We start from the raw sequence: 257,564 nt of genomic DNA on the forward strand, positions 1-257,564 counted from the left end.
AGTAGAGATGGGGTTTCACCATGTTGGCCAGGCTGGTCTTGAACTCCTGACCTCAGGAAATCCACCCACCTCAGCCTCCCAAAGTGCTGGAATTACAGGCATGAGCCACCGTGCCCGGCCCACATCTATCTTTTTAAAGCAACAGAATGCCTGCTAATTTAAGAAACAGAAGTTCTGAAATTGAGAATAATTTGACTTAATTTATACTCTGTGAAATCTATGAAAAATCCAAGAGTAAAAAGTACATCTTCTTTTTTCTAAAAACCAACAAGAAGAAACAACTAAATTCAATGTGTGAAATTGTTTGGATCAGATTCAGGCAAGCCAACCATTGAAAATGTTCGTGAGAATGAAGGAAGGTTGATTAAGGGCTCGCATCACAAGTTGGGTGTCCCAGAAAGCAGACTCTAAAATGGACTTAGTCTGCAGGATGCTTATTAAGCAGTGCCCTGGGGACCGATGTTTGGGGAAGGGAAGGAAATAGGAGTGGGCAGAAGGAGAAGTCGAGTTGTGATGTGAGCCCAGTGACAGCCTTAGTGGACCCCACGAGGAGTCCTGGAGCTAGAACAGCCCTGCACAGTTATCCCATGCTCACCCAAGATGGGCAGGCCTCTCCACCTGGCATGGATCAGTCATTGGGTGTAGGCCACCCTGGGAAAGGCTGCAGTAACACCTGATGGGGCTGATACTAAGGGTCTGCCAACAGCACTCAAAGCTGGTGGGGTCCCAAGTCCTTTTGCTGAAGCTTGGGGTCTGTGCAGCCCATCAAAGCATACATCACAGCTGGGTATTAGGCAGGCATTGGTTGCATGGGCCAGTGATGCGGTTATGTTAGAAAACATCCTTATTTCTTTAAAGATGAGTTGGTAGAGGTGTGAAATGATATGTTTGGGATTTGCCTTTTCTTTTTTTTTTTGTTTGAGTCAGAGTCTCACTCGGTCGCCCAAGCTGGAGTGCAGTAGCATCATCTCAGCTCACTGCAACTTCCGCCTCCTGGTCTCAAGAGATCCTCTCACCTCTGCTTCCCAAGTAGCTGAGACTACAGGTGAGTGCTAATTTTTGTATTTTTTGTAGAGACAGGGTTTTGCCATTTTGCCCAGGCTGGTCTCAAACTCCTGGGCTCATGCAGTCTGCCCACCTCAGCCTCCTGAAGTGCTGGGATTACAGGTGTGAGCCACCACACCTGGCCAGGATTTGCCTTTAAACACTTGAGGTAAGAAAAAAAAAATTGAAAAGGAAATGTAAAAAGGACAGACGAAATGCATGTAGCAAAATCTTGATATTGGAATCTGGGTGATGGGTATGTGGGGATTCAACGTACAATTCTCTACTTTTGAAAATGGTTGAAAATTTTCAAGCCAGTGAATCTGGCATTAATTAAATGTAATTAAATGTTTAATTGATGTCTATGAAAGCTAGAATATTGGTTTTAGCTCAATAGGCAGTTCTCAAGACTGAAAGAATGTTTAAAAGCCACTGGATAAGGTATAAGCCAAGCTTGTTCAACCCACGGCCCGTGGGCCACATGCAGCCCAGGATGGCTTTGAATGCGGCCCAACACAAATTCATAAACTTTCTTAAAACATTATGAAATTTTTTTTTTTTTACGATTTTTTTTTTAAATTCAACAGCTATCATTAGTGTTACTGTATTTTACGTGTGACCCAAGACAATTCTTCTTCCAATGTGGTCCAGGGAAGCCAAAAGATTGAACAGTCCTGGAAGCTAAATTCTCTAACAGCTTTCAAATCCTATGACTCTTTTACTTCTCAAGGTGTGTGGTCTTCCACTGGCTTGAGTCATCTCTTCCCAGGAAAGGGTGGTGCCGTCCAGCCAGCAGATCCCCAGTGGTGTTACTGGATGCAGCAGGACTTGGATGTAGTTGCACCCCCTGGGCTGGCGTTTCCCCCTAGCTGATTTCCTGCGGCTGCTGCAATGAAACAGGAAAAAGAACACACCAGGTGATAAGAGGCTGCAGCGGGCTTCCCCTTTGATCTAATTTGGACCAAGACTTGCAAACTCAAAGGCTTTCAGTGGCCAACAAATAACAACACATGCAGAAGGCAAACCAGGTGTGAGGAGAATCACGGAAACTGAGAACATTTCTCTAAGAAAAATAGCAGCACAAGGATGATGATAAGTGAGAACCAGTACTTGGCACCAATGTCTGGGAGACTAGGGGAGCAGTGAACATGACAAACTAGAGACAGCCTCTGTCTCATCCAAAGGGGGCAGTTGCCACTCAGCTTCAGCCAATTTTTGTCATGCAAAAATGATAGACTGGTGTGGCCAGATCTTACCTTTTTACTCTTTTAAAAAGAAAAGCTGGGCCAGGCACAAGGCTCACACCTATAATCCCAACACTTCAGGAGGCTGAGGCAGGAAAATCACTTGAGCCCAGGAGTTGGAGGCCAACCTGGGCAACATAGCAAGACCTGGTTTCTACAAAAAAATACAAAAATTGGCCAGGCATGGTTGCATACACCTGAAGTCCCAGCTGCTAGGGAAGCTGAGGTGGGAGGATCACTTGAGGCCAGGAATTTGAGGCTGCAGTGAGCTATGATTGCGCCACTGCATTCCAGCCTGGGCAACAAAGCAAGACTCTATCTCCAAAAAAGAAAGAAAGAAAGGCTGTAAATCTGGATTTTTTAAATCTTAAATATTCCAATTTTAAAATGTGGCCCAAAAATTCACATTTAAAAAAATGTTGGTACTGATTCTCTAGCTATAAGAAAAAAAAGAAGGAGAAAAAAATGTAAGCCAAATCTGTATTTTTTTATCTGAAGGCCACAAATTTGCACTGACCTACTACTTGCCCAAAAGACAATTTGTACAAATTAGAAAAATGCACTTATTTCCCAGGATACCTCACTGCCATTTTTCTGGAAAATCAAAATAGCTATACACATCTGTGATGTACAGGACGCTCCCCGGAGTTGTGCAAAGCATAAACTACAAAACTCTTAAGTGGCCCTTACATTTGCAGCTGTCTATTTAGAATCAACCCACGCTGCCCAGAGCAGAGCTGAGGCCCTGACATTTTCCATGTGTAAGAGCCATGGATGAAGAGGGATGGGTGTGCAAAGGAGGGCAGTCAGGGTGAGGCAGGGACAAGATGCCATGTCCTGTGAGGAAACAGATCACACAACCAGTAAAAGAAATGACTTGGGGGAGGGCAGTGCTGTCAGTAGTAAAGAGTTAAAACAAACAAATCCCATTTGATTCTGAAGGCAGAACCATGACCACTAAGTGGAAGCTTCAACAAGGAGAACAATTTGAGTTCAAGGAAGACCTTTCTAATAGTGGTACTGAATGAGGATGTCGTATAAGATAGTGAGACCTCTGTCACTGGTGGTATGTAGGCATAAGCTCATGATGGTATAGATAGGATTCAAACATCAGACAGAAGGCTGGAAATAGGGCCTCAAATTCCTTCCAAGTCCGGGCGCGGTGGCTCATGCCTGTAATCCCAACACTTTGGGAGGCCGATTGGGAGGCCGAGGCGGGTGGATCACCTGAGGTCGGGAGTTCGAGACCAGCCTGGCCAATATGGTGAAACGCTATCTCTACTAAAATACAAAAATTAGCCAGGCATGGCGCTGGGTGCCTGTAATCCCAGCTACTCAGGAAGCTGAGGCGGAAGAATTGCTTGAACCTGGGAGGTGGAGATTGCAGTGAGTGGAGATCGTGCCACTGCTCTCCAGCCTGGGTGACAGAGTGAGACTCCGGCTCAAAAAATAAATAAATAAATAAATAAATATAAAATTCCTTCCAACCAATAATTATAGATCTTCTCCTTTGCCCCAGGGTAGGGACATATGTCCACAGCCCTAAAATCAGAGTCTGTGCTATGTTGGTTGCGGGGGCACTTGCTGGGAGGCCTGGATCGTTCCTCAGCCTCAATCTTGGGAACCAGGCTCTGTCTCTTACTGTGTGACTTGGTCTCTTCCAGCCTTGGTGCTCTCACACACAGAATGGGGACAGTATTGGCCATCAGGAGGCCTGAATGAGACTCCGTGTATGAGGCTCTGAGGTAGGACGCAGACACTGAGTGCTCAGGGAGTGGGTGGTGGGAGTCCCTGCTTCCCCCTTCCACAAACCTGACTTGGCCGACTGCTGTTTCTGCTTCTTCTCCTCCTGCACCTTCATCTTGGCATCGTACTCATCAGCAAGCGCCTTCCACTCCTTGCGATTGTTGGTGATCCCATCCAACATTGGGGTGATCTCCTCGTGGAAACGGGAGAATTCCTAGAAGAGAGAGTATGTGTCTCTGGTGCAAGGGCCAGGCCCCAGGGTCTGGGCTCAAGCGGGTGGCACAGCTGGAAACATCCAACACTGGAATGAGCTGCTTCGGAGTAGCAGGGCTCCCGCCACCGTGCTGATACTGCAGGGCCTCCCGCCACTGCGCTGATACTGCAGGGCCTCCCATCACCACGCTGATACTGCAGAGCCTCCCGTCTACACCAGCCCGTGCCTCACGTGCTTAGAAGCCTCCTGTGGCGCCCCTGTCCTTCAGCATGAAGTGAAAACCCCTTACTATGGCTTTCAAACTCCACGACCCAGTGTCATCCTGCCCTTGACCATCTTGCATTCTCCAAGCAATCCAAGTCTCTTAGTTCCTGGAGTGTGTCCTCCATTCTGTGAGCCTCACACAAGCTGCTCTTTTCCTTTTTTTTTCTTTCCAAGACAGGGCCTCACTGTCATCCAGGCTGGAGTGCAATGGCACAATCATAGCTCACTGCAGCCTGAAACTCCTGGGCTCAACCCATCCTCCCACCTCAGCCTCCCAAGTAGCTGGGACTACAGGCTCATGCCACCACACCCAGGTAATTTTTTTTATTTTTGTAGATACAGGGTCTCCCTATGTTGCCTAGGCTGGTCTCAAGCTCCTGGCCTCAAGTGATCCTTCTGCCTTGGCTTCTCAAAGTGCTGGGATTACAGGCATGAGCCACCATGCTCAACCCAAGCTGTTCACTTTGTTGGAACACTTTAACCTCCCCTTTTCTTCCTTGAGGCCTCCACTTACATGTCACTTCCTCCAAGAAGCCTCTTCTGGCCCCCTAGTGGAGTCCCCCACTGGAAGCTCCCAAAGCCCTCTCTTACCACATCTTGCTTCCTTGTCGTGACTCCCTTTGCTTGTCTCCCCGAGAGGCTGAGAACCTGGAGAGGGCAGGGACATTGGCCGCCTCATTCCCTGGGGTGGCCCTGGCCTAGCACAAGGTCTGGGACACAAGGATACTCAGTAAATATTTTCTGAGTGAAATCGGGATGTTGAGAAGATGATTTTTTTTTTTTTTTGGAAACTGAGTTTTGCTCTGTTGACCAGGCTAGAGTGCAGTGGTGCAATCTCGGCTCACTGCAACCTCCGCCTCCCAGGTTCAAGTGATTCTCCTGCCTCAGCCTCCCAAGTAGCTGGGATTACAGGCATGTGCCACCACACCTGGCTCATTTTTTTTTTTTGGATTTAGTAGAGAAGGGGTTTCACCATTTTGGTCAGGCTGGTCTTGAACTCCTAACCTCAAATGATCCATCTGCCTTGGCCTCCCAAAGTGCTGGGATTACCGGCATGAGCCACCTAGAAGATGATTCTTAAAGGCTCTTACAGCTCTTTGAGCATAGCATATTATAGTTTATGAGCAATTTATCTCCTCTGGTCCTCAAATTCCTGTGAGGTAGGAAAATAAGATTCATCACTTCTACATCTTTAGGTAAGGAAATTGAGATGCAGATTGATGGAGTGGATTTGCCCAATGTAAGAACAGCAAATCCAGGGCCCGCTGCGAAATGCCAGAGCCGACTGTGTTCAGATATGCCTGGGTTCTGATCCAGGCTCTGCCACAAACTATGCGATCTTGGGCGGGTCACTACCAGAGCTTACCTTCAGCCATTAAATCAGGACAGTAATAATACCTACCCCACAGTGTGGTTTTGATAACGTATATAAAGCACTTAGCCCAGTCTCCCTTATTTAATAATATTCCTGATGAGTAAAACTCATTCCCTCAGCTGGGCACCATGGCTCACGCCTGTAATCCCAGCACTTTGGGAGGCCGAGGTGGGTGGATTGTTTGAGGCCAGGAGTTTGAGACCATCCTGGCCAAGAAGGCAAAACCCCGTCTCTACTAAAAATACAAAAATTAGCCAGGTGTGGTAGCACATGCCTGTAGTCCCAGCTGCTTGGGAGACTGAGGCAGGAGAATTTCTTGAACCTGGAAGGTAGAGGTTGCAGTGAGCCGAGATCGCACCACTGCACTCCAACCTGGGTGACAGAGTGAGACTCCGTCTCAAAAAAAAAAAAAAAAAATTAGCTGGATGTGGTAGTGTGCACCTGTGGTCCCAGCTACTCAGAAGGCTGAGGTGGGAGGATCATTTGGGCGTGGGAGGTCAAGGCTGCTGTAAGCTGTGATGGTGCCACTGCACTCCAGCCTGGGTGACAGAATGAGACCCTGTCTCAAAAAAAAAAAAAAAAAGCCAGCAAAATCTCATGTCCTCAATGAAAAAAAAAGAAATATTACTGATGATAGTGGCAAGCATCAGCCGCTCTGCCCTGTGGGTCAGAGCACCCCAGTTAGTCTGAGTTATATCTCAGATGCTCTTGTTGCCTTCTAGAAAATTTGCACTTCTTCCTAGCAAAGGGCTGCAGCTCACACAGCATAAGGAGAACTGGGCTAAATCCTGCCTTATGGCTGAGTCCAGTGACACTGGCCCTGTCATTTTGCATCTCTGACTTTTGTCTTCTCATGTGTAACATGGCCAAAATTAAAATTAAAAGTCAGAGGTGGATGGTGGCACAGATAACAGAAAGTTGGGAGCAATGGGTTTCTCAAGAGGGAGACTAACTTTGAACAAGAGCTGAAAGAGAAAGTCCAGATTATCTTTTCACAATTACTTTTGGCCTATGATGTTTCCACCAGCTAGGGAAGTTAAAAGGACATATGTCTGCTATGTTTCCCCTTCCTCTGTGAATCCATGCTTAGTCATTTGCCCCACAATTATGTATTAAGCAACTAGGATGTGCCCTAGGCTGGAGCCTGGAGCTGCAATCACATAAGACCCATAGAGCTGTCCTGAGAATCAAATGCCATTAGAGATGAGAAGCGCTTTGTAAAGTATCACCCACTGGTCACCTGCGAGGGTTTATTATTCCTGATGTTGTCTGGAAATCCCAGGTTTATCAAAAACATCTTGTTGAGTCTGAGGAAGCCAAGGGCCTACCTTGTAGACGAAGGTGCAAACAAAGTCAATGAAGCCGACTTGAAGCTTAGGGAGTTCATCTGCTTTGTTTCTGTCCATCATGGGCTGTCATGGGGGAGAAAGAGTTAATTGCACTGGACAGTAAGAGAAACCCACCCTATCTATGAAGCATTCTTACTAAAATCAAACTGTAAACTCATCATGTTTCCAGACCTGATGAGCATTTTGCAGGAAATAGGAGAATAGAGAAACATGTTAAAGAACACCATGAGGGTGCAACCAACCAAATCCAGAATGTGGGAAACTGCACAAAAAAAAGACACACTGTCTTCAGCAAATAAATGGCATACCAGAAAAAGGCCAGAGGGTGGGAGGGATGGCAGGGCCTGCTACAGATTAAAAGAGACTTAAGAGACATTAAAACCAGAGGCAGTATGCTCCTTGATTAGATCCTGATTTGAACAAATCAACTGAATTATCTTTCTTAATCAAGAAAAATGAACAGAAATTGGGGATTAGATGATACTGAAGTATATGAATTTTGTGAGTGTGTTAATGGTATTATGGTTGTGTTTATGATTTTGTCCATATCAAGCTCTTGTCTCATAGAGATACGTACTAAAGTATTTATGGAAGAGATTATAGTGTCTGAGATTTACTTTAAAATACTGCAACCAAAAGCAAAAAAATGCACTGGAAGGAATAGATACAACAAGAATGGCAGACTGCTGCTAATTGTTGGCTCTAGCTGATGGGCACTAGAGTTCACTGACTATTCTCAATATATTTGAAAATATTACAAAGAGAGAGTGAGAACAACAAAGCCCATGGGGCCCTTCACGTGTTTCTTCACAACAGGACCTGCTCCTCCCAGCCTTCTACTCTCCCTCGGCTCCTGCCTAAGCCTGCCGTGGTGGCCTCTGCATCCTTAGCACACTCTCACAGGTTTAGCCTATCCAGGTGTCAATGGTTTGTCCCCAAAGTGTCTCTCTCTTTTACCCATCCTTTCCAAACCCTGCTTTACTTCCCAGCTTTGCCTTCAGGGACTTCAGGGAAACTTCGGGCTGCTCTCCCCATCTCCCCAACTCTGCATCTCCATGGGAAGCTGGCTGACTGTCTCAGCCAAGTTAACTTTCAATGTTGATAGGTGCACAACTTGCTCACTCTTTGCTGTTAGATTAGGGTCAGGGGAGGTGGATGGACTTCTAGACCTTTGAAATTGAAAGGGCAATCTAAGTGTTGGAGTCCACTTGCCAACCTCTGGAGTTGAGTGAGCTAAGGACACATTTCCCAAACTTTAGGAGAGCTTACTAGTTAGAGCGCTCATTGCAGGGGCCCACCCTCAGAGCTTCTGGTTGGGTAGACCTAGGGTGAGGCTTGTGAATATACATCCCTAACATGTTCTCAAGTAATGAGGTTGACAGTGGCCTGGAGACCACATTTTTAGAACCACTGCATTAGGAAAAGGTCATCTTTATGGTAAAGTCACACATCTCTCCATCACGGCAAGGTCATATCTAGGTCAGGATGGAGCACACACGCCTAACATCAGGCTGACCTCCCCTCTCTACTCACAATGGGATTCTGTTGCAGCACCGTGCGCTCCAGGTCGCCTTGTTCCCAGAATTCGGCAGCCACCAGCAGAGCTACCTGCAACAGACAGACACCCACACACGTAGAGTCAAAGCCCCAGCCCAATCCCCTACCCCTGCTCCCACCCCACTTGCAATTCCAACTCAACAAAAAGGATAAACCCACCCCTGTCCTGCCACCCTCACTTTTGCTGTCATCACTGGAGAGACATAAAGTGATTCCCATGTCTTGGTAGAGGAGGATGGAACACAGGTGAGCTGGTTCTGGAGCTGGGCTGAGAGAGTCCAAGCCTCATGACCTGCTGCCCCCAGTACTGGGATGCCCCTCCTCTTGGGTCAGCAGGAGTTCATACCTGGCTCTGCACCTCCCAGGGTTTGGTGATGGCTGAGAGATCACAGGCGGTCATCATCATGGCCCTGGGCACACAGGACACCCTCTATCAGTCCAGGGCCATTTAAGACTTCATGTACTGGTTAATTACATCTCTCTCACCTTTCTCCACCCCCACTAGTAGGTGACTTTGTCTCATTGTGAGGAAAGGGCTCACCCCCATTGCATTGGGGTTGGGCTTTGAAATCAGACAGGGTTAGATCCTGCCTCTGTCAGTGATCAGAGGTTGGACATTGGGCAACTACACCAACCTCTCTGAGCCTCCCTTTCCCTGTCTGTAATGATAATCGTACCTTACTCACAAAACAGGTGTAAGATTAAATGAGATTGTGGTTGGAGAAATCTAAGTATAGTGTCTGAACATGGTATGTGCATAAGGAACATGTACTGGGTTTTCTTCTGTATCAAGCACTGTTCCAGGGACTGTACAAACATCAATTTCATTTAAATCTCATCACATCTTCAGAGTCTCTTCACTCTTGTCTACTGTAGAGAAGTGTTTCTCAACTTTTTTTCTCATCATTGTTCCCTGACCCAACTGCCAACAAGCCTTTTTAGATACTTTTTCAGTAATTGCCCCACCATGAGCTTTTAATACCACAGATATGCTGTCCATCTGTTTGGAGAACCACAGGCCATTGTAATAGCTAAGATTTGCTCTCCTACCTCAAGAATCACTTTTTGCTCCATTGGAGGCAATATACTCCATTTTTCTATCAGTCAGTTAGCTTTTCTGATTTAGGAGTTTTGTTTAATACTAATAGATTTCTTTCTCTTCTAGGCCATTTCCTCACCTGGCAGAAACTCTCACACAAAAAATTTAAAAGGTAAAAAAAGAAAAAAGAAAACATATGGTGTAAAGAGAACTGTGAACAGCTGTAGCAAAGAGGCCTTGCATTAAGGCTTAGAAAGGGCCAGGTGCTGTGGCTCATGCCAGTAATCCCAGCCCTTTGGGAGGCTGAGGTGGGCGGATCATTTGCGGTCTGGAGTTCGAGACCAGCCTGGCCAACATGGTGAAACCCCATCTCTACTAAAAATACAAAAATTAGCTGGGCATGATGGCATGCACCTGTGATCCCAGCTACTCAGGAGGCTGAGGCAGGAGAATCGCTTGAACTCAGGAGGCGGAGGTTGCAGGGAGCTGAGATCACACCACTGCACTCTAGCCTGGGTGACAGATCGAGACTCCCTATCAAAAAAAAAAAAAAAAAAAAAAAAAAAAAAGGAGTGGAAGGGTGTGGGTAAAGAAAGTAGGTAGAAAGGTTCAAAGGTAAACTCTTAAGGGAGTGTTCCACTCATAGAAAGGCAAGACAGGTATTATTACATAGGTGGGTACGACAGAAAATAGAAAGGGAGGTGACACGGACAAAGAACTGGAGCAAGAGGAGGGAAAAAGGTGGGTGAATTTGAGAAAACATTTTAGAGCAGGTAATCCTGGTAATCCAGGGCCATGTGGCATGGGCCCTAAATTTCACGCCAGGGAGTGCAGACTGTATCCAGCAAGCAGTGGGGAGCGGTCGAAGGTTAAAGGCCCAGTTGTGACCTCTTCAGAGCTGTGCTGCAGGAAGGCAGCTGGCAGGACTTGTAGGATAGAGAAGGAAGAAAAGAGCAGGATGGAGGGGGATGGGGTGCTGCAGTAATTCAGCAGGAGGGCAGGAGAGCTGGCCTGCAGCAACGGCTGGCTGCGGCGGGGTGAGAGCAATGGGCAGGAGCTGGGGAGAGGGAGGAGTGAGAGAAGGCTGGGGCTCTGAACCTAACTTGCTGCTTGGATAATTTTACAATTAATCAGCTGTATGGGGCATATTTTCTATAAGCCGGTCTGTGAGGCTGTAAGAATTACTCATGGAATATTAACAAGTTTAAATAAAATCTTTAATTATGGGCCTGGCACAGTGGCTCACACCTGTAATCCTGGCACTTTGGGAGGCTGAGGAAGGAGGATCACTTGAGGCCAGGAGTTTGAGATTAACCTGCGCAAAATAGTGAGACCCTGTCCCTATGAAAAATACACAAATTAGCCAGGCGTGGTGGCATATGCCCGTAGTCCCCGCATTTTGGGAGGCTGAGGTGAGAGGATCGCTTGAGCCCAGGAGTTTGAGGCCACAAATTCAAATGGCTCTTTAAGTAAGCTTTCAGAAGTGCATACATTTCTTAGAAACACCTTTATGCTTTGTAATAACCTCAGAATACATGCCCTATGCTTTAATAAGTGCTGTGGACATGTTCACTTACTGTCAGATAGGTTGAGCAAATAAATGCTCAGCTATGCATGTAGGAGTCACTGGCTCCCTGGTGGCGTCAGGAGGGCACTGGATGCTTACTTTCCTTAGCTGGAAGGATCATGTGAAAAACACTCCCAGTGGTGCAGAAACACACCTAAGAATTTTATAGACAGAGATTTGCTGTGTGCATGGGATGAAGGAAGGACACTGAGGTGCCAGAAAAGCCAATTCGAGCCTTGTGCCCTAAAGATGAGGCTTCACATTCACTTCAACACTTCCCCCTTATATGCACTGGGGTCCCAGGTGCTGTGCTGGGCACAGGGGATCCAGAGGGGCCAGCAGGGAGGTCATAGTCACTCAAGGAACACAGGGCAAAAAAAAAAAAAAAAAAAAACTGTCATCACAATATGCTAAGTAGAATGGCAGAAAAAGGTCCAAGGTGAAAAAAAAAAGAAGAAAGAGAGAGAAAGAAAAAAAAAGAAAGAAGAAAGAAAGGAAAAGAAAGAGAAAGAAAGAAAGGAAAAGAAGAGAAGAGAAGAGAAAAGAAAAGAAAAAAAGAAACCCAAAGTGAAGGTGACTAGCTCAGCCCAGGTGCCATCTAAGAGGTGACAATGGAGCAAAGGCCTTGAGGGGTACATAGGAGCCCTCTGTAATGGACAGAATGTTTGTCTCTTCCCAGTCTTGTATGTGGAAGCCCTAATCTCTAACATGATGCTATTAGAAGACAGGGTCTTTGTGGGTTGATGAGGTTTAGATGAGGTCATAAGGGTGCAGCCCCCATCATGGGGTCATGGCCTTCATCACCATGGAAGAACACACAGGGAAAGCGGCCTCTGCCGGCTAGGAAGAGGCTGGGCTCACATGGTCCGTGCTCTCAGAGATCTTGCAGATGTGCTGGGGAATTGCACATTTATCCCACACATGCAGGTTAACATGAAACAAACAACTGCTCTGAAGGAAAGGACTTCCATTCTTGGAGATGACATGAGAAAGAGAAACTGACTGAGGTCTGGGAGTTCAGGGAGGGCTTCCCTGAGAGAGTGCTCCTGGAGCTGATAACTGTAGGATGTGTAACCATTTACTTGCTAAAGAAGGGAGTGGGAGAAACACATTCCAGGCAGAAGGATCATCTAGTGTGCAGGGCCTGGTAGAAGGAAGCCTGGCACAAAGAGCTTAAAGGTTGGGGGAGCTCAGGGAGCAGGTGGGAGACCTGGTAAGAGAAGCTCCACAGAGGAACAGGGGCAGCCCACGCAGAGCCCAGGCGCCGCTGCGAGGGGATAGTCTTCATGCTATGAGCATCAGGAAAAGCCACGGGAGTTAGAACAGAAGGGTGACATGGTCACATTTGTATTTCACAGAAATCACTATGGCTTCAGTGTGGAAGGGACAGGAGCATACACAGGGAACCCAGTTAGGAAGCCACTGCAGGATCTGGACAAGAGATGGAGCTGGCAATAAAGAGAAGTGTCCAGACAGATATGGCACTTAGGAAGTCAACTCAGCAGCATTTGGGGACAGGTTAGACATGCAAAGTGAGGAAGAGAGAGGTGTCAGGATGGAATAAAGGACAACACGGTTATAATGCAGAAAGAAGCAAGAGTACGCCACAAAAATATTGTATGCTCAGAAATGTGAACCTTATGCTCTCAGTAGACGAACTGTCAAGAGGAGGGGATGGAGTTCAATAGGACAGCGGTGCAAAATTCCATGCAGGGCTTTGGAATCAGACAGAGCTGAATTAGACCTTCCATCTTCTCCCCACTTGCTGTGTCCAGGGCAAGCGACTTCATGTCTTTGAGTCCCAGTCTGTTTGTTTGTAAAATGAGATATTCATGTTAGGTTGGATCCCATGAAATTCTGATTTTGTTAGTCCAAATCAGTTAAAATTCAGCAGTTTCCTACGGGTCAATGTAATATATCCTTTTTAAGACTTACTGTGATGATCACATAAGATGCTTTTGTAAATGCACCCAATGTCCTCATCTTCATTATCAGCACCTGCATTCATCTCATTCACGTTCTGGGTCACCCTCGTGTGTAGAGCTCTTAAAAGCAAGCTGAGCTCTTATCTGCCTGGAGCATCCCCAAGGCAAATGTTTCTTCCTGAAACATTTGACTCCTTGGCTGTGAGTTTCAGTGGCACTTCTTCCTGACTCCTGGCCAACTTGCAGGAAAAGCATTCCAGCCTTCCCCTTAGCCAGCCCTTTCAGGACATTTACTCAGACCCTCTCTGGAATTACATCTGTCTGGAGGGTACAGCAGGAGACCCTGCCGGGGAAGGCCTTGGAGGAGCCTAAGAAAGCAGTGGGTGTGCAGGCAAGGGCTGGTGTGGCTGAGTCCAAGTCCTTGATGCTCCACAGATGCCTGCGTGACACCAGCTAAGTCACATTGTCTCTCTGGGCCTCACTTTCCTCATTTGTAAAACACTAGACCAGGAATTGGCAAACTCTTTCTGTAAAGAGCCAGACAGTAAATATTTGAGGTTTTACAGCCTACATAGTCCCTACTGCAAAGACTGAGCTCTGCCACTGCGATGTGAGAGCAGCCGTAGATAAGCACAGCATGGATAAGCAGGGCCAGCTCGTCCATTCAGCAGAGCACCGAGGGCCCACGATATTCTCCAGGGCCCATGAAAATATTTCAATTTCTTTCAAGATCAGCAGGAAAAAAGGACACAACAGGAATGAATATGTAAGAATGAATTCAGTCTGGATTATATTTGTCTTCACACCAACACAATCATAAAATATAATTTGTATTTACTTATTTACTTTTATGGAAGAAGGAGGCACAAAGACAAAAGTGCCTAGGACCCAAGAAAGTCATAATGTGGCCCTCTGTAAAAGAGTACAGCTTTATTTATGGAGACTGAAGTCTGAATTTCTTATGATTTTCATTTGTCATGAGATACTGTTTTTTTTTTTTTTTTTTGAGACAGAGTCTCACTCTGTTTCCCAGGCTGGAGTGCAGTGGCATGATTTAGGCCCACTACATCCTTTGCCTCTGGAGTTCAAACGATTCTCCTGCCTCAGCCTCCTGAGTAGCTGAGATTACAGGTGTGCGTCACCGCGCCCAGCTAATTTTTGTATTTTCAATAGAGACAGGGTTTCATCATGTTGACCAGGTTAGTCTCAAACTCCTGGCCTCAAGTAATCCGCCTGCCTTGGCCTCCCAAAGTGCTGAGATTACAGGTGTGAGCCACCACGCCTGGCCATGAAATATTATTCTGTTGATTTTTTCCCCCAACCATTTAGAAATATAATAGCCATTCTTAGCTCATGAGCCATACACAAACACCGCAGTACTAGAAGATCTGTGAGCCTTTCCAACTCATGGTTTGGTCAGACTGTCAGAAGCAAAATCTGGAATTAAGCGGAAATGTCAAGAGTTTGATGAAGACTAGGAAGTCACACCCTCACTCTAGAGTTTCTATAATATCTTGACCCTAGAGTAAAATTACTGAAGTAGTCCTAGCTACTTAGGAGGCTGAGGCAGGAGGATCATTGAGCCTGGGAGGTTGAGGCTACAGTGAGCTATGATCATGCCACCGCACTTCAGTCTGAGCAACAGAGCAAGACCCTGTCTATAAAAAAAAAAAAAAAAAGAAAAAAAGAAAAAGTCAGAGTCAATTGGTGTGGACCTTCAACCACAGGAAGCCCGTGGACATAAGCATTCCAAGATAATCAAAACACAAGAAGGGAGTGTTGGGTTTTTCCTCACAACAACCAATCCTGACACCAACTGGGTGTCTTACAATTCATTTCAACTCTGATACTAAATTCCTATAGTTAGCATCAGACCCGACAGGTTAAAGGGTTCAGTCCCGCAAGACTGCCTCACTTCAGAGGCCAGCCACAAGTATGGGGTCCCCAAGTTACCTACCCTTCTGTCTGACTTGGCAACAAAGTTGAAATGTGTCCCTGCGTTCGGGTTCAGTAATTTGCTAGATGAGCTCACAAATCTCAGGGTAACACTTTACTTACAATTTCTGGTTTATTATAAAGGATACAGCTCAGAAACAGCCAAATGAACGTGATGCATAGACAAAGTTATGGGAAGGGGAATGCATGCCAGCCTCCCACCACCTCGAAGTATTCACCAAACCAGAAGCTCTCTAAACCCTGCTGTTTAGAGGTTTCTATGGAGCTTTTTTTGTTTTTAATCACAGAAGCATGATTGATTAAATCATTATCCACTGGCAATTAACTCAATCTCCAGCCTCTTCCCTCCCTGGAGGTTGGGGATGGGGCTGAAAGTTCCAAGCTTCAAATGAAGGCTTGGTCTTTCTGGTGACCAGCCCCTAGCCTGAAGCTGTCTATGGTCCTGCCAAGAGTCATCCCATCAGAACAAAAGATGCTCCTATCACTCACTCATATCATTCCAAGGGTTTTAGGATCTCTGCCAGGAACCAGGAACAAAGACCAAACATACATGTCTTCTTATACCACAGGAAGCACCGAACACCACTACCTACTGCACTGTGTTCCACATACTCCAGCTCAGCCCCCATGATGGTCCACAAAGTAGGCACTACCATGATCCCCATTGAGCAGATGAGGACACTGAGGTGAGGGAGTAAGTCACCTGCTCAAGGTCACACCACCAATAAATGAAAGAGCCGAGACTTGAACCCAGGCTGTCTGATACCAAAGCCCCAAGTGTGTAACAGCTACATGCTACCCAGGTGTGAAGAAGTTCCAATTATACACCTAAGCAATGGGCCCTGAGATGGCTTTATAACAAACAGCTGGGCCAATTTTTGCCCCAGGGGATATTTGGCAATGTCTGGAGACATTTTTGATTGTCACAACTGGGGAGGGGTGGGAGTGCTCCTGGTATCTAATCCTGTGCATCCCACAAGGTGCAGAACAGCTCCACAACAGGGTTGCCAGCCCCAAATGTCAACAGGGTAAGATTGAGAAACGCTGCATTACAGGTCTCCCAATATTTTTCGTTAAATCCCTACCTAAAGAATTTTGAAAAGTGCTACCTTCTTGCACATTTTTAAGTTGACATCTTAAACTATTACATCATAAGTTTAATATTTTCAAAGGATCTAATTTATAGCACATTATACATACTGACCTTTTTTTTTTTTTTTTTTTGAGTCGGAGGAGCCTCGCTCTGTCACCCAGGCTGGAATGCAGTGGCACCATCAGGGCTCACTGCAGCCTCAACCTCTCGGGCTCAAGCAATCCTTCCACCTCAGCCTCCTGAGTAGTTGGGACCACAGGTGCGTGCCACCACACCCAGGGAAATTTTTATTTTTTATAGAGACAAGGTCTCGCTATGTTGCCCAGGCTGGCCTCCAACCCCTGAGCTCAAGCCATCCTCTCGCCTCAGCTTTGCAAAGTGCTAGGATTACACATGTGGCCACTGTGCCCGGCCATACTGACTTTTTAAAATAAATTTGTTGCGTCATTCTTTACCCATAATAAAAGCACATGAGCAAGCTTTTCTTTAAGAGTCTAGAGTTTTACATCTTTCCTTGTCTCTGTAAACCTCTATTTCTACTTGACTTCCCCATAGAATTTTATCCTAATATTGTGTGTATATGTGTACATGTATATGCATATGTGTTTCTGTATATATGTGTGTGTGTACACTACATATATGCTTGAAAGTCCTTCATTGATCAAGTTTCATAATTACCTGCAATCAATTATATCCATTTATTGAAATTATATAATTAAAATTTTTTCTTTGACCATAAGCCTCTAAGTGTTGAAAAATTTTCTTTTGGATTAAGTTATTATTACACAATTAAATAACAAAATATACTACCTATTTTTACAAATAATTGTGAAACACTCAAAGCACCCTTTTTTGAATTCATCTACTAACAATATAGGATGGGATTTTTAAAAAAGTATTGGTTTATGAATGAATATTTCTTATTACTAGACTGAAGTAGGATTCAGCATCTATTTTTTGCCCATTTTTCCTCTTTTTTTTTTTTTTTTTTTTTAACCAGAGTCTCTCTGTTACCCAGGCTGGAGGGCAGTGCAGTGGCATGATCATAGCTAGCTGTAGCCTGAAATTCCTGGGCTCAAGTGATCCTCCCACTTCAGCCTCCCAAGTAGCTTGCACCACCATACCTGGATAATTTAAATTTTCCAAGACAGAGTCTTACTCTGTCGTCCAGGCTGGAGTGTGGTGGTTCCATACCAGCTCACTGCAAACTCCGCCTCCTCGGTTCAAGCGATTCTTGTGCCTCAGCCTCCACCGTAGCTGGGATTACAGGTGCAAGCCACCGTGCCCGGCTAATTGTTTTTTGTATTTTAATAGAGATGGGGTTTCACCATGTTCCCCAAGCTGGTCTTGAACCTCTGAGCTCAGGAAATCTGCCCGTCTCAGCCTCCCCACCATGCCCAGTTCCTATTTTTAAATTTAAATAAGCATGTTACAATACATCCAACTTACCTTTTATTTTTAATTCTAAGAAAGGTAAAGGTACATGGAGGGTATGTAGGTAGACTAGACAGACAGACAGATAGATGATGATGATGATGATAGATAGATAGATAGATAGATAGATAAATAGATACATGATAGGTAGATGATAGATATAGATAGATAGATAGATAGATGATAGATAGATAGATAGATAGATAGATGATAGATAGATAATATGATTCTGTTGAGAGACTATTGACCAAATAAAAAAGAAAGAAAAAAAATTGTAAAGACAGATGATAGAAAGAAGACAGTGATATGGATTAAATCAGTTGCTACCATCTTCAGTATGTATTACTGATGTGCCTTTGCCCTAGTGTCATGGTCCCTGGACAGTGTTACATTCTCTGAAAGAAGCAAGATATTTAAATGAAAAATCCTTCACCTGCTGCTCCCCTATACAACCCCACCCACTGGCTAGGAATGGGGGTGGGGTTCAGGGGGAGTGCCTGGCAATTAAAGTTGTAAAAACTCTTGAACAAATAGTCTGGGTCCAGTGGTTCATGCCTGTAATCCCAGCACTTTGGGAGGCCAAGGTGTAAGAATGGCTTGAACCCAGGAGTTTAAGATCAGCCTGGGCAACATAGTAAGACCTTTATTTGTCTCTACAAAAAATTTAAAAAGAGTCTCACTCTGTCACCCAGGTTGGAGTGCAGTGGTGCAATCTTAGCTCACTGCAACCTCTGTCTCCTGGGTCCAAGCAGTTCTCCTGCCTCAGCCTCCCAAATAGCTGGGATTACAGGCACACACCATAATGCCTGGCTAATTTTTGTATTTTTAGTAGAGATGGAGACTCGCCATGTTGGCCAGACTGGTCTCGAACTCCTGACCTCAAGTGATCCACCCGCCTTGGCCTCCCAAAGGGCTGGGATTACAGGCATGGCCACCAGGCCCGGCCCCTTCCTTAGATTTATAATGCCTTAATTATAAGCGGCTGTGACACCACCAGTATGGTGGACTCTCGAACAACACGGGTTTGAACTATGCAGGTCCACTTACACATGAATTTTTTTCAACTGAACGTGGATTGCAGGATGCAAAACCCATGTGTGGAGGGGCCGACTCTTCACATCCAAGGGGTTTTCAGGGCTACTGCAGGACTTGAGTTTGTACCAATTTTGGTATACTAGGGGGTCCTGGAGCCAATCCCCTGAGTATACCCAGGGATAACTGTATTTCAAATAGTCCCTCCGTTTGGCTGGCCAGAGGTTTTTGTCTCTACGACAATGCACTGCAGGAAGATTCAAGAAAGAATGGAGTTTGCCTTTATTTTGTAAGGTGGGGAAGAATGAGAGAATGCTGTGCCTACTGGGCTGCTTCTTTCTCAGGAAGATTAATATTACAAAAGAAAATGCTGATTCCCTTAAGGCTATCTATGCTGATATACATCTTGGAAGGACATGAGTTCCCAGAGGGATATGTGTGCCGTCAGCTGAAGATGCCTATGTAAGGTCACCTTGACTTGACAATGATTGAGATCCTGCTCCTGGCTTTTTTTTTTTTTTTCTTTTAAGATTAAACATAATACCTTTCATTTGATGTCATTTCTTTGCAAATCTGTAAGATATTCCATTGTATGAAAATCGTTTATTTAACCTGGCTCCCCATTGCTAGGTATTTTGATTGTTTTCAATCCTGTTTGTGTTACAGACAATGCTGCAACAAACAACTCTGTACACAACTTGGTGCACTTGTGGGAGAATATCTGGAGGGGAAATCCTGGAAGTGGGATTGCTGGGTCAAAGGGCATGAGCACTTCCAGCTTTGATAGATGTTGCCAAATCGCCCTCTGCAAAGACTGAGCCTGTTTGCGCTCCCACATGGGGAACGAGGTGGCCCTTTCCCTCACTCTGCCCAACATAGTATGTAAGCAAATGTTTTCATCTTTGACAATAGGAGTTAACAATTATACCTCATTGTAGTTTTATAATCACCGTCTTTTCATAGGTTCATATCCCACCGTAACTTTTCTGGGAACTGTCGGTTTGTGCATTTTGCCCATTTTTTTATTGGATTAGTCTTTTCCTGGAATCATATTAACACTTTATTCACTGAGGAAATTAGCTCTTTTTCTCTTAGAAGTGGTGCAAATATTTACCCCCAGCTTATCACTTACTTTCCTATTTAGACTATGTGTTTTTGTGTGTTGTACAGAAATCCTTAATTTTTCATAGTCAGATTTCTCCATCTAATTTTATGACTTATGATTTTCATGTCGTATTTTATTTATTTTTATTTTGTTTTGTTTTATTTATTTATTTATCTATCTATCTATCTTGAGATGGAGTCTCGCTCTGTCGCCCAGGCTGGAGTGCAGTGGTACAATCTCGGCTCACAGCAACCTCCACCTCCCACATTCAAGCCACTCTCCTGCTTCAGCTTCCCAAGTAGCTGGGATTACAGGCGCCCGCTACCTCGCCTAGCTAATTTTTGTATTTTTAGTACAGATGGCGTTTCACAATGTTGGCCAGACTGGTCTCCAACTCCAGACCTCAGGCGATCTGCCTGCCTCAGCCTCCCAAAGTGTTGGGATTACAGGCATGAGCCACTGTGCCCAGCCTCATGTCACATTTTGAAAAGCTCCCTCTGAAATTATTCTTCTTAATTCTTCCATGCTTTTTTCGTGCTCTCTTTTCTTTCCCTGGTTATTTTAAAATTTTTATGACATCTGGAGTTTATTTTGGTATAAGGAATCAGATAGAGATCTAACTTCATGGCCATCCCATTGTCCCAACACCATTGACGAACTTACACCTTTCTCCACTAGTATAAAACCCACTTTGAGCACAGACATAGTCCTTAAGTTCATCCCATTGATCTGAATGACTTCTCCTGCCTAAGACAGAACTGCCTTTAGTTCTGCTGGTCACCATTATTACTCTTCTATGTCAGAATTTTCTGGCTATTCTTTTTTATCTTTTTTCTTTTTCTGGTTATTCTTGCGTACTCATTTCTCATAAGAATTTTTTCAGTCAGCTTCCTAATTCCCCCAGAATAAAGCAGGGTTTTTTTGTTTGTTTGTTTGTTGATTGGTTGGTTGGTTTGTTTTGGAATCACCCTTAAATGAATAATTAATTAGGGAGAATAGACAACTTTCTAAATCAAGTCCCCCTATCCAATAGCAGGGTGTTCCTTTCAACTATTTAGTCCTTCTGCTGAGCCATTTTGAAATGTCCAGCTATAGAAGTCAAAAAAAGAAAAACATTAGGAAAAAACAGAAGTCAGCTGGGCGCGGTGGCTCACGCCTGTAATCCCAGCACTTTGGGAGGCCAAGGCGGGCGGATCACGAGGTCAGGAGTTCGAGACCAGCCTGACCAACATGATGAAACCCCGTCTCTACTAAAAATACAAACAATTTTAGCCAGGCATGGTGTTGCATGCCTGTAATCCCAGCTACTCAGGAGGCTGAGGCAGGAGAAGCCCTTGAACTCGGGAAGTGGAAGTTGCAGTGAGCCAAGATTGCGCCACTGCACTCTAGCCTGGGCAACACAGTGAGACTCCATCTCAAAAAAAGAAAAGCACAAGCAGAAGTCAATAAATAAATAACCAAAATGAGATACCGTCTGGCACCAGTCACAATGGCAATTATTAAAAAGTCAAAAGAAGTCTGGGTACTTCGGAAGGCCGAGACAGGCAGATCACTTGAGGTCGGGAGTTTGAGACCAACCTAGCCAACATGGTGAAACCCCGTCTATACCAAAAAATACAAAAAAATTTAGCTGGGAATGGTGGCGGGTGCCTGTAGTCCCAGCTACTCTGGAGGCTGAAGCACGAGAATTGCTTGAACCCAGGAGGTGGAGGTTGCAGTGAGCCGAGATAGTGCTGCTGTACTCCAGCCTGGGTGACAGAGTGAGACACAGTCTCAGAAAAAATAAAAGAAAAGAAAAAGTCAAAACAGAACAGATGCTGGTAAGGCTGTGGAGAAAAAGGAATGCTTATGCATTGCTGGTGAGAATATAAACTAGTTCAGCCACTGTGGAAAGCAGTTTGGAGTTTCCTCAAAGAACTTAAAGTAGAATTACCATTCGACCCAACATCTCATTACTGGGTATGTATCCAAAAGAAAACAAAGAGTTCTACCAAAAAGACACATGCCCTAACATGTTCATCACAGCACTATTCACAATAGCAAAACATGGAATCAACCTAGGTGCTCATCAACGGTGGATTGGATAAAGAAAATGTGTTGCATGCACACCATGGAATACTACACAGCCATAAAAAAGAACAAAATCATAGCCTTTGCAGCAACATGGATGGGGTTGGAGGCCATTATCTTAAGTGAATTAACACAAGAATGGAAAACCAAATACTGCATATTCTCACTTATAGGTGTGAGATAAACATTACATATACATGGACACAAAGATGGCAACAATAGATACTGGGGACTACACAAGGGGAGACGGAGGAGAGTGTGGGCTAAAAAACCACATACTGAGTGCTATGCTCACTACCTGGGTGAGGATCGTTTGTACCCCAAACCTCAGTGTCACACAATATACCCATGTAACAAAACTGCCCATGCATCCTTTAATGTATAATAAAAGTTGAAATTATAAATAAATAAATGTGGCTGGACGTGGTGGCTCACACTTGTAATCTCAACACTTTGGGAGGCCAAGGGGGGGTGGATGGCTTAAGCTCAGGAGTTCAAAACCAGACTAGGCAACATGGCAAAACCTGTTTCTATCAAAATTACAAAAATTAGCTGGGTGTAGTGGGTGTGCCTGTAGTCCCAACTACTAAGGAGGCTGAGGTGGGGGGATTGCTTGAGCCTGGAAGGTTGAGGCTGCAGTGAGTCCTGATCACCACTGCACTACAGCCTGGGCAATAGAGCAAGACCCTGTCTCAAAAATAAATAAATAAATAAATAAATAAAATGTCCAAGGGGGCAGCTCCTGGTCAGTCTATGAGTAACCGTGGGCTGAGCATGCCCCCTTGTTCAGTGAAAGCAGATTGCACTGCTCCCAGAATCAGGGTACCTTTGTGGGAGGCCTGGTTGGACAACTGCAGGGCTGAAGGAGTGGCAACTTGCTGCCGCCCTCCCCCACCCCCCACTTTCTGGAGCCTGTCCCAGTGGTCTCCTCTTCTCTGTTGCAGACATTTGCAATGCTTGTGGCTTAATCAGGCCTCATTTCCACAGAAGCATCTGGGGATAAACAAATAACCCAATGCTTCCTAGGCAACTAGTCAGCCTTGTCTCCCCTGCAACTTTTCCTGACCATTGCCTTCAATGCCCAGGACCCATCACAGAGGAGCCAGGGGACGATTTGGCTTGGGCCACATATTCATAAAAGGCCTCAAATTTACACTTCTCACCCCATTGTCAGTTGAGGTGAATCATGGAAGCACACTTAGAAAACTGAAAAAAGACATTCACCAGACAATTTAAATTGGAGTCCCATTACCAACCATGCCAGACCATGCACTGTAAATTTCATACCAACCAAAACCAATTTGTGACTAGCACAGCTATATTGTGGGATATTGTCCTATGTAAAGGAATACATTAAAAATTAAGCCTATATGTTTTGAATGACACATTAACTATCACTTAAACTTTAATTCGGGCCGGGCGTGATGGCTCACGCCTATAATCCCAGCACTTTGAGAGACAGAGGTGGGTGTATCACTTGAGGTCAGGAGTTTAAAACCAGCCTGGGCAACATGGCAAAACCCGGTCTCCACTAAAAATACAAAAATTAGCTGGGCGTGGTGGTAAGTGCCTGTAATCCCAGCTACTACGGAGGCTGAGGCAGGAGAATCGCTTGAACCTGGGAGGCAGAAGTTGCAGTGAGCCGAGATCACACCACTACACTCCAGCCCGGGTGACAGAGCGAGACTCTGTCTCAAAACAAAAAACAAAACAAAACAAAAACGCCTTAATTGCTGTAGTGCTTTCTGTTGTATCAAAAACTTGAAAGTTATTTCAGTTTACCACCCAAATCTTAGATATTATGATTGAACTACTTCAAATAACATATTTTTTTATTCAGATAAATAAAACAATAACATACTGTCTTGCATTTTTAGTGCTAAAATAAAGATTAAACATATAGCTTGTGCAATTGGAATTTGGCATAACTTCATTTTTTTCATATGTTGAAGGCCTCCAAAATGAAATAGTCCCAAGGCTTGTTGAGGGCAACAAGAGCTGTCAGTGCGTCTCGCCGCATGATCCTAAGCCTAAGAGGATCAGGTTTTAACCCCATCCCAACTCACATAACGATTTCCTTCCGTGTCTGCTCCAGCATCATGTACTGTGTCCACTCCTGTTCACTCTCATATGTCTTAGACTGATCCACGATCTTTTGGAACATCGTCCTCTTCCTACAAAACATATCAGTCTAGTAAAGGGAGCAAGTCTTAGAATAAGGCAACACCTGAGCTGCTAACATTGGCTGATTCAGATGGAGGCTTATTAAATCAACAAAATTCACAAAACAAGGTTGAAAGAACCAAGGCCCAGGAGTGAAGACCTAGGTTTAACCTAAGTCTCTGCCACTGATTTGTTATCTACTCTTAGCATGTCTCTTGTCCTGAATCTCGGTGTTCCCATCTGTACAACGGGGGTAATAATATCTAACTCACAGGCTTGTAGCAAGAATCAATGTGTCCATAACACACGTGTTGGGCCTGACACATAGTATATGCTAAATTAATTGGAACTATGACGTTTGTTATTATTATTGTTATTATATTGTTGCTGGGTGCAGTGGCTCATGCCTGTAATCCCAATACTTTGGGAGGCTGAGGCAGAAGGATGGCTTGAGACCAGGAGTTTGAGATCAGCCTGGGTAACATAGTGAGAACCCATCTTTACAGCAAATTAAAAAATTATCCAGGAGTGGTGGTGTTCCTGTAGTCCCAGCCACTCAGGAGGCTGAGGTGGGAGGATCCCTTGAGCCCAGGAAGCAGTGAGCTGTGATGGTGCCACTGCACTCTAGCCTGGGCAACAGAGTGAGATCCTGTCTCAAAAAAAAAAAAAGATATATATATATATATACACACATATACATATACATATATACACATACACATATACATATACATGTATATGTATACATATACATATACATATACATGTATATGTATACATATACATATACATATACATATACATGTATATGTATACATATACATATACATATATGTATATATACATATATGTATACATACATATGCATATACATATATGTATATGTATACATACATATGCATATACATATATGTATATGTATACATACATATGCATACATATTCATTGTTGCTTTTACTATTAAATGAGAAGATACACCAACTTGAAATACAGGGCGAGGTCTGTGGCAATGATTGCAATGTCCATCATGTGGATGGCATGCTCATGCTGTCGACGATTGAGGTTTTGAAAGATATTCAGGCTCTAAAGAAAAAAAGAGAGGCGAGATGGGAGAGAATTGATGCTGGCAGTAAAGTCACCCACCTACCAATGGCCACCCCAGATGATGGCAGAGGCAGCCCAGGCCAATGGGAAGAATGCTCCCTGGGCACACTCAGGCTCCTTGTGAAATAGAGCCTCTGATCCAGGCTCCGCGGCCTGTACACCTTTGGCCCTCATCCTACCTCGTCTCTGAGCAGTGTTTTGCCAAACTCCAAGTGGTGTCTTTCCAAGATGGAGGACCCATGGAGCTTGGCCAGTGGGTTCTGGGATCTGAATGAGAAAGAGAGAGAATCAATATGGACTGGACAATAGAAAATTAGGACTAAACATCAAGTCTCCTGACTCAGTCTTCAGCCTTCTCCACAAGCGATTCCAAGTTACTTTTGGGTCATGAACTCATTAGAGAATCTACTGAATAGCATGGACCCCTTCCCCAGAGGAAGCCACAAACACACACAATGCCATAAGGGATTTTAGGGACATTAGCATTGGGCCATGCTTCAAGATCATCTAGCCCTGATTCTTCACATCCAAGTCTTGAAGGAAACAACTGAATTTCCACAAGCCGTGTGTTTATTCATTTCTGTATTCAATAATTATTTGTTGAGCACTTGCTATGTGCCACATACTGTGCTAAGTATTTAGATTCTCAAAATGTAAAATGTAAACCCAATCTCTAGCCCTAGAGCAGCATGAAAGTATTGAGAAGACTCAGAGCAGCATGAATTCAGAGCTTGATAATGACTTACAGGCCATTGGCCCTGAGCAGAGACTCAGTTTTCTCATCTATAAGTAGGGATAACATTAGCCCCTGCTCTGCCCAGCCCACTGAGTGGTTGTGAGGATTCAGTGAGATCATGGTTCAAGGACTATGCTTTATGGGCTGTCTAAAATACAAGCTCTGTGAGGACAGGAGCTGTTTCGCTCATCAGAGCACCTTTTTTGCCTGGCATAGAGCCTACCACACCATATTAGAAGCACTGTAAATAGGAGATGAGTCAATGAACCATTACTGGTTATTAACATCTTGGCTCAAATTAGTGCAGCAGGTAGAACAGGGAAGGAGACAAGTAAAGGAGTTTAATGCATTCATTTTCTATGGCTGCTATAACAAACTGCCACAAACTTAATGGCTTAAAGCAATAAAATTTATTATTTTACAGCTCTGTATGGAGTCTGAAATGGGTCCTTAGGCCTGCTTTCCTTCTGGAGGCTCCAGAGGAGAATCCGTTTCCTTGCTCTTTTGAGCTTCTAGAGGCCACCTGCATTCCTTGCTTGTAGGCCATGCCTCCATCTTCAAAGCCAGCAGGGTAGCATCCTCTCTCCTCTCTGATCTCCTGCTTCCCTCTTATAAGGACCCTTGGGACTACATGGGGCCCACTCGAATGAATAATCCCTGTATCTCAAGATCCTCAACTTAATCACATCTGCACAGTCCCTTTTGAATGTTAGGCAACATATTCCCCAGCTCAGGGATTTGAGATCTGGACATCTTTGGCGGGGTCATTAACTCTGGCTGCTACAGGAGGAGACCCGGATCCCAAGGGCAGATGGCGCTGGGAAGCTGTGGACCACAAGACTTCCCTGTTGGCCAGTGAGTCTGCCTGGGGGCCACACAGAGCTGGATAATGAATCCAGAGGGCTGGGGGTGGGGAGAAAGGCTGACTCACTTCATCTGGTAGAGGTTATTGGTGCCTCTGTGGTCAATGTCATGGCAGAAAGCAGCTGTGACCATGGCCAAGGCCTCTAGGTCCGTGAAGTAGCGCTTCAGCTTTCCCGTCTGGAAGGGCAATCAGAGTGCAAATCATTCCTTTTGTCTAGGGGCTGGAAGCAGGGCTGAAAAGGCGGGTGTAAGGAGGAGGGCCCAGAACTAAAAAACTCATGGGTCTGATCTTGGCTGTATCCTGTCTCCAGAGGCTGACCAGAGGACTGCCCAGGGCTGAGGGGTTTTTTGGATATGGGACTTTCAGTGCTAGAATGGGGAAAGGCCCAGGTAAATGGGAACAACTGGTCACCCTATTTCTGAGTTGACCTTAGCTGGTCTCATCTCCCTCTGAAACTCGGTAGCCCAATCTCCATAATGAGGGTAGAGCATATTGGATCAGATGAGTTTTGAGAAACTTGTAGATATCAGGTTTTAGGATTTGGAGAGTTTCTGAACATGGCCAGGCTGGTAAAGCAAATCTTCCAAACGTGGTCTACTGGTTTAAGCACAGCCCGGAGGAATCCTTCCCTGGGATTGTGCCAGACACTTAACTCCTTGTTGATGCTAGGTGTTGAAACAAAATGTGGGAAAGCGCTCCGGAGAGCTGATGCTGACTTTATGAAAGCAATCACTCTAAGTGGTGTTCTTGTCACCGTTTATGGTAGCCCGGTCAGAATTCCCGCTTCCGGGCCCTAGCACCTACTGTGGCCTGACCATTTCAGCCAAGGGGAAAGGGATGATGTTGAGGAAGGGCAGAGATTTGCATCATGATCTGGATGGGGAAATAATTTTAAATAAAACATACAAGTCTCTGAACCCTCTGAGCCAAAAATATGAACACAAATACACAAAGATAAATCCATCCAAGGATATTGTGGCTCTGTTTGTAATAGTGAAAGATCGAAAAGACTTCCAAGTCCAACAATAGAACACTATGCAGCCACAAAATTGTATCATGGATAAGCCTAAAAAACATTATGCTAAGTGAAATACGCCAGACACGAAAGGACGGATACTGTATGATTTCACTTATATGAGGTGCATAGATTAGTCAAGATGAAAGAAACAAAAAATAAGATAGGGCCAGGCATGGCAGGTCACACATGGCAGCACTTTGGGAGGCCGAGGTAGGAGGACCACTTAAGCCTAAGAATTCAAGATCAGCTTAGGCAACATAGCCAGACCCTGTCTCTACAAAACTAAAAATGTAGGTGGGCATGGTGGCACATACCTGTGGTCTCAGCTACTTGGTGTTAGTCCCAACTGCACCATTTTGTAAGCTCCCCATTGTTTTGCAGACCTTGGTCAAAGTGAGAAGCATCTTTCCTAACCACCTGACCACAAGGCAGACAAAGGCCCAACTAAAGAAACATCCCTATCATATCTTGCTGGGCAAAAGTTCAAGAAACACCACAATGGCATCCCACCGAGACAAGGGCAAAACCGCCTCATCGTGAGAACATCTTATCAATAGCCTGCCAGGCAACAAGCCATACTGCCCAGACCCCTCCCGCCCATATCTGTAAGTACCCCCAGCCTGTAAGCAGCGGTGGGCTCTGGCGTTAGTCTGGTTCCTACTTCTGTAGATTTTATGCTGGGCGTAAAGCCTGCATTTGCTGTTGAGCCACCCTCTTTCTGTGTGTGTGTGTGTGTGTCTTTCTTTAACCCTCGCCTTCCCTTCAAAACCTAACATTTGGGAGGCTGAGGTGGGAGGATCACTTGAGCCCAGGAGGTCAAGGCTGCAGTGAGCCGTGTGTTCTCAGCACTGCACTCCAGCCTATGTGACAGAGCAAGATCATATCTCAAAAGTAAAAAAAGATCTAAGAGGATAGAGATTAAATGTTGCCTCCTCTATAATTTCTTATTACCAAGAGACTAAAAATATTTGGGACTGTTACTAAAAATGTTCTGTGCCACAATGACAGATTGTACTATGGGGAACTACATGCTTCTAGAAATTATTATTCACAGACTATTGATCTACAGATTGCTGGTGTGACAATTCACAATTTTTGCTTGCTTCCTAGTGTTCACTGGAAATTAAGGTCACTAAGGGTTAAGAATTCTAATTAATATAAGGATATATTAACATATATTAATATATATTTCTTTATTATTTAGAATTCTTAACACATAATGTTATTTATAATATATTAATAACTAGTAATTAATATATTATTAATAAAATAATAAGGGAAACAATTCTATAAGCAATTATATAAGAGGGCAAAAACTGCTTTTGGTAAGAAAAAGCTATAAGATATGAGGATGTTTTATTTTGTTAAGGGGGAAAAGAGAAATTTTTGTCCTAATGTAGGATAACTGGTTGCTCCAAAATGAGAAAAGGAAAAAGTATAGGACAAAAGTTGAATGGATAAGAAAGTTGTAGAAGGCTTGTGGAGGATAAATCTTGTGAAAGTAATTGTATGTGTGATTAAGCTGGCTAAGATTGGAAGAAAATGGCTGGGCGCGGTGGCTCACGCCTGTAATCCCAGCCCTTTGGGAGGCCAAGGCGGGCGGATCACGAGGTCAGGAGATCGAGACCATCCTGGCTAACATGGTGAAAACCCGTCTCTACTAAAAATACAAAAAATTAGCCGGGCATGGTGGTGGGCGCCTGTAGTCCCAGCTACTCAGGAGGCTGAGGCAGGAGAATGGCGTGAACCTGGGAGGCGGAACTTGCAGTGAGCTGAGATGTGCCACTGCACTCCAGCCTGGGCGACAGAGTGAGACTCCGTCTCAAAAAAAAAAAAAAAAAAAAGATCAGAAGAAAATTATTTGTAAGGTTTTCTAAAATTTTGAAATTAATGCTATCTTGAACATTGATGTCAAAAGTACACTGATGCAAAACTAGAACTTGGACCTCTCTTTTAAAACAACAAATTTTCTTTGAGTATTTGTCTGCTGTTAATAGGAACTTTATCTTTTAGGTAATTGGACTAGGAAACAAAGATTCTGTGCTTTACCAAATTAATTTCCTGTACTCCAGGTTGTCTTTATTAGGTTTTTGATCACTTAAGAAAACTGAGTTTTCTTTATTAAGAGAGCTAAGGTCTTTCTATAAGTATTTAACTTTCTGTATTTTTATCTATTTATTTATTATTTATCTTATTTTATTTTTGTTTTGAGACAGAGTCTCGCTCTGTCACCCAGGCTAGAGTGCACTGGTGCAATCACAACTCACTGCAGTTTGGACCTCCTGGGCTCAAGCAATCCTCCCACCTCAGCCTCCTGAGTAGCTGGGACTACTGGCACATGCCACCACACTAGGCTAAATTATCTTATTTTGGGCTGGGTGCAGTGGCTCATGCCTGTAATCCCAGCAATCTGGGAGGCTGAGGCAAGTGGATAACTTGAGGTCAGGAGTTCGAGACCACCCTGGGCAACATGGTGCAATATCGTCTCTACTAAAAGTACAAAAAGTTAGCTTGGCCCGGTGGCATGCACCTGTAATCCCAGTTACTGGGGAGGCTGAGACAGGAGAATCGCTTGAACCCAGGAAGCAGAGGTTGCAGTGAGCTGAGATCATGCCACTGCACTCCAGCCTGGGTGACAGAACAAGACTCTGTCTCAAAAAAAAAAAAAAAAAAAAAAAATTCAAGCATTTAGAAACTTCCCAAAGTCATATTCATTTTTTTTTTTTTTTGAGACAGAGTCTTGCTTTGTTGTCCTGGCTGGAGTGCAGTGGCATGATCTCAACTCACTGCAACCTCTGCCTCCCAGATTCAAGTGATTCTCCTGCCTCACCCTCCTGAGTAGCTGGGATTACAAGCACACACCACCACACTAGGCTAATTTTTAAAATATTTTTGGTAGAGATGGGGTTTCACCACGTTGGGCAGGCTAGTCTTGAACTCCTGACCTCAAATGATCCACCCACCTCAGCCTCCCAAAGTGCTGAGATTACAGGCGTGAGCCACCGTGTCTGGCCCCAAAATCATATTCTAAATTAAGTATTTTTCTTGACTGCAAATTTTGGAATTTTTCAGATGAACCCTTAGAACCTTTCAAAAGGATATCTCTTCTTGTAAAAAGAGAGACGTTAAACTAATTAGGCTTATTTTATATATTAAAGTATATGGGAAGCATTGTCAAATACAATTAATGCTAAATCTTCTTCAAGTTATATTCTATGGATGTGTTATTAATATGTGTTTCAGAAACTGTATAAAATTCATAGAAATCTGGTATTCCTGGTATAACACTATCAGTCACAATTTTAGTTATTGTCTTAAAATGTTTGCAACGGAAATAACCAAATTTCCTTGTCAATTGTGTCATTATTGTAATGAACTCTCATGAGATATTTAACCATGACCATGTAAAGTCTTGTCATCCACAGGTGGTTTTTTACTCTGCTACTTTCCTGAGCAACTATAAGCCTAAAGTGTTTCATCTTCATAAGATCATACCACTGGACTGCGGAAGAATTTCCAGAATTCCAGTGAAGAAAATGGTTCATAAAACTGCTAACTCAGTATTAAGCAGAATAAAAAATAGTTGAAAATTAAAACAAATGATTTGGCAGATTTTTATGCTAAGTCAGCCAGTACTGAAATTGGTAAGATACACAATTTAAATGAACTCCAAAGATTGATCCAAGTCAAGTTACCTATGATAACCTATTTAATAAACAGTGCTATGCACCTGAATTGGAGAAATGAAATTGGTATTTAAAAAGATGTAAATCCAATGTTAAGTGTGGACTCATAAGGAGTCCCGATGGCCTCCTCAACCTTCTTGAGTCCTTAAAGCTTCCATTATTAGATTACTGCACTCCATGACTCATCATGGAAGAAATAAAATGACAGAAATGATGACAAAATATTGACAAGGTGACTGCTCTAAAATTGCTAAAATGGGCTGGGTGCAGAGGCTGATGCCTGTAATCCCAGCCCTTTGGGAGGCCAAGGTGGGCAGATCACCTGAGGTCAGGAGTTCGAGACCAGCCTGGCCAACATGATGAAACCCCATCTCTACAAAAAATACAAAAATTAGCCAGGGGTGGTGACACGTGCCTGTAATCCCAGCTACTTGGGAGGCTGAGGCAGAAGAATCACTCGAACCTGGGAGATGGAGGTTGCAGTGAGCTGAGATCACATTGCTGTACTCCAGCCTGGGCTACAGAGTGAGATTCCATTTCAAAATAAATAAATAAATAAATAGAATTGCTGAAATGGTTTCAAGAAATGTTTGGGGCCAGGCGTGGTAACTCACACATAAAATCCCAGATCTTTAGGAGGCCAAGGCAGGAGGATCACTTGAGCCCAAGAGTTCAAGACCAGCCTGGGCAACATAGTGAGACCCTGTCTTTTCAAAACAATTTAAAAATTAGCCCAGCATGGCGGTGAGTGTCTGTTGACCCAGCTACTTAGGAGGCTGAGATGGGAAGATTGCTTGAGCCTGGGAAGTCAAGGCTACAGTGAGCCATAATGACATTACTACACTTTAGCCTAGGCAACAGAGCAAGACCCTATCTCAAAAAAAAAAAAAAAAAAAGTTTTGTTTGTCAAACTCATAATTCTAGCAAGACAATAAAAATCTCAGGCAACACATTTCCAGCACCCACTGGATCATTTGAACACTTACAAATGGATTTCACTTAACTGCCCCTTCAGTGCATCTTTTCTGGTTTTATAGAACCGTTCCCATACAGGAAGGCTGATGCTATAACACTACTTAAAAAGCTATTAGAAAATATTTTTTCACTGAGTTTAATAGCTTGTGCCTATAATTCCAGCAACTTGGGAGACTGCAGCAGGAGGATCACTTGAGGCCAGGAGTTCAAGACCATGGCAACATAGTGAGACTCCCATCTCTCTAAAAAACAAAATAAATAAATCAGCCAGGCATGGTGGTACATGTCTGTAGTTTTAGCTACTTGGGAGGCTGAGATGGGAGGATCACTTGAACCCAGGAGTTTGAGGCTGCATTCAGCTCTGATCACATCACTCTTTCCAGACTGGGCAACACAGTAGGAGCTCATCTCAAAAAAAAAAAAAAAAAAAAAAACTTAAAAAAATATTTTTCCCTTGTAAGGAATTCTTGAGAAAATCTCCAGAGACTTCTCTGGAAGCACTGTCAAATAATAATGCTAAGCTTTGTTTGAGTTATAGTCTATGGATATGTTATTAATATGTGTTTCAGAAATTGTATAAAATTTTCTTTTCTTTTTTTTTTTTTTTTTTTGAGACAATGATTCACTTTGTCACCCAGGCTGGAGTGCAGTTGTGCCATCACAGCTCACTGCAGCCTCAACCTCCTGTGTTCAAAGGATCCTCCTGCCTTACCCACTGAGTAGTTGGGACCACAGGCGTGCGCCACCATACCTGGCTAATTTTTGTACTTTTTGTAGTGATGGAGTTTCACCATGTTGCCCAGGCTGACCTCGAACTCCTCGGCTCAAGCATTCCACCCACCTAAGCCTCCCAAAGTGTTGAGATTACAGGTGTGAGCCACTGCACCCAGCCTGTATAAAATGTATAGATAGAGATAAAGAGATACTCATTTCACTAGACACATTGTAAAACCATTTACAAAGATATTTTAAACACAGTTGCATTAGGCAAAGCTAACTGAACCAATTGGATTGCCTTGGTCAAAGGTATTCTCAATTGATGGCAATCAGATCCACTCCTGCTGGAAAACAGATTGGCCCCATATGAAATAGTTACAGGAAGATGTATGCCCTGATAACAGAACCTTATTTATCTTCCACTTTTATAGACTCTGACATGACTCAGTAGTGCAGGACTTTAGTGCATGATGCCAAAGCATATTTTCATCAGGTTAAAGAAGCCCTTTGTGACCCACCAATTAATGACAACGAGATCTTTCATGATCTAGAACCCGGAGATTAGGTCTTTTGGAAATTACACCAAAGGAAGCCTGCTCTTGAACTCCATTGGACGCCACCATACCAAGTTCTTCTCTACTGCAAAACTTTAGGGCCTTGAGTCTTGGATCTACATCTCTCAATTCAAAAGGTCCTTCCAGGTTCCTGGACGTATACACCTGTTGGACTCCTTCAGGTAAAGCTAACCAGGGAAGGTTTTCCACAGAAACAGATGGCATTCTAGACAGGGATCATAGATCAAGCCTTCTCTGCCATCATGAAAGAAACAGTACTCTGACCTTTCTAATTAATAACCTAATGACTGCCAGGTATAGAAAACCCATCTAAGTGATGCCTACAAAAGGTATATCCTGCTTTCAGGTATTGTGCAGTCAAGACCTGGAGACTACCTGTGTGGGTAAATTGCTTGTAGGATGTCACTGGATTAAATCCAGTAAAGTTTCTTTCCACTAAATGTGGTTATGCAACCTTACAGTATGCTATGAAGGGACCACAAAAAAGTAAGTGTCCCACTGGACCCTGTTCAGGAGCTATGCAGACTTATGAGTGGACAAACTTAACTGAACTCTGTTCAAGCACCGCTAGGTGGCCTCTTTTCCAGTCCCCAAGGGCTTATATTGGGTTTGCTTACTCTGTTCTCTCTCCCTGAGGGTTCAGAACTTGTTATTTGGCCAGGCTCACTCCTGCTCCCAAATAGCTTGCCCCTGAAAGTTCCCATAACAACTCCCACAATCAGAGGCCAAAGCAATCAATAACCAAAATTACTACCGATCTCAAAATAGATGAAGATAAGTTGGTGTCTACTGAGGAAAGTTTCCAGTGGGGCTTCTGGGGGCTCACTCTTGCTGGTAGAGGGGTACCAGTTATGGGGAATTTAAAGCTGATTATACATTAGAGGGAAATCTTGGATTTTATAGTCAATCAGGCCTCCCAGTGTTCAGACAGGTAGAAGCAACTCTGTAAAAAGTGGATGAGAAGATTCATGGAAACACCTAATGGAACATGATGCAGCTTTAGACCTCCTCTTTGTCCTTGTTGGGTCTTGCGTATGAGGCTGAACAAAACTGAATGTTGCACTTATCTTTTCTCTGATTTTAGTACTACAGGAAGCTTAATTTAAAGGTGGCTGATACTGCTGTTTCTCTAGACACTGCCACAATTTAAGGAAATTTCAGAAAATTTCTCTGGGGAAAAGAACACATGATGTGTTTATGGGAGCAGCTAACAGGTGGTTTGCAGGCATCTTGAATGGTGAATGGCAAACTTTTCTATTCCAAAGTTTTCTAATCTTTATTTATTTATTTTAAGTGGATTTCCAGATTACTATGACTTGCATTGCCAGGCTGAGTACAGAAATGGATCTCTCTTTATAACAGGCCATTTAAAAATGAAATATGTTCCTAATTGTCATTATGCCACAAACAAAGACTATAACCAATGACCAATTGAACTGTTGAATTTTTTTTTTTTTTTTTTTTTTTTTGAGACAGAGGCTCACTCTGTCGCCAGGCTGGAGTGCAGTGGCGCGATCTTGGCTCACTGCAACCTCCGCCTCCCGGGTTCAAGCAATTCTCTGCCTCAGCCTCCCAAGTAGCTGGGATTACAGGTGCCCACCACCACGCCCAGCTAATTTTTGTATTTTTAGTAGAGATGGGGTTTCACCATCTTGGCCAGGCTGGTCTTGAACTCCTGACCTCATGATCCACCCGCCTCTGCCTCCCAAAGTGCTGGGATTACAGGCATCAGCCACCGCACCCGGCCCTGTTGAACTACTTTTATACTTGTGACATGGTTACCCCCAAATAACCTGACTGAGGTTGGGGGTAGCCTGCAGCTTTCTTTCACTTTTTATTTTATATGTGTCTATTCTTGGAATCCTTTTACACTAAGCCTGTACTGCTTTCACATAATTCTTAAAAGACAGTAAATAGAGAAAGAAGAACAATGCTGTTGCTACCATGTAGAGTCTGCATGAGATTGTCTAGTGTGATGCAAGCCCACCCTACCAGTCCCACCGGCCCCGCCATACCACCAGCAGGGAGAACATGGTCTGCCCCACGTTGAAGCCGTGCCGCCAGTTGTGGTAGGTGATCTTGCGGTAGCCCTTACTCAGGGAGTACATGAACCGTACCAGGGCCTGTGAACACATGCACATCAGTGAGGCAGGACACACCTAAATGGTCTCATGAGAGGGTTGGAATAACAAAAATATGAAGAAGGCATGGCCCATGGCCCTCTCTTTTGAGGTTTGAGGTACTCTAACCCCATCCTTGGACCGGGAGGTGAGAACTTGTACTAGATGCAATCATGCTGCGAAAGTGCTTTGCAAATACTAAATGCTAAATACTAAGAAGATGTTGTTGTTGTTGTTGTTGTTGTTGTTAGGAAATGAGGTGAGCATGCATCATTCCTCTGACTGATCTTCATCAGTAATTCCCGAACTGTGCCCTGGAGAGCAACTGTCCTTGGAGAAGCTAACAGGGGCCCTACAGGGGAAAAAAAAAAAAAAACAAAAGGACTCTTTTATCCAGTGGTTCTCAAACTTGCGTGTGCATGAGACTCACTTGGAGGACTTGTTAAAACAGTTTCTGATTTATCAGAGCTGGGAGTGTGTGTGTGTGTGAGAGAGAGAGAGAGAAAGAGGAGAGAGAGAAAAAGAAGAATGTGAATTTCTGGTAAGTTCTTAGGTGGTGTGGATGTGGTCTGGGGCAACACTTTGAGAACCACTGCTTTAACTAAAATCAAACAAGTTCAGGCAATTCTGCACACCATATCCCACTGCCTCCCATACATACCTTCTCTGCCGTCCCCCATGACCCGAGACTCACAGCAAACCTTAGTAAGGAATCCTGCAGGGAATGAGCCCTGTTTAAATTGGTTTAGCCCACATTTTCTGCCCTCATTTAACTATAGAACCAATTTTTTGCAGCACATCTATTCCCAGCCTTCAGAGCTTAGTACCTCAGAACCCACTGCAAGAAACCAGCGCACCCAAAACATCACACTTCACAGAACACAGAGGAACAGCATGTCTCTTTTCTTATAAATGACTCATCTGTGCAATGTGACTAATTCTTTAAATCCTAAATACTGAGAGTAAACTCTTTTTAAGGTAGTTTACAGACTGAGTCTTTTTTTTAAAGCAAGCAAGAAAGAAAATTAAAAAGGGAAATCAAATATATTTGTTTTGACCTCACCTCTTGTGGAATGTGAAATTTATCCACCACTTTGAGCTCATAATACATCTGTATTCCACATTTTACCAGCTCCAGTTCTGTTAGGGGCAAGTCACTGAAGTGAAATTTATGAATTTCGTATTTATCTGCATCTGGCAGCTCCGCTTGCTGTATAAGGAATAGAGTCAACTGATTTGGAAACATGAAGTGTTTCTGGGTGCCCACCTCCTGTCCAGCCCTGTCCCCATCCTGGGTCTGCTGGAAGGATCAGAACAGAGTGATGGGGAACATGCTCTGCAAAGAGAAACCCCTGCATGCTCAGGAGCACTTTGCACTTGTTATACATCGGGTCTTGTGCTGCCCCGGTTCAGCTCACCAGGATCTCAGCCAGCTCCTCTTCCTCACATTCCCACGGCTCCTTCCCATACACCTCTCTGGTTTTCTGCCAGGACCCAAAATGGCAGGGGGAAAAAAATAGGTTACAACATGCCTCCACGTTTCCATTCCCATTTATCTCCTTCCTCCAAAGTCCTTGCAACAGAACCACCAGCTCAAAGAGGATTCCATTTAACATCCATTGATGCACAAGGTCCTGGGCTTTAGAGCCATAGAGACCTGCATTCAAATTCAAGCTCTACCACTTACTAGCAGTGTTATTAGTGCTTCTGATCTTCAGTTTCCTCATCTGTAAGTTGAGGATAATAAACATACCTAACTGGTGAATTAAAATTCAATTGTGCAAAGTCATTCTTAAGTAACATATGTAAAATTAAATAATCCATATAAAGCACTTAGCACAGTGCTTGGCGCATAGTGAGCACTAACATAAATTAATGTTGTTGTTGATAGTTTCATTGTTATTATTACTGACTGGGAGTAAGGAGGCCTTGGACACAGTCCTGGTTCTTCCTCTCATTTACTGTGTAACTTGAGGCAAGTTCCTTCTCTCTGTGGGCCTATGTCCCCATGTGCCAGAGGAGGGGAAACTGGACCTAGTTACTTGCTCCTGATTTCTTGATCCAGAGCAGAATTTGTTAACTTGTAACTGGTTCACCAAGGCTGTGCCCCAATAGGTTGCACATACCCATTCTTTGGCTGAAACTGTGGACTGAGTCAAGCAAACCATGAGACAATTTATTCGAACTGGATGTTTTCTCTTCTGAATTTAACAGTTATTGGAATGAAATCCTCAAATTTGTTGTGGTATCTTCCCAGGTTAAGAAATGCCCTCTAAAAACATTAGCCTGTCTTTATTTTTTCTTTTTTTCTGGTCTCACTCTGTCGGCCAGGCTGAAGCGTGGTGTGGCAATCATGGCTCACTGCAGCCTTCGACCTCCATGGGCTCAGGTGATCCTCCCACCTCAGCCTCCCGAGTAGCTGGGACTACAGGCACACACCACCATGCCTGACTAATTTTTGTGGGGTTTTTTTTGGTAGAGACAGGGTCTCGCCATGTTGCCCAGGCTGGTCTCAAACTCCTGGGCTCAAGTGATCTGACCACCTTGGCCTCCCAAAGTGCTGAGATTATAGGTGTAAGCCACTGCACCCAACTTAATAGGGTCTTTTTAGTGAGCTGACCCCACAGGAGGGAGGCTCCGAGAAACTGATAATTGTCCACTGGTCTTCCAGATAAAGCTTCCTCTCAGAGTAGGGGCTATGGCTGGTTGACTCTGTCTCCAGTACCAAGTCATCCCTGAGCACAGTGAAAAATGGAGTTTCTAGAGCTGTCAAGCCAACATCTGACCCCAAGAATGAGGTGTTTCTGCAAGGAACAGCTGTCCCCAGGCCACACAGTGCAGTTATTATGTACCACTCTCAGGCACTCATCTGCTCATGCACTCATTCATTCATTCATTCATTCATTAAATGTTGAGGGCTGCTGCATCCCTGTGCTAGGCAGGAAGGAATACAACAATGCACAAACCCACGCCCAGGCTGTGCCCTCATGGAGTTGCAAGTTTTGCCTTAATCTGGCCACATCTCTGAGACGCAGTCTGTATTAGAGTAGAAACAAGTAAAGAACATTACACACCAAGATTTTCTGAATTTCTTCATTGTCACACTTCACATGATATTTTACTATGTCCTGGAAAATATCCTTCCGATTTTCAAGTTTATTCATTGACTCATAGGTGTCAGGATTTAAAACAGACCAGCCCAGAAATTGAGTCAAAGACTGAAAAAGAAAGAAAGGAGGAATCAGAGACAGAACACCTAAGTTTAATCTTGACTCTAAAACTCATAGCAACAGTTTCTAGGCCTCTGTTTTCTCAGCTATAAAATGGGTTTGATAAGCTGTGTGCTGCCCACCTTGCAGAGTTCTTTTAAGGCTAAGATAAAGGAATGGATGTGACCACACTGTAAGTAAAGCACTAACATACATAAAGCACCATTCTTATGTGTAATAACTTCACAAAAAGAGAATGTGTTTTTGCATATGTGGGGATAGGGGATGTCTAGGAACTCTGTACTTTTTGCTCAATTTTGCTAAGAACCTAAAACTACTCTAAAAAGTAAAGTTTGTTAATATTTTTTAATTTTTATTTTTTTGAGACAGGGTCTTGCTCTGTCACCCAGGATGGAGTGCAATGTCACAATCATGGCTCACTGCAGCTTTGACCCCTTGGGCTCAAGTGATCCTCTTGCTTCAGTCTCCTGAGTAATTAGGACCACAGGTATGCACTACCATGCCTGGCTAATCGTTTTTTAACTTTCTGTAGATATAGGATATTGCCCGGTTGGCCATGCTGGTCTTGAATTCCTGGGCTCAAGTGATTCATCTGCCTCAAACTCTCAAAGTGCTAGGATTACAGGTGTAAGCCACCATGCTCAGCTTGATTACATTTTTAAAAAAGGAAATGTGGATTTCTCTGACAGCACATCGGTGCAGTACAGAAGTGAGAGTGAAGAAAGTGGTTGATGAGGCAGAGTCAGGATTATAGCAACGAGGTTGCTGCCCCATGTGATAGAGCAGTGACATCCAGCCTCCCCCAGCAAGCTGACTCTGAATCCCAACAGCAAAAGGCCTCCTAGCAAGCCATACCTCCATGAGCGTCTCATCCATTTCATCAAAGGGCTTCCCATCTTTACGATTATAAAATGTGGCCACTCCAACAATTTCTTCCTTCTTGTTCACAATCGGCATTGCAAGCACATTTTTAATCATCCATCCAGACTCATCCAGAGGTTCTTTCTACAAGAGAAGGGCTAGATTAGGTTTCCTCTTGTTCCAGGCCACAGAGCCAACGATGATAGATTTCACCGTACATCATGACCCTGACTGGCTGAGAAGAGGTGGCAAGAGGATGGAGTTTGTTGGATTTTGCGTGAGTTTAATTACCGACAACTACCATGAGAAATAACCCATCTGGTTGGAATTCCTTAAGCCAAGTAGCCATTTTGTGTTCACTCCTCAGATGTCAGGGCCAGTGCGTGTCAGGCAGTGTGTTACGGGGATGTAATGGTGTGCAGAACATCCCAGAGAGGTAGTGTTTCTCTTTCAGATATGGGAGGCAGTGGCAGGGTACTGGCTTAAAAGGGCAATGCTATGATTCTTGTGACGTTGAATTAATAATCTAGATATAACCTGCACATTTTGCCTCTTGCCCTGACTTCCTATGTTACTTTTAGCACTTCATTTCCTCTCCTGGGGCCTCAATTTTCTTATCTATAGAATGGAAAGAATATGTGCCTCACTGAACAAATGAAGTTCTTGATCAATTATAAGATGCCTTTGGTGAGGCTAGGCATGGCGGCTCACACCTATAATCCCAGCACTTTGGGAAGTCGAGGCAGGCAGATCACTTGATGTCAGGAGTTTGAGACCAGCCTGGAGAACATGGTAAAACCCTGTCTCTATTAAAAATACAAAAATTAGCCAATTAGCCAGATGTGGTGGCATGCTCCTGTAATCCCAGCTACTCGGGAATCTGAGATGGGAGAATTGCTTGAACCCAGGAGGCAGAGGTTGCAGTGAGCTGAGATCGTGCCACTGCACTCCAGCCTGGGCAACAGACAGAGACTCCATCTCAAATACATATATATATATATATATCCATTGGTTCATCAAACATTTAGAATGTGCAAGAAACTGAGCTAGAAACTGAGGAAGCCAAGGCACAGATCTTGTCCTCAGGTTGCTCATAATCTGTAAGGTAAGTAAGCAATTACACTGCAGTGTGGGAAGTTCTCTAAGAGAGTTACATTATGGAACTATGGGAGCCAGAGGAGAAAAGGAAGTCAAGGAAGGCTTCCTGGAGTAGGTGAGTCTTCCAGTCCTGAAGTTTCAAGATTCTTAACATGGTGAGATGATAATTGTTATTATTTAAATAACACTGGAAAGTAAAACAGCTGTCTCAGCACCTGGTGAGAGAGTGTCTTCAAAAGGATGCAGAATACTGCCTGAAGAGCACAAGGTTGTATTGAACTCAGACCTGGCTGCCCCCAGCACTCTACCTAATCTTCATGGAATCCCTTCCCTCTGAAGGCCATGATAAAAAGACAGATTTTATTGAAAATGAAAGGGAACACCATTAAAGATTTTTAAGCAAAGAAGTCACTGATTCAACCTATGTTTTTTGTTTTTTGTTGAGGCAGAGTTTTGCTCTGTCGCCCAGGCAGGAGTATAGTGGCACTATCTTGGCTCACTGCAACCTCTGCTTCCTGGGTTCAAGCGATTCTCCTGTCTCAGCCTCCCGAGTAGCTGGGATTACAGGTGCCCACTAACACACTCTGCTAATTTTTGTATTTTTAGTAGAGACGGAGTTTCACCATGTTGACCAGGCTGGTCTCGAACCCCTGACCTCAGGTAATCTGCCCGCCTCGGTCTCTCAAAGTGTTGGGATTACAGGTGTGAACCATTGCACCTGGCCCAACCTATGTTTCTTAAAAACATTATTCAGGGGCTGGGCGCAGTGGCTTACGCCTGTAATCCCAGCACTTTGGGAGGCCAAGGCAGGCAGATCACCTGAGGTCGGGAGTTCAAGACCAGCCTGACCAACATGGTGAAACCCTGTCTCTACTAAAAATAAAAAATTAGCTGGGAATGGGGGCGCATGCCTGTAATCCCAGCCACTCAGGAGGCTGAAGCAGCAGAATCGCTTGAACCCAGGAGGCAGAGGTTGTGGTGAGCCGAGATTGTGCCACTGCACTCTAGCCTGGGCAACAAGAATGAAACTCCATCTCAAAAAAACAAAAACAAAAACAAACAAACAAAAAACAACATTATTCAGGCTACTTTATGGAGTATGAGTTGGAGGAGGAAGACCAGAATCTAAAAACAAGATTAAATTTGCTTTACTAATGTAGTTAAACTGCAATCAAGTGGATGACTTGAGTAAAGACTATGTTCTGCTGTGGTTGTGGTCAGGTTCGCAACTCTCAGCAAGTCTTCAGGCTTGTCGCGTTGATGTGGTCAAAATCACAACACATGAAGTGCAATTTTAACTTTGGAACTGTTTTCTGTCTAAGCTTTTTCATAATGTTCTTGAAGGAGAAAAAAATAATTCTGACTTTTCTGAGTCATTTTTATTTCCTTCTGAATTATTTCCTGATTGATAATGATTTGTTTTTCTTTTATTTGTTTAGCCTAGCATGCTAAACCAAATCAGTAGTGACAGGGCCCCCAGAGCTGAGGATATCAAGAAAGATAAGACCCAACCTTGACCAAAGGAAGTCACATTTTACTAAGAAGAATTAGTCTGACACGGACACAAGGATAATAAAAGATGACATAAAGAAAATACGTAAGAGACGCAAGTTCCTTGGTGTGCCTTTCCAGGCCCTGCAGGATTTGGTCTCTGTCCACCTCTCTAGAATCTTCTCCTGCCAGTCTCCCTCAATTTCTCATTCAGATTTGTTGGCTTATTCTAGTTCCTTCCAATAAGCCATCTCTTTCCTGCAATCTTCTCCCCTCTCTCTACTGTCCAAACATAAGTTTTGGGGACATATTTCTTGATTCCTCCCAGATTAAGTCAGAATCTCCAGCTATGCCCCTCCTCTCCCCTCTGCCCTTCTCCTAATCACCACTCGGTGTCTCTTTCCCCATGCAATCATGAGCTTCATGGAGACAAAGACTATGCCTGTCTGGCCCACCACTGTAGCAAGTGTTAACATTTTGCCAATGTCTTCACAGAAGATATCTTCCATGAAACATTTGTTTAAAAAAAAAAAAAAAAGACAAAATCAAATGGAAGGTCAGATGCGGTAGCTCATGCCTGTAATCCCAGCACTTTGGGAGGCCGAGGTGGGTGGATCACCTGCAGTCAGGAGTTCGAGACCAATCTGGTCAACATGGCGAGCCCCCACCTCTACTAAAAATACAAAAAATTAGCCGGGCGTAGTAGCGGGCGCCTACAGTCCCAGTTACTCGGGAGGCTGAGGCAGGAGGATGGCGTGAACCTGGGAGGCGGAGCTTGCAGTGAGCCGAGATCGCACCACTGCACTCCAGCCTGGGTGACAGAGCGAGACTCTGTCTCAAAAAAAAAAAAAAAAAAAAAAAAAACCAAGGAGACAAATTATATTCAGCCAGAGGAATCATAATAAAACTTAATAGAAGTAGTAGCATTTGAGGTTGTCATTGAAGGGCAGAGAGGATTTCAATAGGAGGTGGTAGAACAGGATTTGAACAGAAGATGATAGGGAACAGCATAAGCAAAGGTGCTGAGGCCAGTCAGGCATAGTGGTGGACACCTGTAGTCTAGCTAATTGGCAGGCTGAGGCAGGAGTTTTGCTTGAACCTACGAGGTTGAGGCTGCAATGAGCTATGATTGCACCATTACACTCCAGCCTGGGCAACAGAGTGAGACCCTCTCAAAAAAAAAAAAAAAAAAAAAAAGAAAACAACAACAACAACAAAACACCTGGCAAAGTGGCATTTTGATTATATTTATTGAAATACAACTTTAATGTCTGAATCTGATCATGAAACTTTGGAGCTTTTGTGTATTAAATATTGTATATCTAGTGGGGGGAAAAATAGATCCTGAGGCCAGAAAGCAAAGGATGTGAATGTTAAAACTGAAAAGGACCTTGGAAATTACGCAGTTAACTCTGTCCCCATTTCCATTGGCACAGGACTTTTATCCTGTCATATTTTCACTTTGTTGAGGCTGCTTTCCAGCAGAGTAGGTGGATTCTAATGTATTCTAATGCTCTTTGGGGAGGAAAAAAAAATCATATGACTAAGACTGCAAATAAAAAAATGACTTACCTGAAATGCAAAAAAGTCCTCCGTAGGCGCATTCATGATGTTGCAAATCTGAGAGCAGTGAAGGGGAATAATGAAGGTGTGATTAGGCCTGAGAGGGTGAGCAGTGAAGCACTGTATACCATTTTCAGAAACACCATGTTCTTGTCCAAGGCATTCACATTCTTTTCATCAGGTAGACATAGTCGAGACAGTTTTGAATTATTAACTGAGGCTACTAGACAGAAAAGTCACCTTATAAACATTACTTTTTATGATTTGCTCCACTCTTGAATCATTTCTAAGCTTTGAAAAAGTTAAGGCTACAACTTGTCATTACTAGCAGCTGGAGGGTATCCCATTTTGTTGTTCCCCTTTTCTTGCTTATTTGGGTTGTATCCATGGTCTTTAAGTTAATATAAATACCAGCCCAGCCAATGTGGTGAAACACTGTCTCTACTAAAAATACGAAAGTTAACCAGCAGTGGTGGCGTGCGCCTGTAATCCCAGCTACTCTGGAGGTTGAGGTGGGAGAATCACTTGAACCTGGGAGGCAGAGGTTGCAGTGAGCCAAGATCGTGCCACTGTACTCCAGCCTTAGCAACAGAGTGAGACCCTGTCTCAAAATAAAATAAAATAAAATAAAATAAAATAAAATAATAAAATAAAATAAAATAAAATAAATAATGCTACTCTAAATATATTTGACTCAACTACATTTAGGTTCTGTTTTGTTTGGGCAGGTAGGGGTTTTTCCTTGGCGTATAAACCCCAAAGTAGAATAATAAATGAAAGGTGTTGTAGCTCTGGTTCTATATTGCTAGATTCCTCTCCTGAAAATTGAACCAGTTTACCCTACTGGTAAGGGATCAGATGACACTTATCTGATCTCCCCAGAGCACTGTGGGGCCACTGTGTACGGTTGTGTAATGTGTGAACTGCACACAGGCATCTGGCTGAGGGGCAACTGGGAGCTGAAATCCAGCCTGTGATCTGCTTGCAGCGCCATGACCTTGACCTTTCTTTGGTCATCTGTTGAGAAACGGTGCCTTCTAGTTCTCAAAAATGCACCATCTGGGCTGGTAGCGACCCTGCCTGACAACACAGGAGTGGGCTGTCTGTGGTCTCAGAGAGCAGGTTGTACCTGCTCCTGTCCAAGGACTGCCTGCTCACTGCACCAGCCTTCTGACCTCTCCTTTGACCAGCTCTATCAGTTAATGTCATTGTCTCCTGATCTCAGAGTTCTTGGAGCCCTCTTTCCTCTCCATCTGTGAGCATGCTGGTGTCTCTCTCATGCTTGAAAATGAAATCCTTCCTGCATCCATCATGGTCCCCACAGCAACCACCCAGGCATTCTCCTCTTTTCTTTTGCATTCTTTACCTTCTTGTTACCCATCCACTACTCAGCAAACCACATGCTGGTTCTGCTTCCACCTCACCACCAAATCCATTTTCACTGGGGCCACCAATAACCTCTTCAGTGCCAAACCCAATGAGGGTTTTCAATTCTCTCATCAGTTCACTCTGCTGCATGTCATCATTTCCTTCCCTGTTGAAACTTTCCACTTCCTTGGTTTCCATGACACTGCCCTCTCCTGGATCTCCAAACACCTCTGAACCTTCCTTCTGTTTCTCTATCACACACTCCTCTTTCTCCACCCACTCTGTAGATGCCAACAACCTCCATTATTGCACCCTAAGTCCACTGCCTGTCTCCCTCTCCCTAAGTGGCTTCCTCCACACATAATTTCAAACACCATCTGGTCCTGATATCTTCCAAATCTCTGCTTCCAACACTCCTCTCTCTCCATGGCATCAGAATTGTCTCTTCATCTACCTGCCGGACAGCTGCTCCTAAAAAATGTCACAGTTTTACCTTGTCTGAAACTGACCTCGTCATCTTACATCCAAGCATGATGATAGCACTATCTATCCAGTCTAGAAGCCTGAAATTAGCTTTGACTCCTCTCTTCCCCATTCTCTGCCTACAACCAATCACAAAGCCCTGCCAGCTTCACCCTCTCAATATTGGACCTGACCCATTATCCACTTCTTGTGTTCTTGCCTCTGTCAAAGTTGTTGTGAGTATTAAATTTAGGTAGTGCCTGACTCATGGTAAGCACCCAGTGGCTGTTAGCAAGAATGATAGTATTCTTTACCCCACCTACCTTTGCTGAGATTCTCATCACCTCTTACTTGAATGATGCTCTGGTTACTTTGCCTGCAGTCCTAGTCCTTCAGATCCACTTCCCAGGAAGCTGCTAGAGTTATCTTTCTTTTCTTTCTTTCTTTTTATTTTTTTCTTTTAGAGACAGGGTCTCCCTCTGTTGCCCAGGCTGGAATGCAGTGGTGCAATCATACCTCACTGCAGCCTGGAACTCCTGGACTCAACGGATACTCCTGTCTCAGCCTCTTGAGTAGCTGGGACTGTGGGCGTGCACCACCATGCCTGGCTAATTTTTTAATTTTTTGTAGAGACGGAGTCTTGGTATGTTGCCCAAGCTGGTCTCAAATTCCTGGGCTCAAGTGATCCTCCTGCCTCGGCCTCCCAAAGTGTTGGGATTACAGGCGTGAGTCACCATGCCCTGCCAGAGTTATCTTTCTAAAATGAAAATTGACTATGTGAATCTCCTGCTTGTCTACCTGTCACCTGTAGATTAAAATCCCATCTTTTAAGGATGAGCATGGTGGTTCACGCCTATAATCCCAGCACTTTGGGAGGCTGAGGCAGGTGGATCATTTGAAACCAGGTGTTCGAAACCAGCCTGGCTAACATGGCAAAACCCTTTCTCTACTAAAAATACAAAAATTAGCTGGGCGTGGTGGTGCACGCCTGTAATCACAGCTATTCGGGTGCCCGAGGCATGAGAATCGCTTGAGCCCAGGAGGCGGAGGTTGCAGTGAGCCAAATTCTCACCACTGCATTCCAGCCTGAGCAACAGAGTGAGACACTGTCAAAAAAAAAAAAAGTCCCACCTTTTAGACAAGGCATCCAAGGCCTGTTGCAATTTAGCCCCTTCCTCCCTCTTGAGCCTCATCTTTTGCTGTCTTCCTGTCTAAAATCTAATACTCCAGCCACACTTAACCATACACAGCACACTGCTCCAGGCCTCCATGCCCATGTTGTTTGCCCATGTTCTTCCTTCCACCTGGAACCTCCTTTTATGAACCCACCTGCCTAAGACCTATTTATTTTGTTTTATTTATTATTATTATTTTTTGAGATGGAGTCTCACTCTGTTGCCCAGGCTGGAGTGCAATGGCATGATCTCAGCTCACTGCAACCTCCGCCTCCTGGGTTCAAGTGATTCTCCTGCCTCAGCCTCCCGAGTAGCTGGGATTACAGGCGCCTGCCACCACGCCCAGCAAATTTTTATATTTTTAGTAGAGATGGAGTTCTTCCATGTTGGCCAGGCTGGTCTCCAGCTCCTGACCTCATGTGATCCACCTGCCTCAGCACCCCCCAAAGTTCTGGGATTATAGGCATGAGCCACTGTGCCCGGCCAAGACTATGCACCTTTCTACCTAAGGATTATTTATCTATGTATTTAATATTTCCTCAAATGTCAATTATCTGTTCACTCATTTAGACCAATTGCGAACTGAATTGAGAGAAACAAGAGAATTAGGCTTTTAGAGATCCACACTTGCCATCATCTTTTCCACTCTCTTCTTGATCTGAAATCCTTCCACTCTTTCTTCCACGTGATCCAAAACTCTCCCCCTTCAAAGTTATATTACTTACCAGGCCATTCTGGGCAACATAAGCCGGGAGACCACTTACTAAAGCCCAATGGTCAGGAGGTGGATTCCTGTGAAGGCCAAAGACAAACGGTGACTCTCAGTGCAGGGATTGCTGGACTAAAGACTAAAATCTGGGCCTTTGCCCTCCCCCTGCTCTCAAGTGGCTCTCAGCACCTGCTTACATTCACTACACCTGACCAAACCCAAAATGTTGGCCAACCATCTTAATGTCCAAATCTAGACATGGAGAAAGGATGGCAAATATAACATTTTACTGTCTGCCCACCAAGTTTCACCATCTGAGAAAAGAGACAGCATTCATTCTACAGATTGTTACCTGCTGCTGAGCAGAAACAAATACCATCACTTCCCTCATAAAGTTAGAAGCTACTAATACTATGTAGAGAATGAAAAAATTCATCTATGGAGAATTCCTACCATGTACTAAGCACTAAGCTAAGTGCTTTATATACTTATCCGTTACAATACTATAATTTTTTGTATTATTACTTTTTGCTTGTTTGTTGTGAGAAAAAAACACACACATAAACACGCATTAAAAACTTCACCAATCATTAGAAAATGAACATTTATAAAACCACATGGACATCAAGAACAGCATTGTCAGCTCCTTGGAAGCCATTGACTTTCCCCCGCAATCATAACCTTCTCCCTAACCCCAAAGGTAACCATTATTCTGAAATTATGCTAAATTGCATTCTTCCTTGTTTGTAGAGTTTTACCTCCTAAGCATGTTTTCCTGTACCTGTTAGTTTAATTTTGTCTATTTTTCAACTCATTTAGATGGAACCATACAATGTATATTATTTTGTCTGGCTTCTTCGTCACGTTGCTATAATTCATTCATTTTACTGACTTACAGTGTTCCCTATACTACTGTAGCACAATTTATCCATTCAACTGTTGGTGGACATCGCCCATCCCTTCACTTAGGGGCTAATATAAACAGTGCTGCTGTCAACAGTGGTGCATATGTGCTCTCAGTTCTACATGGTATATTCCTAGGAGAAGTACTAGGTCATAAGATGTTTGTATCTTCAACTTTACTAGATGAAGCCAAACTGTTTTCTAAAATGATTGTAGCAATTAACACTCCTATCAGTGGTCCATTAGAGTTTCCTTTGTTCTCCATCTCTGTCAATACTTAGTATTTTCAGACTTTTAAGTGATAGTCCTCGTGGTGAGGTCTAGTGGTATCTCATCATGGTTTTCTTTCATATTTCTCTACAAAATTAATAAAATGGAGTAACTTCCATAAATGTATTTGTCATTTGCATTGTTTTTTTGTAAAGTTCCTCTGTTCATGTCTGTTACTCATTTTTAAAAATTACTTTTAAATTTACTTTTACTCATTTTTCTATAGTGTTTCCTTCTTATTGATTGATAGGAGTTCTTTATATCTTCTCTCTCTATTTTGTTGTTGTTGTTTGTTTTTGAGACAGGGGCTCACTCTGTCACTCAGGCTGCAATGCAGTAGCATGATCCTAGCTCACTATAAACTTGAACTCCAGGGCTCAAGTAATCCTTCCACCTCAGCTGCTCACCTAGCTGGGACTTCAGGCACATACCACCATGTCCAGCTGATTAAAAAAAATTTTTCATAGATGGAACTGTCTGCAACAATTATAACAGAGAACTCTAACCTCACTAGATTCCATCTTGCTTCTAACTTTATAAGCTAACTGCCCTTACTCATTCCTGGGCATGGACCAAGCCAACTATGGGAAGAATTTTAGTTTATAATTTAACATTGAAGTAAGGATGATAATAGTCCCTTCCCAAAATTGACCCCCTCTGGGGACTAAAACTGCCTTTGTAAGACTAATGAAAGACCACAAGGTTAGGGTTATGGGAGGGGCCTGAATTCTGCTAAGATGTAAGTGTAGTTAAACAATAACCAGCTGTTGTTCCCTAGCTTGCTTTTCTGTAATTCCTTACCGCTCAGGAGTCATGTAGCTGGGGATCACAGGATTTATAACTTCCCCAATCCCTCCTACAGATAACATCACTATTGTACAACCTAAGATTGGTCTTTGAGATATTTTTTAGACTTTTGCATTCTAGCCACTGACTGACTCTACCTGGATCCATAACTCAGTGGTGCAAAGTTTCCTTTGTTCTACATTTCTGTCAATACTTAGTATTTTCAGACTTTTAAATGATAGTCCTTGTGGTGAGGTCTAATGGTATCTCATTGTACTTTTCTTTCATATTTCTCTATAAAATCAATAAAATGGAGTAGCTTCCAAAAATGTATTTGTCATTTGCATTTTTTATAAAGTTCCTCTGTTCATGTCTTTTACTCATTTTTTAAAATTACTTTAAAATTTATTTTTACTCATTTTTCAATACTCATTTTCCTTTTTATTGATTTGTAGGACTTCTTTATATGTTCTTTTTTTTTTTTTTTTTTTTTAGAGACAGGGCTCAACTCTGTCACTCAGGCTGGAATGCAGTAGCCAGATTCAACTGGTCTTGTGACCTCACCTAGGAATTGACTCACTGCAAGAAGACAGTTTTAATCCCCTATGATTTTATCCTCAGCCCAACCAATCAGTATTTCCCATTCCCTAGCCCCCTGCCCACCAAACTACCCTTGAAAAACCCTGGCCTCCAAATTCTCAAGGAGGTAGATTTGAGAAATATCTCTGGTTCGTTTGCTCAGCTGCCTTAAAATAATTAAACTCTTTCTCTGTTGCAACTCTTGCTATTCTCAGTGTGTTGTCTTTTCTGGGCAGCAGGCAAGAAGAACCTGTCAGGCTGTATCATAGAGATGGGGAGTCTTACTGTGTTGCCCAAGCTGGTCTCAAACTCCTGGCCTAAAGTGATCCCCCTACCTAGGTCTCCCAAGGCACTGGAATTACGGGCATGAGCCACTGTGCCTGGCCCTATATGTATTTTTGATATGAGCCTTTGTCTGTTACTTGTGTTATAAATATATTTTTTTGCATCATGACTTGCCCTTTTACTCTTTATAGTAACCAGCCTCCTAGATGACCCTCAGTGATTCTTACTTCCTTGTGTAGTCCCCTCCAACAATGAATCAAAGCTGGTCTCAGTGACCAAAAGAATATGGTGGAGATGAATATGTTATTTTGAAACTAGATTATGAAAGGCATTGTAGCTTTCACCTGCTTGCTCTGGGGAAGTCAGCCACCATGCCATGAAGTAACTCAAGCAGTCTTTTGTAGAGGCCTATGTGAAAAGGAACTGAGGCCTCCTGCCAACAGGCAGCATCAACTTGCCAGCCATGTGAGTCAATTTAGTAAGCAGATACTCCAATTCCAGGAAAGCCTTCAGATGACTGCAGCCCACACTCATATTTGGCCTCAACCTCATGAGCTACCCCAAGCTAAAACTGCCCAGTTGGCCGGGCGCGGTGGCTCAGGCCTGTAATCCCAGCACTTTGGGAGGCCAAGGCAGGCAGATCACCTGAGGTCGGGAGTTCGAGACCAGCCTGACCAACATGGAGAAACCCCATCCGTACTAAAAATACAAAATTGGCTGGGCATGGTGGTGTTTGCCTGTAATGCCAGCTACGCGGGAGGCTGGGGCAGGAGAATCTCTTGAACTCTGGTGGCAGAAGTTGCGGTGAGCTGAGATCGTGCCACTGCACTCCAGCCTGGGCAACTAGAGCGAAACTCCATCTCAAAAAAACAAAACAAAACAAAACAAAACAAAACTGCCTATTCAAGCCACCCTTGAATTCCTGACCCACAGAATAATAAATAATAAAGAGAAGCCGGGTGCAGCGGCTCACACCTGTAATCCCAGCACTTTGGGAGGCCGAGGCAGGCAGATAACCTAAGGTCAGGAGTTTGAGGCCAGCCTGGCCAACATGGAGAAAACCCATCTCTTCTAAAAAAAATACAAAAATTAGCCAGACATGATGGTGTGTTTCTATATTCCCAGCTACTAGAGAGGCTGAGGCAGAAGAATCACTTGAAACCAGGAGGCAGAGGTTGCAGTGAGCCAAGATCGTGTCATTGCACTCCAGCCTGGATGACAAGAGCAAAACTCCATCTCAAAATAATAATAATAATAATAATAGAGAGATAATAAATTATTATTGATGTTTTAAGCCACTAACTTTTGGGACAATGTGTTATGTATAAATAGATAAACTAATACACTCCCAAATAGTATATTTTGATATAAATAGAAGTTTTTGTTCTTAATGTGGTCAAATGTATCAATATTTTTATTTGTTATTGAAGTCTTATTTATAATTTTTTATCCAAAGATCATAAAGCTATTTTATGTTATCTTCTAAAAGTGTTATAGTTTAGCCTTTTATATTTGGACCCCTAATTCACCTAGAATTTATATTTGTGTAATTTACTTTTTTTTTTTGTTTTTGGGACAGTCTTGCACTGTTACCCAGGCTGGAGTGCAGTGGCATGATCTCAGCTCACTGCACGCAACCTCTGCCTCCTGGGTTTAAGCGATTCTCCTGCCTCTCAGCCTCCCGAGTAGCTGGGATTACAGGTGCCTGCCACAATGCCTGGCTAATTTTTCTATTTTTAGTAGAGATGAGGTTTCACCATGTTGGCCAGGCTGGCCTCGAACTCTTGACCTCAGGTGATCCACCTGCCTTGGCCTAGTGTTGGGATTACAGGCATGAGCCACTGTGCCCGGCCATGTAATTTACTTTTGATGGAGAAACCACATTTCTTTTTTTTCCATGTTGGTACCCATTTATACAAGCATAATTTATTTGAAAGATCATTCATTCTTCCATTGCTTTAAAATGGCACCTTTTTCATAAATGAAGTGGCTGTATATGTGTGAGTCTGTTTCTGGCTTTTTGTTCTGTTCCATGGATATATTCCCAGGCTGGTCTCAAACTCCTGAGCTCAGGTGATCCACCTGCCTCAGCCCTCCAAAGTGTGAGGCTGATGTGAGCTATCGCACCTGGCCTAAAATTCTCTTTAGAAGATAAAGAAAATTTCCCTCTATAATGATGAATATGTCATTTTTCTCTTAATGGCAAATTGTATAGGTTGATTTTTCTAACATTAAACCAAGTCTACATTCCTGGAATAAATCCAACTGGGTAATGATGCGCAATCTTTTACATATTGTTAGTCATTATTTGCTAGAATTTCATTTAGAATATTTACATCTATGTCCATTATTTGCTAGAATTATATTTAGGATATTTTCATCTCCGTCCATAAGAGAGAATACTCAGAACTTTCTTTTCTGTTGGTTTTGGCGTACAGCTTATACTAGCCACTTCTTTGCCTGTTATCATACAATAATTGTATGAGTTTTTTTTGTTCCTTAAATATTAATTAGAACTCAGGCAGGGGTGTGTGCCTATAGCCCCAGCTACTGAGGAGTCTGAAGTGGGAGGATCACTGGAAACCAAGAGTCCAAGGCCAGCCTGGGCAACATAGGGAGACTCCATCTCTAAAAAATATAAATAAATAAATATAAACCACTAAGCAGAATTCACCTGTGAAAAAAAATCTGGGTCTGGGGTGTCTTTGTGAGAAGGTTTTTATTTATTTATTTTATTGTAATAAATATTTTATTGTAATAAAACTGTTTTGGTGTTATATTTCTTCTTGATTTTGTCAGTTTTACTATTAATATTTTTCCTCTTATTCTTTTTTTCAAGATAGGGTCTTACTGTGTTGTCCAGGCTGTTCTTGAATTCCTGGCCTTAAGCAATCCTCCCACTTCAGTCTCCCAAGTAGCTGGGATTATAGGCATGTGCCACCACACCTGGCTAGGTTTTTTGTTTTGTTTGAGACAGGGTCTCACTCTGTCACCCAGGCTGGAGTGCAGCGGGGCAAACCTGGCTCACTGCAGCCTCCACCTCCTGGGCTCAAGCAATTCTCCCACCTCAGCCTCACATGTAGGACTGCAGGCATGTGCCATCACACCCAGCTAATTTTTAGCATTTTTTTGTAGAGACAGGGCAACCACTGGCAAGGCTGCTTTGAGCTGGCTATGTCCCTTGACTGAAGGTCAACGCTTCTGTCAAGGTGGTTTGCTCTACAAGACTCTTCTTTATTCCAGATTATGGAAATTTCCCTTTGGGGCCAGCAGTGGTAGTAGCTCCTCCACTAATAGCACATTCTCTTATGGTTCCCTTCATTCCACCCACACCTTTGCAATTTGTCCCTCTCTAAATAAACCCTCACTGAATTATCCTGATTTGAATGTGACACCTATTTTCAGTTGAGACCCTGACTGATATGGATGGATACATAGCTCATTACTTTTTCAGCCTTTTTAAATTTAAATATGTGCATTTAAGGCTGTAGATTTTACATTAAGCACAATTTCACTGCATCACACAGGTTTTTTATTTTTTACAGATGCTTTAATATGTAATATTTTCATATCTTTCAGCTCAGAATATTTTCTAATTTCAATTAATTGATTCTTTTATCCATAGGTTGTTTGGTTTCAGAAGGGTATTTCTTAGTTCCCAAGCATATGAGAATTTCCTAATTAGCTTTTTCTTACTGGCTTAGAGCAGTGTTCTATCTATATTTATTAGGTTAAATTTATTAATTGGATTATTCAAATATTCTATATTCTGTTTGTTCATTTTAGTTTGCTCCTTAAGTCAATTAGCAAACATAGATTCGTCTGTGTTTTTTCAGTCTTTTATGCTCAGCGTCTCTGTATTCTCTTTCAGATTAGTCTCCTGTAAACAGGATATAGGATTTTTCATCATATCTTGGGAATAATCATTGTTGACTAACTTTTGTATGTGCAGAGAAAGATTAAATGCTGCCAATTAATCTATAATGTAATCTATAATGCTTATCACTTGTAATTTTTACTTTATTCAGATCAACATTGCTCTTTTAGCATTTAGACACAGATTTTTTATCATATCTCACACTTTTTTCTGTCATTTTATGCCAGTTAAGACAATTTTTCACTTCAATGCTGAATCATAGCATAATCTCTCTTTAAAAATTATTTTACATGGCAATTGAATTCAATGTGAATAGCAACCAGCAATGGTTGCTCAACAATAACTATACTTACAACAATATGAATGGTGGGAAGTGAAAATTACAGGAGACCATTGTTTTCAACTAAACTCCTGTAGTAGGGGCCCTAACAGATTGAACTAAAAATTAAAATGAAGTCACCTACATCAAAGTTCCAAGTCACCAAACACTAAATTGTTATCTGACCTTCTGAGAAATCAGGAGAAACAAAAGCTAATTTTCCAAACAAGCCAGTTTCTTTCTTTCTTTTTCTTTTTTTTTTTTATTTGAGACAGGGTCTCACTCTGTCCCCTAGGCTGGAGTGCAGTGGTACGATCATGGCTCACTGTAGCCTCCACCTCCCCGGCTCAAGTGATCCTCCTGCCTCAGACTCCTGAGCAGCTGGGACCACAGGTGTACACCACCATGCCCGGCTAATTTTTGTATTTTTTTGTGGAGATGGGGTCTTGCCATATTGCCCAGGCTGGTCTCAAAGTCCTGAGCTCAAGGGATCTGCCTACCTCAGCCTCCCAAAGTGCTGGGATTACAGGTGTGAGCCACTGTGCCCGGCAACAAGCCAGTTTCAATTGTCATGATAATGAAGTTTCCTCTGCTTTAGTCCTTATACACACACAAAGGTAGCCTGAAATAGCTTGATGTTTACTTCTCAGTCATTTTTCTATTGTCCTGTTTCCCTGTCCTGCCTTACAAGAAAAGTAGCTTTAAAATGACCAATCTGCTTTTTGTTCTTTGTTCCCATAAAACCAACCCCTTCTGCTCAACTCATTGTAACACTTACTCTATTTTATGCAACAAATCTTTGTCCAATTCTAGAATCTCAAATAAAGCCGGTTGAGATCTTTAGATGAAATTTATTGTAACTTTGTCTTTTGAATATGGTTATGACCAAGTTCACACCTAGGCAATAACAACTTTATCATGTCTGCCATGGCTAACAACAATCACACAATTCTATTTCAGAAATGTCAAAAAGTAGAAAACAGCATCTTAGAATCAATGAAAGGTAATGTATTTCTTTCTTATCCAGGCTGGCAATCTTTGTCATTTAACTGGAACATCTAGTTGATTTATGCTTTTTTAAATTATTAGCCATTGCATCAGCTTACGCCTATAATCCGAGTACTTTGGGAGGCTAAGGTGGGAGGATTGCTTGAGCTCAGGAGTTCGAAGAAGCCAGCCTGGGCAACATGGTGAGACCCCATCTCTATTACCAAAAAAAAAAAAAAAAAAAAATTATTGGCCAGGCATGGTGGCTCACGCCTGTAATCCCAGCACTTTGGGAGGTAGAGGTGAGAGGATCGCTTGAACGCAGAAATTTGAGACCAGCCTGGCAACATAGTGAGACTGTCTCTATAAAATGCTAACACACTGATTAAATAAATAAATAAATTCAAATAATTGATATATTTGAATTTGAATTTCACCTTGATATGTACATTTTATTTTCCTACCTGCTCTATGTTCTTCTCTCCTTCTTTCTCTCTCTCTTTTTTTTATTGAAAGGGTCTCGCTATGTTGCCCAGGCTAGAGTACAGTGGCTATTCACAGGTGCAATCATAGCTCACTGCAGCCTCAAATTCCTAGGCTCAAACAATCCTCCTGCCTCAGCCTCCTGATTAGCTGGGGCTACAGACAGTGCATCCACATCCAGCATCTATGTTCTTCCTGAACTTTTATTTTGCCTTCCTTTGGTTTGATTAGTCATTTATTTACTATTCAATTTTCCCCTCTGTTAGTGTGGATGGCATATACTGTGACAGCCATTCTGCATGTTTACAGACATTCTGGCTGTCTATCCTGGGCACAAGCTCAGACTGCGTTTCCTAACCACTCAAGTAACGTGTGGCCATGTAACTAGCTTTGGCCAATGAAATGTGAGTATAAGTGCTGTGTGTGTGTCACCTCCAGATGGAGATTTTAAGAGTCAGTGTGTATTTTTCCTCTCTTCTCTGTGGCAAGGTTATTCTATCTTGCAAAGTTCAAAATGGCAGCTGCTTTATCAGCCTTGGCTCCTGCCTGACTACAACCCACCCACCATATCTCCAACCACACCCGCTAGCTGGCAATACACACATAGTGGGATGGTGAAATAAATTCTAGTTGTTTATACCACTCAGGTCTCCAGGTCTTGTTACGAAAGCAGAGCCTGGCCTATCTTGGCTGAAACAAAGATTTGTGTCAGAAACAGGGTGCTGCCATAATAAAAAACCTAAAGCGAGAAACATAGGTTAGGGACTGGGTGGTAGGCAACAAGATGAGTGTTATCAGAGGCTAGTAGGATGTGATGCTGGTCAAGCAGAGACAAACAGAAAATTGCGACCTATGACCATTTAAGAGACAGATAATGAGTTAATAGGATTGTGGCTCTAGAAGCTAGAAAAGGGGCTAGAAAACAGAATTGTTGAAGAATATGCTTTTGATAACGTATCAAAAAAAAAAGAGAGATGAGCTTTAGAAGATAATAAGTGAATCAGGCTGGGTGCCAGGGCTTACGCCAGTAATCCCAGTACTTTGAGAGGCCAAGGTGGGTGAATCACTTGAGGTCAGGAGTTTGAGACCAGCCTGACCAATATGGCGAAACCCCATCTCTACTAAAAATACACAAATTAGCTGGGTGTGGTGGCGTGCGCCTGTAATCCCAGCTACTCGGGAGGCTGAGGCAGGAGAATCGCTTTAACCCAGGAGGTGGAAGTTGTAGTGAGCTGAGATTCGGCCACTGCACTCCAGTTCTGGGAGACAGAGCAGGACTCCATCTTAAAAAAAAAAAAAGAGAATAGAATAAGGTAATCAGTCCTTATGAAAGCAGCAATAAAGGAATAGAGATAACCTAGAAACTGAGGAACTTGAGGCAGCTTCTCATCCTCACCAGTAACAGACAACCCTGAGAACTTGTTTATCTGGGTGACAGGATTATTACAGTTTGGTCTGGTGACCAAACTGAATCAGCATGACCTATCACACCCACTCCTTGAAGATTAAGTTGGCATGCAGTAAATCCCTTCAGTTGGACAATATGGCTGTGGGGGCTAAGACTAAAGGTGTGGCTCTCCCATGAACCTAATTACAGCCTCAAGGCCTCTGCAATTAGGTTGAGAAAAAGGGCTATGTCTTAGGACAGAACCATGGATGTGGCTTTTAGCACATGGAAAAAGTGCTATGTCTCAGGACAGAACCATGGATGTGGCTTTTAGCACATGGAGAGGATTCAAACAGAGAAGAAGGTAACTAGGTTTTTGAGAAAGGTCTACTGACCAAAAAAGTATAAGCCAATATTTAAAAAGTTTGCAACTGTTCAAATCTTCTAATGGTCATTGAGTCCCAGCTACCTAGATGCAAGACTGAGAGCGTTCTTTCCTTTTCTTTTCACTGTCCTCCTCGGTCACACATGAGGGGACATTGAGAATAGGCTTTCTGTGGGGGCTGAGTCAGTTCCTTTGCAGCTTCCTACTTTTGCTTTGCCTCCTTCAAGTACCAGAAGAGTAGCACTGCAGAAAACAGTTGAAAATCCCTGATTTCATCCCAGTCTCATTCTATACATGGGACTCTAAGATCAGACAAACCACTTACTGGCACTGGCTGTGAGATTGGGACTCGGAGCACCTGACTCACAGTCTGGTCCACTGTAGCCCTCATCAAGGCTCTAGTCAAGTCTTCCCCCTTCTTGGGCCTCACTGCTCACCCTCTGAGTCTCTCTACCATCTCACACTGCCTCCTTCCCACTCTCCCTGCCTCTAACCAACTGTGGGGTCTCATTGGATTTGGTCAGTGTTGATCTTGGAACGAGTATCTTTTGGAAGTTGATAATGTACCTGCAGTTTCCCATGTTTTGAGATGTGTTAAAATAAAAACTATAGGAGGCCCTTGTTTTGGATGAAGTTCTGCACTAAGCTCCAACAAACCAAACTAAAAATCAGCATGGAGTCACCCATGATAAAGTTCCACTTCACCAAATCTAAACTGTTTTCTGATCCTCTTAGAGATTAGGAGACAGGTAAAAGACAATTTCCCAAAAAGTCCTGTTGCAATCTTTAATGGGCATGATAATGAAGTTCCTCTGCTTTAATCCTTACACCAAAAAAAAAAAAAAAAAAAAGGTAACAGTTACCTGACATTAATCAGTTATTTTCCTATTGTTCTATCTCCCTCTCCCACCTTATAAGAAAAGTATCTTAAAAATGACTAACATGTTCTTTGATCTTTGCTTGGCTTTCTTCAGCCCTTCTCTGTCTATAAAGTCAACCTTGTCAGAACACGTACGTATTTTATGGAATGAAGTGTTGCCCAATTCCAGAATCACCGATAAAGCCAATTGAGATATTTAATCTAATTTGTTGTCATTTTGTCTTTTGACAGGTGAAACTTACGGGATGACTTTGATGTCTTCTTTGCCATGCAGGATGTAGTCAATGACCTTGTAAAAGTTAATTTCCTGGCAAAAGAGAGAAAAATTATACTTTTTTTTTTTTTGAGACAGAGTTTCACTTTGTCGCCCAGGCTGGAGTGCAATGGTGTGATCTCGGCTCACTGCAACCTCCACCTCCTGCGTTCAAGCTATTCTTCTGCCTCAGCCTCCCGAGTAAATGGGACTACAGGCACGCACCACCATGCCCGGTTAATTTTTGTATTTTTAGCAGAGACAGGGTTCCAACTCCTGACCCCATGATCTGCCCACCTCAGCCTCCCGAAGTGCTGGGATTACAGGCGTGAGCCACTGCGCCCAGCCAAAAAATTATACCTTTAAGAGTCAAACAGAAGTTCAACAGGAGTATGTCCCTGAAACCGACTTTGTCCTTTTACCATCGTATGCCCCGTAGTTTTTGTTGTTGTTTTAATAAATTAATGTTTTTATTGATATATAGTAGTTGTACATATTTTGCCCTATGGTTTTCAGGAAGCGCCAAGCCTGGCCATAAACTCCCTCCAAGGATGTGCCTGGGCTGCCTTCTGGTGCTCCCTGTCCTCTGCTTACTCTCAGGATTCAGCGTGCTTCACCTTGGAGCTAGCTCACAGTGACCAGGAAGAGGGCTGGGATCTGAGGCTGGGAAGAGGGGTAGAAAATTCTCTAAGAGGATCTGGAGGTTGATTGTGTGCAAGTTGATCACACAAGTTGGGACATTTTTGTCATACCCAAATAAAAGAGAGTTGAGAAGCCAGGGGGCAAAAAAGCACTCAGGACACACAGCATTGCTCCCAGAATGTAATTCTCTGCATGCCTGGCTGCTTACACTACCTGCTGTGACTCGAAGCCAGTTTTATCTGATAGTTGCTGAAACAACCCACTGCAACTCTAGGACTAATTTTACCCACTGCCATTACTCATCAGTCAAAACTTGCCAGCTCCCCAGACTGTGACTGGTGTCAATGAACTTTCTCAGAGAGCAACATGTAATATTTCTCTTTTTTCTTTTAGACACAGGGTCTTGCTCTGTCACCCAGGCTGGAGTACAGTGGCACAGTCATGGCTCACTGTAGCCTCGAATTCCTGGGCTCACGTGATCCTCCTGCCTTGGCTTCCCAAAGCACTGGGATGACAGGCATGAGCCACCATGCCCGGCCTCATTTCTCTTTTTTATAAAACCGTCTACCTTCTCTTTGTTCTTTGGACATACTGAAGACTACTTAGTCTGCGTGTATGCCCGGAATTGCAAGTCTTCCTTTGCCCCAAAACATTAAATATAGAAATTCGTCTCTGTGTTTTAATTTTGACTTTGATAAGTGCAAGAAGAAAGAGATAAAGAAGGCTGCCAGATTCTAGGGAGATGGGGAAGTGGTCAGGAGGTTCCCATCCCATTTAAAATCACAGCCAACCAGCCATCCTCCCTGCAGGGTGCATCTCTGCGGTCATGGCCCCATTTCGCCTTCATGCCTACCACTCAGCTGTTCTCTTTGCTGTGTCGTCACTTGAGACCTACCTTCTCAATCATGTTTCATGCCTCCGAGCTAACTCTCTGCCTCTTCCGTCCCTCCCGCCTCCTTGCATTGTTAAAATTCCCATTCTTTTAAAGTAGACCTCTTCAATTACATGACTCTCTAGCATGCAATTGGATGTTGGCATGTGACTCCATTCCCCTAGCTCTCCAGGGGAAATTCTATTACCTTTTTCTTAGGTCCTCTGTATGCCCAAGTGTGATAAGCAACTATTTCACAAATGAGAAAGCTGAGACACGGAGAGAGGAAAGGACTCACTTGTAGCAAGACAATGAACCAAAATCAGAACCTGGGTCCTTAATTCCCAGCTCAGTGCTTTTCCTCTATGTCTCCTAACGTTAACAGCTTAGTGTTTTACTGTCCGCATCACTGTCACCTTGAACAGGGTTGCTCAGAGTGTAATCCCTGGGCTGGTGCCTGTCTGTGAACTCTTTACTATTCCAGGAGAAGATAAAAACAGAAACTGAGAGTCACTTAGGAAGTTTTGTAACAATTTGACTGAGTTAGATGAGGTCTGTTTAATTGAATAAAAGGGGAAGGGGCATATATATATATATATATATATGTGTGTGTGTGTGTGTGTGTGTGTGTGTGACGGAGTCTTGCTCTGTCGCCCAGGCTGGAGTACAAGTGCAGTGGCATGATCCAAGTTTATACTTTGTCTGTCTTTATACAATTTTGTTTTTCTAGGAATATATTTTATCATATTTTTAAAAGTAGCAATCAAAACATACTGGAGGCATGACTCACTCTCTTGAGTATGCCTGCACTCCCCTTTCTTGAGTGTGTTCTTCACATAAAAAAAAAAAATTGGAAATTTTTTTAAAAAGAAAAACCAAACTGTTCCTTTACTACAGGTATTTTGAGAAGTACCTTCCTAGAGATTTCAGTGCAGATACCTGGGCTCCACCCCAAGCCTCCCGACTCAGAACCTCCACAAAGAGGAATTCCTGAACCAGTTAAAGATGTCTGAAGTTCTGTTTGGTTGGCGGGCAATCAGCAATGGTCACCTTCCAACTCATAAGGGAGAGGCTCTGCTGCTCAAAACCTAGCATTGGTGGCAGCTGCACTGACTGAATACTTCTAGGAGGCAAGCTCTGGTTAAACAAAAGGCAGAAGCTGAAACCACTCCAATGGCATAGGCTACCCCCAGGGATAGTGAGCTCCCTAAAATAGGAAGCATCCAAGAGGAGACTAGATGAACCCTGAAATACAATAAATAAAATGGAGCTGAGACTAGACCTAGAGTGAGGATTCCTGTTCTAGTTTCAGTCCTACTATGTGTGTTCTTTGGGCCTCAGTTTCTCTGGCTGTAAAATTAGATCGGTGGTATGTGTTTGCTGCTGCTGTTAAGTAGCAGCTCTCTTTCCCCAAGCAAAGCATGGAAGCTAATTATATGAAACTGTGCTAATGGAATCAGGGCCGGGTATATAGAGTCCCTGCACCTTTGTTCTCTCTTACTCCCTTTCCTGTCCTCTTCCTTTTCTATTAACCCCTGGTCAAGGCAGCTTCTGTAGAACTCTAAGGTTCTAAGGACAATGGGGGAGAAAGAAAATTGTTTTAGAAAATCCATAAAGTCCCTCCAAACTATGATTCTAAGGTTATGATAAGATAGGTAGCAATATCTCTCAAAGATCAAAACAGACATATTATTTGACCCACATGTGGTAATGGATCCTAGAGATATACTCCCAAATGTGGGTAAAAGCATTCTTTGCCCCATCCTGGGGTCTTAGCTAGACTGCTTTAAAACGTCTGGAGATGATGTAGGGTCTCTTATTAGGAAAGTAGTTGTACAGTGGACACCACACGTTTCCACAGTGAGATTGCTGTGCCTGTGCTGAAAGGGAAAGATGACAAAATATTCAGTTAAGTGGAAAAAGCAAGGCACAAAATAGAATCATAGCATTAGTGTAGAGTGGTGGTGGTGGAATATGTATACTTCTCCATGAATATCTGGATATACATAAACGTTCCTGCAAAGAGAGTTTGCTAACAGCAGCTGCTTCACAAGGGCTGACTAGGAGGAAGGAGGCACTTAATTTCGTATGGAGTGAACTTTTCACTGTGCTCATATATTACTTTTCCAACATACAAACCAATTTTCTTTTTTTATATTTTTTATTTTGCTTTATTTTATTAATTTACTTTTTTTGAGACAGGATCTCATTCTGTCACCCAGGCTGGAGTGCAGTGGCACAATCTTGGCTCACTGGAGCCTCAGTTTCCCAGGCTCAAGCAATCCTCCTATCTTAGCCTCCCAAGTAACTGGTAATACAGGCACGTGTCACCATGCTCGGCTACTTTCTTTTTTTCTTTTTTTTTTTTTTAGTTAGAGACAAGGTCTCACTTTGTGGCTTAGGCTGGTCTTGAACTCCTGGCCTTAAGTGATCCTTCTGCCTCAGCCTCCCAAAATTCTTGGATTATAGGCATGAACCACTGCACCTGGCAAAACAAACTTTCTTAAAAATATTTTTAAATAGTCAAGTTGTAACTTATAAGCAGTTCTAGAAAGGAAAGGTGGCTGCTTTCTAGAACACTTATTTCCTAGGAGATAAGTTTCTGTCTGCGAGGGGGAGGAGGCAGAGTTCCAGGACCTTCTTGACATCTTTGTCTTGCCTTAGGGCCACCTGTCCTTGGGCCTGTGCTGCTCACTGTACTCCCGGCAGGCTCAGGGCTTCCTGGGCCTGGCTGCTGTCCTACCCAAGGATTCCCACGAGAGTCTTTAGAAAGGTTAGAAATGGACATTTCTAGGCCAGATGCGGTGGCTCACGCCTGTAATCCTAGCACTTTGGGAGGCAGAGGTGGTCAGAGCACTTGAGGTCAGGAGTCTGAGACCAGCCTGGCCAACATAGTGAAACCTCATCTCTACTAAAAATATAAAAATTAACCAGACATAATGGTAGGGCACCTGTAATCCCAGCTACTCGGGAATCTGAGGCAGGAGAATTGCTTGAGCCCAGGAGGCGGAGGTTGCAGTGAGCTGAGATCATGCCACTGCACTCCAGCCTGGGCAACAGAGTGAGAGTCCATCTCAAAAAAAGAAATGGACATTTTTTTGGAATCCCACAGGAGAATCAATTTTCTTTCCCCAAATTAACAAAAAGATCAGTGTGCTTTCGGTAACTAGGCTTTTTCCACACACTGTAGCTCAGTCAAAGTCTTTAAAGCCATATTCATGTACAAATTCACCAGCCTCTGGAAAGTCAATACTGAGTCATCAAGAGTACCTTTGTTACCTTCTGCCTGAGCAGCTGACACAAGGGGCTTTGAAAGAGCCACAGATACCCATGGAAATATACCACTTTTTAAAAGACTGCTATGTTTTGTTTTGTTTTTTTCCATGAAGTCTTTTTAGCCTGTATAACTTTTAAATACTTAAAACATACACACACTATTTTACTTTTAAAAGTAGATGAAGCAAGATGTAGCTGACATTGTGAGGCTTTCGACCTAAGATTCGGGAACATTAATTGGTTGGAATTCAGACAAAAGCTGTATTTCCAAGTGAATGTGGCAGATAAAGCATGAGAGGGATGTTAGAAGGCAGAGGGAATGTTAAAGGGCCTAATTTAGGCCAGGTGCGGTGGCTCATACTTGTAGTCTCAGCACTTTGGGAACCCAAGGCAGGAGGATCACTTGAGGCCAGGAGTTCAAGACCAGCCTGAGCAATATAGCAAGACCTCATCTCTATATAAAAAACAAAAACAAATAAAATAAAATGCTGTAATTGGATGAGACCAGAGATCAGAAATTTAAATGCCTAGAGAGGCCTGATAAAAACAAAAATGAAAGCAGGACACAGATGTACATAAAAGAGAGTGGTGGGGGCCGGGCGCGGTGGCTCACACCTGTAATCTCAGCACTGTGGGAGGCTGAGGTGGGCGGATCACCTGAGGTCAGGAGTTTGAGACCAGCCTGGCCAACATGGCAAAACCCTGTCTCTACTAAAAATACAAAAATTAGCCAGGTATGGTGGCAGGTGCCTGTAATCCTAGCTACTTGGGAGGCTGAGGCAGGAGAATCACTTGAATCGGGAGGGAGAGGTTGCAGTGAGCCAAGATCACACCATTGCACTCCAGCCTGGGTGACAAGAGCAAAACTCTGTCTCAAAAAGAGAAAGTGGTGAGGACTGTGGCAAACTAGAGAACTCAGGCCACATCCCAAGGAGGTAGCTGCTACTCAGCTCCAATCAAATTTGCCCTGCTGGATTGTGGGCCCAGTATTGATTAATCATTCACTTTTTCAAAATAAACTGAAAATTCAGATATTTACGGGAAAGAATTTGATTTTTAAGGGTTAGCTGCCAATTTCCCAGCACTTTGGGAGGCCAAGGCAGGAGGATCACTTGAGCACTAGGAGGTCAAGACCAGCCTAGGCAACATACCAAGACCCTATCTGAGAGAGAAAGAGAGAGACAGAGAGAGAGAGAGAAGAAAAGAAAGAAAGAAGAAAGAGAGAAAGAAAGAAAGAAAGAAAGAAAGAAAGAAAGAAAGAAAGAAAGAAAAAGAAAAAAATAGAAAACCTACGTAGCCAAGCAAGTGTATCTATCAGCTGGAATTGGCTTTCTGGCTACCAATTTGTACATTATAGACTAGATATGAAGGTTTTCTAAGCTCATATTGTCTATAACTCTAAATTCCTGCAAGGTGAAGCCTTGAGTAGGTTGCTTGACCTTCCTGGGTCTCTTTCCACAGCTGTGAAATGAGTATGTTGGTCCCTGTTTGGTCTACCCCGCAAGGTTACTGTGAAACCCCAATAAGATGTCCTTTGTAGGGACATGGAAGAAATTGGAAACCATCATTCTCAGTAAACTATCGCAAGGACAAAAAACCAAACACCGCATGTTCTCACTCATAGATGGGAATTGAACAATGAGAACACATGGACACAGAAAGGGGAACATCACACTCTGGGGACTGTTATGGGGTGGGGGGAGGGGGGAGGGATAGCATTAGGAGATATACCTAATGCTAAATGACGAGTTAATGGGTGCAGCACACCAGCATGGCACATGCATACATATGTAACTAACCTGCACATTGTGCACATGTACCCTAAAACTTAAAGTATAATAAAAAAAAAAGAAAGAAAATATGGGGAAAAAAAGATATTAAACACTTAGCTTCTTGTTAGTATAATGCTTAGAAAGAAAGAAAGAAAAAGGAAGGAAGGAAGGAAGGAAGACCACTTTGCAAATGTTAGGGATGTTAGGGCATGACAATTATGAGGAATTATTGTTGTTTTTTTGACTTTTTTTCTCCCTGTTGTTTTATTTTACTTTTAGCACCTGTCCACTATTGAACATGAGGGATGATTCTAACTTCAAAGGAGACAACCCAACGCAAAGACAAATACCTATATGCTAAAAAAAATCCTTTAACAGGGTTTACTGTGCCTTGCGTTTGAATATATTAAATCATCCTGAAAAGGTCAGAGAGAACGTACTCTTCCATCCGGAGTCCTGGGACCAGAGTAAGGTGGAACTTCACCCATCAGAACCGGCCACACATCAAAAAATTCCTAGGAATGAAAAAAACAATAATTACATGTTTTGAAAAGAGATCAAGGAAAGGAGATTAAGAAGTCCCACCTACATGAGTCAGCTAACACTGAAATTTAGAAAGTGAGAAGAACTCAGTGAAACCCAAACTTGGAAAGGCAGTAAGACTCACTACAGTTAGAAAATAGTCACATTTACCCTTCAAAATATTGATGAACTGGGCCTGTCTAGTCATTAGCCAAAAACATGGGAGCTGAACTGGGGCACCCTCAGTGTTATTGGACATGAGAGGGAAAGTAGGGTCTTCAGGGCTAAGAAATTTACCTTAAGACCATGCTAATATGTGCTCAAAGATTTAGCTAAAACAATGTCCCAAGCAGTATCATTTATAGTAGTGAAAAATTAGAGACAATCTAAGTGCCCAACAAGAAAGGACTTATTAAATCAATTATGGTACATCTATTAACAATGATGTTACAGATATGTGTGTACTGATTGAAAAGACGATACACTGATAAGTGAAAAATGTGAGAGGCCAAAAAGAATATATCATGTGACCCTAACGTTCAATTATATATAGAAAATGTCATGAATACATTTACAACAAATTATTATTATTATTATTATTATTATTATTTTGGAGAGAGGGTTTCGCTCTATTGCCCAGGCTAGAGTGCAGTGTCTCCATCTCAGCTCACTGCAACCTCCACCTCCCGGGTTCAAGCAATTCTCCTGGCTCAGCCTCCCAAATAGCTGGGATTACAGGTGTGTGCCACCACATCCGGCTAATTTTTACATTTTTAGTAGAGATGGGGTTTCACCATATTGGCCAGGCTGGTCTCGAACTCCAGACCTCAGGTGATCCATCTGCCTCAGCCTCCCAAAGCGCTGGGATTACAGGCATCAGCCACCATGCCTGGCCCACAACAAAGTATTAACAAGTGATTTTCTCTGAGTGATTGGAATCAAACTGTAATTTATTTAGAAATTTTTCATAATAAACTTTATTGCTTTTGTAATCAGGAAAAAAATATTTTTCACAAATAAGAAAAAAATGATGCCAAATATGGACAATAGACCTATATCTGGGATCCAATAAGAAAGGCTGACACCTGTAAGATAAGTGGCTGCTAAAGCAAAATAAACAGCTGCCTTAGCCTGAGGCTATCTCTGTTCTTCCAGTTTTCGTGTAATAATTTGAGCTCCTACGAAACAAACTGCAACCTCAGTAGGCAAACAAACCAAAACCCAATTTAGGAGTATATTATTGTAACAAATGGTCGAGTTTCAACCAATCACAGGCAGCCCAACTGATCAGACCATGTCCAAATCAGGCAAATGCCCTCTTGTAACTAATCATGTTATTTCTGTACTTTACTTCCATGTTCAGCTATGAAAGCTCACTGGCCTTGCCGTGCAGCAGAGCTCTTTGAACCTCTTCTGGTTTTGAGGGTTGCCCAATTCATGAGTTGTTCTTTGCTCAGATAAACTCTGTTGAATTTGTTTTGTCTAAAAGTGGACAAGGTCGAGTGCGGTGGCTCACACCTATAATCCCAGCACTTTGGGAGGCCGAGGCGGGTGGATCACTTGAGCCCAGGAGTTTGACACCAGCCTGAGCAACATGGTAAAACTTCGTCTCTACCAAAAATACAAAAATTAGCCGGGCATGGTGGTGTGTGCCTGTAATCCCAGCTTCTCAGGAGGCTGAGGCAGGAGAATCACTTGAACCCGGGACGGGGAGGTTGCAGTGAGCTGAGATTGCGCCACTGCACTCCAGCCTGGGTGACAGAGTGAGACCCTGTCTCAAATAAATAAATAACATAACAACATAACATAACATAACATAACATAACATAACATAACACTAAACAAAAGTGGCCAAGACACAGGCAGAGGGAAGAGGAAAAAGAGCCAGCAAAGGAGCTGCACAGTCATGCAGCCTCAGGAGAGGCCAACTGAGAACCACACAGGCTCTTCCCCACTACTTTTTCATGGTTTCCTTTGCCCATAGAGCAGCAAAGCTTGTGTGGAGTCAAGTCTGGGCCGGACAGAGGGGCTTCCATCCTCCAGTGCCCTTTCTGTTCATTCATCTGTTACTATACAGGGACAAACCGTGATCTGTTAGCGCTGGATTACTGCGGGTAGGATGCCAAGCCCTCCTCGTTCTTCTCATTTGAGCATGTTTGTCATGGTTTGCTTATTCTAATATCATCCAGAGAAGCAGAAGGGAAGCCGCATGAAATGCAGAGTCCATGTTTTTGCCCTTCTCCCCAGTTGAGCTCTTTTTCTAGACTACCAACAACAGGAAGAAATTTAATTCTAGGTGAACATTTAGAAAACAATTTTAATTCTAGGCAAAAATATAACCAGGCCTTACCTGAGCCCCACAACCTGCTGACTGCTAGTTATACACAGGCGAATAAGGCACAGTTTGTATCCTGGAAGAACTTATTGTCTCATGAAGAAGATAACTAATAGTGAGGTAAATGAGGCAAGAACCAAAACAGTGCTGGAAGGAGAGGATAAATGCTAGAGGAGCCCAGAAGAAGAACAAATATATTGGCCTGACACCTCATGTGGGCCAAACACTGAGTGGATCCAAAGATTGTCCCAAGGAGAAGAGAAGTTGTCAAACAAGGGGTTGTATGGCCAGCGTTGTCTTTAGTTATAAGAATATTTAGAAATATATATATATATATTTAGTTATAAGAATATTTAGAAATAATTTTTAATGTCTAACAATAGGGGAAAGGATAAATTAATTATGGTATATTTATACTACTCAAATGAATGAGATAAATTCATATGGACTACAAAACAAAGAGAGAGGATTCCTACTTCTGTTCATGATGACTAGTTTGTTTCAGACCAATCCTCCAACTGGAATAATTACACCATCTGAACTGTGTGTATGTGTATAAACATTTATTTATTTGAAGGACTTATATAGCCAGCAAGGCAGCAGGGAGTTAGTGGGCCAAAATCCCAGAGAGAAGGGAAACCCAGAGATGTAAACCTGACCCTTGATTCAACCTTTCCTTTTGACCCACTTGTTGATACCAAAGATGCTGTGAGCAGCTAAGAAGCTGAGCCAAGCTTACGGAAGACTCACTGGGCGAGGAGGACAAAATCGGAATTCAGAGCCTGCCAAGGAGGAGAGACCCTTGAAAACACCCTAGGCTGGGATCCTCACGCCCCAAGAAGTAAAAGTGAACCAGAAGCAGACCAGGCCTCACGAAGACTGAAGACCAGCTTCATATCAGTTCAATTCCTAAATGGATTGAGGTTCTCTGCCTTTACCCCAACTGCTTGCCAGAAGTAAAACCATCCCCTTTGGAGGAAGATAACATATTTCCATACATGTCTCTAGTCTTCAAACAAAAATAATAAACATGTAACAGACAATTCACAGAAAAATCTAGAGGGGAAATAGATCATAGAAATAGGTTCATAGAAGATGCCTATAAATATTATAGCTTTCAGACACAGACTCAAAAATAACTGTGATTATGTCCAAGAATCAAGTACAAAACAGAGAACTTTAGCAGAGAACTGGAAACTACAAAAACAGAATGAACTGGAAATTCTAAAATTGAAAAATACCTAAAGTTAAGAACTCAATAGTTTAACAGTCAATTAGACACTGTTGAAGAGAGAGTTAGCCAGGCAGTGGCTCACACCTGTAATACCAGCACTTTGGGAGGCCAAGACAGGCAGATCACTTGAGGTCAGGATTTCGAGACCAGCCTGGCCAATATGACAAAACCCCATCTGTGCTAAAAACACAAAAATTAGCTGAGCATGGTGGCCTGCGCTCATAGTCCCAGCTTCTCAGGAGGCTGAGGCATGAGAATCGCTTGAACCCGGGAGGCGGAGGTTGCAGTGAGCCAAGATCATGCCACTGCATTCCAGCATGGGTGACAGAATGAGACTCTGTCTCAAAAAAAAAAAAAAAAGAGTTAGTAATTAATAGACGATAGATCAGAAGAAATATTCAAACTAAAGCACAAAAAACGAAAAGATGAAAAACACATAAAGAAGTATAAGAGACACAAACCATGGTGAAAAAGTCTAACATATAATAATGATAAACTTAGAGGTCTTTTCATTACCAGATATCATGATATTTTATAAACACACTGAAATTAAGACAGGATAGTACTGCAGAAGAATAGGTAAATATACCAATGGAGGCTAGGCATGGTGGCTCACACCTGTAATCCTAGTACTTTGGGAGGCCAAGGTGGGCAGATTACTTGAGGTCAGGAGTTCGAGACCAACCTGGCCAATATGGTGAAACCCCGTCTGTACTAAAAATACACAAATTAGCCGGGCGTGGTGGCACGTGTCTGTAATCCCATCTACTCGGGAGACTGAAGCAGGAGAATTGCTTGAACCTGGGAGTTGGAGGTTGCAGTTAGCCAAAATCTCACCACTGTGCTCCACGCTGGGCAAAAGAGCGAGATATCTGTCTTGAAAAATAAAATTAGTTAAAAAAAATATATATATATATACCAATGGAACAAAATAGAGAATCCAGAAACAGACCCATACATAAATGGAAACTTGGTTGATAATAAACGTATGATAGGGAAGAATATCTTTTCACTAGAAGAGTAGGGAAAGAATGGTCTTTTCAATAAACAATGCTGGGCCAATTGGATGCTTGTACGGAAAAATAAATATTCACCTTACTTCACACTAAACATACAAAAGTTCCAGGTAGATTGTAGAGCTATATGTGAAAGTTAAAACAATAAAGCTTTTAGAATTTGACATATGTAAATGTCTCTATAACCTTAGAGCCAGGAAAGATTTCCTCATTACAGCACAAGAATCAATAACGATAAAGGAAAAGATTGATAAATTTAACTACATTATCATCCAGAACTTATATTCATCAAAACACACCATTAAGAGAATGAAAGCATGGGCTGGGTGCAGTGGCTCACGCCTATAATCCCAGCACTTTGGGAGATTGAGGTGGGTGGATCATGAGGTCAGGAGTTCAAGGCCAGCCTGGCGGACATGGTGAAACCCTGTCTCTACTAAAAATACAAAAATTAGCTGGGTGTGGTGGTGGGCACCTGTAATACCAGCTATTTGGGAGGCTGAGGCTGGAGAATTGCTTGAACCCGGGAGGTGGAGGTTGCAGTGAGCCATTGCACTCCAGCCTGGGCAAGAAGAGCGAAACTCCGTCTCCAAAAAAAAAAGAGAGAGAGAGACAGAATGAAAACACTGAGTGGGAGAATACAGTCATGCATCACTTAACAATGGGGATATGCTCCGGGAAATGTGTTTGTCTTTGGGCAATTTTGTCATTGTGTGAACATTGCAGAGTGCACTTGCATTACCCCAGATTGTATAGCCTACTATACACCTAAACATAGCTAAACATAAAAGATACAGTAAAAATAAGGTATAAAAGTTTAAAAATCATACACCTATACAGGGCACTTAGCATGAATGGAGCCTGTGGGACTGGAAGTTGCTCTGGGTGAGTCAGTGAGTGAGTGGTGAGCGAATGTGAAGGCCTAGGACATTACTATACACTACTATAGACTTTATAAACACTGGACACTTAGGCTACACTAAATGTATTTTTAAAATTTCTTTCTTCAATAGTAAATTAACCTTAGCTTACTGTAATTTTAAATTAATTAATTAATTATGTTAGAGATGAGATCTTGCTCATCATAGCTCACTGCAGATTCGGACTCCTGGCCTCAAGCAATTCTTCTACCGCAGCCTCTTGAGTAGCTGGGATTGCAGGTATGAGCCACCAAGCCTGGCTTGTAACTTTTTTACTTTATAAATTTTTTAATTTTTCTTTATAAAATTTTTTATTTTTAAAAACTTTTTGACTCTTTTGTAATAACACTTAGCTTAATACACAAACACATTATATAGCTGTACAAAAATATTTTCTTTTTAAAAAAAATTATCTCAAATTCTGTTATTCTTTTTTCTTTTTTTATGTCTTTGGTGCTTGAATCAGAACAAAAATATTTCTTTATATCTTTATTCTACTAGTTTTTTTTCTCTTAAATTTTTTTTCTTTTACTTTCTAAATGTTTTTGTTAAAAACTAAGACACAATCACACACATTAGCCTAGACCTACACAGGGTCAGGATCATCAATATCCCCATCTTCCACCTCCACACTTTGTCCCCCTGGAAGGTCTTCAGGGGCAAAAACACGCATGGAGCTCCCATCTCCTGTGATAACAATGCTTTCTTCCAGAATATCTCCTGAAGGACCTGTCTGAGGCTGTTTTACAGTTAACTTTATTCTGTTTTAATAAGTAGAAGGAGTCAACTCTAAAATAATGGAAAAAAAGGTGTAGTGTTGTAAATACATAAACCAGTAACATAGTTTTCTAGTTTTCTATTATCAAGCATTATGTACTACAGCTCATAATTGTATGTGCTATATATATATATATTTGTTTTGTTTGTTTTTGTTTTTGTTTTTGTTTTTGTTTTTTTTGAGATAGAGTCTCACTCTGTCACCCAAACTGGAGTGCAGTGGCACGATCTCGGCTCACTGCAACCTCCGCCTCCTGGGTTCAGGCAGTTCTCCTGCCTCAGCCTCCTGAGTAGCTGGGATTACAGGCACCCACCACTATGCCCAGCTAATTTTTGTATTTTTAGTAGAGACGGGGTTTCACCATGTTGGTCAGGCTGGTCTCGAACTCCTGACCTCGTGATCTGCCCGCCTCGGCCTCCCAAAGTGTTGGGATTACAGGCGTGAGCCACCACGCCTGGCCTGTATGTGTTATACTTTTATGCAACTGACAGTGTGGTAGGTTTTTCTTATACTAGCATCACCACAAATGTGAGGAATGCGTTGCACTATGACATCACTAGACAATAGAATTTTTCAGCTCCATTATAATTCTATGGGACCATGGTATAGGCAGGCCATCATTGATCAAAATGTTGTTATATGGTGCGTGACTGTATTTGCAATGCATGTATTTGAAAGTGGACTTGTGCCCAGAATTTGCAAAGAACTCCTACAAATCAGTGAGATAAAAAAGACAATGTGATTTTTTTAAATGGAGGAAAAACTTGAACAGTCACTTCACAAAATAATACATCCAAACTGGCCAATAAACATATTTTAAAATATTCGACCTCATCAGTTATTAGGGGAATTCATGTTGATAACAAAAGAGATAAAGCCACATGCTCACCAGAATGGCTAAAGTTACTAAGAATAATAATACCAAGTATCGATGAAGAAACCCTTGATACATTGCTGGCAAGGGTATGAAATGGTACAACCATTTTGAAAATCAGATGGGCAATATCTACTAAAGCTAATACTCTGAAATTCTACTCCTAGGTAAATACCTAACAGAAAGGGCACAACTGTGTACTAGTAATATACTAGAAGTTTCATAATAACAATATTCATAATAGATCAGATCTGAAAACTCGAACGTCCACCAACAGTGGAAATGAATAAATACACTGTAGATTATACATATAATGGAAAATTCCACAGGAATAAAAATGAATGAATTCATGCTAAATGAAGCAATAAGGATGAATCAAAAGAAGCCCAACACCACGCCTGTAATCCCAGCACTTTGGGAGGCTGAAGCAGGCAGATCACGAGGTCAGGAGATTGAGACCATCCTGGCTAAAACAGTGAAACCCCGTCTCTACGAAAAATACAAAAAAATTAGCCAGGCATGGTGGCAGGCGCCTGTAGTCCCAGCTACTCGGGAGACTGAGGCAGGAGAATGGCGTGAACCCGGGAGGCGGAACTTGCAGTGAGCCAAGATTGCGCCACTGCACTCCAGCCTGGGTGACAGAGCGAGACTCCGTCTCAAAAAATAAATAAATAAATAAATAAATAAATAAATAAAAGAAGCCAAACACAAAAGCATGTGTATTGTAGGATTTCATATATATGAACCGCAAAAAGGCAAAACTAATATGGTGTTAAAGGTCAGATGGTGGTAACCTTTCAGGAGGAGGCTGTGGGAGGTACTGAAGAAGGTATGAAGGAGGCTGCTGAGGTGCTGTTTGTTGTGTTCTGTTCCTTAATTTTGGTGGTGGTTTCATGGGAACTTTCACTCACTGAACTGTTATAACAGCAGCTATAATCAATGTTCCTTTTCTGTGTCTATGTTATCTTTCTTTTTTTATTTTTATTTTATTTTTTGTAGAGACAGGTCTCACTATGTTGCCCAAGCTGGACTCGAACTCCTGGCCACAAGCCTTCCTCCCACCTCAACCTCCTAAAGTCCTGGGATTACAGGTGTGAGCCACTGTGCCAGGCCTATGTTTCAATATAAAGGCTCATTAAAAAGAATTCATACGTGCTGACATGGAAAAATGTTTGTAAAACATTAAGTAAAAAATGGCAGACTATCAGAAAATGTCGTCCAGTAATTTTTTAATCAGCTCTTCAGAATATTCTGATGAACTGCCAAGTTTGGGAGCCTCTGGACTATATCCAAGGGCTTTTCCAACCCCAGATTCTGTGATCCATGTATTCACTCGATCCAATATACTTGGAGAGTCTGCACTGGCCTGGGCACCACCCCTCAGCATGACAAGGCATACAAAATGAAACTGGCTGGAATCCTTGGGTTTTCAGGATAGGAGATATTAAACTTAGATAACGCTGAAACTCTGTTTCAAGGCAGAAAATGATTAGCCTCATAAGGCAGAAGCAAATAAACAAAGAGGAATGAGGAAGTTGTTTGGGAAAACATATCTAAAAAACATCGCTGGGAGCGACATTGAACTCTGCCTCCTTAGCTGCTATATCTGCCACAAATCTGGCCCCCGAGCATGTGAGGGACCGGATATCAGCATCTGCCTCCACTTAATTGCCTGGGTGAGCTCTGGAATAGATAAATTGCAGCAAAGCTTTACACACAACTTTCAGGACATTTTTTGAGAATCCCTGAGGTTGGCAACTTTCTCCAGGACTCTCAACCCACGTAGAAACTTCTTTATCACTGACTTTTATCACCTCATCAGTTTCTTTTCATGTACACTTTTTTTTCTTTCCAAATGACTAAGGAAAGTACAGATTGTTTTCGCTCACCTGTGCCCTAGATTGACTTTTCCCCTTTAAAGGCTGATACTCCTCAGTAGAGACCTATGTAAAACTTTCTACAACCATCCCGATTCACCCAGCCTCTTCCCTGTGCAATTGAATGTGTGCCAAGACTCTAGCCGTCAGTCAGTGTCGGTTTAATGTTTTCTTGGAAATGTCTGTTGCTGAAGTTTTCTCACCTTCTGCTTGGTCATGTCTAAGAGACCCACAGAGTATCTGTCACAGTTGAGGAAAGCGCGGACTGTGTACAGGGCTTTGTGGAACTGTCGTTCGATGTCCGTAAGTTCTTCAAAGACTTTGCTCCCAGACCACAGCAGTATCTGAAAAAATACAAAAATATACTCATAGATTTTGAGGTGCAAAGTAGTAGCTCACTTAGCTGGAGAATAACAACAATTCTGTAAAGTTCTCTGGAGTTTATTTCACTTACCCTTCACAATAATCCAGAGAAATAGACAGGTTAACTATCCCCTATTTTTACTTTTAGATTTTTTTAAAGTTTTAAATTTTTTTTTTGCTTTGGTTGACAGTTTATTAAATACACTACATTTGTACCTTATTCTGCAGTTTTTTTTAATTGTTCGCACATGAACTGAGTAAAAACGTACTTTATAGAAAACCAAGTACAAAACTAAAATGAAAGAATGCACATATTGCACACATATTAAACTGCTGAAATGTTAGAAATTAATCTGCACAAGTACCTAATGAAGAAGGTTATGAAATATTAGGTGGTTCGAGTTTCTTAAATCTGGCAACAGACCATGACTTTGAAAGTGTTAATGTTGAAGTGTTGATGCAAAAATGTCTATTAACAAAACTGCTTAACAGTGTTTGAGAAACACAACAAAATAATTGTTTTTCTTTCACAGACATTTTTCTAAATCAGTTCTCTACAGACTCTCTCCCATTCAGAATCAGTTGTGTGGACTGAAGAGGCAAAAAATAAATTCCTTTTAAAAAACAAAACTGGAGCCTATTTACAAAACATGCAAAAGGAGAATTTTAAGCAGGTGTTATCTCCAGAGTTTCTGGAAGAAATAAATTTTCAGCTTGTGGACTATAAAATGGCTTACAATGCAGAGACAGAAACAAAGAAGTCTGCAAATCTTTTATATTTCCAGCTGTTGAGACAATATTTTTGAGAGCTGATGTCACCTCTAGCAGCAAAACCAGAGCCAGCTATTAAGCAGCCAGAAAGCTACAGTAATTGAATACATGACCATTTCTCTTTTAGCACGTTCTTTGTTCTCCTCGTCCGGAAGTTGTAGACTTCCATTTAGTTTGATTATCTGTCGTCTTAGTGAAGCTGCATCTACAACAGTCAGGTCATCTGATGTTCCTTCAATTGTTGTATCTATATTTGAAATGCCGTACAGAGAATCATTTCTGACCAGCTGTCCATTTTGGCGAACAGCATTTTCACTCGTAGACCGCTCTCTTTTTAGTCTGCCAACTGCACGGATTTCTTCATTTTGAGGGGTTGTAGGAGGTCTTTCTAAATCCAGAAAATCTAGTGGTCTTTCACTTAGCGTAAGTACACGAGGTGGTGTTTTTAGTGCCAGGGGTTTAAAGGGAGTTGACTGAATAAGGTCAAGATCTGCTGGTCTCGAAAATGAAACATCTTCATTATTTCCTGCTACAACAATCCTCTCTGGAACTTGCATTATCACGCTAGCATTTGGAACTCCTTCTTGGAATCCTTGTTCCAGGTTGGCGTTTGGCGGTGCTACTTTTAACTTTTCTGGGACCCTCATTCGCTGACTAATGCCTTCCGTATATTCCATTTCGGACGAATTCTACTAATTTCTGCCATCTCAGCAGCAGTGGGAGAAGGAAATGCTGCCCCACTCACCAAATGTGTACCAACTACTGCTTGCTATTTGGCACTATCGGCTTCTGTGCTTCATATTAAATCCTTTAACTTGCTTCAATGTGCATGTGCTGGATTGAGAGACACTTTTGTCCTCCTTGGCCCACAGGAGGGTCCCGGTGAGGACCGCCGCCCTCCGGCTCCCAGGGCGCTCGAGTGGGCGCTCTCAGAGGCGGTTGGCCTAGAGCACGGAGGCGCCCAGGCACAGCACCGGCGGAGTGGCCAGCAGAGGGCCAGGGCAGAAGCGCAAAATCTAAAGTTTTTATTTTTATTTATTTAGTTTTTAGGGACAGAGTCTTACTCTGTCATCCAGGCTGGAGTACAGTAGCACAATCATAGCTCACTGTAGTCTCTAACTCCCGGGCTCAGGCAATTCTCCCATCTCAGCCTGCCCAGTAGCTGGGACTACAGGTGCACGTCATTGCACACAGATAATCTTTGAATTTTTTGTAGAAATGAGTTTTCACTTCTGGCCTCAAACAGTCCTCCTACCTCAGCCTCCCAAAGTGCTGGGATTATAGGCATGAGCCACCTTACCCAGCCCATTATCATCCATTTATTTTAAAATTTTTATTTTAAAAATAGAGATGGGGTCTTACTATGTTTCCCAGTCTGGTCTCGAACTTCTGGCCTCAAGCAATCTTCCTGCCTTGGCCTCCCAAAGTGCTGGAATTACAGGTGTGAGCCACCATGCCCAGTCCAATTAGCTTCCATTTGTAGACAAACAAACTGAGGCTCAGAGAGATGAAGTAACTGGCTGCTTTACATTGGGCCCAGCTCTTTCCCTTTCATTTATCTCATAGGTTTTTAATAAAAATAATAAGAAACTTCAACTGAGCACTATTGCCCTATATGCATTATCTCATTTACTATTGATGGCAACTTTTTGAGGGTGGCACCATAATCATCCCTATTTTTCAAATGAGGAGACTGAAGCATAGAGAGATTAAGTGACTCACTTAGGGTCTTAGAGCTAGGCAGTGGTTGAGCAGGGATTCAGATCAAAGCCATCTGACTTGAAGCTTGTGCGTGTAACCACTGTGGTATACAGCTTTACAGACAGCCACTACCTCATAACACTCGTGATGCTGGCCAGAGACTGGATGATGCTTCCTAGGCACCTTCATTCCCATCTGCCTGCCAGTCTTGACCACATCAATGCTTCAGGGAAAGGACGAGTCAAGTCCATTCCCTTGGCCCAAGCCCCTTACCTGGCCACGTCGAGTTTCACAGTTGTGCAGGTAACTCAGGTGGTACACCTTCATGATTAGATTTGCAAAATTGAGGTACTTGAGAAGAATCTAAAAATCAAACAGCACGAGGGGAGGCAGGTGAGAAGAAGAAATCCATCCTCTGGCTACTTTCACCATCAGCAAATATCTGAATATTTTCAAAGCTTCATCAGAGACAATTTGGGCAGATGGATCCTAGAATGCAGACTCATAAGATGTTGCATGAGCGTAAAACTCACCGAATGTAGAATGTTGATGTTGATGGGAGTATACTCATGAAAAATAGCTACTATTTATTGATAAGTTCCCTATAAGGTTGATACTGAAAAATTATCAACATTTTACAAATAAGAAAACCAAAGTTCAAAGAAGTTAAATAACTTGCACAAGGCAAACAGCTAGATATAGTCAGAACCAGAACAATTATCCCCCTATTCCTGACTCCAAAGCCCAATGTCTTAACTATTATTTTATCCTGCTTCCCTCAGAGAACATCAGGTGAATTCCCTGTCTTACAGATGGGAAAACTGAGGCCAGGTCAAACAGCAAACTTCACAGGCTAGGAGAATGTGCTAGCATGGCTATCCTTAGTCTCTAAAGCATTCTTACCTCTTCGTCTCTCTTGGTGAAGTGGGATCCATCCACTTTATTCACAGCCATGATTATGGCCACCACATCCTTCCCATTCATTATGGGGGAAGCCAAGATGTTCTTGGTCTTGTACTCTGTGAGGATGTCCACAAAGTCACAGAAATGTTCATCCTAAAGGAAGGCAGAGATAAGCACGGACAGGCAAATGAAGAGCAAGAACAATGGAACAGCCCAAAGCCCCTGTTGACAAGGGAATGAAGGTGCTTGCATCTGTTCAACATTCCTGTTGAATATCTTCAACAGGGGCAGGGCAATCAGAGATGATATCTGTCATGGAAGCTTCCAAAATCCCGTAGAAGAAGAAAGTCTGAGATGCAATCCACTGAGGGCTGTGGAGGAGAGGTGTGCAAAGCAGTGTGGGTGCCAGGGACGGGAGTGGGGGACTGACTTTGCCTGGAGAAGGAGGGTTAGAGAAGGCTTTCTTGAGGTGATGACAATTAAGCCCAGAATAAAAACCCAGGGTACAGCTAAGAGGAAGCCGGGGAAAGACTTTAGGAAGTACAACAATGACAGTTGCTAGCAGGCAGCGTGCATGGCATTTTACCTGCATTATCTTACTTTTATCTTCGCAATAAGCTATGAGATAAGTACCATTAGTAGCCCATCTTACAGAAGGGGGATCTGTAACTCAAGAAGGTTAATGTCATGTGTGTAGATTGTGTAGACTGTGTGTGTGTGTGTGTGTGTATGTGTAACTCCAGAACCTGCCTTCATCTCTGCTGCCTCTTAGAGAAGCCTGGATAAGGTTAGACTTGGGTCTAGGTCATTGAACAAAAGAATTTGTTATGTTCAGCTTTTTAAACAATCCAGTTCTAGCACCACACAGCCAGTTCAGTGGATATCCCCATTCTACAAATCTTAGTAGAAGCCCCACTATGTGTCAGGCCTTATGTTAAGCACAGGAGATATGGGTGACCAAGGTTCAGGCCAGCTCACAGAAAAATCTATAATAGTAATATAGGTCACAAGGGATTGGCTTGAAGCTCTGAGTGTATAGAGGAGCACACACCTCCATAACCCTCCCCTAATGCAGCCCAGAGAAGCCAGTATAGGCTGTGGTGGACCATGTGGTCAGGATGAAAAGACAGAGCTTGAATTGTTCTCTTAAATTTACAAGAATCCACCTTTCTGTTTATTGGTAGCACTGTGAGGTTTTTGGACTGTCAGCATTGCTTGGGAGGCAGGCCAGCCCAAACATGCACAGCTCATGCTGTTCTGAGTGGAAATGTTTTTCATAGAGCCAATTCACAGAACTTTTCTAAAACTAAGTCTCGGCCAGGCGTGGTGGTTTACGCCTATAATCCCAGCACTTTGGAAGGCCAAGGTGGAAGTGCTGCTTGCGTTCAGTAGTCCAAGACCAGCCTGGGCAACATAGCAATATCTTGTATCTACTAAAACTAAAAAAAAATTAGTCAGGTGTGGTGACATGCGCCTGTAGTTCCAGCTACTCAGGAAGCTGAGGTAGGAGGATTGCTTGAGCCCAGGAGTTGGAGGCTGCAGTGAGCTATGATTGTACCATTGCACTTTACCCTGGGTGACAGAGCAAGACCCTGTCTCTAAAAAAGGAAGGAAGGAAGGAAGGAAGGAAGGAAGGAAGGAAGGAAGGAAGGAAAGAGGGAATTCAGAGCATAAGGCTCTGCATCTATAGATTTCTTCTAGTTGGAATGGGATTAAATAAATAGTCAAGAGCATTATTATCAGTGAAGCTGTTTAAAACCAGGTGAAGGGTAAAGGAATTAAGAGAAGCTTGTAGTGCTGTACTTGAATTAACATTTGAGGATTAAGCAAAATCTCTAAAAAGGCATTAGTCAAGAAGTGGTATCTGTGTCATTTTCTAAGCTACTGATGAGTTCCTGAGCACATGTCTAGGTGGAGTATGCTCAGATTCATTTCATGAAGTCATTTTAGTTTCCCAGTGTTCACTTCTTTCAGGAAAAGCAAATCCTTGGGCCTCACCTGCATCCAAGGCAGATGCTACCAAATCCACCAGAAAGCTCATTCCCACTGGGTACTCAGTCCTGGAACTCCCCTCATGAGTACTTCAACTGCCAATTGACTGGCATTTACATGAACATTGTCATCCCTGTATATTCAGCATATGAAGTGTTCTAAACAACCATGTCACAAAACCTCAGATTATCAAAGGCAGAAGGAGACTTAGAAGCCATTTAGCTCAAACTATTAAAAGTAATGGCAAGAACCACGATTACTTTTGTACCGACTTATATTTATTTTAAATCCTAGGATCAGAGGCTGAGCTACGGAAAGCCCAAAGTGATTCATCCATTCAGTTAGCATTATCAGAGTGTCTTCCGTATGCTAGGCACTCTTCCAGACCCTGAAACTACAGCAATGAACATTACTGTTGTAATGTAAAGTGAACCTTACATTCAAACGGCAAGACAGACAAAAAAGCAAGTAAACAACTAGGCATTCTTCCTCCAGCTTGAGGCAACTGCTTTGAAGGAAATGGACTGGATGGTGCTGTAGAGAGTGATGAAAGGGATGGCAGGCTGGTGGGTAGGGAGCCTTCTCTGAAGATGTAATGCTGAGCTAAGAGCTGACGGATCAAGGGAGCCAGGTATATGAAGCGCATTCTAAGCACGGAGCATGCAAAGGCCAGCAGATGGGAATGAGGCTGGCCCTCGTGAGGAACAGAAAGAAAATCAGTGTAGCTAAAGCTTAAAGAGGGAGAGGGAAAGCAGAGGGCAAGGAAGTTAAAGAGGCAGGCAGGGGCCAGATCCAGCAGGGCTTTGGAGGTCATGGGAAAGAGTTTAGATTTCATTTTTATGTATTCACTTATTTATTTTTGAGACAGAGTCTTGCTCTGCCATCCAGGCTGGAGTGCAGTGGAGCCATCATGGCTCACTGCAGCCTCGACCTCTTGGGCTCAAGCCATCCTCCCACCTCAGCCTCCAGAGAAGCTGAAATTACAGGGGCGTACCACCATGCCCGACTAATTTTTGTATTTTTTGTAATGCTAGGATTTTGCTGTGTTGCCCAGGGTAGTCCTGAACACCTGGGCTCAAGTGATCTTCCCACCTCGGCCTCCCAAAGTGCTGGGGTTACAGGTGTGAGCCTGCACCTGGCTGAGTTTGGATTTTAAAGTGCAATGCAACACTACTTCTCATTCCCAGATTCCTCATTTCCCCTTTGCAAACATTCACAGTGCCAAGCTCTGTTGCATCTCATGATGAGATCTACTATTTACTGAGTAATAATGACTAGGCTCAGAGCCAGACAACTGACATATATTATCTCATTAACTCTCACATCAGCCCTGCCAAATAGAACTGCCACCTTTCCCACTTTATAGACAACTCCCTTGCTGGTAAGTGGCACAGTTGCTCCACTTATTCATTCATTGACTTATTCATTGATTCACTGATTGACAGATTGATTCATTCATATTCATTGAGCACTCACTATGCCAGGCATTGTATATGCAAAGACCTGTAAGATGAGGTTGTTCTCAGTGGGTTCTCATGGCATAGTGGAATGTCATGCAAAACATGAGCCCACGACTTAAAGCATGTGAAGCAGACCACCCTGGAGGCCCAGATAAGGAGAAACGTCCTATGAGTGGCTTCAAGGGCCACTCAGTACATTGTCAGTAGTTGAAAACACTCTGAACCTCAATTTCCCCTTTGCTGAAGTCAGAGTATTGAATAAGTTCCTCTGTGAAGTTTTTTTTTTCTTTGTTTTCCTGTTCTAGCCTGCTAGGTTCCAGGTCTCATGGGAAATGAAGGAAAGCAGGGGCAGATAACAAATGTGAGAGGGTCTACAAATGACGGTCATCTCAGGTACAGCCTTCAGAAATGGAATTTATTAGCCAGAGGAAGTGCTGGCGTAGGGCTGACATTTAGTCATTCACTCACTCAATAAACTATTGTAAGTATGCACTCTGTCCAAGACACTGGGCTAGGTGCCAGGGGCCAGTGGTGAATAAGATAGACAGGGACAGACAGACAGGCCTCATGGGTTTTCCTGCCAGGAGAAAGAGGAAAGGATTGATAAACAAGTAAATATTGAATGGCAAGTGGGCCTTCCCAATGAAATTTGAATTTCAGATAAACTATAAATAATTTTTTAGTGTAACTGTGTCCAAAATATTGCACAGGATCTTCTTTAACTAAAATATTATTCTTTGTTTATCTAAAATTCAAACTTTACTGGGCATCTTATATTTTTTCTGGCAGTCCTGTGGCAAGTCTTCCTGAGGCAATTCCCAAGATAAGTAGGAATTTGGAGGGGGTGGGGAGGTTCATTACAGCCCAAAAGAATTACCTTTGTGATTTCGCATTTCAACAACGCAGCGATTGCAACCATTTCCCAGGTGTTTGGAGGGTGCTGAGGGCTGAGAGTATCACTTTTTGGTGGTCCAGAAAGAATCTAGACCCCTGTCTACACCACCTTCCTTCTCCTTCTTCACCCAGCCCCAGTCACTGTTTGGTGGCCAAGGTTGCATTCTGCCACTGGAGCCCAAGGTTGCATTCTGCCCAGAGCCGTGAATTGAGTAAGATTTCCTGAAGTAAACACATGCAAATACCAAGTATGCAGGGCTGACTGGCCTGGACAGACTTCACCCACAGGCCCAAGTCACTGGCCAGGGAGACTGACTCAGGCCCCAAAAGTTTCCAGGGAAGGTGAGGTGTGGTTTCCTGGGTAAACTCTGACGGATGAACAGAAAGCAACAGGCCGTCCCTTAGCACAGAGGCTCCACAAACTGTTAAGTCAGGATCTTCTAGAATCAGAAAAACATTCTGAATCCTCAATCCCTTAACACCAGGGTACAGAAAAGCTCTCAGCATTTATGTTCTCTGTTTTCCCACAAACAGAATCTAAACTGAAAGCTCCAGAAGGGCAAGACTGGATTCTTCTCCAAATTCCACCCAAACCTGGTACAGCATCCATCACTTAGAATAGATCCTTAACAACAACAACAACAACAGTAGCAAAATAGTCGTAATAGTAACAAGGAATGGGAGCTGCCAATAGGAGCCATTACGGTGTGCCAAGAACACTGCTAATGAGATAATTCATTCATTTAATTTTTACAACAATGCTGTGGGGTAGCTCTTATTTCCCCATTTTATAAAATAGGAAATAAACCCAGTCAAGCTCAACAATTTGCCAAGGCCACATTCTTTGAAAGTGACAGAGTCCTGGTTCACATCCAGATCTGACCTTAGATCGTAAGATCTTAACTCTCTGCTACATGATCCAATGACCTTGCTCAAATACCCAGTGCGATGCCTTCATTTTATAGAGGAGGAGGGAGCACAGAATAGCAGAGCAATTAAGAGGAATTAAGGCTCTGTAATGACTCCCTGGCTGAACCAACTAGTTAAAAAAAAGATTGTGAGCTCAAGGTCAGAGTGCCTGGGTTCAAATCATTCCCAGTCTGACACCTTTTTTTTTCTTTCCTTTTTTCTTTTTTTAGGCTAGTCGAGTGAAGCAGCAGGAGTGGAGGGGGAACAAAGAAATCTATAACTGGCTGTGATCAATTAGTTATAAACACCTGTGTACTTGGATCAGCCAGGGTCTGCCACTTTCTATCTGCATAATCCTGAGCAAGTTACCAAAACTTTCTGGGTTTCTGTTTCATCATCTGTGAAACAGAGATAATGACAGTTATGACATAGATCGTCATGAGGAGAAATGAGTGAGGCAATCCCTGTTGGCTACAATTACAGTCAGAAGAGTTGAAGGGAAAATAGACTCCAGTCCAGTTGGATGAGTCCTCCAGAAAGTCTCCTGAGTGGAGAACCATTGCCCGGCCCCTGGATGCCCAAGAGGAGATGATGGGAGCCATGTGCCCATGTGGGAGCCCACCGGGTATGCTTTCCACAGAGGCACAAGTCTGGCTTATCTCACTAAGGAGCCCAAGACCAAAAGACACCTGTTTGAATCCCTTTTTTTTGAGACAGTTTTGCTCTTGTTGCCCAGTCTGGAGTGCAATGGTGCAGTCTCGGCTCACTGCAACCTCCACCTCCCAGGTTCAAGTGATTCTCCTGCCTCAGCCTCCCGAGTAGCTGGGATTACAGGCATGCACCACCAGGCCCGGCTAATTTTTGTATTTTTAGTAGAGATGGGGTTTCACCATGTTGGCCAGGCTGGTCTCCAACTCCTGACATCAAGTGATCTGCCTGCCTCGGCCTCCCAAAGCACTGGGATTATAGGTGTGAGCCACTGCACCCGGCCGACCTGTTTGAATTCTTGCATTCATGCATGTGGAGTGTTGGCAAGCCTCTGCCCACACTCTCCTAGGTTTAGTTTCCTTGCCTATTAAATAAGGCAGTTGGATAAGACAGTCTCCGAAGCCCCCTTCCTCTCCTATTTTTAACCTTAAAATGCTTAATCTGAAGTAACGCCAGAGGTAAAATGAGCACAAAATCACACCATGTCCAAAGGCTGGATTTTAGAAATGCCAGAACACAGCTCCTGGTTTGGCTAGTGTAGGAGTGAATGAGACCCTCATGGGCCCTGCTGTAATAGGACAAACATTCTTTTGGGTGAGACAGTGTTAATGAAATTACTGCATAATTGCTTGATTGTGAGTCTTTTACACCAAGTGCTTACCGAGCACATGCTTTGTGCCAGACACTGTGCTGGGTCCCGGAGTAAAAGCCTGGTGGACAAGGCAGACCTGGTCCCTGACCTCCAGGGCTTATTATGAGAAATGGCTTAGGGCTGGGGCTATAACAGGGAGATTAGAAAGGGCCTCCCTGAGGAAATGACTTTTTCTGAAGGATGAGTGGGAGTTGGCCTGGGCAGAGGGCTATGTGGAGAACTGCATTACCGCCTTTAAAAGCCAACATCCAGAGAGGGGGAGTGATTTGTCCAAGGTGATCAAAGAAGTCTTTGTCAGAACTGCCAGTAGAATCTCAGGGAACAGTGGATCCTGGAAGAAAGAGCCAAGTGTTTAACCAAGTGATCAGTGTTTACATTTCCAGTAATGGGACAGACTGCCATTATGCCTCCGCATGTAAAGCACAAAGAAAAACACATCACCTCTGTGGTACTCCTGCCAGAAATGTGTGACCTGCACCTAATCATGAAGAAATATCAGACAAGCCCAAATGAAAGGACATTTCTGCAAAAGATTTGTTTTGTACCCTTCAAAAATGTCAGCGCCATGGAAAACAAAGACAGACTGAGGAACAGTCTCAGATTCAAGGAGACTCAAAAGACAGCGCTACATGGGTGTCTGAGACAACTGACAGAAATTGAATATGAACCGTTTATTAGATCATGGTGTTGCATCTTTTTTCTTTATTTTTTAGCAAATTTTTTCTTTTTTCCTTTTCACCCAGCCGATTGGATGGTAGCTTGCCTTGCCTTGCCTTGCCTTGTCTTTGCCTTTGCCTTTGCCTTTGCCTTTCCTTATCTTGCCTTTCTTTCCCTTTCCTTTCCTTTTCTTGACAGGGTCACACTCTGTCACTCAAGCTGGAGTGCAATGGCACAATCGTGGCTCACTGCAGCCTCAACCTCCTGGGCTCAAGTGATGCTCCCATCTCAGCCTCCAGCCTCAACCTCCTGGGCTCAAGTGATGCTCCCATCTCAGCCTCCAGAGTAGATGGGACCACAGGTGTGCACCACCACACCCAGCTAGTTTTTTAATTTTTTGTAAAGACAGGGACCTCCCTATGTTGCCCAGCCTGGTCCCAAACTTCTGGGCTCAAGTGATCTTCCCACCTCAGCCTCCCAAAGTGCTGGGATTACAGGTGTGAGCCACCACATCCAGCTTTTTTTTCATTTTTTCTTCTTTAAGACAGGTTCTTGCTATATTGCCCAGGCTGGAGTGCAGTGTCTATTCACAGGTGCAATCCCACTACTAACCAGCATGGGAGTTTGACCTGCTCCCTTTCTGACCTGGGCTGGTTCACCCCACCTTAGGCAGCCTGGTGGTCCCTTACTCCTGGGAAGTCACCATATTGATGCTGACCACAGGTGTGCACTGAAGGGGGCCAGCCCCTCCACACCTGTGGGTATTTCTCGTCAGGTGGGATGAGAGACTGAGGAAAGAAATAAGACACAGAGACAAAGTCTAGAGAAAGAGCAGTGGGCCCAGGGGACTGGCACTCAGCATATGGAGGACCCCCGCTGGCACTGGTGTCTGAGTTCCGTCAGTATTTATTGATCACTATCTCTCCTATCTCGGTGAGGGGGATGTGGCAGGACTACAGGGTAATGGTGGGGAGAGAGTCAGCAGGAAAACATGTGAGCAAAGGTCTCTATGTCATAAGTTTAAGGAAAGGTGCTGTGCCTTGATGTGCACGGAGGCCAGATTTATGTTTGACTTTACACAAGCATCTCAGTGCAGTAAAGAGCAGTATTGCCGCCAGCATGTCCCACCTCCAGCCATAAGGCAGTTTTCTCCTATTTCAGTAAATAGAACGTACGATCAGGTTTTACACCGAGACATTCCATTCCCAGGGACAAACAGGAGACAGATGCCTTCCTTTTATCTCAACTGCAAAGAGGCCTTCCTCTTTCACTAATCCTCCTCAGCACAGACCCTTTACAGGTGTTGGGCTGGGGGATGGTCAGGTTTGTCCCTTCCCACGAGGCCATATCTCAGGCTGTCTCAGTGGGGAGAAACCTTGGACCATACCCAGGCTTTCTTGGGCAGAGGTCCCTGCGGCCTTCCGCAGTGCATTGTGTCCCTGGGTACTCGAGACTGGAGAATGGTGATGACTTTTACCAAGCATACTGCCTGCAAACACATTTTTAACAAAGCACATCCTGCACAGCCCTAAATCCATTAAACCTTGAGTCAACACAGCACATGTTTCTGTGAGCACAGGGTTGGGGCTAGGGTTACAGATTAACAGCATCTCAAGGCAGAATAATTTTTCTTAGTACAGAACAAAATGGAGTTTCTTATGTCTTCTTCTTTCTACATAGACGCAGTAACAGTCTGATCTCTCTTTCTTTCCCCCACAGTGCACTACCACGTCCAGCTAATTTTAAAATTTTTTGCAGAGACAGGAGTCTCCCTATGTTGCACAAGCTGGTCTCAAACTCTTGGGCTCAAGTGATTCTCTTGCCTCAGCCCTCCAAGTAGATGGGACTACAGGCACGTGCCACTACTCCCAGCAGATAATGGTGTCGTATCCACATTACATTTCTATGATTCCATCATTGTACTGTGGATAGGTAAGAAATGTCCTTGTTCTGGAAGTACTGTGGAGGTACTGTGGAAGTACTGTGTGGAAGTACTGTGGAAGTACTGTGTATTTCCAGAACTGGGACATTTCTTACCTATCCACAGTACAATGATGGGAGCATCGCCAGTACTTACAGACAAAGGGCATGATGTCTGCAACTTTCTCCCAAATGGGTCAGAGAAAATGGAGAGAGAAAGCAAATGTGGCAAGATGTTAATGAATGATAAATTTGGATGAAAGACATACAGTTCTTTGTATTATTTCAAACTTTTCTGTTAAGTTTGAATTTTTTTTTTCAAAATAAAGAATTCTGAGTAAATATGTAAATAAATAAAGAAGAAGCACCACGTCACCAGCCTTGTCTTGGTGGCCAATGCCCCTCACCCCACTTGTACCCCAGAACTCCATGGAATAATGCCCCATGCCCTCTCTCTCATGGGGAAGAGAGTACCTCTTCTGTGTTGGGGACGTTAGTAATCTTCTTAGAGAGTGCGACATGGCCCACGATGCCCATGTCCAAAGGGAAGACGATCTCCTGGTCGGGCATCACCAGGCAGTCCTCAAGAACAGCATCCTTGTGGACATTGAAAAGCCGGGTGGCCAGCTCTGCGATGCCGTTGCGGGTCCGGTACATGAAGAGGCTCATGCGATCTGCCTGCAGGAGGAAGCACAGCTTCTTCATGACATTGAAGATGCATTTTTCTGTCTGTAAATTCTCCTGAAAGTCCCGCAGGAGATCAAAGATGATTTCACTCTCCTCCACGCTGCTCGGGGAGTGGTAGTTGCTGAAGTCCACGGCAGCCTCCTTGGCCCCAAGGAGGTCAGAGATGAGCTTGGCTCGGTAGTGGAGGTTGTAGTACTGTTTGGCAAAGCCGATATTCGAGTCCAGGAACTTCTCCACCTCCTCTGCTGTCACCTCGCCCATGGCTGGGAATCCCACTGGCTACTACTCTGTAGAAGGACTGGGACGGAGGCCTTCCAATGGCAGTTTTGCAGTCTGCAACAAGTCCAGTCTGGACTTCTCTGGGTCTTGTCTGCAAAACATACTGACATGGCCTGCACAGAAGCGGGAGCAAGCTTGGGAGATTAAGTCATTAATATTTCTCAAGAACAAGGATTATGAGGATCAGTGTGTTCCAGATGCTGTGGGGCCAGATGGGAGAAGGTGAGAGTTTTCTTTCACCTTGGTCTAGTAAGAGCAAAGAAGAGATGTCTGCATAGAGCAGGAGGTGGGCTCAAGCACTGCCAAAGCAGGGGTTGCAAAAAGGCAGCACAGGGATAATCTACTTGCTGTAGGTATGTCTTCTCTGACCTCTGTTAGTTTTCTTAAATATCTGACACAGAAGACTGACATTTACTGTTTAGGAGATTTGTTTGGCTTCTCTGTCCACATTCCCCCATGGCAGGAATGGCTGAAGCTGAGAGATGACTGCCTGCCAGCCTCTGCATCCCCCGGCCCCTTGCCTCATCCTTCCACTCCCCTTCCCAGGGGTTTCTCCCATGTGGGCTTTCAATGTGCAGGGCCCCTCGGCCTGCTGTCCTCATGTACATATGGATCTGGTATGTGTAGTCTCCCATGTCACAATCTTTGCATTAAAGTTTTTATCAGCTTTAGATTTCAATGACTCTAATTTTAGCAACCTAAGGGCCCTTATAAAACAACACACCTTTCAGTTTTTCCTTTATTCCAAAAGTAATACATATTATATTCACTGTTGAACATATACAAAGAAGACAATTAAAATCACCCATAATCCTGTTACTCAGAGGTAATCTTTAGTTAACATTTTATTTTTAACCTCTAGTTAATTCTACCCATTTCACAGAGCCTTAACTTTAAAAATCTATTTCCCTTCAACCCACTCCATCTTTCTCTTGGTGCTTTAATGTGTTTTTTTCTGGTTTCAGCCTGTACTTTCTAGGGTTGTCTGTCAGAAATACACACAAGGGGCTGGGTGCGGTGGCTCACACCTGTAATCCCAGCACTCTGGGAGGCCAAGGTGGGTGGATCACCTGAGGTCAGGGGTTTGAGACCAGCCTGAGCAACAGGGTGAAACTCTGTCTCTACTACAAATACAAAAATTAGCAGGGCATAGTGGCACTGCCTGTAATCCCAGCTACATGGGAGACTGAGGCAGGAGAATCGCTTGAACTCAGGAGGCAAAGGTTGCAGTGAGCCAAAATCGCGCCATTGTACTCCAGCCTGGGTGACAAGAGCTAGACTTTGTCTCAAAAAGAAAAAGAGAAAAAGAAAAGGAAAGAAAGAAATACACACAACGGTCCACATTCTATCAACCCCAGTGAATCCTGAAATACCAGAATCTTCATTAAAATGCCCCTCCTGCCCACTAGGAAGGAGACAAAGCACTTTTCTTTCTGGATGAAACTTACTTTAGCTTCCATGACTATATCCACTAGAGCCTGGCACCTCTATGTTGTAAACCACGTGGAATGCATAATTATAGACAGTTGCTAGCACTTTGAACTTCATAAATGACCTTTACTGGGAAGCAGATTGCCTCCTTTATTGTAGAGTGTAATAAATTCTTGGGGCACTGCACTCATCCAGCACTGTGCACAAGTGCTCACCCCCCCCAAGTCTGGCAGCCTGCGTAGCAGCACGAACCTTCCAGACACTCCCACCATAAAGAACTGGAACTCTCTAACCTAATGCGCTTTCTCAGCTCTCTGCACACCATCTCCTTCTTAACTTCCAGATTTCAGGTCATGCAGGTCATCTCTAGTTATCTTATCCCAAGTAGCCCCCAAATACCCTCTCCCCAGTTTCTGCCTGTCATATCAGCCTATTTATTTTATCTATTACATTTATTACTATCAGTAATTATCATGTTTGTTTTTGTTTCCTTGTCCTATTGTCTGTCCTCCCACTATACTGTGAGCTTCATGAGGGCAGGGACCTGTCAGCGTTGATTCCCTAGGCCTTGCAAGGGTGCCTGATGCATCCTTGGTATTCAGTATTGTGATATTGTGATATATGTATTTGGTCTTCAACACCATTTCTAGATAACACAACTTCTAAAATCCTTAGAATCTCCAGAATGATGTATTTTTGTGTACTAATGATTGAACAGTGCCTGGTAATCCCTAGGTAGCTTCAGGCTGAGGGGCTGGTCACCTGAAAGACTAAGCCACAATTAGAGGATGGGACTTTCAGCCCATCCTCCAAACTCCAAGAAGGTGAAAGGGTCCTGAAGCTTTAGCTGATCATCAGTGGCCAATGGTTTAATCAGTCTTGCCTGTGTAATGAAGCCTCCATAAAAACCTAAAAGGACAGGGCTCAGATGAGCTTCTGGACAGCTGAACACATGGAGACTCCTAGAAGGTGGCAAGCCCAGGGACTGTGCAAGCCCAGAATCCCTTCCCTAACACCTCACCCTATTCCTCTCTTCATCTGTATCCTTTGTGATATCCTTTATAATAAGCCAGTAAAGGTAAGTAAATTTCCTTGAGTTCTGTGAGCCGCTCTAGTAATTAATCGAACCCAAAGAGGGTGTCATGGGAACCCCACCTTGAAACTGGCTGGTCAGAAGTTCTGCAGGCCCAAAGGTGCGGCACAGGGGAAGAGTCTTGTGGGACTGAGCTCTCAACCTATGGGATCTGAGGCTATCTCCAGGTAGAAAATGTCAGGATTTAATTGAATTAGGAGATCCAAGTGAGTTGGGCTATACCTATAGTATTCAAGAGGCTGAGGCAGGAGGATTACTTGAGCCCAGAAGTTGGAGGCCAGCTAGTAGTCTCCTCTCAAATAATAACCAGCCCAATCCTGCTTAGCTACCAAGATCAGGAAACATCAGACACATTCAGGGTGGCAGGGCTATGAACTCTACATCATGAAAACCTTTCAAAGGTATTTCCTTTTTTTTTTTTAAGACAGGGTCTCACTCTGTTGGCCAGGCTAGAATGCAGTGGCGTGATCTCGGTTCACTGCAACCTCTACCTCGGGGACATAAGCAATCCTCCCACCTCAGCCTCCTGAGTAGCTGGGACTGAAGGCATGCACTACCATGCTCAGCTAATTTTTGTATTTTTTATAGAGATAGGGGTCTCATTATGTTGCCCAAGCCGGTCTTGAACTCCTGGACTGAAGTGGTCCACCCGCCTCGGCCTCCCAAAGTGCTGGAATTACAGGCATGAGCCACTATGCCCAGCCTGTCCCATTCATTTTAATGATTGCAAAGCATTTCACTGTATGGAGGTACCAGAACACCATAGTACTACCCTCCACAGCCAGGCTTCTCAACCTTGACACTATCAACATTTTGGATCCAGTAATTCTCTGTTGTGGGAGGCTGTCCTGTACGTTGCAGGATGTTTACTCTAAATTCTACCACTAGATACCAAAAACACCTGCCTCAAGTTGTAACAACCAAAAATATCTCCAGAAATTTCCAAATCACCCCAGTTGAGAACCATTATCCCATAGTTAGATATTTAGGTTGTTTCTAACTTCCTAATATTAAAAACAATGTTGTAATGAACATCCCTATATTTCTTAGTAGAAAATACCTAGAAGTGAAATTCTAGGTCCAAAGAGTGTGCAGCTGTCTAAGGAGTTTGGTAAATAATGCCAAATTTTGTCTCCAAGGCTTTACCAGTGTGAATGACAGTGCCTGTCCCGAACCCCTAACCCACCTCTCAACAACATCATGTTGCCTAGTAAATGAAACACTTTTTCTTAATCCTGGCATTAATAGCTCTCTAGAATTTCTCCCCAACACTTCATACTTTGTTTTCCACAATTTCCCTACACATATTCCAAGCTTCACCCTAATGTTTTCATTCTTTTTTGGTTTTGCCTCTTCATTCTTGCTGTGTCCTGCACCTGTCCCTTACCACCCTGTCCGAATGTCATTACTTCTGTTGATTCTTCTTTGATGTACCAACTAGACTCTTTTTCTACTTACAACTCCCAAACTATTGGTTTCCTTCCATTCTAAGGGGAGTTTCTACATTTCAGGTTGTGTTATTTCTGCACACCTGTACTTTCATCAGGGACAAACTCCTTGAATTATAGGAGTAAAACTTGGCCCATTCTAAAATGTCTCCTAGAGCCGGGCATGATGGCTCATGCCTGTAATTCCAACTACCCAGGAAGCTAAGGCTAGAGGATCACTTGAAGCCAGGAGTTTTAGGCTGCAGTGAGCTATGAGCATGCCACTGCATTCCAGCTTGAGCGAATGAGACCCTGTCTCTAAAAAGAGATTTCCCAAAGAGCTCAGTACAGGTCCTTTTCCATAGCATGCCCACCAGAACCGCCAAGCTCTGGTTAGAAATATAAGCAACAGTTTGCCGAAAAATCTACTTTTATCTCATTTTTCAACATGCCAGAATGAGGAAGGCAAGGCTGTTGAAAAACTTCAGTCTAATTGCTGGGTGGGTACAAATAAGTTGGTATTTGGAGTGAGTCACCTAACACCTAACACTAACCTATGAAATGGACCTGATTTCAGATGTCAGGGAAGAAACTGGTAATCTGAAGCTTCTTTTATTGGCAATAGGGGCTACCAGTAGAGTTTGGGGAGATGTCTTGTGTAATCTAGTTTAGAAAAGAGCATGTACTACTAGAAAGAGGAATACGAGATTTTAGGTCCAGCAATGCCAACGACTCATTCTGTAACTTTGAGAAAGTCCCGTCCTCTCTCAAGGCTTTGATTTCCCTATCAACAAAACAAAGGAGTTGAATAATTTATCTTTAATACTCCCAGTTCCGTGACTCCAGGTGGGCTTTGAGTGAGGGAGGCCATCGTATTTGCTGTGTTGTATAGCCATCACCACTAATTCCAGAAAATTCCCATCAACCCCACAAGAAACGTCATACCTATCAGCAATCAGTCCAACCTTACTTCTCCCACTATCCCCTGATAAGCTCTAATCCAGTTTCTCTCTCTATGGGTTTGCCTATTCTGGACATTCATATAAATGGATTTATATAATATGTAGCTTTTTGTGTGATTTATTTCACTTAGCATAATGTTTTCAAGGTTCATACATGTTGCAGCATGTATCAGTATTTCATTCCTTTTTTTCACCATACTGTGCTGAAATGTATCATTCCTTTTTGAATGAAAAGTATCATTCCTTTTTATGGCTGAATTATGTTGCATTGCATAGATATACCCTGTTTTGTTTAGCCGTTCATCAGTTGATGGACATTTGGGTTGTTTCCACTTTTTGGCTATTATGAACATTCTTGTACAAGTCTTTGTGTGGACATATGTTTTCATTTCTCTTGGGTATATATCCAGAAGCAGAACTGCTGGGTCCACAGGTGATTTTAAGATTGCAAGTTGGGCCAGGCATGGTGGCTCATACCTGTAATCCCAGCACTTTGGGAGGGTGGGGCAGGTGGATCTCTTGAGGTCAGGAGTTGGAGCCCAGCCTGGCCAACATGGCGAAACCCAGTCTCTATTAAAATTGCAAAAATTAGCCAGGCAAGATGGCGTGCGCCTATAATCCCAGCTACTCGGGAGGCTGAGATGGGAGAATTGCTTGAACCCTGGAGGCAGAGGCTGCAGTGAGCCGAGATCGAGTCACTGCACTCCAGCCTGGGCGACAGAGCGAGATGCCATCTCAAAAAAAAAAAAAAAAAAAAAAGACTGCAAATTTGGAGGTAAAGAGGAGGGAATAAAGGAAAGAAATAGGACCAAGTAAGGAATCAAATGTATCAAGGAGAGATGTTTTGCAACATCCCTTTTTGGAAAAAATAGCACTCTGAAATTCAGGACCTACTAGAATGTGAACAGGCTGGTCAGCATATGATCGGCCATCACAAATTCTAGTGTGGGGTGTAAAGGTCTCTATAGGCCATTCATCACTACTGCAAATAGCCATGGTGAAGGAACTGGGGGTATTCAATTGGGAGGAAGCTCTGAAAGGCTGTTGGGGGTGAGGGAGGGTGCCAGTTTGTTCAGGAAGGCTCCAGAGAGCAGGATAAGCCAGCAGATGAGACATACAGGTTGTTATAAGAAGACAGTATCCAGAGTGCTTAAGAGGCAGAGCTTGAGAGTTAGACCTGGGGCCTGTTATTTGCTGTGTAAATTATTTAATTTCTCCTGGACCTCACTTTGCTTGTCTGTAAAATTAGAATTATTTGACATGGTTGTTTGGAGATTAAATGAGATAATATAGTAAATATAATGCAAAGCTTTGCACCTGGTAAGTATTAAGTTAAACCATATAAAACTGCCACTGATTATTTTTATTCTGCACAAATGACAATTTCATACTGTTCAATTTCATCATAGGTATTCAATCATTACTAGTTATTGTCACTACCAAAGACTAACTGGATTACCTCATAGGTAGTGACCTCCCTGTCATTGAAGGTATGAGAGCAGAGAACATGGCAAAGAGGAATCAAATATCGATATTTATATAAGAAGATGAATCTGGGGCTAGCAAGTCAATAAGGAGGCTGTTGCAATATTCCTGGAGTAATGAGGACCTGGCCCAAGATAGGAGGCAAAAGAATGGAGAGAAAAGAGTGGGTTAGAAGCAAGAAGTAGAATGTGGAAGCCACGCTGGCTGACCAGGAGAAGGGGGCATGAGAAAGAATGGTGCAAGCTTGTGTGATTTGTGTGTCCTTGAGCCTCTGTAGGACATACTGGAGGCACTAAGTGTCCCCGTTCTGGACATTTCACTGGAGTTAAATGTCAATTTAGCCTTCATTTCCTAATGGAAGCCTTTCTGCTCCTGGCTTGCCAAACCCTACCTCCTCTGGGAAGCCACAGAAGGGAAGACAGTCTCCCCTGTGAACCAGCCCTTAGAACTGCTGGAACAGCCTTGTCGGTCTCCACTCCCATTCTATACTTACCTTAGCACACTCCCACATCTCAGTTGTGCTTACCCTTGATCTAGAGTCGATGTCAATTCTGCATTGTCTGGCCGCCTGTTGATTTAGTGATTTTATTTGACTACATGGGACCCATTGGATCTGTATCCCTGAAGCTTGGCTAATCTTTGAAGTTCTCTTTGTTTTACCTTAAGGATCTAATCTGGATCCGCAGATGAGCCATGAAAAAGCTCGTCCTTATGTGCATTTTAACCTTATGTCCTTTTTTTAAAGTCAGATTATGAAAGGAATCTATACTCAAAAAGAGTTGGGAACTTTGGGCAATCCTGAAAAGTCAGGTAAAATTAAGTCCCAAAAACATGCTGTTTGGCAATAGTCACAGAAAGGCAACAGCTAGGCTGGGCATGATATGGCATGTCTGTAATCCCAGCTACTTAGGAGGCTGAGATGGGAGGATTTCTGGGGCCCAGGAGCTGAGGTTGAGGCCAGCCTTGGCAACACAGCAAGACCTTGTCTCAAAAAAAAAAAAGAAAGGCAACAGGCAGGAAGGTATGCTTAAGCATTGGAATCAGAGAGAGCTGAGTTTAAATCCTTTTCCCACAATTTAAAATTTTGACATTAGACACATTATTTACTCTCTGTTCTTCATTTTTTCATTTACAAATTGTGGGAAACAATGATACTTATTTTATAGAGCTGTTGTGGGAAGAAGCAGTATATGTATTGAACCTGGTTGATGGCCAGCTCTCGATCAATTATGCTATTAATAATGATAATGTAAGCTAAATATGAGGCAGTGATATTTGGTAAAAAGAAGAAGTAATATAGATATATTTATTTTCCTATTATTTTTAAGCCAAAATTTTTTTTTTTGGGGATGGAGTCTCACTCTGTCGCCAAGTTGGAGTGCCGTGGCATGATCTTGGCTCACTGCAACCTCTGCCTCCAGGGTTCAAGCGATTCTCCTGCCTCAGCCTCCTGAGTAGTGGGGACTACAGGTGCATGCCACCATGCCCAGCTAATTTTTGTATTTTTACTAGAGACAGGGTTTCACCATGTTGGCCAGGATGGTCTCGATCTCCTGACCTCGTGATCTGCCCGCCTCGGCCTCCCAAAGTGCTGGGATTACAGGCGTGAGCCACTGTAGCCGGTGGCCCAAAATTTTTTTTAAATAAGGTAATATATATTTGTGTTGCAGATAATTGAGAAAGTACAAGTAAACAAAACAGGAATATAACAGTTACCACCAAGAGAAACATTTTAATATATATCCTTTTTTTCCAATCATGTAATTTAAAAAATACAACTGTGGTTTTGCAACACATATTTTGTTTGTTTAAAAAATATGTAAATAGGCCAGGTGCAGTGGCTCACCTATGTAATCCCAGCACTTTGGGAGGCCAAGGCAGGCGGATCACGAGATTAGGAGTTTGAGACCAGCCTGGCCAATACGGTGAAACCCGTCTCCACTAAAAATACAAAAATTAGCCAGGCATGGTGGTGGGCACCTGTAATCCCAGCTACTCGGGAGGCTGAGGCAGGAGGATCGCTTGAACCCAGGAGGCTGAGTTGCAGTGAGTCGAGATTGTGCCACTGCACTTCAGCCTGGGCAACAAGAGCAAAACTTTGTCTCAAAACAAAGAAAAGAAAAAAAATAAATAAAATATATGTAAACATCTGTGCTATTAAATATTCTTTTATCAAGTGATTTTTTATGGCCTCACAGACTTCCATAGGGAGGCTGTACTGTAACTTATTTAACATATTTTCAACTGTTGGTTATTTTGACTGTTCATTTTTTAAATGAACGTTTGTGTAGTTAAATCTTTGCCCACTTTCCTGATTTTTTTTTTTATCTTCTTAATCAAAAACTTGACCAGAAAGACAGAACAAGGTGATCCTTTAAGATCTTGTCCTGGCTATCCAGAAATCTGAATTTAAATAAGGAATAAGGAAATAATAGGAAAGTCAATATTTTGATGCAAAGATCACATTTCATTTTGAATGACCATCTCCCACAGCTCTTAGCCCATGTATCTGAAAGAAGAGATCTGAATGGTGGGGCTTGTGATTGCTGTGAAATGTCAAATAACAGATCGCTTTCTGTACCTAAATATTTATAACAAGAGAGATTTGTACTCCTTCACCCTGAGTGTAAGAGTCACATTACTTTTCTTTCTCCAAATCAAATTTTATTTCAATTTTTAATTTTAATTTTATTTTTTCAGTCAGGGTTCAACCAGACCAAATCAAATTTTATATGCTCTAAGCCCCTACCCCACAGTGCTGGCAGGATATTCAATCTCAATAATTATTGTGACCGATGTCCCACTCTAGGGTCATGTGAAGGTCTATTGGCCTTACTCCAGCCTCATAAAAGCCATCTTGCCTTTGGTCTGCTCTGCCACCACAAATACACCCCTCATCTAAGCTGGTATGGCCCGGGAAAGGCCAGCAGTTCTGCTCTTAGCCAGGCATCCGGGGTCCTTGCTATGGCTGGGACCTCCCCCTCTCAGGCTCCGGCCTCCCGGGGCACTAACAGCTACCCTCATAGGAGGCTCTCCCCGCTCTCCAGGGCAGAGAGTGGCCTGGGTTCTTTTCACTCAAGGATCCTGCAAAGCCCAGACCCTGTCTCCATTTTGGGGAAGGCTCTCAAAAACCTTTCTTCTCGATTACCTGGCCCTCCATTCTCTCTCCCTCTGAAGCAATTCTGCCTAATTTCCCTCCAAGGCCAACAGCAGGAATAGATAGTTGCTTTCAAGGCTGGGCGCAGTGGCTCAGGCCTGTAATCCCAGCACTTTGGGAGACCAACGTGGGCGGATCACGAGGTCAGGAGATCGAGACCATCCTGGCTAACACAGTGAAACCCCGTCTCTACTAAAAACACACACAAAAAATTAGCCGGGCGTGGCCTGTAGTTCCAGCTACTCGGGAGCCTGAGGCAGGAGAATGGCGTGAACCCAGGAGGCAGAGCTTGCAGTGAGCCGAGGTTGTGCCACTGCACTCCAGCCTGGGCGACAGAGCCAGACTCCATCTCAAAAAAAAAAAAAAAAAAAAATTAGTTGCTTTCTTGAGCCTGGGCATGGTAGCTTTCTGCCCTGCCACAGTGGCTCTGACAGACAAGTGGTCACGAAGGGCCGAGCCCCCTCTAGGGATTGGGTGAGAGCGGGCAGAGGAAAACTGTTCACATTCAGAGCACTTTTTGTAATACTAAAAGAGTAAAAACAACCTAAATGTCTGTCAATGCTTAGATAATTGATGATACATGCAAACAATGGAATACTATTCAGCTGCTGTGGCCAATATTGCCTGTCCCACATCCCTTTCTTACCATGCAACTTGGACACTTTGCCCATTGAGAATGAGGCCTATTCCCCTCTCCTTAAAATCAGGCAGGCTTTTATGACTTTTAACCAACAGACTGCAATGGAGGTGAAACTTTGTGGCTTTTGTTTTTGTTGTTGTTTGGCAAGGTCTCCTTCTGTTGCCCAACTTGGAATACAATCGCATCTTTATAGCTCACTGCAGCCCCGGATTCTTGGGCTCAAGGGATTCTCCCACTTCAGCCTCCGGAGCAGCTGGGACCACAGGTGCACACCAACACGCCTGGCTAATTTTTTTTTTTATTTGTTGTAGAGACCAGGTCTTGCTATGTTGTCCACACTGGTCTTGAATTCCTGGCCTCAAGCAATCCTCCTGCCTCAGCCTCCCAAAGCGCTAGGATTACAAGCGTGAGCCACTGCACCTTCTCTCTGTGACTTTTAAGGCTAGATCCTTAAAGGTTATACAGCGTCCCTGTTACTGCTGGGACATTGGTTCTTGAAGCCTTCACCTACCATTTAATCACAAACTGCCCCGAAACTGTGTGAGAAAGCCTAAACTAGCCCCTGCAGAGAGACATAAGGAGAAGCCCTGCGACTGTATGAAGGAGGAAAGAGCTGTCCAGATGGCAGTCAGCTGCTCTAGCCCCGATTCTGTCCCAACTCTAGCCACTATCTAGAGTCACATTGCATCTCTCTGAGAGATCTCAAGTCAGAACCACCCTGCAAGCCTTTGCCAAATTCCTGACCCACAGAAACTGAGAAAAAAATAAAAAGATTATTGTTGCTTTAAGCTTCTACCTTTTGGAGTGATTTATTCAGCAATAGACAGAAAGCAGCTCTGTATGCACTGATATAAAATAATCTTCAACACATAATTTTTAAAAAGGAACAGAATGGTATGTATTCTATGCCCCTCTTGTTTAAAAAATATAGAGAGAGAGTCTTATATATGCATACAATAGTGGTTTGCCAACCCTAGGTGTGCTTAGAATCTCTAGTGGGGCTGGGAGCAGTGGCTCACACCTGTAATCCCAATAATTTGGGAGGACAAGGTGAGAGGATTGCTTGAGTCAGGAGTACAAGGCCAACCTGGGCAACATAGCAAGACTCCACCTCTACAAAAAATACAAAAATTAGCCAGGTGTGGTGGCACATGCTTGTAGTCCCAGTTACTTGGGAAGCTGAGGTGAAAAGATCACCCGAGCCTGGGGCAGTTGAGGCTGCAGTGACCCATGATTGCACCACCGTACTCCAGCGTGGGCAACAGAGTGAGACCCTGTTTCAAAAAAAAAAAAAAAAAAGGAAAAAGAAAAAAAGAATATCCTGAAGAGCTTTTTTTATTTTTTATTTTTAAAATTTATTTTTATTTTAGATTCAGCATGTACATGTGCTTATTTGTTACATGGGCATATACATACTGGAGGGAATTGGGTTTCTAGTGTACCCAATACCCAAATACTCAAATAGTGAACATTGTACCCAACAGGTAATTTTTCTTTTTCTTTTTTTTTGAGACAGAGTTTCGCTCTTTAGCCCAGGCTGGAGTAAAGTGGCACAATCTGGGCTCACTGTAACCTCCGCCCCTCGGGTTCAAGTGATTTTCCTGCCTCAGCCTCCCAAGTAGCTGGGATTACAGGTGGCCGCCACCACGCCTGGCTAATTTTTGTATTTTTAGTAGAGACGAGGTTTTACCATGTTGGCCAGGCTGGTCTCAAAACTCTTGACATCAGGTGATCCACCCGCCTTGGCCTCCCAAAGTGCTGGGATTACAGGCGTGAGCCACCACGCCCAGCCCCGACAGGTAATTTTTCAACCCTCATGCTCCTCTTTTGGAGTCTCCAGTATCTGTAATTTCCATCTTTATGACCTTGCCCATTGTTTAGTTCCCACTTATGAGTGAGAACATGTGTCTTTGGTTTTCTGTTTCTGAGTTGTTTTGCTTAGGATAACGGCCTTCGGCTCCACCCATATTGCTGCAAAGGACGTGATTTTGTTCTTTTTTATGGCTGCATGGCAGGCTTTTAAAAACTATCAATGTCTGAGTCAACACCAATAAAAGTATATCTGGTAGTAGGACCTAAACATTACCTTTTTTTAAAAGTTCCCCAAGAGACTCTTTTTTTTTTTTTTTTTTTTTGAGATGGGGTTTCGCTCTTGTTGCCCAGGCTGAAGTGCAATGTTGCAGTCTCGGCTCACTGCAACCTCCACCTCCTAGGTTCAAGTGATTCTCTTGCCTCAGCTTCCCGAGTAGCTGAGATTACAGGCACCCACCGCCACGCCCGGCTAATTTTTTGTATTTTTAGTAAAGACACAGTTTCACCATGTTGGCCAGGCTGGTCACGAACTCCTGACCTTGTGCAGAACTGAGAACTGCTGGTATAGAATAAACCTGGAAAGCAATACAGGAAAATGGGTGCTGTGTTTGCCTCTAGAAAGGTACACCAGGGTAAGAATAGGCTATGAGGAAGATTTACTTTTTACTGTAAACCCTTGATCTTTTTAATTTGTTTACTTTGTGCTACCTATTTCCAAGAACAATCAAGCTAACATTTTACAAAATGTTTTGTAAAAAAGTAAAATGGCCCAGGCATGGTGTCTCATGCCTGTAATCCCAATACTTTGGGAGGCCAAGGCATGAGGATCACTTGAGGCCAGGAGTTTGAGGCCAGGAGTTTGAGACCAGACTGGGCAACATAGGGAGACCCCCATTTCTACAAAAAAATAAAAAATTAGCTGGGTGTGGTGGCGTTCGGCTGTGGTTCTAGATACTCAGGAGGCTAAGGTGGGAGGATCACTTGAGCCCAGGAGTTCGAGGTTACAAGGATCTATAATTGCACCATTGCACTCCAGCCTGGGTGACAGAGCAAGACCCTGTCTCTTAAAAAAAAAAAAAAAAAAGACACTTACAGCAGTGAAAATGAAGCCTGAATAGCACACTAGGAATAGTTCATTCAATAGTGGGAATCCAGTGGGAGTTCAAGGTCCAGTGGGGCCTCAGAGGAAGTGACTAGTCCCATCTGGGAAGAGTGGGTGGTCAGGAATGCTGAGGAGGTAAATCCTGAAGTGGCCCCAACCTGAAATGACTTATTTGCTGGCCCACCATGCCCCCAGTGCATACATGGTTAGTTAACGCTTTGGAAAAGCTGTTTGGGAAGGGTAATGGCTATAAAATGTGGCCCTCCTGCCAGTCACCTCTGTGAACCCTGAGACCAACAGGAGGGAAAAAATGCCCAGGCTAGGAGGGGTAAAGAGATCCAAGAGCTGCTGATGTGATGTCATCGAGGAAAAGCTAATTATTGGCCAGCTTTCCAGTAGCAGGGATTTGGTTATTGTTCCCCCCACCCACCCCTCCACCCCCTGCCTTTGATTCCTGTTGTGGAGCACTGGAACATCAGTGAACGGAAAGTAGCACGGCAGACCAAAGTCTGGCTCCATGGAGCTCCTTGGGATGTGTGTGTGGAGAGCGGAGAGGGACCACAAGAGTAAACAGCAGCCAGGGATGCTGAACTAGGAGGCAGAGAGGCACCAATGGCCAACCTAAAGCTTCTTTACTGCACCTTCTCCTGGCCCCGGGCCATAGCTGCATGTTCTTCGGTGCTGGCATGTCACAGCTCCCAGGTCAAAATCCACCTCCATCCCATCTCAAAATCTACTGCTTGTTAGCTGAATAAACTTGGTAAGTAATAATATTCTGAGTCCCAATTTCTTCATCTGTAATGCAGATGAATATGTATGAAATAAAATCAAAGAATGATAGGCAGTATTAAATTTGACTGGTCTGGTTTTTTTTTTATTTTTGTTTTTGTTTTTATTTTTGAGATGGGGTTTCACTCTGTCACCCAGGCCGGAGTGCAGTGGCACGATCCCGGCTCACTGCAACCTCTGCCTACTGGGCTCAAGCTGTCCTCCCACCCCAGCCTCCTGAGTAGCTGGGACTACAGGTACATGCTACCACGCCTCTATTTTTGGTAGAGTTGGGGTTTCACCATGTTGCCAGGCTGGACTCTAACTCCTGAGCTCAAGTGGCTTACAGGCATGAACAACCATGCCCGGCCAAATTTGGCCAATCTTTATTGGTGTCTGTTATATGCAAGGTCCTGGCTTCCCCAAACAGACAAGAAAACAAACAAGTAAATAAATAAATGTTAGCTGCAAGGATTGGAGTGGATTCTTGCATTTGCATAGCACAGTGAGTGTAGTGGTTAAGAGTGGGCTTTGCAGTCAGATGTGACTGTGTTAAAATCATGCTACTGTCACTTATTAACTGTGGGACGTTGGGCAGGTCACCTAACATCTCTGAGTCTCATTTCCTCACACAAAAAAAGAAGAATCATAATATGGCACCTCCTCTAAAGCTGTTGTGAGGATTAACTCATATAATGAATGTGAAGAGTTCTGCACAGACACATTATAAACATCCAGAAACTGTTATCCTGCTTGTTGTGCAATCTTTAGGGCTTAAACAAAGTACTTTACGCTGATTGCCTTACCTGACCCTCTCCAGGACTTTGGGTGCTAGGGTATTAACTACCCTTTGAAAGGTGAAAACATCGACGCCCATTGAGGTGAAATGATTTGTCTTCAGCCACAAGGGGCAGCATCAGGAGTAGAACCCAGATCTTCATGTTCTGATTCCCAACACAGCTTGTGACTTTTTGGAAACTCTGAATCTCATGGGTGACAGAAACTTGGGGATCATCTCTAGATAAGAAAGGGAGTTCCTTGAATGACTGTGAAGACGTTCACCGGAAAGGGAAGGAAAGGAAGTTAATCGTGCTTCCTTCACAGGGCCTCCTTCACCCCCATCCAGTGGGCCCATGCAAGCTACAAACAAGGTGAGGAATGAACAAATTAATACATACTCAATAGTGGCCAGTTCGGGGCAGATAATTAAATCAAGATGACCTGAAAGGATGTGACTGGCTGGCTAGTTTACACAGGGTGGTCAGGGACGGCCTCGCCGTGGAGAGGGCTGGTGTTTTGGCTGAGACCTGAGAGACCAGAAGAAATCTGATAGCCAGAACCAATGTTTAGGTCCCTAAAGGGAACAAGCGTGGCGAGCAAAGGGGGCCGATATGGGTGGAGATCAGCGAGGGAGGGGGGCAGAGATGAGTGCCCGAAGCACACAGTACCTTGAGGACATAGGGAGGGTTTGATTTTACCTACAAATGCCATTAAACCCACTAAGGATTTTAACAAAAACTACAATTACATTTCAATTTACATTTTATTTTTTATAGAGACAAGGTTCCGCTATACTGCCCAGGTTGATATCGAACCCCTGGGTTCAAGCGATCCTCTCTACTCGATCCCCCAAAGTGCTGGGATTACAAGCGTGAGCCTCTGCGCCCGGCCTTTTAATTTACATTTTAGCCTTCTGGTTACTGGAATCTTTGATGGTGAATGAATTATAGTGAGGCAAGAGCCTCTAACATTTTAGGAGACCCTTTCCCGTTCGGGGCCTCAATTTCCCGTTCGGGGCCTCAATTTCCCGTTCTACAAAGGCGGGTGGGAGGGAACGGGGTCCCAAGAAGTACTGGATAAAGACGTGGCCGATCGCAAACGCTGAGCACTTCAAAATTCCGGGCAGAGCGCTTCCGCACCTCTCCTGCTATTTCACTCTGGCCACAGGATAGCCGCCGAAGCTGGTCATCCGCTCTCTCCGCGGAGGAGTCAACGCCACAGAAGCAGCGGCGGAACCTCTCTAAGAATCCATCCAGCTTGTGCTCTCCTGTCCAGGGAAGCCAATCGCGAGGAGGAGAGTAGTCAGAGGGCGGCACCCTCTCCGGTCTGGGCCGAGTTATTGGCTGGTGATAGCGTCGCTCGCCCGGCAGAATCACGTGACGGCCTCGGCCGCGGGCGTTCGCCCTGGCTCTGCCTCCGGCATCTCTTGGCCGGTGCGTCCTCGCCGCGCCCGTAGGTCCCGCCGGCCGGGCCCCGCCTCCTCCGGAGTCCGAGCGATGGGCGGGGAAAGGGACGAGCAGGTATAGTTCTGTCGGCGCCGCGGTGTCCACCTCAGTCCGGCCACGGTGGAAGACGCGTGCCGCGGCGCCTGGTTGCCTGGAGCGGCCCGGACCCGAGAGGTGAGAAGAGGGAAGCGGACCAGGGAAGAGGGAGGGAGCGGTGCCGGCCGCCACGCGGTCAGCGGGCCCCTCCCAGAGTCATTCTGCCTGGGTCCCAGCGCGGTAGAATCCCAGATCAGGGGTCGCCGCCGTGGAGCGGGGCGTGCGTCGGGTTATTTCCCGGGTGGTCCGGGGCCGGGCGAGTGGCGCTGCACCCTGGTGATCCGGGCCTGCCCCTCTGGCTGGCGGCTGCCCACCCGCCCTCCATCCCGCATATCTCGCCGTATCTCGCCGTGTGCCACGCACTCCGCTGCTTTTCCAGTCCTCGTTGATCCGTCTCGAACCTAGATATCTGGAATAGGGATCGAGGAGATAGGAGCCACCACCACCTCGGACAGATGGGGAAACTGAGGCCGGCACAGGCGAGACGGCTTGGTTATCTTGGTTATTAAAAATCACACACCCGATTAAGTACAAAATCAGGACCTGTTCTTTCGGACTCACACACTAAGTTGGAATTATTTCACTGGATGGATGGAAACACTGAGAAGACAGAGAGGGCCCAGAGCCTTGCCTAAAAATACACAGCAAGTCTTTTGCAGAGCTAGGACTTGTACCCAGCTCTCCAAACTCATAGACTATCAGGCTGGGCTCCTTCCTTGCACAGACTGGGGACCACAGTGAGTTAGAAACGTTCAGAACTTAAGTTGCCTTCCAGCGCCCATTCTAGTTAACCTGTTTTTTCTCCTTGTCCCCAACAGTTCTTTATGTGAAATCTACAACTAATGTGATATGCAATACTAGATTAAGCAGAACTTTTTGTTTTTGAAAATTGAATCAATAAGAAACGGAGGGCCAAAGCTGTTGGAAAGGAATGGACCCTTTAAAAACAAACAGGAATCTCAAGGCAGGATATAGCAAGGGACAGAGACTAATAGCTGTCGTTTATTGAGTAAATGCTATGTGCCAGGCACTGTGGTGGGTAGTTGTGTTAGCCTTACAAACCAGCAAGTTAGGTAATGTTACCCCATTTTACAGGTCAGAAATTGATGCTGAGTAAAGTGAAGTTTTACAAAACCATTGCCATATGACTGCTGAGCAGTATAGCTGGGATCTGAACAGAGATCTGTTTGACTTCCAGAACACATCCAGTGATTCTGCAAGTGTGGTCCTAAGCTCACTAGTTCAGCATCATCTAGGGTGTGGAGTCCTGGATCTCATCCTTGGATTTGAAGGGGTGGTCCTAAGAAGCTAACAGCTCTCTGTATTTGACAATTGTACTGTAATGTGCTGCCTCCTAGGGGAAGATCTAGAGATGAACATATTCTGGGCTAGGGGTAATTTTTGAGGGGAAAAAAACATTAATCACACTTTTTATTTATTTCTGATTTGACTTTTTTTTTTTTTTTTTGAGACCAGGTCTCACTCTGTCATCCAGGCTAGGAGTGCAGGGGCGCGATCTAGGCTCACTGCAGCACTGACCTCGTGGGTTCAAGCAATCCTTCCACCTCAGCCTCCTGAGTAGCTGGAACCACAGGTGCACGCTACCATACCTGGCTAGTTTTTGTAGTTTTTGTAGAGATGGTGTTTCACCATGTTGCCCAGTCAGGTTTCAAACTCCTGAGCTCAAGCAATCCTCCTGCCTTGGCCTTCCAAAGTGCTGGGATTACAGGCATGAGCCACTGTGCCCTGCCCACACTTTTATTTTTTATTTTTCCCCCATGATTGACAGAAGGATAATCACACTTTTAGTGAATGTAAACCCCCAGGCAGATGCTTGCCAAGCTTAATTTCTTGACATAAGCTTGGTTTTGGCATGTGGGGGCAGAAGAGTGGGGTTGGAGAGTTAAGTGAGAATGGGGAAAGTAACTCCTTTTTCCTTATCATATAGCTGTTAAATTCTAATTCACTCAACAGATACTTGCTAAGCATTTATTAGGTGCAAGACATGTTCAAGACACTGAGAATACAGCTTTGAACAAAACAGAGCAAGTCAGTGCCCTCATGTGAAAGACAATTAACAATGTGTAGTATGGAATGGTGAGAAAAGCTATGGAGAAAAATAAAGCAAAGGGCATAGGAGTGCAAGGCAGGGCTGGGCCCAGGAGGAAGACATGGAAATGGCAGCAATGGCAGTGGTGCTATGTTTATATATATATATATTTTTTTATTTATATATTATATATTTATATTTATATATAATATAGTATATATTTATATTTATATATAATATAGTATATATTTATATTTATATATAATATAGTATATATTTATATTTATATAATATAGTATATATTTATATTTATATAATATAGTATATATTTATATTTATATAATATAGTATATATTTATATTATATATAATATATAGTATATATTTATATTATATATAATATATAGTATATATTTATATTATATATAATATATAGTATATATTTATATTATATATAATATATAGTATATATTTATATTATATATTATATATAGTATATATTTATATTATATATAATATATTATATATAATATATAACATAAAAATATATAAAATATATATTATATATTTATATATAATATATATTTTATATATTTTTATATTTTTTTATTTATATATTTATATATTTATATTTATATATTATATAAATATATATTTATATTTATATATTATATAAATATATATTTATATAATATATATTTATATATTTATATTTATATATATTTATGCATATATAAATATATATATATTTATTTATTTTTTGAGATGGAGTTTCACTGTTGTTGCCCAGGCTGGAGTGCGGTGACGCCATCTTGGCTCACTGCAACCTCCGCCTCCTGGGTTCAAGTGATTCTCCTTTGTCAGCCTCCCAAGTAGCTGGGATTACAGGCACATGCCACCACGCCTGGCTAACTTTTTTTTTTTTTGAGACGGAGTCTCGCTTTGTCTCCAGGCTGGAGTGCAGTGGCACGATCTTGGCTCACTGCAGACTCTGCCTCCCAGGTTCAGGTGATTCTCCTGCCTCAGACTTCCGAGTAGCTGGGCACAGGCATGTGCCACCACGTCCGGCTAATCTTTTTATTTTTAGTAGAGACGGGGTTTCACCATGTTAGCCAGGATGGTCTCAATCTCATGACCTCGTGATCCGCCTGCCTCCGCCTCCCAAAGTACTGGGATTACAAGCGTGAGCCACCGCGCCTGGCCTAATTTTTTGTATTTTTTAGTAGAGAGGGGGTTTCACCATGTTGACCAGGCTGGTCTCGAACTCCTGGCCTCAGGTGATCCACCTGCCTTGGCCCCTCAAAGTGCTAGGATTACAGGCATGAGCCCCTGCACCCGGCCTGCTATTTTGCATATTTGTTTAACTTTTTTTTTTTTTTTTTTTTTGTAGAGACAAGATCTTGCTACGTTGCCCAGGCTGGTCTCGAACTCCTGGCCTCAAAGTGATCTTCCTGCCTTGACCTCCCAAAGCGCTGGTATTACAGACATGAACCACTGTGCCTGGCCTCTATTTTATATATTGTATCTAGGAAGGGACTGATTTATATAAGGTGTCATTTGAGGTTGGGCAACATGAGCAAAGGCCCCAAGGGCAAAGGCTGCTTAATATTTTCATGGACTGGTGATTGGAACACTAGTGTATAGGAGGAAGCAAGACAGTGGCAGTTTCAGGCTCATGCATAGAAGCATATACCAACGTTTTTAGACCATATCTGGTAGGAGGTAGGGAGCCAGTGCAGATTTTTGGGGAGCATATCCAAATGGTTGACCTCATCTTGCTAATGAATGCTTCTTTTGAAGAAGAGACATAGTGCTTTAAAAATGTAGGTTCAGGCTGGGCCCTTCCTTGGCTCATGCCTATAATCCCAGCAATTTGGGAGGCCGTGGCAGGCAGATCACTTGAGCTCAGGAGTTCAAGACCAGCCTGGACAACATGGCGAAAACCTGTCTCTACAAAAAATACAAAAAAATAGCTGGGCATGGTGGTGTGCACTTGTGATCCCAGCTACTCAGGAGGCTGAGGTGGGAGGATCACTTGAGCCCAGGAGGTGGAGGTTGTAGTGAGCCGAGATCATGCCACTGCACTCCAGCCTGGGTGACAGAGTGAGACCCCATCTCAAAAATAAAAATAAAAAATAGCCAGGCGCGGTGGCTCACGCCTGTAATCCCAGTACTTTGGGAGGCCGAGGCGGGTGGATCATGAGGTCAGGAGATCGAGACCATCCTGGCTAACACAGTGAAACTCTGTCTCTACTGAAAATACAAAAAATTAGCCGGGTGTGGTGGCGGGCACCTGTAGTCCCAGCTACTTGGGAGGCTGAGGCAGGAGAATGGTGTGAACCCAGGAGGAGGAGCTTGCAGTGAGCCAAGATTGCGCCACTGCACTCCAGCCTGGGCGACAGAGTGAGACTCTGTCTCAAAAATAAGAAATAAAAAAATAAAAAATAAATGTAGGTTCAGTATTAGAGGAAACTGAGTGACCATTATACAGGAACTGTGTACTATTTTTGCAACTTTTCTGCAAGTCCACAGTTATTTCAAAATAAAAAAAATTTTTTTAAATGTAGGTTCAATAAAGTGTTTAAGGCTGAACTATGCCTGCAACTTTCAAATAGTTAAAAAACAATAACAACAAAACCCATATAAGTATGGAGAGAGAGTGTGTTAACATCTTACGAATTGTAAAATTGCTAAATAGATGAATTGTTAGTATGGAAGTGTTCCATGTATCATTCTTTCAACTTTTCTGAAGATTTAAAAACAGCTTCAAAATAAGCAATCAAGCGACAGTATACGTTTGAATCAGGCAGGCTTGTTCAAGTAATGATTCCCCTACTTAAAAGCTGTGTGTGGCTGGGCATGGTGGCTCACGCCTGTAATCCCAGCACTTTGGGAGGCCAAGGTGGGCGGATCACAAGGTCTGGAGATGAGACCATCCTGGCCAACATGGTGAAACCCTGTCTCTACTAAAAATACAAAAATTAGCCGGGCATGGTGGCAGGCGCCTGTAGTCCCAGCTACTCAGGTGGCTGAGGCAGGAGAATCGCTTGAACCTGGGAGATGGAGGTTGCAGTGAGCCGAGATCATACCACTGCACTTTAGCCTGGGCAACAGAGCGAGACTCTGTCTGAAAAAAAAAAAAAAAAAAAAAAAAAGCTGTGTGAAGTATTGGAAAATTATTTCTAAACTACATATTCTAGTCTAGTTTATTTTTATTAAAAATATATTTTTAATTTTTTTTTTCTTACACTGTAGCTCTTACCAGTCTAGTCTGAGATTTTTCCATATAAGAGAGGAGACTTACTTTGGTTGTTGACTTGTTCACATTAATGCTGGGTTAATGTTAAGACTTCAGGTTTTCCACAAACTTGAGATCTTTAGGTTGTTTTTAGGTCGACTCTAGTTTTCCTGTAATTATCTGATGTATATACACTTACAGAGACTGGCATAGGCAATCTATTAGAGGAAGAAGGTTAGGAGTCAGGATACTTGGGTTCTGGATCCGTCTCTGCCTTTAAGTAGCAAATAATTTCACTAATCTGAACCTTTATTTATTTTATTTTATTTTTTGAGACAGAGTCTTGTCTGTCGCCTAGGCTAGAGTGCAGTGGCGCAATCTCAACTCACTGCAACCTCCGTCTCCTGGGTTCAAGTGATTCTCGTGCCTCAGCCTCCCAAGTAGCAGGGATTATAGGCATGTGCTACCACGCCTGGCTAATTTTTGGATTTTTAGTAGAGATGGAGTTTCACCATGTGGGCCAGGCTGGTCTTGGACTCCTGAGCTCAAGTGATCCGCATGGAGCTCAAGTGATCCGCATGCCTCGGCCTTCCTAAGTGCTGAGATTATAGTTGTAAACCACTGGTACCCAGCTGAACTCTTATTTCTTACCAAAAAATCATGGCGGTTGGATTTCTTGATCTCTGTCTAGCTCTAAAGTCTTGTAATTCAGGAAAACTACCACTTAATGATTTGATCATTTAGTTTGAACTGTCTCATGGTTGGGACAGAGGGTTATGACTGCCTGGAGTCCAAGGCTCCTGACAACAGGTTAATTTTTCTACTGACCCTCACTGCCTGTGGTTTTAGATTGTGTTATGTGTTAAAAGCAGTTACTTAAACACAGATACACAAACACGCATATCACACCATATTTACAACAGGTTGTGAAGCTCAGTTTTAAATGGCCTAGGTTTCTTAGGAAAATCCCAGTACAGGTTGAGTATCCCTTATCTGAAATGCTTGGGACTGGCAGTGTTTCCAATTTCTGTTTTTTTTTTTTTTTTTTAATATTTGCTTTATACTTACTAGTTGAGCATCTCTAATCTGGAAATCCGAATTGCTCCAGTGAGCATTTCTTTTGAGCATCATGTTGGTGCTCAAAAGTTTCAGATTTTGGTGCATTTTGGATTTTGGATTTTTAGATTAGGGATACTCAACCTGTATCTGATTAATATGTCATCAGATCTATTTTAAAACTAAATATAACTGTTTTTAGAAAAATATTACAAAAAGAAATAAAACATTGCTTAGGTACTTCCTCCCAAAGTTAGTTGTGTGTGTCTGGGGACTTAAGAAATACATTTTCCAAGGCTGCGTATCCAGAGTATTGGAACATTCAGTGACGATGTCTTAGGAATTGAAATATAAACTGCAATTGAAAACAAAATGACCTAGCTGGGCACAGCAGCATGTGTCCATAATACCAGCTAATCTGGTAGCTGAAGTAGGGGATTGCTTGAGGCCAGGAGTTCAAGGCTGCAGTGAACTATGATTGCGCCTATAAATGGCCACTGCACTCCAGTCTGAGCAACAGAGTGAGACTGTGTCTCTTAAAGAAAAGAAAAAGAAAATTATGTAACAGGTTGTATTCAAACTACTCTTTTCCCCTTCAGATAAGAATTAGACTTTATAGGCCGGGCGCGGTGGCTCACGCCTGTAATCCCAGCACTTTGGGAGGCCCAGGCGGGCGGATCACAAGGTCAGGAGATTGAGACCACGGTGAAACCCCGTCTCTACTAAAAATACAAAAAATTAGCCGGGCGTGGTGGCTGGCGCCTGTAGTCCCAGCTACTCGGGAGGCTGAGGCAGGAGAATGGCGTGAACCCGGGAGGCGGAGCTTGCAGTGAGCCAAGATCACACCACTGCACTCCAGCCTGGGCGACACAGCAAGGCTCCGTCTCAAAAAAAAAAAAAAAAGAGACTTTATAGCTTTATTGTAGTATAATTGACATACAATAAACTGTACATATTTAAAAGGTACTCTCTCTCTATATATATAAAACTGTCACCACAATCAAGATAGTGAACATATCCATCAATCCCCAAAATCTCCTCATGCCCCTTTGTAATCTCTCCCTCCTACCCCTCCTTACTTCCTATCCCAAAATAGCCACTGATTTACTTTCTGTCACTATAAATTAGTGTAAACTTTTTTTCTTTCTTTCTTTTGGTGGAGGTGTCAGGAAATTAACTTGAGGACTGATTAGTTTGCATTTTGTAAAGTTTTTGTCCCTGAAATCTCCATCTAATATTAATGTAGTGTACAATGCAGTGGCATGAAATATGTGCACAATGGTGTGTAACCATTACTACTATTTATTTCCAAAACTTGAAATTGAAACTCTGTAACCAGTAACTCACCACTTCCCCCAGTGCCCAGTAAACTCTATTTTCTGTCTCTATGTATATGCCTATTCTCTCTCTCTCTCTGTGTGTGTATATATATTTTTGTTGTTGTTGTTGTTGTTGCTGTTGTTGTTGTTATTCTGTCACCTGGGCTAGAGTGCAGTGGCATGATCATAGCTCACTTCAACCTTGACCTCCTTGGCTCAAGCAATCCTCCCTCCTCAGCCTCCCAAAGTGCTGGGATTATAAGCATGAGCCACCCTGCCTGGCCCATTTTGCCTTTTCTAGATATTTTGTATAGGTGGAATCATATAATACTTGTCCTTTTGTGTCCTTTTTTTTTTTAGATCCAGGTCTTTTTTTTTTTTATTTTTTATTTGTTTGCATCGTGTCTGTCTTTTGCTTAACATAATGGTGTTAAGGTTCCTCCATGTTGTAGATGAAGAGTATCAGAACTTAATTCCTTTTTAATAGTCAAATAATATTCCATTTTATGGTTATACCATGCTTTATCTGTTCATCTGTTGATGGACACTTGGATTGTTTTCACCTTTTGGCTATTGTAAATAGTGCTGTTATGAACATTAGTATACAAATATCTGTTTGAGTTACAGTTTTTAGTCCTTTGAGTATAAGCGGAATTACTAGGTCATATAGCAGTGCTGTGTTTAACTTTTTGAGCACCCACCAAACTGTTTTTCACAGTGTTGGCACCATTTTACATTTCTACCAGCAATGTATCAAATGTGTCAACTGTCTTTTTTTTTTTAGATGGAGTCTCGCTCTGTCACTCAGGCTGGAGTGGAGTGACGCAATCTTGGCTCACTCCAAGCTCCGCCTCCTGGGTTCATGGCGTTCTCCTGCCTCAGCTGCCTGAGTAGCTGGGACTACAGGCGCCTGCCACCATGCCCGGCTAATTTTTTTTTTTTTTTTTGTATTTTTAGTAGAGATGGGGTTTCACCATGTTAGCCAGGATGGTCTTGATCTTGTGACCTCGTGATCCGCCTGCCTCGACCTCCCAAAGTGCTGGGATTACAGGCATGAGCCACCGCGCCTGGCCTCAACTGTCTTTTTTTTTTGAGACGGACTCTCGCTCTGTTGCCCCAGCTGGAGTGCAGTGGCGCGATCTTGGCTCACTGCAACCTCCACCTCCTGGGTTCAAGTGATTCTTTGTGCCTCAGCTTGCTGAGTAGCTGGGATTACAGGTGTGCAGGTGTGCACCACCACACCCAGCTAATTTTTGTATTTTTGGTAGAGACAGGGTTTTTGCCATGTTGCCCAGGCTGGTCTCGAACTCCTGACCTCAAGCGATTCACCCGCCTTGGCCTCCCAAAGTGCTGGGATTACAGGTGTGAGCCACTGTGCCCGGCCTCAGATGTCTTTTAAAGAAACAAAAATTTTTGTCCAACAAAAGTCAAAGCTAATTCTTCTTGGAGAAGTTTTTGTTAAAATAACTTTTTAAAATAAAAACCATTCTGTCCATCAAAAACTTTATTAAATACTTCCTGTATGTGCCTAATTCTATGCTAGGTATTATGATAGTACACAAAAAGTGTAGAACATCTTGAATAATTTTAATCTAGTTAGGAAGATAAAGCACATATTCAACAAACGTTTATTGAACATATAAATGGAATTCAGTGGAGAATGAGATACCGTAGACCTTTCCCTCCGCCCCATTTATTTTTCCAATTTTGGCTTCTCTCCTGTACTTAAGAACCACATTTCTAATTGCCTGCTGGACACACCGTCTGGACATATTATAAAAATCTCAAATCTAAAAAACCCAAAGTCAGATTTTTTGCTACTTCCTATCTTTCCATTTTCTTCTCCATCTTCCTGTATATCATCCTTCCTTTTGTGTGGTCCTTCTCAGATTTCATCTTAGATTTGTCTGTGTATGTCCTTTAATTACCATCTCTTACCTAGTTGTACCACTGAAATGGCAAACCTCCTGCCCTTTCCTGCCTTGGAGGTTAGGCCTTTGGTAACTGTAGCTTAGATGATGAACTCGTGACTTCTTGGAATTACATAAAAGCTAATCTTTCACTCCAGCCTTATCTCCTACAGCTTCGCCCTTGGAATCTAGCATGACCTTTTCCTGGGTCTTGGACTATACTGTGATCTTTCGGTTGCTTGAGTTATCTTTTCCCTTTTTATTAACGTTGCAGCTTCCTGCTTCACGTTGGCCTGCAGCGTATTCTCTACTCTCAGAATACTCTAAACCTTTCTGTTATGGTACCTAGAATGCTGTTTAAAACTGTCTTAATCCACTGATTGTGGGTAGAAATTGGATTCTTATTCATTTTAGCAAGAATTTACTGAACCTCTACTGTATGTGCTAAGCATTGTTCTTGATAGTGGAAATATAATAAGTACAAGAAAGACTGTAAATAATAGTTTTGCTTATAAGTAATATAATTTCAGAAGTCTGAAGTGCTATGAAGAAAATAAAGCCAGGTAAGGATATAGGGAATGCTGGGAAGGAGGTGTTATTTTATTTGGTTGGGATGGTCAAGGAAGGTTTCTGTGAGGAGGTGACATATAAACTGAGGCCAGGCATGGTGGCTCACACCTGTAATCCCAGCACTTTGGGAGGCAGAAGTGGAAGAATTGATTGAGCCCAGGAGTTCGAGACCAGCCTGGGAAACATAGCAAGACCCTGTCTCTACAAAGAAATAAAAACAAATTAGCCAGGTATCATGGTGTGTACCTGTAGTTCTAGCTACTTGGGAGGCTGAGGTGGGAGGATTGCTTGGGCCTAGGAGTTCAAGGCTGTAGTGAGCTATGACCATGCCACTGCACTCTAGCCTGAGTGACAGAGTGAGATCCTGTTACTAAAAAAGAAAAATAAAAGCTGAGACCCAAAGGATGAGAACATACCTGTATAGATCTGGGAGATTATTATTCTAGGCAAAGACAACTTGAGCAAGTACAGTGACCCTAAGAATGGAATCAACTTGGCATGTTCCAGCAACTGCAAGAAAGCCAGTAGGAAATAAGGGCAAAAAGGGAGGCAGTGTTCAGATCTTGTAGGCTATTAGAGTATTCCAGGTGAGAGAGGATGGTAGGACAATAGTGAGAAGTGATTGGATTACAAATAGTTTGGGCAGTGGGGAGAGGATAAGTATATTATTCAAGGCACAACAGACAGGACTTACTGATGGATTATATATGGGAGTATGGCATAGGGGAAAGAAAGATTGACACCCAGGTTTGGGGTCTAGCTTCTGATGCATTGTGTCTAGCACAGTGGTTAGCTTATAGTAGGAGCTTAAAATATGTGCATAATTTAATGAAGACCAGTACCCAGCCTCTAGGAGCCCACATAGAAAAGTTAGCCAATCCAGCTGGAGAAGGCTTGTTGACACTTGAGGACATTCATGGAGTAACCATGGGTTGCAGGCCCATTTAACACAGATGGATCTGAATTTTCCTCTGATGAGTAGTTGTCTTATCTTTTCCTCCAAAGGATCCTTTTCCTCTCACAGTATTAACTTCTCAGTCTAGGGCAAGGGCCTGGAAAGTAGCCTGTGCCATCCTGGTTGTGGGCATCAGTGAATGAAATGGAGAGGAATACAGAAGGCTTTGCTCGTCGTTGGCATCCCTGGGCCTTTATAGTGCTGTGATCTTCCCTGGACTTGTCTGACAACAGTGAGTTAGAGGATCCAATGGTACTATATACATGGAGAATCTGTCTTGGTTGTACCTGTTTACAGTTTAGTTTTCTTTTTCTTTTTCTGAGGGTCTCATTCTGTCACCCAGGCTGGAGTGCAGTGGCGTGATCTCAGCTCACTTCAGCCTCCACCTCCCAGGTTCAAGCGATTCTCCTGCCTCAGCCTCCTGAGTAGCTGGGATTACAGGTGTGCGCCGCCATGCCTGGCTGACTTTTCTATTTTTAGTAGAGACGGGTTTTTATCATCTTGCCCAGGCTGATCTCGAACTCCTGGCCTTAAGCAAGCCACCCGCCTCAGCCTCCCAAAGTGCTGGGATTACAGGTGTGAGCCACTGTGCCTGGCCTAGTTTTGTTTTTCTAAAACCACCTTCAACTATTTTTTATCTGTAAAAGACAAAAGGTAAAATATTAGTTGCTTTAGTGGAAAAAGAATGAAATAATATAACATCAGACCAGAAGATATATAATTATTTGCCAAATGAGTGATATAGTAAGTGACTTTCTCAAAATCCTTCAGGGCCTATGCATTGCCTGCAGATTCAAGTCTAACTTTCTTAACCTGGCATAAAGGGCCCTCCAGAATCCCCCTCAGGTACCTTTGTAGGCTCCTCCCACTAATCCCCCATAACCATTCTTTGTTTTAAACATAACATTCTCATTTCTGATTCTTTTCCTTCAACATTAGAACTAATTGTTGTTTGTGTTTTCTTCTCCCTTACCCATATTCCAAGTCTTCTTTCATCCTTTCAAACCTGACTTGGACTTCAGAGCCCAGGTTAGATATGTTCCTCCCTTGAAAACTTTCTAAACAAACTATTCTTAAACTCTTTCATATTTCTCCCCTGCTTAGATGCCATAATCATAGTAGTCAGCAGCTTCTAGTTTTATTTAGCAGTGAGTTTGTAGCATACATACAGAGGTAAACCAAAGCATGATTATGGAACTTTGTGGGTTCAGACTGGTGGCTGAATTAGTTCTACTTGTAGGACTGTTTCTGAGTGAATACGTAAGTTTCTAAGAGCTAGAGATGGGAAAGGACCATGGCCATGAATGTAGAGAAAGGGAGAGTTGGGAACAAGATTGTTGATATTATTACTGGATCACTTGTGTAGCAGCTAGGTGAAACTGGAATGTGTACAGTAGCTGAATTTTAAGGTGTTCAGAAATATCTGAAATTAGAGAAGCTAATTATAGATAGGTGGTAGGAATAGTACCATATTAAAAAAGGATCTATTCTTGGGATCCCAAAATATGCATTTTATTACCTTGCTCTGTCATTTATAAGCTGAATAAATTACTAAATTGGGCCAGTCCTTTCACTTTTAACCTATGTATGTCTTTATATTTCAAGTGGGTTTCAAGTAGACAGCATATACTTGGGTCTTATTTTTTAATCCTATCTGACAGTCTCCATTTTTAATTAGCATGTTTAGACCATTCATATTTAATATGATATGTTTGGATTAAACTCTACCATCTTACTGGCTGTCTTCCATTTGTTCCATCTGTTTTTTATGTTTTATCTTCCTTTTCTACTTTCTCTTGAGTTGAGAGTTTTTTATGATTCTATTTTATCTCTACTATTATTATTTATACCTTTTTAAAAATGTAGTGGTTACTCTTAGGTTTAAATGTACATGTTTAATCAGAGCCTATGTTCAAATAAGATACCATTTCACATCTAGTGTAAGACCTTACAGTTTGCTGGGCATGGTGGCTCATGCCTGTAGTCCCAGCACTTTGGGAGACCAAAGTAGGAGGATCACTTGAGCCCAGGAGTTTGAGACCAGCCTGGGCAATATAGTGAGACCTCATCTCTATTTAAAAAAATAATAATAATCAGAAAATTTTAAAAAGACTTTAAAATTTCCAATTCCCCCTCCCATTCTGTGTGGTTGTTGTCACACATTTATTTTGCATATGCTATAAAGTACATTCCCATTTTTGGTTTAAACAGTTATCTTTTAGAGCAATTAAAGATTTTTTAATTGAAAAAATGAATTTACTTTATCTTCATTTGTTCCATTTCCTGGACTTTCTTTGTTATGTAGAACTGAATTTCTGATTGGTGTATTCTTTTTGGCTAAAGAACCTTCCTGAAACTGTCTCTCTCTCTCTGTGTGTCTCTCTCTGTGTTTCTCTCTCTTTCCCCATCTCTTCTTCTCCTTCCCACTCCCTCTCTGTCTCTCTCCCTGTCTCCCTTCCTCTCTCTCTCCCCTTCCCCCCACATATATATGGTGCTGGTCTGCTGGCCTTAAATCCTGTCAGTGTTTATCTGAGAAAGTTTTTCTTTCTTTTTCATATTTTATTTTATTTTAGACAGAGTCTCCCTGTCACCCAGGCTAAAAGTGCAGTGATGTGATCACGGCTCATTGCAGCCTGAACCTCTTAGGCTCAAGCAGTCTTCCTACCTCAGCCTCCCAAGTAGCTGGGACCATAGGCACACACCACCATGCCTTGCCTCTTATCTTTTAAAATATTTTTTCTAGTTAAAGAATTCTATGTTAAAAGTTATATTTCTGGCGTCAGATGTGGTGGCTCACACCTGTAATCCTAGCACTTTGGGAGGCCAGGGTGGGAGGATCACTTGAGGCCAAGAGTTTGGGAACCAGCCTAGGGAGCTTAGTAGCAAGACCTTGTCTCTACAAAAAAATTAAAAAATTAGCCAGGTGTGGTGGTGCACACCTGTAATCCTCGCTACTCAGGAGGCTGAGGTGGGAGAATCACTTGAGCCCAGGAGTTCGAGGCCATGGTGAGCCATAATTGCATGTCACTGCACTTCAGCCTGGGCAAAAGGGCAAGACCCTATTTCTATAAAAGATATATATTTCTTTGATATAAAGATACCACTCTATCATGTTCTGGCCTCCATGATTTCCAATAAGAAGTCTGCTATAATTCTTATTTTTGTTTCTGTATAAGTGATATATGCTTTTTCTTTGTCTTCAGGATTTTCTCTTTATCTTTTGTTTTCAGCAGCTTGAATGTCATGTGTAGGTGAGGGTTTTTGTTTTCTTTTTGTTTTTATATTTACTCTTCTTGGAATTCTCTGAGATTCTTGGAGATAGATTATATATTATATATATATATGTATTTTTTTTTTTTGAGACAGAGTTTTGCTTTGTCACCATGCTGGAGTACAGTGGCGCGATCTTGGCTCACTGCAGCCTCCGCCTCCCAGGTTCAAGCAATGCTCCTGCCTCAGCCTCCCGAGTAGCTGGGACTACAGGAGCACACCACCATGCCCAGCTAATTTTTGTATTTTTTTTAGAAGAGACGGGGTTTCACCATGTTGGCCAGGATGGTCTTGATCTCTTGACCTTGTGATCTGCCTGCCTTGGCCTCCGGAAGTGTTGGAATTACAGGTGTGAGCCACTGCGCCCGGCCTTTTTTTTTTTTTTTTTTTTTTTTTTGGGAAGGAATTGTCCTCTTGCTGTCCAGACAGGAGTGCAATGGCGTGATCTCGGCTCACTGCAACCTCCAGTTCCTGGGTTCCAGCGATTCTCCTGCCTCGGCCTCCCGAGTAGCTGGGATTACAGGCGTGTGCCACCACGCCCGACTAATTTTGTATTGTTAGTAGAGACCGAGTTTCACCATGTTGGTCATGCTGGTCTCGAACTCCTGGCCTCAGGTTACTTGGATCTATATTTTGATGTCTGTTATTAATTTTGGAAATTTCTTGGCCATTATATCTTGAAATATTTCTTCTGCCCATTCTCTCTCTTCTTTTGGTATTCTAATTATACATATGTTTGATACTTTGATGTGTCCCACAGCTCTTGGATGTTATGTTACATTGTTGATATTGGGGGTTTTTTGTTTTGTTTCATTACTTAAACTGTTTCTGCGTTTTAGTTTAGCTAATTTCTGTTTATCTGTCTTTGAGTTCATTGAGTCTTTCTTTGGCTTTCAGGTCTACTAATGATCCTATCGAAGGCATTCATCATCTCTGTTACTGTGTTTTTCACTTTTAGCATTCCTTATTTGATTTTTTCTTACAGTTTCCATTTCTTTGTTTTACTTTCTATATGAATTTTTATCTATATTCTTCCCAGATAGCAGCCATACTGGGCAAGATTTGGATTCCCTTAGTTTTTTCTTATGTCTCTTTTGCATATCTTAGGTTTGGAAAAACCTTTTCACCCAGAAATCACCAAGAGCTCTCCAAAATAGGACGTTGGTGCACTCAAGCTAGCTCTAGAAAGCAGAAAATGACAGGAGCGTCACAGACTGGTTGCATTGTAGAGCAAAGAGCTGCTGGGTGTATCCATCAACCTGATTGATTTTCTCAGGGTCAGTGGTCACCTACGTCTATTCTTTCTTTCCTTATCTACTTCAGAAGACCATCAAAATATTTACTCATGTTAAACCTAAACAAAATGAATATGGGTTACTTTTACATATCTTGTGTTCTTGAATAAGTCATAGGTCCTGGATTTTGGCAGTTTGGTAACATTAGGTTTATAGAACCTCACAAGGGCCCATTTTTCTGTCAGTTCCAAAACAAGAAACTTCCTGAGTCCTTCATCTAAAATATATTGTCTTGGCTGGGTGTGGTGGCTCGTGCCTGTTATCCCAGCACTTTGGGAGGCTGAGGCGGATGGATCACCTGAGGTTAGGAGTTCGAGACCAGCCTGACCAATATGGTGAAACCCTGTCTCTACTAAAAATGCAAAAATTAGCTGGGCGTGGTGGCATGCACCTGTAATCCCAGCTACTCAGGAGGCTGAGAGAAGAGAATTGCTTGAACCCAGGAGGTGGAGGTTGTAGTGAGCTGAGATTGCACCGCTGCACTCCAGCCTGGGCGACAGAGTGAAACTCTCTCTCAAAAAAAAAAAAAAAATTGTCTCTATCTGGCCACAGTCACAAATGTTTGTTCATTTGTTCATTCATTCATTCAAATGTTTTGTAAGCCTGCTGTCTCAGCATTACTACATTCAGATTACACTGATGAACAAGATGTCTTTCCTCCAGGAGCTAGAGAGATTCCTACTTCACTAATACAAGAGTGTGGTTAGTACTCTAATGGAGGTGCAACATGCTGTGGGACACAGAGGGTGTAGTATTTCATTTGGGCTAGGGGAGATTGGTTAGTGCTTTCTGGAAAAGGTAGCATTGTAACTGGGTTTTAAAAAATTATTAGGATCTTGACAGGTAAAGAGGTGGATGGCCATTCTAAGCTAAGTAAACAGCTTATGTAAAGGCACGAATTCATGAAGTATTTGGTAAAGAATTTATGCTCTATTCCTTTGAGAGCCTGGTTCATTTTCTTCTCTTACTCCGGTTATTAGACTTATTATTTGTGTTGTCCTTTCTCTTTTTCTGGCTATTTTTATCTCCTTTCTTTTCCTGTAGTTCCTAGTGGTAGGTCTTATGGCATTAGTTTTATAGTCTAGGACACAGAGATGAAGGATCACCTGTATTGCCTCCAAGTGGAAGTGCAGGGCAATGTTATTTCTCTATTTAACTTGTGTTTCAGAGTGTGTCGTTAGAATAGTAAAGTGAATCTTGTATGAATGTAGGCCCTGCCCACAGGGCAGATGACTCCATACTAGAACATAGTGGAATAGACAAAAACCTTCTACAGCATGTATGAGACAGTTGGTCCATTGACCCTCTTCATGCCCTTTACATTCAGCACCCTCATATTGACTTCTCTCTCCTCTTTCCTACCAAGCAAGGGAGTACTGTTCAAAGACACAAATGCATTCTGCCCTAGTTTCTTTTTATTGCTAAAAACATTTATCTTTACCCTGCAACCTACTTTTTCTTCTATTTATTTTCAACATTTAGCAGGTTGCTTAAAAAGGGACCAAAAAATAAAAAAGGACCATCTTCCTTGTTTCAGGGACTGGTAGGCAGGGGTTAAGTTTAAGTTAGGGGTTAAGACCAGATCCTATTTTGCAGTCTGCCTGGGAGGTGAAAAACCTGGGAAGAAGACCACTGGTAGCATATGTATGGAAAGGAGACAGGCTGCCCTTACATCTTTTCTGGAGGAAAAACTGCCGGGGGAGCCAGGCATATATGGAGAAGAATCCTTAATGGTTTATACTCTTGGGAAGTCCTGTACCCAGCCAGTTATTTGCTTTGACTTGGCTGTTTAAGGTCTGGTTCTGGTCTTTTTTTTTTTCCCCTAACCAAGACAAATGAGGCTCAATTAAGGAAAAGGAACATAAGATACCTATTCCAAAACTGAATTCCTTTCCAAAACTCTCATGAAATGACAAGTAGAATTGTTAGTATATGTGAGCACTGAGAATTACTTTATTGATGAACACTGGTATTTTCTCTGGTGTAGGAAGCTGAACCATCTATCTCCAGACATGTCTTCGGAAAGTAAAGAGCAACATGACCTTTCACCCAGAGACTCAGCTGAAGGAAATGACAGTTATCCATCTGGGATCCATCTGGAACTTCAAAGGGAATCAAGTACTGACTTCAAGCAATTTGAGACCAATGATCAATGCAGACCTTATCATAGGATCCTTATTGAGCGTCAAGAGAGATCAGATGCAAACTTCAAGGAGTTTGTTATTAAAAAGCTGCAGAAGAATTGCCAGTGCAGTCCAGCCAAAGCCAAAAATATGATTTTAGGTTTCCTTCCTGTTTTGCAGTGGCTCCCAAAATACGACCTAAAGAAAAACATTTTAGGGGATGTGATGTCAGGCTTGATTGTGGGCATATTATTGGTGCCCCAGTCCATTGCTTATTCCCTGCTGGCTGGCCAAGAACCTGTCTATGGTCTGTACACATCTTTTTTTGCCAGCATCATTTATTTTCTCTTGGGTACCTCCCGTCACATCTCTGTGGGCATTTTTGGAGTACTGTGCCTTATGATTGGTGAGACAGTTGACCGAGAACTACAGAAAGCTGGCTATGACAATGCCCATAGTGCTCCTTCCTTAGGAATGGTTTCAAATGGGAGCACATTATTAAATCATACATCAGACAGGATATGTGACAAAAGTTGCTATGCAATTATGGTTGGCAGCACTGTAACCTTTATAGCTGGAGTTTATCAGGTAAGGAGCAATGAAACAATTGGTTTTTTCTAGAAAAGTAATCTAGTACATGAAATCTCATATCTGTAAGGGATCTGAGGAATCACAATAATTAAAGGTATCATTTATTGAGAGTTCAGGATATATGAAGGGTAGAGGCAAAATTCAAACCCTAACCTAACTCCGCAGGTAATATAAGGCTGGTTCATTGGACCTCCACCACCCAGTACAACTCCTTAATTTTACATGTCAGAAAATCTTGGCTTTGCTTGAGATTATTTGTGGCTGGTTATTGGCAGAGTCGGCATTAGCAGTTAGGCAAGTGGGTAACAGAATGGGGGTGAGAGTGCAGGAGTTTCTCACTTTTTTTTTTTTCTGGAGACAGGGTCTCACTCTGTCACGCTGGAATGCAGTGGCACTATCTTAGTTCACTGCAATGTCCGCCTCCCTGGCTCAAGCAGTCCTCCTACCTCAACCTCCTGAGTAGCTAGGACTACAGGCACATGCTACCATGCCTGGCTAATTTTTATTATTTTTTTATTTTTATTTATTTAATTTTTTTGTAGAGACAGGGTTTTGCCACGTTGCCCAGGCTGGTTTCAAACTCCTGAGCTCAAGCAATCCTCCCGTCTTGGCCTCCCAAAGTGCTGGGATTATGGGCATGAGCCACCACACCCAGCCTCAAATTCTAAATGTCTCTTACCTTCCATTAAAATTGCTGATCTATTGAGCAACTCTTACTAAAGGTAGTGGTTGTCTTGGATTGTAGGGGAGGGAGGGAAAAAGTTGGGGACCACAGTTTCATATTATCAGCCAGGAGAAAGGATAAGAAATCAAATTCTTGAGTCTCCCATAGAATCCACTAATCTGTCATTATCATCATGCCCCTGGCTTTTGGCATCCAGGAGTCAGTGCCAGGATTAAACCTCTAATGCAGGCATTTCAAACCAACAAGGGAAGGGGAAGAGTAGCTCATTTTAGTTGGTGCTCGGATGAGTGGGGAGGGAGAGTGAAGATGGTGTGAAGATGAGCTGTCTACTCATATATAATGGTAAATAATAAGTCTACTTACTTATTTATTATTTATTCATTTATTTATAAAGAGACAGGGTCAGTGACCAAACTCCTGGGCTCAAGTGATCCTCCCAACATTGCCTCCCCAAATGCTGGGATTACAGGCATGAGCCATCACGCCCAACCAACTTTTGCCTTTTTGTTAGTATGTCTCACCAAGAAGGAAGAAGGCATAACAATTCTGAAAACTTATTAGACAGAGGAAAATATAAAGAAGTAAAAATGCAGAATTTTTATTAATATGGGAGACAGTGTGGCATAATTACATATTATACTGCATGAGAATGGTTTCTTAGTATGAGGTTAAAGATAAATCTACAATAATTTTTAAAGTGTGATTCTACTTGATGTAAGTCTAATTTTTTGTTTTACCAATTAAAACTTCACTTGTACACTTGCTCTTAGCCAAGAGGCTGAGAAGCAGTAAGACTTCACTTTTACAGTAGTGATTTGTAATTTAAGGAAAATACATGGTTTCTTAACTAGAAGAATTTTTTCCAATTTGAAGTTTTCTTGTGGATCCTTGAGAATGTTTTTCTTTTAAAAGAGGTCTGTTCTTTGTGATGAGAAGAATGAAAAAAAAAAAAAACGTCTGAACCTTATTCAAGTTTAAGAAACATTGTATGAAAAGAAAGAAATCCAAAGTTCCTGTCTCACCTGGGTTAATAAGTAACAGTGTGACCTTGGGCAAGTTGCTTAGCCCTTTAAATATAATTTTCCTCTTTGTAAAATGAGAAGATTGATATATGATTGTGTTTATTCTAGCTCTGACATTCTGTAATGCTCTGATAATATGTCTCCATGTAAGAAATGTCAGGATTATATAAAATTTAGAAGTTCTTTTCCATTTATATTTAACACTTCTATATCTTTCCTTCCAGGTAGCGATGGGCTTCTTTCAAGTGGGTTTTGTTTCTGTCTACCTCTCAGATGCCTTGCTGAGTGGATTTGTCACTGGTGCCTCCTTCACTATTCTTACATCTCAGGCCAAGTATCTCCTTGGGCTCAACCTTCCTCGGAGTAATGGTGTGGGCTCATTCATCACTACCTGGATACATGTCTTCAGAAACATCCATAAGACCAATCTCTGTGATCTTATCACCAGCCTTTTGTGCCTTTTGGTTCTTTTGCCAACCAAAGAACTCAATGAACACTTCAAGTCCAAGCTTAAGGCACCAATTCCTGTTGAACTTGTTGTTGTTGTAGCAGCCACATTAGCCTCTCATTTTGGAAAACTACATGAAAATTATAATTCTAGTATTGCTGGACATATTCCCACTGGGTTTATGCCACCCAAAGTACCAGAATGGAACCTAATTCCTAGTGTGGCTGTAGATGCAATAGCTATTTCCATCATTGGTTTTGCTATCACTGTATCACTTTCTGAGATGTTTGCCAAGAAACATGGTTACACAGTCAAAGCAAACCAGGAAATGTATGCCATTGGCTTTTGCAATATCATCCCTTCCTTCTTCCACTGTTTTACTACTAGTGCAGCTCTTGCAAAGACATTGGTTAAAGAATCAACAGGCTGCCATACTCAGCTTTCTGGTGTGGTAACAGCCCTGGTTCTTTTGTTGGTCCTCCTAGTAATAGCTCCTTTATTCTATTCCCTTCAAAAAAGTGTCCTTGGTGTGATCACAATTGTAAATCTACGGGGAGCCCTTCGTAAATTTAGGGATCTTCCCAAAATGTGGAGTATTAGTAGAATGGATACAGTTATCTGGTTTGTTACTATGCTGTCCTCTGCACTGCTAAGTACTGAAATAGGCCTACTTGTTGGGGTTTGTTTTTCTATGTTTTGTGTCATCCTCCGCACTCAGAAGCCAAAGAGTTCATTGCTTGGCTTGGTGAAAGAGTCTGAGGTCTTTGAATCTGTGTCTGCTTACAAGAACCTTCAGACTAAGCCAGGCATCAAGATTTTCCGCTTTGTAGCCCCTCTCTACTACATAAACAAAGAATGCTTTAAATCTGCTTTATACAAACAAACTGTCAACCCAATCTTAATAAAGGTGGCTTGGAAGAAGGCAGCAAAGAGAAAGATCAAAGAAAAAGCAGTGACTCCTGGTGGAATCCAGGATGAAATGTCAGTGCAACTTTCCCATGATCACTTGGAGCTGCATACTATAGTGATTGACTGCAGTGCAATTCAATTTTTAGATACAGCAGGGATCCACACACTGAAAGAAGTTCGCAGAGATTATGAAGCCATTGGAATCCAGGTTCTGCTGGCTCAGTGCAATCCCTCTGTGAGGGATTCCCTAACCAACGGAGAATATTGCAAAAAGGAAGAAGAAAACCTTCTCTTCTATAGTGTGTATGAAGCGATGGCTTTTGCAGAAGTATCTAAAAATCAGAAAGGAATATGTGTTCCCAATGGTCTGAGTCTTAGTAGTGATTAATTGAGAAAGTAGATAGAAAAATGTCTAGCCAATAGGTTAAAATTTCAAGTGTCCAACATTTCCCAGTTCCACAGTGGAAAATTTTGCACATTTGAAATTTTAACCAAGTGGCTAGATATTATTCCTCCTTTGAAGCTAATGGCATTTGTATATACACACTGCAGCAGAGCTTGTAGCTGGACAGAGTCAAAAAGAAGAAAATACGGTTTCAGGCTTTCTTGCAGATATGAAGCATTCTTGGAATGCAATAAGTATGTATTGAAGTGTACTGTAAAGTAGCTCCAAAACTTAAATTACTCTCCTGTTTTAGGGGTTATACATTTGGACTGTTCATTCTCCAAGAGATGAAGCGGTGAAGTTGGGATTTGCATTGGAAGTGCTGTAGACTTCTTTATGTGGCTCAGCGGAGAGAGGGAAAGAATGTTGTACCTGCTCTAGTACCATAGGTCAAGAGGCTTCTGGATCACAAAGTCATAACTAGACAGGTTTGTTCTTGTAGTTTTCTATCCCCAGTCTTTGCTCCCCAGATGGCAGTAGTTTTTAGTAGGAAAGTGCCATTCCTCTCCTTAAGGCACAGTCTCATCAGAAGTCTAACACCTGGGCAGGTTTATAACATCCTGAGAGCCAGCCTGACATTAGACAGAATACCCTTTGTAATACATTGGAAATTTTTACTCATGCCTTTTTGTTTAGGATAAATAGGTAAGCACAAAGAGCTCTTCAAAATCAGAAAAAACAATAGGAGTCCTTCCTTGTCTTTTCTGTGATCTCTGTCCTTGTTTCTGAGACTTTCTCTACCTTTAAGCTCTATTTTAGCTTTCAGTTATTCTAGTTTGTTTCACACGGAATCTGTCCTAAACTGGTGTTTTTGTCAGTGACAGTCTTGCCAGTCAGCAATTTCTAACAGCATTTTAAATGAGTTTGATGTACAGTAAATATTGATGACAATGACAGCTTTTAACTCTTCAAGTCACCTAAAGCTATTATACAGAAGGATTTAGAAGGATCACATTCATAAAACCCAAGTGCTATGGGTGTATTCATGATAGCTGGCCCACAGATCATGAATTAAGGAGGAATTTGCTTTCAAAAAGCAAGAATGTCCAGCACTGAAAGTTTATAGTTTTATATTTGGACCTTGAAAGGTAAGAAAAAACCAGGTTCTCCAAAGTTAGGAATAGGGAACTAATTTATGAAACAGCCATCTTTAAAAAAAAAAAGCAAACTTCAAAAGTACAAAATCATTTTTCAGTCTGTTCCCAGTTTCTAAACAATTTTAAATATTTATGAGAAGCAAACCCTATGTGTAGGGCATCTGTTGGAGTGGGATGCTTTTAGACGTATATTAAGTATGTACATGTTTAATATGTATATTTAAAATGCATATATATTTTATTATATCTATATTATCCTATATAGATATATGTAACTTAGCTTTATTGTTAGCTCCGTAAGCTGCCAGTGTTCCTTTTCTGTTGGTAGAGCTCTCCCATTTGGTGACATGGAAAATACCTTTCCATTATCACAACAAAGCAGTTGCTCAGTAGAAAGTCTGGATTTCTGTCTTATAGGTGATTCACATTATAATTAAGTGTAGGCCTCCTGAATTTTGACATCCTTTTAGAACTTGGGTCTGGAATTCCAGAAATGTTCATTGCTGCTTGTATTTGTGCTTGTTTGTTTTTAGCCAGTATTTGCCCTTTCTATCCAGCCTTATGAATAATAGCAGTAAAATCACAGTATCTTGGTCAGTCTTTATTTTTTTCCTTTTTTCTTTTTTAAGAGACAGTCATCCAGGCCAGAGTGCAGTGTGATCATAGCTTACTGAAGCTTCCAACTCCTGGGCTCAACTGATCCTTCCATTTTGGCCTCCTGAGTAGCTAGACCATAGGTATGCATCACCACACCCTGCTAATTTTTAAAATTTTTTCTAGAGAGGGGGTCTCACTGTGTTGCCCAGGCTGGTCTCAAACTCCAGGCTCAAGCAATCCTTCAGCCTCAGCCTCCAGAGTGTTGGGATTACAGGCGTGAGCCACTGCACTTGGCCAAGTTATTTGTTTTTAATCTCTCTTGCCCTTCTCCCAAGGCAGGCTTAAGTTGAGACTATTATAAGTGTCTAATACGCTGTAACAGAGTAACGAGTACATGCTTAAGATGTTATAATTAGCCAACACCAACACAGCAAAAAATATAATTCCAGCCAAAGACTTTGGAAAATCCCTCAGAAGGAGGGATAACAGGATTTGACCTTTACCAGCGATTTCCGTCCATATGTGGATGTAAACAGTTCTGGAACGTTATGCATGCAGTTAGCAAATCCTTGAATTATGTTCTGGTTTGTACTTGTCCCATCCATCCAAACAAACAAGAGATTCTGCTTTTGGTAGCCATCTGTAGAAACATTTAAGATGTCACTAGAATTTACATTTCATCCTCTCTACTTGGGTTGAGGTTGCCTATACTTGCATTTTGTTAAAATGTTTTGGTTGCTGATATTCAGAGGAATCAAACCTGGAACCAAAGCCTAATTTGCCAATAAAAAAACTTTTTGGCCAGGCGCGGTGGCCCATGCCTGTAATCCCAGCACGTTGGGAGGCCAAGGTGGGTGGATCACCTGAAGTCAGGAGTTCGAGACCATCCTGGCTAACACTGTGAAACCCCGTCTCTACTAAAAATACAAAAAATTAGCTGGGCGCGGTGGCACACGCCTGTAGTCCCAGCTACTCAGGAGGCTAAGGCAGGAGAATTACCTGAACCCGGGAGGCGGAGGTTGCAGTAAGCCGAGATTGTGCCACTGGACTCCAGCCTGGGTGACAGAGTGAGACTCCGTCTCAAACAAACAAACAAAAAACTGTTTTCATTTGCTCTCTTGACCAAAGGATAGGACTTTTAGTTCATTAAGCATTATTTTAAACACTATATTGATACAAAAATACCTTGCTTACTCTAAACTTTAGAGTCTAAATGAAGCATTTTCTCAGTACAAAATTCTGAATATCATAAAATGGTTATTTAATTGAAACATAGTGTGGTATACTCTTGATGGTTAGAACTCTTACAGCCTTATTTATTTTTAAATTTGTTACAGCCAAAGGGTTGGAGTGTGCCAGTGCACAGGTAGACTAAGGAAAACATTATAGAGGAGGGAAGAGAACAGACCATTGAAAAGACTATTATCTGACCAGTGGAGGCAGAAAAGAGAGGAACCCAGTTGAATAGGATCCAATCCCTGGTTAGCCCCCAAACAATAATAGGGAGACAAGGATTAGGAGCCATTCTCTGAGAGCAAGGTCTCTTTCTAGAGCAAATTTCTCTTTCTAGAAGGGGAGGGTCACAGGGTCACAGATTCACCAAAGCTGAAAGGGCTGAGGAGCTCATGGTAGCCTGGGTTGACCTACTCTGGAGCATGGTGTCTTCCTTCTAAACTGAGTGACTAGTACTATCTGTGCCTCCGATGGTAATAAAACTGACATGTCTAATTTTTTTTTTAAGTAGGACCAAAGGAAAACAAGATTTAGATAGTCTGACTTTGCTTTTGAACAACAGACATTGCAAGTCAAAATTGTTGTCAAATTTACATATGGTAAATGATGAACTTTAAAAATGTGTCCAGGTGTTAGATGAGTTCATTAGACTCTTTTAATACTAATGACTAGTACGTTTTAATAAGAACAGCCATTCTCTGCTGCAATATTCCCATAGTAAGTGGTCATTTAAGAACATGTTAGGGTTAGCCCTGATCTGAATATAAAAGTGAGAAAAGGGCTACAGTGCATTTCTTGGTAACTTAAATTGAGTCTTGAAGTTACAACGATCCATTCGAGTTCTGTGATCCTTATTGTTCTTAATTGTGTTTCTCTATGTATTGTTACAGATGAGCCATACGTTTCTTTGTATCAATGTAGACATTACTTCAGATACCTCTGAGGACCTACCCAGCAGTCTAGGACCCTGGGCCAAGTGCTGGGACTATGGTACTAAATCCAGTAGATGGGGTGTGTAGTAACTCTCCCAGGGAACACACTAGGTTACTTAGGGAAGTGCTTTGTGGAGCATGTTGAAGCTTTGAGATCTGAGCAGGAGGCAGTGATGTCCCTGGTCTATTCAGGGAAAGATTTCAGTGTGAAATGGTAAACATCCAATTGACAGGATTTAGATTTTGCTTAGTTTTTCTGCTTTTTAATGTTTCTATCCCCCATCTCAGTGTTTTCTTTATCCATTCTAGTGATGCCTTATTTGAAACTGGGCTTAAACTGCAAAAAGAATGAAGTTGGATTTAGGAAGCTGTTAGATCATTGAGTGGTGTTGAGAGTGAAGTTTCACTAGCAGTGAAGTTTCCTTGAGCCTAAAATAAAAAAAAAAAAATTAAAAAGAATCAGTTTTTTTAATTAAAAATATAGAAAGCTGTTAGGCTCCTAATTTGTGGGGTTTTTTTTGTAAAAACAGTTTAGATAATCCTGAATGGAATCATTAACTTGGTTGCTAATTACAAGAATGAAAATTATAATGGAAAAGGACAAAAAAAGGTTTGTTATTATAGTCCATGTATTAAAATACTATTGAAATACGTTAAAGGTAAATTTTTAAGGTTTAAAAAAATTTAGTAACTTACAGGGATGGAGAATTTAGATGTCAGAGGTGGGGAGATTTATTTTTATAAGGTAATTTTTATCCTGATAAGGACTTTAAAAAAAAGTTTTGCAACTGAAATTTTAAAGTAAACATGTTAAGTACAGTTAAAAAGTAAAATAAGAATTATAGTAAATAGTGGATTCTCTGGTGTGTATTTTTTATCTTAGTGTTGTAAAATTGGAAAAGAATGGACTGAAGTCTAAAAACTGGAATAATGAAGGACACTAAATGCCTTTATTGTAGATACTATGTTTGTAAGTCTATAGATAAGCAACTTAAGCCAAAAAGGTCTTTCAACTGAAGCTTTAATCAACTTATTTTGGAGACATTCTCTTCCCTTATCTCATGCGCCATCCCTAAAATAATAAGATACATGGGATCAAACAGCCCTTTCCTTTTCAACACAAATCAGTTGGAAAAATTATGGTTTGAGTCCTGTTGCTGCCATGGCTTCTGTTTCTCAGAAATGAGTGTGTATGAACATACCAATCTATGTAATAGGCTACCTTTTTTTGTCTTCTTTGGAACTTTGTACACAAACCAAGACAATATCAGGGTGACAGGTGAATGAACTTAAATTCTCAGTCTTGTCTATTCACCAAAAAGTATACTGCCTGTTTTTTCTTTAGTTATTCAAGGTTAATGACTTTTAGGAACATGTTTTATACTGTATTTTTTAATTAAAGCAAGTGCCTTGATGTAATTCCATGTAAATCATTGCTTAACCCTCTTATGGGATGAGGATGAGTTATTAATGTATTGCAGCCTACTGGAAAGGAGGGGGAGTTGGTTAATAGCAGATACTTTTCTTCTAGAAGCTTATGTTTTATGCTGTTTATTATGTAAGATCCTGTATGTGTGTTGAGATTTAGAGGTTTCATTTATTTTGTCTGCTAATAAATTGTTACTCTAATAATACATTACTCTGTATTTAAATTATGTAAGTGCAAGGAGTGTTCTGACTAAAACACATTTAGGCCCCAGCGAGTTTTAAAATACCATCTGTTGGCCAGGCTCAGTGGCCCACACCTATAATCCCAGCATTTTGGGAGGCCGAGGCGGGTAGATCGCCTGAAGTCAGGAGTTCAAGACCAGCCTGGCCAACGTGGTGAAACCCCGTCTCTACTAAAAATGCAAAAACTAGCTGGGTTTGGTGGTGCACACCTGTAGTCCCAGCTACTCAGGAGGCTGGGGCATGAGAATTGCTTGAACCTGGGAGGCAGAGGTTGCAGTGAGCCAAGATCACACCACTGCACTCCAGGCTGGGTGACAGAGTGAGACTCTGTCTCAAAAAAGTACATAAATAAAATAAAATATCATCTGTTAGGCTGGGTGTGGTGGCTCATGCCTGTAATCCCAGCACTTTGGGAGGCTGAGGCAGGTGGATCATGAGGTCAGGAGTTCAAGACCAGCCTGGCCAAGATGGTGAAACCCTGTCTCTACTAAAAATACAAAAATTAGCCGGGCGTGGTGGCAGGTGCCTGTAATCCCAGCTACTCGGGAGGCTTGTGGCAGAGAATTGCTTGAACCCAGGAGGCAGGGGTTGCAGTGAGCCAAGATCAGGCCATTGCACTCCAGCCTGGACGACAGAGCGAGACTCCATCTAAAGAAAAAAAAAAATCATCTGTTACATTTGGAGAGTAATTCAGTCATTAATGTTTCCCAGTCATAACAAAAGGATCTGTCCTCAGAGAAGGACATAAAGAAATCCAATTCTTTTTCCTTTATGGTCTTGAATGAGTCACTTAACCCTTTGGTGAAGAGGGGAGGAGGACTAGATTGCTTGAGGACCCTTTTTGTTTTCTGTTTGTTTGTTTTGAGACAGGGTCTTGCCCTGTCGCTCAGGCTAGAAGTGCAGTGGCGCAATCATGGCTCACTGCAGTCTTGACCTGGGCTTAAGCAATCCTCCTGCTTCAGCCTCCTGAGCAGCTGGGGCTATAGGTGTGTGCCACCACACTCTGGCTAATCTTTTCTATTTTTTGTAGAGACGGGGTTTTACCATGTTGCCCAGGTTGATCTTGAACTCCTGGGCTCAAGCGTTCCTCCCGCCTTGGCCTTCCAAAATGCTGAGATTATAGGCGTGCGTGACTCCTATTCCATACAGTGCTGAGATCAGAAAGTCCAGTTTTGGATCATGTTTTACTACTATCTTAACTCTGAATTTGGGCAAGTGACCTTTGAGCCACATCTTTTTCCATCAGTAAATAGAGGCTAACACCTTCTGATGACTAAGTGAGAGAACTAGGAGTAGATTCCTGACTGGAACACACCATTTTGTAAGGAGTAGAGCACTACTCTCACCCTATACATGCCATGAAGCCTCTCCCAGAATGTCCTCCTCTTTATACCTCGCTCAGTTCATGAGGGTACAGGGTTAAGGACAGTTTTTAGTCCTCCTTTTGCAGTAACCCTGAGCATTCTCCCAGCCTCATTCCCACCTCACAGAGTGAAGGAGTTGAATAGTCTAAGGGTCCTTCCAGTCTTACCGTAGTGTGAGCAGCACCTAGGATCCAGAGCCCTGTGAGGTACACTCAGTCATTCTCGAGCATCTCTGTCAGCCATCTTGGAGGGCCTCACTTCCCCATCTGTTCTTTCAGGGCTTGTGTCCTTGGCTTCTTCTCTCTTCACTTAGTACCACTGCTTAAGTATTTTGTTTTCAGATCCAGTTGAGGCTGATGAAAGTATGACTCAGGGAAATAGCCACATGTGCAGGTATACACGTACAGTTCTAAAAAGGTTGGCTCATGGACTCTCATATGTTGAACACCTTGCATTATAAGCCCACTCTATATAACTTCATCCACATGTATGGCCTCAATCACCTTGCTATCTGTGGCAGCCAAAAAAATATTTCTAGCCTAACCATTCTAGAATGCCAAACAGTCTATCTGTCTGTATATAAATATCCAGGGCTGGTTGTTAACAGACAACTGCCTAGATGCCCAGAGACATCTCACATGTAACATGACCCTCAAACTTGTCTTCCTTTCCCCTGGTAACATACTTTGATCATGGCACAACCCAGCCACTTAAGCAGAAACCTGAAATTTCATGAAATCTTCCTTTACAACTCTCACACTAAATCCATCTTACCTTGTAAATACCTCTGAAATCCAACATGTTTTTCCTACCCCTCAGTGTTAATTATTTCTCTTCAGTACTATACCACAGCCTAACTAGTTTATCTGCTTTTCTACAATCCAACCTCCATACTAGTTATCAATTATTTCACTAAAAAAAAAAGTTGACCATTGCTACTTGTCAGGGCAAGTAGAAGGGGTCTCTAGTGTCTTTAGGATAAGTTCAAAATAAATGGTCTAACCCACAAGACTTAAAAAAACTCTGCCCTTACATCTCCAGCCTTTCGTTCTACCACACATCCTTTGCTTGGCATAGCACCCACCAACCTTAGGTGCTCCCAAATGGGCCATTAAAAAAAAAATACCCCAGGCCTTTAAATATGCTGTTCTGCCAGGAGTTGCCTCCCAGCCCCATCTCCCTAACTCCCTACTTTTCCTTCCAGATACTTATCAAATGTCCCTTTTCCTTAGCAACATTTCCTACTGAATTCCTCTTCTCTCATTCAGGGGCTCCTTTAGGGTCCACCTCTATACTCCTGTATATCTTTGCATATCCTCTAAAATGACATTTACCACTCATAAAGAGTAAAGTATATTATTTGCATATTCTCTAAAATGACATTTACCACTCATTCCCCCACGTCCCATCTATCTCTTCTACTAAGCTTCTTGAGAGTAGGGTCATGTGCTCCATCCTTAGAGCTCCTATGACCTGCAGTGGGTTTATAAGGTTAAATAAGTTATTACTGCAAACATGGATATGTTTGTTGGGTAATTATTTCCCTAATACTGCCTCATTTCCAGAGCTTGAGTGTTTATCCACGATCAGTTACGTAGCCTATGGTTTTTTGGTTTTGGGTTTTTGCCTTTTTTGAGACAGGGTCTTGCTCTTTCACCCAGGCTGGAGTGCAGTGGCGCAATCATGGCTCACTGCAGCCTCAAACTCCTAGGCTCAAGTAATTCTTCCGCCTCAGCCTTCTGAGTAGCTGGGATTACAGGCATGAGCCACCACATCTGACTAATTTCATTTTTGTAGGAACGGGGTCTTGCTATATTGCCCAGGCTGCTCTCAAACTCCTGGGCTCAAGCATTCCTCCTGCCTCAGCCACCCAAAGTGCTGGGATTACAGACATGAGCCACCGTGCTCAGCCTGGCCTACGGTTATTAATAGGTTGGGAAAAGTCTCTAGAGAAGAGATAGTATGTAATGGAGGGGATTAGGTGGTCCCAGGCAGTTACTTCTAGGTAAATTGTTTGAACAAGTCCAACATCCTATGTCTCTTCCTTCTTTCCTTGTTGCTTTCCTTCTCAATCTGTACCACATCAGAGAAATTACAAGTGGCAGCTCCAAAGGTTTCTTCAGTTGACGCTGTCTCCCTATGTAGTCCACCTGTGCCCTCTGGTGGCCACAGTATGCTACCACATTCCACTTTAAAGGTAAGTCTGGCTTCAGGTAGCATGAACAGCAGTTTAATAGGTCCACAACCTTGGAATTAAATTATCTGAGTCTACTGTGGTTTTGTATTATGATTTACTAAAAATATTAAATAATAAGTAAACAGTGCTTGAAATATAATAGACAATAAATCTTAGCTTACTTGCTTTTGAATCAGGGCCCTTATGAGTAATGGCACAGAAAACTCCTTGAATTATCATCTGTTGATTAGGCTGGTGGCTCTCAAACACTGAACCCCAAGACCTGTCAGTGGAAAAAACGGCTGATAAGGCAGGTTCCTGACTCTAGATGATACTCATTATGTTCCAAATAGGGATGGAATGACAATAGAGTGCATTTATAAAACACTTAGTCTCCAGGTACACTTTTATCCTCATGACAACACAATTGAGGTAGGTGCCTAGGCATAGTATGTTGGCCCTACAGAGAGGATAAGTCAACTGGAGCAGAAGTGGGGTTGCCACTCAAGTGAGGCTGGAGTGACCAAAGAGGCACGGAGAAGCCACAGAAAGCCTGACAAGGGATAATATCAACCTTTTTAGCTTAACAAAGTACCAAAAACCCCTGATAGCCAATAGAATCGAAATGTTAGCCAGTGTAAACTGAACTAAAAAATTTTCTTTTTCGGATGATTTCCATCTTCCAGGATCTAAATCATGATATATTAAGTAAATCAAGAATGTTAAATTTGTTTTTATTATTATTATTATTATTTTAAATGGTGTTTCACTCTGTCACCCAGGCTGGAGTGCAGTGGCAACCTCCACCTCTCGGGTTCAAGCGGTTCTCCTGCCTCACTCTCCCAAGTAGCTGGTATTACAGGTGCCCACCATCATGCCCAGCTAATTTTTGTATTTTTAGTAGAGACAGGGTTTCACCATGTTGGCCAGGCTGGTCTCTAACTCCTGACCTCAGGTGAACCGCCCACCTCGGCTTCCCAAAGTGCTGGGATGTGTGAGCCACCACGCCTGGCCAGGGATGTTAAATTTGTTTTTTTAAAAAAAGCAAGTTTAAGCACATATTTACTGAACATCTACTATATGCAAAGCACTTAGACAAGCCTTTTCATACTAAAGTCCTGTGTGTATAAATGGAAGCCAACAGAAATCCTGCAATGACTTTTTGGTGGAGGGACATAGGTTCAACTATAAACAGTATATATTCTATATACTTATCAAATTACATTCTATATAATTCATTATCAAAGAACAGAGATTATAACCTGGATTGGAATTATACTTGAGGCAACTATATTCATGGAAAAATTTTGCAAACCCTTTTAAATGGAATAAAACCCTACCTTATTTCCAAGCCATTTCTAGTAGAATCAATGCTTAATACAGCTTTAAAAATAAGGTGGCTTCAACACATTTTATGTGTCTATCAATTTATACACAAATGTTGATTGAAGTGCCTATGATGTGTCCAGCACAGTCCTAGGCACCATTAAGATTATAAAGGTTGACTGATCCCTGCTGTCATGGAACTTACAGTCTAAAGAGCCAGAGCACATCTAGAAAACATGTAAGTATTTGAGTGGTACAGACAAGAAGTTTGGAGGAGATGAGGGGAAAACAGGTGGAGTAGTTGCTGGAGTCTCCAAGAAAGCCTGGAAGAAAGAGGATTCCAGTTAGTTCTTGAATGTGTAGGGCCTAGCTTAGTAGAGAACAGGATGAGGCATTTGGGCAAGGCACACAGGCAGAAGTCGGTATGCAGTAAAAGAAACAATGGCCTCTTCAGGGAGTGTTATGTACACAGAATTGTCTCGAGCTAACAAGTCGGAAATGCAGGTTGTAGTCAACTATAGAGGACACTAAAACTCAGCTGAATAGTTTTTTTGTAGGCATTTGAAAGCCACTACAGACACCTGGGCAGGGGAAATGGTGTGATGCCAATAGATCAAACAATATGTGCAGAATGGACTGCGGGAGAAAGGTGAGGGAAGGAATTAGATACTATGGCAGTAATCCTGACAGAAGAGGATGATGACAGCAATCAAGGAGCTGACAAAGAAACACAACCACAGGACTTAGCCAGAAGAGTTTTCCTCTCCCACATGTTAAGAATTTAAAATATGTACAGTACTTTTAATTCAAATGATCATATTAGTTTATTAAAAGAAAAAATATCCAAAATAAGCTATAAAATAATCTATTTAAACATCTGCTATTTTTCAGTGATTGTTTTGTTAATGTGGAAGCAACATTTTCTATGATTAATCTACTGTATCTGTTTTGACTAAGCTACTACAGAAAGAAAAATCACTGAATTGCTATGGGTTTCTGAAATATCCAAAAAATTAACCTGAAGCAGGGGGAAAAAATGACATCACATCATTAGCAGCTATTGTGTGAAACTTCTAAAAATGAAACTGATATTTATCTGACTTATTAGGAATAAATACTCTCTAATGAACTCTCTAATGATCCTCTCACCCTTTCTGGAAAGTGAGAGGCATGCTGGGCTGTACGTTCTCTCCCAAGATTCTGATTATCAGGATGCTCTATTATTATAACCTCCCTCCCTGGTTGTATCTATGTCTTATTAAATTTTTTTTTTAGAGATGGGGGGTCTCGCTGTGTTGGCCGGTCTGGTGTCAAACTCCTTGCCTCAAGTGATCTTCCCAATGTGCTGGGATTACAGGCATGAGCCACCATGCCCAGCCTATGTCTTAAATGCACTGTATTTCCTTGTACTCCAGCTCCCTATTAATGAAATGCCTATTAAAACATTTTGTAAGGCCAGCATGGCAGTGTGCATCAGTAGTCCCATCTATTTGGGAGGATGGCTTGAGGCCAGGAGTTAGAGAGAGTAGTGTGTTATAATCATGCCTGTGAATAACCACTGCATTCCAGCCTGGGCAATATAACAAGACCCCATCTTTAAAAACAAACAAACAAACGAACAAACAGAAGTCTTGTAGTGCTTCCAGCAAATCAGTAGAAAGGAAAAAGAGCTCTAGAGTAAGAACAGTTGATTCTTTTTTTAACAATTAGTGATGGGGGAGTATTCAGATGGCCAGCTAAAGAGAGAAGTTCTAGAACTCAGCTAGACCAGTATATTGCTTTATTTAAATTGACTCAATATCCTATCTAAAGCTAGACCAGTGGTTTTCAAAGCATGGAGCCTGGACTGCATCAGCTGAGAATGTGTTAAAAATGCAAATTTTTGGGTCCCACCTGAGGTCTACTGTATCAAACTCTGGGGGTGGGCCTAGCAGCCTTGGGTTTTAACAAGCCTTCCAAGTGATTCTGATGTGAGCTAAATTTGGAAGCCCCTGAGATAGACTTACTGGAAAGAAGCTGGACCCAGGCCCACAGTGTACTTGATGTTCCTGTGGTTGGTTCAGTTTCCAAATTTGTCTACACATTGGAATCACCTGGAGAGCTTCGACACTACCAATACCTGTGACCCATCACCAAAGATTGTGATTTAATAGGCCTGGGATATGGCCTGAGCTTTGGAATTTTTAAAGGATTCTCAAGTGATCCTAATTTGCAGACAAGTTTGGAAACCCTTGGATGAATCAAAATACATCTTGAATCAAGGACCAGAGACAGCCAAAAAGAAAAGAAAAGAAAACACACATATTAGTCAAATTCCATTCAAGGAAGTTTCCTGGCTATTTCAGAGTACTGGAATGTTGTCATAATAATATTGCTTTACTTAAATTGGCTCAACAACCTATCTAAAGAAATCTTTATTCTTGTAAACTACATTTTCTGAAATAAATTCCTGCATTATTTTGTTTGGAGGAAATCTGTAATTTTGGAATCAATAAGGGTTTGTGTCACTCTTCATTAAATATTCATCTATGCCATTTAATTGTCCAAAAATGGCATCAGGAACGTCTACACAAGTGGAAAAGAACTGTCTAGGTTTCTGTAAACTTGATATGGCTTCTGTGATGGTGACTTTTGGTTGCTCTGGTAAAGATACCTCCCCTTCATCTTCACTTCCTGCTTCACTGGTATTTTCGCCAGCCACCATGTCCTGGATGATGTCTGTGTCCTGAGAGATAATGAGATCATCATCTGCAGTAACAAAGTCCTAGAAATTTACTTCATTTGGGACACAGGTGGCAATAGCCACCTGTGTGCCACAACTTTTCAATGGCAATGTCTGGTTCACTGGCTGCTGATTCTGTGTCACATTCTGCAAATTCCATAGGGATGATGCCTGCCTTCTGCCAACATTTCACCACTGTGGATGGCTTGACTGACAACCACGCTGCAGCAATCATGTCGATGTCCTGCTTGATGTCCACCTCTTCTTGATCCTCACTGCTGTTGAGCTTGAGGAGGAGGATCTGTTTTAGAAGGTGGCTCCGGTACAGTACTTTCATGGTGTGAATTATGCCAAGATTCAGTGGCTGCAGGACAGCAGTACAGTTGGAGGGCAGATACCCAACCTGAATCCTTTCCAAGTGTGGAAGCATGTTATGAGCAGAGCAGTTGTCTGTGAGCAAGAGGATCTGGCGTTCCACCCTCTTCATCCTGGCATCCACTTGCATCAGCCACTCATTAAACAGATCCCTTGTCATCCAAGCCCACTGGTTGGCTTGGTAATCACAAGGGAGGGAATGAATGTTCTTGAGGTAGTGTGGGCTGGCTGACCTACCAACAATCAATGGTCTCATTTTTTCAGTCCCTGAGGCATTGCAACAAAAGAGTGCTGTCAACCGCTGCTTTGCTTTCTTGCCCCCTCTACAACGGTCTCCTTTAGCAGCAAGTGTGTGCTGGGGAAGCAACTGGAAAAACACTCCTGTCTAATCAGCATTAAAGATATCATCTGGGCTGTAGTCAGCAATCAGTTTTATAATTTCCCCTGCATGCCACTCGTTAAACTTATCTATTCCTAGACCATTCATTAACCTGTCACTATCTTCTCTACAGACTGCTTTCAAAGCAATTCCGTGGCAATCTCTAAATCTGTTCAGCCAGCCCACACTTGCTTGAAAATTGTCATAGCCAAGCATGTTGGCCAAGTTTAGTGCTTTTTTCCGAATGACAGAACCAGTCACAAGAATGTTTTTGGCATGGATTTCTTGAAACCAAGCAAAAACAGCCTTATCAATGTCATCATAATGAGCGCTCCTCATCCTTTTCCGCTGGGGTCCCACGGATGCCTTCCGCACCTTTTCTTCAAATTTGGTGCAATCCTTTAAGAATGTAGGTAAAGTAGAGGGAGTGATACCAAATTCTTTTGCCACATCACCTTTCCTCTTGCCTGAGTCTACGGCTTCCACAACTTTCATTTTCTCCTCCAGAGAGAACTGCCAACGCTTCTTGTTCCCCTTGTTTGCCATTTCCAGGGAATGAGGGCTGGCCACAACTAACAGGACTGTCTGGTTCCTCCTCGCGGCTTGCTTTGCCACAAGTGTGGAAAACTGAGAAGACAAAATGGAGTACCTATCAGGAAACAATGGATTTCCCCTAAAAGATGGTTCAGGTTTTTACAAATCGTATTAGGAAACGACAATTTATGGTCAAAGTAAATAGAAGATAGGATTCATGCTACTGACTTTTTGTAGAGGCTACTTGTAAAGACTCATAGAATGTTTGAAACAGAAGTGATCTTATCTAGTTTACTTAAACTTTCTGAACCTCCATAAAAATGGGAATAACAATGTTTGCTCTGCCTACCATGAGAACAGATTGAAATAACAGGCAGTGAAAGAGCTTTGCAAATAGGATTGCACTGTATACATTCCGAGTTATTATCCAGCTTCTTTGATGGACACAGAAACTGGGGCCCTGGGAAGGGGCCTACCTGGGTTCATGCAGCTTAGATTTCTTAACTCAGATTACTATTTCTGCTAGGCCATGGTCCTGCTTGAAATTCCACCAAAATGAGATCTTCAAAGCTCTACCACCATCTGGCCTGGAAAGATTTTTACCGTGGGAAGATGTTTCTGGTAGCCATACATTCATTTTATATTTACAGGTGCCAAGCTTTAAGGGTAGAGTAATGAACAAAAGAGTCAAGGTCCCTGTTCTTATGAAATATAAAATGTGGGAAAGATAAAAAGTAAACAGATAATTACAGAGGGTGATATGTGCTATAAAGGAAATAAACAAAGACTATGACAAGGAATAAAAGAGGAAGATCTACTTATTATACAAAGGGTGGTCAGGGGTGTCCTCACTAAGATGGCACTGAAGCTGAGATCTCCAAGAATATGGGGAAAGGGCTGTCCAGCAAAAGACATAGCATCAGCAAAACCTCAGAAGCAAAAATAGGCCGGGCGCTGTGGCCCACGACTGTAATCCCAGCACTTTGGGAGGCCAAGGTGGCCAGACCAGCCTGGCCCACATGGCAAAACCCGACTCTACTAAAAATACAAAAATTAGCCGGGCGTGGTGGCAGGTGCCTGTAATCCCAGCTATTTGGGAGGCTAAGGCAGAAGAATCACTTGAACCCAGGAGGCAGAGGTTGCAGTGAGCTGAGATTGTGCATTGCACTCTAGCCTGGGCAACAAGAGCAAGACTCCGTCTCAAGAAAAAAAACAAAACAAAAACAAAAAACAAAAAAAACACACACACCGAAAACAGCTTGAGGTATTCAGGGAACTGAAATATTTGCATGAATCCAAGTATATGACAAAGGTGGGTGGCCAGACAATTCAAAGATGCCATGGTAGGCTGGATGGGGTGGCTCACGCCTATAATCCTAGCACTTTGAGAGGCCGAGGCGGGCGGATTACGAGGTCAGGATATCGAGACCATCCTGGCCAACATGGTGAAACCCTGTTTCTACTAAAAATACAAAAAAATTAGCCAGGTGTGGTGGTAGGTGCCTGTAGTCCCAGCTACTCGGGAGGCTGAGGCAGGAGAATGGTGTGAACTCAGGAAGTGGAGCTTGCAGTGAGCTGAGATCGTGCCACTGCACTCCAGCCTGGGTGACAGAGCAAGACTCCGAATCAAAAAAAAAAAACAAACAAACAAAAATTAACTGGGTGTGGTGGCGCTACTCAGGAGGCAGAGGCATGAGAATCGCTTGAACCCAGGAGGCGGAGGTTGCAGTGGGCCAAGATCACACCACTGCACTCCAGCCTGGTGACAGAGCGAGCCTCCGTCTCAAACAAACAAAAAAAGGTGCCATGGTAAAGAGTTGGTATTTTGAATGCAACAGAAATCCACGGACATTTTCAGGCATTTTAAAAGGATCACTTTGGCTGTTTTGTGGAAAATGGATCAAAGAGGCAGAGACCAATTAGGTGACAGATTATGGCAGAAGTGATGGGCAGGTTGTAGTACAGTCCCTCTCTGGGCCTATTTTCTTTTATTCCTTTTTTTTTTTAATATATATTTTTGAAAAGTCCCATGGTTGCAAACCACAAGACCAGATGATGCCTAAGGTCCTTCCAGATTTAAGTCTTGGACCCTAGATAGGTGCTCCAAACTCAAATGCCTTTAGGGGCCAGGATGGTCGCGTAAGTGATTGAAACAGGGATTGAAGTATTTGGAGAATGTTGTGGTGTATCCTGTCTAGAAGTATTCAGAATTTAAAACAAACAGTCCCCCTGCCCCACGCTGGTCCAACAAAACATGATCCAGCAGTAGCAGTTTTGGGTAATTGCCTTCGTAGGCATTTTATCATGAGAATCTTCAAAGGACAAGAGAACCTGCTGTGACTTTACGCTATGACTGTCCCTTCTCAAGGGTAGATTTTTACTATCACCTCCATACATGTATCCATCCATTCATGACATGTACTATGTATTAAGCAGTATGCTTGATGCCAGCCATACACAGATGAATGGAGCATAGTGCCCACCTTTGAGGAGCCTACCAGGGAAGACAAACACTAGAGCATGTGAAAACTAAATCAGAGGTTACAGAGTACTACTGGAACATAAAAGTGCAGATAAGCAACTGGAGTGGAGCATGGATGGGCAGTGCACTTCAAAGAGGGAACAATATGGTGGGCCTTAAAGAATAAACAAATAGCTCATGAGATGAAAGGAAATATTTAATATGAAAGGCAATGAAATACTATAGAAAATAGAACGTCCTGGTCAGGAACAAAAAATTCTTTGGAGAAGAAAGCAAGGACCAAATCACAGGAAGTCCTAGTTAGGATTCTAGCTTGCTTTGGGGGCATTAAGAGGCTTTTGACGGTTTTTTGGTTTTGTTTTTCTGGAATGTTTTTTGGTTGCAGGGTAGAGAACCTAATGGGTAAAGTTGATTTTCCTAAGAGATGGCCTTAAATCTGAAGATAAAAGCAGGCTAGACCAGTAGGCCACATACAGTTTGGATGTCAATTTGAGTGCAATAGGAAGCTACTGAAGGATTTTAAGGAAGGAGAGATGACTGCTGTGTAAAGAATAGAAGGGTATCAGAGAAAAAAGCAAGAGTCCACATGAGATAATGGTGGCTTGGATTAGAGTAGTAATAGAGAGATGGTGAGTAGTAGTCAGTCTGGGGCTATGTTTTTGCAAGCCCTGTGCTGGACCGGATGTGAGGTGAAGGAGGAGTCAAGGATAACGCCCAGGTTTCTGGTTTGAGCACTGAGCAATCCAGCGGATGATAGTGCCATTTACTGAGGTGGGAGGATCTACTGTGTAAACCTCATTTGTTAAGCACTTTACATGCTTAATATTGCTTACTTGTGGTAGGGCTGGGATTCAAACCCAGGGAGGCTCACAACAAAGCTAGCACTCCAAACACTACAGAGTGCTATATAGCTGGTTCTGGGAACTACTAATATTGAGAGGAGACATAGAAAGAGAATGAAGCAAGAACCAAATCAGACAAAGTCTTGGTCAAGCTAAGATGTCTGAATTTTATTTTAAGTGAATGAGACACTGGAGGGTTTTAAGCAGGGAGTGATTTGATCAGACTTACAGTGCAAAATGATCAATCTGACTGCTTCGTGGAGAATAGATTGTAGAGGGGATGTGGGGAGAACTACATCAGTCCAGGCAGGAGATAATGGTGGCTAGAAGGTTGGTGATGGCGGTAGATGCAGAGAAGTAGGCAGATTGGAATACAGTGAGAGTTGTGCGGGAACTTGTACAAATGTGGACAACTTGTGACACTGGAGAGAAAGGACAATCCAATCCAATCCAATCCCTATTTGATTTACGGAGGCTCTCCATACGGTCATTCAGCTCAGCTTGAGTCACTCCAGGAACTCACTACCATCACTATTCGTGGGCCAGTGGGAGAGACGGATTGAGGGCAGATCACCGGGGTGATGAAGGCGCTACTTGATGCGGCACTACGTATGAACCCGATCCTGAATGAGGGAAAGACTGAGACAGGCTGAGATCAGGCCTTCCTTGAACGTCATGCTTAGGAGAGGGGTATTGTAGGCTTCCCAGCGCCCGACGTGGCTCCGAAAGGTGAGGCGGGGCCTAGATCCCTCACGCTCAGCACAGCCCCGCCCCTGTTACCTGAACGCCCCACAGCAGTGCCCGGGGACTGAGCAGCCGGGGCGTCCCACCGCCGGCAGCCACAGCTCCCTCCTCCGCCCGGGACCTCTGGCCGGAAGCAGCCCGTTCGCCTTACTAGACCCCCTCCAAGCCTTTGAGCAGTTCGTGTGGGTCCGCCCCCAAGCTAGGTCTGGGCTGTTGCGCTTGCGCCAGGGGTCGCATGCAGTCACGCGCCGCCGACCGCTTCCGGTGCGCCGCGAGGGCCGCCGGGACGGGTCTCCCTGGCGATCCGTGGTGTGCCGCTGCTGCCGCTGCAGCCGCCAATCCGGTGCCTCGGTGACGACCGTGTCCCTGCTGTCTTCCTCGAGCTCCCCGGGGCTTGACCCCCGGGGCCCTCGGCAGGCATCGGTGAGGAGCCTGCGGAGCGAACCTGTGCTCCTCCTATACTTGCCCTTCACGACCCCATATCGCGACTCCGAGGAGGGGAAGCGAGAGGGGCTGTCGCGACTCCGCGCCGTGTGTCGCCGGGCGGGGCCGCGGGGCCGGGGCTCCTCCAGCCCCCGGGATGCGCGCGCGAGCCCTCGCCTCCACTTCCTTGTTGCTGCTGTCGCGACTGGAGCCGCCTCTCGCCGACAGCGGGGAGCGCGAGTGCGCCAGCCATCTCCCTCGTCGAGCTGCCGGGCCAAGCGCCTCCGGGAATGTGAGCGGCGCGGCTTGCACGCTCCTCCGGGTAAGTCCCGCCTTCGAGGGCCGCGCCGAGCCGCTGGGCGACCTCGAGTTGGATGCTGCGGCTCTCTGAGCCTCTACTGGCTCTTCCACAAAGTAGGGCCACTGAGCCTTAGTGTCCTCCTTCCGCAATCCGTATGGGACATTCGGATGTCCCAGACGTCTTAGCTTGACCAAGACTTTGTCTGGTTTGGCTCTTGCTTCATTCATGACCCAGAATGAGGGAAAGGAGCTAGCCCAGAGTCAAACTGTGGCCCATGGCTGAGCCCTCAAAGGCCATCTCGTGAGATTCCGAGGAGGATCTGATGGGGCAGAGAAAGTGTCTCGCATATTTCAGGTATTGACCTTAACTCTGTTTTACAGATGAAATAACGAAGACTTAGGGTAAGTAGATTGCTTAAGGTCAGAGGGCCCCGTGCTGGTGCGACTGGTGTAGCCTGTACTAGAACCCGGATTTTCTGTCCTCTAGAGCCCTTCGTTTTTAACCTTATATTGTCCTGCCTTTTTTTTGCATTGCTATACTGCGGCCTCGCGTCTGATAACAAACTTAAACTCAGGCTTAGAACAGGATAATAAAACAAACAAAACCCTAGGGTGTTGTCTTCCTGCCCTCAGCCCAAGGTGGCTGTAATGACTGTTTCCTAACCCGTTTTGCTCAGGGTGCTTAGTACCCTATATGCCATTCATTGCAGATGCTCTCCTGCAGTTACTGCCCTTCTCCACAAGGCTTTCAGCCGCCCAGAAGTCAATTCAGGGCAAAAAAGCGCAGTCCCCACGTAGCCTTGATTTGAACTACGGCTTCCCTTATCCTTTACTGGCCTATTGCTTACCCAGCCAAGTTGTAGACTGTGTTCTCTTCTTGGGTTGCAATATGGCAGTTAGAATGTAGGTTTTTGTTTTGTTTTTCTTTGTTAGTTTAGTTTTTGTTTTTAATAGGAAGACGAATCATTTAGAGATGACAGAGAACTAGGAAGAACCTTAGGAATAATGTGTGCTTTATCTGGGGTATATCCTGAAAATTATAGGTGAAATACAGTGTGTCTGCAATTTCTAGGAGAGGTTTTTTGTTGTTGTAGTTGTTTTTTTAAGCTTTCGCAACATTGTCAAAAGAATTCTTGCCTCCAAAAGACCAGGAGCCACTGGGTTCGTCCTCTTCTCACAGTAGAAACAGTTGAAATTTAGGATGTGGAATAGACTTCTCTGAGATCATAAGGTTAGAGTTTAGGTCTCTTGACTCCACATGCAGTGCTCATTATACCTTATTTGTGGAGTGAGGTCTAAATGAGAGGTGTGTGGGCTTTGTACTGCACGTATCAGTTCCATATTTACCACCACAACTGCCTCTTCCCAGAATTCTAAATTTCCTCCTGACAGATTTTCAGGGACAACTATGTTATTTCCCTCTTGTAAAATTCAAGTGGTTTCTGTGAGCCTTTCTCCCTCCAAGGATTGAGACTTGTGGTAAAACTCCAATTTAGAACTTGGCTACAAAAAAAACTAACTCTTCTTGAACTGGTTATTAAGTTTTTTATGCCTCTTTTCCTAGACATAAAAGCTGTTAGTAGATTCTCTGTTTTTTAGCCCAGCACCAGAGAGCTGATGTTGGTTGGTCAGATGACTGTTTAGATCTGTGCTGTCTCTAGCTCCTAGCATATGTTGCTATTTCAATTAATTACAATTGGCCAGGTGTGGTGGCGGCTCATGCCTGTAATCCCAGCACTTTGGGAGGCCAAGGCAGGAGGATTGCTTGAGCCTAGGAGTTTGAGACCAGCTTGGATAATATAATGAGATCTCATCTCTACAAACAATTTAAAAATTTGCCAGACATGGTGGTGTACATGTGTAGTCCCAGCTACTTGGGAGGCCAAGGTGGGAAGATCACTTGAGCCTAGGAGGTGGAGACTGCAGTGAGACAGGATCGCATCACTGCACTCCAGCCCAGGGGACAGAGTGAGACCTTGTCTTAAAAATAAATACATTTAAAATTAAAACTAATTCAATTCTTCAGTCACACTAGCCATATTTCAAGTGCTCGATAGCCATATGTGGCTGGTGGCTACTATATTTGACAGCACAGGTGTAGAACATTTCCATCATCAGAGTTTATTGAACAGTGCTGGTTTGGAGGGTTGCCAGTAGAGATGGATAGCAGTGTAGCATAATGAAAGAAGGCCCAGGGAGTTGGATTTTTGAGTTAAAAATCTCTCTCTCAAGTCCCTGCTTGGGCTTGGTGGCCTTGGGAAGGTTAAGCATCTCAGACACAGATAATAGTCTTTAACAGAGGCTAGATGTGGTGGCTCACACTTGTAATTACAGCGCTTTGGGAGGCTGAGGTAAGAGGATCGCTTGAGCCCAGGAGTTGAAGACCAGCCTGGACAACATAGCGAGATCTCATCTCTATTATTATTTTTTAAATTATATAAAATAAAATAAAAAAACTTAATGAACTCTTTCATTTTTTTTTCCTGCCAATTACCTGACTTTAGGAATGAACCCAGCTGGGCACAGTGTAATCCCACTCATGCCAGTAATACCAACAGTTTGAGAGGCCAAGGTGGGCAGATCGCCTTGAGTCCAGGATTTTGAGACCAGCCTGGCCAACATGGCAAAACCCCATCTCTCCAAAAAATTAGCCAGGCGTGGTGACATTACCTGTAGTCCCAGCTACTCAGGAGGCTGAGGTGGAAGGATTGCTTGAGCCCAGGAGGTTGAGGCTGTAGTGAGCCCAGAGTGTGCCACTGTACTCTAGTGACAGAGTGGGACCCTGTCTCAAAAAACAAAAACAAAAAACCCAAAAACAAACCCTTTTCATTTGCATAGCACTTGACTATTTTCTTTTTTTTTTTTTTTAATTAAAAAAGATTTTTATTTTTTTAATAGAGATGGGGTCTCACTATGTTGACCAGGCTGGCTGGCCTCAAACTCCTGGCCTCAAGCAACCCTCGCATCTCAGCCTCCCAAAGTGCTGAGATTATAGACGTGAGCCACTGTGCCCATCCAATTATTTTTAAATAGAGTTGTGTCTCTTGTATCCTTTGAGTCTTATCACTATAAATCTGTGGGAAGGTAGGTGAGATATGTCTTTTTTTATACATGAGAGAGAGAAAGCGGAACAAAAAGCAGCTAAAAGACCTGCCCAAAATTGCACAAGCTGGCAGAGTATAAAGAAATCTTTTACATACAGGCCCTTACTACATGTTTGAGTGAATCAATGAAGGCATTTGCTTAAGTTGATGAAACATAGGAGGAATGGGCCAGAACTTCTGATTCCTGGCCAAGCGTTTTTTTTTTTAACCTGTTTCCATATAGAATTGTTATAATTTGGGGCTAATAAATCTTTGCGTTGAAGGGGTGGGTGGGTACTGTATCCCATGAATGTAAGTGAATATAAGTGAAAAGTATTTCTAAGGCAGTGGTCACAAATTTGCCCGGTCTGAGGAATCATCTGAGGCATTTGTTAAGCATGTGGATTTCCATACCCTCGGGAGATTCTGCTCCAGGAGGGCTGAAGTGGAGCTCTGGAATCTGTATGTTAAACAACCAAGCCAGGTGCTTCGTAGGATTTATTGGTTTTGGGAAATGTCTAAGCCTTAAGGCACTGGCAGAGGTAAGGGGTTATTTGATCAGGAAGCTGCTGCCCCTCTTAGGGTAGATTCTGGAAACTTTATTTTGACTTTCCTTTCCTTTAGCTATGGACACATCATATGATGGTACTGAGGTAACTGTCGTGATGGAGGAAATTGAGGAAGCCTATTGTTACACCTCTCCTGGGCCACCCAAGAAGAAGAAAAAGTATAAAATACATGGAGAAAAGGCCAAGAAACCCAGGTTAGCCAACACATTTTGGTTGCTGCTAGCATTTATAAACAGAAGTTGCTTGGAGAGCTGCATTGAGGAAAACTTTTAAGACTCTTTGAAAAAGAGAGTTATTATTGAAGTCCTGCGTCGAGGGATGGGGAGTGGGAAGTGGAGGAATTTCTGCCAGCATTGCCATTACTGGCCAGACTTTGCTTTTGTTTTCAAGTTGTCACAGGAAATTGTACCATACCGATGGTAGAAGCTAGGTACAAAAGAGCTACATTATTTATTATTATGCCATTGTTGTTATTTAAACATTTAAAACAAAGCATTAATAAAATTACAAAATTAGAAATAAGGCTGGGCGCGATGGCTCATGCCTGTAATCCCAGCACTTTGGAAGGCCGAGACGGGTGGATCACCTGAGGTCAGGAGTTCGAGACCAGTCTGACCAACATGGAGAAACCCCGTGTCTACTAAAAATACAAAATTAGCCAGGCGTGGTGGCGCACACCTGTAATCCCAGCTACTTGGGAGGCTGAGGCAGGAGAATCACTTGAATCTGGGAGGCGGAGGTTGCAGTGAGCCAAGATTATGCCATTGCACTACAGCTTGGGCAACAAGAACGAAACTCCATCTCAAAAAAAAAAAAAAGAAAAGAAAAAAACCACACAGAAAGAAATAATACCAATTATATCTGTACAGAATATCCAAATTGTAGCTCTAATTTCACTCTTGACTGTGAATACCTCAAACTTGCTGAAACTACCAGCATTGGTCATTTTGATTGGTCTGCTTGCTTCCCTCTCTCATCCTTGGGGAGGTGCCATTGACCAGGTTGGTGACCAAAGGCTGCGTAGAGGAGTATGGAGTGTGAGTGATAACCAGCCCCTTGAGGAAGCTTTCCCTGAGAGTGGAATGACAGGACAGGACACCAGGACACCTGTATCTATCTTTGCTTCTGTTGGGTTTAAAATCATTCCTGCACAAAAAGTGATCTTTAGGAAAGCCATTCAAATGAGCCTTTGCTTCCAGGTTTCTGAAGGGAAAACAGCCACTTGCTATCTTTACCATTCATTTTCCCCTCCTCCCTTGGAGCCCCTTATCCTCCTGGATAGTTACTCCTGACTGTAATATAGTGGCTCTAATGTAGTAACTTTAATATGGTAGCTTATATAAGCATTTCTCCTATACCATGAGTTTTTGTATTACAAATTGAATGTAATATAAGTTGTGTTGTACTGACAGCTATCAGTTATAATCAGGAATAAGATTATAACTTATTATAACACCATCTGAGGATGTTATTTAAATGTTTCTTTGCTTGACTTTCAGTCCCTATTTAGATAAATGCTTAGAAATGAAAAGCTAGGTTTTATCAACCTCTTGACTACCCATATCTTAGCATAGTAGTACTTACTGGTTGAATGAAGTCCCGGGTCGAGGGATGGGGAGTGGGAAGTGGAGGGATTTCTCCCAGCATTGCCATTACTGGGAAAGCCTGAAGAAGTCATTGCTTCCTCAGGTCTGCCTACCTTCTGTACTATTACGACATCTACCTGAAAGTGCAGCAGGAGCTCCCCCACCTCCCTCAGTCTGAGATCAATAAGAAGATTAGTGAGAGTTGGAGGCTTCTCAGCGTGGCCGAGAGGAGTTACTACTTGGAGAAAGCCAAACTAGAGAAGGAAGGTTTGGATCCTGTAAGTAATTTTTTTTCCACTGGTTCAGTGATGAAGGCCTTGGGGAAACCAAGCCCCTTGTTCTGTTTCATTTTCTTTTTTTGGGAAAACTTTAATCATTTTATCCTTCTTGACTCTGAGCTTGCTTGTTTCCATTTTGATGATGCCCTGCACACTCTTGTCCTCTTCAGTTGCAGCAATACGTGGAGCTGACATTTTTTTGTGTTTTCTACAGTGAACCTTAGGTTCCTTTTCTAAATTTTAGTGTAACTTGGAGCCCCTTGTAGTTACTATAAATAGTAGCTTTAATGTAGTAAACTTTAATATAGTAGTTTATATAGGCATTTCTCCTACGCCATGAGTTTTCATATTACAGATTGAATGTAATGTATTGTACTAACTGCTATCAGTTATAATCAGGAATAAGATTTGCATGTTTAGAGGTAGATAGAGCTGCTTGTGTAATACAGTACCACATTATTTTGTTAGCACTGGTGGTTGAAACTATGCTAAAAGCAAAAATGCAAGTAAAGCCAAAGATGATGGAGAAGACCAAGGCTTCGGGTGCTTGGGTTAAAGGACTAGCAAGGAAGCATTTAGAATTATGTCTGTCAGCATTTTCTTATTTCTAGTTCACAATAACAAAATACACTGACAGCTATTTAAACTGCTGGGTTTTTGTTTTTTTGAGAGTATCCCTGTCATGGCATAAACTGCTGTTTTTTTAAACTGAAATTCCTGCAGGAAGAATAACCTTGCTTTTGCAAACTGGAACCTTTTATCCTTAACTCCTTATTTCAATAGAAACAATTGTCTGTAACTTCTATTTTGGTAAGGTAGAGCAACAGCAACAACTACGTTATAGCAGAACAGGTTGTATTTTCCCTTATTGGAGCTCATCTGCTACTGCCGTTTAAATTATTTTGTCCTTATTGGCCTGGCATTCTTCTTTCTGGGAGAGCTTTGTCTTACCTACAGGCTTGGAGATGCTACTCTGCTCCCTCCTCTAGGTGATTTGTTTATTAACAGTGAATCTGGGAAATAATCCCTGTAGTGGAGTAGAGATGGAGTCTAAGAAAAGCTTATCTACTCCCTTTGGTTTCCTTATTATAATAAAATCAGCAGTCTAGGCTGGGTGTGGTAGCTCATGCCCGTAATCCCAGCACTTTAGGAGGCTGAGGTGGGAGGATCACTTGAGCCCAGGAGTTTAAGACTAACCTGGGCAAGATGGCGAAACTCTCTCTCTACAAAAAATAGGAAAAGATTAGCCAGGCGTGGTGGCATACACCTGTAGTCCCAGCCACTCAGGAAGCTGATGTGGGAGGATCACTTGAGCCGGGGAAGTGGAGGTTGCACTGAGCCGTGATTGTGCCACTGCACTCTAGCCTGGGCAACAGAGTGAGACTCTGTTTCTCACACACACACACACACACACACACACACACACACACAAATCAGCAATCTTTTTGTGCATGATAAAATCCTACGTAATCCTGGAGTGATTTGATTTTTAAAACTACACACTAATGTAGATCATTATCAAGACTTTAAAAAAATTTAAATCATCTGCAATGATTCTTCCTTATTTACATGCTTATTTCTGTCTACCACTATCTCTACCACTGCCACCAAGAACATGAATAGGTTAGTTCTGATAATAGCTGAGTGACCATTGGAATTTTTGAGTCTTGGTTTCCTCATCTGTAAAATGGCAGTAGTCTCTTCTCATAATGTTTAAAATAGGTAATGTAAATCACCTAGCTGAATTCTTGATAATACTGACATAATAAATATTACCCTTTAGTAGATTAAACATTCAGTGACTATATAATAAAGAAAAGTGGCATTTATTGAGTACCTGGAATGTACCAAGACTGAGTGAAGCTTTATGTGCTGTGTTTGACCTCTCCCAGACTGCCTAGTGTGATGGGAAGACCCTCAATGCCCACATACCTTGGGAGCCTGTCAGAGCCCTGTGGCAGGCTGTCCTCCTTAGCAGCTCTTCAGGTCTCTTGCCAAGTGCAGGTTCCAGTGTTATGCCTTCTAGTCTACAAAATGAGTATCATTCGGGCCTTCCAGGTTTCTTTGTGCTTGGATTTATTAAGTCCAGGCCATCCTGTGTGTATTTGCCACCATTTAGTCTTGTTCTCCTAACATGGCTGCTTCAAAGGGTGGCTTGAGAATGCCATTTCCCCATTACCTCTCCAATAAAGGCTCCATAAAAGATTCAGTCCATCTGCTTTTATGTTTCATCTGAGTGCTGCTTTTAACTTTTCATTTCTGAGTGCTTCCTTTATGCCTTAAGTAGTCTCATCGACTTCTTGCTTTTGATTTATTGAAGAATCCTTTTGTAGTTGACTTAGTGTTCATTTTAAAAGATACTTCTGAAATTTTTTTTTGTTCTGTTTAATTTTAGGTCTCATTTAACTGTTCACTTTGAACTTTTCTGTTTTCCTTATTGGGTGCCTTTAAGTTTAAATTGAAAAAATAAAACATAAATGACTTTTTCTTGGTGCCAATTAGCCATTCAGGGCTGTGCTTTTTAGTACCTGGCCTTCTTGATACTGAGAAGACCTGGCCTGGAGTCCCAGCTTTACTGTTTACTAATTTTGTGTTCAGGGAAAGTTTACCTCCCTGACTTTCATCCTAAATTTTCTCATTTGTTAAATGGGAATAATAATCTTATCTAACATAATAGTGTTGTTTTTAAAATAAAATCAGATAATGTGTTTGAAAACATTTTCTAAACCTGAAGTTACTGGGTCATTGTTAATATTCACATTTTTTTCCTTAGTATATTCAAGACCTTGTCACATAACTCCTTCTGTATATACTTTCTCTCACGAAGGCTTCTCATGAAGCCCCTTAGCTTTGTGATCTGTTCATCCTCTTCTTTGTAAGTCTGGGGAAAACCAGTGAGGTCAGAATGCTTACTTGCTGCCTTGAGTTTCATCTTAGCCTGTTAACTTGTATTTTATGCTTTTTGGGTTTTTATTGAGCATTATACATTGTAATGTTTGAATCTTATGCTGCTTTGGAATCCTAAAGTATCAGAGCTCAAAAGGAACTCATAAATTGCCAGATTCAGCTCCCTTGTTTTACAGATGGGGCAGCTGAGACCTCAGGAGGGGAAAGGATTTGCTCAAGGCTGTGCCAGACCTCAGGTTCCAGCTCACAGTTTCATATGGCAAGACCAGTGTTCTTTCCAGAGTTCAGTCCATGCTGTTTCCTGTGTGACTGAGTGAATAAGCTACATTGGCTAAAGTGTGATTCAAATGAAGATGACACTGCTGTTGACAGGGGCTGACCTTATCTGCATTAGGTCAAGAGAGTAGAGTTTTTCCAGTCCCTTTTGCAGGAAAAAAAAAAAAAAAAAAAAGAGAACTTACACATATATATATCTCTCTCTCTCCATGTGGTCTTAGTCCATTTATCTCTGCTTGTCTCCCCCTTCCTGGCTTCCTCATCCTCAGAACTCTAAGCTCTCTGCACTGACTGCTGTGGTTCCGGACATCCCAGGTTTCCGCAAGATCCTCCCACGCTCAGATTATATCATCATCCCCAAGAGCAGCCTGCAGGAGGACCGGAGCTGCCCTCAGCTAGAGCTATGTGTGGCTCAGAACCAGATGTCCCCGAAAGGACCTCCTCTTGTGTCCAACACTGCCCCGGAGACAGTGCCCAGCCATGCAGGCATGGCAGAGCAGTGCCTGGCTGTGGAGGCCCTGGCTGAGGAGGTGGGAGCCCTTACCCAGTCAGGTGCTGTACAGGAGATTGCCACCTCAGAGATCCTCAGCCAGGATGTGCTCCTAGAGGACGCTTCCCTAGAAGTAGGGGAGAGCCACCAACCTTACCAGACAAGCCTGGTAATTGAAGAGACCTTGGTGAATGGCTCACCAGACCTCCCCACTGGAAGCCTGGCTGTGCCCCACCCCCAGGTTGGGGAGAGTGTATCAGTGGTAACAGTCATGAGGGTAAGTGGCTTTGGTACTGATGTCTTTGGCTTTGTCTGGAGTTACTTAAAGGGCAGCTAGCACCATACATTGTGATTCCAGAGCAGTGGTAATCAAGAGTGCTGGAGTGGCACTTACTGATACTGCAATTCTCTTGAATGTGTCTTGCCCCTGGGCTCACTCCAGAGTTCTTTGGAATTTCTCAGGCACTCTTACCAACTCTTTGCCCAGCTTAGCCAGAATTTTCTTCACATGAGATGGTTCATAAGCTACATTAGCAAGAAAGCTGCAAATTGTATTTGAATTATCCATGAGTCAAAGCTAGGATCTGTCAGGCAATTTAGTATCAGTCAGGATTTTATGTTTTCTGAAGACTGCTTCCTTTTCTTGAAATGAGATTTCACTCTGTTGCCCAAGCTGGTCTTGCATTCCTGGGCTTAAGCAGTCCTCCTGCCTCAGCCTCCCAAGTAGCCAGGATTATAGGCTTGTCCACCACACTGGCTCCCTGAAGACTTTTTCAGCAAACAATGGCACCTTGAGCTGTGTACAAGAATTTTCACACAAGACCTGTACCCAGGTCTTCCTGGATTCAGATGGGGTAGGAAGAAAAAAGTTATCTTCAAGGCCAGGTTGATGGGACTTATATCTGAGAAAGAGGAAGCAAGTTTCTACAGTGGCCTAAGTGTCATTCTCAGATGAGGGGAAAGCAGCACTTTTAGTGATCCCAACAACCTCATCCCCTAGAAGTGGAAGTGGAGAGAAACTGCTACCATGCCATAGTATAATATATAATCTGCCCTCTATAACCTTGGAGTGGATAGCATTCTCAGAGATGGGAGTCTTTCTGTGCAGGCTAAGAGGACCAGCTTGCTGTAGCCCTTATGGCCTGGGCAGAAGAGAACAAGTACCCCTGCAATCTGTCCCAGGGCTAAATCCATATTTGTTGCCTCAGTGCTGTTTATGATAATGAAGCGAAGGGTGCAACTAGCCGGTTCTTGTTGTTGGTGGTGGTTTTTTGTTTTTTTTTGAGACGGAGTTTTGCTCTTGTCACCCAGGCTGGAGTGCAGTGGCGCAATCTCGGCTCACTGCAACCTCCACCTCCCGGGTTCAAGCGATTCTCCTGCCTCAGCCTCCAAGTAGCTGGGATTACAAGCATGCGCCACCACGCCTGGGTAATTTTTGTATTTTTTTTTTTTAGTAGAGATGGGGTTTCACCACGTTGGCCAGGCTGTTCTTGAACTCCTGACCTCAGGTGATCCGCCCACCTCGGCCTCCCAAAGTGCTGGGATTACAGGCGTGAGCCACCGCGCGCGGCCACCACTAGCCTGTTTAAAGCAGGTAAATAGGGTGCTGAGAACACTTGAAAGGGTTAGAATTGGATTCTCTCACTAACTGCTTATGTGATCTTAGAAGTCCTAAATCTCTTAGAACCTCAGTTTTCTCATCTATAAAATAAACATAGCACATTTCCTGTGGAAATAGTTTTCTCTTTGTTCTTAATTAAACTTTTTGAGATAATCATAAATTCATTCCTTTTGATAAGCACATTGGGATGAGTACAATGTCTATTATCAAACTTAATCCAGGCTTCCAGTGTTGAGTGGCCTGGGTGTTCTTTACTCTGTTTCCATGAAACTGTCCTTCTCTTCATTGCCCATAGGATTCCAGTGAGAGTAGCTCCTCTGCACCAGCCACACAGTTCATCATGTTGCCTCTGCCTGCCTACTCGGTTGTGGAGAACCCCACCTCCATCAAACTGGTCAGTACTGTATGTGGGGGATTGATGGCAATTAGGATGTCATAAGCATTTTTTTTCCAAGTAGATTTGTCTTTTTTTCTTTCTGAGCTACCAGTTGTAGGACCAAGAAGATTTCTAAAAGTCTTAGAACCTCAGGATGCAAGGCCTGGCAAAGATTTCAGGGATTATGTGGTCCATATGTTCTTAATGGGGGTGAGGGAGTTGTAGATAGATCTCCATGGGATCCATGAACTCACCTCAAGTTTTATACAAACTTTCTTCCTGGAATAGATTCCATGGCTTTTATAAAATTTTCGTAAGCATACATGATTTAGGAAAATGAGCAGCCACTGATCTAATTCAATACTGTGATCGTACAGATTAGGAAAAGGGCCCAGAGGAGAGAAAGGACTTGTTCAAGGTTACAAGACAAGTCAGACTGGATTCCTTTCTTGATTCCCAGTTATTTTTTTCAGCATCAGGGTTGAGATTTATCCCTATTTATCTTTTTCTCACGCTATTATAAATGGCATTTTTAGAAAATTTTCAATATCTGATCGCCTACAACTAGTATATCGTAATACAATTAATTGCTTTGTATATTGGGCTTGTATTCTGCAACTTTGCTTAACTCACTTATTAGTTCTGGTAACTTTTGTAGATGCTGTTGGGTTTTCTACAAAGTTAATCATGCTGTCTACAAGTAATGACAGTTTTATATCTCCTTTCTGATTTGAACTCCTTCTTTTTCTTGCCTTATGATATTGTCTAGGGCTTCTGGTACAATGCTGAATAGAAGTGGTAAGAGCAGACATCTTTGTCTCGTCCTCATGTAAGGAGGAAAGGATTCGGTCCTTCCTCATTAAGTATATTAACTATAGGTTTTTCCTACATGCCCTTATCATGTTTAGGTAGTTCCCTCTATTCCTAATTTTCTGAGAGCTTTTATCAGGAATGCATGTTGGATTTTGTCAAATGCTTTTTCTGTGTCTATTGAGAGTATTATAAGAATTTTCCAGAAGTTGGTTAAGGTGGTGGACTTCACTGTTACTCAAATTGTAAACCACCCTTGTATTCCTGGGACAAACCTCATTTGACAGTGATGTATTATCCCTCTCATAGATTGTTGGATTTCATTTGCTAAATAGTTTGCTCAGAATTTGGCTCAGAATTTCCTTATACAGTCTCTGTCCACTTTTCATATCAGGGTAATGCTTGCCTCTCAAAATGACTTGGGAAGTATTTTCTCCACCTCAGTTCTTTTCCTTAAATGGTAGTATTACCAGTGAAGTCATCTGGGCCTGGAGTTTTCTTTGTGAGAAGGTTTTTAACTGCAAGCCCAGTTTTAAAAATATATATAGGACTATTCAGACTGTCTCTTTGAGTGAGCATTTGGTATTTTGGCTTTCAAGGAATTTGTCCATTTCATTTAGGCTGTTAAATTTATTGACCTAAAGTTGTTCATAACATTCCCTTATTACCCTGTAATAAACAATGTACTTATCTACAAAGATAATTTGAACTGTTGTTTCCCGATTGCTGACAGATGAAAAAGTTTAGACCTTAAAATAATATCTGATTGTTGGCCACTTCTGGTTAAGGCCACTCTCTCCAGCTTTCCAGTGACAAGTAATGCTTTACATTACAGCCAACTAATATTCTAAGATTCTTAGAAATGGACAAACCACTTGTTGCTTATTTTGGTTGTTTCTGGACAGTTACTACCTGTGTGGAAAAATTCAGGGTGCTAAACAGCAGTGTCACTTTATGGCCTGGTACTACACTGGAGCATGTCACAAGTTCACAAGGGCGGTGGCTGCTCCCTCTACTAACGGATACTACCAGAGACCTTCACACAGTGCAGAACTCGGTTACTAACACCTAAATATTAACCCCCATGGGATTTGCAGTCCCTGTGTTCATGTCTAGTACTTTGGTAAGCTCCACACCAGGCACATATTGTTTTATGCAATCTTTAAAGACATCTGCAATAGACAATATGCAGTTTGTTTATAAACTGTGAGGTTTATAAACAAAGAGAATTCTTTACATTTGCTATTATGTCATAACAGGCACAATCTGAAATACAATTTTGTACTAACAGTGTATAAAAATACTTTTAAACAATACTTTTGATAGGTACAGTAGTGCTTTAAAGAAAACCACTGTGTAGTTATTCCTTTTGAGGACCTACTAAAACAGTTCAACTTACTGCCCCCAGCTACATCTAAAGCACGAACGTGGAAAGCAAGTTCTGTTACCCAGGTACACACCACACACACCCACATGCTGAAACAGTCTCCATTTATGATGCATGCTGATGAGGCATCAGTCTCAAACAGGGTATGAGATGACAGTGTTTGGTGCCTGTTTCCATTTCCAGGTTTGGTATGAATGAACAAGAGGCAAAGGCAAGGTGGAATCTGTGTATGGGCCCTCTCTAGGAGTTTAATCTGGCATATCAATATTTAACTTGGGAGGTGGGGGAACGTATTTCCCAGGGCTCTGGATTAAAACTACCTGGTCTTCTTCCCAAACACTGGAGCAATTTTCGGAGCTTCTGGAACCGATGTTTCTTTAGCACCTTCGCTATCTTCCTGATGGAGATCGTATGAAATGTTCCCATATTCTCTTAAAAATGGGAAAATCTCAAGCAGAAACTGACAGAAGTCTCTGTGAATACCAAACCACCAATGATTGCCCCTTTTTGGCCTAAATGTTGTGGCCATTAAAGTTAGTAACAAAAGCCAAAGGGGGACAGATATGGAGATATAGGAGAATGTATTGCGGCCATCCAATCTGTGAACCAGCAGGACCTCAAAGGTGAGCAGGGCACGATGACAGTCGTTATCCAGCTGATGGCCATGGTCATGTGTGTTCTTCACTGCCCCGATAGTACTCATTTGTTCTTTTTCTAGTTTCTTCAGGTAGAAGCTGATATCATTGATTCAAAACCTTTTTTTTCTTTTCTTTTTTTGGAAGATAAGGTTTCACTCTGTTGCCCACGCTAGAGTGCAGTGGCACAATCATGGCTCACTGCATCCCTGACTTCCCGGGATCGACCTACCTGCCCCAGTCTCTCAGGTAGCTGGGACCACAGGTGCATACCACCACACCCAGCTAATTGTTTTAAATTATTTGCAGAGATGGGGGTCTGTCTGTGTTGCCCAGGCTGGTCTTAGAACTCCTGGGCTCAAGCAGTCCTCCTGCCTTGGTCTCTAAAAGTATTGGAATTACAGGCATGAGCCACCGTGCCCAGCTCTTTCTTTCTTTTCTAATGTAGGTGCTTACTGCTATGAATTTCCCTCTAAGCACTGCTTTAGTGGCGTTCCACAAATTCTGATATGGTGTGTTTTCGTTTTCATTCAATTCAAATACTTTCTAATTTACTTTTTTGACCTATGAGATATTTAGAAACGTATTATTTACTCTCCAAATATTTGGGGATTTTCCAGATATCTTTCTGTTATTGATTTATAATTTAATTCCACTGTGGCCTGACCTTTTTGATTTATATAAACTGAATCCCTTTAAATTTATTGAGGCTTGTCTTAACGGCCCAGAATGTGGTCTGTCTTGATAAATGTTATGTACACTTGAAGAGAATGCGTAGTCTGCTATTGGGTGGAATGTTCTATACATATCTAATTAGGTCAAGTTGATTGATAACATTCAACCCTTTTATATCCTTACTGATTTTGTCTACTTGTTCTATCAATTATAAGAGAAGGCATCTGGCCGGGCACGGTGATATGTGCCTGTAACCCTAGCACTTTGAGAGACTGAGGCAGAAGGATTGCTTGAGCCCAGGAGTTCAAGACCAGCCTGGACAAAGCAGGGAGTCCCCGTCTCTACAAAAAAGCAAAAAATAGTTGGGTGTGGTGGTACACACCTATAGTCCCAGCTACTCAGGGCTGAGGTGGGAGGATTGCTTGGGCCCAGTAGTTGGAGGATACAGTGAGCTGTGATCATGCCACTGCACTGTAGCCTGAGCAACAGAGTGAGACTCTGTCTCAAAAAAAAAAAAAAAAAAAAAAAAAGTGACATTTAACTATCCTTGTAGATTTGTCTGTTTCTTACAGTTCTCTTAATTTTTGTGTCACAAATTTTGACTCCCTTGTGAAGTATGTAAACATGTAGGATTGTTGTGCCCTCTTGATAAATTTACCCCTTTGTTATTACGAAATGACCTTTATCTCTAGTAATCTTTGCTCTGAAATCTACTTTGTCTAATGTCTAGCTTTTAAAAATTATTGTTATATCAAGAAATATATTTTTCCATCCTTTTAACTAATTTATATCTACGTAAAGTGTTTTTGTTTTGTTCTGCTTTGTGTAGATAGCATATAGTTTCAATATAAAAGCAAGACCCTCTGACAGTCTCTGTCTTTAAAAGAGGTGGTTTAAGCCATTTATATTTAATATGATTATTGATATGGTTACATTTAGATCTATTATCTTACTATTTGTCTCATCTATTTTGTTCTGCCTTCTTCTGATGTAATTATTTTTTATGGATCTGTTTTCTTTCTTTTATTGGCTTATTAGCTATTGACTTTGTTTTGGTTATTTTAGTAGTTTCTTTAGGGCTAAAGTACATATTTTTAACTTATAAGTTTATTTTATTTTCAAAAATCTCTGCTGCGGATAAACAATATGTTGTAGATAATAAAGCTGCAATATTTTAAAATAGGAACAGCCTGCAGCTTTGACTCATGGAGAAACTGGTTATTTCTCCTGAGTCTTTATTCTCCTGGAAATTACTGTTCTTTCATACTCTAATATCAGCCAAGCACTTCTAGAAAAGTGTTTTATGATTAATACTTAGGACTGAAACATCATCCTTGAACATTAGCAGTTTTTTTCCTGAAGTCATTTCTCTAGCCTACTTAACAATGTTAAGAATTTCCAAGTTCATGGTAATTTACTTATGAAACTAACCTATCTTAAATTTTTACTCTGCTTTCTTGAGGTGTTCAGAATGAGAATTATACATTGGCTACAACCTGAGAAAGGATCAGAGATGTTTTATATTCCAGTATTAATAGTCCCTCACAAGCATGTAGAATCTAAGTGAATGTTTTCTCATTGCTTATCTCACTTTCTCAGCAAGACACGCCTATAAAATAGGAAGAACAGGTGATTTTACAGAGGAAGAAACTCAGGGCCCAAGAGTTAAGGTCCCTTACCACCAGGTCACTCAGTGTATTAGTGGCAGAATTGGAACCCAAAGCCTGATCTTCCTCTTTTTGGTGCCATACCACTTCACGCTCATCCTTGACTTAATACCACTGTCATAATTGGAAGCCATAATTGAAGCCTTTTCCTTAGACTTCCTTGCAGAGGTAGCTAATGGTAGTTTGGTGTTTCCCCAAGGGAGCTTTTTGCGTTTTGGCTGGGCTAGGGAAGCTGGGATTAATAGCTGAGTAAACATTCATATGTGACAGAACAAATATGACAGAGAAATGGGTTTTTTTCCAGCCTTACTCTAGAAGCAGAGCATGACTAATGAATGCGTCGTTTTTATTTGTAGCTGAAATATTATAACTCATTGTAATAAATTTTGCTCAAAGGGAGGTCGGTGGAGATGATAAGAGCCAGTGGCTATATATATTAATATGCAAATAACTACATTCTGTTGAGTATCAAAGAATAGGGCCTGGCTTATACTCCTGAACTGCCCTTATTTTTTCAGTGACCATGGATCTATTTTTATTCTGAATCCCAAGTCCTTGGTTGTCTAAAGAATGAAGACGAAGCAAATTCTTTGAAGTATTTAGAGCCAGAGGGTGCAGCTAGATGCATAGAAGGAATGTTGGGCCAAGAATAGAGAAATCTGGGTTCTAGGTCTAGCTCTGCCCTTGATTGATGATTTGAGGCAAAGCATTTAAACCTCAGTAGTAATAATACGCACTTAATATGATTGCTGAGAGTATTAAATGAAATATTGATAAACTGTTTAGCACTGTGTGGTGCCTAGCTCAATGCATAGCAACTATCACTTTCTTCATTCTTCTGGTACCTCTCTGTAATGTTGGGCAGTTGTCTTTCCCCATTTGAACTTAGTTTCTCCATTTCTAAAAAGTGAATTTGTTGTATTGTAGGACCTTTCCAACACTGACCTTTTATGATATGATTATGAATTGGTTATCCTTCCACAAGCTTGTGACCTCCTGGTGTTGCTGTGATTATAGTGGTCATCAGTCTGAGAGAGGTTGGATTGTTCTATTGATTCTGATGTGCTCTTTATTTACAGACCACTACATATACCCGCCGGGGCCATGGGACATGCACCAGCCCAGGGTGCTCCTTTACATATGTCACCAGGCACAAGCCACCTAAGTGCCCTACCTGTGGTAACTTCCTAGGAGGGAAGTGGATCCCAAAGGTAAGGTCCATAGGCTGTTGCTGCTTTGGAAGCCTCATAGAGTAGGCTTTCTGTTTGCCATTAGGAACAAGTGATTTTTAAAAAGTTAACATTTGTTTTTACTGTCTGACTATACAAGTAAATCATTTCCATTGTATATAGTTTGTTTAAAAAATACAAAAGAAAAATAGAATAAATTGTTATCCAAACTCATATACCATCCAAAGAAAAGCCATTATTAACATTTTGGTGTACTTCTTTCCAGTCTTTTTTTCTGTGAATAAGTTCTGTATCTGTTTTTTTCTTCTTCTTTCCCTTTTTTTTTTTTTTTTTTTTTTTCCAGTAGAGATGGGGTCTTCCTTTGTTGCTCTGGCCTCAAACAGTCTCCTGTCTCGGCCTCCCGAAGTGCTGGGATTACAGCACTGTGAGCACTGTTTTCCCTTTTATTTTTCTTTCTGTTTTTTTGTGGATATCTCCAATACTATAATATTTTGCTTTTTTAAATTTAACATATCATGCCTTTAAATATTTTTCAAAAATAGTACCTGTTTCATAATTTCCATGAACTACTACACCATGTTTATTTACTTGTTTCTGTCATCCCCCATCTGTATATATAAATGTCTGTATCTATATGTCTTTAACATTTTTATTTAACACTCATCGCCAGTTAACAGTGTTTCTGTTTATGTCACATTGTGAGTTCCTTAATGACCTTGGTATCTCCCACAGCCTTTGCCCATAGAAGACACTCAATAAATAAATGAGCATCACAGCTGTGCCCTTCTGAAGTTCCATTTAACACATTGTCACCTGTGTATGCTTGGTGCGAACTAGATAAAACATACATACTTGCCACATTTTTTATATGAAACTATACATTTTAAGGGCTAAAATGGATGGAATAGGCAGTAAATTCTCACCTAGTTCAGAGAGGAGAGACATTTATAAGGACTGAGACAGACAGGGAAGGTTTTATAGAAGAGAGAGAGTTGAAGATTCAACAGAATTTGGGTGGGTAGGAAAGGAAAGGACATTATTTTAGTGAAAATGGCTTAGGTTAGGATTGTGATTATCACATGTTTAACTCAGCATGGTCCAAACTTGTATGTGTAGAAAAACCTTTTATAGCAGCATACCTTAAATTTCTCTGGGGTAATTTTCACATCTCTTTGAGAAATACTGGGATGGTGACTTTTGCCCTCTGGATGAGTGTTTTGGCTACTGGCTAAGTTCAGGGTAGCACTAATTCCAGGAGACAGGATAATTAACACAATTCTGGAGTTAGCTACCTCAGTTCAGACCCCTGCTTCCCAAGGTTTTTAACTATGTAATCTTGGTCAAGACATTCTATATCTGTTCCTGGATTTAAGTTTTGTCTCATCTGTCAATGGAAGTTAGTACCTAGTTCATTAGGGATGTTAGCAGGGTCAAATAAGATTATCCATATAGACTAAATGGCAGTTTCTGGTACATATTAAATCCTCAGTGAATGTCCTGTTATCATCATGATAGACATCAATGTAATTATTAGCCCTACTATTGCTCTTCATGTTGTCAGGAAGGGCCTAGTGCTAATGTCTCACAGGAGGTTTTGTCTAAGGCTCACGTGCCATCTTCTCTGATGTGCCTCTGTGAAGCCATCAGTGTATTCACAATGTATTCCCCAAAAAGGCAGTTCTCTAACTGCAGTGGGGAGATTGAACTGGATAGTAGTCAGAATCTTCCTTGGCCTTTCTTGACCAATGCAAAGCAGGTCTCTCAAATGACCATATTTCCTGTGCTTATGCATGAAAGACTGTCAGTGATCATTGTGGGCTTGTCCCTCCTTCAGGCTATTTTTACTTTGGCTTTTTCATTTCTTGTATGTGTGGCTTTCTTTTTCATTTCTTGTATGTGTGGTTTTTTTCCACTTTGAAGTAACTTTTTTTTTTTTTTTTTTTTTTTTTTTTTTGAGACAGAATCTCTTGCTATGTTGCCTAGGCCCATTTCAAATTCTTGGTCTCAAGTGATCCTCCTGCCTCAGCTTCCTGAGTAGCTGGTACTATAGGCATATGACATCATACCATCATACCATCATACCTGGCTTTAACTGAAATAACTTTTTTTTTTTTTTTTTGAAGATAGAGTCTTGCTCTATTGTCCAGGCTGGATGGCACGATCTCAGCTCACTGCAACCTCCACCTCCCTGGTTCAAGTGATCCTTATGCCTCAGCTTCCCGAGTAGCTGGGATTACTGGCATGTGCCACCACAGCCAGCTAGGTTTTTTGGTATTTTTAGTAGAAATGGGATTTCACCATGTTGGCCAGGCTGGTGTCAAACTCCTGGCCTCAAGTGATCCACCTGCCTCGGCCTCCCAAAGTGTTGGGATTACATGTGTGAGCCATGGTGCCCAGCCTGCAAAACTTTAGAGCCATGGTTCTCTTAATAAGATCAAGCTCATGGCATGAAAACAGTTTTTTTCTTAGCTACCTTCCCCCTATCTTGACTTGCTATGTCAGAATTTACCAATGTGTTTTGCAAGGATTACCATATCAAGAGTAGATACTGTGATTTCTAAAGCTTATAGAAACAGAATGAGTGAGAGAAGATAGGTAACATTTTACCATCAATGCACTTAGAATTTTAGAAATAAAATTGACTTTGATTATCAGCTACTTCAACTCTTTTGAGTTTCCAGCTAAGGAAAAATAGATTTTGAAAAAGTGACTTACTAAATTCACACAGCCAATTATCCCATTGCGTTTTCCACTAAACCACACTTCTCAGGCATTGCTATGCTGTTTAGCTGCAGAATGTAAGACAAGCTTGTCCAACCCATGGCCCAAGATGGCTTTGAATGAAGCCCAACACAAATTCATAAACTATCTTAAAACATTGAGATTTTTTGTTTTTTAACAACTGGTAATCAATGTATTAAAATAGTTGACTTAAACATCTGCAATGGTGACTTGCACCTCAACTCCTGGCTCAGTACTGATGCAAGTAATTTTAACAATCTCAGAAGGACTGTGCAAGTCAATTAGTTGCTTGTGGATTCTCCTATGGAAACATTCCTATGTCTTAGAACCTTGACCACAAGTTTTTCTTGTAGTGATTCTCAAAGTCTTGGTAGGCATTCGAACTGATCCTTTCACTGAGATTCTTTTCCTTTGCTCCTCTGATCAAGTCAGCACACATCTTCTCCAGGGATTTTATGTTGCAGCTCGTTAGAGTGATTTGAATTCGGTGAATTGCCACCTCCAGCTCCATGGGTGTTTTTCCGGTGTCTTTAAAAGCCTTGGCTGCAGCGGGCTTCCTGACCGACTTGTTCCTTGGCGAGAGAGAACAGCGGTGAGTCAGGAGCAGGAGCGGGCAGGAGCGGGCGGACCGCAGCTCCGCACCACCTACGACCATGTCTTCCTCAAAGAGCAAAACATTATGATATTTTTTTGTGTGTGATTATTTTATTTTTATTTTTTTAAGCTCATCAGCTATTGTTAGTGTTAGTGTGTTTTATGTGTGACTCAAGACAATTCTTCCAGTGTGGCCCAGGGAAGCCAAAATTGGACAACCCTGATCTATTAATAAGATTTCTTGAATTCTGATTTTTGAGGCAGCAAGTGTAATTTGTCTCAAAGCTGCAAGTGTGTTTGTGCCAGCCAGGAAATGACTCACCTTTTGTTGTATTGTTCTAGAGTTTATACTGGCTAAAATTAGCCCAAGAAATATGTGGCATAGTTCCCAATGAGTTGGATAAAACAAAAGATAGTATATAAGGCTGTTTAGCCCAAGGCTTCATTCTTAAGACTCTCTGATGGCAGCAATTGAGGTCTCTCTGAGCCTGCAGCCTCAGAGAATTTTGAAAGTAACATCTAAAATGAGTAGGCTGAGTTAATGAAATGTGAGATCACCAGGTAGAGTTGTTTTGCTCAGATTGCTTAAATTATCCAATCTTTCTGCGGTGATTTTTGTCTAAAATAGCCTACTTAGTAGGCAGTGTTTGCTCAAAGATCTTATCTCAAAAAATGAGTTTAGTCTCCTGTTTTTCTGCTAAATTTTCCCTCTCCTGCAGTAAATAAGCTCTGTGCACTTGACTTGGAATTTTCTCCATGTTAACTCACTCTTAGGGGCTATTATGTGTTAGAATCTGAGAATGCTTTACCAAAGAGCTCTTAAGAGGTCACCTGTTACTGGCTCTTTTTTTTTTTTTTTTTTCCAGACAGGGACAGGGTCTCGCTCTGTCACCCAGGCATGAATACAGCTCGCTGCAGCCTCAGCCTCCTGGGGTCAAGTGATCCTGCCACCTCAGCCTCTCGAGTAGCTGGGAACACAGGAACACAGGCTGCATACCACCATGCCTGGCTAATTTTTTTTTTTTGTAGAGATGTGGTCTTGCCATGTTTCCCAAACTGGTCTTGAACTCCTGGGCTCAGGTGATCCTCTTGCCTCAGTTTCTCAAAGACTTAGGATCACGGGCATGAGCCATGATGTCTGGCTGTTACTAGTTCTGAACTAGAAGTGCAATGTGCAGATGGCTTTGGAAATGTTGAGGGGTTTTTGGGTAGTAAGCGACTGGGAGATAAGTCATATTGAAATTTAGTGACATTGGCACAGACACTAAACTTCCTGTAATGTGCAGGGAGGTCCTACACACTAAAGAATTAGGTCATCCAAAATGCTGTCTGGCTCCTATTGACAAATACTGAGAGCCCAACCCTTTGCTGTTTCATAAGTGGAAATGAGGATTCAATTGAAGCTTGCCTTATACCACATAACTAATTAGGAGTGGAGCTAAGCTTGATAGAATCCAGCCTTTATGTTTCCTAGTTTACAGTGCCCTTCATGATATACATGGTGGGTAGAAAACTTTTCTGAAGACAACCACTATTTAAAAACAATTTTAGAAGTGTATGTGTGTATATATAATACTATTATTTCCACTGCAGTGCTAATTGGATAAAAGCTAAGACACCAAGGACTTTTTAAAGCCAGGTCTAGCTAAAATAGCAGCTGCTATTTTTAGTGAGTTTGAATATTTGTAGCACATAATAATGCATGAGTTAATTTGATCCAGTGCAAAGTATGTGACATATATGTAAGTCATTCTTAAGACTCACCTTAAAGAATCTGAGACAAAAAACAGAATTTTTCCCAAAGGAGATGGGAAAATTTGAATCTGTCCACATGAGGTTGTGGCCACATTGGGATTAACTGAATCTCATAAAAGGACCACCAAGGTGAACAACTTAGGGCTTTTAGGCCCTGTATGGCAGTATGTCACCCTCTTTCTAGACACACAGAAGTAGACTTTGAATAATGTCAAACTAAATGTAAAACTAAAAAATGCCAACATTTGGTTGATGAAACCTGGAGAAGCTTTTCAGTAAGAATTCATTAGAAGATGAACAGCTTTATTCAAACGAAGGCATATAATACTATAGTGAAAGGAACCTGTAGCCAGAAGACTTAGATTTGGGCTAGTTTTACACTTGAGATCTTAAGTTAACTTCTTCCTTTCATGGACCTTAGTTTCCTTATTTGTTGCCCATATATTATTAAAAATGAGAGAATGTTTGTGAATGTCATCAACTGTAAAACGCCTTATGTATACAAGGTATTCTTATTTTTCTAGGAAAAGCCAGCCAAAGTAAAAGTGGAATTGGCTTCTGGCGTTTCTTCCAAAGGCTCTGTGGTGAAAAGAAATCAGCAACCTGTCACCACTGAGCAAAATTCCTCTAAGGAAAATGCCTCCAAACTGACTCTGGAGAATTCGGAAGCTGTAAGCCAGCTCCTGAACGTAGCTCCTCCCAGAGAAGTAGGTGAGGAGAGTGAGTGGGAGGAAGTGATCATCTCCGATGCCCATGTTTTGGTTAAGGAAGCTCCTGGGAATTGTGGTACAGCAGTCACTAAGACGCCAGTCGTCAAAAGTGGTGTGCAGCCTGAGGTCACTCTGGGGACAACTGACAATGACAGTCCTGGATCAGACGTACCAACACCATCCGAGGGGACAAGTACCTCCAGTCCACTCCCTGCTCCTAAAAAACCTACAGGGTAAGTCAATGTGTTTGGATAATATAGAGTTGTATTTAAAATAACAGCTTTGGAAATGCCCCATGTTTGTTTTATCCCATGTCTGTACAGCACGCCTGAGAGAGGCAGCAGAGACCAGGCAATGGTTCCTGTTTTAGAGATACAGAAACCAAGGCCTAGAGATATATAAAGATTGTCCCTTCCCCCTGGACTCTGCTATCCATGTACTGCTGTCAGATTACTTACACATCTCTTCTTGTCAGTCTCCCTAAAGCAGTTATTAGAGTCTTGCTGGTATAGGCTCTGGGCAGTATTCAAACCATGAGTTACCAGTCCTGGATACTGGATTTGGAAAGAGAATCTTTATTAAAGCATCCTGTAGAGAGAGTTCTGGCCTTATGGTCAGAGAACTCAGTACTGGTTCTGACTGTTTCTGGTTTCTGTTTGACCTTTGGCATTGTCACTTCATGTCTCTTGACCTCAGTTCTCTCCTCTGAAAAAGCTTGAGTTGGATATTAGAAAATCTTACCCTCACAGGCTGACGGTACAAACTGAAGATTGTATATAAAACATGCAACCGAGTACCTTGCAAGTCGGAGGAAGTCACTATCTTTTTCTCCCCTTTTCCTCCTTAAATACTTAATTGGATTCTTTGTATATCCCTTCCCTGAGGAAGTTGTGTTCTTGTAACTGAAGACCCTTATTTGTATCAGTGGTTCTCAACTGGTAACAATTGTGCCGGCAATGGACACCAGAAGCCGATTCCACTTTTAACTGTGGCTGGCTTTTCCTGGAAAAATAAGAATACCTTGTATACCTTGTATGCAAATATGTATGTGTGTGTGTATATATATATTTTTTCCCACTTTTTTCTAACACAGATCATAGCACAACATATATACTTCTACATCTTGTTTTTTATTTTTATGTTTATTTTTATTGTTTGAGACAGGATCTCGCTTTGTCATTCAGGCTGGAGTGCAGTGGTGCGAACACAGCTCCCTGAAGTCTCACCCTCCCGGGCTCAATCTATCTTCCCACCTCAGCCTCTGTAGTAGCTGGGACTACAGGCACGCACTACCACACCTGGCTAATTTTTGTATTTTTTTTTTTTTTTTTTGTAGAGATGGGGTTTTGCCATGTTGCCCAGACTGGTCTTGAACTCCTGGGCTCAGGTGATCCGCCAGCCTTGGCCTCCCAAATACATCTTGCTTTTTGGGGGGATGGAAACTCGCTCTGTCGCCCAGGCTGCAGTGCAGTGGCACCATCTCGTCTCACTGCAAGCTCCGCCTCCCAGGTCCATGCCATTCTCCTGCCTCAGCCTCCCGAGTAGCTGGGACTACAGGCACCTGCCACCACGCCCGGCTAATTTTTTGTATTTTTAGTAGAGAGAGAGTTTCACTGTGTTAGCCAGAATGGTCTTGATCTCCTGACCTTGTGATCTGCCCGCCTTGGCCTCCCAAAGTGCTGGGATTACAGGCGTGAGCTACCGCGCCCGGCTTCATCTTGCTTTTTTAAAAAAAAAAAATCATGTAGCAATGTATTTTGGCGATGGTATTGTATATTTAAAGGATGAAGCTGTGCACTTTAGACCTTTTGTTTGAGACACGTAAATCACTCTAGCAAATGTTTATTGAGGCCTCCTCTGTGGTGTAGGCCCTGTGCTCAACATTGGTGCTGCAAAGATGAAGCAAACATGGACTCTGTTCTCTAGGGTCTCTAAGCTGCTGTCATAAGTATATGCTCTAACTAGAGGTAGATTAGATGTTATAGCTATAATAGCGATTGGCATTACACGCTATAGGCATCGTTTTACACTTCTGTGTCTTCGCAATGACCCCATAATGTATAGGTAATTACTGTTCCATTTTACATATTAGAAACTTGAAGTTAACAGAAGAATGAAATTACTTGCCCAGGGCCACACAGCTATTTAGTGGTTGAATTTGAGCTCAATCTGTCTAAAGCTTGACAGTTTAACCCCAATACTATCCTCTAATGAAGCACTATGTAGAGATTGCACTTTGGTTTTCTTCCCTTTGTTCCAGAATTTCCAGATTTCTCTTCTTATTCTTTTCAGAGTTGACCTGCTTACCCCTGGGTCCAGAGCTCCAGAGCTTAAAGGCAGAGCACGGGGCAAGTCCTCATTACTGGCTGCAGCAAGACCCATGAGAGCAATTTTGCCAGCCCCAGTTAATGTGGGGCGAGGCAGCAGCATGGGACTGCCCAGGGCCAGGCAGGCCTTTTCCCTGAGTGGTAAGGGCTGGGGCATACCTGGGATGGAGGGGCTGTCTGACAGGAAAGGGACAGGAGTGGGGGTTGAGAACGGACATAGAGACTTGGGGAGACTCTGAATGCACTTAAGTCACCAGTTTGGCTTCTGGTTCTCTCAGATAAGACTCCCTCTGTGAGGACTTGTGGTCTGAAGCCAAGCACACTGAAGCAGCTGGGCCAGCCCATTCAACAGCCATCTGGCCCTGGTGAGGTGAAGGTAAGGCCCATTTTCCAGAGTGGGAGCTGTTTGAGGGTCTGGCTGCTTCCATTTAATGTATCAAAGCTATAGGTAAAGGCAGATCCCAGTTCTTCCATGTTGGCAGACCTCTGATTGGAGGTTAACATGAATGATTTGTTTATTTTTTAAGTAATTTCTTAAAACTTAAAACAAGTGAATACATGTTTTTAAACCTTTTACTTAGAAATAATTTATAACTTAGAAAAAAGTCACAAAAATAAAAATAGTACAGAGAATACCCATATACTCTTTACCCATAGTGACCTATTGTTAATGTATTAGCCCGTTTTGCTTTATCTTTTATGTTCATGTGTGTTCCCCCTGCCATATGTGGGTGTGTAAAATACACATTATAGGGTATTTTATGCCTTTATGCTTGTTTGTGTATTTCATAAGAATAGGGATTTTTTTTTTTTGGTGGCAGGGTCTCACTCTGTCACCCATGCTGGAGTGCAGTGGCACAATCTTGGCTCACTGCAACCTCCACCTCCTGGGTTCAAGTGGTTCTCCTGCCTCAGCCTTTCCTGAGTAGCTGGGATTACAGGAGCACACCACCACGCCCGGCTAACTTTTGTATTGTTGGTAGATATGGGGTTTCACCATGTTGGCCAGGCTGGCCTTGAACTCCTGACCTCAAGTGATCCACCCACCTCAGCCTCCCAAAGTGCTGGGATTACAGGCGTGAGCCACCATGCCTGGCCTAGAATAGGGATATTCTTTTACTGAAACATTGATGTATACCTTTACTCTCCCATTCATATTCCAAATTGTGTCAATTTGACCTGTGAACCCTGAAAATCTGAGACAGGTCTCAGTTAATTTAGAAAGCATATTTTGCCAAAATTGAGGACATGCACCTGGGACACAGCCTCAAGAGGTCCTGATGACATGTGCCCGAGGTGGTCAGAGCACAGTTTGGTTTTATACATTCTAGCGGGACATCAGTCAACATACACAAGATAAACATTGGTTCAGTCTGGAAAGGCAGGACAACTGGAAGCAAAGGCAGAAAGACTCAAAGCAGGGAGGGGGCTTCTAGGTTATAGGTAGATAAGAGACAAGTGGTTGCATCCTTCTGAGTTTCTGATTAGCATTTCCAAAGGAGGCAGTCAGATATGCATTTATCTCAGTGAGCAGAGGGTGACTTTGAATAGAATGGGAGGCAGGTTGGTCCTAAGCGGTTCCCAGCTTGACTTTTCCATTTAGCGTAGAGATTTGGGGGCCCCAAGATTTATTTTCTTTTCACAGACCCAATTTTATATATATATATATATATATATATATATATATATATATTTTTTTTTTTTCCCCCCAGAAACAAGGTCTTGCTTTGTTGCCCAGGCCGGAGTGCAGTGGTGCAATCATAGCTCACTGCAGCCTCGAACTCCTGGGCTCAAGGAATCCTCCCAACTCAGCCTCCTGAGTAGCTGGGTACACAGGCAGGCACCACCAAACCAAGCTAATTTTTAAATTTTTTTTGTAGAAATGGGGTCTCTTGCTATGTTTCCCAGGCTGATCTCAAACTCCTGGCCTTAAGCGATCCTCTTCCCTCCTCGGCCTCCCAAAGTACTGGGATTACAGGCATTAGCCGCCTCACCCAGTGTCTTCTTTATTTTATTGTATATTTTTAAAGCCCCTCCTATTCTAGGACAGTTCCTTTATATAGCATATTTTTCTCCAGTCTGTGATCCAGTCTAGGATCAGATATTAACATTTAGTTGTCATGTCTCTTTAGCTTCCTTTTAAAAATGAATGCATGGTTGTAGAAAATATAGAAAATTCAGGTAAAGGAGAAAGAAAAGTCCCTCATGATCCTGCCACCCAGAATGACCATCCGATGTGCTTTCAGGTCTTTTCCTGAATTTGTGTGTGTTTATTTTTTAATACAGTTTTTTAAAAATCAGAAACTTGGCCCTTACTCCATATACTAGTTTGTGGCTTATATTTTTCACTTCATTTAGTGATACAGATATTAAAAAATTTTCTGTGTGTCCAAATTCCATGGATTAGTGGGGTTGGTTGGTTGGTTTTTTGGCTGTATGTAGCTAGAATAGTTATCAAGTTTTTTTTTTTTTTTTCATGTCAAATGGGTAATATGCTGACGTTGTAATGAGGTTTGAGGGAGGCATATCTCACCCATGTGCATGAATACCAGATCGTCATACTTGTGAGCTATAAAAGGATCTCTCAAAATTTCCTAAGTTAGCATTTTTCAAGCTTTTGATCATGACCCTCAGTAACAGGCATATTTTTAATTACTGCCCAGTAAACATATATACTAAAGGTTTAATGAAGCTGTGCCCTTACTATATGCAGTCACTTTTTTTTTCTCATTTCTATTTGCAAAATGCTGGTTTCAACCCATTAAATTAATGTTATGACCCCTCATTGGATTGTGACCTGTAGTTTGAAAACTGTGTCATGGACCAGGTTGGAATAGGAAAACGGGTCTGCCATCTCCCTTGTCATGTGTTCTTTGTCAGTTAACTTCCTTTCTTTAACAGTTTTACATTTGCCCTGACAGGAATATCAACTGGCTTTTACTTTGAGAACTGTTTTGTTTTCCACACAGATGTGGCAGCTCTGGGTGTATGTGTGATCTTGCGGTGTAGAAGGAAGGTATCTGGTTAGCGTCGGTAGTTTTGTAGATTTCCAGCCCCTAGATTCCCTTCATGTACACTCTGTTACTTGGGTAAACCCCAGTCTTCTCTGTAAATAGTTTCCTTTTGATTGGTGACATTGGGTATTTGTTAAAAGCCACAAGCTCTTTTACTAGTCTTAAACCAGTAAAGAGGTACATGAGATATTCAGAAAATCAACTTCATTATTATAGAATAATTTTAATTTTGTATGCTTTATCTTTTCTTTCTCTTTTTTTTTTTAGCTATATAAGTAAAATATACATTCCTTATAAAACATTTGAGGCCAGGCATGGTGGCTCATGCCTGTAATCCCAGCACTTTGGGAGGCTGAGGTGGGAGGATTGTTTGAGTCCAGCAGTTCAAGACCAGCCTGGGCAACATAGTGAGATCCACATCGCTACCAAAAAAAAAAGAAAATTTTGTAGATAGTGGTAAAGAGGGAGAAACAACCATGATTGTCCTCTTACCCTGTGACATTTTAGTGAATAGTCTTTCAGACATCTTTCTATGCAAAGTTGTTCAACCATGTATTTATATGTATAAAAGCTATTATGTGCTTTTATGACTCTAGTAGTTGTAAATCTGATTCATGGTGTTTCTAATACATGGTATTAGAAACTGCACAGAAGCATGTGGCAAGCCCTGGACTTGAACATGACACTCAGCCTTTGGTGGGCTGGTGACTGCCATCTGGCAGTCCAGAGGGCTCATTTGGAGAATAACTCTACGAATTCCCCAGGAAAGCATTCCCTCAAGTCGTTTCAGGACATGGGACCTCAGGAGTTTGGCTAAGCTTCAAAAGCACTAAACAATTTGTTCTGATCCACAGCTACCAAGTGGCCCATCCAACAGGACTTCTCAGGTGAAAGTTGTGGAGGTCAAGCCCGATATGTTTCCTCCATATAAGTACAGCTGCACTGTCACATTGGTAAGTATGCAGCTAGGTGGTGGTGGGTTGACATGGAGGTTGTTTTGATTTTGTGGTTGAAGGTCAGTAGGAGACTGGGGGAGAGGGTGGTGGTAGCTGGGAGGGAGAACAGGGTCAGGTATAGATTGTTAATGCTGAAGATCCCATCCCTGATGCAAATGATAGCTACTGGATGAATCTGCTGGGTTGTTTTGGTCTCTTTCCAGGTGAGATTTATAAAGTGTAGGACAGCTGAGATTAGTGTATTTTTATTGAGAGTTGCCAGAGATGAGAATCCAGTCCAGATTTAACATTTAGCTGTCTTGGAACCTTTTATCTTGGAAAGGGTGTTCCACAGTTACGTTTAGGCGACATTGCCTTTTTCTCCCTAAAACAGAGTCCAGTTCAACACGCGTGTCTTAAAGTAAAATAGAGAAGTACTTTAGTAAAGCAGCTTATTTTGTTTAACCTAGTGTTTCCCACAGGGTTTTCCCTTTATTTTTAACATAACACATATTAACATCCTAATGGACAAATGTGTGACATTGGGATCACCCTTTTGTAGGGCAGGCAGCATAGAGCAGGGAAATAAATGCTAGACAGCTGCGAGACCTGGTCCGAAAGGAGTTCTGGCTCTGCTGCTAGCATGCCATATGCCCCTGGGCAAGATTCTTTCCTTCTGTGGTCCTTAGTTTCACTATCTGTAAAATGCTGCATTGGTTTAGACATCTTGGGGGCATCTGTCGCTCTCAACATTCTCTAATTCTGTTGATGCTTAAAGTATCAACCAGTCAGATGTCTTTTGGCGGTTTGTCTAGCTGATTTGATTAAGATGAACAGATTTTGAGAGAACAGCTAGATTTTTAAAAATTCTTGCCTCATAATGGCAGACAGGTTCGGAAAGGGTCATTCATTCCTTCGAAAAATATTTATTGAGCACATATTCTGTGCCAGGATCTGTGCTGGGGATTCAGTAGCAAACAAGACAGCACAATGTGATGGGTTAATATCTGGCCTGACCTGATCTCTAAGCAGAATGTGTCTCTTTTCGTGGACATCTGCTCAGATTTCTTTCTTCCATGACCTAAATATAATCACTACCTTTTCCATGCCTTCACTCACAACTCCCTTTGGCTACAGGAGACAACTAGATTTACCATTTAGGGGGAACTACCCCTGAGTAGACCCTCTCTTCTGCTGATTAGATAGTAACTTGTCATAGGAGCTTAGATGCTAGAGCTTTGAGCTTTAATAGTCCGTAAGTCACAGTTCGTCTTCAGGCAGGGCTTGAACTCTTTAGTTCACCAGTCTCTAGCACTCTTTGTTTAAACAGACCTGCTTTACTCCACCAACTGCCTGAACCCTGAAGGCATTTGAGTTTCTGACCATTGAGAGTCAACTCTCTTGTTTCACAGATAGGGAAGGACTGGACTGGATTTGCCAAAAATTTACAGCCTGTATTAAAAGTAAAAGAGTTAACTGCAGAAAAGGTTAAGGCTCTTGAAGTTAGGCTGAATCTGGTTTGCAGTTGCCACTCTCTTCTCTGATTTACTGGCAGCTGCTCATTCTGGTTCTGGATTCTGCCCAGGTTTAACTTAATTTTTGTAGAATTGAACACTGGTCTTTATTTTTTAGGATTTGGGCCTGGCTACATCAAGAGGCCGGGGAAAGTGCAAGAATCCCTCTTGTAGCTATGTCTACACCAACAGGCACAAACCTCGCATTTGTCCCAGCTGTGGTGTTAACCTTGCCAAAGACCGGACTGAGAAAACCACCAAGGCTATTGTGAGTTGCTTCCCCCAAACACATTCCCTGGCCTGTTCTGGGCTCTGTTAGTGAACCTGTCTTAGTAGAAATAAGAGGATTTTTAAAGTACATGGTGGCAGTTAGAGCATCCAAACTGGAACCAGTTGGTGGGTTCTGAACCTGAGCAAGTGCCGCCTTTTCTCTGAGCCTCCTTGTCCCCATTGCCAGGGTGAAGGGGTTGACTACGTATCTTGATCTCTGAGAACCAAGAGTTCACTCACTGCAGAGAATGATGTAGCACAGGCCTTAAGTAGGAGTGAAAGGAGAGGGACGAAAGGGTTTCATCCCCTTACCTCTGAGGCCTGATACAAGACCTGTAAGTTGATTTACTGTTTCGGTAAATAGAGAATGCCAACCTAAGACTTTGTAGATTAGACCACCGCTGCTTTCTCAGGTTCCTTGGAAAGCTTTTAGTTAATCAAAGCTTTATTTCTAGCAGTCTAGGCAGCCCTCCTCTCTGAAGTTGGGCCAAACTACGTGGATAGTAAAATACATTCCATTTGGCTTCTTAGGGCTGCTATTATTATTATTACTGTTACCAGGAAAAATGGGCATTTTCAGAGGTCCTCAGAATTTCCATATGAGTTTTTTAAAGTGAACAGAAAACGGTGGCACTTGAGGCAGCAAATGGAAGGACTAAAATAAGGGTAAGAAGAGAAATGTCACTGGTCTGCCTTGGGGAAAGAGGGGATGGCACACAGAACAGGTCAGGACCTGAGATGGAGCCTGGTCACTCCAGATCAAGGCTGGACCTTGAAAGGCAGGCAGGTTTTGGATGGAAGTGGAAGGCATGCCATACTTAAGGATAAGTGTGAGTGAACCTGAAGAGTGTTCCATTTGGCTGGAGGAGATGGCATGGGGGCATGGGGTGGGAGAAGGGGTGTTAGGGAAAATAAGACCTGAAAAGCATCTTGGAACCATGTCATGGAAGGTCTTGTCAGTTTGTTCTTTAATCAGTGGGGTCCTACTGAATGTCCTTGAGCCGGGGAGAGGCCTAGAGGAAAGTTAATTCAAGAGGGGAATGTATGGGATGAGGGTTTGGGAGTAGACAGGACTACAGAGATGGGGAGAACTGCTTCAAGCTTGAAGGTTTATTTGTATATGGAGAGAGGCCTTTTTGATGATGAATCTCACCCTGGTCTGCAGGTCTGTTTCCATGCTTGAGGTGATGTTCTGAGGTTATTGTCCTTGTGAGAAAGGAAAGTGGAACCAAAGTATGTGGGCACTAGTGGCTTGGTGGGAAAAACACTGGGGCTGGGAGTGACCCTGAGTTGGAAGCTTCCCTCTCCCGAGCTTTAGTTTCTCCATTGGTAAAGTAAGGTGGGCAAGGTTGATTAGATCTGGGCATTTTACTCTTAGAGACAGGAGCCTTAGAGAAGTCTGAGAATTGAGTTTCAAGGAGTTTATAAATCCCTGAAATTGCATGCAAAATGAGCCTGTAGCTTTCATCAGATTCTCTTGCTCCACTGGATGCCTGCTGCTGGAAGTAAGCTTTCTTCCCAGATTTTCAATGGGTTTTAATGTGCTCCTCTTGCCATAGCATTGATCACACCCCATATTGACTGCTTTTCTTAACTCCCTATGAGACCACAATCTCTTCTAGGGCAGGTATGTCTGTTTTTCCTGCACCTTCTAACCCTGGAGCTTGCATATACAAAGTGTGTCTCTCTGTAATTAGGAGATAGAATTGAGTTCTGTGTAGGTAGAAGCTCTGAGCATTCCTTTCTCCTTCCAGTTCATTTTAGCTGTTTGTGCAGTTTGCAGTGGAAGTGGGTGTTACTCTCTAGATCTAGGATGATGAAGTGACTTAACTTTTCAGGTGACATAGGAAATTATCTAGGGACCTCTTGCCAATTTCAAATCCCACTCTTAAACTTATATCCCTCTGTATTTGGTTAACTGAGAACTGCCCACCCCCAGGACCCTCATCTGCAGACCTTCCATTACTTTCCAATCTCCTAAAGTTTGGAGAAATACACTGTAATTACTGCTTTCCAGAAAATAAAGCACTGGTCAGAACCACAGGGACCTTCTTGTGTGTTGTCATTTGGAGCCCCCTGGTAGCCGAATGTTTTCACATCTCTGAGCTGGAATGATCTTTAGTCCTTCCTATCCTTCATCTCTGGCGAGAGTCACAGGACAGTATTCCTGCCAAGTGGTCTTCCAGCTATGGTTTCAGTCATGACTGAGAACACACAGCCTCTCGGGGCAGCTCATTCTAGTGTTAGTCAGCTCTTCTGTAGCCATTAATTAAATAATTCTCTCCGCCAGCATATATTGAATGCCTGCTATGGGCCAGGCTTTCAGAGATGAATAGGACGTGGCTCTTTCCCTTGGAGAGCTTACAGTCTAGTGGGAGAGAAAGATAACCAAGCTATTATAAATGAAAGTTGTCATAGGTATGCAGAGTTAATAAAAAGCTCCTTATTAAGTGTCCTAGTCTGTTTTGTGTTGCTATAAAAGAATACCTGAGGCTAGGCAATTTATAAAGCAAAGAGGTTTATGTGGCTTATAATTTGGCAGTCTGTACAAGAAGCATAGCACCAACATCTTTTTCTGGTGAGGGCCTCAGACTGCTTCCACTCATGATGGAAGGCAAGGGGAGCCAGCGTGCACAGAGATCACATGCAGAAAGAGGAAGCAAAACTCATTCACCACCTCCCTTGCCCCTGCCCCACGTTAATCTACTCATGAGGGATCTGCCCCCCGACCCAAATACCTCCCTTTAGGACCTGCCTTCAACGTTGGGGATCACATTTCAACATGAGATTTGGAGAGGGTAAACATCCAAACTATAGCATTAAGCATTTAACTTCTACAGAGCCATGTATAATATGTCCATCAGATATGAATCAGTATCTTGTGTGTGTCTCAGGCATCATGCTGGTTGGGAATCAGTAAATACGCAGAATCCTACCCTTACTGAAGCGGGGAGGGTGGTGGTTTAGCAGCTATCAGATGATGAATTCTGCAGTCAAGGGGTACACTCAGAGAACACAAAGCGGGGAGTGATTTATGCTGCCTTGGCAAAAAGGATCAGGGAGGAGCTCCATTGAAGAGAGACCTGCTTGAGAAAGACCTTTTTTTAATGAGTATTTCAGAACATTGTTCCTGGAAGCCTCTAACTGGTATACAAAATTACCTTGTACCCAGAATCCACCGAGAATTAAAGACAGATAACTTTAAGCAGTGCAGATATTTGTTTATGTATCAAAACTATCATAGAGCCTTCATTGCACCATAGGCATTGTGCTAAGTGCTTTACTTATAATATCTTACTTAATCTGTATAATAGCTCTAGGAGATTACTATTTTTATGCCCCATTTCACCGATGAGGAAATTGAGACTCAGAAAGATTAAGTAAATTGCCTTGGGTCCCACATACACAGCTGTTAAGTGGCATATCCAGAACTGAAACCTGGGTCTGTTATCCTCTAAACCCCATACCTGATGAATGAGAGCTAAGTGTTGAATCCATTACCAGGAATTGTATATAATCCTCTCATTTACTGATACAGGTTGACTATCCCGTATCTGAAGTGCTTGATACTAGAAGTGTTTTGGATTATTTCATAATTTGCAATATTTGCAGAATACATACTGCTTGAGCATCCCTAATCCAGTAATTCAAAATCTGAGATGTTTAATGAGCATATCCCTTGAATGTTGTCTCAGTGGTCAAAAAATTTCAGATTTCAGAGCGTTTTGGATTGGGGTGCTCAACCTGTAGAGAAACTGAGCCCCACAGAGAAAAATAACCAGCCTTTAGTCACACAGTGAGTTATTAGCTGAGCTGGTTAGGAACCTAGGCTTCCCACCTATCAGTCATGGGCCCCATCTGTCTGCTGCTCCCAGACTTTTATTATTTTAGCCTGAAGCTGGCTCTTTCTGCTCTGAGTGCTTGGTGATCAATCCACTCTCTTCCCAGGAGGTGAGCTCACCACTCCCAGATGTACTGAATGCCACAGAGCCCCTGAGCACAGCCCAGAGGGAGATCCAGCGCCAGTCCACACTGCAGCTGCTGCGCAAAGTCCTGCAGATTCCTGAGAATGAGTCAGAGCTGGCTGAGGTCTTCGCCTTGATTCATGAACTCAACAGCTCTCGACTTATCTTGTCCAACGTGAGTGAGGAGACAGTCACCATCGAGCAAACCTCTTGGTCGAATTATTATGAGTCTCCGTCCACGCAGTGCCTTCTCTGTAGCAGCCCATTATTCAAAGGGGGACAAAAGTAAGCACCCCTTAACTCTGCCCCTAGCTGCCCCATCCCATTTGGCTCATATTGCTCTTTTCTTCAGAAAATGTTAAAACTATAACTGTGAAGATGTTATTCTCTGCCGTTTTTAGGCTTCCTTTACCTTTCTGATTGCTAAAAGTAAAGTAATAATTGGTAATTGTCATTTCTGTTGAAATGCCTGAAAGCTATCACCAGATTAGGATTTAGTTTACATCTGGACTGCCCCACACAATGTTTAGGTTTGGGAGTTCATTGGGATTGGTTAAATTATGTAATAAATTCAGAGTTACATTAATTGTAGGGATGATTCCAGAGATTCCAACAAAGTGGAAATACCTACCTAAAAAATCCTAAGCTCCAGCAAATGAAAATTTGCCATTGATCACTGAGCCCTGGAACTCCATAAAGAAGTCTCTTTCTCTTCTTTTTTTTTTTTTGTTGGTGATGTTTCTGGTACTAGCTCCCTGGCTGGGCCCCAGGAGTGCTGGCTGCTGACAGCCAGCCGTCTGCAGACAGTGACTGCCCAGGTGAAGATGTGTCTGAACCCCCATTGTCTGGCCCTGCACAGCTTCATAGACATCTACACAGGTGGGTGCCAACCTTCTCTTCCCTCAGAGCATCCCGAAGCAGGCTTGGGAACTGCCTGTATGGATGAGACCTCGGGCCCTTTGAGGACTGGGCCTTCTCAGATGGGGCTTCTGAGAAAGGGGGAGTCTTCTTCCTAAATGTCTTAGTCCCAGAAGATGACTTTTACCTCTCAAGTGTTGAAGCTCTCAACTGGGATCTTTAAAATAACAGATCTTCATTGTGGAAGGGCTGGAAAATGCAGACAAATAAAAAGAGGAAACGAAAAATCAAGAGCATTGCTACTGCCATGAGATAAACATTTATTTAACAATGTGATCAATCTTCCAGAAATGTTTATTCATCTGTGCAGAATATAAGAAATTATAGGATGTATAGGTTTATAGTCTTTCTTTGAACAAAAGTACGGTTGTGCTAGATGTTGTTTTGGAATGTGCTTTTTAAATTTAGGGATACATCATGGGCATCTTCCTGTGCCAGCAAGTAGAGAAGTACATGACCATTTTTAAAGGGATGTATGGTGCTCCAGTTTACACTTTTGTGATTCAGTCTTTGTATACAGCCCTAATTTGTCTTTTGGACAAATACTTAGAAGTGGAATTGCTGTACATTTACCCTTTCCTCCCCTATTATTCATCAACATCAGGCATTTATGGAACACTCACCGTGTACCAACCATTTTAAGACTTTGGTTGAATCCTAAGTTTTGTTTGTAGAATTGAGTGCTGAAGATGAAAGTGTATTTTTGATGTATTCTCTTTGTCTTAGAAGTTAATGGTGCTTTATTTTGAATTCATGTTTTTAATGTCTTATATTATTAGATTGAGTTTGTACTATTTTATGCTCTTGCCAACAGTTAACAAGAGTGCCTATTACCCTGTTGTCTATCTAGGCTAGTACTCAGGATTATATATTTATTTAGTCAACATGTATTTTAAAATTTACATGTAGTTAAGTGTGTTGCTCCAAGCCTGTAAGTTCTGACAGATGCACTAAGTGGTGTAACTACCTCCACAATCAATATATAGAACAGGTCTATCACCCAAAACATTCTCTTTTACTGTTCCTTTGTATTTAAACCCACCCCTCTCCCCCAACCTCTGGTAACTGTTTGATCTCATCTTTATCCATATAGTGTTCTCCTTCCCAGAATATCATGTAAAAGCAATTATAGCACGTAGCCTTTTGAGTCTGGCTTCTTTCAGTAAGTTAATCCTTTGAGAGTCATCCATATTGTGTTTATCAGTGATTTATTCCTTTTTATTGTGGAGTAGTTTTCTGTGGTGTGGATGTACCACAGGTTGTTTATCTGTTCCCCATGGGAGGATATTTGGTTTGCTACCGGTGTTTGGCAGTTACGAATAGAGCTGCTACAAATATTTGTATACCAGCTTTTGTGTGAACCTAAGTTTTCATTTCTCTTGGGTAAATACCTAGAAGTCAGATTGCTGGGTCATGTGGTAAGTGTGTGTTTAATTTTATAAGAAAACTGCATTACCAAAGTGGCTGTCCATTTTGCATTCCTTCCCACAATGGGTAAAAGTTACAGTTTGCTCTACATGCCAATACTTAGCATTATCTGTTTTTGTTTTTCAGCCGTTCTAATAGGTGTGTCTCCGTATAAATTGTAGAGTGAGCTTGTCAATATCTACAAAGTCCTGCTTGAATTTTAATTGGATTGTGTTCAATCTGTACACATCAATTTGGGAAATTTTGACATGCCTAAAAATGTTGAATCTTCCAGTCCATAGTCTTTCTCTCCGTTTTAATAGGTTGTCAGTTTTTCTAGTTTCAGCATATAGGTCCTGCACATATCTTGGTAGACTTACATGTAAGTATTTTACTTTTTTTTTTCAGTGCTAAATGACATGGTTCAATTTCTAGCTATTCATTGCTAGTGTAGAAATACAATTAAGTTTGTCTGTTGACTTTGTTTTTGTAGATATTATAATTTTTTTAAGTTTATCAATTTTACAGGTAAAAACTTGTATATAATCAGGTAATTTGTTGTATTTCTTTGTAGTAGGTAGAGTATATGTCCTTTTTATGATCCTTTATGGGTTTTTTTCTATAGTAAATTTCTTTTGTGAGTGTTTTCATTCTTCTTTTGGGCTTTTTTGTTGACAATTTTCTCTCAGTTTATCGCTCTGTTTATTCAGTTTTACCTCTAGCCTGTCAGAATGTGATATCAGTTGTCTTTTACATTTGTACTTGGTGATTTCTGGGGGCATCATGACTTTTTTGCTTTTTTAAAAATATTTGTATGGGACCAGAGCTTTGCTTTCCCTTGTGGTTTCAGCCTTTGCACTTCTCCGTACCCTTCTTCACTGGGAACACATACTCCAAAATTTGCTTTTGTGCAGATTAGTGCATTATGTTTTGTGCACATATAAAATCACCCACTTTTATTTGTCTTAAATTGCGCTTAAATTCCTCAGATTCATTCATTTCAGGATTTGGTGTTGGAGTGATTTCATAGCCTTTGTTGCACCCCTTACACATTCATGAGCTAAAGGATGCTCCTGGCCTTTCCCCAGGTGAAGTTGTGTGAGGTGTAAAGGAAGAGTGATACCTTTGGTCCTGAGGACAGAGCTGGGTGGGAGGACAGTGTTTCTTTTTTTTATTGGGGGAAAAAAGATCTACTATATGTACTATTTCATTATTTTTTGTTTGTTTGTTTAATGATGTATTATAGGCAACTTTGTGTCAGAACAGTTAGATCTACTTCTTTTTAAAAAAATGGATTCCATGTTGGAATACTTTATTCTTTTTAATGCTTTCTGTTTTATGAATGCACCATAAATTAATTAACCCTTTCCCTATTGATGGGCATTTAGTTGTGGGGTTTTTGTTTTGCCTTTTTTAAGATATATAACTTGAATAAAATAGAGATGGGGCTTTGCTATGTTGCCCAGGCTGGTCTTGAACTCCTGGGCTCAAGCAATCCTCCCACCTTGGCCGCCCAAAGTGCTGAGACTACAGGCATGAGATTACAGGCCATACCTGGCCTGTTTTGTTTTTTTGAGATGGAGTCTCTCACTGTGTTACCCAAGTTGGTCTACAACTCCTGGGCTCAAGCGATCCTCCCGCCTCATCCTCCTGCCTCATCCTCCCAAGTGCCTGTGACTACAGGCACGCGCCACCGCACCCAGCTGGTGTGTATTCTATTTTTTGCCATTGTGTATGATACATTAATTTCCTTGTTGCCTCTTCTTAACCTGCAGGTCTCTTTAATGTGGGGAACAAGCTGCTGGTAAGCCTGGACTTGCTTTTTGCAATCAGAAACCAGATCAAGCTTGGAGAGGACCCCAGAGTGTCTGTCAATGTTGTTCTGAAGTCGGTGCAGGAGCAGACAGGTAAAAGTTGTTTTCTTCCCTTTCCCAAGGTTAGTCCTAAGCTCCCTGGGAATTTTCAGTGATGGCATTTGGTTAAAAGACTCATTTTGAAGAAGAGTCTGATTATTTTGAAAAGGAGACATTCTTGACTTCCTAATATACTCTTCCTTTTGAATTTTACAAATGCCAAACTAATTTTGGAAAGCATGAGTCTTTCTGTGCATCCAGGGACCCTTAGCAAGAGATTACCAGTGACTTCTAGAAGTGCCTTCTTTGGTCATAGGGAGACTTGGCCCCATTGCATGTTAGACTCATTCTGACCACACAGCTCCGGGATATCTGCTTCCAGTCCCAAGGCTCATGCCAAGACCTAAGAGTGAGGACCATCCTTTCTGTCTAGAATTTTCTTCCTCCATGCCCTCTTTACTCCTATTTGTGCTTTTCCCATCCCATTCCTATAGGCTCCAATCCCCCTCTACCTTACCTGCTGTGAGAACAGATGGAGTAGAGCAAAGGTGCTAGAGTTACATGGGCCTGTGTTTCAGTCTTGGCTCTGCCACTGTTGCAATGTGATTTTGAGCAAGTTATTCTTGTGCCTCTGTTTCTCCAGTTATAAAATGAGGATAATAGCTTCTGGTTCATAAAGAATTAAATTCAGGTGAGATTAATGAAATAACATATCCAAAGCTTTCAGCACGGCATCTAGTACTTAGTACAAGGCGGCTGTCACTCCAGTGGGAATTGCTGTTTGGGTTGCCACCTGAGCACTTGCAGGCCAGATCCCTGACCCTCAGGGTAGGTAGTACACTGGAGTGTTCTTTAAGGTGAATCAGTCTGGCAGAATTGCTCTACTTGCTACCCACTGGCTCATCCCTAGTGGCTTCAGTGTCTTTTTCTGTGCCCTTCTCAGTGTGCTTGCTCTTCTTCCAGAGAAGACTCTGACCTCGGAGGAGCTGAGCCAGCTGCAGGAGCTGCTGTGCAACGGCTATTGGGCCTTTGAGTGCCTCACTGTCCGAGACTACAATGACATGATCTGTGGCATCTGTGGTGTGGCCCCCAAAGTGGAAATGGCTCAGAGGAGTGAAGAGAATGTGCTAGCACTGAAGAGCGTGGAGGTAAGTGCCTCTTAGCCACCGTGAGGGACCTGCGGAATTCTCTCATTTTGGCAGCTCCCTTCCTACATGATATCCCCAGGGGGTGGATAGCTCCAGTCCTGTCTAGGTGAGGCAAGTGAGTTTTTCTTCCCACAGCCCAAGATTTCATTTAGGGAATGCCAGATGGAAATGGAGGCATTTGTTTATTCAGTTACTCACTTGAAAAATGTATTTATCCAGTGAATAAGTATCAAAAAATATATATAATAAATATATTGAACATAAACTAAATGCATGTTTTAGACACCTGGGAGATAGTAGTTAAACAAAGTGTCTGTCCTCATGGAGCTCACTTTCTGGTTTGGGGGACACAGGAAACAAATATCTGTCCAGGAATAGTGAATGCTGTGAAGCACAGTAAAGCTGGGTAAGAAAGAGAGAAAGAACAGTGTCATGGGAAAGGGCATTTGTATTTTATAGAGGGCAGTGAGGGGGGAAGGCCTCTCTGATACAGTAGCATTTGAGTAGATATCTGAAACCCATGTGGCTTTGTGGAGGAATATTCCAGGCAGAGGGAACAGCAAGAACAGGGTCTGAGGAAGGCTTGCTGGGCATGATTGAGGACCAGCAAGGAGACCAGTGGTGTAGCTCAGAGTGTGGGAGGAAGGGAGGGAGTGGTGGGGTATATGAGGTCCAGATGGTGCAGGAGGCCGACGCTGTGTAGGGTAACGTGGGCTATTTTAAGGACTTACACAGAGTGAAATGGAGAGCCACTGAAGGGGTTGGCAGAAAAGAGTGACCTGAGCTGACTTAGGTTCTGAACTGAAAAATTTTCACACAATAATAACATCAAACTCAGATGGCTTCATAGATTAATTAGAACAAATATCCAAGAAATATTATTCCAAACGTAGGCAAGTAACAAAAGTGGGCATATTTCCCCAACTCATCATATAAGGTTGTATAACTTTGGAAACCAAATTAGACATTTGATGTAAGAGAAGAAATTGGGGCTGAATGTACTCATGAATATAGATGAAAGTCTGAATAAAATAATAGCAAATCAGGTCTAACACAGTAATGCATCATGACAAAGTTTATCACAGGAAAGCAAGGTTGTTTCAGCAGTAGGAAATATGTTAATGTAATTCACTACTTAACCGATTAAAGGGGAAACCCTATATGATAATTTCATAAAATGTATGGGGGAAAAAAGTTGTCCAGTGTGATTCTACACCCATATTTATGATAAAACTCTTAGCAAACAGAACAGTAGGAAATCTTCCTTAACCTTCTTTAGGGTTTAAAAAAAAATCCCATAGATTACTTTTCCCTGTGATCATGCCATGAGGTCTGGTCTACACTCACAGGCAGGGACTGCCCCTTGAGTATGCCAGTAGTTGCATTGGAGTGTGAGGTTTCCATCTCTGAACTCTACCATAGTAAACAAGAGCCTGGGACATGAGCTGACCTTCAGGTACTGGACTTGGATCTCATGTGTTCACTGATCAGGCAGGTGCAGAACCTGTAGAGTACAGCTTTGGTGTATTTTGGCAGGACCACTAGACATATTAAGGGTTGAATGCATAGTCCTGTCTTTTACTTCCCAACTAAAAACCCAGGCAACTAAACCATTTTGTGAGTGTTATCTCATCTAGAGGCTGTTTCCAGATTGATTCAAATCTGCTTGCCTAGTAGTAATATTAATAATGCAGCTAAGATTTATTGAACATTTTATTACTATGCCAAGTTCTTAATCTGTGCTAAGTGCTTTACTGTATGACTTAATTTTCCCTACAACCCCATGAGGTTTTTATAGACATAGGCACTGAAGCCCAAGGGCCTTGCCCAAGCTCACCCAGCCAGAGAAGGGTGGGGGCTGAGATTGACCTTGCTCTTTCTCCGCCGCTGACTGTGGAGTCTGCACCCTAAGCACTGCCATTCTCACCAGTACCTCCTACGACTCCGAGTTCTGTTTTTTCTGATCATATCTGGCCACAGCAAGTTTATGGTTTCCAAGAATAGACAGAGGCCCACCTCCCTGCAAAGGTGCCATCTCCTAGTCCTGCCTGGCACCTGTCCTGTCCCAATCAAGGCTCCTCTGTCCCAGAAAGGAGTAGCATTCCCTTCACTCTCAGTTTGCTTGTCTCTTCCCTTCAGTGGTACCAGGTACTTCTTTCATAGAGGTACTTCTTTGTTCTGTGTGTGGAGAGTAGTGTGGTATGTGTGGGGATAGAGTATCCTGAAGTCTATGAACTAAAACAGGAAGTTATTGAACAAAACTTAAATATGCTGTTATCCATGAAGAGACTTGTTAGCCCCTCTCTCGGAGTTGTATAAAGGAGGACCCTGTGGTTAGTTTGTGTCCTGGGTTGGCATTTCCTGTTCCCTTGCTCCTTGTGGAGAGGATAGACTCAGCTGGCCTCATTCCCCTAGGTGTGTCATTTACACAGAGCATGCACTAAGCACCCCTGTGAGGTGGCAAACAAAGAGGAATAAGGTGAGGAGAGGAGCCTTTATGGGGAGCAGTGGTTCTTGGACTTTAGTAGGTATAAGAACTACATAGGGCAGTGGTTCTCACAATTTTTTAAAGTGGAGGGCTTGCTGGGTCCCACCCACAGGATTTCTGACCCAGGAGATCTGGAGTGGGGCCAAGAATTTGCATTTCTAACAAGTTTTCAAGTGATACTCTTGCTGCTTGTCCAGGGACCACCCTTTGAGAACCATTCCTCTGAGGAAACTTTTTTAAATGCAAAATTAGGAGTTTAGTTCATACAGCTCAAGATGTGGCCAAGGTTTTTACATTTCTAATATGTAACCTATACAACTCTGATTGAGGTATTAGGATCTGGGTCACGTTTTGAGAGCCATATAAGAGGGCATTGCAAGAAGAAAAATTGAGTAGCACAAGCGCTATTAATAGATGTCTATAAGAGATAAGTAAATGCTGCCGTGGGTAGAGGAGATAGCTGTGTGCTGACGATGTGTGGGAGGATGTCAGCGATCCACAGGGCCTTGGAAAATGGCTGGAATTTTACTCAGTAGGATTCTGCTCATTCTTGCCAGCCTGGTATCAGGAATAAGGGTTTGGGTTTTGGAACTAGACCTGTGTTGACGTGATTGTTCTGTCGCTTCGAGTGCTCGAATACTCACCTCAGCCATCCCCAGACTTGTTTTTTAGTAGTTCATTACAAAGTGTCTGGCACATAACAGGTACTCAAATGGTAGCTCCACTTTCTTTGTAAGACAGGGAAAATGACATGAACAAGGGTATAGAAACAGAAGGGATTTAGGGACTATTCATGTCTGGGAGAGTACTATGGTGTAAGGGAAAGAAATGTGACCAAAAGGCAGGTGGGTACAGAGCTGTCAAATTCAAGGCCCCCTGGCAGTGCCTGGCTGTCCGACTTCCCTTCACCAAGTCTTGGCTTCCCTGTGTGTATAATGATGGGTTAGACTGTTGCGTTGCTGATGTTCCGTGACTCCCACAGTTTGACCTTCTTTATCCTGACCTTCTAGTTCACCTGGCCTGAATTCCTGGGCTCTAATGAGGTAAATGTGGAGGACTTTTGGGCCACGATGGAGACAGAGGTGATTGAGCAGGTGGCATTTCCTGCCAGCATCCCTATCACCAAATTTGATGCCTCTGTTATTGCCCCCTTCTTCCCACCACTCATGAGAGGAGCTGTGGTCGTCAACACTGAGAAAGACAAAAACCTGGATGTGCAGCCAGTACCTGGTAAGGCCACCTGGTGGCTGACTGGGGTCAAAAAAGGGCTCAGTCAAGAATCTGGGACATTGTCCATGGCAAGATAGCACAGTGGTAGCGAGAGGGCCAGGCCCCGCTGGAGGACTCCTTTCAGAAAGATAATAACAGCCCGTGTCAAAATCCCCTAGAGTTTAAAGTTGTGGTACAGAGTTTTGAAGAGCTGTCCGCCATCTTAAATAGCAGGGGCGCACAGCTCATTGTCAGCCTTCTGGGATACACACACTGAGTAGGGGAACGCCTATAAAAAATGCTGATAAGGTTCCATCCCCAAAGATTTTCATTGAGCAAGTGTAGGGGCAGGCCAAGGAATCTGCCTTCAAAACAGGCCTCCCAGATGGTTTTGCAGCTAGTTTTGTGGATTAGACATTGAGAAACCCTGGACTAGCGGGTAAGAGGATAGGTTTCTAACAGCTTGAGTTTGATTCCCAGCTTTGCCACTTAGCTGTGTGACCCTCTGTCAGGTCCCATCATTGCCCTAAGCCACCGTTGCTTCTTTTACAAAGAGGGTGTGATAATAGCTACCCACTTCCTAGATCACTAAAGATAAAGCGAGCTAATGCAGTTAGAGTGATAGCCGCCCTTTTTAACTGTAACTCATGGTGAGAAATACATTTTGTGTCATGACGCAGAATGATATTTGTACATATGCAAGTGCGTATAACTGAAACAACATTCCCAAAACAGTATTTTTCTTTACCAAGTGCAATACACTTTATTTTCTATCTTATTTCATTTTTGAATTTTTGGATATGACCCACTTAATTGATATTGTAATCACTTAATATGTTGTGATCCACTGGTTCTCAAACAGTGCTTCCTAATATTAGATATTGAGGCCGGGCACGGTGGCTCACGCCTGTAATCCCAGCACTTCGGGAGGCCCAGGCGGGTGGATCACGAGGTCAGGAGATTGAGACCATCCTGGCTAACACGGTGAAACACCATCTCTACTAAAAACACAAAAAATTAGCCGGGCGTGGTGGCGGGCGCCTGTAGTCCCAGCTACTCGGGAGGCTGAGGCAGGGGAATGGCGTGAACCCAGGAGGCGGAGATTGCAGTGAGCTGAGATGGTGCCACTGCACTCCATCCTGGGCAACAGAGCGAGACTCTGTCTCAAAAAAAATAAAAAATAAAAAAAAATAAAAAGATACTGAGGTCCACCTCATATTCCTACTAATCTTTTAAGGGCCCAGGCATCTTTTTTTTTTTTTTTGAGACAGAGTTGTGCTCTGTTGCCCAGGCTGGAGTGCAGTGTTGTGATCTGGGCTCACTGCAACTCTGCCTTCCGGGTTCAAGCAATTCTTCTGTCTCAGCCTCCCAAGTTGCTGAGACTATAGGCGCACGCCACCACACCACCACACCTGGCTAATTTTTTGTATTTTTAGAAGAGATGGGGTTTCACCATATTGGTCAGGCTGGTCTCAAACTTCTGACCTCAGGTAATCCACCTGCCTCAGCCTCCTAAAGTGCTAGGATTACAGGTGTGAGCCACCGCACCTGGCCCCCAGGGATTATTTTTTTAAGGCACCCCCACATAGTTCTCTTGTGCTAGTCAGGTTCGGAAACGTTGTATAGAGGGCACTTTTAAAACGAGAGCTGCTGTTCTCTTCTTATTGCTGCAGTCATGGTAAGCATCTGAGGTCTTGGTTCTGAAAAACCTTAGAAGACTGGATTAAAAGCTGACTTATTTTAGGGTTTTTTTCAGTGGCTGTCTGCAGGATATCTCACTCAGATGTTCCAGGGCAGAAAGCCAGTTCTAATAGACTTCAAATATCTGCAGAAAGCATGGACCTGACTTGAGTCCCACCTCTGCCAGCACTGGGGGAGGGCTTGGTGCAGAGCTGGCTTCCACTGTTTGCTGTTTTGTGGGCCTAGCCTTAGCCTCTGGTGACTGGCAGCAGCACCCTCCCACCAGCACTGTTGTCTCTTGCAGGCAGTGGCAGTGCCTTGGTGAGGCTGCTCCAGGAGGGCTCCTGCAAGCTTGATGAGATTGGCTCCTACAGTGAAGAGAAGCTGCAGCATCTGCTAAGGCAGTGTGGAATCCCCTTTGGGGCAGAAGACTCCAAGGTGAGTGTCAAGGGCAGTGGTGGATATCGGGGCTTCTGGAGTAGGCTGGTTGGTCCACTTTTCAGGGCAGGGATGTGAATATCTGTGATGGCATCTGCCTTGGACACAAGGTACTGGCAGTCAGGGATGCCTAGGAGATGGTCGACAGCTAGATGTGACATGTATGTGGGGCCTGGCCTCTAGCAGTTCCTCCTGTTGAAGGTTGTGAGCCTAGGCTCTGGGGTCAGGAATCCTGGCTCTCCTCCTTACTGTGTGTGACCTTGGATAAGCTGCTTTATATTTTGAGCTTCATTTTCCTTGTTTGTAGAATGGAAATAACCAAAATACTAACCTTGTGAGATTGTTGTAACGAATGCACTTTACACAGTGTCTGGTTATTACCTATGCAAGCTCTTAGAAAATGCCTACTATTACATAGTGTATGTGTCTACGTGTTTTATTCATACATTATTTACTTTCCCTTTCATATTTCTGTGCTGTTGAAAATGTTATGCTTCCTTCAAGATCAGATTCAAATGTTAGCTCCCCTTTGATGGTTTCTTTGCTCTGTAAAAAGTGAAAGAACTCAGGCCTCAGAGTCTGGCAGCTTGATCAGCAGTCTGGCTGGCTTTGTCTGTGACCTAATCCTTTCAGGGCCTCCGATTGCTTACCTGTACCTAGAGGAGGTTGGGCTGATGAGGCTCCAAGGCCCGCTCTGACCCAGGCAGTTTATTCTTTTGCTTTGGGTGTTGGGTGAGTGTGTGATGCTGAGCACCAGCCGTGGTCCCTTAGCATTCCCCCTTATGTTTTTAATCTTGTCCTACTCCAGGACCAGCTCTGCTTCTCCTTGTTGGCCCTCTATGAATCTGTACAGAATGGAGCTAGAGCTATACGGCCCCCACATCACTTCACAGGTGGTAAAATCTACAAGGTGTGCCCCCATCAGGTAAGAAAATAACTAGGGGGAGCTTGGAGTGAATTTGCTAATGTTGAACTTCCCATACAGGGACTGATCCAGCTCAGTTTTGGGGGGCTAGACTTAGGTCACTGGGCAACCTCTGGCATAGCTGCCAATGGGTCAGGTGCTACCCCGTGGGCTAGGGAGGGAGGCTGGGTCTTCTGTCAGTATTTTTTAAGCACCCTACCACATCCTGGGCATCAGCTGTTGAGGGTATAAGGGCGAGCTTGTATAAAGAATGACAAAGATGTCATTCCTCCCTAGTTGACCATATATTTTAGTGGGGAAATAAAGTCACCACAGCTTGTGGCATTGGCTCTGAAGAAATTAGATAAGGGCCTAAGATAGAAAGTAACAGGAAGGAACCTGCTGTCTGAGGTGTGGCAGAGAAGACCAAGACCTGCAGGATAGGGCGGAGCCCAGTGGTAAGCCAGGGAAGGAGTGTCGCAGCCAAGGGACCACCAAGGCCGTGAGTGGGGAGACAGAGTGAGCTGAGAGGAGGGGGTGTTGGAGGGCTCCCCGGGGGCCAGATCACGTAGAGCTCTCTAGGCCAGAGTAACAGTTCGTATTTTATTCTGAGTGATGAGGGACCTTTTGCATGGTTTTGAATGGGAAACCTGTGGAAGGGTGTGGACAAGGTGGCACTGGGTTAGCTCCAGGACAGGTTATGTACTAGATGACAGAGTGGGCCCAGGTAGATATTGGGACGGAAACCACCCCTTAACATGTACTGAACGGGAGAGAGGTGGCTTATCAGAGCCTTCACTGAAGCACATGAGTCAGCAGGGGGATCTAGCTGTAAAAAGAGAATCCAGTTCCCAACTACTTTAACAGAAGCTGTGTCTGAAGGAGATGCTTCATGCTTCTACTCCGGGCAGATCAGAGCCTGCTCAGGGAATTGTGTTCATGCGACAGGGGATCATCTCATGAGAAGCAGCTGACAGCACAGGGAGAGCTGTAGATCTTGGGGGCAGTGATGGGAGTGGCATCACTTGGAGGTGACAGCCAAGTGGGTGTACCCAGAGTTGTGGAATGGTGCTTGGGGGGCCCTGTCATTGGAGGTGTTTACTAGGCTACATTGTGGGTTCCCATCTGGGCAACAAGCCCACTGCGGTCTTGTGGGGAGCTTGCTCAAAATACGGATGCTTAGACCCTACTCCAGAGACCTTAGTTTCTTAGGTTTGACCTCAGGCCCAGGCATCTCCATTCTTAACCAGCTCTTAGCTGCTGCTGCTGCTGTATAGCTAGCATAGTGAACTGGTAGGTGATGTGGAGAGAGAGGGGCTTTGAAAGATGTTCTGAGGTGCCTTTCAGCCTAAGTTGAGGTCAGGATGCTCCCAGCTGTCTCTCAGAAGGGCAAGGATGAGCTGGTGACTTCATTTAAGGACAGAAGTAGGAAGGGAGCAGAATGCCATGGGCTCTGGCAGGATGGCCATGGCTTCGGCCATGAAGCTGATTGCTCATCTTCCTGGGAAGAAGCTAGTGAGAACTGTACACTCTCTGCAGACTGGCTTCCTAATTAACCCTGCACCCCCTGCCCTTCATCTCCCAGGTGGTCTGCGGCTCCAAGTATCTTGTGCGAGGTGAGAGTGCCCGTGACCATGTGGACCTGCTTGCCTCTTCCCGCCACTGGCCGCCTGTCTATGTGGTAGATATGGCCACGTCAGTGGCCCTGTGTGCTGACCTCTGCTACCCAGAGCTGACCAACCAGATGTGGGGGAGGAACCAGGGCTGTTTCTCTAGCCCCACAGAGCCACCTGTGGTGAGTCACCTCCTGAGGAACTGCCACATCTCCTCAAGCCTACCATGTCTTGCTCTGTCACCCAGGCTGGAGTGCAGTGGCGTTATCTCGGCTCACTGCAACCTCTGCCTCCCAGGTTCAAGCAGTTCTCGTGCCTCAGCCTCCCGAGTAGCTGGGATTACAGGCACACACCACCACACCTGGCTAATTTTTGTGTTTTAGTAGAGATGGGTTTTGCCATTTTGCCCAGGCCGTTCTCAAACTCCTGGGCTCAAACAATCCACGTGCCTCAGCCTCTCAAAGTTCTGGGATTACAGGGGTGAGCCACCATGCCCAGCCTACTCTGTAAGTTTTTACTGACCAAGCCCTCTGTTTGAGGCCACAGCATATCACTTAGTGTGCCCAGGATATCCCAAACCTTGTGTTAAAAGAGGTTGCCTTCCAGAGAAGCCTAGAAAGTTGCCACCTTTGAGAGTCATTGTGCACACTGACATATTAAAGGCCCCAGCCAGCCCTGGATTAGCTTAATTCACCATGTCTTACGTTTAGTTGACCGTGGATATACTGTATGGCATGCCTGTTGTGATCTGAAGATACGCTGGTTTAGAAAACACTCATCTTATCCAAGCCTCTCCTTTTATTAAAAGGGGAAGCTAAGGCCCAGAGGGGGAAATGGACTTTTCCGGGTCACACAGTAGATTAGCGGCAGAGCCCTTGTCTCTGTGTCCTGGTATATTGTACCAGACAGTATTTCTCACCAGTCATGTACCTTCCAAGGCCAGCAGGCCAGCCTTTGGCCTTTGCTGAAATAGATATCAGAACTGATAATTAGGAAGAAGGGAAGAATAACAAAGGTTGAGTGTCCCAGGCAGGATGCATTATAGGAAGTGAAGGCCTCTGGCTTTGCCTTGGAGAAGTCATTATTGTCATTACTCCCTGGGGCTCACTGGCTCCATGAGCATGCTGGGGACTCCAGAAAAGTGCCTTAACCTCAGTCAGAGCCTGATCTTTCTGCTCCCCTGCAGCCACTGGCCTGAATGGACCAGGGGCAATAATAGCATAAGTAATCCAACATCCGTTCTGGATGGTGGCCACTGTTACTGTCCCTGTTCTCACATGAGGAAATGGAGGCACTGGCGGGCAGGGGTTGGCCTGGGAGACACAGTACATGGTGATGTTAGGATTCAAACAGGGCTGGCTGAGCCTAGAGTGTTCTCATCACCAGATGCGTTCTACCTTAGTCATTCCTTCTTGTCAAAATGCATTCTCATTTCTCTTCTAGAGTGTGTCCTGCCCAGAGCTCTTGGACCAGCATTATACTGTGGACATGACAGAAACTGAGCACTCTATCCAGCACCCAGTCACCAAGACTGCCACGCGGCGCATCGTCCATGCAGGCATACAGCCCAATCCTGGTGACCCCAGTGCTGGGCACCACTCCTTGGCCCTGTGCCCTGAATTGGCACCCTACGCAACCATCCTGGCCTCCATCGTGGACAGCAAACCAAACAGTGTCCGCCAGCGGCCCATTGCCTTCGACAATGCGACTCACTATTACCTCTACAACCGCCTCATGGACTTCCTCACCAGCCGTGAAATTGTCAATCGTCAGATCCATGACATTGTACAGAGCTGCCAGCCTGGTGAGGTGGTCATTCGTGACACCCTCTACCGCCTTGGGGTTGCTCAGATCAAGACAGAGACAGAGGAGGGGGGTGAGGAAGAGGAGGTGGCCACAGTGGCAGAATAAGCCAGGCTGTTGTACAGGGACTACACCATCTCTCAAGCCATAGTAAGGCCCTTGCCTGAGGCAGAGCTATCCAGGGGACCTGCAGAAGTGGTCTCCTGTGGGGAGGGCCTCTGACTGCTGGGACTGACCAAAGAGCTTCCATTCCCTGAGCATGGTGGGACCCAGGGTCCTCGGGTCTCAACCTTCCAGGGGTCAGGAGTGGTGCCAGGAAACCTCTTCTGGCCCCGAGAGAGCACTTGGGGGACATGGTATGTTTAATGGAGGGAGGGGAGGCTGAGGGAAAGGCTGGTAGCTGGTGGGTTCCGTGGGGCCTGCTGTGGGTCAAGGTGGAGGTCCTGGGTGGGCTAAGGCGTGAGCCCCAGCACTAGGTGGGAAGGCTGCTGAGGTCTCTCCCACCCCTGAGGAGCCCTGGTTTCAGCCCCCTCAGTCTGATGAATTGCTTAGCCTGTTGCCTTTGACTAGGGGCCTGGGTGGCCTCATTAACTCTAGGGGTCCCTTTGGGCTCTTGATTCTCCCTGAAGGAGGGATGCATTTCTCTCTTGCTCTTCCTGTACCCACATTTGGGGGAAGCTGAGGAGGGAGGAACAGTTAGCCACAGCTCTCTTCCAGCACTGTCCTCTCCGCCCCAAGCTTTGAGGAAGAGCATCCCCTTCCTCCTTTCCCTGGCCACTGCTGCTGCAGCCAATATCCTCTCTGGGCCTGGGACCCTCTCCACAGAGGGGATGTGGTCCCTGGTCATGACATAACCTAGCAGCAGTAGGAAAAACTCCCTTCTGTGAAGGGGAAGCAGACTGGGCCATAAGGAAACAGCAGGACTGGCTCAAGTGCCCAAGGTTTGTTTAGGGCCTGGGAATTGGCCATGTGTTAATTTATTGAGTGGAGTAGGTGGCTTTTTTTCCCCTCCCTCTTCCCCCAACAAGAATAAAGTTTATTAAATTATCTGGTTTTGGTGTATCGGGAGTCAATTCCATGCACCTCGTGTGGGGCCCAGTGTGGTCAAGCTCCACAGCTGTGAGCTTGTCACTTCATGTGAAGGAGGGAAGAAAAGAAAAGAAGTTCCAGGGAATTTGCAGGTACTCATGTGGCACAAAGAACCAGAGGCTGACTGTATTAATGCTGTTAGTTGTTTAATGTGGACGGAGACATCCCGCGGCGTGACTGTTTGTTAGTTAGGATGAGTCAGCTTGGGGGAGTTTGTGCTTCCTGCTTGGTGTGGCCAGCCACATGCCAAGGTCCCCCACCTTCTAGCCCAGAATGACAGGGGACTGGGCAGAACACCCCCAACTTTTAGCTGCCACTTGGCTCATTACAGCAGTACCAGTATGGGGGTGGGAGGGGTGAGGCTGTGGAGTGAAGAAGGCTTATAGGGCAGAGACTAAGAGGTCCTGTGAGATTCTTAGAGGAACCATCCTGCTCCAAGGGGCCTGAGCTGAGTGTGGTCTGTGAGCATCTGCTGCTCCTCTCGGAGAGGGAGATCTCACTCTCTGCCAGTCTGTCTAGCCCCAAAGAGCCTGGTTTTCTCAGTATCAGTGTAGCTCCTGGGGGCTTCATAGGCATAGTCAGTCCATTTCCATGAAGACAAGGGGATTAGGAAAGAAGGTCCTACCACAGTTGGCATAGCAAACACGAGGCCAACACCATGAGAACAGTAGGGGAGGGGGGTGAGGGCTCAGCCCCCAGCCCCTGACTGGCAGTGATGGCCCACACTCAGGAAGTGGGATCCTCTGACCTCCCCTGAATCCCTCACCTTCCCAAGTTTCAGAGCTGGGCCGAGCTGTTGAGTGAAATGACCGAAGGCAGAGTTTGTATGGTCTCCCCATGTCGCCCCATCCATGGAGGAGTTGAAGTTTGGAGGAGGGGAGAGTGGTACTCCCTGTCGTTAACTCCTCAGCAGAACTGATAGTTGTTGGGCTGCAGCAAGGGCTGGGCGATATCCCCTTGCTCGCAGCAGGTCAGGTGCTCACTAGCGCTCTCCTCCTCCAGTTCACTGCTGCTGCTGCTGCTGCCGCTGCCGCTGCCACCGCTTCTGCTGCTGCTCGGCAGATTGGTATAGTCCTGAGGGTGGGAGAGACCAGAAACTGTCAGTCCAGATCCATCAGGCCCAGCTCAACCTGCTTTACCAGCCACCTACCCCAAGCCCCACCCCACTCACCTGCTGTCTCCTGTCCTCTTGGGCCTGCTCCTGAAGGAAGGAGCAGATCTGCTGGAAGGTGGGTCTGTGGGTGGGCTCCAAGGCCCAGCAGGCCTGCATGATGCTGTATCTGGAGATAGGACAGAGGATGCCCATGGGCAGCTCCCTAGGGTCCAGGGGCCATTAACACACACCCCTAGAGAGACCTACCCAGCAGAGGTCCCCAAACCCAGTCGAAGTAAGTTTAAGTATAAAACCTGTGCCAAGTCCTTGGCATGCTTTACCATTTAATCCTCACAGTAACCCTTGCAGAAGGGTACTCTCATCACCCTCATTTTGGCAGATGAGGCCATTTTGGTATCCTCAGGGTCACTGTAATAATAATCTCTTAAAAGTCTAAGTTTAGGGACAGGTGCAGTGGCTCATGCCTGTAATCCCAACACTTTGGGAGGTTGATGCAGGAGGATTGCATAAGGCCAGGAGTTCCAGACCAGCCTGGACAACATGGTGAGATCCCATCTCTACTAAAAATTTTTTTTTAAATAGCTGGGCTTGGTGGTGCACACCTGTAGTCCCAGCTGTTTGAGGCCAAAGGAGTGCTTGAGCCCTGAAGATTGAGGCTGCAGTGAGCTATGATTGCACACATCACTGCGCTCCAGCCCGGGCTGCAGAGCAAGATGCTGTCTCAAAAAAAAAAGGAAAAGTGGTCGGTTAGGACCAGCCCTAGTGAACAGCTGCTTCTCTGAGAACATCCCCCATACCTTGAACTCAAAAGGGGCTTGTTGTGTCCACTATGGGAGAGATAAAGTCTGACCCTGGAACATTTTGGACAGGGAAAGATCAGGGCCACATAGCCGTCCATCCCTTTCTAGCAAAAGCGTGGGGTGTCCTTTTCCCTCCCTGGGATCCCTTCGCTTACATATTCTTTGGGGCAAATGCAGGCTGGGCCATTTGGTATCCATCCTTCACCAGTTTATAGAACTTGCTGTTCACCAGGATGCCAGGGTAGGGATTCAGCCCTGCAAAGGCCAAGATCAGGTAAGAGGCCATGCCCATTGTCTTCTCCCCGTTCCCGCACACCCACACACATCTTAGACTGGGTTTAAAGGGTCCCACTTGACAACACTGCAACAGCAGCTACTGTTATCCAGTGCTTCCTGTGTGCCAGCCACTGTGTGGCAGGCTTAGGCTTTAGGAAGGTGTGAGCCTCCATCCAGGCCTTATCATACCAAACATTCTTGCGCAGGCTTTGGAATCAGACAAAAACTTCAGTTGTGTATCGTTAAAGTGGGGACAGTCAGGTGGTTATGAGGGTGTAGGAGCAGTGTATTTAAGAACTGAGTACAAGTCCTTGTGCCTAGTCCTCAGGAAATGGCAGTTCTTTCTACTAGAGCCTAGTAGTAGAGAGCTGCATCTTCAAGGGTCTGTAAGATTTCAGACAAAGGAGGGAAACAGTGACAAAGGAGGGTAAACAGGTAGCAGCAACTGAGCAGAGACAAACGAGGGAAGAGCCAGAAAGGAGCGCCTGTCAGGGGCAGAGGGTCTGCCGAGCCCCGCAGGAGCCACGATGCTGGGTTTCAAGAGCCGTTGCCCATTCCTACACTCTCACCAACCCTCGCTGTGTCCTGGGCACCAAACAGCTTTGTCCACCGGTGGGGCAACCAGAGGAGCCAGCCCCAGGCTCTGCCTGGAGTGGGCCCAGTGGCTCACCAAGCGAGAAGATCTCCCAGAGGAGGATGCCATAGGACCAGACGTCGCTCTGAACCGTGTAGACACAGTCAAAGATGCTCTCTGGGGCCATCCACTTCACAGGCAGGCGGGCCTGGGATGACAGTACCCAGTTATTTTGGGCCCTGACTCTTCACCCCCTCCCCAGCCTAGCCCAAGCCCTCCCAGCACTTACATTGCCCTTGACGATGTAGTTGGAGTCATTCATGATGTCCCTAGCCAGCCCGAAGTCCCCAATCTTGGCCACATGACCATTGGTCAACAGCACGTTACGTGCTGCCACGTCCCGGTGGATGCACTGAGGGAAAGCACCACAGGGTTAGTCTTGGGCCCTCTCCTACCTGAGCCTGAGGTGAGAAGGATGGCAGGGAGGGCCCCAGATGGCTTTGGGGTCCGTGCTGGAATGAACAACAGTTTTGGTCCTTTACCACAAACCCTTGTCTATACCTTCTACCAGGGCCCAGGATCTGAGAACGTGTAGCGTGATGTGATCATTTAATGCTTAGAAATCCCCATTACCCTGAGCAGCTGTGGCCCTTCTCACCCTTTGTCCTCTGAGTCGTCTGCTCAGGCCCCAGAAGCGAACGGCTTCCGTGCGGAGAGCAGTCTCCAAACCGTACTGTTACTTCTGATCATAGCAGCTGCTGTCTGCCAGGCCCTTCCCTAAACTCTGCACACATTGAACCCTTTTTCTTTTCAAACAATTGTTACACCCATTTTTATAGGTGTAGAAACTGAGGCACAGAATTTAAATAGTTGTTTAAAGTCGCAGAGCAGGTGGCAGAGCCAGCAATCAAACCACTGACTCCCGAATCTCTTCTAAGGAAGATGGCAAGAGCTCCCATTCCCTGGCACTTCTTCCTAGGCTGAGCGTACTTTATACATTATCTAATATCCCCAAAATTCTATGAGGAAGCTTCCATTATCATCCCCACCAGACCATGTGCCTCATGAGCAGAGACAACTGTTGTCTCTTATACACTATTTAGTAAAAACGAATGAAGAAAGCCTGGTACCCTTCCTCATCTTCACACTGGGGACACAGGTGCCCAGCCCCGGAGCTCCAGCCCTGGGCACAGCTTTTTCCCACTCATTTTTGCAGCTGCTGCCCAAATGACTCTCTCGTACTCTGTCTCCTCCCCTACCCCCTCACAGGCTCCCATTTCCTCCTCCCCATCATCACTCATCCAGCCTCCCCGGAACACAGACCTGGGTGGCTATGAGCCAGGGCCAGGTTCCTACTCACATTCTTAGAAGCGAGGAAGGCCATGCCCTGGGCTACTTGGCTGGAGAAGTGAAGCAGGTCCCAGAGCTCCAGGGGCCGTCCATCCTCCTTGTCCAGGTCTAGGGTGGGAAGAGGCGTCAGGGCAGCCCTGCCACACTCCCCACCCCTCACCCCAGCAGCCCCTTCTCCTTTTCCCTTGTTATCAAGCAAATAGGGCCTGGCCCTGGGACCCCCTCACCTTGCTCAGAGAAGGAGTCATTTGAAGAAGTGGAGACAGGCCTCATCTCCACATAGGTGTCCACACCCTGGCTGGAGAAGCCACTGTCCCTATGTAGGAGAGAGGGTTGTGAGGCAGAGGTCAGTCCCCATCACTGCACTGCTCAGCTCAGGCTTTGACCGCCCACCACCCCATGGTCAACTGGAACCTCCCTTTCTGATAAGAAACTCTCCCGCCACACTCCATCTGAGTGAGCACTGGTCTCTGCTTGGCTGCCCCCGGTGAGGGAGCTTACAACCCATTCCGGTTTTGGGCAGCTCTGCCTGTGAGAAAGTTCTTCACTGTTCCTAATGCCAATCTACCCCTGAGATTTTCCTCCTAGCCCCTGCTCTACCCTCAAGGGCCACAGAGAAGTTGGAGTCCTCTTCCCCATAACAGCTCTACTAGAATTGGGGCATATTCTAGGGCCCCTTGAGTCCTCTCTTCTCTGGACGGTGCTTCTCACCCCTGGCTTCACGTTAAAATCACTTCAGGAGCTTTTAGGATCAGGCTAATTACTAATACTTCAGAAACTCTAGGGACAAAACAGTCATTCACAGATTTAAATCTCCCCAGGTGATCACAAAGTGCAGCCTAAGCTGAGGCCCACTGGTCTAGAGCAGTGCTGCTTAAGCTCCAGTTCATGTGCAGATAAATCACCCCGGAATCTCTGCAATGCAGATTTTGAATCAGCAGGCCTGGGTGGGTGGGCCTGAGGTGGTGCACTTCCAACAGTCCTCAAGAGATGCCTATGAGAGCACACTTGGGGTAGAGAATTTGAGAAGCACTACTGTAGATTGAAGCACTACTGCTCCTAAAGTTCCAGCCAGATATGATTTCTCCGTCCCTCCTGTCCCCTCTGCGCTAGAGATGTGTACCTTGACAATTTCCATATCCTAGTGTTCCCAGAAGGAGAAACCAATGTTTTATTTATGATCTGACCATGGCAAAATCTTCCGCTCCCTTGTTGTAGAAACTGTGCTTCTGTTAACAGCCTGAGATCCTTTTGGCAGAGTTGGTTTACAGGCCATTTGCCCTCGAAATTACCCAGTCTGGGAATACTTTCCCCATCTGCGTATTTGAAGATGGAAGCTAATAATACTTTCCTTTGGTGCTCATTTTGATCTGATCTTCAGAGGCCTAGTGTGTGCCACCCTCATAGAAGTGTCAGGGAATCAGAAGAGGAAGTGATGCTGCCAGGCCCCCATTTTTAGGACCCTGGGTGAAGAGATGGCCTCCTTCTCTTTTGTCACCCCAGGCATGGCAGCTGACAGTATCTAGGATGAGGGCACAGTGTACACCCTTCTTGTTCTGATCCTGTCCTGACCTCACAAGCCCCTGAGACAGAGATCTCCAGGACAGCAGTGTGGCTTGGGTGACTCCTGGACTGGAAGTCAAGAGAGCAGGATTCTAGTCCAGGCTCCACCTCTGCCCCTGACTCATGTGTGACATGAATCTCCCCACTTCCTCTCTTTGGTTCCCCATGTGGCTCTGTCGGATGGCTCTGTTCTGGATGGCTTCCAGGAATCACAGCAACAGGACAACAGAGCCATATCTCTTTTTTTTTGAGACAGAGTTTCGTTCTTGTTGCCCAGGCTGGAGTGCAATGGTGTGATCTCAGCTCACAGCAACCTCTGCCTCCTGGTTCAAGCGATTCTCCTGCCTCAGCCTCCCGAGTAGCTGGGATTACAGGCATGCGCCACCACGCCCGGCCAATTTTGTATATTTAATAGAGACAGGGTTTCACCATGTTGGTCAGGCTGGTCTCGAACTCCCAACCTCAGGTGATCTGCCCGCCTCAGCCTCCCAAAGTGCTGGGATTACAGGCATGAGCCACTGCGCCAGGCCACATCTGCCCATCTCTTACTAGGGCTCCAGGCACAGATCTTGGTTGATCTTTTACACACACTGGGTGGTGATTTCATTGATGCATATCTCTGCCAGACTATGAGCTGCCCATCTTTGCCCTCCACACTCCCAGAACACGGTAGGTGTTCAGATATTTGTTGAATGAAGGGGGAAAGGAGTAAAGAAACAGAGATGCCCATAAAACCTGTGGTGGCTACTTCCCATGACACGGGTGGCAGGTGAGGGCCACATAGCCACCCAATCATGAGCCATCCAACCCTGAGCTGGCCTTGAAGACAGACTCGGGTCCTGCCTCCCAGACCTGGCCTTTTTCTTGTCCTTTGCCAGGGGCTACCTGTGGACATATTTCTTCTCGAGGTGGATGTTCTTATAGTCGACGCCTCCCTCGGGGTCCTGGCCGGGGCTCAGGCTGGGTCCCAGCATGGCCTCAGCCTTCCTTCGCAGAAAGTTGAGCAGGTCGCCATAGCAACAGTACTCCGTGATGACCAGTACAGGGCCTAGAGCAGCCAAGGGTGTGGGGTGAGGAAGGTGCTGAGTGCTCCCCTGCCTGCATGAATAGTAGCATGAGACTGGGGGCAGTGAGGCCACTGGACCAGGACTCAGCATAGCTGGGTTCTAACCTCGGCTCTGTAAGCAAGTTTCCTTGTGCCTCAGTAGTTCCATCTGTTTAAAATAGATGGCTTTGGCAGGGCACGGTGGCTCATGCCTATAATCTCAGCACTTTGGGAAGCCAAGGTGGGTGGATCATGAGGTCAGGAGATCGAGACCATCCTGCCTAACATGGTGAAACCCCATCTCTACAAAAACAGAAAAAATTAGCCGGGCATGGTGGCATGTGCCTGTAGTTCCAACTACTCAGGAGGCTGAGGCAGGAGAATCGCTTGAACATGGGAGTCAGAGGTTGCAGTGAGCCAAGATCGCGCCACTGCACTCCAGCCTGGGTGACAGAGTGAGGCTCCGTCTCAAGAAAAAAAACAAAAAACAAACAAAAAAAAGACGACCTTAAAAAAAATGTAGCCCAAGAATTATTTCTTCAAAGGAAAGCTATGGCGGCTCAGTGTAGGTCAGAGCTGCTATCAGTGAAGAGGATGTGGGGCACTTGGAGTCCCAACAAAGCCTGGGGCACCTTTGTGGGCCCTGGGGAGAGTGTCCAAGCATCCTTGAATGGAGGCTTCATAAGAGGTAGGCGGGGGGGCTTCACTCCAGACCCACAGGATCTGGCTCCCTGGAAGCAGGGCCTAGGAGCTTGCACATTCATCTCCTTCTCCAAGGACTCCGATGCTCCCTATCAGTCTCTCTTTATGCCTCAAGCTGCCCATGCAGCTCCTGACTAGTCTAGGAGATGGGCCCAGGAGTTTAAGGGATGCTGTGACTGGGATCCCACTGGCACTTGGAGCAGTAGGATCCTGAGAAGGGGAAGATGGAACAAGGTAGCCCTGGGGCCCTCAGATCCCCCAGAGGCCCCAAGACCTTGGCCCCAGGAAACCCAAGGCCCTTACCTCCATGGGTGCAGGCTCCCAGAAGGTTGACGATGTTCTCGTGCTGGCCCAGGTGGCTCATGATCTTCAGCTCGGACATGAGGGCCTCCTTCTCATCAGCATGGGCCGTGGCTGGGAGAAAGAACCACAGGTCCCACAGACAGGGAGAGGGCAGGACACAGAGCACCACACAGATACATGGGGACCAAATGCAGAGACGCAGGGGAGAAAGCAGGGCATACCCCGAGACCCAGAGTGGCCAGAAGCCAAGAGGAGGAGAAGGAAAAATGCAGACACACAGATGGCAGAGAGAGAGAGAGGAGGAATGAGCCTGTCACTGAGCTGGTCTTCAGGTGACAGGAAGCCAAACTGTGGCCAGGCCATGGCCGTAGGTGGCCTTTCTGCACCCCCAGACTTTTTGGAGCTCAGTCAGAAGCCCCTTCACAACTAAAGGGTGACCTAGACCTTCTTGGAGCCAGGAGTCAGAGGGTGCCTGGAGCTCACAAGAAAACCCAAGTCCTTACCCCTGAGCTCTGTCCCCCAGGCTTCAACAGGTTGAAATGTGTTTGATGCCTCTTGTGACACCAGGGCCAGCCCACCCCCAGCATCTACCACCCCCCATCCCTTCCCTCATCCCCTCCCCTCACTCACACTTCAGCATCTTCACAGCCACCTTCAGGACAGCATCCTCTTTGCCCAGACCAAAGGCCGTGGCCTCCACCACCTTCCCAAAGGCGCCAGCTCCGAGGGTCTTACCTGCCACGCACACAGGTCCCTTAGGTCCCTGGGCACCAAAGGGCCTCTGTCCAAGGGCCCATGGGCCCCCTGCAACCCCCACAGGCCTTGTGATAGGAAGGTGTGGAGTGCTGAGCTGCCATCTCACCAAACTGCAGGTTGTTCCGGGGGAACTCCCACTTCTCGTTGTAAGGCAGCTGTGTGGGGTCGATGAAAGTGTAACTGTTGCCCTCATAGCTCTCGATGATCTTCCAGCGGACCTGGTACTTGGGCTTCTGCAGAAGAGGAAGGGAGCACATGGCAGTCGGGGCTGGCAGGCAGTTCCTGGACCTTGTTTCTGACCCCCAAGAGCAGGGGTGTGGGCAGTCCCAAGGCGCCCAGTGGGAGAAGGCAGGGCAAGGCCTGCTCTGGGCTGAGAGAGGTCGTCTCATGAACATGGCACTGAGAGCATGTTCCTGCTTGACTCTGCCTTGTTGTGTGACCTTCCCTTCTCCAAGCCTCAGTTTCACTATTTGTGTATTAAAGACTTTGGACAAGACAACCTCTGAGGGCCTTGATATCTCTGATAATCTGGTAATTCCTGAGCCAGGAGGGAGGGTGGAACTTGAGATCTTATCCATCCGTTCATCCGTCCATCCATCTACCCATCCATCCACCCACCCAACCTCCCATCCAAATATATATGTATTTTTAATTGTGATAAAACATACATGAAATTTACCATTTCGACCATTTTTAAGGTTATGGTTCAGTAGTATTAAGTAAATTACATTTTACCTTGTCATGCAACCAATTTCCAGAGCTCTTTTCATCTTGCAAAACTGAAACTCTGTTCCCGTTAAAGAGCAACTCCCCTTTCCCTCCTCCAGCCCCTGGCAACCATGATTCTGCTGTCTCTGTGAATTGTACTGCTCTAGGCACTGCACCTCAGTGGACTCACACAGCATGTGTCTATTGGGATTGTCTTATTTCACCCAGCGTAATGTCTTCAAGGTTCATTCATGTTGCAGCATAGGTCAGAATTCTCTTCCTTTTTAAGGCTGAATAATAGTAGCCCATCCACATACTTTCTTGAACATCTATTTGTGTCAGGCACCGCTGATTCAGAGTTGAACAGGACAAAGTCTCTGCCCCTCCATGGAGTTTGCATTCTAGTGGCTGAGAGAGGCATTAAACGCAAATATATATGTATGTAGGAAATTCTCAAGTGGTGCTATGAAGAAAATAAAGTAAGATAAGTCAGGGAAGGCCCCTAAAGAGCCCACCATGTGACCATCAGACGAAGAATTTTCCAGGAACAGTACATGGAAATGCTGTATGCTTGATGTGGGAACGATCCTGGCAAGTTTGAGCTATAGGAAGGCAGCCATCGTGGCTTGAGGGAAGTGAGGGGCAGGTTCCAGAAACAGGAAGGTCTTGAGGGCTATGATAAGGTGAGTGGGTTCCCTTTTGGGATTTTTTTTTTTTTTTTTCCAAGACAGGATCTCTGTCCCCCAGGCTGGCATGCAGTGGGGCAGTCTTGGCTCACTACAGCCTCGATCCCCGAGGTTCAAGCAATCCTCCCACCTCAGTCTCCCAAGCAGCCGGGACTACAAGCATGTGGCACCACACCTGGCTAATTTTTGTAGAGACGGGGCTTTGTCGCAGCCTAGGCTGGTCTTGAACTCCTGATCTCAAGCAGTTTGCCTGCCTCGGTCTCTCAAAGTGCTGGGATTACAGGCATGAGCTACCATGCCTGGCCGGGCAGTGAGAGACCCTGAGAGTTTGACACAGGTGAGTCGCCATCTGACTTTTTTTTTTTTTTTTGAGACAGGGTCTTGCTCCTTCACCCATGCCGGAGTGCAGTGGCATGATCATAACTCACTAGGCTCAAATTCCTGGGCTCAAGCAATCCTTCTGTCTTGGCCTCTCAAAGTGCTGGGATTATAGGCATGAGCCATCGCACCCAGCCTTGACTTTACCTTTTTGAGAGAGAAAGAGAGACCCTGCCCACTAGATAGATTCTGGAGGACCAGGACCTTTGGAAAGACCCGATTTCCTTCCTTAGGCTCTCCATGCTGTTACCACCCAGCCAGGGGAGGCAAGCCCTGGGATGTGGGGAGGAGAAATGGCTGTACCTGTTTCTTGCCCAGGGGTGAGCTGCTGAGGGGGAGTACCATGCTAAGGGTTGCCCATGAGAAATGCTGATGAAGACCAAGTTGAGGGGGAAAGTGGAAGCTGGGGTGGGGCAGTGGAGGACACGGAGGCCCTGGGTCAGCAGAGCAACTCTTTCCGGCCAGGCCTTGGGGATGGGACCAGCTTGGCTGTGCCTGCAGCTGGGCTCCTTCCCTGGGCACCCGAGCTAGAAACTTAAAGGAAGTGTGGACCAGTGCTAGGGAAGAGGCTGGCCTTTAGCTGCAAGTCCTGGTTGAGAGAAAAGATTCCAGTCATGTCCTTTGCAGCAACACAGTGCAGCTGAAGACCATTATCCTAAGCAAATTAACACAGGAACAGAAAACCTACATACCGCATGTTCTCACTTAGAAGTGGGAGCTAAATATTGAGTATGCATGGGCATAAAGATGGCACCAGCAGACACTGGGGGCTACTAGAGCAGGGAGGGTGGAAGCGGGCGAGGGTTGAAAAACTATGGGTGCTATGCTCAGTACCAGGTGATGGGATCCATATTCCAAAGCTCAGCATCACGAAACATACGCATGCAACAAACCTGTACATCTATCCCCTGAATCAAAAATAAAATGTGGACATTTTTAAAGAGAGAGACAGGGAGAAAGCTTCCAGCTAACCATCAGGAAGAACTTCTAGCTGGTAGTTAGGGAGAAAAGACTGCAATTAGAAATGAGAAGGAACTAACTTCCAGGCTCTGATTCGGAAGGGCGGACTACAGGTGAACTTCAGAGCCTCTGTGTTATAGCTTGGGAGAGAGTCTGAAATGAGACACAGGGAGAAGAACTTCTCAAGCCTCTGAGGATCCAAATCCTGCCCGTGGGTGCCTTCCCAGCCCAAAAGACAGCGACAGGGTGAGGAGGGGATTCTTCAACCTCTCCCGGCCACTTCCATCTCTAGTAGCCTCTGTGGCCAAGACTGTTTTTTCTCACCACTTCTTGTTCCTCTGTCCCTCTGCAGCTGGGCTGAGTCAGCCCCTCCCTGCCCCCAGCTGGGCAGGGGGCACTGTTGAAAGGGAGGGGATCAAGGAGGAAGAGGTTTGGCTGGATTCTTAGATCTCTGAATCCTAGGATCCTATTCCTGGAAATGGACCAAGCTGCCTTCTACCTGCCTCAGGAACCCTCTCCTGCCCCTGCTGGGCCTGTAAACCTCCCAGGGCACCTGTGCCATCCCTGGAAAGGGCTCATGGGCGTCTACCCAGAGGCAGCCTCTCTTCCAAAGAACTATGAGTGAGAGATCAAGAGGTGGGGATGGGCGAGGCTTCCTGAGAAGGGTGGACATAATTGTCATGATGGCAGCGAGTTCTTCCACAGCTCTTCCTGGGAGTGGGGCGCTGCACTAGATGCTTGAAGCACATCATCCCACTGATTCCTTGCAATGGGCCTAAGCCCCAGGCCCACCCCCCGACTTCTTCCCTTCCTCCCATCCTCCCCACCAAAGGGGGCATGGAGGCAAAGTCCCGGTCCCCTCCCCATCTAGGCCTGCTGGTTCTGGGTGAGTGGATGTTCTCCATCCCAGGAGGGTGGAGATCTGAACGATTCCCAGGGGAATCTTTGGGGACCCTCCTGTCCCTCCTCAGAGCTCAGTTCCAGCCCCCAGAATCGTAGTCTTTCCAGCAGCCTCCCTGGACCCTCCCTTCCCTGCTGCCTCAGCCATTTCCCTGTGCGCCTCCTCCTCCAGGAGAGCCTGCTGACTCCTGCCCTTTTCTCTTCCCCCACGGCCCCCCTTGTGGTCGCTCTGGGGGACAGAAAGGTGATGACTCAGCCCTGAGGCAGAACAAACACTCCCCACAGACAGGCCACTTCTTTCGCCAGGCCTGGGCAATGAGGAGAGGCTGGGCTGAGTCCCCAGTGAAGGGGCAAGGCTCCGAACCTCATGGGGCAAGGCAGAGGAGGATGGGAAGGCAGGCACTTAGCACGGGCATGACCATCCTGACCCCTCAAAGTCTGGTCCCATGGGTGGACACCTCGGCCTGGAGCTAAAGGGTCTGTGAATGGGTGTAGGGGAGGAGGGTAGCTGCAAGTCTTCTCGCAGCCTTGCATGGGCTCCAGGGACAGCTGAATTTCCTGGACAGGAAGTGTGGAGGTGACATGTTCCAAAAATGGTCCGATGGAGAGGGGATACAGAGTTCCTAAACCACAGCCAAGGGGGCTGGCCAGCCCAAGGCAGAAAGGGCCACAGGGGGCCCTAGGCCCTTCTCTGGAATCTCTGCATGGCTGTCCTGGCAGCTCTGTGGGCACTGTGAGGCAGTTTTCAGTTCCATGTAAGGAAGAACTGTGCAAACACTGGAGCTGCTCAGAGAAGGAACGGGTGGCCCCAAGAGTGAGTAAGGTCCTGTCCCTGGAGGTGGGTGGGCTGGGCCAAACAACTGCTTTGGGTGTGTAGTCAAGGAGATGATGCCCAACCTCAGACCTCCCCCTCCTTCCACCATCCCAAGATGCATGAGCTAACTCTGGTTCCCCAACACACTTCCTCCTGGGACAAGAGTGTGCAGCTCCCATCACAGAGACTCTCTCGTCCAGCACCCCGCTCAGTCCTCTGTGTGTGTTGTCGTACGGAATCCCTCACAACAGGCTGTTAACGATCCCATTTTACAAATGGAGAAGAGACTTAGACACACCAATTTTCCCATCATCCCATAGCCAGAGCTTGGCAGAGGCAGGATTTGGACCCAGATTCACTGAAGTCCAAGTTTCTGGTTCTTAAACTAGACCACCAGTGGGCTCTTGGCATGTCAGAGGAGGAGGGGTTGTTAAAGAGCACCCAGCCCCATGGTACAAGAGGGAAACTAAGGCCCAGAGAGGACAGAGAGTCAGCCGAGGTTACATGGCAAAACAGTGTCAGGGCTGGACCTAGATCCCGAGGTCTTGACCGGAGCTGCCCTCAGAGCAGCCTTCTCATGCTGGGTGCTGGCGGGAGTAGACAGCCCGATCCATGTGCCCCTGGGGCTCCCCCAGCATCCCTTCCAACCTGCCCACTTCAAGCCCTCTTCTCACAAAAGCCCCAAGGGGGTGTGGGGAAGAAAAGGTAGCCAAGGGGACACAAGATGGGTCATTCAGCCCTTGATCACACCACTCCCTTGTTCAAACCCACTGATGGCCTTGGACTGACAGGGTGGGGTCCAACCCTTCAGACCCCCAACCCCACCCTGGTCTTCCCCTCACCTGCACCTCTGCACACTTTGCCCTCTCCCCCCAGAGATGCCCTTTCCCTTAGTCTCATCTCCCCTGCTGCATCCTTCATCCTCCAAAGCCCATCCCACCAATGCCAAGCCACCTCCTCCCGGAAGTCTCCCTTACCCACCAGCCTGAAAAGTCCCTCCACCTCTGAACTCCCACAGCCCTCTGGCCTGGTCCTCTCAGCTTCTGATCACATTGCACATGGTCTTTGTGTGGGCAGGCAGGCAGTGGAGGCCATGGGCTCTAGGGACAGAAGCCCCTGGGGCCCAATGCCAACCATATCCCTCAGCCCCTTGGGGTTTTTTTTTTTTTTTAACCTTGCTGAGCCTCAGCTTCCTGATGGGTAAGATACTGACTAGTATACTTCCTGCCTCCAGCTTCTTGTGAGGGTAAAATAAGATGAGTCAATGTTTCACATAATGATTGGGACATGTTTTGGAGTGAGTCCTCCTTCAGGGTTAAAAACCAGACTCTGCCTTTGACCAGCTGTAGACAAGGGCAACTGTCCCAACCTCTCAGAACCTCAGTTTACAACTCTGTAAAATAGGCTAATGCTAGCTGCATACAATGGTTGCTGAGGGCATTAAATGAGATGATGTAGGTAACATGCTACAGAAAAATGCCCCTCAGATCACTATCATATACTGAGCAGGCAGTGACAGGAAGCACACTATATGCAACATGCACTAAATTGTGGCTTTGGCTAATAGGACAGTAACATGAAGTAATGAAGAGGATGATGGTCACAGGCCCTCGTCTTCAGTAGACCACGTGCTTCTTAGGGCAGGGCTCAGGCCTGGCCCAGGGGACACCACACTTGTATGTCCATTTCTTCTGCCCCGTGCTGGGTGCCAGGACACCCCCGGGCTGAGACAGGATCCCAGGGCTGTGCTGCTCCAGAATGCCATTCCTCTCCTCATAGCCTCTCACTCTATAGTCCATGCCCTTGTTTTCATGGCTTTTTGTTTGTTTTTTGAGCTGGGATCTGGCTGTATCACCCAGGCTGCTCCCTAACTCCTGGCCTCAAGCGATCCCCCTGCCTCAACCTTCCAAGTAGCTGGGATTACAGGTGTGCCCTTGCTTTAATGGCTATTTGATTAGCACCTGTTTCTCACACTAGACAGTAAACACTATGAGGGCAGAGCCTCAGAGGCCACCCAGCAGCCGGCTCATGTTGGCATACAGTAGGCACCCACTAAAGAGCTGTTAGCTGATGGACTGACTGAGGAGGAGGAAGGGTGAATCCATGCAGCCTGGGGGTACCATCCAAATCTGGCTCACTCAGGCGCCTGGCAGCCCCACTCCGCTCCGGCTCACCTGCTTATACTTGTACAATAGCAGCAGGAGCAGCAGCAGCAGTAAGGCCATGATGGACATGCAGGCGACCACCACTGGTGTGAAGAGGAACTCATCTGGGGGATGCGTGCGGGCTCCTGGAAGGCATGAAGCAAAGCAGTGAACAGGCAGGGGTGCCTCTGAGCCCCCTCCCTGAGGTCAGGCCTGCACACTGCCTGGAACACAGTGGGTGCTCAATAAATGCTTGTTGACTGAATGAAGCATCCCCCACTGGAAGCCTCTGGGGCCTCTCCTGCACACCCTCCCCAAGAGAAAGGCAGAGAGGACGGCCTCTTCAGCTCTGCTCATGCCCAGCCCCAAACCCTGTCCAGAGTCACAGCCTCCTGTGGCTGGGGGTAGGGAGCCTCTGGGGTCATGCAGTCTCACCCTCTGCCAGTGCAAGAAACCTCTCTGCAGCGGCCTGGCCTGGTGCCCAGCCATGGCTCGCATGCACAGCCCCAGTGACGGGAGGTAATGAGCATGCACTACACCTCCAGGAGGCTCGTTCAGAAAGGCCTTCTGGAGGTCACACTGCAACCTTCCTCTCCTGCACTTCCCCTGCAGCTTCCCCACGTGCCCTTTGGAATCATACAGCCCTTCTGAGGGTCTAGCAAGCCAGGCTTGTGGCCCCTGGGTCTCCTCTTCCCCAAATCTATAATCCTAGTTCTAGTGATGTTTTGGAGGACATAATTTCAACTTCCTTGCTCAGATCAATAACTTAGATCTGCAGTCAAATTTCACCTGTGCCACTTAGGAGCTGTGTGACATTGAGCCTAGGGAAAATTACATTTATTTCGTAGGTTTGTAGGAAGGAGTTAATCGAGATAATCCCCATAAAGAGCTTAACACAGTGCCTGGCGCAGCAGAAGCCTTCAACAAAATGTTGGCTTTATTGTAATATACAACCTCCAGCAGTGAGACCCAGCATGGCCACAGGCACCTGCATGCAGTTGGACCCTGGTAACAGTTGCTCCAAGGCCAGCAGCTGGGGACATGAGTGACCACCTCTGAGCCAGGCAGATGCCAGGGTCTGGCACACAGTGGGTGCCAGAGCCTGGTTGTCAAAAGCCTGAGGATGCTGTGGGCCTCTGAGAATCACAGAACTAGCTGGTAAGGAGCCTTTGTGTAAAGCAGAGGGGCAGCCTGTGTTGTGCACAGGGCCGGGCATCATCCCCCGGGGCAGCCTCTTGCACAGCAACCTCAAATGTATAGACTGTGTCTGGAGCAAGAGGAGAGAGTTGGAGAAGGCCGTCCTGAGCTGGCCCTGAGCTGGAGATGGACAGACTGTTTCCTTGCTCATTGCCTGCCTCCCTCATCAGCCTCTAAGCTCTGGGGAGGCACTGCTTCCCTGCATAGGGCACGTCCCTGGCACACGGTGCATAATGCCTGCACATACTTGTGAATAAATGCATGAGTTAGAGTGCAGGGATAAGAGTGGGGGCCAGTTTCTTCAGGCTGCTTTCTCTCTGCTTTCTCAGAGACTGCCCCATCCTACTGCTTCGGGAGACCTGCCAGGCAGGAGAGGCTTGGACTGGCCCAGAGAGGTGGACCTTGGTATTGCTAGGATCTGCTCCAAAGGTGGATCTGACCCCAGCTCCCTCGGCAGGCGGGGGGTGGGGAGCCGCCTAAAGGAGCCGGGGCTAGGGGATGGGGGGGGGGTGGGTGTGAAGGCTCCCACTCACCTGCAGAGATGGGTATGAAGGCCCAGGAGCCACTCCCCACGCTGTTGTGGGCCCTGCACTCGTAGGTTTGGTTGTGCTCTAAGGTCTCAACAGTCAGCAGGCTTTGCACGGTCACCTTGTGGAAGGGCTCCTGGCTCAGGACCTCAGGGTATGGGTCATCCCAGACCTGCAGCACTTGGGCCTCATCACACCTGGAAAAAGCAGAATGTGGCTCAGAGCTTCAGGGTTCCCAGCGCCAGCATGTCCCTCCCACCTACAGGGTGCCCAGCCCCTGAGCCCCGGTGAGGGAGGTGAGTGGAGCCCACTTACCTATCAGTGTGGCCACTGCACTGCAGCCATGTCACGTTGGGCTGGGGGTACCCGGAGGCAGCACACACAAGGGTGCCAGAGCCATTGATGAAGGTCCATATGACACTTACCTCTGGGGGGTCTGAGGAAGAAAAGAGGAGGCACCAGGTCACACTCTCCCCGCCACCTCCCGATCTCCCAGTACCTCCTTCCCTGTGCCCTGTCCCCGTCCACCCCATCCCTCCAGGCAGTCCCAGGGCCTCCACCACAGGTGGCACTCGGCCCCAGCACTCACATCGAAGGGTGAGCTCAAATGTCAGAGCTCTCCAGCCTCCTGGGTTTCTGGCTAGGAAGGAGTAGCGGCCAGCCTCAGAGGGCTTCAGGCGGGGCAGAGAGAGGGTGAAGGTGTGCCTGCAGGCAAGAATCAGGTGGTGTTGGTGAGCCCCAGCCTAGTATGGCCCCTACCAGGATTGCAGTCAGATAACAGCCTTAAAGGGGTTTATTTTATTTTTGGTAAAATATCCAGGGCCCAACGGCCTTGGGTAAGCCAGGTACTCAGGCAGGGTGCCATTGAGACATACAAAAACCACCAATCCCATTTCCTTAGTTGGTTTTCTTATCTGAAAGTGTTTTTTTTTCTGAGGTTTAATAGAAGTGATGTCTTCAAGGTGCTGGGAGGCATATCACAGGTCCCCTATGTTGACCACTGTCACTGGACTAAGCTTTCATGAAAGCTGCAATCCCTGCTGAAAATCCCTGAAGTGCCAATCTTGCCAAGAGGGACTGAGAAAGAGACAAGAGGCAGGATGTAGGGCCCTGGGTTCTAAGCCATGTTGCTGCAGAGACTGGGGTTCAAGTCCTGGTGCTGCCGTTTTTTGGCTGTGTGACCTTAGACAAGTACTTAACCTCTCTGATCCCTCACTTCCTTTGCTGTGAGAGTGATATCAATGGTTATTAATTCACAGGCTTGGCCTAAGGATTAAAGGGATACGTAGTTAGGGTGCTTGACACAGAATTTGACTCTTTGTGGGCACTCAATTTAACGGTACCCTTTATCACAGAAAAGGCCCGGGAGCGAAAACAATAAAAATCATCTTTGGCTGATTCTGGGAAAGTTTTTGTTTTATTCTTTCTTTAACCTCTATTTTACAATTTGTCCATAACGAACATGTGTTGTTTAGGTAATAAATACATTTTTTAAAAAGTCCCCCAGTTCACTGTCAAAATAAATAAAATTTTAAAAATTATAGCCAATGGCCAGTTCTTGCTTGGGAAATGTCTGCAGCTACTACTGGACTAAAATCTATGGTATTCAGAGAGCAGTCTCATCCAGCCAGACCCTGGGCATATAGAAGCCCTCTGTCCAGGTCACTTCTTGAGATAACTAACCCCTTTAACTAAAAAGAATTTGACTTTTTTGGATGATTGAGTCACCATTATGAACAGCCCACCACATGAACTAGAATTCCGTGGCTGTTTGGTGCCCGGGCTTGTCTGCCTTGTGCTGAATGGGCCCAGACTACTGTGTTTTAGGGGATCTCGTGTTCCTTTCCTCAGTGTCTCCGTGGCTTATGGACCCATTAAACCCATCCATGGACCAACCCCTCCAAAGGGCCTACAGACTCCAGATTCAGAACTTCTGCTTTAAATGAGAGGAAGGCCGAGACCTGGCCGGAAAGGAACTGAGAGGAGGAAGATGAGGACAAGAAAACATCCTTGTTGCTTCTGACAATTGACAAGCAAGATTCTGGGAATCAATGAGGTTTGGGCTTCCAGAGCTAGAACGAGAATCCCAAAGAGTTTTGGAGTTGTCTAAGGGATCCACACAGGGATGACAAACAGATCTCTCACGGGCCAACTATGCTGGAAATACTGCCTGGGGCCTGTGTTGAGGAGGACTCTGAGGCCGCATCTACACTCTGCAGAAGAGAGTTGCAGAAAAATGAATGAGAGTGAGCGTGACATGCACACCACGTATTCGCTGCCCTTAAGCTGTACTGTCTCGTTCCGAAAGGGCAGGGTATGAATGATTCTTTTAGGCCAGGCACAATGGCTCACACCTGTAATCCTAGCACCTTGGGAGCCCGGAGGCAGGCAGATCACCTGAGGTCAGGAGTTCGAGACCAGCTGGCCAACATGGTGAAACCCTGTCTCTACTAGAAATACAAAAATTAGCTGGGTGTGGTGGTGGGCATCTGTAATCCCAGCTACTCGGGAGGCTGAGGCAGGAGAATCACTTGAACCCGGGAGGCTGAGGTTGCAGTTTTGCAGTGAGCCGAGATTACGCCATTGCCCTCCAGCAACAAGAGCAAAACTCCGTCTTAAAAAAAAAAAAAAAAAAAGGAAAGAAAAGCAAAAGAAAAGAACGAACTATTTTAATACCTGAGTTAATACCTGGTATACCTGGTATGAGTGTTCCTCTTAGGCACAAAGCTTTCTTATTTAGAACCTACCTGCTTAAGCCACTTTGGATGAGAAAGCAAGACCCCAAGAACACAGTTCATAAGCAGACAGGAAAAAGATCTCTAAAATGTGTGTGGAATACACAGGATTGTGGGAGTGGAGAGATGGAAGAAGAGTGGGTGTGGAGTTATTATAGATTGCACTTCATGGGAAGAGTTTTGAGCTTACAGAGAAGAGCAGCCAGTGAGAAATTCTCAGGGCTGGGTGATCGCAATCCTTTAAAGAACATTTCATGTATCTGTGATTGTGTGATCTTAATTCCCTCTTCCCCTCCCTCCAAGCTTTTGTATGTAGCAGATAACTTGTGCAGTCATTATCAGGAGTGTGTCTATGAGTGGGGCTGTTTTCTGCATTTAGATTGGCCCCAAGAGAAGAAAATGAATGAGGTTGAGGGCTCTTGAAGGACCATGAATGAGAAAGCGCACTCCCAAGAAACGGTAGAATCCTTGGGTGGGGCACTGACTATCCCAAGGATGTGGGATGGAGAGGTAAGTCAATTTCATCTAGATCTCAAACACAGATGACCAATATTGGGATTCCATGAAGTCAGGGAAAGTGAAGCCCAGAAAGGGGCAGGGACTTGCTCAAGGTCATACAGCAAGGTCGGGACATGAGCCAAGTGTCCTGATGCTTGCTGAAGCATACCCCATCTGGTTGTCGGGCTGTGCAGACGGGAGCTGATAAGTGGTACCTGTATGTGTCCTTGATGGTAGCATTAGCAAGCTTGGGCTCAGGCTGGTGGTCAGAAAAGGGTCCCAGGTAGGTCCAGTTAAAACCTTGCAGGCCTGGGTAGGCCTCCACCATGACTTTGAGGTTGAGCCCCTCCCCCACGGTCACCTCCTGGATGAGGTTCTGCTCAGAGCTCAAGTTCAAGTAGGCACTCTCTGGAAAGCAGAACACACAAGCATCTGGCATTAGTGGGAAGATGTCCTTGTTTATTTGTCCATTTCATCATCCACCCATTGATCCAGTCCCTGAGCAGCTATGTCACAGGTGCATAGTCCCCACCACCCAAGACAGGTCCTCTGACACCCCTCTTCTCACCAGCCCCTTCAGAATCCCTGGATCAAAACTTTTCTCGCTGAGGCCCTAGGAGAACCTGGGCAAATTCCTATCCCCATTTGTGCCTCCATCTCCTTATTTGTGTAATGAAGAGATTGAATATATCTGTGATTTTCCAAGTTTTTGAAAAATTTTTGGCAGCAAGAAAACACACACACACATACACACACAATTTCACATGTGCTCATCCATTTCCCTTTCTTCTGGTCATAAGTCAGCCAATGAGGCTTCCAAATATAGCTCTGGAGTAGGTGTGTGACCCAGGCCAGCCAATGAGGGTACTCTGTCCCCTCTGGCCCAGTGATTGGTTTGGGTTACCATGAATCCATGAGTCTGTAACACTCAATTCCATGATTTTTATTAAGACTCTGGGAAAAGAGAAGCCCTCATTTTACTGGTGTTGCTAGGTCAGATACTACAAGGCGGATAGACGGAGTCCTACAAGGGGAAAGCCTTCCTGGCAGAGCTGAGAGTTGGGGAGTCATAGATTCTTTCCAGCATCAGCTGAACACCTGGATCCAAGTGTTCCTGAAGCTGATATCCATGAGCTTTTTAGCTATAAGGAAAAAAATCCTTTTAATTAGGCCAGTTTGAGTTGGTTTCTATCACTTCTATCTGAAAGAGTCCTGACTAGGTTTTTTTTGTTTTTTTTTTTTTTTTTGAGACAGAGTCTCGCTCTGTCATCCAGGCTGGAGTGCAGTGGCGCAGTCTCTGCTCACTGCAAACTCCGCCTCCCAGGTTCAAGCGATTCTCCTGCCTCAGCCTCCCGAGTAGCTGGGATTACAGGTGCCTGCCACCACGCCCAGCTACTAACTAGTTTCTCCTAATGAAATTTTGCACAGATTGTAATCCAGCTGCTCTTGTTGAATCTCAGGCAAAGGAATTGTGGCAAGAACCCCAATTCACTCAGCCTCTCTGTGCCTGTCATGGTAGCCCCTGACATGTCTTCTTAAAACCTCAGGGCTCTGCCACAAGCCCTGGACTGGATGATTTCTAAGATCTCCTCTCCTTACTCTATTCTGTCTAAAAATCTGAAATTCACCCTTCTACACTGATATATGTCTACTCAAAAGCCCACTATGGCATCCCATTGCCTCCATTATTCAGCTTGGCATTCAAGGCTCTCCTCAATCAAATCAGGTCTCACTGTGCTCATCCAGCCACCTCCCCTCTTCCTTCCTACACACACACACACACTCAACGCTCCACCCCCATCTGGGTCTCCTAACATCCCTGAACACACCATAGTCATTCCAACCTTGGAGGTTTTGCTCAAGCAATTTCCTCCACCAGAAATCTCATCCTCCTCCTTTTCATTATAGAGGCCCCTTTATCCTTTAAGACTCACCCCCATGAGGGAGTCTCTACTCAGTGCTCCAGGACACAGGAACCTCTCACTCGACTTTTGCTGCCCTTCCAGACTACACACTCATTAGGCACCGCATCCGCATTGCTTCATGCATCTGGTTCTCCCTCCAGATAGCTTTCTTCTCTCTCCAACTAGTCTGTGAGCTTTTAGGGGCAAGGCTTTTCTCTTCTTCTCTGTCTCTCTCAACAATCCATCTATCGATTATTCATCCATCCATTCATCCATTCATCCATCCAAACACCAACAACTTCCTGCTACCTTCACCATTACCACTCTAGTCCACCCACCATCAGCTCCAGCCTGGACCACTGCGGTAGCCTCCTCCTTTCATCTCCCTGCTTCCATCCTTGTCTCCCTACAGACAGTACTCAATAACACCCAAGAAAGCTCTGTTAATTCTTACTACATCCAACCCCACCATGTCACTCATCTGCTCAAACCCTCCCACAGCTCCCCATCTCTCTCAGGAGAAAAAGCCCAAGTTTTTACAGTGGCCTCCAAGGCCCTGTGCGATCTACCACCTTCCCACTTTAGCTCTCTGACCTCATCTGAGACCACTTTTTTTCTCTCTCTCTCCCCACAGCCACACTGGCCCACTTGTCCCCTGAACATGGCAAGCACAGTCCTGCTGCAGGAAGGAGCTCCCTTCTCCAAAATGGCCGCATGACTTGCTCCTTCAGCAATTTAAGTCTTTGCTCAAATATCAGCTTTCCAGTGAGATCTTCCTTGGTGAACACCCTATCTGAAGCTGCAAATGCTATATAATTTGTTTTTTAATAATTTACTTGACTCATTGCTTGCCCACTCCCAGCTAGAGCACACACTTCATGAGGTCGGGGGTTGTTGTATCTGTTTCATTTGCAGCTGTATCCTCGATGTCTAGAACAGTGTCTGGCCCAAAGTGTGAATGAACATAAACATTTATTGAGTGACGACTGTATGCCTGTACTAGAAAGCAGACAGGATTAGAAGCCGTAACTGAATTCTTATGCTTTTGCTCTTCTTCCCCTTTACCCTGCCAAAGCTCCCAATGCAGATTGGGGTCCACAGCAGAGCTCACAATCTGCTGCAAGTCTAGTGCCTTGCACATACTCTAGGGGTAGTGATGCTCATGATTCTCATACTCCTCGCCACCTCCATCTCCCATAACATTCAACACATGAGGAACGGCCAGACCTAAATGTCTCAGAGCCTGCTCCCACTCTGATGAGCTCCTGCCTTGCTTCAGGGTCTGAGTCCAGTGACTTCCACTGCCTGCACCCAATCACCATAGCCAGAGACCTGGAGGTCATCCTTATCTCCTTTCTCTTCCTCATCCCTGCATCTCAGACTCTTCCACACACCACTGGCCATCTTCAGCCTATTCTCCAGCCTCTAGGTTCCCACCTAACCCACACGGTGCCAGACTGAGCCTTCTCAGATACTATCTCCTAGTGCACACTTGGACAGCATTTCCTGTGTCAGACCCTGTTCTAAGTACTTCCTATCTATCTATCTATCGTCTATCTATGAAGGCAGTTACTGTTAATATCTTCATTTTACAGGTAGGAAAACTGAGACACAGGGGGGTTAGCAACCTGCTAGTCCTTGGCAGACTCAGGTTGGAACACTGCCCTGGAGTGTGTGCTCCTAACCACCACACAGTGCCTCCTCTGTGCAATCTGACCCCATCACTCTCCTCTTTACAATGACCTCCCAATAGGTTAAGATGCAGTTATTCTCTCTCACTTTGAGACACTTTTACCTCCGGCTTCTGCCACCCCCTCTGCTCCCCTGTGGCCACTCTTCACACTGCTCCACATCCCAGCTGTTGCCAAGTTCTTTCAGTGTTCCAAATGATCTATGCTCTCTTTGCCTTTGAGCCTTGCATATGTTCCTCCCTCTGCCAGAAGCGCTGTTCCCCTTCCTTTCCCACCCTTCTGCCTGGCCAACCCACCTTCATTCTTCCCATCCCAGTTTAGAGGCCACCTTCTCGAAGCCTGGGTTGGGGTGACTCCTTAGTGTTCCCGGGACACCTTGTGCTTCCCCCATAATCACTGGGTGATCATTGTCTTTTCATGTGTCCATAAAGGAAAGCATGAAAGAATGAACAAATGAAGTCCAGTAGGGAGCTACTGGACCCCAATCCCCAAACAAACAAAAAATGGCACTAAGGTGCACCCAATGCAGCCATGCACTGTAAGAGCTCCAAGGTGGGAGAGACGTCCCAGCAGAGGGTAAGGGAAAGCTCCTGGAGAGTGGCTCCTTAGCCAGGCCTTGGATAAACAAACTCCAGCAGAGATATCCTCAGCAGGTCTCCTTCCCTGACATGAGCTTCCTCCTCAAAATCCTTCTGCTCATGCTCCTGCAGGATCCCTACCAACTGTCCATCACCACCCTGATGCTTACCTACCACCCGGAAGAACATGGAGGTGGAGTGCTTGCCCTGCACATTGTTGGCCACGCAGGAGTAGTTGCCGGCATGTTGGAAATCTACTTGATCGAGGTTGAAGGTCAGGACTTTTTGGTAACGGTTATTATGAAAGTCAGATTGTTGAGGGATTGTGAGCTGCAGCCAGAAGGAATGGAGATGTTATACCAAGGTAGTTTAGGGATTAGAAAGATCTGGGTTCCAATCCTCAGCCTTTAAGGATTACTATCTGCCTTCCTCTGAGCCTGTTTCTTCACTTGTAAAATGGGACTAATACTGGCTCCCTGCCCCTAAGACTGTAGTGAGGAGTAAATGAGATATGCATGCAAGTGGCTTAGGGCTGTGTCTGGAACACGGCAGGCACAGTGGGAAGGGAGGGGGCTCTTAGAGGCAGCCCAGCATGATTCCCTCCTGGAATCCTCCCTCCTCCTCCCTCTCTCCCAAAGTCTTTCTGAAATAGCTGTTATATTCCTGGGCTTCAAAGGTGGCCTAGGAAACCCTTGCTAAATCAAAAGTGAGCTCACCTCTGGCTTTTGTCTAAAGGCTGGAGCAAAGGTCATGTGGCAAGACGACAGAGAACCACCTCCCCCCACCCACCCCCACAAAGTTCAGCGGCACAAGCATGAGTCCTGGCTGTGCATCAGCTACTGACTGGGAGTGAGATCTCGGGCAAGTCTGCGCCCCTCTCTGGAGTCTGAGCTGTGCCTTCAGCTAAGACAGCCAGTTTGGAGTGGGGGGCCCGGGACTCCACCGTGGGAAACCTGGTGTGCTGGGAGGATGGCTAGACTTCACCTTGTGATCAGCAGGGACTGACCTTAGTGTCGTTGTGTTGGAGGAAGACATCAAAGTTAACATCAACGTTGCTGGCTGAGCACACGATCTGGGCAGCCTCCCCTCGAATCCGCACCAGCTCTGCAGGCGCCAGTGTCAAGGCTGGGGGCCCTGGGATGACTGAGACCGGCGGAGAGACCCCTGAACACCCAGGCTCCCTGAACATGATAGAGCTATTGCTCTCCTCCCTGCCATGGGCAAGGTCACACTGGCCAGGGTCCCCACCACTGCCCCATCCCAAATCCTGGGAGGCAGCCTTGATGCTCCCAGTCCCCTCACTGCAAGGCCTGTCCTAAAGAGACCTTGGAAAGTCTACTTTCTCCATCACCTCTACCCCTCCCCAGTCCCATCACCATTCTCCACTCTGGACTTCTGCACCAGCCTCCTCAGAGACCTCCCTGCCTCCCTCTGAGCCCCCTACACCTGGATTCTTCACCAAAGTGACCTCTTACAAATATAAATGGGACCATGCCTCTCTCCTCTGTAAATGTTTGGGGCTTCCTGTTACTCTCAGAAAAGAAGTCAAAGTCCTTCCACACCCCAACCTGTTTCTGACCGCCCTGACAACCCCACCCCTTGTTCACTGCACTGCAGCCCGCTGGACCTCTTTCCTACTACAGGGCCTTTGCACCCACCTTTTCCTCCTGGAATGCCTTTCCTCCCACACTTCAAATGGGAGGCTGTTCTCATCCTTCAGATCTTTAGCCCAAAAATTCCTCAACAAGGCCTCTTTGATCAGCTGATATGAATTAGCCTCCCCAGCACCTCCATGCCCTCCACTCCCCAGCTTGGTTTCTTGCTCATCACATTTGTATTTACTTTCTGTTTAATAGTTAGACTCTAGTTGAATGTCAAATCCATGACAGGAATATTCCAGCAGCCAGCAAGATGCCTGATGCACAGTAGGCCTTGAATTCATATTTATGCCCATTGCTGCTGTTGAAAGATAATCTAATCCAGATTTCTAAGGCCCAGGGACATGAAAGGACTCACCCGAGGTCCCTGAGGGGGGTCAAGGCAGAGCTAGGGCCCAGGACCTTTGGCTGTTGGCCACCCCGGGGCTCTGCAGGATGAAATGCCAGGAAAGAGCCCTAATGGCCTCCTCTGCCCACCCAGCTGGGGTCCTTTGACCTCCTGGGCAGATTTAGTGGCCTCAGATCCCAGGGGCATTGAGCTAGCTGCTTCACTGTGACCCTGGCCCCCGTTACAGGGACTGATTGCTGTCTCAAGCCCAGGTCCTCAGCCTGGGGCCCTGCCTGCTCTCACCAGTCCTCCCAGAAACCAGAATCCTGCCTGCCAACCCAGCAGGGTGAGACTCCACCTCCCCTGTTACCTGGCCACCGCGAGAGCCGTCACACGCGCCCACCATCTCCTCCCTGCCTCTTGGCTCAGCATCCCTCCTGCACGTGCCCAGCACCTGGCCTTAGGCAGGCCCCGAGTGGGAAATCCATGTCTGAGGCTGAGCTTCAGTCCTCTTTCCACACCTAGAATGTTCAGAGCCTGTCCCCACCTCACCACTTGGTACTCACTGTCCCCCTGCTGAAGCAGATCTTTGCACAGCCACCTCCTTCATGTCATTCAGATTTCCGCTCTAATAAAGTGTTTCCTTCTCAGTGAGGCTCCCCCACCCCACACACTCCTTATTCGGCTACCCTGTTGAATGTTTTTTTTTTGTAGCATGTCTAATGACCTGAGATGACCTTGCTCACTGAGTTATTTGCTCACATGTGGTTTGTCTCCCTGCCCCGACACCTTGTCAGTCCGGCCCCATAGACAATCGTGGAACCATTGAGGGGAAGAAGTGAAAGAAAGAGGACATCCCACTACCCCCCATCACACCCAGTCCCCAGTCCCCAGCCGTGTGGCCGCCGGTTCTCTGTCCCCACTCTTCAGGCCTGGCCGCCGGTCCCCGTGCCCCACGCACCTTTCTGCACTTTCAGCCGAATGCTGATGGACATCACCTTCCTGCCACCCATCAGGGCACTGCATTGATAGTCCTGGCTCTGAATGAACTTGGCCCTGTGGATGGTGAAGCCATGCCAAGGCGAGAAGGAGTAGTTGGTGTGGCGCATGAGGGGCCGGCCACGCACACGCACCAGCGAGACGCCTGCTTCCAGCACCGGGTCTGTGAGCAGACAGGGCAGCAGTGCGTCCTGGTCCTCGAACACGACCACCTCCTGTGCTAGCACGTTCCAGGGCCGGGCAGGGTCTAGAGTAGAGGCGGGCAAAGGGTTACAACTGCCCTCCCTCCACTGGGCCAGGGAGTACCTGGACATAGGTGACAGGGATGCTCAGAGAAGCTGATCATTCATCTGAGGTCACACCATGCCAGGACAGTTCAGCGGATGCTTCAGCATGGTGGCTCCAGAGTCAGATGCACCTGGGCTCCAGTCTAGTCCCACTATGTGAGGCTGTGTGACCTTGGACAACCTCCCTGCACTTCTAGAAAATGCATCATCATCATAGACCCGACTTGCAGGGTTATTGTGAGGACTGCATTACATTAGCAGCTCTTCCAGGTCCTTGCTCATAGCCAGCACTCAGTAAATGCAGAGCTGAATTTTTACGATTGTTAATTTTAGGGCCCATTGTAGTGGGGCCTGCCGGGCCAGGCCTCTTGGGAGGAGGCTCAGACTCCTCACCTTTGACATAGAGGTGGATGGCAGCGCTGCCTCCCAGGGGGTCTCCAGGCTCAGTGCAGCGATAGGTCCCCGTGTTTTGGAAGGTAGCGTTGTTGTTGGTGAGGACGCTGCTGGAGCCATCAGAGTGCAGGGTCCAGTGAGGTGATACGGGGCCATCCCATTCCATGCTGCCATTGCCCACACATCGCAGGGTCACCGTTGCTCCTGGCTTCACGACCAGCTCAGGGCCACTGGGCTCTATCACTGGGATTCCCTGACCTGGTGAGAGGGAGGGACAGCAGACAGAAGTGAGGTCTAGGATGCACCCCTTGGGCCGTCCTGACTCTGAGATGGGTGATAGCCTGGCAGGGATGGTGCTGTGCCATCAAGGGACCACCTTGAATGAGCCCCTGCCCCCTGGTCATTTGCTCAGCTCCTAACCCTCAACCTGCTCAGGGATGGACTGATGTCTCTGATGTCCAGAAGGTCCCTCCTCTGAGAAAGGGGGCTTGCAGCTTGCTCAGCCTCTCACCCAGGCCTCTGTCCCCCTGGGGTCCTCAGCCTCCTGCCTCAGTCTTCCCTGCTGTGATGGCATCTTTCTTCTCCCCAGGAATGGACTCTTTTAACCCTGTGTACAAAGTGGATGTATTTCTACCACCGAATGAAGAAACAAATGAATGGAATGCTCACGGCCAAGTCCTCGGCTTAATTCATATGGGAAAGAAAAAAAAGAGATGTAGGATCTTAGCCCCGCAGAGTTAGAGAGGTCCCAAGAATCTCCTGGTGTGCCCACTCCCACCGATGGACATCTGGTCTGCAGCACAGTGGGATGGGGAGGTGCCATGCCTCAGTTTCCCCACCTACAAAACGGGGACAATCATCGTACCCACTTATTGGTATGTTAGGCATTTTAAATGCATGGGAAGCCTTTAGAATATCACCTGTCACCAAATAAATGGCTCAGTAAGAGTTAGTCACTATGTTTATTACCTAGTCTACACCCAGCAGCTCACCCCCGCACCCCCACACATCTGTGTTTACTGGGAAGCCAATCTCTTTTAAGGAAAATTTTCTTGAAGGAGAAAAGAGAACTTGAAACCCCTATCAGGCCGTCCGGGAAGAAGGCCCGTTGCCTCTGCAGCGTCAGCATTTTTCCAGGGCCTAAAATAGGGGCAGAGGAGGGAAGTGAGAGCTGATTCAAGCCTCCAAGGGGCTGCCAGGCGCCCCCCAGCCTGTGTGGGCGGAAACACATTGTTGGCGTCATGCTCAGCCCCCGGTTTCCGCTCAGCCTGTGGCCCTTCTACAGGGATGTTCTCACTTCTGCTTCCCCAGCCTCCTAGCCACTGTCCTCTCTCCAGGCAGGGAGAGGGAGTGCCACTTGCGGGGCAGCTGCGAGGCTAGGCTCAGACGCTGACCCACTGGCTGACCCTGGCCATCCAACTCCTCAGCTCTGGCCCTTCCTATTCCCTGTGATGGGGGCACAATGACAGGTCGGCCCCGAGGGCTTTTGGTGAATTCAGGGTTTCTCCATTGTTCTCTGCAAACCCCCTTGAAATGGGAATTCCCCCTGCCCCACCATAGAGCCCAGAATTGGAAAGGTTTCCTCTCTCAAGTCCTTTCGGGATGGCTTAATTCATGTTTTGATTTGTATTCATCAGAAGGTGCATCCCCTCTCCCCAAGACTCTGATCAGCAAAAGGGACTGAGTGAATTGCGAATACTGCCAAGGCTGCCACCTGGGGTTGTAGCCCTCCTATGCAGTGCAACCGCCAGGAAGAGGGACCAGTGTCATTTCTAGCAGCCTTTTAGCAAATCTCAACAGAGCTGGGGCTGCCCTATCACTGCTGCAGCAATCTAGGGCCCCCAGCCCGGGGTTTTATAGCAGGAAACAGCTTGGAGTTTCCAACTTAGGTTTGGATCTTGGTTCTTCCCTTACCAGCTGGGTTAGTTGCTTAACCTCTTTTAGCCTCAGGCTATTCTTCTGTCTGATGAGAATAATCCCAGCTCCCACCCCAAAAACTTCAGCTGGAGGTTGAGTGAGATGATGTATAGAACTGCTCCTGCCCTGGGCACCTGCTTTAATTGCTACATTTCTAATGTCCCTTCTGGGCCAACTCTGATCGCTCAAGATTTTAACCTTGGATTCTCTGATTCCATTTGTTCCTTTTTTACACCTGCCTCACGCCTCACAGTGGGCTTCTCCCATCCCTTCCCCCAGCCTGTCTCTCTAGACCCTGCCTTGGCCTCCAGGAAATGTGGTCAGGGAGCGGTGTCTGCCCTATTTTGTCCTATTCTATTGTCCCAGATATTCATGCAGGATAAGGCTGATACCCGCAACTTCTGCAGCTAACTTCCCCTGCTGGCTTGGCTAGCAGGGAAGGAAGCTGGCTTGGCCCCCATCCTCCTTGGGGTGGGGGCATGGGCTTATGAACATTAACTAAGGTCCCCTTCTGTGCCTGTCCATTCTTCCCCCCTCTCATGTCTGCTCCCCAATTCTCCCCATGCCGCACACCTCTCCACTAGCTCCCACTTGCCTGGAAGCCCCTCCATCATCACTTCCAGAATGTGCCCCAATCTCTACTCTTCTCTCCCAACACACACACACACACAAACACACACACACACACACACACACACACAGCACACAGCACACCAACGCCGGACACAGCCCCTCCTCAGCTCAGGATCTTGTCGCAGTGGTGAAGAGCGAGCCCCCCTCTCTCTCTCTTTGGTCCTCCAATACCATCCCCTCACAGTGGCCCCTCACCCACTCACTATTGGTCTATTGGGCTGAAAACTTAGGTTTCCAGCCTCCCCATCTCTTCTTTCTCTTGAGACTGGACCCTGGACAACCATCTGGCCCCCCTGCCACACACCATGCCCCTATGAAGGGAAAATAAAAACTCAGGACCCTAATCCACTCTGCCAAAAGGAAAAACTCAAGCTGAAAACTGAGTCATGCAAGAAGCTGCCTTGCCTTTTATTCCTAAGCAGATAGCGACAGATAAAAGGTAAAATATCCCACAGGCAGCTCCTCTATGTCCACTTTCCCTATGTAAAGAGCCAATTTACTGAACTGAGATAATTGACTGTTCCCCTACCTGCTGCTTTTCTTTTGCAACATGTGGGTTACCACAACCTCCCCTTTTCCCCTCCAGCCCACTTTCCCCTTTAAATATTAAAGCTCTCGAATTCATCCAGAATGGCACAGACCAAAGAATATTTTTGTGACTCCACGTTTTTTTCTCGCCAGCATGTCCTTAACCTTGGCAAAATAAACTTCTAAATTGATTGAAGCCAGGCACAGTGGCTCATGCCTGTAATCCCAGCACTTTGGGAGGCCAAGGCAGGCGGATCGCTTGAGTTCAGGAGTTTGAGACCAGCATGGCCAGCATGATAAAACCCTGTCTCCACCAAAAATAAAAAAATTAGCTGGGTGTGGTGGCAGGCACCAGTAATCACAGCTACTCAGGAGTAGTAGAATTGCTTGAACCCGAGGCGGAGGTTGCAGTGAGCCGAGATAATGCCATTGCACTCCAGCCTGGGTGACAGAGCAAGACTCGGTCTCAAAAAAAAAAAAAAAAAAAGAAAAGAAAAAAGAAAGAAAGGAGATGGAGTCTTGCTCTGTCGCCCAGGCTGGAATGCAGTGGCATGATCTCGGCTCACTGCAATCTCTGCCTCCTGGGTTCAAGTGATTCTCCCACCTCAGCCTCCTGCGTAGCTGGAACTACAGGCACCTGCCACCACGCCCAGCTAATTTTTGTATTTTTTAGTAGAGAGGGGGCTTCACCATATTGGGGAGGCTGGTCTCAAACTCCTGACCTTGTGATCCACTCGCCTCAGCCTCCCAGAGTGCTGGGATTACAGGTATGAGCCACCATGCCTGGCCGCAAGACTCCATCTCAATAAAAAAATAAATGAATAAATTGAGACCTGGCTCAGATACTTTTCGGGTTTCGCCCCACAGGCAGGTTCTGGGTGTAAGGATAGGACAAGTCAGTGAAATCAAACCTGTGGGACTCTCTGAGATGATGGGGGTGGTGGGTACACTGTGTGTGCATTTGTCAGACCTCATTGAACTTAAGAACGTGTGCTTTTTACTGCATGTAAGTTACATTGCAAAATAAAAAGTCCAGGCTGGGCGCCGTGACTCACACCAGTAATCCCAACACTTTGGGAGGCCAAGGCAGGTGGATCACCTGAGGTCAGGAGTTCGAGACCAGCTTGGCCAACATGGTGAAATCCCATCTCTACTAAAAATACAAAAATTAGCCAGTCATGATGGTGTGCCCCTGTAATCCCAGCTCGGGAGGCTGAGGCAGGAGAAACACTTGAACCTGGGAGGTGGAGGTTGCAGTGAGCCGAGATTGTGCCACTGTACTCCAGCCTGATGACAGAGAGAGACTCTGTCTCAGAAAAAAAAAAAACAACCCAAATACTCAAGCTCAGTGTGATTGCCTGGGCCAGAGAAGGATGGTCAGTGGGCCATCTCCTCCTCATTGGGGACCAGCAGCGCCACGGCCCTAGGGTCCTCCTGTGAAGAGGCCAGTATGAGGCTGTCCTTTCTTCCCTTCAATCCCCATCCTCCCCCAAGGTCCCTTTGAATAAGCAGGCAATAGAATAGAAATGTGTTTGTTGGGCCAACAAGCCAAGCACAGCAGCCCCTCACGTCTAGTCATGTTCCCTCCCAGATGGAAATTCTGCAGAACTGCTGCAGCCTGGGGACCTCCTGAGACTCGGCAGCCTGTGTCTGGGAGGGCTCTGGTCCAGGAGACCCTCGCTGGCTTCTTTCCAATCCCTCCTCTAGCCCTATACCCATTTCACCCCGAATTCCCCTCTCCTGAGCCCTGGGCCAGAGAGGCCAAACTCTTGTCTCTCCTTCTGACCTCTTACACAAGCCACCCAAGGAAGAACCACCACCCCTATCAGGCCCTTCCAAATCAGGTGTTGCATAGAATCATCAAATCACGGGCTGGCAGAGCTGCCAGAGCCATCAGGAGCTCTCCAGGTCCTCCCAACTCAGTGTTAAGTGTGGACCAGCAGTGCCGGCATCTCACATCTCCCAGGAGTCTGTTGGATATACAGAATCTCAGGTCGCACCTGAGACCGACTGAGTCTGAATCTGCATTGTAACAAGATCCTCAGGTAACTTGTATGCACAGGAAAGTATGAAAAGCACTGCTCTGGTCTAGTCTATCACTGTCCCCCTGCCCCCAACACCTGCAATTGAATAGAAGTGGACACTGAAGCCTCAAGAGTATCAGAGGCTTGCTCAGGACATACAGTGAGTCGATGGCAGAGCTGGGACAGATCCACAGCACCAGGTGGACCAGTTCCACCACACCCATCTGTTTTCACCCCACTACCTCTCCAAAGCAGATACCCACAAGCCTGCAGTCCGATGCTGGGGAGACTAAAACAGCCTGAGGACACCCAGTGAGGGGCAAGGACTGAATCCTTTCACAGGGGTCTTCTCCGTCACACCCCAGCAAAGTCCCCCGCCCCCCGTTCTGCTCTTACCATGCCAAGCTGTGGCCACCAGCAGGAGCAGCAGAACTCCTGGGCCCATGGCCTCGGTGGGGAAGCGGCAGGCAGGTGCAGGGCTGCAAGGCGCCCAGGGCACAGAGCTCCCAGCTACTAGCTCCGCAGGGATCGGGACACTGGACACACGTTCCTCTCCTCTGCACTGGCTGTTTGTCTTGTTTTCCTCTTCCTCCTCCTTGGGCTGATCCTCTTCTTCCCCTTTTAGCTAGGCAAGGCAACCACAGAGTTTGGAAATCTTGGGTCTTTAAGAAGAAAACAAAGCCTTGAACCCAAGAGGGAGGGGTCGCAGACTGGGGCAGGGCCAGCCTGAGCTTGGGGGGAGCTAGCTAAGTTTGGGGCCCTTCTAAAGCCATCTTCAAGGGGTCTTGGGAGAAGAGACATGTCCAAGAGCAGCCAGACAGTTAGTCAGTAGCACAAATGAGGGTCTTCAGAGTGATCTGGTGGCTCTGGCAGAGCCCGAAGAGAAGTTGGGTTGCACGATATTGTGACATATATATTTTTTCTTTACCCCGATTTCCTGTCTTACAACTCCTAAAATCCTTGGAATGTCCAAAGTAATACATATCTTTTAAAAATTTATTATTATTATTTTAGAGACGGAGTTTCACTCTGTTGCCCAGGCTGGAGCTCTGTGGCTCGATCATAGCTCACTGCAACCTCAAACTCCTGGCTCAAGCCTTCGAGCTGTGAGATCTGACGTTATCTCTAGGTAAATATAGTGTTCGAATTGAATTGGAGGGCACCAGATTCGTGTCTGCTACAGAATCTGAACAACTGGTTGATTGCTTGGTATATGGGGAAATATGCCCCATCCTCTACATCTGGGGTCAGAAGTATTTTGTGTTGTGAGACTATAGGAGAAACAGAATTTGTTTTCTTCCTGTATACAGGTTGGTCTGGGAGAGCCTGATAATACTGGCAATAAGCTTCCTTTTACAGGACATTTACTAACCAAACCCTTTACATTCACTGTCTCCTTTAGTACTGCAAAACTTTATGTAGGTAAGTACTACTGTCATTCTCATTTCACAGATGGGAAAACTAAAGCTCAGAGAGATCCAACTCCTTAAGCTTGTCCATGGTCAAACACCTACCAAATGGTGGAGATAGGATTTGGATCCCAGCAGTCTGGCTATAAAACTATCTTTCATGGGTTACTTACATTGTTTATTTATTTTTACAAATAATCTAATTGTTCTGCATAATTCTTAAAATATATAGCATTCCTTTGCTCCCTCTTTTCCCAGAGGCAATTGCTTTTACCTCTTTTAGTCGATTGGCTTAGTATTTTACTTCTTATCTCTAAAGAACATGGTCATTTCTTCTTCTTCTTCTTTTTTTTTTTTTTTTTTTTTTTTGAGACAGGGTTTGGTTCTGTCACCCAGGCTGGAGTGCAGTAGTGTGATCTCGGCTCACTGCAACTTCCACCTCCCAGGCTCAAGCCATCCTTCTACCTCAGCCTCCTGAGTAGTTTGGACTACAGGGTCATGTGCCACCATGCCTGGCAAATTTCTGTATTTTTGGTAGACATGGGGTTTTGCCATGTTGTCCAGGCTGGTCTCAAACCCCTGAGCTCAAGTGATTCGCGTACCTTGGCTTCCCACAGTACTGGGATTACAGGTATGAGCCACCATACCCAGCCTAAAGTTACTTCTTGAAATTGAAAAATCCTGATATAACATTGATCCAGGAAAATGATCATTCCCATGTACACAGGTGTGTGTGTGGTGTGTATGCGTGTGTTTGTATGTATATTTATGAGTGTATATATGTACTTTCTTTTTCAGAAAAGTGTTTTGAACCTTTAGCAATCATGAATGCAATCAAAGCTGACCCAAGAAGAAAAAGAAAATCCAAATAAACCTATAACAAGAAAAGAAATTTAATCAGTAATCAAAAACCTCCCAACAAAGCAAAGCCAAGGACCAGATGGCTTCACTGGTGAATTCTCCCAAACATTTAAAGAAGAATTAATACCAATCCTTTTCAACTCATTCTATGAAGCCAGCATTTTTCTGATACCAAAGCTAGATGAAGACATTGCCAGAAAAGATAACTACAGACCAATATAAATGCATGAATATAGATGCAAAAATTTTCAAAAAAGTGCTAGCAAACCAAATCTTTCTTTTTCTTTCTTTCTTTTTTGAGACAGGATCTCACTGTGTCGCTCAGGCTGGAGCGCAGTGGAGCAATCTCGGCTCACTGCAACCTCTGCCTCCCGCATTCAAGTTATTCTCGTGCCTCAACCTCCTGAGTAGCTGGGATTACAGGCATGTGCCACCATGCCCAGCTAATTTTTGTATTTTTAGTAGAGACGGGGTTTCATCATGTTGGCCAGGCTGGTCTCAAACTCCTGACCTCAAGCAGTCTGCCCACCTTGGCCTCCCAAAGTGTTGGGATTACAGGCGTGAGCCACCGCACCCAGCCACTAGCAAACCAAATCTAACAGCATATTAAAATGATTATATACCATGATGAAGTGGGATTTGTCCAAGAAATACAATGGTGGTTTAACACATGAAAATCAGTGTAATACATCACATTAATAGAATGAAAAAAATCCTCATATGATCATGTCACTTCATGTAACTGTAAAACCCAACATGCTTTCATTAAAAACAAAACAAAACCCACCCAACAAACTAGCAATAAAAGGGAACAGCCTCAACATGATTAAGGGCACATGTGAAAAAGCACAACTAGCTCAATGGTAAAAGACTGAGAGCTGGTCCCTTTAGATCAGGAACAAGACAAAGATGCCTGTTCTCGCCACTTCTGTTCAACATAATACTGGAAGTCCTAGCCAGAGCAATCAGGAAGAAAAAGAAACAGAAGGCATCCAAATTAAAAAAGAAGAAGTAAAACTATCTCTGTTCACAGATGACATGATCCTATATATAGAGAAATCCTAAAAGATCTACAAAAAACAACTATTAGAGTTAATATACAAATTCAGCAAAACTGCAGGATACAAGATCAACATACATAACTCTCTGGTACTGGCAATACTCCAATAAGGAAATTAAGAAAACAATTTAATTTGCAATAGTATCAAAAATAATAAAATATTTTGGAATTAGCTAAGGAGATGCATGACTTTTACAATGAAAACTACAAAACACTGTTGAAAGAAATTTAGAAGACCTTAATAAATGAAAAACCACCTTGTTTTCATAAATTGGAGGATTTAATAAGACAGCGGTACTCTCAAAGTGATTTATAGGTTCAATATAATACCTATCAAAATCCCAGCAGCCTTTTTCTACAGAAATGGAAAAACTCATTCTCAAATTCATATGGAATCTCAAGGGACATTGAATATGCAAAACAATCTTGAGAAAGGAGAACATGAAGGAGTCACACTTTTCAATTTCAAAACTTACTATAAAGCTACAGAAATCAAAATAGTGTCATATCAGCATAATAATAACTACATGGATCAATAGAATAACATTGAGAGTCAGGAAGTAAACTCTCACATTCATGGACAACTGATATTCAACAACGGTGACAAGACCATCCAATGGAGAATGACCAGTTTTTTCAACCTAGGTGCTAAAAGAACTAGATAGTCACATGCAGAAGAATGAAGTTGAATCCTTATTTTACATCACATATAAAAATTAACTCAAAATGAATTAAAGACCTAAATATAAAAGCTAAAATTATTAAAACCTTTAAAGACACCATAAAGGTAACATTCATGACCTTGGAATTGGAAATGATTTCTCAGATATGTTTCTAAAAGCACAAGCAACCAAAGAAAAATTGGACATAATCAAAATTAAACATTTTTGTGCATCAAAGGACACTGTCAAGAGAATAAAAAGATAACACACAGAATGAATATTTATATCCAGAATAAATAAATATATCCAGAATATATACAGAATGAAAGTTGTGTTTCCTCAGCAAAAATCACTCTTGCATAGTTCTATGAGTTTTGGCAAATATGTATAATAATGTAACCACCACCGTAGTCAAGATATAGAACAGCTCCATCACTCTAGAAAATGTTTCCCATGCTGCTCCTTTTTAGTAAAGCCCTCCCCCAACCCCTTACACCAAACAACCACTGATCTGGTCTCCATCCCTACAGTTTTGCCTTTTCCACAATGTCTTTGTGCTTTAGAGGATAATGTCATATAAATGGAATCATACAGTGTGTAGCTAAAGAATGTATGTAGAATCACACAATATGTAGCTAAAGCCACTCTATTGTCCCTCACAATTAATAAATATTTATGGGAAAATAAATTTAAAAAAAGAATGAAAGTTGTAGTGTTTCCTACAACAACAAAAAGACAATTAAATTTAAAAATAGGCAAGTTCAAATATTGCATGTCCTCACTTATAAGTGGGAGCCAAACAAAGGGCCCACATGGATATAAAGATGGAGAGAATAGACTCCAAAAGTGGAAGGATAGAAGGAAAGGGAGAAGGGCAAAAAGGAAGTGAAAAATTACCTATTGGGTATAATGTTCAGTATTTGGGTACTGGGTACACTGGAAGCCAAATTCACCATTATGCAATGTACCCATGTAATAAACATGCGCATGTACTCCTGAATCTAAAATAATTTTTTTTAAAAACGGCAAAAAATTGAATAGGTATTTCTCCAGAGCACACGAATAAATACTCAATATCATTAGTCATTAGGGAAGTGCAAATCAGAACCACCTTGAGATACCACTTCGTATCTGCTAGCTTCGTCATAATAAAAAAAAATCAGATAACAAGTGTTGGTGAGGATGTGGAGAAATTGGAACCTTTGTACAATGTTGGTGAAAATGAAAAATGGTGCAGCTGCTTTGGTAATCAGTTTGACAATTCCTCAAAAAGTTAAACACAGAATTGTCATATGATCCAGAAATATCACTTCTAGGTAAAACCAAAAGAATGGAAAACAGGGACTCAAATAAATACATGCACACAAATATTCAACGCAGCACAATTTACAGTAGCCAAAAGGTGGAAATAGTTGATGGCTAAACAAAATGTGGTGTGTCCATACAATTGAATATTATTCAGCTATAAAGGGAATGAAATACTGGTACCTGCTACACTGTGGATGAACCTTGAAAACACTGTGTTAAGTCAATGAAGCCCGTAGCAAAATGTCATACGACTCCATCTATATGAAACATCCAGAACAGGTAAACCTGTAGAGGCAGACGGTTGATGAGTGGTTACCAGGGGATGTGGGAAGGGAGAATGGGGAATGATTGCTTATGAGGAGGTGGTTTTCTTTGGGGATGATGAAATGTCTTGGAACTAGATAAAGGTGATGGCTGCCCAGCATTGTATTTGTCCTAAATGCTGTTGTACACCTTAAAATGGTTAATGTTTAATTTTATGTTATGTGAATTTTATCTCAAAAAAAGAGAAGGGATAAAGATTATCTTAGACAAACAAAAACTAAGAGAATTCATTGCCAGCAGACCCACACTACAAAAAAAAAAAAAATCCTAAGGGAAATTCTTTAGGTAAAAGGAATATGATACCAGCTAGAAAGTTGAATATACATTAAAAAATAAAAAGTGCTGGAAATGGAATAAAGGTAAGCATAAAAAATATGATTGCCTTTTAAATGCTTGAAAAGATAACTATTTCAAACAGACATCGAAAAATTTTTTTCCTGTCAAGGACCAAATAGTAAGTATTTTAGGTTTTGTGGCTATACGGTCTTTGGGGCAACTGCTTAATTCTGCCATTGCAGTGCAAAAGCAGCCATAGCCAATACATAAACTATTGAGCGTGCTATGTTCCAATCATACCTTATTTACAAAAACAGGAGGCAGGCTACATTTGGTTCACAGGCTATAGTTTGCCAATCTCTGATTTAAAGCAAAAGTAGTAGCAACGCATTGTATATTTATAGAAGATTAAAAGTGAAACATATTGTTGTCATACATTTCACTTTCACATATGCATTTACAGCAACCTCCACAGGGGATACATTCCAGTAACTCTGGTGTATGCCTGAAACTGCAGATAGTACTAAACCCTGTATATGCCATGTTTTTTTCCTATACCTACTGTATTAGTCTGTTCTCACACTGCTAATAAAGACATACCCGAGACTGGGTAATTTCTAAAAGAAAGAAGGTTTAATTGACTCACAGTTCAGCATGGCTGAGGAGGCCCCAGAACCATAGTGGAATACAAAGGAGGAGCAGAGTCACATCTTACATGATGGCAGGCGAAAAAGTATATGCAGGGGAACTCCCATTTATAAAACCATCAGATCTCGTGAGACTTAATCACTACCACGAGAACAGTATGGGGAAAACTGACCCCATGATTCAATTATCTCCACCTGGCCCCACCCTTGACATGTGGGAATTATTACAATTCAAGGTGAGAATTGGGTGGGGACACAGGCAAACCATATCACCTACATACCTATGATAAAGTTTATCAGTTAGGCAAATAAGAGATCAACAATAATAACTAATAATACAATAAGACAATTATAACACTATACTGTGATAAAAGCCATGTGAATGTAGTCTCTCTCTCTCTCAAAGTACCTTCATATTTTTGGACATGGATTGATCACAAGTAACTGAAATTGCCAATAAGCGGGAACTACTGCACTATGGAAAACGGGAAGAAAGGGTGTGCAGCCTACTCTTGTCAGGTCCTCACGCTATATTTATTTTTCTTGTTTGTTTTTTGAGATGGAGTCTCACTCTGTCACCCCGGCTGGAGGGCAGTGGCGTGATCTTGGCTCACTGCAACCACCACCTCCCAGGTTCAAGTGATTCTCACGCATCAGCCTCCCAAGTAGCTGGGATTACAGGCACCTGCCACCGTGTCTGGCTAATTTTTGCATTTTTAGTAGAGACAGGGTTTCACCATGTTGGCTAAGCTGGTCTCAAATTCCTGACTTCAGGTCATCTGCCTGCTTCGGCCTCCCAAAGTGCTGGGATTACAGGTGTGAGCCACAGCACCGGCCCTCATGCTATATTTAAAGTAACATTTTATCATTTAAAGGTAGACTTTGATTAATTTAAGATATAAGTTGTAAAACCTAGGACACTCCCTAAAAATTTTTCTCTTTTTAATCACTCAAAAATTTTTGAAGAGGTATAAATTATAAGCCAATAGTGGAAATGAAATGTAGACATAATACATACTCAATCCAAAGGAAGATATAGATGGAAAGAAAGAAGACCAGATAGAATGAATAGAAAACATCTAACAAAATGGTAGGAGAGGATTTTGAATGTTCTCACCATAAGAAATGATAAATGTTCAAGGCAATAGACATGCTAATTACCCTGATGTGATCATTACACAATATATACATGTATCAAAACATCATATTGTACTCCATAAACATGTACAATTATTGAGGCTGGGCGCAGTGGCTCACGCCTGTAATCCCAGCACTTTGGGAGGCCAAGGTGGGCGGATCACCTGAGGTCAGGAGTTCAAGACTAGCCTGAACAACATGGCAAAACCCCGTCTCCACTAAAAATATAAAATTAGTTGGGTGTGATGGCAGGTGCCTGTAATCCCAGCTACTTGGGAGGCTGAGGCAGGAGAATTGCTTAAACCTGGGAGGCAGAGATTGCAGTGACCCAAGGTCAAGCCATTGCACTCCAGCCTGGGCAACAAGAGTGAAACTCCATCTCAAAAAAAAAAAGTACAATTATTATGTGTCAATCAAAAATAAAATAAAACTTGAAGAAAGTTGGAGTAGCTGTATTAATATCAGACAAAATAGACTTCAGAACAAGAAATATTTCCAGGCATAATGAGGGACATGACATAGTGAAGACAGAATCAATTTTACAAGAAGACATACCAATCCTGGGTGTATATGCACCTTAGAACAGAGCTTCAAACTACATGAAACAAAACTGATAGACCCGAAAGGAGAGAGAGAAAAACCTCTTGTAACACTCTTCTCCCAGTTGTAGGTGGTACAAGTAGGGAGAAAATCAGTAAGGATACAGAATACCTGAATAAAATCATAAACCATTGACCTAATTGATTTTTATCCACCTAACAATAGCAGAGTACACATTCATCTCAAGGGCATAAAAAACATTCACCAAGATATACCATATTCTATGACTTAAAATACATCTTTAAAAGTTTAAATAATTAAGTTATGCAAAGTATTTCTTGCATCACAACAGAATCAAACTTGAAATTATTAACAAAAAGGTATCTGGGAAATTGAAAATATTTGGAAATTGAACAACACACTTATAAAAAACCCATGAGTCAAAGAAGAAATCACATGAGAAATTAGAAAATATTTTGAATTGGATAAGAAAACAATGGTCTAAGGCTACCACCTTAAGAAACTAGAAAAAGAACAAATTAAGTCCAAATTGACCATAGGAAGGAAATAAAGACACGAGAAGAAATCAATAAAATCCAGAACAAAAGAGTTAGGGAAAATTAATAAGACCAAAAGCTTTTTCACTGGAAAAGAATTAATCACATTTACCAAGAAAAAAAAAAAAAAACAAGAAAAACACAAATTGCAAATATCAAGAATGGAAAGTAGACATCAATACCAACCCTACCAACACTAAAAGAGTAATCAGGGAATACTATGAACTTACTCTGTGCCAACAAATTCACTAAGTTGCATAAAATGGACAAAATTCTTTGAAGGGTACAAACAGCTAAAACTCTCTTAAGAAGAAATAGATAACATGAACAGTCCTGTATCTATTTTTAAAAACTAAACTTGTAGTTAAACACCTTCTAACCAAAAACAAACAAAAAAACTCTTCAGGTTCAAGTGGTTTTACTGGCAAATTCTACCAAACAATTAAGAAATAAATAATACTGACCTGGCCCAGTGGCTCACGCCTGTAATCCCAGCACTTTGGGAGGCCGAGGTGGGCAGATCACGTGAGGTCTGAAGTTCGAGACCAGCCTGGCCAACATGGCGAAACCCTGTCTCTACTAAAAATACAAAAATTAGCCAAGCATGGTGGCAGGCACCTGTAATCCCAGCTACTTGGGAGGCTGAGGTAGGAGAATTGCTTGAACCCGGGAGGCAGAGGTTGCTGTGAGCTGAGATTGTGCCATTGCAATCCAGCCTGGGCAACAAGAGTGAAACTCCATCTCAAAAGAAAGAAAGAAAGAAATAATACCAATTCTACAAAAACTGTTTAAGAATATAGCATAGGAGAGACCACTTTTTAATTCATTGTATGATACCAGCAGTATCCCAATATCATGACCACACAAAGATATTGCAAGAAAATAAAATTATAGACCAATATCCCTTATGAAAATAGATGCAAAAATTCTGAAGAAAATCTTAGCAAATCAAATTTAAGTATATATAAAAAGGATAATGCTTCAGGTCCAAGTGGTATTTATTACAGGAGTGAAAGGTTGAAACGTTCAACATTCAAAAATCAAGCAATATAATTTACCATATCAAGATTTTAAAAATCACATAGGCTTCTTAATAGCTGCAGAATAATGCTTTGACAAAATTCAATGTTCACTTCTAAAGGAAATTTCCTCAATATGGTAAAGGGCATCTGTAAAAACCCTACCACTGACATTAAACTTAGTGGTGAAAGATTGCATATTTTCCCTCTAAGATGAGAAACAAGGCAAGGATGTCTGTTCAACATTATACTGAACTATTCAACAGTGTACTGGAGATCCTAGACACTGTAGTAAGGCAAGAAAAAGAAATAGACCAGGTGTGGTGACTCACGATGTAAGCTCAGCACTTTGGGAGGCCAAGGTGGGAGGATCACCTGAATCCAGGAGTTTGAGACCAGCCTGGGCAACATAGGCAGACCCTGTCTCTACAAAAAAATTTAAAAATAACCTAGCATGGTGGTGCACGCCTATAGTCCTAGCTACTTGGAAGGCTGATCACTTGAGATCAAGATGTCCAGCCTGCAATGAGCAGGGACTATGCCACTGCACTCTAGCCTAGGTGACAAAGTGACACTCTGTCTCAAAAAAAGAAAGGGAAGGAAGGAAGGAGGGAAGGAAGGAAGGAAGGAGAAGGGAAGGGAAGGGAAAGGAAGGGGAAGGGGAAGGGGAAGGAGGGAGGTAGGGAAGGAGGAAGAGAGAGAAAGAGAAGGAAAGAAGGAAAAGAAAGGAAAGAAAGAAGAAAGAAACAAAAGAAAAGAAAGAAAGAAAAGAAGAAAGAAAAAAGAAAGAAAGAAAGTGAAAGAAAAAGAGTTCAAAAGAAGAAATATAACGGTCTCTGTTTGGAGATGAAATGATTGTCTTCATAGAAAATGCCAAAGAATCTACAAAAAAGTTACTAGAACTGCAAGTAAACTTAGCAAGATCACAGAATACAAGGTCAATATCAAAAATCAGATTAAAAGTGAAATTTATTTTTTACAAATACTATTTACAATAGCACTAAAAAAACATGAAACACTTAGGTATAAATCTTACTAAATATGTGCAAGATCTACACACTGTGTACAGAACACTGAGGAAAGAAAATGAATGAGACCTAAATAAATGGTTAAATATACAATGTTTGTGGGTTTGAAGACTCAATATTTTTAAGCATGCTGATTCTTCTCCAGGTTAACCTACAGATTCAACAAAGTGCCACTCAAAATCTCTGCAGGAATTTTTGTATAAATTGACAGGCTAGTTCTAAAATTTATATGGACGCATAAAGGAATTAGATTGGCCAAAATAATTTAAGAAAAGAACAAAGTTGAAGCCCTCATACTACCCGGCTGACAAGACTCTATAAAGCTGTAATATAGTACTGGTGAAAGGATAGACATGTACATCAATGGAACAGAATAGAGTCCAGAAATAGAACTGCACATATGTGGCCAATTGATTTTTGACAAAGTTGCAAAAGTAATTAAATGAATAAAGAACAGACATTCCAAAAAGTGGTACTGGAACAACTGGCTATCCACATGCAAAAAGAAAAAAATAAAAATCAAACAAACATAGAAAACCTTGATCTATAACTTAAACCCTATACAAAATTATCTCAAAATGGATCAAAGACCTAAATGCAAAACCATACAACTATTACAAGAAATAGAGAAAATCTTTGTGACCTTGAGAGTTATGGAAAGATTTCTTAAACACAACACTTAAAAAGATCCATATAATCCATAAAAGAAAAAAAAATTAGGCTGAGTGCAGTGGTGTTTTACAACAAATTGATCACAACCAGTTACAGGTTTCTTTGTTCCTTCTCCACTCCCACTGTTTCACTTGGCTTACCTTAAAAAGTAAATCTATAAATTGGACTTCATCAACATTTAAAACTTCTACTCTTTTAAAGAGATGGTTAAAAGACAAAATACAGACCAACAGAGAATATTCAACATTGCATATCTTATAAAGGACTTATATCAAGAGTACATAAAGAACTTCAATACTCAATATGAAAATAAATGATTCAGTAAAAACAAGTAAAACATTGAACAAATAATATATATAAATGATAAGATAATTTGCCATATAAAAGGTGCTCAATATCAATATCAATATCAATACAAATTAAAACCACAATGAAATACCACCGCATACTTAATTAAATGGCTAAAACCAAAAATCAGAAAACCTGACAGTTTCAAGTGCTGATAAGGATGAGAATATCAACAACTTTTTTTTTTTTTTTTGAGATAGAGTCTTGCTCTTGTCACCCAGGCTGTAGTGCAGTGGGACGATCTCGGTTCACTGCAACCTCCACCTCCCAGGTTCAAGCGATTCTCCTGCCTCAGCCTCCCAAGTAGCTGGGATTGCAGGCATCCGTCACCACACCCTGCTAATTTTTTTTTTTTTTTTGTATGTTTAGGAGAGATGGGGTTTCACCATGTTGGCCAAGCTGATCTCAAACTCTTGAACTCAGATGATCTGCCTGCCTCGGCCTCCCAAAGCGCTGGGATTACAGGTGTGAGCCACTGTGCCTGGCCATGAACAACTATTAATAGAACTCTCATATATGTATTGGTAGTCAGGATGCAAAAGAGCAGCCACTTTGGAAATCAGTCTGGCAGTATCTTATAAAGTTAAAAAGGAAACTTTTACCATAATTCAGTAATCCTACTCCTAGGCATTCCAAGTAAAATGGAAATCGATGTTCACAAAAGGCCCTCTAAGCAAATGTTTTAGTGGCTTTATTTGTAATCAGCTCAAACTGGAAACAACTCAAATGTCCCTTAGCTGTTAAATGGATAAATAAACTTGGTATATCCATACAATAGAACGCTACTCAGCAATTAAGTGGAACAAACTTCTGATGTATACAACGATGTGGATGACTCTCAAATTCTTTATGCTAAGTGAAAGAAGCCAGATTCAAAAGGCTTCATACTCTTTGATCTTACTCATATGACACTCTTGCAAACAGATAGAAAATAGATCATTGGCTGCCAGGGGCTGGAGATGGAGGGAGGGCTTCAAAGAACCGGCGGAGGGGTGGCGGGGAATTTTTTTGGTGATGGAAATATAGCTTCATTGTGACAATGATTAACATGACTATATACATTTGTTAAAAGTAGCAGAATTGTAGACTAAAAAGGGTCCATTTTATTGTGTGTAAATTAAATTTTCATAAAACAATGGGAAAAAAATGTAAAGGGCCAAGAATAACCAAGACAGTCTTAAAGAAAATGAAAAAAAGGGAAGTCTTTCTATAGTAGATATCAAGAAATATTATAAAGATAGTTAAGACAGTTTGATGTTGGCTCACAGATAGACAAATAGACTGGTGGTACAAAGTAAAGATCCTAGTATCTGGGCACAGTGGCACGCACCCGTGCCAGTTATCCAGGAGGCTGAGGCAGGAGGATCCCTTGAGCCCAGAAGTTCAAGTCCAGCCTGGACAACATAGTGAGAGCCATCTCTTAAAAGAAAATTCCTAGATATGGATCATATGGACACTTGACAGATGATAGAACCAGTGGGGATGGGGGAGAGAGAGACAGTTTTAAGTGAACCTAAGATCATCAGCTAACCATTGTTTTTTTAAAGTACTGTTCATTTCCGGCTATACAACATATACAGAAATGAACTCCCTTACCAAGTGTTGGCTAAGATTTGGAGCAACAGGAAATCTCTTACACTGCTGGTAAGGGTATAAACTGATACAACCACTTGGGAAAACAGTTTAGCTTATTTACTTAGATTGACAAAAATGCATTATCTTACCATCCAACAAATTCTACTCCCCGGCAGGCATACGTGCAATAGAAATGTGTGCACAAGTGTACTGAGATACATAGCAGCATTTGTCATAATAGCTCAAACTGGAAAAAAAGTGAAATATCCATCAATAATAGAATAGTAAAAAGTAGTATTTCTATAATAGTATAATATAAACCAAGTAAACAAGTGAAATACAGCTACGCACAATTATACGCATGCTTGGTTACATGGCAGCAAATGCCTTCTCCCGTTCTGTGGTTTGTCTCTCCCCTCTTTATGGTATCCAAAGGAGATTGCATGAATGGCCCCAATTCTTCATTCCTTTCAGTACCCGATCTCTTTGCCATTTGACTTAGCAGTTGCTCTCAGAAAAAAAAAAAAGGTGATACCTATTTCTCCACCCCTTGAATCTGGGCTTGGTCGTGCGGGTGCTGCTTTGGCTGATAGAATGGGACAGAAGTGAGGGTGTTCCAGTTTCAAGCCCAGGCCACAAGAGGCATTGCATGTTTCTCCTTGCCTGCGGATGCTGCTAATATCACTATGAGAAAGACACGCCTGAGCTGGCATGGCTAAGGTACCCTAGCTAAGGCTAGATTAAAGCAGAGTCCCCAGCTGCCCCAGATGCATGAGAAAACCCTAGCAATCCAGCCAGATCAGCTGAATACCGTAGATGAGTGAGAAATACGTGTTTATTGGTATATGTCACTGCAGCTTTGTAGGGTTGTTTGCTATGCAACAACAGCTAACTGATAGAGTGAGCTAGGGGAAGTGGTAGGCCTGGGAGGGTTGGATTTTGCCAGGCAGAGGCAGGGAAGAGAAAGAAGGGCATCTGAAAAGAAATGAACAGTAAAGGCAATCAGCAGGTCCACTAGTCTGCCACCAGCCATCACGGGACCCAGGCAGAGAGTGGTGGTGCTGGCAATCCCATCCCACTCCTTGCTTGCTTTCCTCGCCTTTTTTTTTTTTTCTTAATACTAGTGGTCACTGTAAGATATTCATCCATAAAGAGATACACAGTCCCCATAAATGGAAGGACCCCCAAACCCTTATTCTCCTAATCACAGCCTCTCTCCTCACTTCAGCTGCTTGTAAGAGTATGTGAATACTCTTCCCGGCATTTGACTGGGCACAGACAAGCTCATCCATCTGTCCACCCATCCATCCCATCCCTACTTTACAGTTTTAAAAATAGTATATGCTATTTATTGCATTGGGGTTTTTTAATCATTCAACACATCTTAGAAATCTTTCCATATTAGTTCATAGAGGTTTACCATATTTTTAAAATTGCTTCACTGTATCTCATGGTATGGATGTACCATAATTTATCTCACCATTCCTCTAACAAATGGACACTCTAGTTCCTTCAAATTTTTCTCCATTGCAAACAATGCTCAGTGGACATCCTTGCACATGAATTGTTGTGCAAATATGCTGTCATTGGAGCAGGATCCATTCATAGAAGTGGGATTGCCAGGTCAAAGGGTAGGTATGTTAAAACATGGAGATATTGTTAAATTGTTCCCCTAAGAAGGCCGTGTGGATGTGCATTCTCACCAACAGTGCGTGAGAAATGCGGCATCACTGTACACTTGCTGACAGGGGATATCACTGATCTTTAAAATTGTTCGTAGTCCGATAGGAAAAAATGTTAATTCCTTGAGGTTTCATGTGCAATTTCTGTATGAGTGATGAAATAAACATTTTTTCCATGTGTGTATTGGCTATTGGTATTTCTTCTACAGATATCCTTTGTCCGTTTTTTTGTCTTTATTGATTCATTGGACTATTTATTTTTTTATTTTTGAGACTGAGTCTCACTCTATCACGCAGGCTGGAGTGCAGTGGCACAATCTTGGCTCACTGCAACCTCTGCCTCCCAGGTTCAAGCGATTCTCCTGCCTCAGCCTCCCGAGTAGCTGGGATTACAGGCGCCCGCCACCACGGCCAATTAATTTTTGTATTTTTAGTAGAAGCGGGGTTTCACCATGTTGACCAGGCTAGTCTCGAACTCCAGACCTCAAGTGATCTGCATGCCTTGGCCTCCCAAAGTGCTGGGATTATAGGCATGAGCCACTGCACTCAGCTTATTGAACTATTTGTTATCTGTATTATGTCTGCTAACCCGATTATCAGAAATGCTGAAAATATTTTCCATCAGTTTGCCACTTCTCTGCTAATGTTCTTTTGGTTTGTGTATTCGCAAAGAAGTTTTTACTGTGTGTAGTCAAATCTGTTGTGTTTTCATTTCTGACTTCTGGGTTTCATGTTTTGTTTAGGAAGGCTGAGCCATTTATTGTTTACGAGGCACTTTCATTTCCATTTTCTCATACAGGCCTGGGTCACAGGCAATCAGTGAAGTGCATATCTCTATTGTATAGATAAGAAAAAGGAAGGTCAAGGAGGGTTTGTGACTTAGCTCACACAGCTACTTTGGGGAAGACTCAGAGCCAGAATCTGAATTTTCTGAGTCGAAGGCCTAGGTAGCTGGGCGCCACTCCCCGCTACCTGGATTGTCTGGCCAATACCATTCCCTGTGCCCCTTGGAGCATTTCTGGCAGGTCACCTGCATCCATTTGTTGTGGGAAGCAGTTAGCCCATGCGTCCCTATCTGGGCCAGATCTGCCTCCCTGTGACACCTACCTGTTGCTCTGGACCCTCCGGCAGCTCTGTTCCCTGTCCCTCCACAGGCCTCTAGTGATGCAGACAGCACTTGTGGTCCCCGGAGGTACTACTTCTCCAGGGTGAGCACTCTGGTTTCTTAGTAGTCTTTCCTGGGACATGGTCTCCAAGCACATCTGGCCTCCCTTACTCTCATCAGATCAACAACATGCAAGGTCATCAATGTGACATTAACTTCTTAAAGTCCAACACTTTTGGAGGCAAGCCCCTAAGTGTTGTAACATAAGCACAATCAGATGGCACTGGGGAACAGAAGATGGAGAGTCTGTGAGGTCTTCCAGAGCGGTGGCATTGGAGCTGGGCCTTGAAGGGGGAGCAGCAACCCTTCAGGCAGAAAGGAAATCCCAGGAGAGGGAATAGCATAGGGGAAGAGAGGGTGAAAAATCAGGACTCTCCGGGGCCAACCACAGTGTGAAGGAATGGAGCGGAGATGGGAGTAGAAAGGGGGTGAGGTCCAAGTGCTAAGAGTCCCTGACCACCTGGTAGGGCGCCTGGGCTTGATCCTATAGGCCATGGGTCCTTAATGGCCTGGAGGCCTCTAGAGGGGTGCACCTCCAAGTGCAGTTCAGGGACCCCAGCCTCAGAATCACAGGGGTAACTGTTAAAATGAAGACTCCAGGACCATCCCAGGCCTGCTGACTTAGGGGTGGGAGGTGGGTACCTGCACAGGTAACAAGCTCTCTAGTGGATTCTCATGCTCCCTCATGGCTGAGGCCACTGCCTTTGAAAGTCCCTGGATGGCCTTGAGGAAACCTGGGCACCCTTAACACGGATGGAAGTTTGTGTGTGATCTTGCTCAGCTTTCATGCAATTCTCACCAAGTCCCTGACCCAGGCTGGCAGAGACCCCTCTCTGGTGGAACATGTTTAGGTGGAGGAGGGGTATAACCAGCAACAGGGGTGGAGGCTACAGTAGTCCTGAGGGATGGCCTAGGCCACCTTGGCAGGACCTGTCTCTGTCTCCACAATCAAAGGATGCTGCTTGTCTTTTCATTTCTATCCATCCAGCTAACTCCTATAGCTCCTTCAGACTCGCTGCCTCCTGGAAGCCTCCCTGTTCCTGCCAGATGGGCAGGTATCCTTATTATGCATCCCAGGCCTTTTGGGCTCAACAGCATCCCAGCATTTTCCTTGCATGGCAGGCTTCAAAGGTTTATCAGGTGCTCACTACGTGAAAGGCAGCACGCCCAGTGCTCTTTGGAATTTTCTCACTGAATCCTCAACTCTAGAGGTAGGTGTGGTTATTATCCTTGTTTTACTGAACAGCAAACCAAGGCTCAGAGAAGTTAAGTCACTTTCCCAAGATCACACAGCTAGTGAGGGCATTTCTGCCTCCTGTGGTACAGGTATGCCTGACCATTCTGATCCACTGATTTTAGATGTATGAAGAGTGAATGAGTTAATGAATGAATGCTGTATGCCAAAGCCCCGTGAGCGGGAAGGTACTTTGTCCTCCTGGAAAAAATGGCATTTAGAGGCCTAATCCTTTCTCTTTTTTTCATTTGTTCTTTTTTTTTTTTTTTTTTTTTTTTTTGAGATGGAGTTTCATTCTGTCACCCAGGCTGGAGTGCAGTGGCGTGATCTCAGCTCACTGCAACCTCCACCTCCTGGGTTCAAGTGATTCTCCTGCCTCAGCCTCCTGAGTAGCCGGGACTATAGGCACCCACCACCATGCCCAGCTGATTTTTTAGTATTTTTGACAGAGGCTGGGTGCGGTGGCTCATGCCTATAATCCCAGCACTTTGGGAGGCCGAGGCAGGTGGATCACGAGGTCAGGAAATGAAGACAAGCCTGGCTAACACAGTGAAACCCTGTCTCTCCTAAAAATACAAAACATTAGCCAGGCGTGGTGGCACGTGGCTGTAGTCCCAGCTGCTCAGGAGGCTGAGGCAGGAGAATCACTTGAACCCAGGAGGTGGAGGTTGCAGTGAGCTGAGATTGTGCCACTGCACTCCAGCCTGGGTGACAGAGCGAGACTCCGTCTCAAAAAAAAAAAAAAAAAAAAAAAAAAAACCAAAAACACAAACAAACAACAACAAAAAACATATATATATATATATTTTAATAGAGGCAGGGTTACCATGTTGGCGAGGCTGATCTCAAACTCCTGACCTCAAGTGATCTGCCCATTTTGGCCTCCCAAAATGCTGGGGTTACAGGCATGAGCCACTACACCCGGCCTCTTTTTTTTCTTTTTCCCTTTTTTTATAGGCAAGTCTCATTCTGTTGCCAGGCTAGAGTACAGTGTCAGAATTACAGCTCACCGAAGCCTCAAGCTCCTGGGCTCAAGCAATCCTCCTGCCTCAGCCTCCTGAGTAGTTAGGACTACAGGCACACACCGCCCACTTGGCTAATTTTCTATTTCTTTTTGTTGAGACAGGGTCTCACTGTGTTGCCCCAGCTGGTCTCAAACTCCTCCTGGCATCAAGCGATCCTCCTGCCTTGGCTTCCCAAAGGGCTGAGATTACATGTGTGAGCCACCACACTGGACTCCCTAATATTTTCTGAGTGCTGTTTATGTGCCAGGCACCACAGCAGGCTCTTTCCATATTTATCTAATTTAGTGCTTTTAACACATGAGGCTGATTCTATTAATTATCGCCATTTTGCTGATGAGGAAACCAAGGCTCAGAGAGGTTAGTTCGCTTGCCCAAGGTCCCAGAGGCAGGGAATGACAGAGCTGAGACTGGAAGAATGCAGCCTGGCTGCAGAGCCTACGCTAATGACCAGCACACTGCACAGGGCGATCCTGACCTCCCCCAGCAGTGGGTGGGCCGACCGCTAGTGGACATGGAGTGGGGAAGTGCCATGGGACTCAGTGGGGTAAGCCCTGACTGAGGAAGCCTTGGTGGTGCTGCTGGGAAGGTGACAAACAAGAATCCCAGATTGACATTACCCCTTCCTGTGGCAGAGGAACTTTGAGAAGAGTTTGCATGACAGCCCAAGGATTAGGAAATTCTGAAGTAAATGTGTGGGCCATGTCACACTTCACATACTGAGAGCCTAGTTTTCATCTCCCTGCCTGACTCCTGGACCCTGGAACCTCCAGACCCCAGGTCAAGGACAGCTTAGCCCCCACCCTCCTGCCCAGTTAACCCCAACTGCAGCCCATGCCCTGGGACCCAGGAAGTTCCCCACCAGAGAGTGGAGTGGGCCCAAGCTAGGAGCCAGGGACCCAGACAGAATAATGGCAATTTGGCAACTGGTTCCTCTTTGACCCCGGACCAGAAAGGTTCGACCACACCTATCTCTAGGCCTGATGATTGAGCTCTAGTGTCTGAATTGGAGTACTATGGGGTATTTGCTCCCATTACTATTCCAGCTCCATAGAGCAGATCACGGCCATACCCTGTAGCAGGGCTTACAGGGGCCTTTGCCATCTGACCTCTGCCTCTTCTCTCTCCATCCACCCTCCCTGCTGTACTGAACACTTGCAGCTCCTGCACACACCCCCACACTCTTTCTTCCTGTTCCATATACTTCTGCTTCCACCTAGCCCATAAGCCTCCCTTTGCCTGACTGAGTCCCCGTCTTATAGTCTCTCGTGGCTCCCTGAGTTTCCCGGCACTTCTCGCTGTCAACAGAGGCACAGTTATGAGAGTGGCTATTGGTGTGATGTCATTCTGACCCCTTTGCTCTGCAGCAGGAGTTTCCTGGTAGGGCCAGTCTCCCTTCTGGTCTTCTTTATACCCTCTACACCTGGCCCTGCCTGGCAGATGAGTGCTCAGTCAATGCCAGATGCATGAAGAAATGTATAACGAATGAATGAATAAATGAAGAGCAAGGAGAAGCTCTCCACCCTCCAAAAGCAATTTATTCAGCAAATGGTTCATGTGTCAGGCCTTGCTCTGGGCCCAGGAAGGCCAAGGCTCAGAGCACTTTCCTGCGTGCAGGGACCTCACCGCCTGGTGGGAGGTAAGGCGAGTAGCTAAGTGGTGTTATACAGTGCAGCTGGTAATATCTGACATCTATGGACATTAACATGATTTGTCATCCAATTTGGAAACTTTGAGACTGGAAGAGGTGCTATTAATAACTGCATTAACACAGGGGCATGAAGAAGGACTGTTCTGGGTCATCCCGTCCATTGGGCACACTCTTCATGCCAGTCTCTGGACTGAGCTATTTGTACAGATCATCTCATTGATTCTCCCAGCCACCTTAGGGAAAAGCTGTAATTACTCCATGTTACAGATGAAGAAAGACAGGCTCAAAGATGGTAAGTGACCTGCCTGGAGTTACACAGCTAAGTGGCAGAGCTGGGTTTTGAACTCAGGAACCCAGAGCCAGAGCCCACATGTTCAACCACTGACCTTCATCAATGGCAGGGGCTCTCAGGAGGATTGAGGGTAAAGGGGAACAGCCTAGGCTTTGGAGCCAGGTAGACCAGGAATTCATTCCCCACTCCTAACCACAGCCAGGTCCCCGGCCTCTCAAGGCCTTGTTTCTTCATTATGTAGAATGGGGAAGGGGCTATTGACTCAGATCCAGTGAGACAATAACGCAGGTGAAGGGCATGCAACAGATATTTCTCAATCACTGTCCCTGGCCCTGGGGACATGGTGGTGAACAGGTCGGGTGTGGTCCCTCGCTTCTGCAGCTCACAGCCTATTGTCGGAGCCGGAAGAGGAACCAGGCCACTGGGGGAGTTGCAAGATGTCCTGGGATAGCCAGAGAGAAGAGTCAAGGAAGGCCCTATCTGAGCTGAGAGTGAGTGAGAAGGGTGAGGAGTTGGGGGAGAGATACAGGGAGGAGGAAGGAATGTTCCAAGAAGGAGAAACAGCACAGTAAAGGCCTGGAGGAATAAGAGTGCACAGGGTATGGGAGGCTAAGAATGCTGAACAGATGTGAGGGCCCATAAGAGGCACGGATGAAGGAATGCGAAGAGAAATCACTTTCAGCTGAAGAATGAGGAAAGCTTCTTGGAGAAAGTAGCTTTTGCTGGGCTGGAAGCTTGAGCAAGACTTTGACCTTCAGCTATAAAAGACTGGGCATTATAGGTGGTGACGGCAGCACCAAAAAAAGGGGCAGAGCTCAGGAAGCTAGTGGCCCACACAAGGTGGATGGGCCTTGGAGGGCAGATGTGGGAGAGGCAGTAGGAGAGGTTGCAATCAGATCAGGGAGGGCCTTAAAGATTCCATGAAGGAGTCTCAACTTTGTTGGGCCATGGGGAGCCACTGAAGATGTTTGAGCAAGGGAACACCAAGACCATCACTATGCTTCAGGAAGATCAAGAATGAGGAAGAAAAATTTTCAGATGTGGAAGCTTCCCTCTTGTCTCTTCAGAGGGGGAAACAAGGACTTAGAATTCTGTGATTTTCCAGAAACTGTGTTACTTCCCCATGTTTGTGACTTTTCTAATTCCTGCAGTGAAGACCCACAAAATCTAAAACCAGAGACTGTGGATCTGCAAAAGGGAGCTGGGCAAGGGCAGCCTGCTGTGAAGCCTGGCAGGAGAAGGCGAGGAGCCCTGAGCAGGTGGGGGGTGGGAGCTGCTGGAGAGGGCAGACCTGTATGCCAAGAACACATGGGTGAGGGAAGAGCCAGCTGGGAGGGAGTGGTACAGGGAGACAGTTTGGCTTCTGTGATGTCCCCAGGTCCCTGCCCCAGGCCAACGGCCCCTCACCAGACCCCTACACAGCGGTGGCAGATTTCTTCCAAGCTGTGGGAAACTTTCACGGCCCAGAGCGGCCCCAGAACCCCATCCCAAGGAGAAGCCCGCCCCCCCAACCCAGGAAATCCCAGGAGCCTCAACTTCCTCATCTGGAGGCTCCTCTCGCAGGCTAATTGTGAGGATCCGACGGGACCACTGGTAGGAGCAGATGTGGGAGAGGCAGTAGGAGAGGTTGCAATCAGATCAGGGAGGGCCTTAAAGATTCCATGAAGGAGTCTCAACTTTGTTGGGCCATGGGGAGCCACTGAAGATGTTTGAGCAAGGGAACACCAAGACCATCACTATGCTTCAGGAAGATCAAGATCAACCCTACACCATGAGGGACTGGGGCAGAGCAGGGTGGTGAGGGAAGGCTGGGTTTCCCGACAGGTGGGATGCCCTGTCTAGATGTGGGATGATGGATTAGCGAGCTGCAGCAGCACTGAATGGCACTGTGGGAAGCTTCCTGCCTTGCCAAGTCCTCTTGGTGTTTCTGGTTATGCCAAGGAGAATGTTTCAGCTTGGTGCATTTCTGTCTTCAATTCTTTTCTGTCACCCACTTATGACTTTTCTCAATAAACCAAAGAGGCTCCATACTTCCTCCACCAGTCCAGAGCACTTAGCTAGAATTAGATAACGTTGTTTCTGTTGTTTGTATGTTTGATTTTCTTAGCCGCCCAGAGCACTATGATATGTATTTTAAAGGGAATTTTTAGACTTCGGTAACATTTTAAATGTTTATTCTCTTTACTCAACAACTCAATGTCTAGGAATTTACGCTATGGAAACAAATACTTAAATATGCAAAAACAAACATATTTTATAAATAATGGCCATTGTAGCATAACTTATAACTCTAAAAAATGGGAAATAGTCCAAATGCCCCTCAGTAGGAGATTGGTGTTAAATATAGTGAACCCCAAGTTTCTCTTCAAATAATCAGTATGTCAGTATGTTCAGCTCTCTTATTCTTTGATTCTCCATCTTAAAGTTTAACTTCCTGGATCTTTTCGCTCCCTTGCTTCTGGTTTAGGTAAACAACTTTCCCACCAGTCCTAATCAGTAGTTCACATCTGTTCCCCTGGTCACCTGCTTTGACCTGAGTCACCTGCTCCATCCTGACTCATCCTGAGCCACCTGTTCTGTATCCACCCTTCCCACCAAACTACTCACCCCGGGACTCCAGCTCGTACTCCTGCTCTTTTTTTCAAATAGCCAATTGGAATTAGCTTAAACTATGCGGTCCAACCCTAGCCAATAGGGGAACAATGCAGCAGTAGAGGCCACCTGTGTCAGGAATAAGAACCTCTTCCCCTCCCCTGTCAAGGTGTGCTCTTGCCATTGTTCCATCTGCCAGGAGCACCCTTTCTGCAGAAAGGAAAAATTGCCTTGCTGAGGAAATTAAATTTATGTTTGAGTGCTATTTCTTTGTGGCACTGGGGAACAAGCATTTTGCATTTCTAACATTGGTTAAATAATGTCTGGCACAGGCTTGCTTTTAAACTATGTGCATCTCTCAAAATGAATGCATTAATATCTGTATTTCCCATGGACCTATGAGTATGCCCATGATATATTGTTAAGTGAAAAACAAAAAGTTGCACAATGACAGTGGGAGTTTTGTTGAAGATTATAGCTATATTCTATGTAGATAGGTACAGATACAAATATTAGTATGGATATAAAGAAACCAACTTTGAAAAATATAACTAAACTATTTATAGTGAAAGGCAGAATTTCAACAAGATAAATTTGTACACACAGAGTTGCTGAATAAAGAGAATAAAGATTTAAAATGTTACTGCACTTAACATATAAAAATACACAAAGAAGACCTTCTCTTTCTAATTATGTATTTTGGTAATGGATTTTTAAATACAGGCATATATGACATAAATACTTGTATCAAGTTTTTTTTTTGTCAGATCACAGGACTTTATTAAGATGAAATCACTGCTAATTATATAGAAGCCACTTGCCTAAGCCAAAATCCGTGAGGTTCACGTGAAGTTATAGTTGCACAAATTAGAAACAAAAGGCATATTCAAAGACAGAAGGAAATATCCTGATGCCCATTAAAAATAATTTTTAATTGTAAAACCGAACATTATAACTAAAATAAAAGGGGCCTGTTAGAGACGGTGCCCTAATTCAAAGAAGAAGGGACGTGAATGGGAGCTGTGAGACCCTCATCAGCGGCAGGTCAGGGCCCCGGCAGAAATAGCTCCTTTCAGTCTTTCCCTCTTTTTCCAGGAACAAGAACCCCGGCCGTAAGTGGGGTGGTGGAAAAATTGTGCAGTTCAAGTGGCTCATCTGTCTGGGAGGAAAATCCCAGCTCACCCGTCTCCCCTCAGGGCCCGCCTGAGGGGAGAGACTGGGAGGCAGGAGCCCAGCAGGGGCTGACCTGTGGTTACCCCAGACCCTGCCTGCTCTCTGCACAGGGGCCTGAGAGGCCCAAGCCCTCCCACAAATGAATTTTTATTATTTTTCTCTAGCTCTCAGATGATGTTAGCTTTCCTTTCTCATTCAGTCTTCTCCTATCCTTTCTCTTGGGGAAACACAGCACCAGAAGGTCTGGAGACAGAAGACAGGAGTTTTGTCGCAGGCTTCCCCAGTCCCTAGCTCTGCAACTTTGGGTGGGGCGCTTTACCTCCCTGAGTGTGCTGACTTGGGAGTCAGTCTGACCTGGGCTCCTCTCCCATCCCTGCCACACCGACCAGAAGATCTTGGGCAAGTCACTTCAAAACCTCCCTGAATGCACATTTGATTTGATTTGAACGCAAATCAAAATTGTGAAAATAAAATAAAATTTCAGGAGCTCCCCAATTCATTATGCCAATGGGAAAAGTTAAGCCCTGGAAACTGAGTCACATCACAGGACTGCTGTCTGACCATTGCCTCCTGATTTTTGTGTTGAGAATGTTATACTTTAACCAGGCTCCCCATTCTTTATTCAAACCTGGACTAAATGACACGCTGGTGATCACTACCTCTTTACAAATGAGTGTTAAGCAGCCCCCTTAAAGTGTAGTCAATAGTAGCCAATCAAATCTTGTAGCTGTATGTTAATCTTTGTATGGAAAATGTAATTGTGTTACCCACCCCTGTTTTTGGCTATATAAACCATCCTCACCTTGCCCCACACAGGGAAGCACTGATCACCATTCTGATTTTCCTGTTTCCTGGGGACTACCCTCACACTTTGCCCTTGAATAAACTTCTTTAACTAGAAAAACAAAAACAAAACCAAAGAACAACTGCTTGGACCCGTGTCTCATCTGTAACATGGAATAATGACTCGGGTCATTGGGTCGTTGGGAAGGTAAAATGAGCTAATGTGTGTGAAGCAACCAGACAGCCCTGGGGCACAGTAACTGTTGGATAGTGGTAGCCAGATTTTTATCATCCTTTGTCTTAGTGTGGCATCTAGCTCCATTTACCCCTGGGGAAATTGAGGCCTGATGTGGTGTGATCCACTCAAGTTCCCATAAGGAGCAGGCCTGAGACACGGGGAGCTGAGATCTTCTGACCACCAGACAGAGGCTTTTGCACCAGCAAAGATAATCCCTGTCTGGAATGTGGGCTAGTTATTTTCTTTACAAGGCAGATCTGGGTATCACCTCATTCAACTCCTGCCACAGCTAGAAGAGAAGTCACAGGCTCTGGGTGTTTTCTGAAGCCAGGACCCCTGGGACGGTGGGCTTTGCATGGCCAGGCCTTATAGCCATCGGGTATTTTCCCTGGTGTGGCTCAGCTGCCCCTGAGTTGGTGGCTGGGCCTGTGATTCAGAGCTGTCCCATGGCTCCATTCCTTTCCCCACTTAAAGCCACAGCCCCAGACTCCTGGAGGCAGTCCAGGGAGGCCTGTGGTTCCAAAATGAGGTCCTTCCCCAACCCACTCAAATGAAGATGCCCTTTCCCCAGCTCAGAGAGAGCAAGGGAGGGGCTAAGGACACACAGTGATGGATCTCAGGCTGACACCTGGTCCACCTCAAGTGAGCCAAGTACAGGACTCTGGGCCCAGGTGGGAGGGCCCTAGCACTCTGTCCCCTGCCCCCAGCAGCCCTATTGCCCCTGGCCCTGTGTTGCTGCCGGGGTCCCACACCGGGCTCAGCAGGAGAGCCTATGACTCATGCTGGCCCCACAACC

General features: G+C 44.1%; 6 protein-coding genes, 1 non-coding gene and 2 pseudogenes across 10 annotated transcripts; 2 read left to right on the plus strand and 7 right to left on the minus strand.

Moving 5' to 3' along the window:
• Positions 1-1,580: 1,580 nt before the first annotated feature.
• PDE6A (phosphodiesterase 6A) lies at positions 1,581-89,319 on the minus strand. Its single transcript, XM_054488354.1, has 22 exons — positions 88,846-89,319; positions 79,180-79,332; positions 78,550-78,639; positions 75,645-75,785; positions 66,326-66,400; positions 59,314-59,378; positions 47,947-48,013; positions 44,226-44,273; positions 40,059-40,208; positions 39,048-39,191; positions 37,392-37,457; positions 37,037-37,183; positions 35,869-35,976; positions 26,949-27,058; positions 25,461-25,548; positions 25,160-25,260; positions 24,081-24,188; positions 9,140-9,203; positions 8,770-8,844; positions 7,216-7,299; positions 4,101-4,248; positions 1,581-1,930 (listed from the first exon to the last, which is right to left on the minus strand). The coding sequence occupies exons 1-22, from the start codon at positions 89,317-89,319 to the stop codon at positions 1,854-1,856; spliced, it is 2,583 nt and encodes an 860-aa protein (XP_054344329.1). The 3' UTR covers positions 1,581-1,853.
• LOC129036776 (mitochondrial fission factor-like) lies at positions 76,169-77,456 on the minus strand (annotated as a pseudogene).
• A 16,010-nt stretch (positions 89,320-105,329) lies between the features above and the next one.
• Positions 105,330-132,913, plus strand: SLC26A2 (solute carrier family 26 member 2). 3 transcript variants are annotated; one of them, XM_063665597.1, is made up of 5 exons: positions 105,373-105,613; positions 116,716-116,864; positions 121,010-121,179; positions 123,185-123,908; positions 125,843-132,913. In XM_063665597.1, exons 4-5 carry the CDS (start codon positions 123,210-123,212, stop codon positions 127,361-127,363), a joined length of 2,220 nt encoding a protein of 739 aa, XP_063521667.1. In that variant the 5' UTR covers positions 105,373-105,613; positions 116,716-116,864; positions 121,010-121,179; positions 123,185-123,209; the 3' UTR covers positions 127,364-132,913. The 3 variants fall into 3 exon arrangements, with proteins under 3 accessions (XP_054343708.1, XP_054343706.1, XP_063521667.1); XM_054487731.2 differs by lacking the exon at positions 116,716-116,864 and having other exon boundaries at positions 105,363-105,613; XM_054487733.2 differs by lacking the exons at positions 116,716-116,864; positions 121,010-121,179 and having other exon boundaries at positions 105,330-105,613.
• A 5,705-nt stretch (positions 132,914-138,618) lies between these two features.
• Positions 138,619-146,845, minus strand: LOC134739552 (uncharacterized). Its single transcript, XM_063664585.1, has 3 exons — positions 146,810-146,845; positions 145,931-146,712; positions 138,619-141,919 (listed from the first exon to the last, which is right to left on the minus strand). Exons 1-3 carry the CDS (start codon positions 146,843-146,845, stop codon positions 141,865-141,867), a joined length of 873 nt encoding a protein of 290 aa, XP_063520655.1. The 3' UTR covers positions 138,619-141,864.
• Positions 140,271-141,853, minus strand: TIGD6 (tigger transposable element derived 6). The gene is given in 3 exon segments (XM_054487738.2): positions 140,271-140,328; positions 140,330-140,622; positions 140,624-141,853. Coding segments are annotated over 3 exon segments (1,566 nt in total). The 5' UTR covers positions 141,839-141,853.
• On the plus strand, positions 146,158-198,506 carry HMGXB3 (HMG-box containing 3). 2 transcript variants are annotated; one of them, XM_054487734.2, is made up of 20 exons: positions 146,158-146,639; positions 150,325-150,463; positions 151,959-152,133; positions 155,586-156,083; positions 157,723-157,821; positions 164,057-164,188; positions 169,783-170,201; positions 172,261-172,436; positions 172,574-172,671; positions 176,164-176,262; positions 177,877-178,026; positions 181,977-182,278; positions 182,745-182,872; positions 186,094-186,225; positions 187,135-187,319; positions 190,818-191,037; positions 193,001-193,134; positions 193,943-194,059; positions 195,624-195,833; positions 197,095-198,506. In XM_054487734.2, exons 2-20 carry the CDS (start codon positions 150,327-150,329, stop codon positions 197,560-197,562), a joined length of 3,879 nt encoding a protein of 1,292 aa, XP_054343709.1. In that variant the 5' UTR covers positions 146,158-146,639; positions 150,325-150,326; the 3' UTR covers positions 197,563-198,506. The 2 variants fall into 2 exon arrangements, with proteins under 2 accessions (XP_054343709.1, XP_054343710.1); XM_054487735.2 differs by lacking the exons at positions 155,586-156,083; positions 157,723-157,821 and having other exon boundaries at positions 146,507-146,639.
• Positions 167,043-167,564, minus strand: LOC129037105 (small ribosomal subunit protein uS10-like; annotated as a pseudogene).
• On the minus strand, positions 174,773-174,876 carry LOC129037744 (small nucleolar RNA U13). Its single transcript, XR_008502969.1, has one exon. It is a non-coding gene; the product is annotated as a small nucleolar RNA U13 (small nucleolar RNA).
• Positions 198,507-198,566: 60 nt separating the features above from the next.
• Positions 198,567-238,144, minus strand: CSF1R (colony stimulating factor 1 receptor). Its single transcript, XM_054487736.1, has 23 exons — positions 238,060-238,144; positions 236,994-237,098; positions 231,910-232,138; positions 226,412-226,669; positions 225,694-225,978; positions 223,753-223,889; positions 222,917-223,076; positions 218,789-218,981; positions 215,930-216,045; positions 215,656-215,776; positions 215,347-215,537; positions 213,647-213,762; positions 207,133-207,259; positions 206,901-207,005; positions 206,271-206,381; positions 205,106-205,268; positions 202,885-202,973; positions 202,668-202,765; positions 201,597-201,719; positions 201,404-201,515; positions 200,613-200,712; positions 199,715-199,823; positions 198,567-199,617 (listed from the first exon to the last, which is right to left on the minus strand). The coding sequence occupies exons 3-23, from the start codon at positions 231,956-231,958 to the stop codon at positions 199,450-199,452; spliced, it is 2,931 nt and encodes a 976-aa protein (XP_054343711.1). The 5' UTR covers positions 231,959-232,138; positions 236,994-237,098; positions 238,060-238,144; the 3' UTR covers positions 198,567-199,449.
• Between the last annotated feature and the right edge of the window lie 19,420 nt (positions 238,145-257,564).

This window comes from Pongo pygmaeus, chromosome 4 (genome assembly GCF_028885625.2).
Source record: "Pongo pygmaeus isolate AG05252 chromosome 4, NHGRI_mPonPyg2-v2.0_pri, whole genome shotgun sequence".
Classification (NCBI taxonomy): Eukaryota; Metazoa; Chordata; class Mammalia; order Primates; family Hominidae; genus Pongo; species Pongo pygmaeus.

Coding starts and splice junctions, on each gene's coding strand:
- LOC134739552 (XM_063664585.1), bottom strand. CDS start 146,845: ATGAATGAAGCAAGAGCCAAACCAGACAAAGTCTTG. Junction 146,713..146,809: donor CCAAACCAGACAAAGTCTTG/GTCAAGCTAAGA, acceptor AAGAGCCAGTAG/AGGCTCAGAGAGCCGCAGCA. Junction 141,920..145,930: donor CACTGCTGTGGGGCGTTCAG/GTAACAGGGGCG, acceptor TTGTCTTCTCAG/TTTTCCACACTTGTGGCAAA.
- CSF1R (XM_054487736.1), bottom strand. CDS start 231,958: ATGGGCCCAGGAGTTCTGCTGCTCCTGCTGGTGGCCACAGCTTGGCAT. Junction 200,713..201,403: donor CTGGGAGATCTTCTCGCTTG/GTGAGCCACTGG, acceptor TGGCCTTTGCAG/GGCTGAATCCCTACCCTGGC. Junction 199,824..200,612: donor GCATTTGCCCCAAAGAATAT/GTAAGCGAAGGG, acceptor TCCTATCTCCAG/ATACAGCATCATGCAGGCCT.
- PDE6A (XM_054488354.1), bottom strand. CDS start 89,319: ATGGGCGAGGTGACAGCAGAGGAGGTGGAGAAGTTCCTGGACTCGAAT. Junction 25,549..26,948: donor AATAACCTCTACCAGATGAA/GTGAGTCAGCCT, acceptor TTTCTCATTCAG/ATCCCAGAACCCACTGGCCA. Junction 8,845..9,139: donor CCTGGGAGGTGCAGAGCCAG/GTATGAACTCCT, acceptor TGTCTGTTGCAG/GTAGCTCTGCTGGTGGCTGC.
- HMGXB3 (XM_054487734.2), top strand. CDS start 150,327: ATGGACACATCATATGATGGTACTGAGGTAACTGTCGTGATGGAGGAA. Junction 176,263..177,876: donor ACAGCTGCACTGTCACATTG/GTAAGTATGCAG, acceptor TTTATTTTTTAG/GATTTGGGCCTGGCTACATC. Junction 186,226..187,134: donor GTCGGTGCAGGAGCAGACAG/GTAAAAGTTGTT, acceptor CTCTTCTTCCAG/AGAAGACTCTGACCTCGGAG.
- SLC26A2 (XM_054487733.2), top strand. CDS start 123,210: ATGTCTTCGGAAAGTAAAGAGCAACATGACCTTTCACCCAGAGACTCA. Junction 123,909..125,842: donor TTATAGCTGGAGTTTATCAG/GTAAGGAGCAAT, acceptor CTTTCCTTCCAG/GTAGCGATGGGCTTCTTTCA.